This window comes from Poeciliopsis prolifica, unplaced genomic scaffold (assembly GCF_027474105.1).
Source record: "Poeciliopsis prolifica strain line A6 unplaced genomic scaffold, Auburn_PproV2 SCAFFOLD011, whole genome shotgun sequence".
Taxonomy (NCBI): Eukaryota; Metazoa; Chordata; class Actinopteri; order Cyprinodontiformes; family Poeciliidae; genus Poeciliopsis; species Poeciliopsis prolifica.
This window is the reverse complement of record NW_026562386.1, coordinates 9,863,700-10,124,633: the sequence shown is the minus strand read 5'-3', so window position 1 is coordinate 10,124,633 and position 260,934 is coordinate 9,863,700. Positions and strand designations below refer to the sequence as shown.

The 260,934-nt window shown below is 39.8% G+C and overlaps 2 protein-coding genes across 2 annotated transcripts; one reads left to right on the top strand and one right to left on the bottom strand.

Annotated features, from left to right (window-relative positions):
* Window positions 1–8,847: 8,847 nt before the first annotated feature.
* Window positions 8,848–12,593, top strand: irx3a (iroquois homeobox 3a). The gene is made up of 2 exons (XM_055036984.1): window positions 8,848–9,391; window positions 9,864–12,593. The coding sequence occupies exons 1-2, from the start codon at window positions 9,173–9,175 to the stop codon at window positions 10,929–10,931; spliced, it is 1,287 nt and encodes a 428-aa protein (XP_054892959.1). The 5' UTR covers window positions 8,848–9,172; the 3' UTR covers window positions 10,932–12,593.
* Window positions 12,594–57,933: 45,340 nt separating this feature from the next.
* fto (FTO alpha-ketoglutarate dependent dioxygenase) lies at window positions 57,934–199,790 on the bottom strand. Its single transcript, XM_055036478.1, has 10 exons — window positions 199,507–199,790; window positions 175,929–176,006; window positions 174,815–175,832; window positions 169,876–170,001; window positions 166,450–166,529; window positions 165,840–165,983; window positions 156,918–157,037; window positions 130,599–130,723; window positions 61,103–61,243; window positions 57,934–59,481 (listed from the first exon to the last, which is right to left on the bottom strand). Exons 1-10 carry the CDS (start codon window positions 199,582–199,584, stop codon window positions 59,475–59,477), a joined length of 1,917 nt encoding a protein of 638 aa, XP_054892453.1. The 5' UTR covers window positions 199,585–199,790; the 3' UTR covers window positions 57,934–59,474.
* Window positions 199,791–260,934: the final 61,144 nt, after the last annotated feature.

Genomic DNA, 260,934 nt, shown 5'->3' with positions numbered 1-260,934 from the left:
TAACGATTAAGGCTTTATATAAGAAAACTAAAAGTCGGAGTATCAGAGAAAATGACAGAAACTCAAAGATTAGCAGATCTAAACACAGAGCTACTGAGATGTGGAGCAAAGGGCCCTCAGAGAGCTGATAAGAGTGGGCGTGGGCGATGATGAGGCCCACTCATGGGTGCATTGTTCTCCTAAAAAGGGGCGGATCTCCCCTGCTTTGGTGGTTATGAAGCAGCAATAGAGGTGCAGGGAGAGGGTAATCGTTATTGGCTGTGACAGCAGTGACCTGACAGCTGGGTCCAGTCTTGCTCCAGTACTTGTTGTACAACAGATCAGACTCAGACACACGCATACACTCATTCATACACGCACACACACACCGTGCAGGCACAGACTCTTATGCCGGCTATTGACCATGTGCAGGGGCTTGCATGCATCTATGCTCAAACTGAACCCAATACCGTAAAGAATATGTATTTATGGCATTTTTTTATTACAATCTTATTTTATCTCACAAAATTGTTTTTTAGTTGAGATGTGAGGTCATGCCTCAATGCAGTTTTATGTCTAGCACTTACATTGGAAACAACGACTCCAGAGGTTTCCCCTACATACCACGTTTTTATGTATCAAATAATTTTTTATATTATTTTTTTACATACAAAATTTATGTAGTAGTCTGGTTTTTATTAGTTTGTTCCAAATTCAAGAAAAACTACTGTACATAAGAAAAAAGAGCACTTCTTAAGAAGGGAAAAATCAATAGCTGTTTTTCTATTGAATAGAGGATTTAAACCAGAGGCTTTAAGTCTTCTTAAGCACAACAGGATGTTTTGTAAAATCATCTTCACATTAAGAGTCAAATTATTGTAATAGATTTTTTTAAGACAAGTCCAAGAATACATTCCCTTTTACAATGTGTCACACGTCTTCTTTAGGTGTAATAATGCAAAGTTTATTGAATTATTGGAGTCAGTTGAAACAGAAAATCAAAGAGTTGAGGACCATAAACTAAAATTGTTTCAAACTCAGTCTGCCATTTCATAAAGTATTTTATTTTTACGGTAAAAGAGACAAGATCTTACTTGCAACTTTACTGGTTAATTTAAAAAAAAAAAAACACAAATTTGGAAACTGATACAGGTATAAATATTTTTAATCAATTTTAATGAAAATGCAATCATCTGTCATTGAGATATCTTATCAATTGCTTTGACCTGTGTTTTTGACATAATAAATGTGTAATAAAATTTGCAGCACTCCCACAATTCTAATAGAAAGCTTTCTAATTGTAGGAAAAAAGTCCTTTTTTTGCTTTCCTCACTGTATTAAAGATTTCCCAGTACCTCATCAGCATCATCTATCAACTAGTGCAAAGCCAACTTGCTTAATAAATATTTCACTTAACCATCTTTTGGAAAACCAACCTTTAGTTTTATCTCACAAAGCTGGATAACAACGGAAATGTTGATGTTTCTCTTTTACGTTTCATCTAATCAGCTATTTGGTAAGTTGCACCAATAAATTGGGCTCAAGGTAAGATACATAGCCCTTTACTGTCCATAAAAAAACTATCACCACATGTTCATGCTATCCCTGATCAATACAAAATAGAGAGCCGCAAAGCATAAGGGTTATTACATCACAACAACATTGCTAAGTTGTCATAAAATAGCATTTTGAGGAAATCTTCTGCATATTTTCATTTAGTCCGACATCATTCTTTGCCATAATTGCCTAACTTCACCACAGAGATTTTTTTTTTCTCTAAATAGGAAGCAAAATCTGTCATAACCTTGTAGTTATTCCATGGTGACTGAATCATATTTAAATCCTGAAGAGAACAAAGAGGAAAGTTCTGCTACGCTTAGTAAATAATTAATAAGAAAATGCTAATTATGACTCACAGACAAATGAGATGAGAATTTTTTCACTGGGGTAATATAAGGTTGCTGCTGTTGTAATATTATGACATTGCAGGGTTTATTGACAGATACAAGCAACATGTAACATTGTTCCCCAATGTAAACAATGTTGTTATTTTTATAGCTCAACCTAAGAGATCACATCTCGGTATTTCTGAAATCACGATATCTTCATGTATAATAGCGATTACATTCAAGAGTCTGTTGATTTCTAACACAAGCAAAGCAGAGTGGGAAGCACCCAGATCCAAAGGCATAATGAAAATCTGTCTATATTTTTAATTTATTATTTGTGTAATATAATACTTTCATAAACCTTTTATACTTGAAGTAGATATTCAGAAAATATTGATTATTACAAACTCTGGATATAAAAACTGATCATGTGAAAACCAATTGAAAAATTTAAAATTTATATTTTAGAAGTACATGAAAAAAATTTTAAAGCAAATGTTTTACTTTCTGAAGTTAGGACACATGTGTCTTTTTCATCTGATTTAAATGATGGCATCAGCTCAATATTAGTGTGACTTGATACAGACGGGCCAGTGTTTCCAGGCCAAGGAGTCAGTACAGGCTCTTCTCAAGCTATCCATCTTTGATTGGACATGGTGACTGCAGGCTCAGGAAAATATTCAGTTACACGGCTGCTAATGTCCAGATTTTGAAGCCATCTTTGGCTTTGTTGTCATTAGCATCTACTTGCCTAGTATTCCCCCTGCAAAGTCCAGGCCTTGACACACATGAGAAAGCTCATATCCCATGTTGGTGCAGCTGCCTGGCCTCCAGTCACAAACCGGCAGAAGCAACAGCTGAACGGACCAATGTTTTATCGTGCTTAATAAAAGTAAAAAAATAAAAATACAAAAATCCTGGAAAACTGATATTAGAGTGTCCACACTTGAGATTTCAGCCAAGAAAAAGGGTTGAAAACTGACTGGGTGAAACCTATGAGAATGCTTTCATTCACTATCCAGCTAGGCTAATGTAAGGTCGTTGAACTACTCTGTCTCGATCTATAAAAGTAATCAAAAGAATTAATTCTTCGCCTTTGCATTGATTGATATTTATTACACATTTATTATGACTTCATTTAAAGAAAAAAAATCATATCTGTATATTTATTTTAATCTTTTATTTCAGAATTTTTATTTTTTAGAAGTCAAAACAAAGGGATTTTTACTGCTTAATTCATAGTTACTTCTTTACTGTCACCTACTTCAATCTAAGAGTAGTAAGTACAAAGGAAGATTTCTGAGACCAGTGTTAAGTTTTGAGCCAACAGAGTTTATAACCAGAACCAGTACATTAAAACAAGAAAAAGTGTTTTACTGCTTCAAAATTCAGCTACTTCACCACTTAATGATCCAGGAGTCTGCAGGAGTGCTGTTCCGAAACTTTATCTCGACATGACAGATGGGGAAATATCAGCACAAACAGCTGTTTAAATAAATGGGAAAGTCACTAAAGGCAGGCAGGCTGTTCTGGCCCAGATTATCCAACAGCTGAATGGTTCCCCACTTTTGATTTGGCACCAGGTTGGTTAGAAGAAAAGGAAGGGAAACATTTAAAGAGAGGTACCGAGTCACAAAAATACATCATACGTCAATGATGTGGTACAAAACAAAGCAAAATCTCAACGGAAAAGTTACTCAAAAGACATAAATTCAAAATAGTGTACAATGCAAATGGAAATATGTGTGGTAATCAAATCTTTTGACAGGGCGATTAGTCTGTTCTCTGAGTCAGTCTGGCAAAGTCTGGTAAAATATTTCAGTGTTAGTTCAAATTGCAGGACTGAGCTTACCTGTGCTACAATAAAAGGGGTGACATCATGGGGACTGATTAATCAATCAGAAAGTGATATTATAACAATAGTGAGGCATCATCAACTGAATTAAATTCTCTCACAGGCTTTTTCTTAGCTGGTCAATGGTCATTAACCATCATGGAAAACATAATGGAACAAATTCTGCAGACATATCCTTTAGTATAATATTTTTTATAAACATCATTTGAATTCCATCAGCCAGAGGCAAAAGATCATCTGCCCATGTCATCAGCTTCCTATCATGCCAGGGGCAATGTTAAGCCACGTTTCCACTTGATGTGAAATGTTAATTCCTTTCAAATAAACAGGCCAGCAAAGTTAATTTCCATCATGTTTAGAATGTTACACGGAGAATAAACCATTGACCACAAGTACAAACATCTGAGGCGATTACTGCATTCAAGATTTATCAGATGAAACATTGTCAATCTAAACCTCAGTAGCAAATATTTATCATTTTTAATTTAAATGAGATTGGGACGTCTGAATATTTTGGGATAATAAAGGAGTATTTTAGGAATTGCATCACTCTTGCTGTATCCAGAAGGTTCTCTCGAGCTACCACTTCGTAGTTTCTGTCTCCCTCTGTTTGCCTTTCCCTCTCCTCCTTCCCTCTTCTTTCCTCTCTCCTGCCGTCACCTCACAAAGAGCCTGGCAGCATCAAGCCAGCTTGCATTTTAATTTGGCCCTGAAGTTACTTATTTCATTATCGATCATCCGTAATGCTGAATCAATGTTCATCTTGTTACGTGGGCCATACCCGTGTAATACAGTGATAGTGGGGGCCCAGAGTTACTCATTCCCTTTACAAAGTGACTTTACCGTAAAATCAATGCCTTGTGTTACTGATACAGGGGGAAACTGAAGCAAATGGAGTGAAAGGGAATGGACAGCGAGGAAGCAAATTGGAGAAAAGGTACAACTCACCTTCAAAACATGCATTCCTAGTTAGTGTGGACATTATGTTCCCTTAAGCCCGTGATTCATCACCAAAGTGCAGTGTAAGTGTTTTTTAATGCTTAACGCATTACATAATGTGATGAAATTTCAGTTTAACTGCTTTTACATTGATAGGACAGCAGACTTTGTCTGTGCTGTGGGCCTATTTGTGTTACAATAACCCCAAGTTATCCTAGTTAAGCATTTTGATTCTGCATAAATCAAAATGCAGAATCAGCAGGAGAGATGTTTTTACAACAAATACACATGGCATGCTTCACATCACACACTAAAATCATGTAAGAATCTTTGGTTGAACCATTTAAAAAATAAAACTGTCAGATTAAAACAGATATTAAGGGCAATTATTTAGTGGGTTAATGGAAAGAACAAAAATCCACAGCAGGTATAAATATTATGAGTTTTAAGTCAGTTTTGGCTTAGATTTTTTTTTATTCTTCTTATTGTATGTTATTTATGCATACATGCAGTATTTCAATTAAAATGCACATTGTACAAAATGTATATGCTTGAAGGTGCCTGGCGAGAGCCCTGCAAGATCTGAATCTAAAATGGGATACGTGCAGCTTGTACGCCTGAATTTAGTAGTTGCCTTCGCCCCAAAGTTAACAAGTTAACGTGAAACACTTGCAAGGTGATGCATTAATTCACACTTTGATCTGCCGTCATAACCCAACTTAATAAGTTTCAGTCCATTGACTATTAATTTGTTTCCAAATGGTGCGAGCACAAGGAAAGGGTTCCAAAATGCTCTACTTTTCCACTAATGCAAATCAAACTTGGGCTATCTATTTAACATGCATGATTGGTTGGTGTAATGTAATTAAAAATCCTGCTCTTTAAATTATGCCAACAGTGAAAAAAATTAAACTTTAAATGTATTTTCAGAGTACACTTGCTTCTGCTGCTAAGAACAATTAATTTCCAGAAACTAATTCATTTATTGGATTAAGCCTCTGTTCTTTAAACATCGTCAGATTTATGGGCCCTTTATTTCACCCTAATGGGACATGAGTTTCAAAAGAGCGTATTTGGAGATTGAATGTGTTGCACAGTTAGTTTTTTAGGTTACCAACAGATTTAGGTTTGAACCCACTAAGGAACATTCCTCACAGAACAACAGCAGCTCTCTATAATGAGTTTGAAATCAGGAGGCTTGGGCACTTTTGTGAATTATTCCCAAACTTTTTAGTTGTTGTTTTATGTTTCCAGATAAGCCTGCATATTTGGCATCAGCCAACCATTAGCTTTTGTTTATACTGGAAGTTTTTAGTGTAATTTAAAGCTATTATTTCCGTGTGTATCCATTAAATGAAATTAATTCCAATTCCTTTTTTATTTTTATTTTTTCTTTCCTTTTAATATTTAACTGCAAAGATGATCGGCAAGGGCTCTTTTAAAATCGATTTTGGGATAAGAGTCATGTTCTGTTCCCCTCTCCCTCTCAGAGTGTCACCGAGGCATTATGGAAAAGATCCAAATGTGTAATTTGAAGTTTCTCTGTTTGAAGCCTTTGATCTCGCCTGTTTTTGCAGAGCGCCTGGGCTCATCATTTGCGACGTGTCGCTGGTGCCCTGAGTATTGCATAAGGAACTACAGTTGAGCGATAGGCCGTGTATGTTTGCTTATGAGAATGTGAAATTGTGTCATCTGCATAATTACTGTCGAAGAGCTCTCGACAAAACAGCCCTCAAGTCACTCGCGCGTGATTGCCCTCTTTTTCTTTTTCTTTTCTTTTTATTTATTTTTTTTACAGCTGCAAATTAAATTGCCTCCTGCACACTGACATTTTGAGAAAGTAAATAAATAAAATGCATTATTATTTTTATTATTAATTATTATGATTAATATTATTATTAGTCAGTGGCTGTCGGGGCAGCCCAGCACATGCTTACTGTTTACCAAGGCTCAGAGGGTTGCAGCATCTTAATGCTTTTATGGCTGCGCCAGTTTCCCGGGACGGTGTGAAAGTGTTAACTTACTGTGTTTGATTGGGGGCAATAAATCAGACAGAAGTCTCTAGTCTGGATAGGTGGGGCGGTGGGTTCTGAGGGGTGATAGTCGGGTGGTGAAGGTGGAAGGTTCTGGTCCCGGAGATGAGACATGCGCCCATCCGGACGAGAGGCGCTGCTGAGCGGACATAAAACAGGCAGACACCTCGCTGGACTCCCACACTCTCACTTCGAGCAGCCACGTGGGCTCTGCCTCTCTCTCTTCTCTTTATGTCTCTCTCTCTCTCTGAAAAACATAGGCTACACGCACACGCGCGCACACACACATTTTTTTTTACCTTCTTAAACTTCCTCTGCATCTAAAAGTCACATCTCCCACGCAGCCCCTCGTCTTCTTCCCCCCCACCCCACAGACCCCTTCAGTTTTGCAGGTCGATGCAACACGGGCGTGAGCGCGCGCGCGCGTGCCTGCGCGTGCCCATGCTATTGACTGCTACGTAGTGATTACAATTCCGGTCGCATGGCACCAGCAAGCCGCTGTAATTAATAACCCCATAATCCGGGTTTGGTATAGCCTATGTCGGCAAGGAACACACACACACACGCGCGCGCGCGCGCCTAAACATACACACACATTCAGGGCAGAGTTTTACAGAAACAAGGCGTATCCTTATGGGTAGCCCCACAGTAGAAATTATAGCTCCCATTATCCCTCCCAGACAATGATAACTATCTGCTTCAAAAGAAGATTAAAGGTTTATACAAGTTCATAGTTCTTGGAAAAAAAAAACGGATCGCATTATCAGACCAGAACTGAGATTGATGGGATTTCATCACGTCGTCAATAAGGCATTAAGACTTAAAGCATATTTAAATGGGGTGCGTGGGGGATAATATTACTAGTCGCATAATAACAATAATAAAAACAACTGAACTTCTGGGTTTGTGTGGCGAATGATTAACAAAACAGATGCTGGTCGCTACCAAAGTCGACTCGAAATGCGATTATGCTTGTCCCGAATACACACTTCTCTATATTGATTCATGGAATTCCAATTTTGAGTCCCTTGTTAAGTTTTAAACCGCATTATTTACACGAAAGATCCAGGTTGCATTAAAATTACTTGATGGACGTTTAAGAATGAAGTGTTTTTTTCTTTTTCTTTTTTTTCAAAAAGAAGAAACAGGTGTGTAATTTAAAATTAGTAAATATTTTGTGCATGATTTTGCATGCAAATTATTATTATCATTATTATTATTATTATTATTATTATTATTATTATTATTATTATTATTGTTATTATTACATTTTTCTTATCTTTAATTCTCTGTATGTTTATTTTAGAATAAACATTTCTCCAGCCCAATTCACTAAATTGTGCATCCATCTGGTTTTCATTTTTTTTACTTTGCACTTTGTCTTCATTAGCGGCTTAATGCGCCCCATCAGTGGCGTCTTCCCCCTTTGATACCACGGGGTTACACGCGACCCCGTTTGATGTCTTGAATTAAAAGAAGGACTCCGACTCTGCTCCCTCTCCATGAGTCCAAACAGCAACCAAACCGGCGCAGAAGAGCGCGGCTCCTACCCACCGATCAAGCCTTAAATAAATACATTTCTTTTAAAGTGTGACAGAAATCATTTTGCACATGAATTCATCATTAAAGACAAAAGTTTCTGCCTGTGATTTATTTTGGAACATAGCATAAATGTTGGGATGTTTATGAACTTTCATTAAAAAAAAGAGGGAAAGGCGCGTTTAAATTCAAATTTAAAGCAGGTTGAATTCAAAGCGGGATGGATTTTTAGTTTCGACGAGCAGCTTTCGGTTTGATCGAACGAAAAGTTTGCATATATGTCATAAAGACAAAACAAACAAACAAACAATAAAGATCTCCACCCAAGTGAATCATAATGTTCAAGACATTTGTTCATGTGGTCAAAAATATTTGAATAACTTTTTTTTAAGTCTGTAGTTTGACAAACACTAAATGAAATAGATTGGCGAGCCATAAAATGAGATTTGAAGCCTCATTCAAAAAACAGCTCCCGACATTAGTGCATTTATCCGAGAGAGAGAAAGAGGGAGGGAGGAGAGCGAGGGAGGAGAGAGAGAGGGTGAAGAAGAGAGAGAGAAAGAGAGAGAGAGCGAAAGAGCGCTGTTTGGCGTGTGGTTTGTACCAGAGGGGTGAGATTTGAGAAATAGGAGGGGCTTCTAAACGACTAGAAATGTCAATCTGAGCAAGGGAGTCCCAATAATCTGAAGCAATCTGTAAGGACCTGACCTTAGTCCATCCAGATCAATAGGGAAGTGAGGGTGGAAAGAAGAAGAAGAGGAGGAAGAAACAAGGGGCGCAACCGGGATCGTTTACAGTGGCTGTTCCCGAGGAAATATAGACTTCCCGAGCCTGGCACCTTTTGTTGCGCACATGTTCACACTGTAAAAGTGGATACCGAGGCAAGTCCGTTGCTTTGCGAGGCTGCAGAAGACTCTTCCTCCCCGCTTCCTATCAACATGTCTTTCCCTCAGCTGGGATATCAGTACATCCGACCGATATACCCGCCGGAGCGCCAGGGGATCGCCGGCAGCGCCCGGGCCGGGACGGAGCTGAGTCCGTCCGGCGCACTTTCCAACGTCCTCTCCAGTATGTACGGATCTCCTTTCGCCGCAGCCGCGCAGGGCTACGGAGCCTTTCTACCTTACTCCAACGACATATCAATTTTCAATCAATTGGTGAGTGTCCAACTCTGTGTATTGAGTTTTCTCTCAACTTTTACGCGGAGAAACTTTTTGGGCGTATTTTAGAGGCAGAACTTTTGCAGCGCGGGGTTGAACTTTGTGGCTTGGAAATTTAGTTAAGTTGTTTTCTCTTTTTTTTTTTTTTTTTTAACAAAGTGAAACATTAACAAAATCTTGTTTGAGTTTATTCTTAGGTCCACTTGTCTGAAGTTGATTAAAGCGAGTCAGAAAACTGAAACATGTGGTTGAAGTGCATAGCTAATTAATTAATGAGAAACAAATAATTACACTTGCATTTATTTTCGTACGTGCATTTGGGGCGATTTGAAAAATGTCAATAAATAAAACAAACTAAAACTGCAAACATTTTTTTAAAAACTGCCTTTAATAAGAACCTACAGTTTTAGCCTATTGCTGTAAATGAACACTTCACATTCAGCTCATGAATCCCTCTTTGTCTTTTTAGGGCGCCCAGTATGATTTGAAAGACGGCCACGGTGTCCAGCACCCAGGGTTCGCCCCCCCTCACCCTGCTTTTTACCCATATGGCCAGTATCAGTTCGGTGACCCGTCCAGACCCAAAAACGCCACCAGGGAGAGCACCAGCACTCTGAAGGCCTGGCTCAGCGAGCACCGCAAGAACCCTTACCCAACCAAGGGCGAGAAGATCATGCTGGCCATTATCACCAAGATGACCCTCACCCAGGTGTCCACCTGGTTCGCCAACGCCAGGAGGCGGCTAAAGAAGGAGAACAAGATGACCTGGACCCCCCGGAACCGCACCGATGAAGAAGGGAATGTTTACACCAGCGACCATGAGGGGGAGGAGGGGGACAAGAGGGAGGATGAGGAGGAGATTGACCTGGAGAACATCGACACGGAAAATATTGAGAGCAAGGACGACTTGGACGACCAGGACGACCTTCACTCGGACATAAAACTAGACGGAAGGAGTGACTCTGAGATTTCGGACGGCTATGAGGATTTACAAGGGCCGGAGCAGAGGTTTCTGAAGGCTGTGGGGAAGGAGGCCAAGGAGGCGCAGAGAGGTGGAGAGCTCTTCCACGGCCACCATCACCACCACCCGTCTTTGGACATCAAGGCGTCCCAACCAAACGCAGAACAGCTCAAACTCAACCAGGTGTCCGCCAGCTCTCCACCGTCAGAGAACAACCCAGCCCCGGCCCAGAAACCAAAGATCTGGTCCCTGGCAGAGACGGCCACGGCCCCCGACAATCCGCGCAAGTCGCCGCAGGTGAACGGCAGCGGGCCGGCAGCGACGGGAGGAGGGACGGCCACCCAGACCATCCTCGGCCCGCACAGACTAATCTCTTCCTGTCCCGTTGGGAAAATCCAGAACTGGACGAACCGAGCGTTCTCGGCGCACCAGCTGGCTTTACTGAACTCCAATCATTATCTGGGACTGGCGAACCAGGCCACCGCCACCAGCCTGGCACTGTACAGCAGCAGGCAAACGGAGGACAAGAGTCATAGTTCAGAGACTCCAGTCACAGGTACATGTCCCCGGCACTGAGACCCGCATGTAGAGAAAGAAAGAAAACAAAAAAGAACTTAACTCCAGAGACACTATAGTCCATTTCCTGTCATTCATTTCTTTAATTTTAGATCTCCCTTTGCCTTTTTCTCTCTCTGTCCAGGCCACACAGATGATCAGTGTTAAAGTGTTACAGCTAGGAGCAGACAGTGTTTGTATGTGTGTGTATGAAAGATCAATTGTTGTGAAAAAGCCCTTTACCCTTTTATAAAAAAGGAAACAAAAGCATTTAAGAAAAAAATAATAGATCTTAAATTTGTTTAAAAAACAACAAAAAACCTTTCCAAAATTCGTCATTACATCGATTCACATGTACAAGAGGGATTTTTTGTGGTTCTTTCAAGGCGGATAATTTTCTAACAAAAGTCAATGTGGGTTGTGATAACAGGCAGTGAAATTAGCGCAATTTCATGTTAATTTTCTGTCCCGCAGTTGAAGATCTAGTGCCTTTGGATGCAAAGAAAACGGCAGATCACACAGACAGAAGGCTGTCTGGTTCTGACAGTTTAGATTTTTTTTTATTTTGATGCCATCTCATTCTTTTCTTTTGTTCTGCTTCTTTTGTTTCTAATGCCATATCTATCCAAATGAGCTTTGATTCTGAAAATTTCATTCATCCCCGTGTGTAAGTGTGTGTGTGTGTGTGTGAGAGTGAGAGAGAGGGTTTGTGTGTGTGTGTGTGTGTGTGTGTGTGTGTGTGTGTGTGTGTGTGTGTGTGTGTGTGTGTGTGCACCGTTTGTGTTATTCCGTTAAGGCCTCTCTTTACACTCACTTGTTTTGGTCATGCAAATGAGCTCAATGCAAATTCATTTCAAGCTCCGGGTTTGTTTTTGTTTTTTTTTCTTTTTTCTTTCATTTTTTTGAAAGACAATTGTCTTTTATATCACTTTATGTTTTAACTCTTCACAGGCCGTTATTACTGTTTATTTTCTCCTCCTCTGCACTGTATTTTTTATTTAGCTTTCACCCCTGCGTATTTCATTTTTAAGGTTTCAGGACCGACTTAAAACAGTGATGGTTCCCGGCTCCTTCCCCTCTCATTCTTCTTCTCATCTTTTAATTTGAAATCGAGTATGGAATGTAAAATAAGAATAAAAGATATCTGTATAGCCTACTTACATTGTAAGCATGTCCCGTGTAAAACTGCTAATGTAATAATGTATGAACCTGTAGTCTGTGAGCTTTTTTCTCCCCCTCCCCCCGCCTTTTCTTTTTGTAAGTTCTGTGAGAATTTGTCGTTATAATTTTTTTGTATATAAAGTTAAGAATATGTACATACTTGTGAACCAAATTGTACAAGAAAGTCTATATTTTTGGCTAATAAATGAACTGCTGCAACTTAAAGAAGAAAAAAAATGTTTTTCTTCATTTTTTTTTTCCTGTTTTAGTTGAAGGTATTTTGACAGCTGATTTTGATGATGCAGGTGGTGCACAGCACTTGAAGTGCACCGCTTTGGGTTTGTGAGTGTGTGTGTGTGGGTGTGTGTGTGTTAGTGGACAGCCTGGGGCACAGACTTCATCCTCCGTGGCAGTGATAAGTAAATATTCGAGAGGGATTTATCACACTTTTATAGCGGAGGGACTTAAGGCTAATTAGCCAGCACTGCAGCATACATTTGGATATTAATGTTGTGGGATTATCCTCATATACAGGCGTAGCGCTCATATTAAAAAGCATAATTCTTTCATTAATTTTCGCTGAAAATCGTGCTTTTTGAAACAGACTAAAAGGTAATGAATGGTTGCTTGAGCATCACTGGTTCAGTCGATCCTGAAGACGGATTTTTGCCTTTCCAACATCACATCTTGCTCCGTTTGTAATTCCTTTTTCTCTCCCGCATAAATCATGTATTTTATTACTATTATTATTTTTTCATTCAACCAAGGCCGCTTTGTGGTGTAATTGTAATATATCGTAGCGGTATAACTAATAATAACATCATTTGTTTTATTCGGCCGTGATGTGAGCATTTGCATGTGTGAGAGCTTATCAGAGGAAGTTTATGTAAACTTAGTGTTGGAGCTCCCTCTACAGACGCATGCAGTGGGCTATGGTCGGCTGCACACACACACACACACCCACACACACGCACGCACACACACATTCTGTCCAGACATCGCCCCCTCCCCCCGCCCTTTCTTAATTTATCAAACCAGATGTGAAGTGATTTTGATAGTAATGCCTTGCATTTATAAATATACGCACGTTGAAAACGCGTGTTTACTCAAACGCTTTAGAAAAAGTACTTCAGGACTTCAATTTAGCAACAGAATAAATAATAATAATAAATAAATAATAAATAAATAATAATAATAATAATAATAATAATAATAATAATAATAATAATAATAATAATAATTAGAAGCTATTTTTGGATCTCTTCTTTTACACTTCTCTTCTGAGTGTTTATTGAGTTTTCCCATCGTTGGTTATTTAACATTAGCCTTCTCAGTTCAGTCTGGCAAATCACGTTATTGAAAAAAAAGAACACCAACAACGACAGATGAGTTCAAAGGTTAGAGAGGAAAGGGGAAATAAAAAGGTCGTGAAAATCAATCTAAAACTGAAAGCATGTGAAAGTGTGGAGGGTATGAAATAAATGCATTTTTTATGTTGGACTGTTTATTCTTAAACAGAAAAAAAATAAAAACAAGTGTTTATATTAAACTCGGGTTATTTTCTCTCGCTTGTTTATTAAAGTTTGCATAGAAAACTCACAGAGGCCCCATTCAAGAATGTGACAAAGTCTTCATGTCTACCACTAAGAGCATCTGCATGAAAAATGCACCTCGGCCAAGGGAAGCAGCATTTTGATATTATTATTATCATTATTATTATTATTATTATTATTATTATTATTATTGCGGTTATTTTTATTTATTTATTGGAGAAGAAAAAAACATGTTACCTTCCTGTCTAATCAATTATCTTCCCTGAGAGCCAATCATGTGATGCATATTAATGAGCCAGGGATTTTTTAAACTGAATTTTTTAAAAGGGAGATTTTTTTATTTATTTTTATTTATTTATTTATTTTACATCTAATATTTTGATTCGGGACGCTTTCATTTGAACTAATGCAGCACGCCTACTATAAAAAATTGTTCTCGCTCAGATTAAAATAAAAAAAAAACAAACAAACAAAAAAACAACAATAAGTAGCCTACATGTTGGGTTGTGTTTTCAAGCGCGCAGCAACAGAGGAGTTGATTTTTCCTGTTCTGCTCAGAGGATGTTTGGTCCTGAGGGGGCCCCCACAACAAGGACCGTTCCTGATCACCAGGATTTCGCTAAAACTATAACGCTACTAAAGGGCCAGTGATCATGTCTGGGGCTCAGGGCCTCTCCTCTGATCAGTGCATGAAATTAGGGATTAAAAATGCCTCCGCAGAAACAAAAGTAATCACGGCTGCGTATGTCGCCATACGTGTCCAACCTGCTCCCGGCTACAAAGAGCAAATGGAATGCATTAGCTTACATTTTGTTCCGAGCCTTTACGCAGGGACCATTTCCAGGGGGAGGCGCGGACGGGTGTGTAACTCATTTCCCCGCACGTTAAGTGGATGTTCTCTCCGCTAATGAGCTATAATCAACACTGACTCCTCTGCTTGTTTCTGAGGTCCACGCAGCGTTAAGTCTTCAGAGTTTGCAGGGGTGTAACGCAGCACTCAACAGCCTAACAATAATCTGATCACAAAAAAGTCAGATGGAAAAAAATTACACTGTATTTATTTATTTAGTTAGTTTTTTTTTTTTTTTCGAAATCAAGATCTCGGGGCCAGTGCCGGTTCCTGCATAAATGGTGCCCTGGGCGAGACTCTTATATAAAATAAATAAATAAATAAATAAATAAATAAATAAATAAAATTTAAAAATCAAATATTTTTTAAAAATATTTATGGACAGGTTTCTCCATATTCAAAGGTTTTTTTTTTTTTTTTTGTCACAAAACGGGTTTTAAAGCATGGACAAACAAGGTGAAACGTTAGTTCCAGTCGGTCAAGAAATTGTGTTTTTAAAGTAGTCATCTTTCATAACATTACCAGTTCTACTTTGTTGTATGTTCTAAATTAGAGCAATGTCTCTTAAATCTGAGATTGTGTTCTAAAGAATCTGTGTTCATTCAACACGAACACACAGTTGCGTTCTGAGCAGTTTAAATATGAAATGTTTAAAACACAGATTCAATCGTCTCCATCTCATGGTACTTTACAAGATAAACATTCATTTCAAACCCAGGAACACGGAACTATAAAATCCAGTTGAGTCGCACAGACTTGTCTGAATTCAGTTGCATCCATTTCAGCTTGAAACTGGTTATGATAAAATTTACTCAAATTCAGTTTGTAATGCAAAATGTTGAAAAGTGTTCTGTCTAAGGAAGACCACCCAGTTACTCAGTCATTGACTGTAACAATTCCTAGTCCTGAGTAGTTATTAACATTATGAAAAGCTTCCTAAAAATAGTCTTCAAATTAAGTGTTCATTGTGCAAATCTGATTCCATAATGAAAATAATTACCTAATCAGGGTATTACAGTAACATATTCCTGCAGACCTTGTGATGTGCTCTTATTGCCAATTCTTGGGTACTAGCAATAAATATGGGTAACTAAGCAAAAAAAAAAATATTTTTTTTACCTTTATTTTATTTATTTGCTTAATGTTTGTTTACTTACAATCCATTACACATGAAATTCATCAATCAAAATTGCATCCTATTAATCTATTTATTGCTTGATTGATTTGTTGATTTAGCGCCCCCAGCCACAGTAACCCTGAGCAGAGAGCCATACCACCCAAAGTGAAAATGTCCATAGCCGAGGCCTGTGCATTGTGTTTGGGTTTGCCTGACTGACAGAGTTTGTGAAACTGCGCTTCAAGATTTCAATGCAGATTCAGATTTAGCACTTTCAAAAGCAATCAAATCCCTATTATGCTTCCTGTCCTGTAATTAAAAACTAATTAATTAACAGTTTTGTGGTATTAAGACTGTGGGAAACATTGCCCCATTTGACAGCAAAAATAAATTGTGCTTCATTTCCTATTTAATCACATTTCATATGTTTTCTTGAGTGCTGTTGACCTCTGATCGCTTTTGCCCTCAGCACACTGAGACAGTACTCCAATTATAGAAATTAAATAGTTATTTAGGAGGGAAAAAATTAACGAAGCAGATTTTTGAACATGACATTTAATATGTCTACATGGGGAGAAATAGACAGAAGTATCAGACAACTGAAAGACTCCGGCCAATGGAGCCATCAGAAGACCTTATTTGAATGAGGAGAAACCATGAAGTAAATAAACACTAGAGCAGATCTTTGGAGGGGACCAGAGGAGTCCTGTGAAAGAGGAGGCTGCTGCACATAAAAAGGGTCACTCTTGAGTTTTCACCTCATCCACTCCTTCTGTCAATGTTTCTCTTCAAGACCCTGGATGGTCCGGCCACACCCCCTCCTTCCACCGAAACAGACAAATGTCATCCCCTTTGTGGACCTAGCTGGGGTTAGAAGTGGCCTGCTGTCTTTGTGCACAGGGCTAATCCTTTTATGAGCCACTGTCAATCCCGCCCCCACCCGAGCGCTTGCCCAGACCAGGAGAGTCGCTGCCCCCTTTGGGAGCACCGGGCCTGTGTGTTACCTGACAGGGAGAGCACATGTTCCAAACAGTACGCAAGTTGGTGCAAAAGCTTGTGGGTCGGTGCACTCCGCTGCAACTTGTTAGGGAAGAGAGGAGCTCACTTTTACCCCTTCCAAACATTCTGTGTCTCCTGGATGTTTTATACAGCATGCATTATTGAGAAACCAAGTGAAAGTGCACGAGTAACATGCTAAAGAACTGCCAGGGAGCATAGACAGCAGGGTTGTTGTGCTTCCTTAGGTTGAAGGAAGGACAAAAGGACTCAGAGGGAGTGACATTCTCCAGGGTGAAGCGAGAGAGAGGGAGGGCACTGATTTCATGCCTTTTGTTGACGAAGGTTAGGGAGAGGAATTCTTTCACTGCATCCGAAAGGCAACAAGTGGAGAAGGGGGCCACAGGCCAGAGGGAAGAGGGTTTTGGGAGGGTGGGCTTTTGCCGTTCACTCAGCTGAAAGATTGTGCTTTTTTTCAGCTCCTTTCAGATCTCTCATACAGACCCAAGTTACAGGGCAATTATGGAAATGCAGCTTTGAAGCCAAGTAGAGACTTATTTGAGTCCCTCCTCAGGACAAAGCAAAGGCAGCCCCCTCCTCTATAAAACATGTTTCAGTCTCATATGTGTAGTTCTGTTCATCCATATGCTGCAAAGTAAAATTGTTTTATAAGATATTTTTTGGGTAAAGGGTCTCCTTTACACCTAGTTAATTTACGAATAAAAGTTTTGATGTAGAGATGAGCAATAAGCAAAATAAAAAATAAAGTCTGGACTTCATGAAGGCCTCCAACAGCTGCATGATTTTATCCGCCTCGTATCCCCGCTCCACACCCTCTCCTCTCACACACCACTGACAGAGGCCCAGCAAAAACCATGAGCGCTGTGCTTTCTCAGCTTTGTACATTAGTCAGCGGTGTAGCACAGAATTTCACCACCTCGTGTGAACTAATAAGACACATTTTCTCCAGCTTTTGAGAGGATAGCAGGAGAGTGATGTCCCGACATCGCCCGACACAGCAGAGGCCTTGTACAACAGTGTTTTTACACACCGAGCACATCTGACAAATGCCAGTAGTCTAGCTTTCACTCATCGCTGTTAATGAGAGGACATATTTTGAACGTTTCCAATATTTGTACAGACTTCGTACATGATGAAGGCCTTTTTCTTCCCGGTCGCAGGCAGAGAGGACAAGGGTGGGGTGAGAGACGGGGTGCATTCATGGCTCCTCTGGATTGCCTGACTCCTGAAGGGGACTTAATAAATTCTTCCTCCTTGGAACACTGTCAAACAAGTCCTTTCTTACATCTCCCATGAATACATTACCAACAGGCTTGATTGATTAGAACCCCCCGCAAAAGGGTGAAGCGATGGACCGACTCCCCTGGTGTGATTAATAGACTTTATTAAAAGAGTCCTCTCCTTTTTAATAATGGTAATGTGAATGAAGGCATGATGGAGGGGGGTGAAGGGGAGGGAAACAGGAAGTCTAACGATGATGGCCAGAGCTGTCCCTCTCTCTCATTCACATCCTCTTCAGTGAGTTCATTTTCATTTCTTCCAATAGGCGTTATCCATCACTTCTCTATGAGAGTCAAATAATACAGGGTGTTTTATTACCTCTTTTTCTCTTTTGTGCCAATATGAAACTCTTTAAAACATCTCTCAGGGGTAATATGAGGGCCTTATTGAATATGTTTTCTGTTAGCAGTTTACAGCTAAATGAAAATGGCTCAGGAACCACAAAACACCTTTAACAAATGCATTTCTGGAAATAAAATTATGTTGACAATTATGTTTGGATCCACTGGCTTAGATGAGATTGGCTGATGTACATAATATAAAGAAATTAAACGTCGTAACTTTTGGTTGATCAGTATTTTAAATGATCATTTAACAGTTTCATTTTATTTTTAATTTCACTTTCAGTGCCTCTGAGAGAAATAATAAGAGTGCATCAGTGTTTAATTTATTATCTTCAACTTATTGCATAACATGCAATAAGAGACACTAAGTTATTAAAACATAAACCTCAAATGAAGAGGAAATACTTCATTCAAAGTATTCCGAATATATATATATATATATATATATATATATATATATATATATATATATATATATATATATATATATATATATATATATATATATATATATATATAATATTCTGATATCAACCTAAACTATATGAGAAGCGGCACCTCACACAATACCATTGCCATGTGAATTTTCCTTGTGTTATCTTTTTTTTAATAAAAATTCAAATATTCCATTATTTTACCACAAATTAAATGTCAGAGAAAACACAAGCAAAAATCGCTTTCTGAATCTCTCACATTCTCTTACTGCTTATTTTTTCTATTCATGACTTATGATATACAGTTACACCTAAAATAATAATAGTAATTCAAATAATAGTAATAATAAGAATAATTTGTTGTAAATAAATAAAACATATGCTTTATGTACTTTACAACAAATTCTTGTTATTCTTTCACATGGTCGGTATATGTGTTCTAGCAGCTTGCTGGCTTATCATTGTACCAGAGAACTTATGTGCTGTCTGGTAAGAAGTAAACCTTGTTCAAGAAATTGTTTATCCACATCGGCACTGTGTCTGCTTATCAGCACAACACAGAAGCACCAGAGACTTTCCCAGCGCCGGACACAGCAGATCCAACTTATCACCTTGCTGCATTTTGCAACCTCACCACCAGCAACACCGAGAGATTTATTCAAACATGGATATCACACATAGGGCCTTTCAGAATCCCTGCACGTTACTACGTGACCCAGACGGGTTCTGTTTGCTTTGCTTCTCCAAGTCAGACACACACGTGCAGTTCTATAGTGTATGACATCACCAGACAAGACTTGTAAACCTGAAAGGAAGGTCGATAACAGCAGGTGAGAGGGCTTTTCAGTGTAATGATGATGCTTACCAGTGTCTAAGTTGTAAACCCTGTTATTGATTGTCTTTAGGTTTACCCAATAGTCCTCAAACTACCACGCTTGAAGGTCCACAGTGATGTGTCTGCTCAGAATCCAATATCCGCTACTATTAATGAATACTGACAAGCAGCTCAACCTTTGTATTTTTTTATTTAATGTAGTAAGTCCCACTGAGAGCAGGGATCCTGTTTCCAAGGAAGACCTTGCCAAGACTGCATGAGTACATTTGCTTATGGTAATTTATAACAAATTCAGTAAAAATAAACAGATTTTATATTAAAAATTTTAAAAAAAGAATAGGTGAAGGAAAAAGACAAAGGCTGGGAAATATATTGAAGAGGGTCTAAGAAAGGTGCAGTGCTAAAACAGTAACTATATGTTTAGACAAAGTGTTTACCACAGGTTTTACTAGGGGTATAAATAATAGATTTACCACTCTATCATGCAGGATGAGGATGAGTGACTTGCTTCCTCGTACTCCATGGGGAGTTTAAAAGAATATACGCTAAAGCCAGGAAAGGAGGAGGTAGAGAAAGAGCTCTATTCTTCTCAACTTTCTTTGTGCCTAGATAAACTTGTTGTAAGAAACATTGTCAGCCACTCTGGCATGACACCTCACACCCAGATAATGGCATTGCCATGCAAATGAGAGATGAGGAAACATATACCAATAGTGTGTATGTGCGTATACATGTGCATGTGTGGGCTCCCATGCATGCGGCTGTTTTGTTGGTGTTTCCCAGAAAAAGAAAGGCAATGCGACACAGTAATTCGGCAGTGGCAGGAAAGATTGCTGCCATTTCTGTATTAAGGATCTAAATGTACTAAGGAGAAAAACTTCTGGGCTAAAGTTAATTCCCAATGACTTCTTTCCCCATATCTTACTCATCTTGAGACAAGCTGCTTAGAGACAATGAAACATGTAATGCAAACCAACCAAACTCAATGACAGTAATGCAAAACGATGAAGATAAAAAATATAGTGGAATTCTACATTTTATTAACTTTCGAAAACCTCTGTAAACTTTACCTATTGAAACACAATATTGTTTCAATGTTGTACATTATATATTCAACAATCAATACAGTATTGATTGTTGATGACAATGCTTAGGAAACAATATATTGGAGGAATATCACATTTTTTAGTAAAAAAAGTAATAATAATAATAATAATTATGGATATTACAATGTGCAAATAAGTTAATTCTGATTTACTGAAAGCTGCTTTTGCTGTACCACTTGTCTCACATAGTTTACAAGTTACATTATTTGGTAATGAAATTATATTAAATTGGTAAAGTTTGGAACTTCTGGGAAGTGAACGTTTTTAAAAACTATTTTTGTGGAAATAAAATCAACAGAATATGACAATATGAAATTTGTAATATTTAGTAACAAACAAAAAAAACTAATTTTTTAAACAGTGATAATTAACTACTTGAATAGAAAATGTAAAAAGCAAGCTACCTTAGAACAAAATATTGCCACATGTTGTACTGTCCAAAGGTTTTCTGCTTTAGTTATGTGCCAATTAGCACCTGGTAGTCAATTTAAAACACAAAATAAACTAGTTTAAAAGCACAGCTAATAATTGTAGAGGGGTTGGTGTACAAGAAAAAACAAATCAAACTGCAGACCTGGATATTGTCAAAAAAAAAAAAGGTAAATACTGCACTGATAAAGCATGAATTATTGAATAAACTATTTTAAAACTGTGTTCAGTAGTAGTAAGACATTTAATAGACAGTAATTGTTTAGTTTGGTAAGTCATTCCCTATAGCATTGAAATTGTTGGTCCATAGTGGGATACAAACACAGAGTTGAACCAGAAATCAACACGGAAATTATGGTTAGGATATGACGACACATGGCATAACTGAAGGCTTTCAGTTCCTTTAAAACGACAAGAAACTAAACAGGTAAATTCAAAAAGAAAGTCTGACAACTTAAGGTGAGAAGCACCTAAACTCAAGCCAATATAAAGTAAAGCTGTCTATCCATCTCCTGTCACGGACAGGATGGGAATCAGGAAGTGGGCTTTTGTGAGACACAGCACAGAAAAGTGTCTGAACAAGTCAAGCATCAAGTATGAATGCTCCCCTCCATCTCCAGCTGTGTCAGCTCTCAAGGTTTTTGTCCTTTAGTAGCGACTGGTCACAATGAAGTGGCACTGTGGCAGGCAGAGAAGGGTGGGCGCTGTATCACTGTCTGCCTTTACAGAGGGACAAGTGCCACCCACCCCTTCTGTTGTCATGCTAAGACAGCACCGCTCACTAGAACTGTACCCTTATTCACACATCAGCCTCAAGCCCACGCCTGGCCACAGACAAATGTGGGAGCTGAACATAGTTTCCTCCCACCAATGTCAACACGTCCTCCACATGACAAAAACTCTTGTCATTTTTAAAGAAATTAACTTTGCTCCCCTATATTGTGGATGCATTCAGCTACTTGATGACTCTAAGGGCAAGCAAAATGGACCTTGAATTCCCATGGGCCTCATCACCGAGAAGCACAGCCTTCATGTGTAAAGGACCATGAGAACAGGCATATCTAATGTCATTTTACAGGTAGATAGAGCGGGAGATTGGGAAGTAATTGGAAGTAATAACAGAAAGCTCTCTTTCGTCCCACAGGACTCCATTTTCTCTGCACCCTGAAATTCCCAGAAGAGTTCTTGGCATATTTGCTGTGACGCGAAAGAAATACAGTGGATGAACTGTGACCTTTGCTCTCATTCCCTGAAGGTCACCACTCTACTTTACATACACAGATGAGGCCCTCTATTCCGGAAATGATAAGACAAACAACAGAGTAGAGGTAAGGTCAGCAAGTTAAACCAACAGCTAGAATGACAGTTAATTGGCCGGAGGGTAGTGTAACTGTCATCCATTTCCCCTGGGTTGACTTGGGAAGACTCCCCCTGGCTGCCTGAGCTAGCTCTCCTGAGACCTCCGCTTCGCATAAGAACCTTCACTTCTCAGCTGTCTCCCACAGGTTCAACCAGTGGACATTGGCGCTAGGGAAAACAAAATGATTATATTGCCTCCAATTTGATTATTACTTCATCATTATTGTTTATGTTGTGGTAATACACAATAAAGACTGTGACAAGTGAGGAGATGAAATGTCAGAGTGAATTACAGGCGTATGCAGAAAACTGGCCGCAAATCAGCTGGCAGTGCTAAAAGGTCTTACTTGCTAATTGCTCATATCCTACCAGCAGTGAGAGGCGTCCAGCCGCTGTTCAATAGGCTGGCTGACTGAGAGCAGACAGATAAGACTATGTGTAGGGATGATTCGACCCATGCTCTAATGAATTGCTTAGTCCTGTGTGTCAGAAGCAGTGACACATGGCATGAAGGCTCTTGCCCCCCCTATTGGTGTGCGCAAAGAAAAGGGGAGGGAAGGGAAAATAACTTCTCACACAGCATTCAAAATAAGCAATCGTGTGAGTGTGTGGATACTAGTGGGGGTGTTCTGGAGTGGCCCACATGCATCTATGAGGATGAGTGATGGTTTTAGCAGAGTCTGTCTGCCTAATTTCGCAGGGCCTGGGTTTGGGGTATGAATGAAGGAGAGAGTGTGTGGAAGATAATGGGCCATTCTCCACGGTGCTCTGAGCTCTGTTGGCACACAGCTGGTCATCCAACTAAACTGTTTTTCAATTTTCAGCACCATCCAGTCCCCCAACAGAATTCGTGATATGCACGGAAAGGGAATACTGCGGAAGGAGGTCAACACAGAACGACAGAAAGAAAAACATTTGTGTTAATGGGGAGGATGAAGGAGGAAGTTATAATAGGGCCCACTACACCCAAAATCCATCTGGGACCTGGTAGGAGGGGGATCAGTCAATGACAGACAGGTGCTTCTCAGTAGGCTCTTTAATCTAATTCCAGGGCCTCTGCTTTGAAATCCTCTGGGGTCATCTTTGTGTCTACAATTTTCCTCCAATGCAACTTTTCATTTGTCCCCATTTTTAAATAAACCATCTTAATGTACTAAAAATGTATCAACAGAGGAGCACACACTGAATATAAGTAATCTGATCCATGACTGAATTATCAGAGCCTTCAAGGTATTTCTGAGTGGGTAGAGTAATGCAAAGTGAAATAATTTAAATCTGAACTTTTAAAAAATAATAATGAAAATGCTTTATAAGATTATAGTATATATTTTTGATTCCAAGTGTTGCAAATTACAGCAGTTGTATGTTTGGAAGGATCTCAAAACACCTGAATAAACTGTATAAACAGAGGCAGGAAGAGGGTCATAGAATTACCAATCAGTGCTCACACTCTGCTATGCTACAGTTAGTTCTCCAGAGTCTATAATGAATGTTATAGACTCTGGAGTGTCATTGTAGTTAGCATAGCCACCAATGATAACAAGTAAGTTGTTTTCAGATTCACCATGATTAACAGGACTAAAACCTTCCTCGTGGCTCTAATTCTCATGTTTTTCTGCAGATAGCAATATCAGCACAGAGACTATCTGTGTCATGTTACACTGTCACAATTTTAATATATTTGTTTTTTATAATTTTTTTTTTTTAGTATTTATAAAAGTTACACACTGAAGCTTTGACCCTTCTGGCTATTTTCAGGATAGCAGCTGAAAACAATTCACTCAGATACTGTACAGCTCTGGATTCCCATGATATCACTAATGGAGTTTCAACAAATGGAAGGATACTGCATAGCACAAAATTACAGAAATATAGTAGAAAATATTAGAGTATTTTGTGGTATCATATTTATGATTTTGACATTTAGATTTGTTACCCTTATAAGGCCACAAAAATATACTGTGCAATATTTGAACAAATACATAATCAGCATCAAACTGTATTTATGCATCAACTACATGCAGTTACATCCAGGGAATCCTGAAACCTGTCAGTCGATTTTCTTGTAAGAATGAGGAAATAAGGGGAATTTGGTGGAACGACAAGTGTTGCACCCAATTGAATAGCCTGAATAGTGTGTGTCTTTAGGATCAAGGATGTGAAAATTACAACCTTTCACTATGACAAGATGATGTACATTATTTTCGCATTACAACCACTATCTCATTGCATCAATCGAGCGTCTGGAAATTAAATTAAACTATCACAAAGTCATTATTGGAGCAAAGAATTTTGCTTCTTTTGTAGTGTTTCATGCAATTGAATACCCGCAATAAGTGGACCATTTATGTTTTTAGTGGGTTTTATTTGTTGTTGTTTTTTTTTTTTTTGCTTGTTCTCAGATAATTCAGAACCAGCTGTAATAACCACACAGTGCCACTTAAAAGCATTTAATTGTCTGTACAACAACCTGCAATTTAATATTGAGCAACACTAACTCCAGAAAGATGTTTAGAATTTGGATGTCTTGTTTGATCTTGAAAAAGATGTCAGTATGAATATTCACTTAATTATATCTCCAGGTTACGTAAAGCAACTTTATTTTTTATATAAAGAAATTATGTGTAAGAATCCAAACCCAGTATCTGTCATAACATTAAATCATCCATTCACAGGTGACTCTCCCAGATCTTATCAAATAATTGGGTACATCTTGAAATGACATACCATCTTGTATCAGTTATTGTCAATTGTTTGATTTATGAGACATGTGCATCTTTCTTCCCCTGAATTGTTCTTCACTACACTCACAGAGCAATCACTATAATTGGTTTATGAGTCACAGAACATTTTGACCTACCAACACCTGGTGTTGGGTGGAGCTTTCTTGCATGGGAAAGTTCTTTGGTATGAAAGAAACAATGTTTCCACAGAATGAGCAGCAGTACCTTATTACAAAGTATTGCCCATGATGACTAACAAGACCAAAGTATGCTTACATTGACTGGAATTTGCTTTTTACTATGGCAATCAATCTTATTACTAAAAGACAGGCTGAAACTGTTACTGGAGATTACTAAGTTGAATACTTAAAAATAAAACCCTTGAGGTGACTGCAAACATAACATAATCTAAACAGTGAAAGCTTCTCAGAAAACAGAAACAAAAAAAACCATCTGACATTTTCTCAAAGATGGTTGAATAGGTCTTTAATATATGTGTTGTCCTTTTCAGCAAAGACAAAGTCACTTTGTCTCAGCTTGCAAGCTGGGTAGGTGTTGAGGAAGTAAAAGGTGAGGCAGAAAGAGAAGGCGTTTAATAAAAATTCAAAGGCTTCTCATCAAACCTGACAACATCCAAACGACTGCTGGCTTTTAAAAACATAGTACTATACATAGTACTATTGAATAAATCTTTCATAAACATAGTACTGTAATAATGCACATCCTACCTATTGTATCAAGAAATCCAAGATTACCAATATCAATAGAACCACTAATTGCAAATTTGAGTTATGAATAGGTTTGTATGGTTACATGTTTCACTGAGTCATCAGTTCTATGCAAAAAATATGGGGAACTTTGAATGACTTCCCCACATTTGCATGTAAATGGTCCACTTCACTGCTTTTGTGATTGGGCAAAGTGGATAAACCACATGATCACGAGGTTGTGGGTTGGAAAAGATGAAGATAAGAAGTGTGCTCTTTTGAGGACAGGAAAGCACATCCAGATGACTGAGACACAACACTGTTACTCAATGTAACCCCGAGAGACACAAACAGCATGGCTTATGCAGGGCTGTAATCTAAAATAAAATGACTCTCTGCAGAGCTACAAATTAAATAAAGCTAAAATCTGGATTCCATTATCATGTCTCCCAATGCCTACATTTTTGTAACATTTAAATGGCAAAATAAATATGAATGCTGCTGTATCAAACAAGGTTCCAACCACTATTTGTTTTTGTGGGTATGCACTGAGAAATGAAAAGCTAACATGGTAAACACAGCCGTTTTTGCCGCTAATTTGTGAGTGGCACCGAATGTTTCTTGGTGCAGTGATTGCTGACAGATTTGTGGATGTGTGTTTTAATGAGTCTCTGATGGCAGTACAGAGGTTGTTCCTGTCAAACAGGCACCAGAACTGGAAAACTATCAAGGAACGACCATGTGGATACACTGCAGTAACTCATAATAAGCTAAAAGGTAATGCTTACACCCAGACTGTTGTTATTGAGGCATTTCTCAAGAGTAAAAATTAGAGCTATAACTGTATTTCTTCACAAGAGGTGAGTCAGAGCTGTCTCCTTACCTAAATTGAGCCAACAAAATCTTACAGTAATCATGGATTACAACAGACTTACAATAGTCTGTTTATTCAGTTGCTTATCTGAATAAAATCTAAAAGACTTCATTGCATATTTTAGACTTTGTACTATCTATCTGACCCATCTCACACATCACCACAAAACACCACACTCCTCTTATATGGCTTCCCTCTTTCCTTCAGCATACATAAAATCCACATCACTGAGACTGCAGCCACCATGGAGGGCCCCCTTATTCCACTTCTGCTGCAACGTTTGGCTGAGATTTATTAGCCTCCTTAACCGAAATGTAATTTTCACCATGTTGGTTTTTTAAAGTGAGGGTGGTAGGAAAAGGATTTTTTTTAGGGGGCTTTGGGAGTAATGTCTACTCAGCTGCATTGGTAGGACAACTCATTCCAACACCAATACCCCAAAACCCACAGGGATAGCTAAGTGATTTATTGGCCCCCTTTTATTGACAGCACAAGAGTGAATATGAAGGAGAAGCATAAGTAAGAATAGGAGACTAATTGAGCTTGTCTACTATGTTGCGTAGTGAAAAAGTAATACAGGTGGAGCTATTTAAATAGGTTTGGACTTTATAGAGAATTATACCAAAGAACTTTTGTTGTCTGACAGGATTTCCTATACTTTACAATGGGTCTTAATTCATTTCCTAGATTTATTTGGTTGGTTGGAAACCACCTTTAAAACATTTATTATTCATCACAATGGAAAATCACTTCATGATGGATCGCACCATAACTTCATGCTTCTACCACATTGTGGTAATGCTCTACATCTCTTTCACACTTTTGTTTTATAATGGTCTTAAAATTCAAACAATTTTGGAAAGTTTTATTTTGCTTTTGTCTTATCAGGGAGAAACTCTGAAAGCTAATGCTGGCCCGTTCCCAGACCAGATAATGGTTTCCATGACAGAGCCTCTAAGCTCGGCAGAAAAGAACAGTTTTCACCAGGGTGAGGGTGAGTAAATGCACCTTATAAAGCCCAGGAAATTACATAGGATAGAAGTGATGTACCATTCTGTGGTCATACTCAGGAGACACATAGACTTAAAGGAGACAGCTCTAAGAGATCACAGCCTGTGAATCATAACATTTCAAAGAAAGGCAGGATAGACGGATGGAGCGAGGGAAGAAGTAGATGGAAAAGAGTCAGAGTGGGACAGACAGTGAATGGCAGATAAAGAAAAGAAACTTAGGTATAATGATAAAAAGATGAGTGGAAGGAGAAGCAATGGGAAGTTGAGAAATCTGGGTTTTCAAAAAAATTACACAGTCATTCCTCTTCCCTTAGCCAAGACACATGTCTATAGTGAATAAATAATAAAGTAAAACAGTTTCACAGCATCATGTTAGATTGCCAGTTCTAAAACAGGACTGTGACGGCTCTTGTCTGCATCTGTGTCTCTGGCTGTGACTAAGGCTCCCCTCTGCCCCAGGGGAACCTTTCAGACCCGTAACTTCACAGCTTCATGAAAGTAAAGCCCAGAAGACAGGCCTGACAAACACTTGTGGATGTGCGACTCTTGGTAGCAGAGTTACATGTGTCACACAGCTCTGAGAAGTTACGTCCCTCCCTCATGACTACCCTGGATAAAAATAGTTGCTTAAGCAAGCATTTACTGTGCTGGACACAAGCATTGGCGCTCCTGGTGGATTTTGAAAAATGTCTTGAAATAAAATCATCTTTTAAAATTTTGAAGAGTCCAATCTCCAGTTTTATCACTTTGACTCAGAAGAAAAACTCTAGTTTAGATAAAAAGATTGTTTTCAACAAAATCAGCATTGGCATATTAAGAAGATATGCAAAATAAATATCATTTGAGTATTTAAAAAAAAAAAAAAAAAAAAAACAGCTTTTTTATGTTAAACAGAGAAAACTTACAATTCATAACTTTCTATGTCACTGGATACAGGTAGCAGTATGGTACCAAATATGTCTTTGTTACAACCACTAGAGACTGTTTTTACTGTCTCTAGTGGTACAGACACTAAAGAAAAAAGTAGTTTTACAATCACAAATCTAAACATGTGGAGTCTATTAAACGTTTAAGAAACTTTACTTTGAATGATGAGCTTTGGTCAGATGAGTATAATATTAAAGAACAGCAAACACTCCATATACATTCAGTGTAAAACAGAATGATGAATAAGTGATGAATAAGTAAAGAATAGACTCAGATTCACTGTTCAGTACAGTGGTGGATCTGAGAGGCTCTGGGACTGTTTTCCTACAAAAGTCATGTCAAGCAAAACAATTTATCTGAAATCTTTGAAACACCAGGAGATTTTGAATAAAAATCTGATGGATTCTACCAGTAAACCGAAGGTCAGTTCTTCTCACATGGTCTTCCAACAAAAATAATGATCCAAAAACAGATCACTGTTTTGAAGTGATCTGTCAGATCACTTCAAAACAGTTCTTCCTGCAAAACCCCAAACCTAAATCCTGCAGACAACCAGAGTGTGAAGCTGAAGAGAAAAGAGCATAGGACAGGATCCAGAACTCTGGACGATCTAAAGAGATGCTGTTAAGAGAAATGGTCAAAGATCAATATGTCTGTATGGGCCTACCTTCTAAGAGAATTGTTGTTATAATGGTAAAGCGTTGTTGCGCTAAATATTTACTGCAGATGTCAATAATTGTGCCACAGGCAATTTTGTTAAAAAGCAGGGGGGTTTTCAGTAAATGTATTTTTCAGAGTAAATGTACTCAGAAAAAAGTTTCAATTAAAAAAATTTGTGAGAAGAAAAAAAAAATATTTGAAGAGCTTTCACAAACCTTTACCAGAGGTTCTAAAATATTTAATTGACTGTATAAATAGATGAGTATCATTTTTTTACTGATATTGTGAATTAAAATAACTACCTTGGTCTCTGCATTTTAAGAAATAATTTATTGCAAGAATGGCCCAGAGAAGAAAAGTTTCTGTTTTTTCTGCTATTCTTTAAGCAATAAAAAGATAAAATGTTTAAAAAGTCTAAAAATTTCTTCAAACTGTACTATATTAACCAATAACAAACGATTAAACAATACATAAGATAGAATTGATAAATGTAACAAAAATAAAAAAAATAAAGACAGAAAATTCAGGGTGAATTTAGTGGCTTTGTACAGTTTCAAATTACTTTCCATGAAGAATAAGTAGGTATTTTTCCTTTCATTGAATTATCATTTATCTGTCAGCTGAACTATGTAAGATGATTCACAGGTCAGGGTTAGGTAGAGGTACAAAAACGTCTTATAAAAGCTGTCAGGCATTGGACTCAAAATGGGTAAAATGCTGCCTTGTCAAAGACAGAAATGTTATAAATCTGTTCAGAAGGATAAAGAAATGTTACAAAAAAAGTCTGGCTCCTTAAAGGCAAAATATTGAGAAACAAGAAATGGCTCAAGAATTTTGTACAGTAAGCTACCGTACATTTCCTTTCCAGTACTTATGTAGCACATTTCAGCTGAAGTCAATTTAAAATAAAAGTTAGTCCAGTAACATCTGACTAAAAATAAAAACCCTGATGCAAAAAATCTCATGTAAGCTTTGTATTAAATGCATCCAACACCTGATCCAGCAGGGAATGAAAAAGAAAGGTTTTGGCCTGCTTTGGCTGTCAGAACCACTTTACCAACATTTCTGTGACGCTGCTGCCAATGGGGGTGCTTAAGTTAGTATAAGCACATTATACATCCTTTCCCTCCAAATTTGGTGGAATGACTCAGAAACTTGCTGCTGTTCAGCAGTGCTCAAGGAATAAGTAAAATTTCTATTGAGCATACACAGAGAGAGAGGCATGTACCTCAACAAAAACACACTCACACATAAAAATAACAGTAAAGCTTACAATGTTAATAACGTTCATGTTTACTTCTGCACACTTTTTTTCTTTTACGTTTGTGCAAACTCAATCAAATAATTTTTCTGAACTACAATAAAGGAGTCTTTATTTTACTTGGCCAGGCATCCATCCATACGCACCCCCGTATGCCCCTCACCCTCGACTCCAAAACTCTCTAACCGCACCACAGCAGGATCAGTTTCCCCCCCAGAATCCCACTGAAGCGCTGCCATGTCGGCTGGAGACAATCAGCTGAAATGTTCCTCAGATATTCCTGCTCCCTTTTCAAAAGCCCCAAATTCAATTTATGGACACATTTATTACCATGTCTGTCAGTGACTAAAAGGGAGTTTCATAATCAGGAGCACACATCTGATCTGGTCACAGCGGGCTGCCCCGCTTGGCCAATATGCACTCTATTACACGGTCAAAGCCAGCCGGTCCACAGAGGAAAAAGAAAACACGAGCAAACAAAAGACTAGGTAGTTAGACATGGGATAGCAAGCCCTTAGATGTAGCATGTAAAAAAAAAGGGCTGATCTGATTTAAGAGTGGGGCCATAGGGGGAAAATCTGTTTGCACAGTTCTGGTGCAGGGGCCCTTGACCACGTGTTGAGAGATTGCAAAGCGTCCTCCAAAAGCTCCACAATATTCCCACAGCAAACCTTTTAACTGATGTCATTGAAATGTTTTTGTTGTCTAATGATGTTTCTGTCAGTATTTAACCATAAGACGGGCCGGAAATCTAAAGGGCTTCTTTGAAAGACTAAAGTTTTCATTACATTGAGGTTTGGACCCTTACTCTAGGAGATTTCATTGTTTGCTCTTTCTATCCCCATAGTTGCCAAAAACTACACAGCATCTACCTTTTAGCTCCAAAAAAGCAGACAGAATGCTGCTTGTTAGCGCCGGCTATAACAACTCTGAGGCCTTGGCGATTTACTATCCCTGCTCTGCTTGTGAAACATAGATTCTAATGAGCGTTCTGCATGCTGCGCGTCACTCAGCTCTGCAACACAGGGCATGAACTGGACCAAGACCTAGTGATTGAGGGCTTTGCTTTGCTGTGGTGTGTGCATGAGACTCGCACGCCACAGACCGCAGACTCCAATCAGCGGTTCCCGGCGCAGCGGTTGGACAGAGTGTCAGTGATGTCTGAGAGCCACTGTTCACACAAGCTCCTGTCCAGTCAGGCTGATTACCCCTGGAGAGATGCACAACTCAAGCCGAGGTCATAAATCAATACTCACACACAAAGGTTTGCCTAAACTCTTGCCAGGCCCTGATGCAGTAAAAACAGGAGTAAAGTGGGTTAAGCTCCCCCTAGAGGCCAAAACTAGAGAGTGATTGAGTTAAGGAAACGAAGCGTGTCCTTCATTAGCTGAAAGATCACATTTTACCGCAGGAGCGACACATTTACAGGGGAAGGGGGTTCTGTGAAATCTCCATGAAAAAAAAAAAAACGAATCTGTTTGCCTTCCAATGGAATTACGGAGGCTATCACCTGACACTCACCCAGGTAATATTCTGGAAAAGAGCCAAAACCAAACATCATCATGGTCAGCTTAAGTGCAACACCCTTGGAAAATATGTGCAGGAACTGAAAACTACATTTACAAAATTGCCTACTTGTCCCTTGTGTTGGTTTTGGACAAGGATTCCAAGTCAGAGCTGAGGGGCTCCTTCAGCATTTGCCAGGATCCTTAAAAGCCAGTAACTGATATCTCACTTTTTTCCTCACAGACACACACACAACCACCTCAAGCATTTGGTTATTAAAATTGGAGCAGATCCCACCAGAATGTTTTACACGTTTACTAGGTGTATGTCAAGGTGAGAGACAACACTTGTGAATTATAGACTGGATTTGGATTTTGGGAATTGGAACTAAACGAAGGCTGAAGGAAAGAGAGACAGGGGAGGCATTACTGCGGGTGACAGTTCTGGCTGCCAGGACATAAATCTGACTTCCCTTCACAACGCCCCCAACCCACCTCCAGCATGCTGCACAGAAACCACAGTGCCCCCTATAGTTAAAATCCACACATGTCAAACTTTATTGGCCTTAATAGTAAATGCCAGAATGATAAATAAAACAGTATCAAGACTCATGCTGTGGGGAGTTTAGTATGAAAGATCAATGAGTGGCTGTCTACAGGGAGCAGGCTAAAAGCATCCGTGCCATCTGTGGTAGCAGTGGGTTGACATGGCACACTAATCTCTTTTGGTTTGTGTGTTTGGGGTCCAGGACGTCCAACAGGCTCAGTGACAGCTGCGCATTGAAGCAAATCCGAACCATGCTTGCAAACAGAGCAACTGCAAACTGATGACAAACGCTTTGTTTGGGGAAGAGATTTTTTTTCTTCTTCTGCCTGTTTTTAGTGGGATCACAAGTCTGGCCATACTAATGGGAGAAAAAGAGCACCAATTAGGGAGGCAAATCATGCAGGCCTCAGTTATTTCCAAAAATCACTACAGTGTACAAAAAAATTATCAAATTTGACAAAAGCTTCCTAAGCTCAGTCAGATTTCTGTTGTTCTCTACAGATCACTGGCTCTGTTAACAGAAAGGCTTCTGATTTAGGCATTGGTGACAAGCTGCAGGCTCTACATTTCAATTTGTTTGGTAGTAAAAGTTTGAGGCGTTTTGGTGGATCCCCCTCTTGACATGCAACTTTCAATCTTAAAAATTATTGTTTGTACATCTTTTGTAAAACCAGTCTCCTCTTTTGACAGTGGTAGATTTAAATAATGGATTACTAAAATGATACTATTAAATATTTTTCTCACATACTGTTTGTATGTATTTCAAGTTTTTACAGCCAATTGGCAGCGGAAGAGAAAAAAGATAAGTCAAGAAAACTTCTTGATATTAAATATTGTGATTACGTACTCATACTGCTTGAACAGTCAGACTTTTTCACTGTTTCAACAACAGATTTCTATATATCCGATGGGGATTTTATACATGTTATACATCACAAAGTGCATAACAGATGAGTAGAAGGGAATGACGCATAGTACCCCTAAATAAAACTGTGTGCATCCTAACACTTTTGAGTCTGAGCCTATTGGTGAACATTTGCATTTTTCAATAAAAGTAGTTAGGTTATGGTTTTATTTTCACATTCTTATATTACATTTATTTTGAACGCTATGGTATGGAAGAGTAACAGTATTAGGCTCAAAATCTTAATGTCATAATGCCATTTTTTGGTGGTATGTCAGCAGGTGACCCAACTCTCTTGATTTATCGCTTCCATTGTGACCTTTATCATTAAGCACTTCAGTAAGAACTGGTACATTTTTGTTCTAATATTTCTTTTTTTCCATTTGTCGATCAGTCACGTTCCGATCCATACCAAGAGCCCGCTCACGGTTTGGTTTCCACCAATCAGCTCCTTCATTTCATGTGTTTCCAAACACAAAACGTCAGCATGGCGGATCGCTTTACAGGGATCACAGGGACATCTGTTAGGAAAATTAAATAAAAAAACTCAAACAGGTTTTTACATGTTTGTTGGAATTCAATTAAAATGCGATTAGTGGGAGAATTAGGGGGACAGACTGGCGCTCCGCAGCACATTTGGTTGGCACTATCCCTCGGTCTGGTCAGGTTACTGTGGGGATTATCCCTAACAGGATGACCTCTGACCTCCAGACAGGTGCCTGTGGAGAGGATGGAAGTATCTTCATGTCACCATACCAAGTGGGATTCAGCAGCCTAATGGCCAAAAGCAGTTCATCATGCCATTCCAGCAAACATTCGTACTTTGAAATCACATATCCAAGTGGGCACATACTTCAAATTCTTTACCGTAATGGACTGCATGTGCTAAGATCACAGCAATCTGCTTGGAAGTTACGATATTTTTTTTATTTTTATTGTGTCTTGCAAAAGTGTTAATATACTCTTTGAAATGTACATTTTTCCCATTAAAGGAACAATATGTTTTACTAAGATATTGCGTAGCAGATAAAGTAGTGTATCATTGCAGATTAAAAGAAAGAAAGAAAATTCTTTTCACAGTTGAATCCAGAAAATTGCATACACTCATAAATATACACATGCCACTTTTTTCAGTCTGAAGTTAAATTTCTTGCTCAAGATCAGCTGGAATTACCAAGACTATGTCCATTTGCTAACTTCCACAAAAATGTTTAGATCAAACTTCAAACACACGCCCTTCTTGTTTGAAAATTAAAAAGAAATCAGCCAAAGTAACAGGAGGAGAAATGTGGACCTGAAGTCTGGGTTCCACCTTGGGAACAATTTCCAGGTTTTTTGAAGATCATACGTTTATCTTTTTAAACACATATGTGCAAATATAAACACAATGACAACATTCAATCATGTTACAGCTAAGGAAGGAGATGTTTTCTGTGTCCAAGAGATTAACATGCGTCAGTCTGAAATGTTCAAATCATCCCAAGAAAAAAGCTGGTTTCCTTGCATGAAGGTAAGCCTCTACCCCAATATTAAGGGTTTTGTCCCTAAACATGGTATTTTGCATATTAGTCAAACAATTTTCTAATATGACTAAGGGTACATTTGCAAAAAACATCAGAAGTATTCTTTAATTGAATAAAGTAGCACTGATCCTCAATTTATCGGCCATATTTCATGCAAACTAACAATCAACATTCTTGCGCTCAAGTTTACATGTGGTAAAACAGGAGATCAAGCTGCATTTCAGTACATTGTACATTGTGGCAAACATAAAACAGTGTGTATAGAAACTTGTTTCACCAGACTAAAATGATTCTGGTCAGCGTAAAACTTGGTCATTACAGAAGTCTATTACATTGTGTATCAAAACCAGCAGTGTAAAAACAAGGTCATTTGAGCTAAAAGAAAATCCTCATCTGCTTCCATTCTGTGGTGTTTACTATGTTTTCCCCACAAGACTAAACAGGCCCGGGTTTGTCTTCACCATGCGTTACACAGCCACATCAACCCCAAGATTTCTGCTCAGGGAGTGCTTTGGATTTAACGGCTTCCTCCCAAGAGCCTGTGAGCTGAACGGGTGGCGTACTTTAGCGAGGTGAACTGAGGCCTTCAATGGATAAGCCGTTATCAGACTCCAACACAGTACCCATGCAAGAAAACTTCCTATTTTTATTTATCTGTAATTCTGTGTCTTCCCAGGTCATGCTATTGGATAATAAGTGTTGCTCACGTTCCAGCTATGCTCGCATTCTAAAATTATGTAAAGACATAGGAAACGAAGGGGAGACCATTTTCATCCAACACACAAGATTTATTTCAAACGTTTAGGTAAAACATAGAGAGTACCATCGGTTTTTTGTTCACACTATTATTCGCCGTGGAAGATGTTTGACATCCCTGGAAACGAATTCAGAGAGGGAGCCTTAAAAAGTCCGTCTGAATTCTCCTGCTCCTTGGAAATGCTTCGGAAGGATGGTAAATGTGATGCGGCCAGCTGCAGCAAAATTCCCTTATTTACGGATCATGACCTGCTCTCATGAGTGCATTATCTCTTGAAGAAAGCCTCTGTGTTTCAGAATCAATTTAAAAAATGAAACAGAATGGAAGGATTAAAAACAGCAGCAAGTGCACAGCTGATAAGAGCGTTAGAAATCCTTGCTGATCAGATAAAATGATTATCCTTGAAGACATTGATGTGGCCATTAAAAACAATGGCTGGAGATTATCGGAGCCTTTTAAAGTTAACACTTAAATGCCAAACTTCATTGATTGCCACAAACAGAGCTTATATTCACCCAAGTAGTACTTTTTTTCTAACACACATTTGTGTGTATATTTTATTTGTTCTCTGCAGTGCTCGCAATGTGCTCACCAAGGACAACTGCTGAGGATTATTTGAATGAGAACCTCAATCATACATAGTTCCCTTCAAGGAAATGAAATATCCACATAATGAGAGGCAGATTATGTTTCAGTCTTTATCAACACAAACAGACACACTGGAGCTCAGCAGAAAATCTATATTCTCTCTACAGTACATAGTTTGATATCCCAGCCATCATGTCATTTTGAATCCATTAATCACTTGCTGACACGGCAGTGAATGTAACGGCCCCATAAAACAGATAAAGTCTCATCAGTTAGGCTTTTGATGCTAGATAGCCGATCACAGCTGAAAAGCATCACAATGTCTTCACGAACACGGAGGCCCTGCGATGTTGTGTTGTGATTAGCATGGAATGCCTCGCTTCCCTTTCGGTGAGAAAGTGTAAGAAGTCTCTCTGGATTGTTTTCCTTTTCATTCAGCTTTGACAAGAGCCTAAACTCACACTGATCACTCACTGATTTAACAGCATACAAGTGAAGTAAGGTACCCTGGCCAGATGAAATCATAACTGAACTTTTTGCCCGATATGCAAAGTAATATTTGTAACAGAAAACTAAAACTGCACGTGACCCTGAAAACATTGTCCCTCCAGTAAAATTCTCAGTGGGTACAAAGAAGCAGGTGGTAAAAGGGATAAAGCTATCAATGTTTTTACTGAAAGTTACATAGTTAAGACAACTGTCCACTAAAGCACTTACCATCTAAAACATTTTTGAAAACGTTGTTCACACCTCCCTCTCTTGCTTTAGAAGAACCAGGTTTAATCTTGCCTCTATGCACTTCAGCAGAGGAACATTTCTGGTTTTCAGTAGCCAGGCTGCCTGAGATGGCAGAGTGAAGTGGCACAGAATGCAGCAGGCTTGGAGAGTTTAGGCAGCAAAACCTTTAGCCGAGTATTCCATACATGTGACCTGCAGGAAACAACCTGCAGGCCACATGCAGGATAAACTGCTTTATTCCACCAACAATAATGTATATTTGGTGTTTCAATTGTTACAATAGGCAGTTACAGGCATTTCTCAAGGCATTTGAAGTATTTGAATGTTTGAGCTACTCTCAGGCAGCTGTGGTCTCTAACCAGCACAAACACTGGAGATCCACGACTTCTGATTTCACTGGTTTAGCATCAAAACGTAGGTCAGATGCTGCCCACCCACAAAGTACTGCTTCATCTCTTTGCATCTGAAGGAAGACTACTTCAACATCTGATTTATCAACCTAAATATGAACATAAATATCTACAGAAACAAAGTAGTTTGGGAAACTATGGTGTTTTTTTTAAACATGGTCTTTTAAAGCAGATTCCTATACTGGTTTGAGGTCGTTCAACCTGAAACTAGAGACATAGAAGAGCTGCAGATCAAACAACATTTTCTCTGACTAGAGGAGTGCCAGGCTCACCTCAGAACAAAGCAGCGCCTCACCTTTCTGGCCCACAGCAGCTTCCTGACAGCCAGTGATGCAATGGTAAATCAAGAGGTGGGCAAACTAAGATGGAGACTAACAGCCCCATCACTCCTAGGTTTTGGAAAGTATGAGGAAAAGTGTGAGTGTTCACAAGGCCGTGTGGTTGTCTCTGGGCTGCAGAGTGTTTCATGCATTTTCCATCATGCATACACACACACGAATGAGTGGGACTTTTATCACACAGGCACAATTTATTTGCCTTTACTTTGATGCGTCATGCTCACATACATCTAAGACTTTTCTACATATACATCCACACACATATAATATCCAGACAACATATGCCAGGCTTGAAGTTTGGCCTTTGCCCTTTGCTATACAACCATCTTGCTCTGCCTGAAGATGCTTCACTCTTCACTCTTTATCTCCATCTATTGCTTTTTTGCAGGACCGGTGTCTATTAGCAACTCACATCACAGAACCTTGTCAATTAAAAAGGATGTGCAACAGTGTCTCCTCATGAGGAGAGAGAGTAATGACAAAAAATATAGGAACGGGAGGGGACATGAGTCAGAAAGAAAGAGAGGAAAAAGAAAGAGAGGAATTATAAGAGGGAAAATGTTCAGCACCACCTCTCCTTCAAAACCAGGACTGATATTGTGTCTATTGATCTTTATTACAATAGCAGCAAGCTGTAAAATGTTTGATGATTTTGTACAGATCTTAGTCCCCCTCATCCATAATTACTGCTACACATGTAGAACCAAGGGCAACTTCAGAAGGGGCGCTGTTTGAAAAGCTGCTGCCAGACTGTAGGGATGATGGGAAATCTCTGCGGGGCCTCACGGTAGCTTCGAGCCCTGAGGCTATCATTCCTCCTGCCGAACACCTGAAGCAACTTAAGTTTTACAGAGATCAAATTATGAAGCTGACTTTAAATAAGAAATGAGGCCATCCAGGTACCCTTACTCAGAGAGAAATGTTCTTTTATTTAGGTTTTTAATTGGTTTTCGCAGTGACCAAAACATTGTCAAGTTTATTTTAGCTCTTAATGTTGATAGAGCCAACTGGAGCGTGCATGTACTACTTATCCATATCATAAAAATGTATGATGTTTTTTGCATTGCATGTCCTTATATTTAAATCTAAAATAAGGTGTAAATGTGCAGCTATATCTACAATACTACATTATGCTGTGTTTGGAGAAAAGGGGAAAACTATAAAACATGAATACAACTTCATTTGGTTTTCCATAGTTTTTCAAATTGGATAAGTAATTTTTCAAACAAAAGCAACCATTTTGAATCATGAAAGTTAAAGGCTTTCACCACACAGTTTGTCAAAGGAAACAGACTTTCTGCTTCACATATTCCTTTTAGCTGAGATTGGGCTGAAAGATCCCCCATCTTCATACCAAAAAGTATCTGTCATGTCTTGTTACAATTTTTACGTTTGTTTCACTTTTGGCAGGAAAGTGGAAGTTAGGGATGCGTCCATGCAGCAGAGCAGTCCTGATCAGCCGTTTCACCTATAGTGGGCAGAGGTCTATGGGCTTTAGTGGAGCAGACTAAAGTAATCTGACTGCTTGTCCAAGCAAACAAGCTGGACATTGATTTTACCAAGGCTGGTGGAAATGCTGGCTAAAAATGGAAGCAGCTGGTAAATATGGATGAGGATGTACCATCTATCTTACCACCTTCTAGAACTATCTCACAGTGTTAACAAAATGGACAGTCACTTTTTAAGAAACTACACTTTTCTAATGGGGACATGCTTATTGGATGATAGAGAGAGCACTTTTGTGTAAAGATTATCTGTATGAGAAAGTGGAGGAGCGCTGCAGTGGAAGACAGGTAATAAGGAGCCCTCCTGATAAACAAAACATTCTCTCCATTAAAAACAACAATTGACGATGTCGGTTCACTGACAAAATAAAGAAGATGAGGTCCACTTGGGAGAGCATCAGATGATAGACAACAGATGAAAACTGGTCATGATGCAACATGGGTTGGAAGAGAGAAAAGGCCAGAATTACAAACCGCCTCCAAGTGAGATGATTGTTGCTTCCAGCAGACGCAAGCAAGACACAACGGTCTTTAGCCTGGCATGGCCTGAATAATGCATCACTCCCTCTGTAGCTGGGCAGATATATGGGTGAGGGGAACACTGATTTCTGCCCCCTGGCATTGTTGGAGATATGAATAATGGATATGTTAAATGCTTGTGCTAAGAATGAATTAGGATATGCTTTGTTCCATGGCTGTATATATGTAATTATTGGCTTTGGACTCTACAAAGAGAACAAAGACGATGTTAAATTGGGAGGCAGGGAACCTCTGATCTCATTGTGGACCATGTACATCTATGGTAAGCTCCAGCTGAATTTCTCTCTTCTACCAAAAGCTGAAACCTCTGGTGTCATTCGACTGCAAGCCATTGATTAACATTTAACAACTAGGGAATACTTTGTCACAGGAAAGCAAAGCAAACTTTGAGCTCTTGAAAGCAAAAGTAGAAATAAAAAGAGTTTGAAAAAGGGGAAGGAGGGGATTTTAACAAGGCAAAGAAAAGCAGAAAGACAGGCCTGATGCACACTACATAAGAGTCATTTTCACATAGCCCATCATATATTTCTCATGAAGCCCTCACAGAGTATTTCAGACACAGCCATTAGATGCCTCGGAGTGACAGACCACAAAAGTCAGGATGAACAACTAGTTCCTGCCTTTCTTTCTGTCCTCCTGTCTCTCTGTTTTTCTACCTCTCCAGACTCGGCCACTGCTCTCCCTGGGCAACACAGGCTGAGAAGATGGAAAGAGGATGTAAGTGGGCAAGCAGCATGGGCAATGGCCAGCACTGGAAAAGAGGTTGGTCACCCTGCTGGTTTTGCTGGTGAAGCTGTGCACACTGCCAAAGAGCAGTGGATCACAGTCGGGCTTGTGTTTAGAGAGTCTGACAGATCTCCTGCACTCCCTGAGAACTCGGGGAATCTGTGCTCCAATCATACATCACCCCCAGACACAATCTACATTCTCTCTCTCTCCGTTTGTCTGTTAGGTGAAGCTATCTTCGTTCATGTCTCTTCATCCTTCACGGCTTGGAATCTCCTTCCATCTTTTCCGCCTGCTTTCACTTCAACTCTGCTTTCTTTTATTCTCTCATGTCTCCTACTCCTTTTGAGATTCAATAAGAGCCCTGGAGGCAGGAAAGAGGAAAAACAGGGGGCGGGTGGGTGTAAAAACATCTATAGCTTTATTTACAAAGGGCCCAGGTATTGCCCAGCGTTAAATCCAGGGGAAATGATTTATTTTCCGCCCATGTGTGGCACTGATCCTCGAGGCGTAACTCAGCAGTCGACTGGCCTCGTGCTTGCAATTTACAGTGGCTGCAGAGGCTCATAAAGGAAGAATGGATTAATCTGGAACACGACATAAACAATATGACTCTGACAGCCCTATTAAAACCTGTGCTACTCAGCATCAATTCTCTTTCACACTTTACGTCTATCTATCGCTCTCTCTCTCTCTGGGTTTCTGCAGTCATCGGTTGTTGAAGGGACTCTCAGTGGAAACTCTAGAAAACTGACCAGAGCTCTCACCCCCATCATTGTGATTCCCAGAGTATCAGATTCAAAACAAGGGGCTGCTGCACATCTACATATGGCAACCGGACCTTCTAAATGTTTAAGTTTTGGACATCATCAGGGATATCAGATGTACTCGGTCCACATTAGAGGCTCCCACAGTGCTCGTTAGGGCCGGGCCTAGAAAGACTTCCTGTCCCAAACACCAGCAGCTTCTCATTTTCCATGAACTGGACTGCTTTTGGGAATGTGCTATGCTCACCCCTTTTTTAGATATCTGCATAAATTTGAAGTAACACAAGATACAGATTAGTATAAGACGCACATGGATTCACACACATACATACACACAGACTTGGACATCTCCAAACAGTTGTCAGCTGCTCCCTGAACCCTTTGAGGAAATATCACTCAGCATCTCCGAAGACCTCTAATAACTGATAGCATTCATATACTCGTATACACAGCTCGTCATTTTACCAGCTCCATCTCAGTCAGAAACAGGTGTAAGCCACACAGAAAACATTCATACAGAGGCAGAACCTTTTTAACCGTAGAAGTTTTTAACACAAAAAGCAAAAATTTCCAAGATAGCAACCTATTGCAAGAAGACAAGACAAGCAGGCCTGAAAAGAAAAAAGAAAACCTCCGATCAAGATACAGAGTTACTAATTCATGTCCAGCTATGGATGAAAGCCTGAGGAATGTCAGGCGGCGAGAGAACATACCTGAAATTGAAATCAATAAGTTCATTAGACTGCACAGGCTGTTCGTGCTGCAGTCTCCACTTCCCCTGCAGACATACACAGCAACACACGAAAAAACAGGGACGAAACAAGGTTTGACCTATGTCCACTAGCCAAGCATTCCATTTATTTAGCCCTTATCGCAGCAGCGATCTGAAGAAGCAGCTACACGCTGATAACACCCCAGGATAATAGCAAGACCAGACAGGGCCTGACCAAAGAATGACAGCCAAAAGAAAAGAGAAAGTGAAATAAAGGAAAATGCATCTGGAATCCTCTTGACGTTCACTCCCTTTTTTCTTTGTGTACATGCTCACAATGCTGAAACATAAGGGGCTCCGAGGAAACTTTTGCATGGCTTGTTTTCTGCAGCCGCCTCTCTTGTTCGAGCCTGTAATTTAGTGGATCCCCATCAATAAGTGAGAGAAACGCTTTGTGGATTCCTGGCCTGACAGCTAACAAGACCCAGACTCTATCTGCAACAAACAGACAGAATAGCAAACAATGTTGTCTGTGTGTGCACACTGAGCTATCCATGAATGCAGCTCATGATTCATGTACGCTACTGTCGAAGCTATCACTGCAAAGGCTACAGAGGAGCTAGCATGTGTCATACAGGCACTGGGAAGAAAAACTTTTTACTATTTAGGTGACCTGAATAGGTTTTCTTCTGTAGTTCTTCCTTTACAGCAATAATCTCCAAAGCCTGGTAGGAAGTATAGATAAGTGCCGCTGATGTCCTCCACCTGAAACTAGACCCAAAGTAGCTCCAGTCTGAACCAGCAAGGCCCCACAGCCTGTGTCACGCCACTTCCCATTGCTGATTTATGCCTATGAGTTCATAGGGTTTAACATGCCGCGTATCCTCACAGTAACACACATATGGCAGCGCACACAAAATCAATGAGGCACAAATTGTTCATGACCTGAGCTCAACTTGCAGCAATAGAGGCCAAACCTGTATTCAAGGGCGTCTTTATCACATTTAAAGACGCCTTTTCACCCACAGATTAATGCTCATGCCTTAAATGGCCTGGCTAAACCAAGACTGTATCTCCGTTCGCAGAAATGAAGTACAAATGGACTTCACAAAAGAAATCCTTTATTTAAATCCTCCTTATCCTAATACCCGAGCAATTCTGTAAAACATTTCTTTTAAAGCATTTTCAATAAAGAAGAGAAACTATTGCAGCCTCCCCCCACATAGTGAAGTTTGAGAATTTGTCATCCCAGGAGGTTACTGGGAACAGTACGTTTGGCAAGCTCCTGTTCACTAAAGAGTTCAACAGAAGCCAAAACATTTGTTACAGACTCATTTCATTTCCTGGTTGAAACATCCAGGACTGCGAGGCAAAAGCGTGAACATGAGTTTGCATGGTAATGCTCAAAGGAAACCAAGCATCAAGCTTTTCCTTCAACAGAAACAGGAGCTGCTTTGGACCTTCGGTGGAAAACAGGAGGGGGCCAGTTTAGAAAGGATTAGAGTGTAGCTCCACTCAGCAGTCACTTTATTAGGTGCAGCTGCTAAATTGTTTAACACAAACAGCAAATCAACCAATCACGTAGCAGTGTCTCACTGCATTTAAGTACCAAGAGGTGGTGAAGAGAATTTGGTCGGGGAAGTTCAAGCCAAGCATTAGACTGGGGAAGAAAAGGGATTAGAGAGACTTTGAACTTGGCCTGGTCGTTTGTGCTTTGATTTTTAAGAACACTACATCCAGCAAGCATTCAAACAATTTTGATCTAGATTTTTGAACATGAAAGTTCATTGTGCTCCAATAGTCTCAACAATCACAACATCTCAACCCAACAGGGCAGTTTTGGGAGTTCTGCATCATGGATGTAAAGTCGCTATGATGTTCATCAAGTCAATTGCTTCTGACATCTACCTAATAAAGTAGCTGGTGAGTGTAGATGAGCAGCTAACAATATTGTAAGGCAGCACTTCAGCCTAAAGGTTTCATGCTGTGTAAACAGAAGCTAATACAGGAGCTCTGCCAACTGGCTGAATATACAAACATCCCTGAAGTTTGAAGCACATCTAAACTAATTATTCTAATTTTTCTACCGTTAACAGCCTTGATTTTCCAAAGACTTTCTCTTTTCTCTCCTAGGTCTGTTGTCAGAATCTAGAGCTAAGCCTCAATTTTATTCTGACTACACAGGAGTTTGTCCAGAGGCAGCTAAAGCTTATCCATATTTAAGGCCTGGAACTCACTGGAAGGGCTTAGCCTCAGGCACACAAACATCTTGGCCACATATATAGGAGGCAGTGCCATGCAAGAAGCTGCTGTTGACCATTTATTTATGAAGTCAAAGCTCTGTGGCAACACGCTATCCACTCTGAATCAACTTAAAGCGGTTACATCCAGGCTGAATATTTCATCTCTGAATCGCAGCTTCTTTTGAGTCCTCTTCAAGGTAAGAATGGAGGGGAGTGATGCAGGGCAGGTGAAGAAAGAGAGGGGCTACTGCAGGTGATGCAAGACCCCTCTCTAACCCGGTCAAAAACAGGTGGGGCTGTTGAAACGAAAGGGGAAAATAAAGGGAGGTAGGGTGCCACTTACAGGGCTCCTCAAGGTTAGAAGGAGAGGCTTAGTATTCTCTATATGTGACTCATCTTGAGTGAGGACTGACTCCCACTCACTCCTATCACTGCCATCGCTGAAAACAAACTGAGAAAAAAATATGGTAAAATGAAAAATAGGACAAGAGAAAACAGAACATTGTTTTGCATAAATACGACAAAACACTGAAGTTCTCTAGAACATGTGGAGGGACACAGTCCATTGAGAAGCCTCGATTAAAAAGCTGACATCCTCACTGTAAATGCTAATGGTCACAAGGCAGAAAAAAAAATCTTCCTTCCTCCACAGTCTCCACTTTGCTCTCTTTCATTTTGATCTCTCTTTCCACGAGAAGAGAAGCTGCTGGCAGGTGGCTGTGTGCAAAGGTATTGAGGTCTATGAAATATTTACCAAAGCAATAATGACTCCCTGGACAGAGTGAGCAGGAGAAGAAGGCAAGAGGAGGAGAGGGTGGTGAGGAGGTGTGGGGAGCAAAGTGAGAGATGGGAAGAGAAGAGGGTCTGTCTCATTTTTTATTTAAACAGCAAAATGATAAAGGAAATTTAAAAATTTGAGAACATTACCTGGTTTTGGCATAAACATCAGATGCACTACTATTCAAAATTTGGGATGAAAAAATTTGAAAAGACATTAAATGAACTTTAAAAATGTGAAACAGGAACACAGTGCCTTTCAAAGTTACTTTTCAACATTTTGCAACAAGCTTCAAAGTACTTTACCTAGAATTTACAGTAGCACATAACTGCAACGTGAACAGAGAAGAACAAATAGCATGCAAGGTGTATGTATTCTGCACCGCATGATATAAATAGGTTCAAGTTCAATTCACTTCAACTTGAGCTAATCTTAAGCTAATTGTCTCCCACCTGTGTGTATAAATGCAGTTCTGTTGGAGAATATATGTGGACGGACCTCATCATAAGGACAAAGGTAAAGTGCAAATAATTCTAGGAGATTGTTGAGTGTGTTGAAACAGGTTTGGTGATTAAAACAATATCCAAAGCTGTTCTATCCTAAAAGGGTTTGGCATAACTGCAAACCAGGCCATACGCCTGTGATGACAAATACAGAAATGAGAGCACTAATCAGAGAAGCAGCTAACAGACAGGGACATGGTAACTCTGGAGGAGCTGGAAAGATCCAGTGCCCAGGTGAAATAATCTGTGTCACAGGAGCACCAAACTGTGGGGAGAGAAAAACCTGTCACAGTTGACAGAAAGATGTATGCAGCCAAATAAAGAATGTGAAATGATGGGACATGATCACTTTTGTTGACCTTGCCTTTGTTCAAACTTGGATCTAAACAAGAATTTTCAGCAATACAGAAAATATTTGTCCACAGATGCTTTGCATACAATTTGACTTTGCTTTAACAAGTTTAAAAAGCAGCGTTGGCAAAGATGTCATCCTCCTGTTGCACAAAGCCTTCAGACACATGGTCAACATGGAATTGCCATTAAATGAGCTGTCCTTTTGAGTCAGTAGTCAAAGAAATAAGGAAAAGTGCCACACTTTTCAGATGTGGAAACATCTCACGTGTGTCAGTATTTTTGCTATAGGCAGCGTTTCTGTGTCTTTTGGTATGCAAAAAGCAGATTGATTAAATACACAGCATGTTGGCTCATAAAAAAATTATACAGAGACGCAACTAACAGACTTTGAATCATTTGCAAGTTCAAACTCGGGAGGGAACTCATACAATAATCCATCCTTGTAATACTACCTCTCCTAGGCTGTTGAAAAGTTAAACTTCTAGGACGGGCGCTCCTGCTGCGAGTCTTTAAAGCAGAGGGCCTCCTCTTGTTTGCAGAGAGGACTCGGCACCACACTGTGGGCCGGTTTGATCCGGACAGCCAGCAGAGGCTGCTTTAGAAAAAGCCAGGGGGAAGGAAACCCTACTGAAGCACCAGTGTTTTCCCTTCATAGCGGTACCAGGATGTTGGGGTGGCTCAGAACAACAGTGAGTTCTCTAACCTGAGACTCAGGATCGAGGATGGAAGGAAGGGCTGCCTCAGCACTGCAGAGGTAGGGGGTCCGTTTGGATGTGTCTACAATGGGAGAGAGGTGCAGATGGAGAGCAGGGGTTGAGACAAACAAACATGATCCCTTGCTCTGTTTAACTGTATGTAATATTGTCACAATCCTGAAGACGTAAGGTAGGGTTTTAAATATGGGCAAGAAGTATATAAATTGAATTAAATTCCGGAAGATATTCAGAGTAGCACATTAAAAATAATGATTGCATCTCCCACATTATGATATTTTGCAGCACTTTCTTGTGGCAGTGGGCTAGCAGGGAGCTCTGCTGCATGTAAGCATGGAAGATTTATGTCAGAGTGCGAGTATGTATCCAAAACATGACACTCCCTTTGTACTCCCTGAAGCGAGAGGCTACACTTCCTGATCAGCAAGCCTGACACACTGGACAGCTGACCCCTGACCCCTCATTTCACCTGAGCCACAAAGCGACCCCAGAGCCCATTCTCCAGCTCCTGCAGGGTCGCTTGGGTCACAGTTGACACAGCAGTACTGTGTTATGCTGAGCTTGGAGAGCCTCCTCACATCAGCAGCATGCCTTCACTCAGGAAATCAGTGTCAGACCAAATGGATGCTCTGTCTGTACGCAGGAATGTGTTTATGTGCATCTGCTTTGTGAATATTGCCTTTTTTTTCTTTTTTTTTTTGCTCCTTCACTCATTGCAGTGGACACATTGTTTCGCTTCTTACTTCCTCAAATGCTTTTTCCTTCAGTCCCTTGAAGATACGTGTTTTAAATTATAGATGAAGACACAAAATCCATGTTACAACACAATAACTTTATTACTCTAAAATATTAGCATTTTTGTGACCTTGACAAGTGTCATTTCCAAAGGTGGTAAATGCGAGTTATCATATGTCAAAGTCCTAATATGAACGAGACATTGTTCATAACTTAGAGATTAAGAAAGCATCTATAATAATTAATTGATGATTGGATATTAATAGATGTTGAACTTCAAGGCTCAACTTGTTTTTATATTCAATAGAATAATTATGTTGCCAAAACAACTTCAGCAAGAAGTCTTATATCCAATGAAATTTATAGATACATCTACTTGATCGATTATGTTTCTTTAGACATATTTTAATGTGAATAAAACATGATTACATTCATCAATAGGATCAGTTTTTGTTTTGAGATCCTTAAATGAATTGTAATTATTTTTGACTAATACTTAACAAATCTTAATATTGAAAATATACTGAAATCTGATTGCTTTCTGTGGGAAAAAAAATCATTCATTGGAGAAAAAAAAAGGATTCACTCTTCAGCAAAAAACAGCAAAACAACAATTCTACTACACCTTTATTGAAACAAAGACTAATTTATTCCCTAACATACAGCAGAAAGTCTGATCGAAAGCCTGGATGGAAAAAATTGTATCATTTATGATACTTGCTTTATGGGTGCTTTTTAAATGAGCCCATCTGAATGAACTGTAAATGATCAGAAAAACAGAGTGTGGTGAGGCAAAGCTTATGGCCCACATCTTGACAAATGACTAGACATGACCCTAGAAGCTGACCTGCACACTACTTGAGAGGAAAAAACAACAACACAACAGTGAGGACACAAGTGGAGAAAAATCCATGCAAGCAGAGCGAAGACGCATTTCGTTTGATGAGGGATATTGAACACCAGGAAGACCAGAGGCAATTACAATGATTGGAGTTCTGTGCATCGTGCAAAGCACAAGGCAGATTGTGAGGAGGAAGAAAGTCCACACCTTCTTGTTCTTGTGTCTGCAGGGGCTTGACGCTTATTAGCATGCATGCTTTTACAGGCCTGGCCAAAGCAGTCAATGCACTCCACTTTATTTATTAGTAAATAGAGACAGATGGTGATGAGGGGTCGTATTGACTACCCATAGCCTTTTAAACAGTAATCAATAGCAGGGGTGGAGCACTGATATGGGGGGGCATTAACTCAAATGAGCCACGACTGCCGGATTTTGTCACACACCGAGCAGTATACTGACTCTATTAACTGTCATGGCAGCATAAAAATGTAATTCACAGTTGACTTACAGGACCTGACGGGTGTCAACATATTTATAAGAGGATGCAATGCACTATTGATCCCATTGATTAGCTGAGCAGGCATGTCGCCGGTTTTATTTTGGTGCCAGAACACCATTAGAAGTAGCAGGGGCCTCAACTAAACTGCAGCATGGATCAATGTGGAGTGTTGAGGCTGTATGTGACAAGCCGAGTCTGACTGATGTACACACCAGCACAGTTTATCTGTAAGGGGGGAGGAGAAAAGACAGCATAGGAGATTTGTTTTACTGGTGTAAAGTGTTAGAAGAGTTCAGAAAAGTTCAAAGATCCTTAACTTATATCCATAATATGAAACATCTTCTCTGCCACTTCCCAAAGGTACTCTGATGGATTGAAAGCTGGTGACTCAGAGCCCAAAGAAATACTACAACTGTTTAAAGTAAGGGGGAATATATCAGAAAACCTAAAGATACGACTCAGGGAGGGTCAGAGTTGCATTAAAACGCCAGACACAGAAAAATAGTTCAGAAGGTGGTTTATATTATAGTTGGAAAAATTATTTACAATATATACAGGATAAGTTTTCATCACTAGATAACTGATTTAATTTTACATTACTCACAAACATTTCCATTAAGTTCATAATCAAATTCTTTGAAAAAAAATTCCCATATGCTAATAAAGACCCTGACTTCAACAAGCAGTAAAAGTCCAGTTCTGTTTCACCAGTAACCAGTCCAGGAATCAATAGAATGAGCCAGTCTCTAGCAGGTTTAGATGTTCCTTTGGATGTGGTGGGAACAGACTACAATTCCTCCTGCCACATAGATGGAGATCCAACAGATCAACTACCAAGTTTCTTGGGCCAGAGGCCTAGTGGTAGCTCACCATTAAAAGGGGGCCTGGCCTCTGTAAGCAGGACCAAGATTAAGTCAATTTTCTCTTAATATTAGTCAATATGAAGACATTATTAATACCGTAAACATGTTCTTATTTTAAATTAATGGAATTAATAGATTAAAAATATATGCATGCACAGGATTTCTTCACTAGTTATCATACCCAATATAATGACAATAATTCATATAGAGTAGTCTCCATCTTCATTAATGTTCTAGAATAATTGAATGTTAATATTGCACCATCAGACAATATAAAAACACCTTTTCATCAAATAGTGTTGAACAAATTAGCTTGATAGTCACAAGTCAACTACCAAACATAGCAGCAGCCTTAATATAGCATGCTAATGTTAGCATTAGCATGCACCAAACAATAAAATGAATACTCACCAGTTATTTTCTTTTTGTTTGTAAGCCCATCAAACCCAATCTTTCAAAGATTAGAGGCATATAGAAACTGAAAGGCATATCAGTACGAATATCATAATCAAAATTGAAAAACAACATATAAATTTAGCCCACCTGCAGCAGGCAGGCCTGAACTTCCCTGTCCATAACATGCTGTCCCAAACCAAACAATGGGCTCCGCCCCACTTTTAAAAACTCAAATCCAGCTACATCTTGCAAGATTTCATGCTTAGTTCACAAAAGGTGGATGGCAGGATAAAAGAGACAAAGGGAGACATTACCTTAATTATTAAAAATATTTGAATTATCCCAAATAATGTGGGTTACAATATGTTGCATTATTCTGCTGATGGACTTCAGTATTAAGAGGGATGAATATGGTTAGTGACATTACTCACTGTACAGTACTCACTAGGTTCATGCTGTTTATGCCAATTTATGATCTGCCCATGTTGGTGTTACACAAATTACGACCCATGATGCAAAGCAAAACATTTTCATAATTTTTTCACCGCTTCCTGTTCTTAGTTGTCATAAGTGGCCAGAGCTGGTTTTCTGCATAACTGGTTTGTAAAAATCATAATTTGAGTTGTTCTCTGATAGAAATCTATCTATTCCTACCTCTGACATCAACTTTATTCTGAATGTTTTCTCTTTTTCTGACAGTTTTTTAAATAGTGTTATTAAATCATTCATACCAAACTGTGTTGCACCAGCAACCATTACACATTCAAAGCAATTTAAATCCTCTTTCTTTCCCATTTTGATTCTGTGGTTTGAACTTCAGTAAGTCACCTCAACTAAATCCACTAGTCAATTTGTGATAGTCAATTGGCTGTTTTGTTGACTTTGTAATCAAGTGGTTGAAAAAGAGTTCCTGTAGTGTAATGTAGTGAGAAGTGAGAGTGAAATATAGTATATGTATTTCTTTACTATGACTGCTGCACCATTGTGTCAAGTGGCCTGTTGAAGAGAAAACAGCTGAATTTGGTATTTATAAGAGGTAAACATGCACATAAAACTATCAAAAAAAAAAATTGTAGTTTAAGTTCTTCAATCATTACCCTCTTTACCTCTTGTAACGGACAAGCTTCTTCTTTCTACAAGCTCCTGTGATATTAATGACCCTATATTGTTGACTATGCAACAAGAAAAGTTTTTGTTTTCTTTTACATGTTTTTTAAAAATTTAAAGTTTTTTTGTGTGTGAAATGTTGCTGAAATTTTCAGTTAAATGTAGAGTTGTTGAAGAAAACGCTCCTCTGACTGCTTTAATTCAGAAATCGTCACTATAGTTGCATGGCGACTACAGTGGCCGATGTATGGATTAGACCAATGTATGAGCAGTTAATTTAAGTGTATTATGAAGAATGGAGACAGATGGATAGATAGATGGGGCATGTAGAAATCATTTCTCATCTCCAACACACAGCATTAGCGTGCTGGAGAACAGCAGTCAGAGGTCGTCTCCAGCATCTATTAATAAATCTTTATCATCTTGCAGCGCTTCCTCCCTGTGCTCAACACTCACAGCCAAACTCAGAGCAACCCTCCCCTCCCCTGCAACCCCCACAGCCCCCGTGCAGAGGGACCGGCTGAGCTGCAGTGAGCCGATGCCTTAAACCACCCACTGCCGAAGCAATTAAGAGTTTAACCTGGATGCAGCCCGGGGAGTCCACAGAGAGGCTCCAGTCAAATACAGCAAGGCTCTGCAAAGAAAGAGAGGTGGGCAAGAGAGATGGGGAGGAAAGTCAGCCGAGAGATGAGCAAGAAAAAGAAGTGCAGAGAGGAGAATGGACAGAAAGTGACAGCAAGCAAGGAGGAAGAAGGGAGGAAGCACACATCTTGACTGGAAAATAGAGGCTAGTGAAGGCAGGGAGGGAGAATCTCATCTCAGTGTACACAAACCTCTCCTCCTCCAGAAGAAGGTCACCGGCTCTCTCCGAGGACTCCCTTAAATAAAGTCCCCTATCCTGCACTTTTCTGGGCAAACAACCTCCTCTGCTCTTTATTAACTAAATATGAGGGGGACTTTGACCGGGGGACAAAAATTCAATATTTTCCCCCACCAAATATTTAAACCAAGCAAATAAACAGACAAATAAATAGATCTCCTCTGCCAGGGGAGTGGAGGGCCAGCCGGTCCCCAGAATGTAATTTGACGGCCCACTTACTTGGAGGGCCAGAGCCCGACTCTACTCAGACACTCATTCGAAGAGCTGTCAATCAAGGGGCAGTAGCGTTTGGGATATGAGTGTGTGCGCTCCTGAGATGGTGGGTGTATGTGCATGTGTGTGTGCGTGTGTGTGTGTTAAAGCAGTGGATGCCAATTCATCCTCAAGGTTGGAGCAGATAAGGTGAGCATCACTCCTGACGAACACACCACACCTTTCTGCAACCCATGCCCCCGTTTTCAATGCAATCCCTCCTCCCTTCTTATATCTGTCCATTGCCTCTTGAATTCTGCATATAAAATAATCCTTAAGAATGACCTAATATTCACAATTTTGTTCTGACAGTCTCCTGGAGATATATTAAACATGATGGCAGCGTAGGAAGAGAATGATGAGGTCGATTGCCTTTGCAGTCCAGTGCAACTGAGAAAAACTTCAAATGCTGATAGAAGACGAGGAACAGTAGTCATTGCACAATTTTCTCTCTCTCTCATTTCTGGTTATATTCTCTGTTTCTTGTTGAACAACATTTCTCTTTCATCTTCAGCTTTGTCTTCATCTTTTGAAATGAGGCAGATCAACAGATCCATCTGTGTCTTTGTACTCATCCTTTTGTTGTTTTCTGTGAAGGATCTCGGAGAGATTTTGAAAAGAAAAAAAAAAGAAAAAACTCCAGGTAAGTAAAATACATCACTGTGATGATTCTCGTACAATAAATGACTCTAATTGCCATCAACGTTGAAAGGAGACAATTTGATACTTTTGTCCCCAGCAGCCTTCAGGTGGAATGCTTCACCTGTAAAGTATTAGCTGTCACTTTGTTCTCCTGCTCTTTATCATGTGCTGCTTTGGAAAAAAAAAAGTCCTGTTAGGAGAAAAATGACAGCATCTTCCCAAATCTTGTGTAAATGCTCAAAGCTTTATAAATAGTGCCAATTCATTGCAGTGTGCAGTCACACACAGTACATTGCCTTGCAGAAGAATGAACACCGCTTACATTTTTGCACATTCTTCTTACACTTGTACAACTGATAAGCCTGTCTATATTATTTTATGTAACATGGGATTTTATGTAATCAGCCCATACAAACTAAAGCAAAGTCACCAAGCGGTTGGAAAATTATGCAGGATTTTTCTTTTTGTCTTTTCTCTAAAAAACAAAATCAGAATTTTTTTTTAATGAAATATTTGTACATTTTTCAATCTTCCTCTGTCTACCTCATATCCATGACTTTGGCCTGAGATTTCAAATCAAAAGTAAATAAGATGAAGTGACAAAATGTGTAAAATTATTAATACTTTTGCAAGGACTATGTGTAAGTGAATATACCCGTTTGATCAATGCATTTTTTTAATTTTTTAATCCACTAGTGAGGTTATAGCTTCTTTACCTCTGGCTGCCTTTGTTCCATCTTCCTAAAATGAATAAAAAGCTCTCTCTTTCGTCCTAAGTGTGGATTGCAGGCGTGTGTGTGTGTGCGGATGTGCGTGTGTGTGCGTGTGTGTGCGTGTGTGTGTGTGTGTGTGTGTGTTAGTGGGTTGCTGCATGGGGAGAGGACTGGCGATATCAGAAAGTCCTTTCATCCATTTTAGATGAGATGCAGATGACTCAATTATGCTTGGCCCTGACATCAAGACCACTCGGCGGAGGAGCTGCTAACGTTGGAAAACGATCCATTTAATCCCACTGATATGAATGGCGGGGCAATAAGGGGTCTCGCAATGTTAAGAGAGAGAGACAGGTGTGAGTGGGGATGCTTCATCGGCGGTTTGGAGAAACAGGGCACAGTGGACTGGAATGGTGTAAAAGTGAGAATTCACAATCAGAAACTTTCTTTTTGTTGCTTTTGTGCTTTATAGTTGGCTAAAGTACAACTAATTTTATTCTGGAATGAAGAACAAAACATGAACATTAGCTGACATGTAACATTGACTTTGGTTTGGTTCCCTAAGGCAACCCAGGTGAATTTTGTTATCAGATCAAATAACACAGCGGAGTAGACCGTTCAACATACAAAGAATCCCAACTTTTATGCTCCTGGGATCTGTTTCTACACTAGCCACAGTGTTGCAACTGCTACAAAGATCATCTTTTCAGACAAACTCCAGTGGTAGAAAATTCAACCAGCAGAGATCAATGAGTGGGGAATGAATATGGGGATTGAATGGGAGAAATGGGTCAGCCGTTCCAGACTGGTAATGAAAGAGGGTGAGATAAAGAGACTGAGGTCCTGCAGGACAGATGATATTGCTGCGGCTGGTTACCAGAGCCAGGGCCACAGCAAAGACCCACAAACATGCTCTACATTTGATCAGATTACTGTTTGATCTGAAAGGGCTCTCTCCCTGAAGACCGCCTCTCCACTTTGCAATAAGTGCACACACTCATCACGCCATAGCTTGTGTTCATCAGAGCTGCTTAACTGCAAAGCTTCTGACTACATAAACATCACCAACATGACTTCACCATCAATTCCCTCTTACTCTAATACTAAATGAACAGGGGGCAAGGAAGCATGTCAGTGGTGATCAGTTTTCTATCAGTCTATCGCCTGCGCTTCATACATCTTGCAACTTCAATACTGTAAAAGCAAAAATAGGTATGTTTCAACAGTGAGTATTTGAATGTTTATGTATCGGTTTTTAGAGCTACTGTAGCATTTCTGCAAAATAAATTCTTGAAACATAAAAATACCACCATATTTATACTACTAATAAAAACAATAATGCTCAAAAGGGAATTTCTCTGTCTACCTAAAAGCATTACACTGAAAAGAACATTCGGTTATAAGACCCTCATAAAATACAAATTATTTTCCATTTCAATTAAATAGAAAAAGGTTAATGTTCTGGAATGGCCAGTTTGGACTGCCAGTGTTGCATATGGATCCAAAGCTTCAGAAAAATCCACTTTCAGACTACCATTCATAAATACTGTTAATGTTTGCCAGATCATTAACCATCCATTTTAGATGAGATGCAGATGATGAAATTATGCTTGGCCCTAACCAAGCAAATATTCTTATGTTTTACTGTCATTGCATGGCATCAAAGGAAAGCATGGTAAACTTGAGTCTTTTGCATACTACCCAAAAAAATTTAACATCTGGTTATCAGGTGGACTGGAAAAGACCTTAAATTGTATATAGTACCATATGTATTCTCACTGACTACTTCTCATTTCAAACTTCTTTTGACAATGGTAATTTAAAAAAAGTACCAAAGTCCCCATCAAGAGTAGAGTCAAAAATAATGATCCAAATTTTTTTAAGAAATGGTTTCCTGTGTGATAAAATTCCATGATCAATTAATTAATCCAACTTTATTTGTAGAGCACTTTTCGTGCAGTGAACTGTAACATAAAATGCTTTACAGAATTCAGTAACACAAAGACATTCAGCCATTTGACACAGAAACAACACAATGATCAAATCAAGCTAATAAAACAAGTACCTTACAGGCTTATGTTTCCTCAAAGCAGTAAAAAATAACTGAATGCATGGAAAACTTTGGGAAGAAAGGCACATAATTACGGTTTATAAAAGTATTTTCGTCTTCTGTTTTTAGTAGTTTAAATTTTATGGCGGTTAATAAATAGAAATCTAGCAAAGAAACAAAATAGACTTGCATAAACAACCCAAACCTTTTATGAGTCAATCTAAATTGCACATGAATAGGAAAAGATCACACCAGTCCCAGAAAGTGATTCAGATCTTTAACCTTTAGCTGGATTTACAGCAATTACTTTCTGTGCCGCACAGTCTTTATGCTGATGTGAAACTTTTTTGCTCTGCCTCTTTTATGACCTTCAGTGTAATTAACAGTTGCAAAACATTAGGGCTTGTGTTGCTTCACATGTACTCAATCAAGTCAATGTTTTGTTGGTGCTGAGTGGTGTGTGTCTGCGTTGGTGACAAATGAGAGCAGCCCGTCCCACTGCTGACAGCCGCCCCAGAGCTGCGATGCTATCTTCAGCTCTTCTCCCTGCTTCTACAATTACTGCTGCTTCTGTGGCCCCGGGGCCTCTGACACCAGCCAGGGCTCCTTGGACACACAATGGATCGCACACACAAATACATTACATATGTGGATCAGTTTACAAAAACTCAAGCATGCACATTTTTAACAAGTGTCTTCATTTTGGTATATACAAACTACATTTTAGAGTGTGTAGCTCATGCACTGATTGCTGCAGAGCCAGAACCAAAAATGTGACCAGGGCTGCCTGATACATTATAGATCTGGAATAGTTCCTCATTTAACCTTGACTGATTTTTATTCACCAAAATCTCATAATAAATCTACGTTTTGCAGGTGGCGTTTAATATTTATCACAGGGACGTTAGAACACATTTCTTGATTTTATTTATGTAAACTGCATTCAGCCTTACTGCCACAGCCACACACTGGAACATTTGACTGGGATTTGACCCTAAACCGATACCTTTTCCTCACCACACACCTGGTTATTTTATCTCTCTCTGCCCCTATTGTCGGCCTAATTGAGTATGGCTCGGCTGGCTGGATGGCGGCTGACCCTGGTCAGAACAATGCATACCTGTGGCTCTCACCAGCGCCGTGTAATTGTCTCTTCAAGTGGGGCCCCTTTTTTTAGTTGCCCCCTCAGGGGGGAGAATGCTCCACACTCATCCATCACTCAGTCACTCAGCCACTACAGGAAGTAGTTAACACAAGCAACCTCTGGGACAGCAGCTGGTAAAGGGTGGGGCGGTGAGGTCTTAAAGTGCAATTGAGAATATTAACCATAATTTCTTTTACTGGGAGAGATTGTTCAATCCATCTGTTCATGGCTCAGTTGGAGGAAAGTTTGTGCTGACACAGCAACTTTTCTCAGATATAAAATAATCAGCAGATTATCTGATAAAAATAAAGTTCTAAGTTGTGGGGGAAAAAAATGGTTCTGACTCTAGTACTCGCTCAGGTTACCAGGAGGTTTCTCCAAAAACAAAATATAGTTTGGCAAAATGTTAATGGATGCAATACTAAAGATACTAGCACTTTTTTGAGTTGTAGCCCATTAAATCAACAGAGCATATTCTCCAGTCAAGAATGAACATTGACTTGCGAAAGTCTTCACATCCCTTTAACTTTTACTTTTTTTTTGTCCTGTTAAAAAAGTCAAACACAAAATACAGTGACTGTAACCTTTACTTTACCAGGTATGTCTCATTGAGATAAAAAAAAATCTATTTTTCAAGAGAATGCTGCACAAGAATGTTAGCAGCACACTGACAACTCAAAACCATATAAACTCCATAAAAATACAATATTGTATTGTTACTTGAGTACATTTTTGATGATTAGTTTCCACATTCTTTTCATTATTTTAATTCAGCACATCTCTACAATTCTACTTTCCCTAATCAACTCAAGTTCCAAAGCCAAAACCAAAAATGCACCAGATACAGAGGGGCACTTACAATTTATCTTAACATAATACTTTTATTAGCGACATTGTTCTAATGTTGTCTCTTATCGGTTAAGCCTACATATATTTGTTAACTACTATAAGTATTGGTTTCAAAAGATTTAGGTTAGAAAATATGATTGGAAACATAATTTTTTTTAGGTCTGCACTTATTTTGGAATTAATACTTTGTACCTGTGTGCTGTATTGGGCAGGAATACAACTTTCAAAAAAATGAGAAGGACTCAGGCGATTGGATAAAACACATTTCTTTTTTATTTACTGCCATTCCTACTGCTTCAGACATACAAGCTGAGGCGCTGGGAGCACAGAGTGATTCAAACAAGTCAACACTGCTGCTGATCTACAAACCAATCTCCCCGACAATAACAGACAACAAAAAGCGCTGAAAGAGAAGTAAGAAGAACAGCGTTTGGCAACCATTAACATCTTGGAAAAAACCTTAGAAGTAAAAAAAAAAAAAGGAGTGCATTTTGTATTTTTAATAGCAAACAGCATATCTACTTCATCATAAATTAGATGGAGAGAGAAATAAAACTAGTTGAGCCGCTAAATCACTTTGAGGTCGGCCCTCTTCCTCAACCCGTTTTTGCAGCTTTTCTGAAAGTGGATTTTGTCAGAAGCTCCGGATCTTTCCCTCGCTCTCTCGGATGGCCCGCAGCATTACAGGGGAACGTGGTGCTCTACACGCTTTAAGAGTAATTAAAAGCGACTGAACAGCTGTAATTATGAGAAACGGCGGTTATGTTCCGGGTCATTCTATCAGAGCTGCCTTTCATCAGAGCAAAGGAAGAAGGGGCTCTTCTGCAGCTCCCCGTTTCTTCGTCTTCAAGAACAAACAACTAGCAGGCGTCCTGGAGGGCTCACACACACTATCACATTCACACATTCGCGCCATTTTGTGGGCATGTGGGGGAGAGAGCGTGCACAAAACCCCCACAACCTCCCAAAAAAACGCACATACACAAGTCAACAACCGATCACATGGATAGTCGCATTGGCAAATGTACACACACACGCACGCACACACACACACACAAAGTACATTCGCAAAGCAAATGGCACAAGCACGCCACTGCACCACAAACACGACACGTTCTTCATGTTTTCCACCGGATGACATTCAGAACTTTCTTATCGTAGTCTCTCTTTGGTCTCTTCAGGCTCATTCCACTTCTGAACACAATAAAACGGGGTTACACTATACACAAGTGAAGAATGCGATACCATGTGACCAAAGTGAATTTTCTTACCAATCTATACTGTATCATAATACTATGAGACAAGCAGAAAGCATATATGGATGTACTGTACTGTGACTACCGAGGAGTCAATCCATTGATAAAAGCATGTTTGGATTACATGAGATTAAGCAACAGAGTACACAGAAATAATAAATAGTTACACAATGTATGCTAACACTGAAATGTAGGTTCCACATATGTTTTGTTAGACCGTTGTGATACTAGTAGCTCAATGCTAAGCTCTGCATTGTTAGCATGTTATTGAAGCATTACTCTGGATATAAGGTGGTGGTCTGGTTTTTGCTCCCAGACAAATCCAAGTTGGAGTGACTGGAATGCCAGTATCGGCAGGGATAGCGGTGGGTGAAAGAGAAGGGAAGGATGTAGACGCCCCAATCACAAGGAATCCAACCATGATGGAATCACAATAAATGTAGCATCAGTGGTCAGTCTCCTCAAACTGAAGTGGGGACCATTCAGAGAAGCTGGTGGGTTGATTTCTTTCATCCTTAGATCCTTTATCTGTTCTTCACATCCTAATAGAACAGAAACAAAACAATAAATATGAAAACCTGAAAAGTATTCTTTCTGGTATTTATCCATGTCAAAGGCTAAGGCTGAACATGGAATCATTTATTTTATTAGGCTCTCAGTTATAGTTTAAAACAACAGTCGATGCACATTTCCTTGCAAAAGCCACAGAATGAGCTCAATTTGACAAAGAAAAACTGTAGCTTGAATAAAAGGTAGTTCTAAAAATGTTTGTCTTATAGTTGGGGTCGGGTACAAATACAAATATTCTGTACTTTTTCCTCTATAATGGAGTGCATGTTTTTTGTTTTGTTTTGTGGTTATAATGTAATTTGAAAACAAAGAGAAATTGATAAATATGAAATAAACAATAGGACAGTAGAGGACTTTTGAACTGGCTCCATTTCATTAAAATGAACTCAACTTTTGAATCTGACCAAACATATTTTTGTTCACATTTTGAAGCAGGTGTGTAAACTTTTAGGACTGTAGGAATCTCTGCACAGAGTGAAATAGGGCTGCTAAGACTCGTTCTTGATTTTTGTTTTCTATTTAAATTGTCCTTTTGGGTCTTCATAATGACCATAAATGGCCATTTGTGTTGCTTGTGCCTTGAGCAACCCTTTCAGCTGTTCCCACATAGTGTGCGCCACATGTACATTTCGGTCTCGATTTCATGATTGACGGTTCACAAACTGTTCTAAAAATAATCGCATCAGTTATTGTGTGTCTGTGAGCATGTATTTATGTAAAACACTGAATAATAATAGCTGGTCTATTAACTTATGGAAAAGCGTTAAATAAACAGGCCAAGCCCTTGAGTGAATGAATACTGAATTGGTTTATTATTACAATCATACAGTAGCAGCCACATGTAACGCAAACCTAGTTTTGCTGTGTGAAAAGCCATGAAATGTGTGTGTCTGTTATTGCTGTTGCGTATTAGCCAAATGAAAAAAAAAATACAAACTTTAATTTAAGTTATTAATTTAGGACAAATACCATGTTAAAAAATTATTGATTGGTACAATTACTGTCACCCAGAATTATCCCCTAAAATGAATGTCACTGCAGAGTTATTTCAATTTTTATTTAACTTTAAGTTGAGATTTTTTAGAAACATTTACATAATAATTCATGGCTCTATGTTTCACTTTATGTATGTATATTTATAAAACAGCCATCAGGTTCTTTCAGGTCCACTAAACTTTATAAGAACCAATACTTAAATTACTGACATTTGAAAAGAACAAGGGAGGTTAAAAAACACCCTCAAAATCTCAATGGGATACTCACTAACACATAAATTTCTTTTCGTTTCTAGTTGTGGTCAGTTGGCAGACAGAGTAAACACAAAGATCTGTTGGGGGCTGCAGGTGTGTGAGAAGAACTGACCCGACCCGACTCCAGTTACAGACAAACAAATGTTTTAGATTTTTTGCTACATAGATCCCTACAAAATGTTTTTAAGATGAGATTGTTTTCCCAATTGAATAAATGCACTCAAATGTTGGATTTCTTAATTTTTGTAATTTATGCTAATGTAATAAAAGATGACTCAAGCAATTTTGCCCATCATTAAAAATAGACTTATTTGGTGAGTGTGTACATTTATTTTGGGCCCACCTCCACAGCAGTGACTCCACTCTGCTGATGATATCAGCCAGATCAAAGGGCAGAGGCATGCCGGGGTCATCCACACCCCAGAAGGGTCGGTCCACTGGGGCCTCCTCAGGGGGTAACGTCTGCGCCAGACTCGAGTGGCACCTGAGGCGAGAGGACACAGGAAACACACAAAGCCATTAACTCCGCCCTACCATCAGAACTAATTGGAAGAAACACACATCAGGGCAACAGACTTGGAAGACTTTCTGTTGCGTTCAACACCAGCAATGGAGAATGTTCTATCGCACTTGCAGCTTAGGAGTTTGTCTTTGTCTCGCTTGTATAAAAGAGACTGTAAGCATATTTAATTTCCTGCACTTGCCTTGAACTGTTTTTGGCAATACTGACATAATTTCAAGCCAGGAAAGCTCCCAGAACCAAACATAGCTGAGACAAATAGGAAAAGTGATGTCAGAACATATTTTCTCAAGCGATGAATGCCTGTGACAGCATAAAAGTGATGATAAGACATGATATCATGCATCATGATTAATGCCCTATTCATTTCACACTCACAAAGAGCCCCACACAGCAGGATGCTTTCATAAGAACATCACTCTCTGTTGCTGCAGTGAGAAAGCCAGCCTCTGCGTGTAACACCATGATTGTTGTGTGATTAATAATTGGGGGTCATCTGTAATTTCCACAGTATGTTGAACCCCCACAGACCTCGGCCACATCTTTTGTCAGACCTGTGTAAATATTTACTGCTGTGACTCTGTTGTGCTCGCTGCTGTCACTGTAAATCTGCCCTCCCTCTTCCTCCTGACAGACGAGAGTGACCCCTGACCTGGAGGTGCAACAGGGAGAGGCTGGATATGGCATTTTGTATGTTCCCTGTGTAGTGTGTGCTTTCTGAGCCACAAGGCCAGCTATATTCCCCACTCAGTCATTATGCCACCGTCTGTCATGTCTCTTTACCCAACCCACAGACGCCCAACCACCAACACCACCTTGTGGCCACTGACTGAGTGGAGGGCATGAAGGAGACCAAGGAAAAGATATGGGGGTCGGTTATGGATGGGATGAGGGGATGTTAAAGTTGTTAGGGGACAGCCGGAGGCTGCCACAATTTGTTGTAATATATTTTCTCCAGAGCCACTTAATGTTCAACTGGCTCTCAGCCTAAGTGCTGCATTTTTGGTGCGGTTAGCCCTTTAAACGGCTGCTGCATTACGGTGGTGAGGAGCAGCATTAACATCCACTGTCCAATATATCTTTTGGCGTTCTGGATCAGGGCCTGATAATAGCATCTGTTAACATGCACTAAGTACCATTATGTAGCACATCACTTCATAAATAATACGATTAAGCGACCTTGGGGCTTTGCGACGAGCCGTGTGTTTAAATGTTCTCATCATTTATTTAGGGTGCGAATTAAAGGAAGCACCACTTCAGAGAGGGAAGATGAAGACATGGATGGCATACTGATCTCTGCAGTGTGTGAGTGCAAACTGACCCAGACAGCAAACACATACACACCGAGCGATTCTGCTGACATCGGCTTATGGACACCACAGGCCAGAGGAAGCCCTGCTTTTGATTTGGTCTGATTAAGTATTCATGCAGCAGAGCTATGAAAGAACAGCCTTTTTCTGCTGCCCTGAGTCATAATGAAAGGCTAGCGTGAAACCTCGACTGGCCACCTTCAACAGAGCTGCTGCATTTATTTGACAAGGGATCTTGCAACATTTGTACGCAAACAGAAGGCTCCTGGTTTACCAGAGATATAAAAGATATAGAGGCTGGAGGACTATCAAAGATAATATAGTGAAGGTAATTCAGCACACACTTTTACACAATCTACCACTGTTTCCCGAGTACCGTCCCCTGACTGCTAAAATGGAACCAAACAAAAAGTCAATACCGGGCGAGGTGCCTTAAGCTCTCCAGGGCTCTCACAAGATATTCAGTGTAAGGCACAGTGGCGTACAAACAAGGCCCTCCGAAAGACTTTCCCCTGGCAGAGCAGTCCACCTTAAAGTTAAGGTCAAAGACAAAGAGGCGTGCATGTGTGTGTTCAGTGGTGTTGGAAAGGGAGGGCTTTAAAGGAGGTAGAGAATGTGTTTGCGAGTCCAGGCTGTTCCAATGGATTAACCCCAGACAGATATGGGCCTAACTATCCCATCTGGCGCTCGGTCAAGAGAGATTGGCAATACAATCACTCATTTCAATTTGCCCTGAAACCTTATAGCCTGGCAGGCCTGTGCTCAAATGGTATGCTAATGCGAAAGGTATCTAGGACTCCATCGCCTCTATTCCACAGAGGCCTGTACCTCCGTGCAGCACAGCGCACTTGAACTGTGGCTGGGGCAGTAGCTCCATGGCCCTCACTGTAATAAGGGCCCAAGCCCCTTTGCGCTCAAACTAACCACTTTAGCTAAAGTGAGTGTTAATTATGGACAGGCAAAGCAGTCAATAAAAGGTTAATGTAAAAGTCAAAGGATAAATTCCTTTAAGCATTGCATCATTCCACCATCTCTGCGACCAACACACTGCTCACAGGTCTCCTAATCAATACGTTTTACTGTAATGCGCTCCCCATCGATTTCCTCCCCCTGCACTCCATGGTCCAAGCTCCATCACTTGGTTGAATAAAGGAAGGAGAGGAGAAAAGGGGGGCAGTGAAAACTGAGTAAATAAAATGATTAACCTCAGTTTCACTTTGTTGTTTCGCTCTCTGAGTCCATCTGAAAGGCTTGTCAGAAGAGTGAAGGGTGGTCCAATATCATCCCTGCCATCAGATCACAACTGTCCTGACCAGCATCATCAGTACTTTCAATCTCTGGTTGGTGTGTAATTGTGTAGGAGTACACTCAAGCAGGGTCATACATTAAAAGGCTCTACGCTCTTAACAGGGTAGAAATCCCCCTAATAGACAACATCAGTGCTTCCGACTCAAGCAATTACACTGATAAATGCACAATTGTGTCAGGCAAAGTGAAAAACAACCAAGGTAGATAGGAGACAACGCTTATTGCATTATTGTTCCAGAAGGATTTTTCTAATCACAAGGGACTACAAAGCGTGGGCTTCCTGACTCAGGACATCATCATACAAAATGCCAAAATGATGTGTTGCTTTTTACAAAAGTCAAAGAAAGAAAACGGTAAGTGGAGGCAAAAAAGTTAAAGCAACATGTGCTGTCCAAGGAGGAGGATGAGGAAATGCAATAGATGGCCCTGTGATAAATTACACATAAAGCATTTAAACATAATTTAGAAATATTTTTCTGCATCTATGTTTTGGCCTCCGTTGCTATAAGTTCCGACATTGTTTGATTTAGAAATTTAGCATAGCACTCCCTTTTTTGTCTCAGCTCTGGTAACAACTAAACATTGCTATTGTCTGCAAGAAAGAAAGCTGACTGATTGGAAAGTCATGGGGTGGAAACTACAGAAGTGTGGTTGATGAAGTCATTTTTTGTTTGAAAGTACAGCTGGTAAGCATTTGAATTTAATTAAACTTCGACTAAACTCAATGGCCATTTGCTCTAGATGTTCATTAAATTTTCCACGAGTGTTTATCTTAAAAAAAGTAACAATGTAAAAAAGGTTGGGCTTACACCAACATTGACAATTTATCAACTTACTTTTAAGTAAAATCAAATTCTTCTTTTTAAACAAACTTCACTGAAAAAAAAAAAAAACTATAAAAAATTATATATCTATATATATCTATATATATATATATATATATATACACACAGTTTGTTTAAGAGTTTTGTGTGGTTATCAATAAACACTTTCGGGTTATGTTACTGTGAGAATCTCACTCCTACCCTAGTCTAACTTCAATGAAAGTATGTTTTATGAAGATTAGAACAGATAAAAAAAAGAAAGGAAAAAAAAGAAATATTAGACATTAAATGTGTAACTATAGCTACGTGAGTGGTGTATTTTGTACACAGTACATTAAAGCACACCAGCGGAGAGCAATATCAACACTGAACAAAGAACCATTTCAAAAGTATGTGTCCTTCCCTGCCTATGAACTTAACCACCCCAAAAGATAAAACTTGTACAAAAGTATACTGAACATCAATCAATCAGCCTTGCCACTTTTTCATCTGTATTACATGCCTGTGCTGATCAAGGGAAGTGAAATACCTTAGATCACCTGCTTCCTCATTCTCTGCCTGTTTCATCTGACTCGCAAGAAATTTTGCGCAGGTGTGAACTTTTATGGTTTTGGCAGCCTGAGTGCTTGAGAGCTGAGAATGCAATCAAACAAGTCATGAAAAAACAGGCATGTGTCTCATAAATCAGTGTGTCCCTGAAGCTAGGGCATGCAATCACGCTCCAAGGGAAAATGAGAATGAAAGAAGTATATTATCTATGTACTTTTAGTATGTATGCAACGCTGTGTACAAAATTAGTGATTTAGCACATCTGCCTTTTATTTTAGGCAGTTACAGTTTTAATGGGTGAAAGACAGACATGTTGATTGCTTCTAATCCAGGTACTAATCTTGGTATTGTGCAAGATACAAGACAGAGATCCAGAGAGCAGAACCCATGTACTTTTAAGGTTTGAATCGCAGCCTATGCCACCCAGAACTCAAAATGTCATGTTCAGCCCCAATTTTTTGTCATTATTAGGGGCATTAAATTGACGCACAACCCTTTGAATTTACATTTTATCATTTATTACCACATATATATAGCTCCAAATGTGAAGTAGTGGTAAATATGAACCACACAGCAGAAACTAAAGCGTGAGCAGGGCCAGCTTTTAACAGTTTCCTTAAGATCAAGCAAATGCTATTGTGTCTGCAGACGGCTGCTGACTGTACATTTTGTGTGTGAGGTGGGCAAGTATGGTGAGGGAACCAGAGAGGGAGGGGGTATGATCAAATGCATGACATATGTTCCTTTCTTTTTGAGTCCCTCTAAGGAGCCTTGGCTAATAAAACCAACATCTGATGCACTCTTTTTTTCCCCCCTTTAATTAATGGTTGCGGTAACTGCAAAAAGGGGCATTAGTAAGAGGGCTTGTTTAAAACCCTCTGCCCACTCCACCCACGTGCCACTTACGACTGCGCTGCTGCTGGGAACAATGATTCTGTCGGAGTGTATGGGTACCTGTGGGTGGGGCAGCCTCTTCCTCTGACTCTGTGAGGTCTCCCCTTTGCCAGCTGGAGTCTATATTGCTCATTAAACCACATGAAACAAATAAGGTTCGTTATTGGCATCTTAAGCTAGCTTCAAACCCAGGACTGTGGGTAACAAGGGAGTCTACGGCAAATTCATAGAAGTTTTGTTATACCTTCACAGTCCTCGCCTGTTTTACACCAAGTGTGTTTGATGTGGCCTGGCTCTCTGCCCTGTCTGGAGCTGGATGAACCAGATGTAACAGAAGAAACACACACACACACAAAAGCCAGGTAGACGCTAAAGTCAGCCTTCATAATTGAAGGCAATAAAACACTTGCAGCTTGGAAGTGCAAAGGAGGGGAGCTCCTAAACTGCTGCTACTGCTCTCAAAAACCAGGTGGATGTCTATTAGGTGCTTAACAGCGTAACAAATTACCAAACACCCTGGCCTGCTCTTTCTCCTCCTGAGGGTACTGGATGGAATGTGGCCTAATGTCAACACAGGCCCAAAATTTATGAGAGGACAACTATTGTTCAAATGCAATTTAATAAAAAAAAAGAAGAAGGCAGGAAAAGGACAAATAGATAGGGTCCTCCTGGTAGTTTACATTTTCAGCAAGGGGAGGAGAGACAGATCAACCCCTAAGGCTGAAAGAGAGACAGTTTGAGTGTGTGTGCTCAAGGTTGACTTGGTAAGAGTGAGAATGATTGTGACTTTTGGCCTTCTAGCCACCTGAATCTGGCTGAAGAGTTATTCAAGTAGAACACACAGCTTAAAGAAGAATGAAAAAGAAATTAAAGACAATTTAAAAGAAAGTTTCAAGTAGTATATCTGTACAGCGATGGGGCACCTGGCTCTACTCAGCATGCGAATGTGACAAAATACCACAATGAGACATTTGTATGTAAACAGACAAAACTAATTAAACTCTGTTCCGACCAGACACTGAGGTTTCTCCGAATGACGTTCATTTATAAAACCCCTGGGGAGAAAGTGGAGCAATAGGAAGACTTGATGGTAAGGGTGAAAAGGGTTACAATCCTGTGAGTGATTAAGCTTTTCCCAGCTTAGAATTACACAGGCTGCAAATCTTACGTTAGCGAAGAGGCTTCATCAAGAACATGGTTAATGTGGCAATGGAAGCACCAACTTATTTTTTTATGCAGATTTAATGCCTTTGCTGTGAAACGTTATTGTGGGAGTAATATTATAAAACAATATTGTTCTATTTATATATTTATCCTTCTTCCCTTGTTGTTCAGATCCTCTAGGCCTTGTGGGCATCATCTGAACAGTGCAATAACGCTGGTGATGGATGTGGTGTGCTGCTATAGCAACCCAGTCCAGCTACTGGACAATACCTGACCGCAGTCACACGATAAGGTCGATCTAACAACGGCACAATTCCCACATGTCTTCAAGCGACAATAGAGGGCTTGAGCTAACTCTACTAATTATAGTGTATTGTATCTTAAATGGACAAGATACAAGTCATCCTTGCAGCTGCGGGGGATGTGGTGTTAAGTTCTTAAGCCTTTATGTAAAGCAAACTGTGAGACAGAAGCTTTAAACTGTTGCAAAACAGATATCAGGTTTCAGATATGTGTGTATTAAACTGCTTTACAAGGAAGGCAGAGTGGCATACAGCAAACGTTCTGTTTTTCTTTAAACAAAGCATGGGAACAAACAGCACAGTCTTCAATAGCAGGAAACAACTTTGAATCAACAAGACATTTTATTTAAACAGCATACAAGTAGTCACTTCATGGCTGACACTCCCTGAGATCATATTATAGGCTTCGTCAATATATATCTTCCTTCTCGATGACGCGGTCGTAAATTGTGGAGCTCATTAATTGGATGGCTGGAGGCGGAAGTTCTAATATGACCATTCAAAAACCACTTGATAATAAAGCAAAATTAACATAGCCATTTAAAAGTTATTATTAAATAATCAGGTAAATATTGCCATCCTAGCAGGCACAACTGTAATTATATTAGGTCCAGCATTGGTGATTCAGTGAAAGTACTTTAAGTCTTTGTCTTTTCAACAAACAAAGGAGTGGTGCTGTTCGAGAAAATGTTCTCATGCTTTCATCTGCAAGAAGTCAATAACAAAACTACCTTTACTTTCTCTGTTTAATCTGCAAGACAAAATCCTACTGATGCTTTACTTCCTCAGAAAAGCAACAATAAACAAAGTCCCAAATTCACTCAAGCATAGCACAGAATGTGTGTGCATTCATGCATGAACTGTGCGTTCGTGCCAGAGTAGGGCTTTCTGCCAGGTGTTTGAACTTCTGCATCACCAGGTACTCCTGCTGCGAGAACACAAGTTTGTTCACCCTATTAAGTAAATAGTGTAATCAAAGGGGAAAAAAAAAAAAAAAAAAGAACTAAGGAAAAAAAACGTTGTGAACACCCAGCAATTTGTTTGGAAGAGCAGTCAGGTTAGGCCCTAAGGCACTGCACCAAACACCATTCAAAAGGCTAATGAAGTGAGTCATGGAATGAATACCTGGCTATTCAGTTGACTTGGTGTGTGGTTTTAAGCCTACTTTAATTGTAATAATTCACATTAGATGGGGGTACAAACAGTAGACCGACCAGGTAGGAAAGTGGAGAAACAAAAATAACTTTAGTTGAACTAAAAAAAAAAAAAAAACTAAAACGGAACAAGAGTAAACAGCCAAGAAAGTAGATTAACGAGTCAAATGAAGCAGAGACAAACCACACAACACGTCATGCAGAATACAGCACAACTCCCAATGCCAATGCTGTAAGGCATTATGCAACACAATAATCTTTCTGAGACACGGCAATACATGATGTTAAGCTTATGAGAACGAGACAAGATTTTTAATTATTTTAAATATTATAGATACAGTACGTCAACGTAAATATTTAAGCCTAACATAAAAACCTAAAGTAAGTTTGACAAACTTGATTCAATTACATGCAACAAGTTAACTAACTGAGAGTGCCATCTGTTTTTTTCAGTGTCGTGAATACTCAAGTCTTACTCCAAATGTCTTTGTCACATCTCAAGTCTCTAATGGCTGACATGAATATCTTTTCACCAAATGCCAAATCTAGTCTGCCTATAAAACTAACATCAAGTTCTCTTTATTTTGTCCTTAGAACCAGTTAATAATTTTAAAGAAGTCTTTTCAACATTGAAATCAACATAATAAAAACAGTAACACACTCTTTAAAACCTTTAGAAGAGTATGACATTTAAACATTCTGAAAAAAATCTACCTCTAGCACAATATTTATTTAATACCAAAGATCCAAAAGAATGCAATTAACAGGCCAGCTTGAGAAGCCTGCTTTTAGTCGACTCTGTCAACACAAGAACAAATTCCTCTATTGTTTCAAAAGAGTCAAACATAGATAAAACATTCGCAACTATTTCCCATGACTCTTACTAATACTTTACATTATCTTTAACAGACAATATCATGTGCTGACAACAACAACATACTGGTTGTCATCACTTTCAAAGTGTGACTTTTTGTCCCAAGGTCTCATGCAATGAGATCTTGTTGCACCCCTGCATTCTGGGAAAGAAAAATCAGTTTATATAAAAGTGTGGAATGAAAAAAATGACCAGTGAAAAATATAATATAAAAATAAAATAAAGCGAGATGGTTAAGAGTCAGCAGAAACAAAAAAAAAAAAAAAAAAAAAAAAAAACATTGCAGCCTAGGTAGCAACAGTTAAAAGTACACTGAAAAAAAATCAAAATTACTATGAAATCTCATTTAATATGTGAAATGTATTTGTGGGGCAAAAATACAAGCTCTTTCTAGTGACCAGGTTTTGAGTGCAATCTATCAGCTATGGATTCTAACATGATTTGATGCCAAAAAAACATCTAACAAAATCAACTCACTATACCTGAAAATCATGTTTCACTGCCCTTTGTTAAGAAAATACTGATGTGAGAAAGCTGACACTTCTTGTCTCAAAAAAAAAGTCAAAGTTGGTTATAGAGGCTTAGTCTGTTTGCCACAAAGACAACAAGACGACAAAAGCCAAAAGAAGCGCTCAGCATAATGAAAACAGAGGATTACAAGTCAAGTGGTAACAGATCAACTCTTCATTAGTTTCCTGTCTGAACGATTTTCCTTCTCCATAAACATCCCCATTCTGCCCTACCTATCCCAGCGAGGACGGTTCTTGCTAAATTCTCTGGCGTTGCAACTGATCCCGGGTCAGCTGTGGGGAGTAAGAGAGGGATAACCTCTTTCTGAGCCCCACATAAAACCCAGATGGCTGTGTGGAAGCTGTGATCCAAAAACTAGCTTACAACTCAATCACTCTGGTTGCATCTCCAAGTCCACAGTTTAACCCCCTCTGATGTCAGCCAAGGTCACAGATGCACGCTTGAGAGGCGAAAAGAGCCAGGAGTGAAGTGCTGCCAGAGCCGAAGGAATTAGATCCGGGCTGAGTGGCCCTCATCTGGCTAAGCCCAGTAAGCAGCAAGACTAACAGGCTGAGGCACGGTGGTTTGGGTTCACGCACAAACACACACCCATGCGTTGAAACTTGGGTGCAAACGGACACACACACAAATAGATATATGGCGGCAAACACACATTGACACACACATACTAGCGGAAGGACTCCGAGGGCTACAGATGGCATGCCCTGGGCCTGGTAACAGGGGCTCTGATTGAGCTAGTTTTAGATCCAGAGTGGAAGCTGCCACAACACACGAGGCTCAGGGGTTCAGGGGGAAGACAAAGAACAGCGGAAGGAGTGCGTGAGGCAATGAGAAGAGGAGGTGGAGTCTGACTTCACTACCCTCACAAGGGATTCAACATTTTTAGTACAACATCAACATGTCACTGCCCATTTGTCCCCTTGCCCTGCTGTGCGTGTGCTCCTACCTGTGCATCTTCACCTAAAGCCTACTCCCATACACACTCTTCATGAAAACACACTCGCACAGCGGGAGCCAGCGGCCAATTCAGCCATAATTCCGCTTGACTTCCGCTGCCTGACTGGCAGGAGACGGGGAGGGTGAGGACAACAAGCTGTGAATACGGGAAGAGACAGAAAATCATTGAGAACCTTGCCTTTATGAATCTTTGATGAGAGTGAGTGGGGGCTGGCAGGGACTCTGCCTCTGGTTAAATCAGAGCATAGTGTGTGTAGTGTGTATATGACTGCCAACAGAGGTTGAGATGAACAGGGCCTGGACCAGGCCCAGACAACTGCAAACCCCACAGTCTGGAACATTTGTCCCTGCAATTAGTCTCTGTCCTCCTTGCTCATGTTGGAGGTAAATGGTACTGGTAGTTACCAAAACTACTTTGTGTGCAAGTTAGGGGTATCTTGTATTGTTAGTTGTGCAGCTATCAGTTATTCCAAAGAATAAACTGTTCAACCTCAAGCCTTTTATAATAAAAAACTATGTTTAGATGGAATAATTATTTTGGTATAGCAGGATTTGAAGCAAGATGATAATGCTTTTAAATTCAATTCAATTCAATTTATGTACAACAAACAAATGTCTTCTCAATGAACTTTACAAAGAAAAAAAAACATCCAATTCCTATACAAATCAATTTGTTTATGGAGTAATAGTCATATCATTATCTCAACTTTTGAGATAAAACATGCAATATTAGCACATGTTGCAAGTTTTTCTAATATTATGTAGTTCTGAATTGCACCAAAAAATGTGAAGAATAAAACTGCCTTCACCATAGAGAGCAAATAAAATTGTTAAAATAATATTCAAATGTAGATCTTGGTTTTCTCGGTTAATAACTAAAAAACAAATCAGTAAGCAATTACTCAATCTTTATCTAATTTGACATTATTGCACAACAGTGACACTGGTAAATATAATTATATCCTCAGAATCATACAGCATAAGTCTTTGACAAGGCATTACTTTTATGTCTGACACTTTTGGTAACAGACTCTATTTTCTCCCTTAAAAACATAACCATTTTGACACACACTAACAGGTTTGGCTCACTGCCATGAAAAACAACACAGAACTTGAAACAAGGGGAATAACTAAGAACAGATTAAAATGATAAATCATGTCACAATGTCTTGTAAGGATAAACCAGTCTGCAACTCTATGCGTGGGAAGTTATATTACACCCAAAACCCTTGTGGCGTTCCCGTCTTGCTTTTGTTTGTTTTTACCTTCACACCTGTTCTGACTTCGGACACATGAAAAAGCTGAGGATGACTCAGAGGAGGTTGTTTTAATTAAAAATACAAGACGGGTTACAACAACGCTCCTTCTCATCTCAGAAACAGCTTTTTAATTGATGTCAAGCAGGTGCCAATTTTCTTCTCAACATGAGTTAGGTTATGTTACGAAACTAGCAGAGCAGCATAGTAGCGTTATCTCATCTGCCACCTGTGACAGCTCCGAATTCAGAGTCCTCCAGGAAGCTCAGCTCATGTTAATGTGTCACCAATGAAGCCTTTTGAAGACACGGATCATCCGTCTGTCAGCTAGCACCGAGGTAGTGCTGACTGACTTCCGATCACACGAAGGCTTGGCAGTCAAATGAACTGTCTTAAGCTGATCAAGAGTTGCCTTGGCTTCCGCCTGCATCTGACAAATTCAAACTTTATATTTCACTGCAAATGTTGATTTTATACAAAAAATAAATAAATAAATAAAATACAGAAACAATGATATTTAGAATAACAGAATTTAGAATTACCACAGAATTCTACTTTCTGGTACCTGTGCATGAAAGTGAATGATGGACACGCAAAGTGCCTTTTCTCATCCACTAGAGTCTCCATTTCTATTCATTCACAGCTTCCTACAGCATTAATTGAATCAAATAAAAAAGTATGCCAGATTGGTTTATAGGGTGAAAAGGAACGTCTAACAGTGCCCCCTAATGGTTCATCCCTACTTTGTGTTAATGACAGGATGGCATGCCAAAGGAATGTCACCTGACATCAAAGTAAACCAATGTCCAATGTGTGTTTAAAGGCAAGAAGAGGTGAAAAGAGCAGTACTTAGCAGAAAAGCTAACTTGTGGGTTTTATCTACTGGACAAATCAATAGCAGCTCCTAAAAGCAGAGCAGAGTGTGCTGGAAGGGAGCTAGAGGGGCTACCCCTGGCCTGCTGCCCCCCAGGCCCCTCCTGGGGGGGTACCTGTCTCTCTCTTCAACCTCGATTAATTCTGCTTCACTGCTCCCATCCTGCAGCTACTTGCTCACACAATAAGAAATACATGCAACAAGCCTAGATGTGCTTTGAAACCTGCATCCAGGGACATCTTGTGCCATCTTTACAATGAAGTGCAACAAGAAATCAATGTTGTCTTAAATATTACAGTGCAAATGAAAGCATGTATGAGCTGAATAAGAATACGTTCCAGCAAGTTTTGACAGCTGCTTACGCACATGCAGTAAGCCAGGTGCAAAGATTGTTTTCCAGGGCTTTGTGGAGGAGCTGCAGAGATCCACAGCTCAGGTAGAGCAATCTACTTAAAGGGCAACTTTGGCAAAGTCAAATGAAGTCTTGTACTTTGCCATAAGTCATGCAGGGCAGCATGTGGTAGAAGGTGTTCTGGTCAGAGAAAACAAACCACATTTTTGGCCAATTTGCAAGCTACTATGTGGCATCAAACACTAGCACTGCGCATAGTCTATAGAGAGATGAATGGAGGTAAATAAAGAGTAATATCTGAAAAAACTCTCTTAGCAACAAAAGATCTGAAACTTCCTCAATGGTGGAGGAAGTTCACCATTGAGCAGGACTCATGGCCTGCTGACCTGTAAACCCCTTATGGGGAGTACCTGTCTGCCTCCTCAACCTTCTGCTTCACTGCTCCCATCCTGTACTGAGTTGCTCACACAAAAAGCACATGCATGAAACAATCTAGAAGTACCTAAAACCATCATGGAGTGCCACTTCCTACCATCTATGTAAAAGAATAAAATAAGGAATTGTTTTATTCATACATAAGGTGGTATTTCACCTTATGCAAGTAGAGACTTGCATAAATACAAGCAAATTCAAACAAGACCAGTAAGACATATGAGATACTGTATCTTGCTGTATTTTCTCTTGACATCCAGTAGTACATAGACCAAATATGGGAAAAATACAAATGGTGTCTCTTTGCGGTAGACTTTTACGCCAGAGGGCAAAGGGAGCAGCATGTTATGCACAACAGGACACTCCCTCCCCTACCTAACTAAAAAGCTCTAGAGAGCAAGCTGGTACTAAAGAAAAGTACAACTCCCTAAAAAAAAAAAAAAAAAAAAAAAAAGTCCGACCTTTCTCCTCATCCCTTCTCCGCTTGCTGCTGCCTACTTACTTTCAATCACAGTTAACATCACAGAACAAGAAGTGGAGGGAAGGGAGGAGGTGATATACAAGCCTACTGCACAATGCACTTGTCTGGCAGCTGCTTGGTCTGACATTTGAGGCCATAGGGACCTTGTTGAAAGAGCAGATGCTCACTGATGTACAGATGCAGGAACATGGCAACTACACAAGTGGCTGAAGCTAAAAAAAATCTGCACAAACATATGACAGAAAAGAACAAGGGAAAAAAGCTGAGGATGGCAGGCTCACACAGAGATGTGTCTGTGCAGAGGCATAGGTTGAAATACACAGTGGGGCAGACATAGTTGACTTATATGGGAAAGACTATGATACAAACATTGTGATGCATGTGTTTTACTCACAAGATCATATATTATTTGCACAGTATTTTCAGCAAAATACAGATTTAAAAAAATTACCTTCCACGTGTATGAAAGATAAAAACATAAATTGGGCCGCCATAAAAAAATAGTGATCCCTTTAAATAAACTGAGAAAAATATTAAGAAAGGATAAATTGGTAGGGAATACTGCCCTTCGTTTAACTAATGTGCCTTACATGATAACTCTGGAGGAGAAGCAGAGATGTACAGCGGGACAAGTTCCACCGTACATCGTGGAAGAGTAGTCAGATGACATATATGGAAGATGGTGCTCAGGCCAAATGAGATGAAAAGGTAATTTTCTTGTCTACATACAATACTATGTGTGGTGGAAAAGACTGAGGACAGAATTAGTAGTGCTGGAGAGATTAAATGGCAGGAAAACAGACTGAAACAAAAGGGGGAAACACAAGATAGAGAATGCAAAGTGAGTGGTACAAAGCAGGGAGCATTATGGTGCATCTCCGGCGCAGAGAAATTCGTTTCCGTAGAAGACTGCGGGCGGCGTTATGGAAATGGGTTGCTGGCAGCTTCTTTGGCTGACGGTAAACAGGATCTTGGTAAGGCATATAGCCTCTGGTGAGGCCCACAGAGACTGGCATCATTACAGTACCATGCTGAACTGCAATACTCCCACGGTCCCTCCTTCCATCTACTTGTTCTGCTCCAACCTGCCCAAACTCAGCTCTTGAGTAATTTATAAATCTGGGCGGGGGTGAATGCGGAAGCAATACGCGCACATCCTGACACCAAATACATGACATGTTCCACATGTCTTCACACAAAACTACAAAGAGGCCTTTTGTCTAATGAAATTAAAATACTAAAACAGAGTTTGTGGTGTTTTCAACACCTTCAGAACTATTTTTAACCACACAGTTAACCACAATAAATTACAGATAATTGATATCTTTAGCTGTAAATAAGCTGCTTATTTAAATAATGACAGTACAGTCAACTTAGTCCAGAGTACTAGTCTGAAATGCATTCAAAAGTTGAGTGAATTACAGACCAATAAACTATTAGAGAGCTATGGAATCACAGAAAATAAAGTCAAATAATTACACTCATAAATTCTTACATTATTGCATTTGGCTCAGATTTTCTCAATAACTTAATTGCTTTAAAACAGGGACATCCAGGGAAATTCGGTTTCCATATTTTTCTTTTAATTTTGTCGCGTTCGTTTGGATGAAGGATATCTGCAGAGAGGTTCTTCTCTTCACAGCAACTGATGCAGGCTGCTCTCTTTTCTCTTCCTAACAGCTGGGACTGGCACAATAGGGCCAACATTGTCTTTGCTGTGATGCAAAACAAAGTACATCTGCGTAACACGAGGTCTTACACAAAAGTAAACAACTTCATCTTGTGTCTGAAATATGTGTCACTTTGATTGTACAAGGCTGCCCATCGACACAGCTGTGTCTGGTTCAAGGAGCTTCTCCTAATTAATGAGGAAGAAAAACAGAGAGAGCCAAAGGGAGAGAAACTCTCTCTTCCACACTTCTCCTTCAAACACATTCCCTATCCTACAGGACCCCATTGTTTGGACTGAGGCATCATGGGTTGCCTTGTTTACAGATTTTAATTGCTCTGGTGATCTGCGGGTAAAACACCCTGATGTAATCAGCCAACAATAGAAGTGTTTCTCTTTCTGACAATTGTAATAAAATGTTGTACAGCAATCGGTGGGGGACACAGAGGAAAGACACAGGTTAGAGGCAGGTGCCAGCTAATGTAAAGAAAGTTTGAAATATAAAAGGAAAAACATCAGGGGTAAATGTTTTGGATGCAAATTTTCTCATAGAGAGAAACTAATCCGGACAGGCGGGAAGCAGGGATAAGGATGGAACTGTTGTCCAAGGAAATGATTGCTCTCCCACCTCAAAATGACAACCATGAGAAGCTCACCTTTCCTGGACCTCTGAAGCGGAACCGCGGAGGAGACATCTGCTGCAAGCATCACACAAAACAAAAACACACACACCTCCACAGACAGATTTGGAACGGGAGGTAGGTCACCTAGTAGAAGAGATTAGTGTCACCAGGTAGAGGTATGAACATGGGACTGTCAGCTAATGTTGTGATCTGGGAGGAGCTTGCACATCTAGTTCTCCTGTACTCATACTGCTTTCAGAAAATCAGGTGAGAAGCTTATAGGTTAGAATTGAGAATGGATAATCCTCCCATAAAGAAGTGGGCAACATTTATTAAAAACAAATTTAGCACTTAGTTTGCAATTGTTGGGTCTTTATATTTAGAATGTTCACTTGTTTTTAAGCTCAGGACCCTGGTTTGTGAAAGGCTTGCATAAATAAAAACCAATCAAACCAAATGATGGCACCGTACCTGAACTGAAAGAATGGGCAAAGAGACCTTTGGTCAGAGAAGTCAAGAAAACCATGGTAGTTTAGGAGAAGTTCCACAGATCGATAGCTCAGGTGGAAAAATCACAGGAAAGCAATTATACCTAAGTTAACATTTAAATTTCTAGATGTGCATAAACTTCACAACTGCAATTGCAATAAAAGTGGCTGTGCAATGTGTCAGCTCAGGGATCTGAATACCAAAAGTATGCCACACTTTTCAGATTTTGTATTCTTTGTATGACAACTAAATCTCAGTATAATGCACTGAAGTTTGGGATTATAGTGTGAAAAAAAATCTGGAAAAGTTTGAGGGGCATTAATACTTTTGCAAGGCAATGTAGGCCTGTTGACAAAGGTAATACAAACTCCCTGTGCATCAAAGGTCTGTGAAAAATTAAACATCCAATCAGATGGCAATTATTCTCTTTAATCTCCCGAAGGCAGCCAATAGCAATATGCCTAAGGTGATGGTGGCCTAGAAGAGATACACATCTTCAGTTCTGCACATTTCTTCATCCTAACACTTACTTTGCATTATGCTCAGCTCAGGATAAAATTAAGTCCTGGAAAACTTTCTAAAGTGCTTTATTTTCTCTTATTTGTGAACTTGCACCATCTTGAACATTGATACCAACAGTTCAGTCAATTCCCCTTCATTTTCCCCAGACAATATATTGCTTAACTGTATTTCAATTTGACACTGGGATCCCTGTTCATGTTCCAAAGAAACTGGTTCTCTTCCTGTGATTTTATCAGTAGGTAATACTTGATTATCATCAGCATTAAAGACATATGGACAATTCTTATTGACTTGTCAATAACCTCTTTTGAAGATTATTGTAAAGTATTCATAAATTACTGTTTTAAATCCATTTATTACATGAAGCTAAAGTTGATAATGTCTATAAATGCCTACAATCTATAACTAATACAAATAGCGGACAAGGCAGCAAATGACAAAGTATAAGAAGTCCAAAACAAAACACAAATCCCTTTCTGTCACTGCATCAACGCTATCCTCCCCAACACCAACTCCCAATGCAATCAATGTGTGAGTGGAGCAGCTCAATGCCAATGATTCTCCCTTGATCTTAATTAGAGAAACACATCAGATACAAACGACATCTCAACTCGATCGACAGCTACATTGTGAGGAGACCGGGGTCAAAAAGAGAGGCAACTTACTGTCAATTCCTTCACAAATGAGTTGGAAAATCTGCATCCTTAATTTGAACTAAACAGCTCCGAGGCGGCTCCTGCCGAGGTTCTCCCTGGATTGCAAATTAGTCAGCAGCTCACACAACATAATTACCAAACAGAGTTCCTAGATGTGCTGATGAAATATGGATGGGGAGAGATTCTATCTGGTCCCTCCATGACTGTTCCACCCTAAGTTCTTTACTCTTAATCTCCATTTTCCACTCCATCTCTTCCCCACTCTGGGATGGCAGATGGGTGGTGGTGTAAAAGCCCAAACAGGCTGACAGGCTCCTTAGCCGCATCGCTGAGTGTATAACTAGCAGCATTAGTGAGCTGCTAGTTAAGATGAGTATTCAATGTGGCATTTAGGGAAACACACATGTACACACACAAACAAATACGCACGAGTGGCAAATTCTGGTTCATACATGTTCGTCCAATGATACATATGAGCATGTCCAACAGTGCTTACATGTTGCAAAGACACAGACACGTGCATAAGTATGACCAAGGGGGGTCAATAATGCTGATTTTTCTTGTCAGCTCCTCGGCAGGCACTGGTTTAAAGAGACATCAATCTGTGATGTCAGCACTTACCTAATGAACCTTTTCAGATCGATGGAAGCACAGCTCTGCTACACAGTCTGCCCTCACTGCATGGCTTGTTTTTATTCTTCCTCTGACTAAAAGCTGGATCCAGCTACAGCGCGTCCAGGTGTGTGTCTTCATGTGCGCATTCAACTGTGCGGCACAGAACTAACAAAGAGTGCTGATGGGCCTATTAATACTGCCTGCATGTGCGAGTATTTTTGAAACGCAAACAAGTCAACTGTAATAGACGAGTCGATATACATGTATCTGTGTACAGATAGGCGTAGTGGCACCCTGTAGCAATAAGACCTTTGCACAGCATGCTTATTTGAACGCCTCCTCGACATTCCATGGATGCATATATGTCATACTTGTACGGTAATGACTATGAGTTTCTCTATCTTTGTAAAAAGGATTTTTAGGAAGTTATGAAGCACTTGTATACAAGAATTTTATAAGTTTGTGCGCAAAACTAGGTCTAAACTGCATTAGGTTTTGCAAGTGTTGTCTTTGTTTTCATATGTTGAAGATAAATGCTTGTTTCTTTGTGAAACCCAATGTGCTAAAATGAAATGAGATTGTGTTGATTGTAAAAAAAACATGACAAAAAACCAAGTGCACTGTATCAGACAAGTTTGTCATTGAAAACAGCTCCTGGCTTTCTCTGGTGGCGATAAACCTGTGCAGATGTTTCTTCTTTTTCTTTAAAATGCAATCACTTCATAGGCTTGCTGGTGATAGCGATGGCGGTGGCAACAGTGTGAGATGCTGTACAATTAGATTAGTTCCATTTCCTTTGATAGCACTCGCCCTGTCCCATCTTGCATGTGACACTTCAAAAGCAGGAGCCTTCCTGCGCCACTTAATTGACCAGAATAAACATATTATATTGTGATAAGTGTTGCGATTGTTACAAATTGTACGGCGTGACTGACACAAATCACGGCATTAGCTTTGCCTCTCTTATCGGCGGCCTCCTCGTGCCTTTTCAATAAACAATCTGGTAGACGGAAAAGAAGAGGAGAGAAAAAGCATGGCGAGAAAGAGAGGGAGGGATTGATGGCAGGCGAGGCGAATGGGAGCGCTGCGGCCATGATCTAACGTTTACCCACTTAACCATTCAAAGAGTCATCTTCTTCCATCAGCGCCTCGCGCAGCTCTGCGTGAGAAACATTATCTTTCCGCAGGAGCTATCATTCACAGATGGCTTCCCCCCTCTCAGCAGTCCACCGCCACGCACTTCCATCACAGTGTGTGCCTGTTTGTGTCTTTCTCTTTCACTCCACATATTTCTATTGGTATGGCCATGTGAGTGGTAAAATAAAATTCAGAGAAGGAAGAGAATAATTTGAATGAACAGTATTTCCTTCATATGTGCGTGTCTGTTTGTGTGAATGTAAAGGCTTGCACTTACAGAAACCTGGTGGAGGCATGGGGCTTGGGGGAGGATGTGAGCGAGGCTGACGTGTTAATCAGGGAATCAGCGTCCATCCACTAATGTCTGCCAGTGTAAATAAGGCCCACATCTCCTGCCGTCACATACGCTGGCTTTCCAGACCATTAGGCCCGAGCTGGCTGGCTGAGGCGGCCCACTGCTCACAGGAGACTCATTTACGTGTCTATAGGCATCTGTGGCTGGTGATAGGGAGCCCACGTGAAATTAATGGGACCATGGGTGCTGCCAGCCAGCCAGGCAGCTCTACTGTGCCCACACACACAGCAATCACCAGCGTGTACGCTTGAATGCGCGGGCACACACACTCAGCGCAAGCATGTGCGAGCACACACACAGACGTTGAATGGCACATGTGCAGCGGTTTTTATGCATCCCGGGTAAACTAACCTTTGCAGTAAAGATTTTGCAGCTTTATTAGTTTAGGAAATGGCTGTAATTAAGGATAATTCATAATGGCTGCTTCTCCCCTCTCTGTGGTATTAAAGAGGGGCAGGCCTAATTTGACCTGCTTGCATTTGTGCACCAAGGCAGTAAAAAGAGTGGAGTGAGGGATTACGTAGGCACAGAATGTGAAAGGGAAGCCTCTACAAACACCGATATACGGTCAACAGGCCAGATGAGGGCTATTACCCTGAAGTTTTAATACGTCCTTTCAGAGATAAACAAAGTAAAAGTCCCCAAACTTTAAGTTTGCATGAAAATCAAATATGCACATGATAAAGAAAAAATCTGGGATAAGCCAAACTCTCCTTTTTCTTTCACCATAGGGGTGAGAACTAAAACCATAAGAGGGGATCAATAACTCCACAGATCCTGCAAACTCCTCTCCATCATTACCGCTGATGAATAATAGAGGATAGCCTCAAGCTCCTTAAAATTCCTGTTGTCATATAATGTCCAAAATGAGGTCTTCATTAAAAAAAGACAGAAGAAAACCGTTTTATAATGTGAGGTTCCAAATGCATAAATCAAAAACTTAAAAGAAAAAAGCAAAATTCATATAGAAAATAAATTCCTCAAACACTGAATGATGTAATTCAAAGATAACAAAAAAATACTTTTAGGCTCTTATAATAGACTTTGATAAACCCTTGAGTCATTCCAATGTGAAGGATATCTCTTTGGAACAGAACTAACCATATGTCAAAGTACAATCACCACAATTGCGAGGGACTGCTTGTAATGTGTAGTATATTGTGCTTAATGTGCCAGACAAACAGGCTATGAATTGACTCCAAATGCCATAGCTACCATCACCAGATGTATATCTTTGGAAGCAGAGCTGCAAAAACTCATAGAAAGTGACAGAAGCATTGCTTAATGGTAAGAAAAGGTCATGAAACATTGATTAATTGTAACTGATAATGGAATTGTCAGCAACAGTATCACAATAGTTTCCTGATATCGAGATATCTGTCTCTATTTTGAAATATATCAATATACATTTTAATAGATGGATTAAAAAAATCTATAACTTTTTCAAAGGGAAAGAAACTACCAAAACATTCCAGATGCCCCTAATATGCTGCAAAACATTTTTGACAATGACTATTCTCAAATATGAGGGCGCTTCACTTTAAAGTTAGAGCCATACCTGTTCTCTTTAAGACTTTTACAGAACTAAGGCTTTGAGCACCAGTGATGCTCGGACAGTGAGCCTTTAAGTCAGAAAATCAAGAGCAGCTGCTTAAACCTACCCACAATCAATGATGGCGTAGCAACCTGTCCAAAATGTGATTTCCACACTGTCCGCCGCATCTTTCACACATTATCGATTCTCTTCGCTTGTAACATTTTCTGTTAATTCTGTTCACCCACACAAAATCTATATGTGTGCATTTCAAAGCAGGCATCTGAGGCTGAGCACAGGCTGCCTCAGCTCTGCAGCCAAGACAATCACTGTCAATCTACTTAATGACCAAGTGTCTGCTGATGCATGCTACTGAAGTGGGGTGGGTCCCTGGGTGCAACATGAAGCAGAATAAAGAGTATCCCCTTATTTCTGATACTGTTGAAACTGTTGAAAGGCTGTGTAAACCCTGCCCTGCTGGAGCTTCCTCAATGCTTCACACTTTCCTCTGAAACTTTAGTTCAATCAAAGAGAATGGGGCTCCTAAATAGAAGAAATACAGAGCAACTAGAGTTGGGGTGAATCACAGACTGCAAAAGGAAAGGAAGTCTAGAATATTCTGAATGCAAGTATTAAATTGGGTAGAAAGGATAGCTCTAACAACGAATGGGACAAGAAAAAGCATAAGAAAAGCTCAAACTACGAAGTTATTGGATGAGAAGTTGTGATCTTGTCCTGGAAAAACTTGCCCCCTTTTCATCACTCCAAGCACTATTGTGCTCTGTGTGCAACCCTTTCCTTAAGATGGAGGAGACAAAATCAGACCTGCTGACTCGCAGGCCTTCTCAGCAGCAAAATAAATGACAGGGCGAGTGCTGGTGAAAGGAGCGCGAGGGCAGCCCAAAGGTGTGACCCCGTTGATGAGATGAGAGGCAGTCCAGATCTGCCAGACATGCTATTAGAATCTGAGACAGAGAAGGGACCTGTAGAGAGAGGGAGGAAGAGATGCTGGGAGCATGGTGTCACTTTATCAAATTCTTCCCTGGCACACGGTAACAGAGGTCAGGTGAAGAGGACCATGCGGGGGGAGCGGAGAGTGTAAAGCAGAGGGAAAACACATTGCTGCTCTAATACCTTTCATAAAGAGAAAAGCCTCCTTATCCGACAGCCATGATTAAATATAACCTGAGTGCTGGAAAACCAACCCTCATACACTGCCCAGCCTAAGTTTGTGTGAGGACGTGCATGCTCTTGTGTACACACTTGGGGTGAGGAGGGTAAAAGCAATTTGAGGAGATCTTGTTGGGTGAGTGGAGTGTATGTCTTTGTGCCATAGAGGGGTGAGCAGAGGAAGGAGCAGACGCTTGATGTGCTCATTGTGCCCTATGGCTCCGTGACACCATCCGGGCACCGCTCAATGTGTTAGACTTCTGTGCTCCTTAAAATTAATGCTGTCATCAGCAGCTGAAGCCAAAGTGAGATGGTGTAACTTCAGCTGAAGAATAGCTGCTGTGGCCTTATGATGCCATTAGAAAATAGTGGTACCACAGGTACCAACACCAGAATAGGGACCGGTATTTATGATAAGAGTCAACATGTGCACTTAGTCTCACCTTTCCCTTGAATGCACTTTGACGTCTAACCCTACCAATGAAATATAGGTTGTATTTATCTGAGACAACTTCTTTATGTGCCAAAAGAAGAACCTGGAAATTCAAAAACAGCAAGACAACACCATCAGATTTGATGAACCAATATATCCTATAACCTTATTTTAGATATATGCCTATGTGGTCCTCAGAGATAGAGAAAAATTGGGCCATCAGTGTCACTCAAAGCCCCACTGTGGAGCCTTGTTTTCTTGATCTAATAGAAGGTAATGATCCAGAGAGCAGGGCTAGGCTTCCGCCATCGTAGAGCAGGCCTCCGGGGGCTACTCCACCCCTGACAGAGCCAGTGGTCGTGGCAGTGCAATAAGAATAAACACATGCAGGCGGGGAGTCTATTTGGCTGAGAGTGATGGCTAGCTTGTTGCTTATCCCAGCCCAATAAATCTCCATACAGGGCCGCAAGATGAGCACCGCTTATCTCATCAGCCCCGCGACTGATGCCTCCGACCGAGTGCCGCCGCTCACACCCCTGATTTATCACGAACACAAGAGGGGAGAAGTTCCTCACCACAGCAAAGCTAAAATAAAGGGGAAGAGGAAGGAAGGGTGGGAGAAAATGAAATAAAAAGGGGGAGGGAAAAAAGACATATTGAAAAGCAGAGGGCACAGGCAAATAATGCAGAAATATAGAGAGCAAACAGAAAGGTTTTCAAGGAAAAACATGCAGGCTTTGGCGTGAGGCAACGCAATAATCTAAAAATAAAAAACGCCTAACCTGAGGGGGAGAAGAGGAAAGCTCGGGGGTAAATGTCACCATCTTCGTGTCAGAGAGCTGTGGTGAGGGGAATTGCACTTGACGGCTAGATTCTATGGGATTCAGCAGATTTTTAAAGATAGAAAGAAAACAGAAAGTAAGACTGGGCAATAATATTCTAACGGGACCAAACAGGCTTTGTCCTATAGCGAAACATGCCCTTCTTAGAGCTGATGCTGGTAAAACACACTCTGTACTGTTAGCTAATGGGCTGCTTATTGTCCAAAACAAAATAAAGTGAAGATTCTTCTGAAATTTTTTAATAAACATTTAATCTAATGCACATACTGCAGGAAGCAAAGTTCAGCTGTGATGTTTGAGATTAGGGGTGATTGACATCATGTCAGGCAATCAATTGAACAGATGGAGTATTAGAATTCACAGCCTTTTCAGTATCCTCTCTCCGCTTCCGCAAACATGGGGACAAAACTTCGGTGCTATGAACGAGTCTGTGCCCCCATCTGCCCACCCGCTCCCAAATGTGGGGAACTGGTTGGCCTGCTACCAGTAGATGAACCCAGGCATGGCTAGAGGATAAGAAGGGAGCTTGTCTCGTTGACGGAAGTTGGCAGCAGCAAGTAGAGCATTGGTTTGGGGTGATGGGGACAATGAAATGGGAAGAAGGTGCATGGACACTAGGAGATTTATGCCAGTCTGACTGTCAATCACTGAAGGCGAAAGTCAAAGCCGGCAAATCAGAAAGGCAGCCCGCAAATTGATCCGTCTCTCATTTTACCTTGCTCACTGGCTTTTTCTCAATCTTGTGGCCATATGAATTAGTGTGGTGTGAGGAGAGAATAGAGGAGGTGGGAGGGGAGGAAGGGTAGTGACGGGAAACAGACGGGTATAATATTCTCATCACTCTTCACTCCGCAGTCGCTAGTGAGGAGCGTGGCCCAGGGCACTCAGCGGCCCAGCCAGCCGCCTCGCAGACCCTGCAAATATTCCTAAACCTCAATTTTTCATATTTCCCTGTATGCATAAGGAGATGAAAAATCATCCGATCATTTGTATTGTCTGACTGAGGTTATACACAAATATTAGTTTATCTACCGCACCTAAGATTGCCTCCCTAAGCAAGACGGATTGGTCTTTTGGAGAGGGCAATATTCCCCGGGAACATATTCAGTCCATCTTTTATGTGCTGCAATTCACAGAGCAGCAGGTATGAGTTCTATTTTCAGACAGGCTCGATAAAACTGAACACCCGGCAGAGACGGTGCTTATTTCACACAATACGCTTTAATTGTAAGACAGTTTTCGCCTGGATAAAATTTATAGTTCTCCAAACTGATCTAATGCAAAGACGCTCGACATCTAATATTCACATTCTCTCCACATTTAATGAACACTTAGCTAAAGTGAATATTAAAGCAGAACAAGCTTGGGAATCAATTTAACTTGAGAAAAAGTAGGAAAACGGAAAGAGAAAAAAAATCCCCTCTTCAAATCACAGTCTCAATCGATTTCCTTTACCTCTTCCCTAAACTACTAAGTGTCTGGTCCTCGGCTTGGAGTGTGCAAGAAAGGGAGAAAGTAAGGAGGAGGAGGTGCAAAGAGGAGTTCTGGGTCAGAAATCACTGGGTGATTATTCACCACTCAGCCATGTGTAAAACTCATTAGACAATGCGTAATGCCTTTAATCAAATCAATGGCACAAGCAACTCTAAACTGATAGCTCCCATCAAAACTTACATAAAGCATGGCAAATTTCTCATTCAATGATAAAAATAAGTGATGGCATACGAATTATCCTCAAAATGGACCTAATTGTTCTGTGTCTTCAGATCAATACCACAGAGGGAAATAAATAAGAAAAATGATAAATGAGAAAAGTTAAGAGTGAGAACTGCAACAAAGAGGACAGAAAGGTTGTCTTCTTTAAAATTAAAGATTCTATGTTTGAAAGATGCTAAATCTGACCTCAAAGAGAATGGGAGTTATTAAAATAAACTTTTTCACACTTTGCAAAATCAAAAGCACAAACTACAATGCATGTTATTGGAATTTTTTCTTCCCAGGAGTTTTTAATATTTCTTTACAAGTGGCTATGGTAATAATGAGGCCTGCTTATGCATTCTGAAGCTCCTAAATAAAATCCAATTTAACTAATTACTTGATAAGTAAATAGGGATCCACAACACAGGTATGTTGAGATGACAACTATAAATCTCTCCATAGAGATGATTTATAGGCAAAGCAAATATTTGGAAAGAGACAGAACTGAACTTCTTGGTCAATGTGTAAAATGTAATGTGAGGAAGTTTAACTAAAGATAAAACCCAACAATGCCATGAAGCAAGATGACCATATAATTTATTGTGGAGAGGAGATCTGTCTAAATTTACATAGCAGAGGATAAAAAGTTCAGTTTCTTGATACCTTAAAGTTAATTCAAGGATCCGGAAGGACGCTAAGCAAGATAGCCAAAGTGCTTCAGCTCCTGCTACTTACCTGAAGTAAGCTAATCATTGTTTATGTGTTATCACTCATATCAGACTTAAATCTAAAGGAGATGGAGCTTTTGAATCTTTGTCACCACAGCAGTTGAAGGTGCTTCCACAGTGTGTATGAATACATATGCAATAGACTGTACATGCAATAGGTGTGTAATTCGCAGGCTGGTCAATGTTTCTGCGTTGGAAGCAGGAACAATTTGACGTGGCAAAAACAAAATACCAAACAGGGAAAATCCATCAAAATGAACAGCAGGACAAGCTCTCCTCATAATCATCTTTGCCTTCTAAGTCTCCTCAGCAAGCTTTGAGTTAGTGACATACTCGTTTGGCACCGTGGGGGTGTGGGGAGCTGTGGGTAATTAGGCGGGTGGAGGTACAGATGTTGAGCTGTGGAGGACCCTAACCGGGACACTGAGAAGCACTGGAGCACAAACAACCCTGCATCTGCCTCTCTCTGCCAGCTCTAAGTACCCCTCTTTGTCAGGGTATGGGTCTTCATTTTTTACTGTTGACAGGCAATGTTATTTCAGTTATTTAGTGGCATCTGGTTAGACTGGTCGAGAGAGAAAAGGAATGAGAGGAGAAAAAAAGAAAACGGCAAACACACGCACACACATCCACAGGACACACTTTAATTAATTGCGGGGAGATTACATGGTCTTCCAACCGTGTAGTTTGTCATCAGAGCCCATTACACACTTCTATTAGATGTTTCTTCACAGTGTCATGTGTAATTTGAAGGAGAGTCTTGGTGGAGGATCTCTGAAGTAAGGTGAGGGCCCTAATCGGGGAGACTTAAGTTTGTTTCAACTGCAGCAAAAATAAACTGTGCCACACCTCAATTAGCACACAGCAGAGTGTAAACAAACAAGTCTTACAGAAGCAGTGGATATTTCATGGTGTGTCACTCACTCACAGCAACACTGAGGGATGTGGTTGTTTCCAGGCCCGCCGCGGGTCTGCCGCACCACGGTGGCATTGCTCTTCATTTCCGCTGGAGAAGCTTTATTTTCATTGCCAAGCAATGAAGTGTCTTTGTATGACTGGGGTGCACACCACAATCAATCTTACAGCAGCGGAGTTAACAGGACAGAAACCAATGCAGCCGTTACTCGGCACAGAACATTACCAGTGTATGGACTCATTATTCATCAGAGGCTCCATTAGACACCGCTCACTACGCTGCCACACTGGATATGAGGCGGGGAGTCAATGCTGCGTCACACACAACACTGCTCACAGCGCAGGAGCACCAAAGACAAATCATACACGCCTTCTTGAATAGGAATACGTTTCTTCAATTTTACTGTTTTAATTTGAGGCTTGTTAATCTGAAAGCAAATGCGTACTTACTTTTTATCTTTGACTGTTAAAGAAAATATGTTGAAATGAACAGATTCACAGTGATTCGCAAAAGCATTCATCCCTCTTGAACTTCTCTAGGTTTTATCACATTAGACCCAAAAACATAAATTAATTTTATTCAATGTTTTTTTAGAGCAAGAATCTAAAGTGGAGGGAAATAAATGCATTATTGTCAAGGTTCAAAACAAACTTCCCAAAACTTTTGCATGTATTTGTATTTAGCAACCCTGACTCTAGCACCTTTACACATACAGAGTGGCCTTTTTACTCAGTCTTCTTTGTGAACTAGTTCAATGTTAGTCAGTCTATCTCAGTTTCTTAATCAGATTGAAGTCTTGGATTTGACTGGGCCATTTTAATGTATTAATCTGCCTTGATGTAAACCAGTTGCATTTCTGTATGATTAGGGCTGCGGTCCTGTCCTTCAATTTCCTGAGGGAGTCTTCCCAAGGGATCAATAAAGTACGAGTCTAAGTCTAAGTCTGTTTGAATGTGAAACTTTGAAACAATCTTAGGGCTTACAACCTTTCACTGTACTTTTCTCCATTTATCTTTCTAGCTATTTTTAATAGCTTCCCTGTTGCACCCGAGGAAAAACATTTCCACAGCATGACACCACCACTTTCTGCCAGTCTGGGGATGTATTCATGCTGATGTGCATTCAAAGTTTTCTAATATAGTCTTTTCTCTGAAAACACAAAACTCGGATTTTGGTTGCATTTAGCAAGAACAGTATACACTTCTAACGTTCTTTCAACAATTGCTTTCTTCAGATTTATAGCATCAGATTTGTAAAATGTAAGGTTAATAATTATTCTGTTAACAGATTTCTCCGTTTCAGCCATGGATTTCTCCAACTCTTCCAGAGGTAAAACGAGCCCCAGTGCCGCTTTTCTGATTTAATGGTTTCTTTGCCTGGCTTGTCAGTTTATATCAGGGGTGTCTAAAGAGCTGCCTGGGAGCCATTTGCAACTCTTTAAATGATGTTTTACAGCACTGGGTGCACACAAAGTATTTATCTTTTATCAGTCACACTGTGCTTTCATTTTAATTTCACGTTAAACAGGACCACAAACATCCAGTGGTTTTCACTCAGAGTTAGTGCACCCATTCATTAAACCTGACAAACAGTGACCCATATCCCATTCTTGCATCTGATCACAGAGTACAAAGAGACCCCCAACTAACACCTCAAAATTCAAAACAAATTAAGTTTTTGATCAGCAAGTTTCTGAAACATTTCCTACAAAAATTAGATTAATATTTCAACAAGTATTTTTTTAAAATGTATCCATTTATATTTTTATGTTTGTAAAAAATAAAAATAAAAAAAAAACACAATCATCTGGGCTACATTGCAAAAGTCTGGACATCACTGTTTTGGTTAGCCTTTTCTTTGTAGGAGTGTCATCCTCCTTCCTTTCAGGAAAATAAAGGAAAGTGCTCCATGTCAAGGTGAAACTAACTGCAAGGAGTGATCTTCCTGTTCCTTTTCTGATCTTATCTTGCAAACCTTTGTGGTCTTCACAGAGGCATTGTATTTATTTCGAAATTGAAATTAAGTTACACACACATGGCATTTCTTTGCAAATAGGGTTACAATTAACAGCAGTTAGTTACATTAGATTTTATTTTGGGCCACCAGAATAAAGGGGACTGAATACAAATCTTTGCTGCAGTTTTCAGATTTTAATTGGTAAAATCCTTTTTTCAAAAAACAAAAACCAAAACAAAAATTTGTTCCTTCCACATTATGGTTATTCACTACTTTGTGGTAATGTACCACATAAACCCCCAGGTTTTTATTTGCAACATGCCGGAATGTGAAAAAGTTAACATTTTATGAACATTTTACTAAGAAACAGTATTTCTTTTGTGTCACTGCAGCAGTTTCAAACTTATCAACAGCATATGTCGTCAGTTCAGGACAAACACTCATCTATTTGCTGTTTTTCTTTTACTTTTAAAATTCACAACATGTGGGTCTCTAAAATATCCAAGAAAACTGTCAACATTTTGCAGGCACTTTCATGTGTCCCAATGCTGGTAACCAACACTCTCACAGACTATGTGCCCTCATGGGCCACCATCACAGCTGGTAAAGTAGCTAATGGCACAACATTTAACAGTCAACATGAGGGAAAAGGGAATAATAGACTATAATTTATACATCAGTGTAATAACCCGAGCTCTAATTGGCCACACATATTGTGTAAACTTGGAGAATTTCAACTGCAGCGTCACATTCAGGATTTTACAACATTAGACAGCAGTTAAAAGTGGTGAGAAGACAGACAGTGGGTGCTGGCTGCTGAGCAGTACCAGGGTGGCAGCACACAGCACATGAGGTGTCCCTTATGAGCCTGTCTGCTTTTTTTTCCTCCCTCCTTGCTGTCAGTGCCGAAGCCTTAACCATCCGCTGCCATCACTGCCAGTCGGGCCTGGGACAGCTGCTCACCAGAACAACCTCAACACACACGTGCAGCTCAACTGCTATAGCAAGCAGGCGCAGGGACCCCTGGTAATTGGGCTTTCTCACTCCACAAACCAAAAAACAAGCGATAGCACATTCCTGTCTTGCCACACTGGCAGTTAAGAAATGGCACAGTAAAAGGCAGCGCAAACAAACATCCACGAAGACTGCAACACTCAGATTGTTGCAAACCAGGCAATAAACAGCAGCCCCTGGAACAGAAGGTCAGGTAAAACCCGGTCAGGTAAACAGGAAATCCTCCTGCAAACAGGAAGTGACATGGGTCCTTGGATCTCGATGTGCTACATCCATCTGTGTTGCACGTGGAGAAAGTCAAAAGAACGACTAATGAGCAGAGCAAAGACAAAGGTATGGATGTTTACAAGTATCTGCCTTCAGTTTGAGAGGAAACTAAAATGGAAATTGAGGACAAACAATCAATGCCTCATTATAATCTCACAACATGCATGCAGGCTTGTTTTTATACCCTTGTCAGTTTATTGTGAGAGCCTAATTTTGGCTTGTGTTTGTTATGCTACCGCTATTACAGGCTGATGTGTCCTCATTCTTAATTTCTGTCCCAGTTATTTTTTATTGCTTTCTTGTTTATCTTCTTCTCAAATGTTTCCTGCTGTACTCTGGAACTTCTCTGCAGTATCCATGTGAATCCCCAGCTGTAAAACAGTTAAGAGGATGACATATCTCTCTCATGCTTCATCTGCAACATTATCTTTTCATCCTCTTTTTCTTCCCAGGCCAGGGAGAAGAGAAGGGTTGGAGGGTGGTGGGGGGTGAATGTTGATGTCTGCTAACTAAACTCCAACCCTCAGTCAAACCTGCAATTACTGCCATGTCTCTCTCTACCTTAAACATTGCTTAACAAGAAAAATATGCCAATATGCCGCAAACGCTTTAATTTGGGCTCCAGAATTAAACAAGCTGCTTGAAGCTGTGTTGTAAATTACCCTGAGGAATGTGCAACTCGGTTCAGACACAAAGCACACATTACTTAGACTCCTTCAATAACAGAACACTTATAATTTGTCCCATTTTGGGGATATTTATTGTTTTTCAACCTGTTCTCCTGTCCTATTGGACCTCTCTGGCCTCAGGCACACGTTCTTATCTGATGCTGTGTCAGACATTTGTTATAAGACCATAACACAACGCCTGTCTTTGCAGAGGAGATGAACCTCTTCCTTGACAAGTAAGGACATGGCTACATATAGTCACTAATATGCAAAGGAATCTGTCTGTTCCATGTCTGCCTGTCTCTCAGTGAAGCTGAACAATAACATTTTTAATAGAGTTTACATACTTTTATTTGGGTGTGTTTGTGAAGTTGCATGAAACACTTCAGAGTCTGACTTTGAAATCATAAATATAACATATTTAGTGTAAACTTTAATTATTAGAAGGACAATTGAATAGATCTTTGCGTGCTTGTTCTGGTTGTCCAAGAATCTGACAACACAGCATGTCAGAGTTTTCACTCTCATGAGGTAGGTTGGATGGATAATAACTCCAAGTTCTGAGCACCCATGATCACCAACACCTGAGGGAAGGACTTGGTCCTAAACAGGCCTTAATATCTGGCTCAGTGTCCTGCCCGAGGCTGCTGTCAATGAATGATGAATCAGACACACCTGATGGCTCTATCTCTAACAAGAATCTTGGAATCCTCATCAGAGCACTTACTGAATCGTGATTAATTCCCTCCAACACTGCTGACAGAGAAGGTGCTTCATCTGTCGCTGTTCACTTTGCCTGGCTAGGCCCCGAGCAAAAAACAGACAGGCGGAGATGGAGCATTACAGAGAAGAAGAAGGTTTAAAGCAGTTTAGCTGCTGGTAAAACAAACAATATTGAGAGCAGTGTACTGTAAAGGAGGAAGAACAAAGCGTGTGACTGATCCACTAGCAAAGCTTTTTATTTAACAAAGAGCGCACTGTGAGACCAGTAGAGAGGTAAAAAGACAGCGTATCAAAAAAAGCAAGGATGAAATCTGTAAAAATAATGACAAAACAAAAGTAGGATGCCAAATGACAAACAACAAAGAAATTTCTGCTGAGAAGTGATGAAACAGGGTGGTGTTTAAGATGTGGGAACTATGGGAGACAGACACAATTATGTTTTTGTAACTTTAAACCTTTTATTTCTCTCTGGAGAAGTAAGCTCAGCACAACCAAAAGGCCAAAGATTGCACGTTATATTCAAGCACAAGACGGCATGCATAGTAAAACCATCATGAGCTTCATGTGCTATTTGCACGGATCCAACTTTGCTCTGATACCATAAATAAAATGCCTTGAGAAGTTACCCAAGTGGAACATATGCTTTACTTCTGCTTAATCTATAAATCCAGCTGTTCTGTCAAAGCAGAACATTACAGAATATTTGTAAACAGTGTCAGAAACACCAATGGACATATGAGAGGTCAGAGGTGGAGGGGTTGAGTATTGAAAACACTGAACAGCTCAAAGAGCACTGTTACAATCTGTCATCCAAAAGTTGACTGAGTCAAACCTGCCGTGATGGCCTTCCACCTTAAGGTAAAGTCAAGGAAAGGAAGAAAAAATAGAACAGCAGTCAAGAGACCCACTCTAACTCTGGAGGAGCTGTAAAGATAGACAGCTCAGTTGAAATAATCTGCTGACACCAAGTTATGCACTCCACAATTCTCCTTTGTAGAAAGTTGGCAAGGAGACAGACATTTTTAAAAGAAAACTATCACAAGGCATGTCTCCAATTTTTTTAAACATATCAAAATGTTACTCAGCAGTACATGGAAACTGCTCAGAATTATTAGGAAAACAGATGAAGCTAAAGATGAAATCTGGAATGGACAATCTGTTAATGGTGCAGAAAACTAGATACTGGGAAGAAGGTTTTACTTCCATCAAGATAACAATTGTAAACATACAGCCATATCTATAATGGATAAGTTTGGATTCAAGGATATTCATGTGTTAAAATGACCCACTCAAAATCAAGGAGCAAATTCAAATAAAATACTTAAATAAGTTTGTGGTTGTATTATAACAAGATATCTGTTGTATTTTCAATAATGTAATATCATAGTCCCTGAACATAATTTCAAAGGACTTATATATAACACTCTATCCTTACATCTGGTTTAAATATTATTAGTCTTAAGAGATTAGTGTTTACTTATCACTTCTGGGTAACGAGGTGCCCTTTGTGCTCGATTAGTAAGGAGCTGGTTTGCAATACCCGGTTCTTTTCTTGTTGGTCTCCAAGGCTGAAATGGAGTAAAGCCAAATCAATGCTTGCTGCTCTACCCCTGTCATCACTGATATCATAAGAAACTGCTAATTAACTTACTTCAACCTCTGGAACAGCTCTGACCAGAGGGCTAATGTAGCTTAATCGCATGTGGGGCCATGTGCTTACTTCCCTCGGACTTTCTCGCTTCCCAGTCAGAGGTAATCGATTGTAAACTGCAGCTGAGGTCACGGCAGCCCACAACTTCCCCTGCTGACCCCTCCACACCCCCAGGCAGGACCTTAATGGAGCCTTGCTCCTTAAAAATCAATACTCAAACTGGACATGGATCACAATATGAGCCACTGCTGATGGGGTCTGACAATTGCTCTTTGAACGTCTGAATGCAATAAGTGACTGCTACAATTTAGATGTTAGTGCATTCAAATTCCAAAAATAAAGAAAGGAAACATTCTCCTTTAGTTTGAATTCAAATTTCTGGGCTTCCTCCAAGTAACGTCTTGATCAGGCTCGTGCAGAGGGACAAATGTGTGCTACGGAGCAATCTAGTCTATCGAGACTCTTAAGCCCACTCACAGAGCGGGGAACGACCTAGAAGACAACAGCAGCAATAACCAATAAGGCAACCCCATTAATTCCTCCTCACCTTGGGAGGACCTGTTTGAGTGACTGCGTCCTGTTAAGATTAATTCCAGACTAATACTAATTGGTCCATCAGCCAATGGGGCCCTGGGGGAATGGTTCCCTTTGGTCAACCCTCGCTGGGGCTAACCATCATTGGAGGGATGCTGATGAGCTGGCATTTTTATCAGCCACCGCATTCCGCCAGAGCTCCCCCAGGGCTCTCCACAAACTATAATTAAATCTCACACAATCCATAATTGTGGTGTTTACAATTACTGCAGAAGAACAGCACGGAGACACAAGAGGAGGCAGACGTAGGAGCGGAGTGAAAGACTGGAAAAAAATGAATGAAAGTGAGTAAAGAACCGGCTTGGCTCCACATTAAAAGGTGAAAAATTCATATTAAAACCTCTTTCTCTTACACCCCATCTTCCCTCACTTTTCCTTAATAAGCTCTCAGGGCTGTTTGGCATGGGGTAAAGCCCATCACTTATTTATTTTTCCCAGATAGCCCTATTAATCTTCCCCAGGCCGGGAGTGCTCCGGCAGACAGTGATGTGGACTGGATCTGCCGTCCCTTGGGTGCTCCTCGAGGAAGAGCCGTAAATGACCCAAATAAAGGGTACTTTTGAAGGCTGCCGAGAGGCGCCGGCACCATTAAAACTAAATGAAGTGTTTATTAGCCATGCCGACAGCATTCTAAGCGCTGCCAGATCAAGGGCAGTTACAGTTAATGTGTCTCGCCGAAGCGTTCGCAGTTTGTTCTGCCTCACCAGAGGGCCTGGAAGAACCAAAAAGAAATGATTTCTCTTCAATTCTCACACCTGTTTTTTCGCTCCTCTACTCTCTTATTTTCATCCCATCACCTATCATGCAAACGCCATACCTCCGAACTGCCTCTACCCTCACACCAGCTGACACATATATACCTATCCAGTGCTTTTCCCCCAGTTATTTAAGCCACATATAGCTAAAAAGTGTGACAGGAGCAAGGCATACAGAAGGTAGAATAAAGAGAAATGTGTTGAGAGTCTCAGCAGAAAGGGCCCCCATTACACTGACACAATCTGGCTGGTCAGGAGACATTGACAGGGAACCAAATGCTACTTTTAAGCTTTGATTGCTCTGCTTTCTGAAATTTTCCCTAAAAAGTTTTCCTGCCCTGTAATTATATTCTTCGTTTCGTTTAAGCTTTTAAGCAGCCAGACAGGCTTTTTTTTAAGGGGTGAAAAGATAATTGAGATCTGGGCTCAGCTTCACTGTTACTGTTTATAAGGTTTAAGCTTTTAATGAAAAAAATGAGCTGAAATTGGATTATATGGGGAATAAACTGTCCATTCATCATCTTTATATTTTCCTTTATTAGGCAGAGTTATTGCAGCTATGGCATAAGACAGACATCTATATTTCCAAGAACACATTTCTTAGCAAATTCAGCTCCTCAAACAGCTCTTTGGCAGTTCTAAAGATTCTTTAAAATGGTGCTATTTTCTTATTAGCTCATCTTTAAACATTTTAATACAATATTTCTTTCCCAAGTTCATGTATGCTTCCTCCCACAATATTACCATGTGAGAGTGAGAGTAATGACGCTCATTTAGAGTTGAATTAAAATTCCAAACAATGAAAGCTGCAAAAACTTTCATACACCTCAAAACACATATCTTTTTTTTTTTTCCACACACATCTCTAATTATTTTTCATCACCTCAAGCAGTGTACGGTAATATCCCAGTTCTCGGCTCTGACTTGCCTTTTCTATGGCTGACACAATATCGAGCAACCTCCACCCTTCCTGCCCCCACGTCTCCTTAGCTATTCTGTTCTCTCCCGAAAATGAGTCGGAGACCCAACGACAGTCGTGAATGAAGTTCTCCGCCACCGTTGTGGGGCTTTGTATGAAGATTGATGTTGGACACAGCGCACTTCCGAAGTCAGAGGCTGCAATTACAATCCGGAGTGATTATCCTTGCCCATTAATAGCAGCAGATAGCATGTCACAATCAAGGATGTGCATAATTAATCAGTGGTTACTCTTTGCACCCTCCCTCCACCGCTTTTCCTCTGGGCTATTTTCAATGTAAAACAGGGTTATGGACAATTCCCAGCAGTGCAGACTAAACACACCGCCCAAAGCTTACAAGACGATGTGGGTGCCGCTATTGACAAAACATCACTAACTAGTAATGAACACAGTGAGGGCTGAGACTAATTCCTGATTCCTTCATTTATCTTCCCTGGACACTATCACAACTGCGTACCTTCAACTTAGGTCAGTTAAGATTAGAAAAACACAGCACATTATTTATGTTCTTTTTTTCTGTTGATGTTAGCGTACTTCTTTTAATAAGAGCAGCCTGATATTATAATCATCATTTTTCTCTATTTCTTTTTGATGTCCAAAAAACGCCTCCAGGCTAGAAGTGAGAAAAGGAATTCACACCAACACAGATCCTTTTTTAAATTTTTTATTTTTTCACATCTTCACCTGCACTGGTTTAACACACTGTTTGTAGATCACTATCAAAGCTTTCCTCTCTCTTTATTTGACCTTCCTCCCCAGAAGTAAACCCCAGGTTGACTCCCTTCACAACAAAACAACACTGTCAAACCTAAAGCCCGCTGACTTTCAAACTTTCCTTTGCCGTACACAAGACTTTCTGCTCACAGGTCCTCCGGAGAGCTGTGCCTTCCATCAATGCCAAGCCCAAACAGAGGAGCGTTGGCTCAGTCGTTGTGATTTATATAAGTTATTATAGCCCATTACGGAACAAAAAAATCAGGACAAAAACCCCACTTCACAACAGAAACCGGCCAAACAATGGGACCACAGTGGCGAGTGCTGCCGTATGGGCGGGTGAAGTCCAGCAACATGCCTGGGCCTCCACTCATCACACATTGTCTTTAATCTAATTCTACACATGGTTTCGTTTCAATTCGAATCAAAAGCTCTCATGTTAACAAACCATAACAGATCTCCCTTAATCCGCCCGGCAACAAAAGATGGATGGATGCAAGAGACACTCCGCCTCTTCGTCCCTGGAATCAAACCTAATTTGCATACAAAACACTAGCTGGAGGTAAGGGCATATATTAAAGCCATTATTTTGTGTTGTTCTCACAGCAAAAAGTTTGCATAATTGTGTTTAGCATTACGTGGGACGGAGACTCACTATCCAAGAGCAACTTCAAATCCTTCCTGTTGCTGCTGGCCATCAACAGTCCTGCGTTCTCTTGATAATGCTGTTAGTAGACAAATAGGGACTTGGCTCTTTCTCTCTTTCAATAACAAATATAGAGACACTATTGCTTCAAAGGCTCACATGCTGCAATATAAGTATTCATGACCTTCCACAAACTATGTCCTCCACAATATTACTACAGCAGCTCAACATAAAGCTTTACCAACTCATAAACTGCTCTCTGGAAAGGGAACATGTATTGATGATTGAGGATGGAAATAAAAATAATAACTTGAGATAAAGTTAACTTCACATATTTATTGTATAATAGTGACATACTAAGTAGAGACACATTGCCAAAAATAGAAATTTCCTGTCCTAAAAGGATCCAGAAAAAGTAGTTATGTTAAGCTGGAATTATTATTCTATGATCTTTTTTTTTTTTATCATACAATAAAACCCCCAAATTTTGCTTCAGCAAAGCTGAGCGCTACAGCTCCAATGTAATTTTTAGTCAATTTTGGATGTTTTTGATAATATAAAAAAATATCTCTTTTGATATTATCTCTTATATCAAAAGAGATTATTCACCAATTTTCACTCATCTTTATAGTTTTTTTGTTAAATTCAGGATATAATTTATGGTTCTCCATTGTTTTGATTTGATAATTCCCAAAAGCGCATTTCCTTTTCACTGCAAAAACATGTTCCCAGTTTTTGTCTGTGCTGTCTCTGTAGATAATACACTTGACTGTCGTTGAGCTTCTTTGTACATTTAACACCTATTGGCAAGAAGAAACTTGACTGTATTGAATTATGATTGAATTTGCATCTCTTTATATGATTTAATTGCATTAGTCTTATGAAATAATATTTATTGTTGGATATAAGTTTGATATGTTTTATTTTTCTTTTGAAGGACCTTAAGATGAAATTTATTGAAAATTTTAACTGAAATGAATTAAATATTTTTGCGTAGTTTATCAATTAGCGGTGAAGCTCTTCAAACTCCCTTACTGACTATATTTTGATGTTGGCTTGAAAAAAGCAGGATTTCAGTTGAGATTAGGTAAAGCTGGCTTTAAATTCACAAGATAGTATTTTTCATTTATCGAGAACTAAAAAAAAATTTACTAAACATGAATATTAAAGAAGTGTTCTGTGGAAATATTTTCTAATTACTTTATGCTTTCTTTTAAAGGAGCCAAATATTCAAAAAATCCTGATGTGGGCCACAGGCCTTGAGTTTGACGCATATGAGCTACCGTATACATTTTCAGCTAAAAAGACTTGGGAAATTGCCAACTGATAAAATATTTATTTAGGTCTGTTAAACCGCTTTGGTATTTTTCACAAAGTCAATTAAAGACATAGAAACAAATTGTGTCGGTATGACAGGCGGCTGATTACAAAGTGTCTTGACATTTTTTTGAAACCTGTATTACTGCCAAGTCCTCTATGAGGTGTAGACTCAACACTGGTTCAACAACTAAGTTTAACGCCTTTTCATGTTTGAATGACTACTGGGTCAAAGTTCAATGGCTTACAAAGACAATGAAATAAGAACATTCCTTTCTAATTGGTGAGGTTTTGCAGAACAAGCAAAGTCACTCGAAACTAGGTGACCTGGAAAAGGAAACTTAAATGGGTATCACTTCAAAAATCAGCCATAACTCCGGATTATCATATACTCTGAACTGTTGCAGTAGAAATGTGTCCACTTGGTATTTATACCAACACTCAGAAGTATTCCCAAAGTCCAAATGTTAACAGCATATAGTGATACTGCCAATCCTCCTCATTCCAAACATGAATGGCAGCACTGTCAATGCATGTGTTCAACTAATGTTTCTCAACAAAATACCGACTGGGGAGAAAGAAAAAGATTGCAAAACTCAGCTCTTACAATGACAATGTGACAGTAGGCCTCAGGAACATGTGCCACTTTGAGATCACCAGTTAGGGAATTAGTCAGCACTAATGTGGCCACTTTGCAAGATCAAACACTAGAAGGGTTAGTCACTGGCAGCAGGACTGTATAATAAGCAGAAAAACATGTCGGAGCAGGAGGTCTAATTTGCAAAATTCTTCCTTAGTCAAACACTAACAGTAATGATGAAAACCTGACTTGTACATCTGTTTATGACAGCCACCTCAGGCAAAGTGTGAAAGGGCTGAATCAAACATAATTCATTATGTTGATGTAACGCTTTCTTTTTCTTTTTTTTTTTTTTACAAACTCACCACCTTCATCCTGCACACACAGACAGACATGGGCAGCTCTCTCTTCAGGTGCTATGATATTTATCTAGATCTCACCATATATCTTTGGGATATGCAGTAACTCTCTCAGCTTAACTTGCTGGGCCTTGTTCCTGTCCAAGGTGCCTGGAGGGGGTTTTACAGCACACCTGTGTGTCAAACAGGACTCGAGCGGTCCTGAGCTTTTTTTCTTTCTTTTTTTTCAACAGTGTCCTTGCCTCCTGGTGGCTTGAGAGCGGAAGAACAGATCATGAAAAAACATAAGCCTGAGCCATCTTCAAACACATACATAAAGGCCTCTGCGGATGCTTTTATCATGCTGCACATTAGCCATGCTCCATTCATACATGTGACTGGGTTCCCTCAAAGGTGTGCTCGTATCATATGTGTGCAGCCCTGTCATCTGCATAGACGCGCATGCACACACACCAAAAGCACATTCATATTAGCATGTTGTCATGGTTGTGTGACGGGAGCTGGGTATAAATTGCAAACGGGTCTACCATAATGAGGACTGATGGCTTATGCCTGCTGTATATTCCAGGAGGGTATCTTCTGACAGCTTTGGGAACCGATAAAGTAATAACTAATAATGTGCAGATAGCAGCGCTACTGTGTGACAACTGTGCTGCAAGAGGCTGTGTGTGACTGAGGGAGTGACTGAGCGGCAGGGACGGAGAGAAAGAAAGAGAAAAGCAAAGTGAGAGGATGGGGGAGATGAGAGAGAGGTAGGGGGGGCCTGTGCTGTGGGGGCTTCCTTTCAAGTTTCAAACACAACCTCCGGTGATGGTTTCAAACCTAATTCACTACCTCCAATAAACACATAGGCAGAAAGAGAATACATAAACTGTTTAACAATCACTCACTTTGAAAAAAGAGGGTACAGAACAGAGGGAGGGGGGCAACTTAGGTATCCATCCGGCATTGCCTTTTTATAATCCGTCAAAACTATAAACAGAAATTGAAATAAGAAGAGCTCAGATAGGGGTGCAGGAGAAACACGAGGGACAGAGTAGGCTGTGCTTCCCCACCTCCCTTTCTCAAGGTTCAACATGGAGCCTCCTCCATAAATCATAGTCCCCACCGCAAGAAGACTGACGAGTGTCAGAGTGACAGATGACACTGTGCATACTCCTTTCTGCCTCCTCTCCTTCTTCCACTACAGCTTTGCAGGAGTCCAATCCACTGTCTTATTGATAGGCGTTCTGGCTTGGTAATGCAGAGCAGGCGAGCACCACAACAAATACAATAGTAGTCTGTGTACACTGGAGAAAGAGTTGCAGAGAGCCAAGGGGTCAGCTGAAGTTTAGTCTTGGCTCGCTGAATGTTGACTACTTATTCTGCAGATTTTCTGCTCATTGTTAAACTCTTTAGAGTTTTCCTTTACTATGGGAAAAACAACCACCTGGCAGCATACAATCCAAAGATGACAGCTTTGAGGGAGATTTAAAGGCAGGCCAGTCGTTTTTCATGCTATACCACTGTAAAGAACTTTAAACTAAAGGCTTTCTAAAGCCTGAGATCTTGCATGCCAACTAGTTCCACTAAAATAAGTTCAACTCCAAGAATATTTTGCAGAGGCACCATGGTTTATTCTATCCATGCTCTATGAATGTGGCTCATGTAATGAAATTCAGACCAGTCATGTTGAGATGGGGCCATACGCTTCCACACCACAGAGATATAGCAGCCTTTGTTAAACAGGCATAAGTTATGGTTAGACATTATCCACTCAGTCAACATGAAGGCCATGGTAAATATGCATATACAGTTTAGACAATAATGAATATCTTTATTTTTTATTTTTACAAAATAAATCACTTGCTATATCAAATAGAACCAAAGAATTACTAAGTCTTTTCTTTAAGAGAAGCCAGTCTCCAGATTTACAAATCCTCCACCATACATAAGATTTCACATGAGATGCTTTTCCACATATCCATCGTTCACTTCACACCAAAACCACAGAGTGTTTGTTGGCGTTTCTGATGATAGGACAGAAAAGTCTTTATTTGACTATAGTATCTGATCGTTGTTTTGAAGACCATGTTTTTTTTAAAATAAACACGAGTCCTCTTCTAATCTAGTTCCCAGAGGTTAGGGGAACATGAACTCTGTTTCACTTCACATTTATATGTTTTCTTATACTGGAATTAGTGTATTTTTCCCACAATTTTAGAAATGTGCTATAATTAACAGTAAGGAATTTCCAAAAAATATGTGTAAGTTTTGCAACTGGAATAAACAGATTTATTTCTTTTCAGGTTTTTTCCACATGCACATTTCACAGCAGAAAAAAATATTTAGTTACAATTTTTGTAAAATGTAAATTAAATGGTCAAAATTGTACATCGGTCAAATTGTATTACAGTATGTGACAGTTTAAGACGGGAGTATTAATCGCCTAATGACAAAGCAGGAAACAATGCAATGCTAACATTTCCAGGTGTAACAATACATTGTAATTATCCATAACATATACTAATCCGTACTTGACATACATGACATCTTAGGTTTTATACTGTTAATTCAGATTTTAGGACTATGTGGACAAATCAGTACTAATACAAAGAAAAACTAAGCATTCAAGCACTATGCGTGTAATCTGCACAAACCATCAGCCCAAATTTTGTCCCCAGTGTTAATCTATTTACTTTCAGATCAGGGTGGAACGGACCAGCTGCACAGTCAACTTTGATCAAGTTTGGTTGTAAACGAAAATAAAGTCGTGGCAGGAGGTCGAGGGAGGGGAAAGGGAATAAGAAAAGAAGGGGAAAGAGGGAGAATGCACTTTAGGAGTGTGGTTATGTTTCAAGAGGTAAACCACAGGTTGGGTCTGGTGTAGCGGGGCTGATCTGTGTTTTCCTTCAGTTTGATTGGGTCTCTCATTAGGAGCCAGGCCCTGAAACCCGAGCTCCGCCTAATGCCTTGCCGTGTTTAGAAAAGTGCAGAAACCATTTGGCGGTAATAAGCGGCCTTTTCAAAAACAAACCTGTGAAATGAAAGAAGGCCAGAGTTGCAAAAACTAACGGTAGATTTATTTTGAAAAGGGGGGATTGGAGACATGACTATGAAAAATCATAAACTGCAGTTGAAAAGAAAATGTAGCAGACTTCACACTGAAGCTACTCATTCCTTAGAATGTTTTACATGCATGGTAGTTCATCTGACATTCTGGATTCTGGATTTAACTCACCTTCAGCCTCATCATGAGATCTGTCAGAGAGTTACCTTATACACAACAGGCCCTCATTCCACACTGATGGTGTCACAAGATAAGCTGCTCTCTAACTGTCACTTGTTTGTAATTTATTGCTACTTCTTTTCCTCTTCTTTTTTCTCTCTTTCACACAAATTCCGTTTTTTTCGCCTGCAGTCGTCCAATTTGGTGTGTAAGTCAAGAACATTTCCAAAAGTCTCTGATGCACCCTCAACGTTTACTGACTTCAGTAACAGTTATCAAGGGACTCCCTCTAAATGTATGAACTCAGTAAAGACAGGTAGTCAAAAACACTAATGTCTTCATGTTTTAACTTGCACAAATCACCATAATGAGCTTGAAGCTGTACAGGCTCTTCTTTCATGTTAATCACCAAAGATGCTGATGGTGTGTTTTCCCATGACTGAGGTAATAGCACAGTCAAGGGGGAACTGGGTTTTGGGCCAGAGGTCAAGAGTGCTGGGTGCAGACCTGTCCCGAACTGAGTCCTTCTTGCTCAGGGGGACAGGCCATAAAGCCAGAAGGCCACCCTGCTCAGAGTAGCATCAATGGACCTCAGGTTCCCAATAGTGACAGCTCCCATGTCACAGACGGCCTTGTGGAACACGGGCAATGCACCCCAGGGGCCAGCTAAGGGACAAAAATGCATACAGACACCTGTGTCTGGAGCTGTAATTTGTCTCCTCTCATGTTCAAGGTGTTTTATGGGAGCAAAGGGACAAGGTGAAACAAGGAGCAAACAAGTGAGCCCACATAAACCTTCCCTCCTTCCCTGCCTTTGCAAGCAGCACAGAGCTTATTATCTACTAACCTTCAGCAGAAAAATAAAGATGTCTGGCATGTTGTTCTTCCACTGAATGATGACTTATGGGATTGTGAAGAACTTCACAGCTTTCGAAAAGGCTGCATTTATCACTGCATAGTTTGAATGACAGACACGTCAACAGGGAAGGAACATAACCAAAAGTTTACCCAAAGTACTCTCCGTTGTTGCCTAAGTAAGCGATTCTTTGCATTATATATATATATATATATATATATATATATATATATATATATATATATATATATATATATATATATATATATATATATATATATATATATATATATTAAGGTGCGTCTGTGTGTTTGCATGCATATGCGTATGGCTGTGGGTAAACGGTGATCCCTGCCTCCCGCTCTGTATTTTATGTTGGGGTATTAGCGAGGGTCCCTCCCAGAGGCAGTGACTACACAGACGCTTCCGAGGAGGCGCTCATCAACGCCCCTGCTTTCAAAGGCAGCTTTAGACAGTGCCATTCAAAGCAATCAGCCCAGTCAGGGTCTGCCCATCCAGCTCAAATCCTTTCATGGCTATCAGAAGAACTCTGAGCTGGGCCTGCTGGGGGCAAGGCAGGGACGGGAGGTGGGATTTGCTCAGAAGGGATTGTGAAAAAGGCCGTGACACACGCTTATTCATGCCCCTGTAGCCCCCCAACAAAATACATATATGAAATAAATAATTTAAAAAAGATGAGGGTGAGGCGATACCCTCCAACAGAAGTAATAGAGCCTGTCTTGAGTTTTGCACATACTTATGCTCACAGTCAAAGTATGCAAACGAGCTTTCATACACAAATGCATTAAACACCGTTATCCACGACGGTGAAGAACTCAAGCCTTTAAATCATAATTTATCTATCATAAGACATTGATTTGTTGTGTTGGAGAAACTAAAGAAGAGCTGATTGTCAGCAGCAAAGCTCGGAATTAATCAGCAGTTGATAAGCTTGTGGACACAACAGAAAAAGCAGCATGGCTTTCTCAAGTTGTGCTAATTACTTTCATAGCTAAGCTATTGATAAAGCAACTTTTAACTCACAGCAGGTCAAAGGTACAGTGAACATAAGAACCTAAAAATTAAAACTAAGGGACAAAAGACTATAAACTAGATGTTTTGGAATTTAAAAAATGATCCACTTTTTCAGATTGTCACTTTAAAGATCTTGCTTTTGTTTTAGTTAGTTAGTTCAGTGGGCGGTGGAGTTTATCTGCACAACAACCAAAAATGCATCAGAAGTGTGTCAAGGTGCCCTCATATCTTTGTGGTGTGGGCAGAGAGGGTACAGTGTACTGAGGAGAGTCAGCCAAATCTTCAGTGCCTTGTTTTCCATCTTCATCTAAATCCAGTAGTTCTCTTTGAATAGCTGCGACTGAAATACATAACAAAGCTCTCCTTTGGAAAGGCTGAGCTAATCACAGAAAGCAATTGGGATAGAGATACAGTAAATGAGTTGTTTATTCAAAGGCTGAGGTTTTCTGCCATAAAGTAAATGCATTCACTGTTGTCAAGTGCAGACATTTGTCATGATTTGCAGCTAAAACAAACCATTGCCGCTCAAATGATTGTTTTGATTTTTCAGACGTGCATTTCAAATGACTGAGAAGCAAAAAATTGTCAAAAAAATAAACAGATTGAAAGGAACTGAGCTTGTTGCTAAGTCAGATTAACATCATCAGATGAAAAATATCACAGGTCAGAAAAATACTGTCTTTGCAAAAACTATATTCACGATTTGTTTAATTGTTCTACAATAAATTACTTTAAGCATGTAATATTTTAGATAAGAAATAAAATAGTCAACTTGTCATAGAAAAAGGATATGCTTATAAGTCTCACATCTTCTAAAGCATTCAACAGGTTCTTTTAAAGCATGACTCTGTTTTTAGCCCCATTCATCTTTTTATAAACTTTCACTTGCTTCCCAGTCCTACTGAACAAAGTCATCCTCACAAGATCCTCCTGCCTCTATGTTTCATGGTGGCAATGGTGTATTTATGAAGTTAGCCACACAGCATTTCACATGCACTGAAAAAAGTACAATTCTGGTGTCATCTGACCAAAGTACTTTCTATCACAAATTTTCTGTATCCCATAGTGATTGTGTTAGGTCATACAACTCATCAGTCTGCAATTCAAATGGTTAGCAATTCAAATATCTTGCCAGTTTCCCATGAAACAAGAAACTAATTTCTGCAGTGAACAACGAAGAACTACAGTATATTTATCTGAGTTTTGAATGGCTATGACATTCTTTTGGGTTTACTATACAACTATTGTTGACTTCTCTGATTAACGTTCTTTTTGCCCGGCAGTCAATGTGTGTGAATTAACATTTCTTTGTATATTTGCAATTGTGTCCCACTCTTCAAATGTCTTGATGGTGAATTCAATGTCCTCCAACCTGAATCTGCTTTGAAGTTCTGCACATCTTTATCCCTAACCTCTCTGTTATGTTTCTTAGTCTTCATGACACTTTATTGATTTACCACTAATGTTCTCCAACAATCCTCTGAGGTTTTTTCCAACAAAAACTGGATTCATACTGAGATCCAAATACACACAAGTGGATTCTATTTAAAGTTTATAAGAAAGGTCGCTCAATCACATAAAATCACAATATAATAAATTAAAGTTTAATTTGTGCTTGCAATATCAAGAAATGTGAAAAATGTCAAGCAGTGAACTGTGAACTGTGTTAATTCTGTAGCATTTTGCTAAGGACCTGGAAGACCACTAACATCATGCATAATAGCAGAAGCAACTAGTTAGCTCAAAGAGCTTTGCTATCAGTGGCCTTGCTGTCAGCTCCAAAGGATAAAGGGAGGGAAGAGCAAGAAGGAAGAGGAGTTCAGTATCACATACACTCTTACTGATATGAATCATAATATGCAAACCGAGCACAAAAAACAGAGGACATCTTGACCTGAAACAGGACAAGAGACTGCAAAAGAACAGGAAGAGGTTAATTGGCTCAAACTTTGATAGAAACTATCAGCAGAGGAGTTTTTGGACTAAAAAGAAAATAATCTCATACTAAAATTTCAAAGCACTGGTACTTTCAAGTCCAGGACAGTGAGGATATTAGGAAGGTAAAGAGGCCTATTGAGTGCCAAGCTATCTTGCCCTGGCACTTAATCAAAGGGATTAAGAACTGGGAAGCGAAACTCACAGGTTATCCTCCAGGAAGCATACCAAGTAGTTATCAAAAACACAGAAGTTCAAAGCAACTCAATTTTCCTATACTAGAAGTGTTTTGGTCAGAGCCCCGAGGCTTGTCTCTAGGTTAAAAAATCCAGTTAAAAATGTTGCTGTCTGCATGCTTGTGAGGCTGAAAAGAGTCTCAGCTCATGCAGCTAAACACAGGTCCATTGGTCATGATCAAAAACAAGCTTTGTCCTCAAAATACTTAATTCAACAAACAACTGAGACCCAAGACAGGATGGGGATAAGGGATGGCACGTTTTGTAACAATTACTTCAAGACATCAGGACAGCAAAGAGTCGAACAATCTGTTTTTTATGTTAACTGTAGGATAGCAGGATAGTAGCAGCACAAAACAAAATGGAATGCTATTCTATTACAACATCCAGGATAGTGGCCAAACTATCTACACGCATATGCAATGCTTAAGTGGTAAGTATGGAGATTTCCTTTGACATGTATAATTAGACAAGTATAAGGCTTTTGGTTTGAAGTCTAATTTGAAGAGTTTGAAAGTGAAGGCATGTGACAAATCCCATGACTCCTCAAAAAGTCACAGTGGTTTCTGCAAAATGCTCTGGTGCTTTCCAGCAGCCCAACGAAGCTCAACCAGAATGAGGATGGCATGCGCCGCAAAGTACTGAGCGGGTTTAGAAGTTAGGGGTTCAATTAGGGTTGGGGCCTCTCATGCTGATGACACGTGCCGTCATGCTACAGTACGTAGTCTAAAAACAAAACAGATGAAAACAAAAGGAAAAGAGAAAATTTGCTTTGACTGTTTAAAAGAAACATAGTGCCAAAAATTCTGACACTGCACATGAATGCATGTGCAGCATTCACATGCAGCATTTGAACCAAATTTCTGCACATCGTTTTCACTTATTCAGGTTCAGATTGTGTAAGGTCAGTAAAACCAGTCTCTAAAGTCTTGCACCACTCGGGCAAACATCTATAAACATGCATCCAATTTCTTTTAAAGGTATTACAAAGACTTAAGTACAACTGCTTAGCCCAACTATCACTTGACATGAAATATTTTTTAGACATTTTAGCTCATGCGGACCTTGTTAGGATGAAATCAGTCTGGACGCATATTCGCCGTGTTCATTACCGAATCCTCTGACCTGCCAGGATCCTGGTATGGCTTCGATATACAGCCCCATCTGTCCGACGTTAGGACTATTGGAAACAGATGGACCTTCAATTGTATTTTTGTTCAAATTGCAAAATAGCTACTTGGAAAAGAAGCTAAAATAACATACAAACAAGAGCAACTATGATAACTCTGTCTGGAATGGAATGAGTACAGTAAGAGATCAAAAACATAAGGCGTACAAATTCAACTGCCCTTTGAAAAGGGATCACCCATACCCCCCCACCCCCTTACACTCCCCTTACATTGCAGGCCCAGTATTGATTTACTCTGCAATTTTGTGTTTTTCTCTCCCCACGCAAGCTTTACAGTTTCTGTTGAGCAGGAAGACTGGGAAAATAGCACTCACCAGATTTTTCCAAAGCATGAAAAATTGATACGTTGCTTCTTTTTCAACTAAAGAAAAATGGAGGAAATGCTGAAGAGGGTATTTGCAGACAAGAACAGAAACCAGAACTAAAAATCAAGGTTCTAGAGTAAGTTTAATAAACTATAATGGATAAAAGCAATTTGGACCAAAACCTGAATCTATCACATTCTTTGCCTGTGATAATGCCACAGTGTGGGTTACAATGACTTCTGTAAGATTTTTTCAAACAGTTCTGCTCATTGACTGCTTTTCTATTTGCTTTAAAACTGTAAAACAAAAGCAGAGTCTCCTTTTTTGTTCCGAAAAAAAGTTTCTTCTGCACAGCCTCCCCTCCTCTCTTTGAAACCCTGCAATTTTCAGCCACAAAATGGAAAGAACAGATAAACAGCCCTCTTTTTAAAGATATTTCAGTCCAAATCACATCAAGGTATAAACACCGAGCCCAGAGCACATCTTCCATTCTTTTTCAAAGTAAGTCTTGCTGTTCCATTTCAAATACCTTGGGGTTATGGGTCATAATGCACTTTCCATCTTCTGAACACGTTTATTCAGGCATCCTACAGTAAATAGGGGGTAGATTCAACATCAAATATCTCTATTCCCCACGTTAGCCCTTTCGTCTGTTCTCAGTGGAAGTGTGCTTTTGGGTAACAAAAAGTAATAGATTCTCTTCTTTTCCTGCTGGACTCGGAATATTAAGTAGCGATATAATTGTGGCACATGCTGAATATACTGTAGCTGTCTTTGGTGTCACATTGCGTAAAGAAAGGCCGTAGGTAAGCATAAAATCCATCAGAATGGCAAAATGACCAAGACCTAAAGATAACATAAACTCAATATATGTCAGGAAATTAAATTAGTGATGGCTTATTTTATGACTCAAAGCTCCCAAGCCATTAAAAGGGTAATAAATGTGTTATAAAGCTCTTACAAGCCCCTTAGGTCACTCGGGCCGAGTTGCGGAGTTGTTTACGAGATTGTTTATTACAGGCTTAGCTTATCTTTATTTAGCGCAAAAATAGTTGGCTAAAACAAACTCCATAAATCGTTGCTTTATTGGTCAAACTACAACAGATATATTAACCTCTATATTATGAAGAAAATACAAGCATCGAGTGGCAAGGTGAGTAGAGTAGAAGAGAGAAGGGGAGCTGAGAAGAAAGCGGTAAAAAAAAAAAAAAGAGGGCAGGATGACAAGCAGGTGGCTTCATATTACCTCTATCCACCACATATGTCTGGTCCACTGCAGAGCTGACAGCCAGCGACACAATGTGTTGACCTAAGGGCCTGTTACAGACTTGCAAGGGGATAAATATAGAGCAGCGGGACAGCATAGGTGTCTTAAATGACATATCTAATGATGCTCATCCTCTGCAGTCTATTTTCACTGAGCAGAAAAGGGTTATGAGAACACAGCTGAGGTGCGATGGGAAAGCCTCAGTTCCAACTGCTGATAAATAAACACTGATATCAGCAGAACTGTGTCAATTATTGTACCTTTTGTACACTTTGACCAACAACCTCCATCCTCTTCCATTAGTCACGTGCACAATGTAAACATCCACAAGTGTGTGCCTCATTTAGAGGAATGCGTAGGATTCTTAATAAAAGTTTTTCATTTGAGTGTGTTCAATTTGCATATGAGAAAACAGCTTTGAAAAGACTTGTCTATAATGCATAAGAGCCTTTTAGGCGGTGTTTACTGCAACACTCTATTCCTCCCACTGACAAGCCATGCACGGGTTTGCATCATTTTGTGAGACATGCCAGTTGTGAATTATTCAGCTGCTCATCTTTGCCACAGCACCGCATTTAACAAACACAAGTGTGCGTTTGCATAGAAAAAGACAGAGGGGTCTAGAAGGATACTACGGCAACACCTCAGTCAGTCCCTTTGGAGAGGTGGGAATCCTATTATGGAGCCGTCAGAACCTGTCAGATGCATGTAAGAGGGGAATACAGTGTACACCACCAGTCCATTTACAGGCTGCATGCTCCGTGTACTTTTAAGGGGCCCTGGGCCTCGAGTGTCATGAGCAAAGGAAAACACAGTTCAATTTCCTCTCGCATGAGCATTAAATGAGCACCTTGACTGTACCATGCATAATTCATTGCCAGTGATGTTTTAAATGTTACTGAAATATACATGGTTGTGTATGCAAATTTAGTAGCGCTTCTGCATGCTGTACTTGCTAAACAGACAACAAGAAAGCAGCATGGCATGTAGACAGCATCTTTGGCCACAGACATTTTGCAGTCTGTGTGTGTTGGGAGTTGTAAGCTGTAAATATTACTGTGGCTCCTGATGAAAAGTAATTTTTAACTACAGTTACTATATGCATGAAGGTCCTATTGTGGGAAAATACAAAGAGCTATGTTTTAGATGTGGGCTTGTGGGATTTCGGCATCTAAATCACAATAGACAACTGTTTCATGTTTCTGAGCACTGGAGGTCAGCTGGCTAAAACATAGAGCAGATCCAGACAAACCCAGCAGTCTGAAAATAATTCCATTTGCAAAAAAGAAAGAAAAAAAAGCAATGGGTCATTGACTGTGTGGAAAGAGCCACATCCATTAACTTACAGTGTCACTTCACTTTGCAAAATCTACTGTTAAAAAAACTATGAATTCTTTTAAAATCAATTAAATTCTTGTTTTCTGTGCCTAGTAGCTTTAAATGAAATAAAAAGCAGAAACCTGAACAGTTCAACTTGATAGGTGTATGTCAACAGTAATGCTCTGAGAAAACATTTATTGGTCTTGAGAAGAACTGCAGCGTAGAGGACCACTGTCTGTGTCTTTGTGAAGGGATGTTGATTGGAGAGGAGGAGAAGGCAGATCGCTGGTGTCACATTTTATAAATGAGGGAGGAAACATCTTCATCCCACAGTTGGACCCCCGCCCCCCTCCCCGCTCTCTCTAACAATCCTCAAACATTGTATGTGTGTTTGTGCACATGTTCATAGTTTGGGCAAGTCTCAGTCCGATTCCCAGCAGTGAATCCTTAACAGGGCCTTCCTGCAGGGCTGCCAGGCTGTCCAGATCCCCCACCCACCCACTTCTACCCCTGATGGGACAACAGCCCAGCTGACACCCCAGTGGCTTTGCCAAAAGACCTATGCCTTCAACCCACAATCTGCTTCCCTGGACCTGGTGGAGGGACGGTGAGGAGAGGAAGAGAGTGAACACAATTAAGCATAAAAAAAGTTAAAATAAGAGAGTACCAATAAATTACCAATTCAATAAAACATTCCTTAATGGGATGAAATAAAAAATTCATTCTACTGAAATAATCATGAGGATACCCAGCAGTGTAGTTGTGTTTTATGCTCAAATATGCAAAATATTGATCAATAATTTTTAGATTCGAACCTAGCAAATTTGTTTTTATTTTATGATATGTTTTTTAAAATGTATAGGTAAATTTAATTTACGTTTTGAATTCCTTGTACAATGAACAATGTATTTGAACAGCATAATCTCAATCATAACCTTAACTAATCAGTACAACATACACAAAGAAATTAAAAGGTATAGCACAAATTTTTTGGTTTGTCCCATCACATATGTACAGTAAAACCGGCCCTCTCAGCACAAAGGTGCAGCTGCCAAAGCTGCGGTGTCACTGCTGTTCACTGGTGTCGAACAGTGTGTTAACAGGATGTGTAATGTGGTGTGCTGGTGCTGTGCCGCAGCCAGGACTGGGTGGCAGCAGCACGGTAGGCTACAGTAGGCTGCTTATCATGAAGCAGTTATGTTGCTGCTCTGCTGGGCCAGTCTAATTACAGGAGAACAGCGTGCACCAGTCTGGGCCTCCAAATGGCACCATATGTTTTCCCAGACTAACCGGCTGAATAAAAGCCATTTAACCATCCAGGATGCGCAGTACTCTGTGTCCGGGAATCAGTCACTCACACTCTCGTAAAACCATTCGCCGACCCCCCCCAAAAAAGTCCTACTATACTAGTGCTATCTCTTGTGAGTACAACATGTGTACTCACACAACTTCCTGTGTTGTTTAACTTTTAACAAATTCCATTATCAGAGTCTGGGTGACGGAGTTGGACACTGATTCGGTGACTATGCTCAATAAAAGAGCCTTGTTAATAGCAAACAGCGCTTTGAAAAAGACAGCTTCATTCCAGAGTGTGCCACAACTGACGTAAACGGTAACATAATCAATCACAGCCCTGTTTATGACAGACCAATATAAAGTAGTGTCTCATTGGAAGGGGAAAGTTTTCAATTTGCTTGACAAATAACAATCTGAACGGTTTGATGTGCATTTGTAGAAAACCATTCTTACTCTGATACCCCTACATAAAAAATTAAGACATCTCATAATTATTGCACAGTGTAAGTTGAGGAAGATGTACATATTAGGTGGGAGACTACGGACTTAATCAGGCATCAATATCAATGTCTTTACATAAATCAAGAAAATATCTAAAATATGCTATTTGTATGTAATTGTGGCTCATATTTCTTGTTTTTCAATCTTCTGACATCCCTAACATGACATTAGAAATCAGACTGATACAATTATGAAACAATATTTACAAAGGTATGACTAAAGTGACTGTAACCCATTTTTCGGTTTTAATTTCGAAATATTTTTCTGTTTGACTGAATGACAGAATGCAATCACAGCATCTGTGATAACAAGAGCATAATACTTTGTGGCAGCGAAAAGCTGAAAACATTTCTATCGTAACCTCTTTTTCTGGAAACGCTCCCCCATATCACCGTGAGATAGGCCTATCACACATCATCAGTTTGTTAATGAGAACAGCCTAGACAGAGGCGCTACAGATGCCTATCGAGGACAGAAAACAAAAAGAGAATGTAAGTAAATACGGACTGTAATTAGTATGACAAGGTTGAAAAAAGAGATAACACACGGCAACAGCCCAAAGGCCCGCGCTTTCACAGATGCTCGTGCACATGTAAGCCTCCACGTGCACGGGACACACACAGGCCCCGGACGGTACCATCACACACATGCTTGGAAGGAATCAAATGTTTTAATCAGCTTGCTACAGCACATAATGAGGATCCTCTAAGCCCTAGCTATCAGCTGCCATCGGCCACTTAGTTGCGCCTTCAAAGAGCTGATTTTTCACTTCTTCTACAACAAGCTTAACACAGTTGCTATCAAGACAGAACACAGTCTGAGTATGTGGTGTAAAAAATAATAAAAGACAGGAAAAAGGCAAAGAAGCTTCAGCAAGTGATGTACATTCTTCAGTAAAAGCAATGAGGCAGGTAAGTTAAGGTGGACAGAATGGTGTAGTCTCTTGGGAATATGTGTGCAAGTCATTTGTCATCACTGTGATTTACAGCATAGGAATGCTAAAGTGTGTCTGTCTTGCTCTTTTTGGAGTTGAGATGAAAGGGTATCTCATGCCACGTCACACTTCATAAACCTGACAGTACAGGTAAAAACACTAACGCACTGTTATCAGATTTTTCCCTCACCTTCATCACAAACACACATACATCTTCTGATGTTGTGCATTATGCACCTGGACTAGCCACACCTGCTGCATTACACAAGGCGATCACATGAATCAGTCAAGCCATATTTTGTAGAACTGCAACCACAGTTGAATTCTTACTCAACTTAACAGCTACTCATGTGTGTGTGTGTGTGTGTGTGTGTGTGTGTGTTTGTGTGTGCTGGAAAAAGTATGCAAGGGTATGCATAGAATGTGTGCAGGTGGGTCTCTTGTTACAGTTTGTGGCCACCTGGCCCAGCCCTAACCTCTGTGATGAAGACTTTCAGGTCTCCAGCTGGAGAAGTGATGACCTGAGAACGGAACAAAAGGAAAACATTCGTCCTGGTGTCCTTGTCTTCTTTCAGTTGCAGAACCGGGTCAACCTGCCTAGGAACATCATTAGGCTGTCAGCATTTAAATGACTTATTATTCTTCAGTGTTTCTTTTGATTTCCTTTAACAATCTTGTCTTAACTGGATGGTTCACCATTCTTGACAATGTGGTTTAATCTACAACAAGTAAGATAAGTACTTAACATGTGTTTCTTCCACCGAAAATACATTTCAAATGTAGCCATTGAAGTGGAATTCCCATAATATTCTGGTTATAATCTAAATAATCCACACATACAAGCAATTCAGAATGAATAAAGTTGTGTATAATAAGTACTAACAATCATGCAAGGTCAAGTAATGAGCATAACAAAAGAAGAAGCAGTAAAAAGATAAAGAAAGTCAAAAATATTATTTAGAAAGCAATTCTGTACCCTATTTGTGCAAATCAACATTGATTGCTTTTGTCCTTATTGTTGGCCTATAAAACCTCTGGCCTGACATCAAAAGCAAGTCATGGCAGGTAACACCAAAGAGCTGTCTCAACACCTTCTTTCACTTTTTGTTCTCAAATACACTGTTGGTATTGATTGCAGACATTTTCGAGCCATAATCTGAAAGTGTAAAAAGTATCATGTCACCTTAAACCAGAAAGTCCTCCTCTAACAAGTTATGCTACACTGTTAGATCTATGAAGCACTGAGTTGAAAACATAATTTGATTACAATAAGTTATCATTAAATAAAGGAAAAACTAAATTTATGGTATTCTCTGGTAATTGGATGTATAATAATGTAAAGTTATGCATAAATGGAGTTGAAATCAAGAGTTTATGCAACAGATTTTTAGGGATTATTATAGACAAACTTAGTTGGAAGCCTCACATAGAATATATTAGAAATAAAGTTACAAAAACTATTGGAATACTGTTTCAAATAAAAATATTTAATAAATCAAATGGAATTAATCAATAATCAAAATCTACTATTTAGTACCTTCTACCAAATCTTGTACACACTATACATTCCACTGTAATGCACATAATATATGAACTAAAATGCTTTGACTCCATTGTATATCTCAATCACTTGGATAGTAACGGATATTGACTATAAATTTCATGACAACTGCACCATTTAAAATTTTGAGAAAAACACTGAGATCTCCAAAGCTTCCTAGCTTTTTAAATTAAGATACATATTTCTGCATAAGTCTTCTATGTTTAATTAAAGATGCCTTCATGATTTATCCATAAACTGCAACATACTGGATAAAAATAGTATTCATTTGTATGTTTGAAGACTACTTACACTACTCCTTTATCTACCAGTTGTTACTAATTACATCAGCTGACACAGAGATGAGTGATGAACATATTCCTCCTTCATTTTCCATGTTCTCTTTCTCTGTTGTAGTAAAAAACTTGAATTTCATGACACAGCTTTGCTCTTTATTGGTGTTTACAATGTTAAAACATTACCCCCAAGCAAAATATGTTTTCACAGAGCACGTCAGTACACGTCAAACCCAAAGCAAACTAACTTGAGCCTCTGTTATAACATCCGTCTGCTGCAAAATAAATGATGCTGTTAGCTGTGGTCTCGCAGGTGAAATGTGCCGTTGCTACAATTATTCTAATGCCTGCATGCCGGTGCTACCAAATGCTGCTGTCAACCCAGGGGTTTAATTAGTTTGGCACATGTGCCACTTATAATCACCTGCCATTACCAGTTCTGGCTACATCTGCTTATACGTCTGTCAGCAGTGGGCATGCTGTGCATGTGTGCATAGGTTTATAGGTCAGTGGGTGTATATTCTGGCAACAAAACATCATCTGTAGTATGGCCACAAAGGGTTCACTGGCGTCACTTCTATCAATGGAGCTAACAAGAAACAAATTAAACACTGCTACCTTTATTTTTACATCAATATTAAACAGCTTCCTACGTCGACCACAGCGAAGACAATTTTATCAGTGATGCCGACTTGTCAGCAGCCCATCTGTACCGGTGCATTGTGGAAGCAGAGGGGAGTGGGCCTTCATGGTGTCAAACTGCACTGTGAATAGAGCTGCACCTCAGGCTGAATACATCTCATTGTGATTTCATGAGAGCTGGAAGAAGAAAGAAGAAGCAAAGAAAATTTGGGGCCGCAAGTTGAATCTCAACCCGAAACAGGAAAATTGGAAGTTAAAAGTGTACCCTTCACTCCCCCTGGCATATACTTGGCTACCTCTAGGGCTGGGAGAGGAGGAGAATTAAAGTCCCAACACCCACATTCAACACCCACAACTCCAAGTCCGTGTGTGTGTGTATATATGCATCTAATCCTACAGATTTAGATAGTTTGATATTACAATTTTTCCTTCAATACAATAACCTTCAATAACCATCCCTATAATTCCCAGAAAGTTCTCATTTAGCACTAAACCAAGGCTTCAATATTGTGCTGGTTGAAAAAAAAAAAAAAAAACATCTATCTGGGACTTGTGTGGCTACACTAATTACAAATATCTGTAGTAATCCGGCGCCGATAAGAGAGTCATTACTCCACCAGACATTTATCACTATGGGATTGATGACCCATTTCAGAAGCAGCCTTTGTATGGGGAAGTGAAATCGCTGATATCCCTTTTATCCTACATCACTGTTGAAGCAATCCATTCGTCAGGAGGCAAGCTAGTTAGAAGTGTAATTAACAACCATGGACTTTGCCCCTAATAGAATTTTTGCAGGAAACTACAGATCGACTTAGAAGGTGATGAGGAGGGATTTTTACTCTGTTTGTCTTTCCCCACTAATTGCTGTACCGCGAGGCTGTCTGTCGAGGAGAAGTCTTCCAATCTGTGTCAAGAAAATGCTACAGCAGCACTTCAGCTTCTTCCAAATGCAGAACTTATGTAAGTGTATAAATATGTAAGCACATGTATTTAAAGGTGCCTCAATGAATCTGTCACAAATTGGTAGGTCACAGGTAAAATATGCACTCCGCTGCTTAAGTCGAGGCTTTTCTCTGACTTTTCTTTTTTTTGTTCTTCTTCTCAAGCAAACTTATATACGCACCCAACGATACATGCAAAGAATAGAGGAGCAGATGATCACAGTAGGTAAGGAGTAAAGGTCCAGCCACCTGCCGGCCGCATCCCGTCTCTGTAGCTGTAATGAACAGAGACAGCTTGGGGACGGCCCTGCGAGCTTGTCCCCTCTCCAAGTCTTCCTGCTTCGGGGCAGCGCCGGGGGTCCCGGGGTGACAACGATGCCAGAGATGTTCCACACACTGACAGGCAGGTCTTACCTGGCCAACCTGCTGTACACATTGCCCTGGCGACACGCACGAGAACAGGGACGAATGCAGGGATGCACAAAGATGCATCTGCTTGATGTACATTTGTCCACGCTACTGCTGCACGCATGTGTTCATGTACTCAGGCGTGTGCGAAAACCAACTAGCACACCCACGTGCACGGTGACCCGGTGTAATCCCTCCAGCGACAGGAGCAGCTGCAGCCGCTACGGCAGACAGATGAAATTTTCATAACTATCTCCTCCAACTTCCATCCTCACCTTCAGGATAATTTATGACCTGCCTGCCAGCCTTGAAGAGACAATATGCTTGCAATGAAATGAAGTGTTCCTGCAGTGTAGGTTATAATTAACAGAGAAGGGGAGAAAGATGTGTGTATATTGGGTTAGAGAGGGAAGGTGTGTGTGTCCTCCTTTATTTAGTGGGTGCGTTATTGTACAGCCACTTATATTGTACACATTTGTGTATTTAAGTGCTAGATGTAGTCAGCTTTAAAAAATTGCTAAAATAAAACATTATTCGCCCCTGATTTGGATATTTGCAAATTAGTTCAAGTTCATCAAATAAGTGTTTTCTCAGCATATTTTAATAAGAATTTTTCTTCCTTGGTAGTTCATAGATTCTTTATGAATTCAGAGAAAATTAAATGTGGAGGTTTAGCTAAGTGAAATTTAGTTGTTGTCAAAGTGAAATTGTGTGTAGTTGTCAGGATTCGGCTTTGTCTAGTGAAGTATAACTTATAATTAACTATGAATAGGAAGGTGTGCACTTTAAGTTTGACACCAGTTTTGTCTGCTTGTTACTATAAGTGTGAAAAAATAAAGGAAGTAGTTCTTCATTTGCCCTGCTGTGTTGATGGAGCTTATTAATCGTGTATGCTTGAGAGGCTCAACAACATTTTTCAATAATTTTGGAACTTTATAGAAAAAAGAAACTGTCACTGATCAACACAAGATAAGAATGATTTTTCTAGCATTGTGATAATACAATAATCGGCTAACTATTAATCATGAAGGCAGCTGAAGTTCAGTTTACAAGTTTAATTTACTAGGGCAGTGAACATTAACAAATATTTAAATGTGCCATAGTTAGCCAAAAATGCTGCTTTTTAAACTCGTTATTCTTGGAAAGCTTTTGCTGCATCACCCTAGACACAAATAACAGCAAAAACAAGAACACATATGGAAGTGATCTAAAAAAAAACAATTATGTATACTGTATATTCATTTACATCAACCATCATAAGCAACATAAAATACAAACTTGTAAAATAAATAGCTTTTAAAACAAGACTTATCTAAATTACAAAGTTGCACTGACAGTAACTGACAATGTTGACAAAGCCTGTTTGTGCCAACTTTCTAATCACCTGAATGGAGTTCCAGAAAAGAGAAAAAGATGGCTTAACCAAACTGACCCTATGTCAAAAAGTAACTTCCCCTACTGTCAATCCATAGAAGAACTGTGTTTAACCAATTTTTTTAGGTTGAATTTTATTAGCCACACCAAGGCTACCCTTTAGATTCAATAAGTCAAAGGGAAGATCTAGTCTGAAAACATGTAGTTGACCAAAAGATCTAAAAGGCAAAACATTACACACTAATTTAAAGAAAATTAAGAACAGAAGAGAAGTCACAGAAATGCACCCGTCTGAAAAGGATTACAGAATTATATCTAAGACTTTGACATCCTGTGGAGCACAATGAGAGCCATTATATTCAAATAAAGAAAACATGTGGCACTGGTGAACAGAGCATCAATGACCTTTGAGAGGCCTGTCCTGCAGAATGTTTGATGTCATTTAAAAATGCTGCCAAAAAAAGAGTGAAAAGGTACGCCAGAAAGTCCACCACACAATGGTTCAAAAAGGAAAATGATGGTTTTGGAGTGGTGAATATGTACTGATAAGTTTTTGCTTGTAAGAAGTAGTAACATGGCTTCTGATGAGATGGTTAAACAGTTTATACGCCTCATAAAGTGTATGAGGCTTCCATTTACATAAGATTATTGTTATTTGAAATATCATGTAATTTTTTTTATCAAAAAATTACTTCAAAATACAAGAGTAACTAACATCTTGAATGCTCTCACCTAATATGAAAACTGGACTCCGGAGTAAACCAGTTTCACTTTTCAGGACAAGTTTATGATTATAGACACATGTTTGAAGCAGCACTGTCTAGCTATGATACAGCATTAATCAAACATTAACAGCTGGTTTTGTTACTTCATTCACATTATTGGGGAAAAAGTAAATTCTTAGTTTTTCCAATAATAATGGTAAAATCTTCATAAAAACCCTGTTCTGTGCATCAGCTTGTCTCATGAGCTAGATATATTGTTACACTCTGGTAAAATGTAATTCTAAAAACCAGGCTTTTGGAGAGAACAACCTAAATTATCCTATAATGGCATGTTTTTGCTGTTTGTTTCACATCCCTCCCACACAACCTCACCCAATCATGCATTATCAGCTCTCTGGGATGTTGGGGTTCACCACAAGGAATGTCCTGGTTTGCCCAAGTACTCGTGAAACAGGCCTATGCCATTTCTCTACCCCTTGTCACTCCACATAACCTTCTTCTCCAAAAAGAAATTCTGCTTTCATATTAAAAAGTCAGCCTTTAATAGGCAACTATGTCTCTAACAAGCGTGTTTAAATATCTGTGGGACTTTTAATGACATATTAAATCCTCCTTTCTCCAATTTCTGTGCCGCATTCCACTGACAATGTCTTCTTGTGAAATGCGTAATTATGAAACGAGTGTTTCAATTAAAACCTGTAAATAATTGTGTGCACTTGTGTCTCAAGGCAAGCAGAGCTATAAAACAAAGAGGGAGTGTTCGTTTTCCCAACGTTCCAATCCCACAGTTAAACCACAAAGATAGAGAGAGAGGCAGAGAAAGCATGCCTCTCACTGGCTGATTACTGGCATGTTCGGAAACCAGGCATGATAGAGGTGAGGGAATATTTATGTAGAGAACTTGTCTGCACAGTAAGTAGAAGGTGAAGAAATAAAACCATCAGTCATCTCATCCGCAACACATTCCAACAAGAATAGGACACACTCTGATGCACTCCTTAGCCTGGGAGCAAACTGGGACGGGGGACGATTTGCTACAGCAACAGCAGCCATGAGGTTCTGCCGAGGTCAGGTTGTGTCATGCTCAACAGTCTGATTGCTTAACAAGGGTGGGTGCATGAGAAACTAAATCATAATTTACAATCAAACACACACCTCACAAACACCCAGGCCACGGGCGATCAAGGCTGCACGAAAAGTACGGAGACTCAGGGACCACACAGACATGTTTAAGATAAAGACAGACAAATTAGATGACAGCATCTCAAGCTAACCACTGTGCCTGCACTAATTACAGGCTGCCTGGCGATGAAAGAGGCAGATGAAATGTCCTTATTTGTTTTTTTTTTTCCTTTCAGTGCCCCAAACCAAGTAAACACACATATGCAGTTGACGGCAAAAGTACGTGGCACAGCATAAAAGAAACACACAAACAGAGACAGAGAAAATACAGTTGTGCTGTGAGAGTTCCACCCACCACACACAGGTGTTTGGCCACTGCTGGGGAGAACAAACACTTGAGGTAAAGGGAAACAAGGGCACAGCCAGCAAAAGTTTAGGCTTGTCACTTCTGCCAAAGAAAACACTCTGCAAACCCCATCTGTGTTGCTAGTGATACAACAATAAAGGTGTTCATGCGAGGCTACTGTCTGTGGGCTCTGATTAAGCTAACAAACGCTGAACAACTAATAAGATTTACCTATTAAATAGGTAATGTTAGCAACACTCTTAACAACAATGCTGTCTTTGTTGTTGAGCCATAAGCTACAAATCGCATCAGGACTTGGGACATCACTCTCTAAAGTTAATTTATTCTGCATCCAGTTTCAATCGGCCATTTAAATCACTTAGCCATTTCAGTTTAAGTTGAATTGAGGTCCAACTTAAACTGGGGTGCTGGTTTGGCAAAATGTTTTGCCTTAGCAATAATGTTTTGGTGTTACCATCCTGAATTAATCTGAACTCCTGCTCTTAAGTGCTTAATTAAATGTTGAACTACATGCAGTGTGAACTTTCTTCTTTTTCATACCAAATGCGTTGTAGGTAAATTCAAATAAAGCAACTACTCCTTTCAAATGATGGGACGCAAGCTACCCTTTGCATTTTTAACTGAGTTTAGCATCACATCTTGTAAAAAAAATACCATTCTCAAAAGGTGGATTTTAAAGATGTGTTTATTGTTTACTGTGCCAATGACAAATTATAGTTTGCTAATGTTACAAAGGGAACACATGGCCTCCAAGCTCTTGATTTTACAAAATGAGTTGCTTTTACTGCCATGACTGTAATTACATATATTTAAGAATTGGCTCCATTAGAAAAGGCTTGGATCTGTCCATCTTTATTGTCATCATGACGCCGGCAATCTTTGCAGCTCCCATCTTGGACGGAGGGCCTTCCATTGTGTAGCAACTTTTTGTCCCACCCACACAGGAATCAGGACAAGGTTTGTCAGGGGCAGCAGGACAAAAGGAATGTCGCCACTCCAGGAATGAAGTGCCAGCCGATGAAGGTTTCTCTCTTTTTTGTGGGTGTGTGACTATGCATCACCACAGGGGTGCAACTGTTAGCTGACAACTCTGGTCGGGTCATCCCCGACTGGGCACAGCTTTAACCTCTCCAGCCCCTTCTGGCCCCTGGTGACCTTTGGTTTTGATGACAGACCGGACTTTTGTGTACCAGTAGCAAGCCCAGGTGAGGACAAAAAGAGGATGACAATAGAAAAGAAGATAAAGCCGACAGAGGCTTGGAGACGGGCCCAAGGGTCACGGGTCAAGCTGGACAGTTGAGTGATGAGTGCAGCTGTGGACACGTGGGCCACCTTGTCTATCCTTTGGCTTTGCTGACCATGTCAGCTGATATTTCCTTTGTGCTTGGATAAATACATCACTAACCCTCCAAGATTTAGAGAAAAGAAATAAACACAGGCAACAGATGTAGTACATCACAAATTGGATGTGCTTCTGACATTTTGACCTTATAGCTTCTTCTGTGTGCATTTAATCTTTTGTTTCCAATGGATAAGACAGACAAAATTACAAAAGTGTATTTGATTTCTTTAAAGGTAATTGATTTCACAATTACCTTATACTTACACTGTAAGCGCTGCATAGCCTTTTCCTATCCTGCAAGACATAAAAACCCAGTCAGAGTGCTGAGTTTTTAATCCACTAAAGAAGGGTCATTTATCACTAAAGCAACATTATTATTGTATGTCTGTCAAGCAGCCACCTGCATTACCTATCCAAGTCAGTATTAAGCCCGTATCAGGTTGTTTTACTTGGGTTTAGGGCTGTACAATATTATCAAAACATGCAATTATAGAATAATTGTTGTAATTACCTAACATTTACCTTACTCTTCTTTTTGTTTTATATTATCACAATGGTCATGACATCTGGGCCTTAATGTCTTTGTGACTAAAATTTAGGTCAGATATGGACTTCAAAGGCAGTGAGAGTCCATCAGTAATTACAAAGACATCAGACATCACTGACATCTTTGTGATCTTTGCACAGTGGTAACATACTGTGGAGGAGGAATCCAGATTCCAGAATTAAATCTGAATTTTTCTGTTGTTCTGATATATTTGATCTTTCTATTTGTTTTCATGTAAAGCACTTTAACCTGTGCATAAATAGTGATATCCTTGACTTCTCCAAATCAGAAGCAAATATATTGACTTAGATTATTACTACAAACTAACGCAAAGACTATCCTTGGTAATAACCCAAAGAGAAATTTAGTGTCACTGAGGAGGTCAAAAATCAGCGTGGAGGAAGTGCAAAATCTGTAGAAAGACAATGATTGAAAGTCAGGTGAAACAATTTAGCAATCCCACACATGAAATTAATCCTTAAAATATAAGGTGAACACTGATAATGTTTAATCAAAGATGATTTTGTAAAAAAAAAATAAAAAAAAAACATGAACAAATAAAAAGCTACCACATTTCTAATGACTTCCAATCTAATGAGAAGGTTTAAGTTCATCATGTGTCCTATGAAACTAAATTCAAAACATAAGAATGATGTGGGTTTTTTTTAAGTTTTGCTCTCCTACTTCAATATTAACAATGAGTAAATACCAGAAGTAGTAATAATAATAATTCCACAAATAGGAATGTTCTAACTTGGGTTTATGTAATGGTTAATTACCTTAATTTGCTGCAGTTTTCACATTAACAAAGCCCCCATGGATACACAATCCCAGGCTATCCAATCAAAGAAGCAAAGGGAACTATAGCACAAATGAAAAGGTCCTTTTTTCTTAAACGTTGTAATGCGTTAGCAACCCACTTCTCCTAAAGTAAACTGATCCACACATCCTGAGCTGTTCAACTGCTTCCGATGCCAAAGGTCAATCGCTGGGCTCACTCCTACCATCCAGAATCAAGAGATGGGAGGCTGGAGTTTGCCAAGTCAAGCACAAACCCTGTTTTAGGTCATAAACACCTCGGCCTGTCTCCCTTTCTTTTTCTTTCTCTCCCACCGAGGTGAGTAGGGTTTGCACTCTGTTAATCTTTCACTTCGGGCCAGCTCGCTTTTACATTGGGCCACGGGAGAACAGAGGAGGAGAATGAAAGAAGGGCAGTAAACGACAAGAGTGGATAAAAGAGCAGGAAGAAAAAGCCATAGAGAGGGCCAGATGGGCACCTTCACAGTCCATTTATCAAACCCAATGTGGCCCTCCTCTCCCCTCCCTGCTGCTCTCATGTCCTAAACCCCCATGTAATTCTGTAATGATTTTCATTATCATATAATGACCTTACAAAGCCTACAGCAGTTTGCGTGGTCAGTACAAAACCCGCAGCTGTTCACTTCAGTGTTTGCTTGGCCACTGTGACAAACCTTCTTCCAGTGCTGTTTTTTCTACTGGTTCGAGCACAGAGTTTGAGGTTCTGTAGGGTCAGCAACAATTATTTCATCCAGAACTGTTCAAAAGTACTAAATATATAAGCATAATGAGTGAAAACACAACCTCAGAAAAAGTAGCATCTACTCTTCAAAAACGAAAAAAAAATACAACTAAGAATAAAACTGAACAGTGACCACATAAATGTGAAACAAGATGTATGAATTTTTCAAACCTGAAATGTCCCTGATGCCAAACGGATGTGCCACTTCCTATCCTAATAGGACCCCTTCCCTGGAGGTGGTGTCTTGCTTCCTGTGTGGTACGCTAAACTGCTCGGCTGCGGCACAGTCACCCACCCACATAATAATCCATCTATTTCCAAGGTACTCGAGGGGCATTAACCGAAGGGACAGGGAGGCCAGCATCTATCAAAGAATTTGCCGTATGCATTGGGAAAACCCAGTTACCAGAAAAGCTCATAAGAATAAAAAAGCTCTCATAACTTCGTTGGGTCAGAGTGAATGAATGGACTGCTTTCGCTCGCATGGCGCGCACAGGCATCACTCACTCTGAGGGCCTATAAGTCACTTGTGAAGAACTACTGGTCAACACAGCCAATTCCTCTTTTTTTCTTGCTTCCTGTAAAAAAAATAGATGCAGTAGAAAGAAAAAGACAAAAACAAAACCCTTGCAACAAGCAAGCCTGGAAACAGTGAAATACCAAAAGAAAAACAAAATCATCTGTTTAATATACTCTTACAATTAGAATAACATTAGAAATCCTAATTTAAATAAGATGGCAAGATGCTTTGAAAAGATTTGACTGAATAAAATTGACAAATCTCAATTTGTGTTGTATGCCTTGCTAAAGTAGTGACATCTCAAGAAGACACAACTATAAACTTTTATATATTTGAATGATATCTTATCTGACTGACAAATACCTATCTGAAGAGGCGACTTATGAAGACAGTTGTTGAATGACTACATATTACGCACGATATTTTGACAATTTAGTCTAACAACGTATACATTTCTTTCTATTTGATAAGGCTTTTCTTCTGCTCTTTTGGCCCCCCAAAAGTAAAGCATACCTTTTTACCCATTGAGTCAACGGTCTAATCAGTACCAGTGCGTCTCACTTAACATTGCACATAGCCGTGTGTTTAGGTTTGCACAAATGCTTTCTGTTGACAACCACTTGACAGGACGACCCTTGTTTTTTTTGTTTTTTTTTCATAAGAAGATAGTGGAGGCAGAGAACAAACAGTGAGTGTGTTTAAAGGGAAAAGAAGGGTATCAGGAGCAGCCGAAGTTCAAACACATTGCGCGTGAGTCTTGCCCCCCACCAAAACTAATCTCATCAGTCTTCCACTGATAGAGTAAACGTCTGTCTGTCCAGCCGACAAGGACTGAGCATTTCCTGTCCTGGTCTGTGGTGCTCGTTGTCAGGATCTTAAGGATTGCTGAGCAAAGTCTAGGGTTAGTAGGTGGTAACTCTGCATTGTGGGTGGCAGGGGTCATGGTGCTGATGGTAGGATGGTTTCTAGCTTTCAGCACATGCAGCTGGAATGCACTATCAGTGGAGGACCCACATCAGAGCTGTGAGGCTCTGGGCGTCGACACAGCAAAGTAAGGTGTGTGGAAACAGGCTGTTTACAACGCTCATCTGGATGTGACGGAGCAAAGGGTCATGTACAGGGGACAGATTAACGCAAAAATGGGCACCATGGACAGATGAGAGAATCTAATTAGAGGGATGTGAACAAATACTGTGCCTTCCAAAGGCAGTCTTACATCTTGAACAAATATTCAGATTTTCTCTAAAACCCAAAGCTTCGATGTATTTTGTTGAAAAAGATGAACACAAACTACCAGAAGGTAAGAAAGAGGGCTAAAAGGTCAATGGTTCACAACAGCTATTAGTTGTGCACCTGACATGTCTTCCCTTTACAGAAGTGTTAAGAGGAAACCTCTTTTGAAAGAAAGTGGCAAAAGGTTTGTCACAACTCATCTAAGGGACACAACAAACACAGAAGCATTTGTTAGTGAGACACTGATGTTAGATCTCTTCAAAAGGACAATAAGCAGTAAACATTTGTGAATCAAACGCTGGTAAAAGCAGCTATACCAGTGTTTTTGTATGTCCTTGCTAGCATTGAGGTAGAGGGTGACTGAGAAAATGAACAGCTAAAATAATACTGTGGGGCATGCGAGGGAGGCTTTTCTTATCTGAATGAATGGCCAGGGCTCTAATCCCTGTGCTCTCTGGTTTTATCAGGAGGGAAGGAAGTGAGCGGGCTTATCCGAGACACACGTGTCGGGGTGATAGCTGCCAGGCCCAAGCAGGACAAAACCCACACCAGCCACGCCAAAGCAACTCCAAGGAATTCACTTCAGCTCTTTGGAAGGAGTCGTCGATGAATCAATTTGGAACTGATGTAACTTTTTCTGATGATGTTGTCATGAGCTGATTGCAGTTGGAGTTTGTAGGAAAAAACTGGTATTACTCACTACAGGATGAATTTGGTTGTGTATTTTCTTTTCTTAAGGGCTAATGGGTGTTAATTAAATATCTACTTATGCTGGATATTGGTTACTGAATGCCTAAAGAAATATTTGCATTTTTGGTTTTGACTCTTGATGCCAAAAAAATCTAATTAATTATGCAAATTACTTAACTTGAGGCAAACCACAGCAAAATTTAGGTAAACACAACTTTGATTGTTATTTGTTAGTTATTATTGATGCTTAAGACTTTGAGTATTGAGTACCTTCAGTTATTATTTTACAATCTATTCCATTATAGTTTCCCAGTTCTCTCTGTTTTCCATTGATATTTATCATTTGTAGCTTCTCTCCCTTACTTCACATCAAGGTCCCCTGTACCCCACAGCTGCAGTTCATTCAAGTAATCACACTCACCTGTTCTTCAGTCCATTATTCTTATGCTGGGTTCAAGTTACCAGGTAAGTTGGAACTTGGAGCTGGGTTTGACGTTAGACCAAAGATAAGAGTTCCAGTTAAGATGTTGGTATTTTAACACAACGCCTATAATCATTTTTTGCAGTTGCTCTTACAAACATCATTTCAAGCTTTACTTTCCGTAAGTAAACACTACTTTTAATTTGTTCAGTTTAGAGTTGCAGGTGCTACATGTAACATTGATTGTAGACGTACTCTTACATGTTTGTCTTTTAAAATAAACATGTTTCTGCCTCATCTTGCAAATGGTGAGACACAAAGTTGACCTTCCATGTTGTGACTGGGGTCAGAGGTGCTCCCACTTTCCCAGTGGAAAATACAAGTTGGTTAGGTGATTCAGTCATTTTTTCCTACTGGGAAGTTGGAATTTCAGATTCAGATTCTGGAATCTGAATCTCGCATGAATTACAGAAGTTCTCAACCACTTGTGTAACTGCTGCTATTCCAGTTATGTTCCTATTCATTCAGTTTATCTTTCACACTATTGGCTATTTTTTGGGGAGTGTGGGGTGAGGAATGGCAGGGAGTCTGAGTTTCTTCTTTGTGTAAGACTTGAGATCTAATATTATTAATCTACACTGTTGTCATGACTCCACCTGACTACACTTGAGTCCTCCAACCCTACACATTCTGACATTATCTGCACTTGACATCATGAGGCTGCAGCAGAAGAAGAAAATTACAGCAAAGAAAAATTGGAAAACAATGAAAAAACCTTTTTTTTAATCGACAACCTGTCACTCTGTTTCCAATTCCACTGCAAGCAAGTCACTGGATGGATAATTTTTCAAGTTATCAAATGGTTTGAGTTTTGCCTGTTAGTTTTTTTATTTAGTCAAAAAACTACATACTACAACACAAATCACTTAAAAATGATAACAGCATGTTCTAAATCCCTGTGTAATTGAGCTTTTTTTTTTTTCAACAAACCCGACAAGTTGACTCAGTCAATACAACAGGTCAACTGAGGAACTTCTTCCTTTCTTACTTCAAAGGAGGGTGAACTTATTTCAGATCAAGTAACATACTGACATCAACTAAATAGTGCTTCCTAAGACGGGCTCCATTTCAGGGCTGTTGTCAACGAATATTTTAGTAATCGAATAATCTATCAATTATTTTACGATTAATCGAGTAATCAGATGAAAAAAGATAATTGGTGAATCTAACATAACAGCAGTATTACTATCGCATATCAACATCAGTCAATTTCACATTTTAGCTTCCCTAACAATAACTTTTCTGTAGTTTAAAAAAATTATCTCATAACAATATTAGCTCACTTTCCAAATTAACCTGAAGAAAAGTTATACAAAAATCGGAAATTATATTAAATTTATTGATAAAGAGGCAGGCTCACAGATACGCTTATAAAAAATGTCTATACTCCAGCTTTTTGTTTATGTATACATCTCCAGTCAATTTAATAGATGAACTCTCACCTTACCCAAACATTTATAGCTTTTGTGTTCATGTTAGTGACCAGATTTGACACCTTCATTCGTCACACACAGAAACACATCTACCAGCTACATGCCGCCATGATGAGCTCCGCCACTCATTTGTTGAGACCAGGATATGAAATAAATGTTCCGGTTCGTCCATAAAGCTACACTTACATTAATTATCTAATACGCAGCTGTCCGCAGTGTTCAGTCTATCTGTTCACCTGTATAAATACGCCTGCAGCGCTCTTCCTTGCTGTTTGCTCTGAACTGCTACCAGGAAGCAGCTCAGGGAGGAAAAAAGCTACCGCACTCCAGACATCGCGGCACTTATTTTCAGGACGCTTATTGGTCCCCCAAAAAAACAACAAAGACCAAGACATTGTCATCAATCAATAAAATTATCCCAGGCCGTACCTGAAAACTGGACGCTATGTCACTAACACTTAGTTTTCATCAACAACTCAGGCAGAAGTGAGAGCTCCGTGGAACAAAGTAATAACCCGGCCAAAACACGGAGAATAAAATAAAATTTAACGAATCTTTGATGTAGATACATTTTCCTTGAAGAATTTTAATAATCGAGTAACTGGAATCATTTGAGGAATCGTTTCAGACCTACTCCATTTTGTCAGCAATATTGTGACATGTTAATATATGATATACAATAAAAAAAAGTTTTCAAGTAACTGAAAATTATGCTTTTAGACTCCTTTGCAATCACCTAAGTTCCTCTTTTTACTCATTGATTGACAAAATACCCTCTCTAAAGTTAATGAGCTAAATTATTTCATGGGTTTTATAGTATGAAGACAAATCCATGTAATCTTTCTGTCTTAAAATAGAAAACAAACAACTACAAACATACAATGAGTATTTAGCTTAATTTGAACCTAAAGAACACGTTTCGACTTTGTAGAATAAATAATTTGTCCAAACTTTTTCAGATTCTTGGATTACTTTTTTAAAGGTTTTATTGGCTCTAGTGAATTGACAGGAAAGTGGCTAATGAAACACCTATGACACCACAACACCCCCTGTATTACTTTTAAACTTGTTTATCATTGTCTACTTCAGATTTGACATAGAGCTCTTTATCTGCCTAAAGAGTACAGTGGCAGGGACCAAATTCAAGATACATGGTGTTACCTGTCTCTCCACGTCTGCCTCTGCTGGTGCCTGTCTGTCAGGGCAGAGAGCAGGGTTTCGGCCATTTCCCTCCGTCCCTCCTCAGCTTGGCCTTCCTCCTCCACAGTAGCCAGGAAAAGCATGGTCTGAAAAGATGTAAAACAGATTTTAAGAAAAATATGTGTAAGAGCAGCAAAACACAGAAATGACACCTCTATATCCTATTAAAGCATCCAAACTATCTGGTTTTAATTAATATCAGCCTGAATGTTTCAGACCATGGAATTAGGTGCATAGACAACCTGAAGTGATTCATACAACTCTTGAGCTTCTATTCTCAGTGCAGAAATTACACAGCTCTGAGCTGAGACTCAATTATAACATCCTCGGGACGGCAGCATACAGTAAGTCTAGTATAAAGTCAGTTTCACATCAGAGGATGGGCAAATTACACCCAATATTAGAGTGTGAGTCAATTAATCGCGTCCTGCACAGTGCAGTGTAATGTGTGAGTATCCCCCTGTTGAACATGAATTACAGGCCAGCTTAAAGTGTGACGTGGCACATCACTGCTAATCAGAGACATCCTAGCAAACCTTCGCCTCAGAGTCTTCCGCTGCCTCTAAGCTGGTAGAGAGGGAGTCAAACGAAAAAGGATCTGGCAGCCCAAATTAAATGCAGCGCTGTCAGCCGCACTCAAATCCCTCTTCCTCTTTACCCGTCACACATTTTCTCCCGCTCTGAATATCCTTAAATGCCTCCCCCCTTAGCCGAGCCTGAGAAGTGATGGATCTGTAACTGTGACTGACTCTGACGCCTTGTTAAGAACAGTCTCTTCCTGTCACATCCACCAGTCAGGCATGTTCATTTCTTCCCATTAACAGTGACTCCCCAACCCAGTCATCCAACCTTCCTTTCAGAAATACTCCACAATATGAGAGAACCTTCATTTCTTCCTCTCCACCTTTTTTTAATCCCTTTCTGACAATCCACCTGTCTGTCTTAATTTATGTGACGATGGCTTTGATTGTCTACGTGCGTGTTTCCAAAGGAGACGAGTAATATGCTTACTTCCCTCTGCACCACGCAGGACAGGTGTCAAAACACGTAGCAGTGTGTGAATGATTACACCCAACTCGGAGGAGACACCAAAGATTACAGTGACCAGGAGGAGGAAGGGCCGGCTGTACTCCTTCTGCAAACTGTGTCTTTCAGTTTGGATCAAACTCTGTCCTCCTGGGTGAGTGATGGGCTGGGAAAGTACCACAAAGTGCATTCAGACTGTATCACAACCCCAGCTGGTAGACATCACATTGCCATGCCGCCTTTGTGATGCCCCATCAGCGTTTCCCTTGAAACGCTGCAGAGCAAGTGATTCGTAGTTGATGTGAAACCTGCTCCAGTGTGATTCCAATCTTGTTCCAACTCATTTCAAAGTTAAACTTAAAAACAGGATAAACGGATATAGGAAGGTTTAACAAAACAAGCTGGATAAAAGCTGAGGTAAATGATTAATACAAAAGTGTTGACAAGACATCAGCCCAAACCCGTAAGTGTTAGGAGTGGACTATAAATTGATTTTATTGATTAATCACATTTCCTGTTTAGTTAAAATTAAATTTTTGTAAAAATCTATATATATATTTTTTTTTTCATCATTGCACTCCTTGAGCTTCTGTATTTCAGGGGGCTTGCAGCCCACCCAATGCTTATAACCTTGTTTTACAAACATGTATTTATTTGAACTTTTAATTCTGATCATGTTTTAAAGTTTTTGAAAAATACATTTTGTTATTTGGAATTTCGAGGTGAGAAAAATCATAAACCGGATTCAGCCAAAGTAAAGCCAAACCAAAGTAAAATGTTTACAGTTTACTTTGGTTTGTTTTGATTTTTACTTCTCAGGTAATGAAAACTCAAAACTAAGTTTCACAGAAGGTTGGAACAAACCAAAAAGAAAAATTAAAAATAAATATTAATTTGAGCATATTGCTAGGTTAATTCTTGTCCAGTTGACCCTTCTAGACAAGAATATTGAATATATTGGAAAATTGAGTGGAAGAAAATCATTTTGCAAAAAAGGTGTACAAGCAATCTTGAGAGAATCATAAAGCAAAGTCCCTTTGAGAATTTTGTTAATTTTCTCAATAAACATATCAGATTGAGGACATGGCATACAACACTCACAGTTGTGTAGTTAGTCATGAACCAAAAGCAATGTTGGAAACGTCAAATCTGGGTTTACTCAGACAAAGACTGAAATGTTGACCAAAGTACAATTTTTTTATCAATCTAGAAAGCACCAAAAGAGTTCATAGAAAGAGTGTAGAAACATAAAAACTAAGTTGACTGACGTTGAAGCAGCAACAAAAAAAAAATGCATGCTTGAAAAAATTGTGAAGCCATAAATAAATTGAGCAAATAGGCAGCCACTGTGGAAACAGAGATTGCTCACAATATTTATGGAGGTAGTGATTCCATTTCCCAGCAGAACTTGGTAACTCACCACACTGACAAAAACTGCCAATACTTTGGCTAAAGATGAATGCATCAAAGTGGTTAATTCCTCCTTAAATTGCCTGACCGACAGTCCATAAATGGCGTATTTCTGAGAAAAAGATGAGAGAAAAAGACCCAAGAACGAAAAAAGTTGAATTCTATTAAAACAATCTGGGTCAACTTGAAGTATTTTTTAGAGCTTTTAAAGTTCATCAAAAGGAATATGAGTAAGTTGTGTTCTTGCCACATGCTGCTTATTACTGTGTCAAAGAAAAAATATATTAGTTTTGTGTTAAGTTGTCTTTCACATGAGGATACAACCCTGTTTTATTCCAAGAGTTTAGGAGACTTTTAATGTCAGTTATGTGTTTATGTGGTTAATGTGGTTATGAGCACAGAAAATGACAGAAAAAAACATCCTTGGATATAAAATATAAGGACATCATTAATGACTTTAGACTTCTGGAAAGTACTACATGCAAAAGCTTTTTTCTTCCTTCTCAATGCTCAATTTTTGTGAGCATGAATTTGCATTTAATTTTGTGTGGGGTGTCTGCAGGAGAGGGCCCTCTCGTGTGCATGTGTGATTGCGTGTCAAAACGTGCGCACGTATGATCTTCTGTTTAAAGGACTCAGTGCTGAGAGAGGCCTTCAGGTTTAGCCCCAGGCTGATCCCCAGGCCATTTAGGCACCCCACTGCTTGTTTACTGGTCAAGCCCAGCCAAAGCCAGACCTCAGTCCTTTATCTTTGGGCTTATGTTAGCACAAATCAGCCCCTTCTTTACTTCTATTTACTCCTCGATGACAGTAGCTGTCCTCACAGTCCACCTCTATCAGCCCAGTGCTGACCACAGATGTCCCGCTGACCCTGGCCACGTCCCGAGGTGAATCAGAGGACAAGGGGAACCTCGTTACCTCCATCCCTGTTTCCCATACCCCCAAACGGAGCTCTGTCTATTTTGCTACAACGCCGGCATAAACATTTCCGTTCCTGTGCAAAGGCAGGGTAGGTAAACAAACACACAGGCAAGCAAAGGTGGTGTTTTCGCTTGTGGAGAGAGCTGGAGTGATGATAGTGTTCCAAGCGGAGGCTGGCTGGAGGGCAGCCTGGGGCAGCTCACTAACACCTCGAGTCAGGACTGTATCTTAACACCAACAAGCATCTGTCTATTCCATCACATTTCTTTCGTATAACAACGTGTCACTCATTCAACACAGAATAACACAATGGGAGGACTGTTGCTGCACACAGAGTGCAACATGATGTAAAGCTTCACAGAATAGCTGTCTCTGATTACATAATGGCCAACTAGTTTTGAAGGCAGTATTGTTAAAACAAAAAGATATATGCAGGCACTGAAAGTTTGCACTCCATAAAACTTAGCTACTTGCTGACAAGCAAGTAGCTAAGAGTAGCAACACCTCCATGGAATGCATAAGATCATTTTTATACAAGACTGTCAAGAGACCCAAAGTACTCCTAATCTTTCTGAAATCTTCTGCATTTGTAGGCCACAAATGCTCACAAACCTCAAAACTGACTACGTAATCACTTGTTTAATAAAAGAGATTTCTAGACGAAAGTTGATCAATAAACGGTCACAGAATTTGGACTTCTGACATGTTCTATATCCAAAGAGCATCTCTGTGTCTCAGACTGTAATTCATCTCTATCTCCACAACACTTCATGAAGACGAAGCTAAAGAAAATGTCTGAAAACTGATTCTGCTGCCACCTTTGCTTTGTGTAATATTACTACCTCAAGCATGAACAAACTATTTAATGTAATGTTATGGCATCTCAACTACATTCAGGTTTAAACTTTGAATAGACCACTCCAAAAAAAAATTTGTCGTTGTTTTTTGAGCTGTTCAACGGTGGGCCTGTTGATATGCTTCAGGTTTTTTCCCTGTTGAATTAACCAACTTTGCTTTGGCATTAAGTAAGAAATTGATGCCCAGACAAAAGCCAGACTCACAACTCTACTAATTGTATGGCACTATCTTTGACTACTGGTATGATGTTCTTCTCATGAAATGCTGCTTAAATATTGAGTTTTTGTGACTTTTAGGCCACATTGCAATATTGGTGAATCAATCACTCCTTGAGAGTTTTACCTCAGTTCCATTTTTTCTCCATTTGAATTTTATGGCTCTCAGTTTGGTTCATTGAAGACCAAATCATAAGAAATTGTTTGGAAACCCTTTCCAAGCTGATGGTGATACTGAAAGTTTAGTTCTGTTACTTGAAATAATTAAAATCATCATTTGAAAACAGTTTTGTACTTTAAGTGTCTTTAAGTTAGCACAGTTTTACCCTTGTTTGGAACCTTCTTTGTAAAATACATGGTTGTTGCAGCACGAACAAGTATTTTTATTATTTTTGATTGGACTCCCTCAGACCATTTCAAACTTTATCTACAGTAAAATGCTGATTTAGCATTCTTGTTTATCAAGCAACATTCCTCCATAACTCAATCTCTTCTTGCCCATTTAATAGCTCACCACTTTACCAATGTGGATTTTTTTCCACTATTTCCGACCAGCTGCTCTAACACCTGATTTCATTGGCCTTGGGAGTGGGAGATTAGCAGATTCACAGCTGCCTGCATCTTCCTTTCCCCTTCAATACAGGAAACCAATATCACTTTGACCACCAGTGGGAAAAAAAGGCATCAGGAACCTTGCTCTGAGTAATGGATAGCTTCTGCTCAGTGATATAAACAACAGGGGAGCTGTGATCCTGTCAAGGCCATTTCCAGTCTGAACAAGGGATCTGTGTGTTTGCTTCCTTCCACCGCAGTTACTTTGTGCTCTTTATCACAACTACAGTATCTGGGAAAAAAAATACGCTTACACCACGTGCCCTTTTCTGTAACACAACACCACAGTTATAAAAAAAAGTGTGTGGGTCACTGTATGTACATTTTCTACCATCTGCCTGCATCATAGATTGTTTGAAATTTGGGGAATATCTGAAATTAAATTTACTCTGCTTCCCAAAGATGGTTGGTAATGTCCAAGTGCATGTGCTCTGTATGTGTGTGAATGTGTTTCTCACACTGTAAGGCTAATTTTTTCAACAAATACTACATTGTGAGAACCCACTGCTCATTATGGGGCCCAAAGCCCAGAGCCCGTAGAAAGGAGTGCTGGTTTGGGGATTTAGGTTTAAGACCAAGATCTGAATTGAATTGAATTTAGGTTTGGATTAGATTTAGGAATGTACTGGTAATGGTTAGATTTAGGGTAAGGATTTATCAAAATTTGATACCACAGAGTATTATGCATTTAGATATTTTTATTTCCTCTTTGCTGCTACACACAGTTTTTTTAATCAAACCTACAAGGGATGGTCTTTAAAATCTTGTTATCCTATATTTATAAAAACAAGAATTTTGATCGTCAGTAAAAAGAAGACATCAGTTTCAGAATTTCTCAATATATACACAGAATATTATTTGGGAGACGCAGTGGTCAGTTGCTACAGGCTCCATATAGCAACAGAAAGCACTTTCTCTGCCATCTCATTAAAAAGGCTTTACACCACAAGGGCAAGAGTTTGTAAAATCCTGAAAAAAAACTGCTTTCCTAGATGCAAAGGAACTAACATAACATTTTTGTTTTTTTGTTGGGATTTTTTTTCTACTTTTTTTAACCACCCCAGTAAAAAAATATTATGTTCAAAGACTATTGGCATTTTCATTTGTTTGTTCATTTTAAAAAAGTTATCTTCACAACCTGACATGGATGCTAGGGCATTGTAGTTATTATTATTGTGTAAGCGTGTGTGCATGTGCATTTGTGAGAGGGTAACAGTGAGTGTGCTGATGTGTTCTTGCCATCTCCATGGTGATAGAAACCAAGGCCTTTCTGCTGGGTTGACCTCTGCCGGGTCTCGGGCGCCATCAATTACGTCAGCTAGTAAAATGGGCTTTGCAAAACACAGCAGATTATATGGAGTGTAAAACATTAGAAAAATGTGTCTAAAACATCAGAGCAACTTGTTTGAAGTGACAAAAGGTTGGGGAGAAATAGAGACAGACCCGAAAAGGAGAGACCCCTGACATGTGATTTTGTTTGAAGGCTTTGTAACAGACTCAAGTAGGCAGGGACGCTTTCTTTGACCCTTATGGCAGTCCATCTTTTGGGCAGAATACGAGCAGGATGGACGGACATATGCTTTGCACAGGGTCAAATGGAGCAGAACTCACAGGCTTTTGTGCCGCTTTCTTTTGCCGTGAGAAGAAAAGGCAAATCTGCTGTCAGGTTGCAATCCAACGCACCCACAAAAATCACATAAAAAGTTTGCCATGCTGTTTTTTTATACTTAATTTTACATTTTTGTCTCTGACATCTTATGAGATAAGTCTAGGATTCAATTGTGGATTCAATTGTATTTAATGGCTCAGTCAAATAGTGTGAACAAGTTTTCCAGGAGGGCGAAGAAAGGATAGTGCAAAACCTCCTGAGCAAACTGGCTTGAATGTGCAATCCATCCATCAGAGTGACGCTTTGAGAGGCCCTTTGACTAATTCAGGACAATAAAGACAGAGCTGGACAGAGATGTTTGCGATGAGCGCGACACTCAAGCACCTTCTGCTCTCTTAAAACCCCCCTTTCTCTCTTTCAGTTTATGAAAGCTGAGTCTAGATTCCAGCTAGATAGCAGATTGCGATCAGTGCCTCATTCTCCTGCCAGTAGAAAGCTTTTTGCTGACTGGGGCCAAAGCCAGTCTTTTTAAGCCCAAGAGTTACAGTGTTACTCACACTGCACCATACATCAGGTCTTCAAAAATGCTAAACCAATAAAATGAGTTTCCATCCATCTTGACATGCTCACACAGAAGAATTTGGTTTTAGAAGAGGGGGAAATGCCCACCGGGGCAGAAATGCACAGCTAACAAAGTTTTGATTGACTGCGTGGGTTCTGGGAGGTAGTGATTCTTCAGTTTTAGCATCTGGCCGCAGTAGTGAGATTTTACAGGCCGTCTTCAATGTCATGTATTACATCAAATTTGAATTACCTATAGCACCACAGTAAAAAAGAGTGACTGTATCTTAAGTGCAGCAGATTGGGATCTCTAAAATTTTAGGTTCTGTGCCATGACATATTGAGCAGTCACTTAAAACTACAAGGTCTGAGCAACATGTTATCAGGGAAACCTGGTTTAACCAAAGCTAGGACCTCTTCAGAAATGTCGGTTAGAAATATTCAACTAACCAAATGTCCTAAGGATTTATCAATTAAATTTGTGTCAGTAAAAATGCATTTACACACCTTTCCATGATAGCATTTAAAGTAATTTGCAATTATAGTAAAAACTAAAGCATTTTTCACAAAAGCTGAGACAGACAGACCATTTTTTCTCATCAGAGAAGGGCCTTGTTTAAAACATAGGGTATATTTGCAAACCTCCCAGAACAAAGGGATGTTTTAGCAAGTTATACAACAAAATGCCACTACCATCTCAATCCCAGATATCTACAGGATGATCTGATGAACTCTAGTACAGGTCCTTCATCAGCAACTATAAAACCTAAACTGAATAAGCAATGACTTCATTGCTGGACTCCATAACTCCATAACTTGAATAAAATATATTGGACTGAAGTCCAGAGACATCTTTATGGAATGATAATGACTGATAAAAACAAAATGCATTTGCTTGCAAACGTGGACAAGCAGTATATCTGTGCAAAGAGTTAGTTTGTTGATGGTGCACCTGGCTTAATTGATTCCAAGAAAAAGCATGCCTTTTTGAAGAGGATCTAAATGCTTTTTGTTGACAAATTAAATCTCTGTTAAGTCAAGCAAGGCCTGGATGAGAAAAAGATCCTAGAGGTGTAAAGGTAAGCAAACTAAGCCAGAACCCAAAACGCAGCCAACACAGGAGAAAGTTAAATCAGAAGTTTTAATGACAAAAAATAATAATTTCGATGGGACTGAACAGGGTGGGAAAAATGAGCAGATAAGGGAGGAGGGATCCACAGGGGACAGGGATCCAGCCGGGGGTGGGACAAAGTAGGATGACAGGACAACAGACAGTCTTGGGGCTCAGAGAACAAAACAGACCACAGGGCAAAGTCCACAAACCAGAGACGGAGTAGAGAGACGATCCAGGGTCATACACAGGAGAGCAACAGGCACAGATAATCCAGCAAACAGCAAGCAGGAGGCAGGGTCGGCAACATGCAGGGTTCTTTAACAGGAGATCAGAGTACTTTCAGCAGCCGAAGGACAAGGCAGAATCTAAGGTCAAAAAACAGGCAGGATCAGTAAACCAGAAAACTCCTTGGACATGAAACAATGGCTTGAAAGCTGTGACAAGGGCAACAGACGATCTCGCACTGAGCTGGAGAAAATCAGCTGTATAAATAGGGAGCAGCACAGTGCAGGTGAGAGTGATGAGCAATCAGCGCAGAAGGTGGAGCAGAAACGCTGAAGTCATGACATCACCCCCACCTCAGGGGCGGCCCTTGACGCCCTTCTGGGCTGGCCCGGATGCAGGCGGTGGAAGTCACGGATGAGAGTCTTATCCAGGATCAGACGAGAAGGGACCCAGGACCTCTCCTCAGGACCATAGCCCTCCCAGTCCACAAGGTATTGGATGCCACGGCCCCAACATCGGGAACGCAACAAGCGACTCACAGTAAAGGCAGGAGCGCCATCAATGAGCCGGGGGGGTGGAGGGGGTCTGGAAGGCGGGAAAAACCTGGATGACAGCACAGGTTTGACCTTTGAGACATGAAAAGTGGGGTGTACACGCAACGAGCCTGGCAACTTGAGACCACAGCTACTGGGTTAATGACCTTGGCAACAGGAAATGGACCCACAAAACGAGGTGCCAACTTGCGATTTTCTACCTTGATGGGTAAGTCCTTAGTGGATAACCACACTTTCTGACCCACCAGGTATCTAGGTGCTTGGGATCTGTGGCGATTGGCATTACGGGTATAAACAGCAGAGGTCTTGCAGAGTGTCGCTCTGGCCTTTCTCCAGACTCTGAGACAACGACGTGCTGATAAATGGGCAGCAGGAACCTGGGTAGCGCCTTCCTGAACAGAGAGAATGGGGGGCTGATAACCATACACAACATTGAATGGTGACAGACCTGTCGCGCTAGATGGTAATCCATTGATGGCGTACTCTACCCAAGGTAAGTTCTGGGACCAGCGACTGGGAGCATCCATGCAAAGGATGCGCAACTTTGACTCAACCTCCTGATTCATCCTCTCCGTCTGGCCGTCCGTCTGAGGGTGAAAACCTGAAGAGAGACTAACATCAATGCCGAGAAGAGAGCAAAACTCTCCCAGAAGCGGGAAATGAATTGCGGTCCTCTATCAGACACAATGTTGCGGGGAATGCCATGAAGTCTGAAAACTTCTCGGGCCATGACATCAGCAAGTTCAGGTGCTGAAGGCAACTTTCGTAACGGAATGAGGTGGGTCATCTTGGAGAATCTGTCAACCACAGTGAGGAGCACAGTGTTACCTTGAGAGGAAGGCAAGCCGGTGACAAAATCCATTGAGATGTGGGACCATGGACGATGTGGAATAGGCAGAGGTCGTAGAAGACCAGCAGGGGGGCGTCTGGAGGGCTTTACTCTGGAACAAGTGGCACACGCCGACACAAACTCTCGCGTGTCCTTTCTGAGTGTGGGCCACCAGAATCCTGACTGGACCACAGCAAGCGTCTTTGTGATGCCTGGGTGACAAAAAAGTTTAGAGCTGTGACAGAACTGAAGGACTTTAGACACCATATCTTCAGGAACAAACAGAAGACCCTTGGGACACTGAATGGGAGGTGGTTGTCTCTGATGACTCCTCTTGAGCAAGATTTCAATGCTAGTAAGAGCAAGCCTAGTCTTGGAAGGAAGGATGTAATTGTGGTCAACAGGATCAGATGGAGAGACAGAAGGCTGATGAAGTCTAGAAAGGGCATCAGGTTTGACATTCTTGCTGCCAGGTCTATAGGCCAGGGTGAAGTCAAATCTGCTAAAGAAAAGTGCCCATCTAGCTTGGCGTGGGTTCAGTCTCTTAGCAGACCTGAGGTATTCCAAGTTCTTATGGTCTGTCCACACAGTAAAAGGATGTGTGGCACCCTCCAGCCAGTGCCTCCATTCCTCCAATGCTAATCTTATAGCCAACAGTTCTCTGTCCCCAACATCATAATTTCTCTCAGAGGAAGAGAGCGGCGAGAAAAAAAGGCACAAGGATGTAATCTGGCGTCATCAGCAAACCGTTGGGACAGGACAGCGCCGACCCCAGTGTCCGAGGCATCAACCTCCACCACAAAAGGGTTGGACGGATCTGGAAAACGGAGAACAGGTGCAGAGGTGAAGAGACGCTTAAGCTTGTCAAAGGCTTGTTTGGCCTCTGAAGACCAATTAAACTGGGTCTTAGTAGAAGTGAGTAAATGAAGAGGGGCAGCAACTGAACTGTAACCCTTGATGAAACGGCGATAAAAGTTGGCAAACCCAAGAAACCGTTGGAGCTCCTTCAAACTACAAGGGTCGGGCCACTCCAAGACGGCTGCCACCTTAGAAGGATCCATGTTAATCCTGCCAGGAGCTATGACAAAACCAAGAAAGGATATAGATGATTGATGGAATGCACACTTCTCCGCCTTAACAAATAACTTATTTTGGAGAAGCCTGAGAAGAACCTCACGGACATGCTTGACATGGGTAGGTAGATCCTTCGAAAAAATCAAGATGTCGTCAAGGTACACAAAACAAATCTGTTTAGCATGTCCCTTAAAACATCATTAACCAGCGCCTGGAACACAGCTGGTGCATTAGTGAGCCCAAAGGGCATGACCAGGTATTCATAATGCCCGGAAGGGGTGTTGAAGGCCGTCTTCCATTCGTCTCCTTCTCTTATGCGGACCAGATGGTAGGCATTACGCAGGTCCAGCTTAGTGAACACCGTACAACCTTGAAGGAGCTCAAAAGCAGAAGACATGAGGGGCAGAGGGTACCTGTTCTTAACTGTAATTTCATTAAGGCCTCGATAATCAATGCATGGCCTAAGAGACCCATCCTTCTTGCCCACAAAGAAGAATCCAGCACCTGCTGGAGAAGAAGATTTTCTGATTAGTCCAGCCTTGAGGGCATCAGAAATGTATTCCTCCATCGCCTGTCTTTCGGGACCAGAAATGGAATACAATCTGCCCCGGGGTGGGGTGGTTCCAGGCCGAAGGTCAATAGCACAGTCATACTCTCTGTGGGGAGGCAGAGAAGTTGCCTTAGACTTGTTAAACTTCACACAAATCATGATAAACCTCAGGGACTTTAGACAAGTCTGGGTAATCTTGGTTGATCTCACAGGGAGATACCATGATAGGGGCTTCCCGCAGACATGAAGTGGAGCAAGATGGTCCCCAAGACTGAACCTCACCAGTGAACCAGTCAATGACAGGATTGTGTTTGATGAGCCAAGGGCGTCCCAGAATCACCGGAATCTCTGGAGACCTGGTCAGCAGAAATGTGATCCTGTCGTGGTGATTTCCTGAAATAAGCACAGAAGTAGGCTTAGTGGTGAGTGACTTGATCAATAAGATGCCCATCAATAGCAAAAATCTCACGTGGTTTCTCTAGAAGTTCCAACTCTAGTGCAAGCTTATGAGCTAGACCAACATCAATAAGTCAGCATCAGCACCAGAATCAATGAAAACAGGAACTTCCCTCCCTTCAAGAGAGTCCAGAAATCTGATGGTACACCGATTGTGGGAAGGGTTCTGAGATCTGAAGATCGGGCTCAGCAAGGACCCCCCCAGCCTTACTGAGCCTGTCCTTTTGACGGGCAGTTAAGAGCTTGATGGTTCTTCTCTCCGCAGTAGAAACACAGATGATTCTTGAACCTCCTCTCTTTCTCTTCAGCTGAGAGTCTGGCTCTACCCAGCTGCATGGGCTCCTCAGTCTCAACAAGGGGGGGCGTGAGGACTCTGGGCATGCTGCCTTGACTGACCTGAACGGTTGAAACCCTTCTTTGATAATTAGATGAAGACCTCTCCCTTTTACGTTCGCGGAGGCGTTGGTCTATCCGTGTGGCAAGTCTTTCTAAGGCCTCGAGAGTCTTGGGAGGGTCACGGGTAGCGATCTCATCCTTGATGTCATCAGACAGACCCTGGTAAAAAACGTCAAACAGGGCTTCATTATTCCAAAAACAACTGGACTTCAGGGCATGGAAATTGATTATGTAGTCCGTTACAGGTCGAGAGCCCTGTTTGAGAGAAAACAGTCTCCTGGCAGCCTCTCTCTCAGGACGGATGGGATCGAACACCCTCTTCATCTCATCAGAGAACTCTGAGAATGAGTCACAGCTGTCAGCATCTTCTCCCACTCAGAAGTTCCCCACAGCTTAGCCTTGCCAGACAGTAGGGAGATAGCATAGGCCACCTTGGCCCGCTCAGATGGGAAGGCAGAGGGCTGGAGTTCAAAAACCAAAGAACACTGGGTCAAAAAAGGTCTGCATTGTTCAGGATCCCCATCAAAACGCTCAGGGGGCGGAATCTTGGGCTCACTACTAGCGTTAGCCATGGGGGTGACCGAAAGGGGGGGTGGCCGCATAACTGGGGGGCTAGCTTGGGCTTGGGAAACCCTTAGAGAAGAAAGTCCCTGTAAAATCTCCTGGACATTTCTCTCAAGGCCAGAAATAGCACCCTCCACTTTGGAACACCAATCAGGATTTGGCTGTGGGTTCATAATGGCGAGATCGTACTGTAAAGGTAAGCAAACTAAGCCAGAACCCAAAACGCAGCCAACACAGGAGAAAGTTAAATCAGAAGTTTTAATGACAAAAAATAATAATTTCGATGGGACTGAACAGGGTGGGAAAAAAATGAGCAGATAAGGGAGGAGGGATCCACAGGGGACAGGGATCCAGCCGGGGGTGGGACAAAGTAGGATGACAGGACAACAGACAGTCTTGGGGGCTCAGAGAACAAAACAGACCACAGGGGCAAAGTCCACAAACCAGAGACGGAGTAGAGAGACGATCCAGGGTCATACACAGGAGAGCAACAGGCACAAATAATCCAGCAAACAGCAAGCAGGAGGCAGGGTCGGCGACATGCAGGGTTCTTTAACAGGAGATCAGAGTACTTTCAGCAGCCGAAGGACAAGGCAGAATCTAAGGTCAAAAAACAGGCAGGATCAGTAAACCAGAAAACTCCTTGGGACATGAAACAATGGCTTGAAAGCTGTGACAAGGGCAACAGACGATCTCGCACTGAGCTGGAGAAAATCAGCTGTATAAATAGGGAGCAGCACAGTGCAGGTGAGAGTGATGAGCAATCAGCGCAGAAGGTGGAGCAGAAACGCTGAAGTCATGACAAGAGGTTCCTATAGAAGCCTTAAAAGTCAATGTATTTGGTGGGATTTTTAAGAAGTCAATTGCAGCATAGAAGCAATCAAGCATCTCTGATCTGATAGATATTTTGCACATAAGAAAGTCACAAATTCTGAATCTTATTTTTCAATCACAATCTGTCATTTGCAATGTGTAAAAATAAGTCCAGTGCTTTACTGCATTATTTAAACCCCTCCACAGCTTTGGCTATTGAGTTGCAGACAATGCCACACATTAGTAAGCAATTAAATATAACTGGATTATGAACTCACGTATCCATACTGTCTACTACAGTCTGACAAGAAAATCTCACACACTGACAACTTTTACATTAAATAATGCCTGTTTAACAAAGCTGTATACATTCCTCAAAGATCTGGGAGAACGCTGATATAATCTAATTAAGTAAATGGAATTAAGACTGAATATGGTACTCTTTGGACTGAGTTACTTCATGGATCTTATTATTGAAATAAATTAAAAATTTGCCATACAGTGTAGTCACATCCAAGAGCTCAAACAGATCAAACTTTTTTGTGTTTCTGTGTGTCTAGTTTGGCTTTCTGTGGTTCTATTTTTAGTTTCATCTTTCCTCAAAAGAGGCGTTAATAAGAATGATGTTTGGTGGCCAACTTTTATTGCAAGTGTGCTTTATCTAATCAGCATTGGAAACAATTCCCAAAGGATTTTTCAAACAATCTGTTCTTTGAAAACAAGTTGTTTTCAAAGAACACATTCCAGAACAGTTTTGGAAAGCCTGAAAAAAAAAAAAAAACAGAATTAATGGAGGTGATTTTTAATCACAGACTGCTTCTTGAATAGTTGCCCCTAAACAAACCTGAAAGCTGGCAAACACATTTCACTTAAAGATTGTAATCTAAAGGAAATTTTTTAGATTCTGAATACTCACGTCTCCAAATACCAGATTTCTTAAAAAATTCACCCAGGTGCTTTTTGACTCTCATTATGTTTTGTGTGTATGTGCATGTGCAATGGTTCTCTGCCAGGGAGGCTGATGAGAGCGGCTAAAAGGTGTTTATGAGACCGTTAGCCAGGAGAGGATGCTGCCCTGCAGCTTTCACCCAAATAAAAGAGTCATTCATTACTTCCAACATGACCCTCTCATTACGCACAAATAGGAATTAATGAGTGCTATATCGGGCGCTCCCAGCTGAGTGAGGCGGGGCTCGCTAAAGGACTAGCGTTAATTACACTGTCCTACATCTCACCCATTTAACACCACACATCAGATCACTTTTTGCAGAGAAAGAATAGCAATGGCCTTTCACTGCACAAGGATGGACACTCTGAGCTCCAGAAATGTAACAGTTAATGTTAAAAACAGAGAACTGTCAGTTGAAAAAGAAAAGTTGTAAAAAAAGCATTTTTTTTCCAGATTTTTACTAGAGAACGAAGATCTTCAGTTTGATCTCAGATGTGCTGTGCTTCTTATACTGTACAAGTCTTCTTTTGAAAGGCGCTTACAAGAACTCAATGCTCCCTTGGACTTCCTCTTCAGTGTACACCATCATCTTGTTTACAGCATCAGCTTTACTTCTGTTTCATATTTACTGAGAACTTTTGTTTGTGATGGTGCTTGCCAAGTGTACTGCTACTCATCCAAATATTTGACATTTCAGGGAATCAGAAGTGTGATTATTGGCAAATATGAGAAGACTGCATTGATTTTTATGAGAACAGACAGAGATACTGATGTTGACGGTGCACTCGAGTTGTACAACTGCCAGACCCTGTAAAAATGGAAACATAGGGTCCGGTTTACTTCTTTTGGAACTACACAACAATTATAACAGACGTCCAACATGACGTTTCTGTTATAATTGTCTCTTTATGCCTGTCCTGACCTCTTCTCCTTGTTATTTTAAGATAATGTGTCTTACTTCTGTGTTTAACCAACTAAAGTCAGTTTTGCACCATATTAAATTTGTCATCATTTTCTGTCAAGCAGAACAAATCAGCACAAAAACAGAAAAAGCAATCAGACTCACCATAATATATTTTGCCAAAATCAAGTATCACTTATAGGGCTGTTGTGAACAAATATTTTAGTAATCGAGTAATCTATCAATTATTCTTACAATTAATCGAGTAATCAGATAAAAAAAAGACAAAATAAAACATTGGTAAATCTAACATAACAGCAGTATTACTACCACATATCAACATCAGTCCAATTTCACATTTGAGCTTCCCTAACAATTACTTTTCAGTAGTTTAGAAAATTAACTTGTAACAATAATAGCTAACTTTCTAAGTTAACTTGAAGAAATATTACAAAATATCTGAAATAATGTATAAATAATCCTGCTGTGCTTGTCCCTGCCATTCGCTCTAAACCAGCAGCTCCAGGAGAAAAGCTGCTATACTCCAAGCATCGCTTCCGTCATTTTGAGGCTGTTTATTGGTCCCCGAAAAACGACAAAAACCTGGACATTATCATGAATCAGTAAAATCCTCTCAGGACAAACTTGATAATTGGACGTTATGCTGCTAACACTGAGCTTTAGTCAACAACTCAGGCGGAAGTGAGAGCGCAAAAAAAGTCCTGGCTGGAACACGGTGCGCTAAATAATAAAACATAATATAACGAGGCTTTGAGGCAGATCAATTTTCCTAGACGAATTTTAATAATTGAGGTATTCGAAGGAATCATTTCAGTCCTAGTCACTTAGTAATTCTGTTAAATTGTTACTTAAATTGTCTTGATATTTCAAATAGTTCATAATTCTGCACACACTTACAAACCTCATAGTTCCAGGCAAAGTCTTAGCCAAGTTCCATAAATTTCACATGTTTACCTTTGTGATGGTAGGACAGATGGATAATGGTTGTCACAATGACTTGACATGGAAAGATGACACTCTTTAACAGCAAGTTTTGGATGTCTCTGTCTTCTTTTTTTATTTTTTTTTTACCGCCTTTGCAATTCTGCTCACTGTGCAAGATAAACATGGGTTATAATCCAGCCAAGTGCTTAGCCCACTGAAACAGAAAGTTGTAAATTACAACCTGGGAGCCCAATTTATTCACCTTTACCCTTTTTTATTTATCTTTATCCTGAATGCCAATGAAACAATGCTGGAAATACAATTTTACTACAAACAAATCTGGCACAAACATTAGTAAGCTAAAGTATTTGTGTTAAAGGGAATACATCAAACTGGGTCTCAGTTGGTTCTATAAAGGTTTTCTTCTTAAGCTACTCACAATAATAAACTCAAAAGCAGTATATTGAGAAATTTTAAGCTCAGAAACAGCAAGATAATCTGGAAGAAATCAGTTGACCAGTTTGATTAGTGGTCATCTTATTAATGGCCAACCCTTTTCTGTTTTTATGACTGGTGCACAGAAATGTATTAATTTTATCTTTGGATCTTGATCTCACTGGTGCATAACAATACCAGAAAACAGATTACCTTGCTAACACCTATCTTCTATTTTTGTCCCTAATTAGGCTTTAACTGTTTTTCTTCCTCTTTTAGGGGGATCTACAATTGGGGTGGGCTGTTTTGATTTTCATTAATTGGTTTCATTTATTGTTTCATCTCGGTGGGTAAAATAAAGCCCTCAGAGACAGCAACTGTGATTAGGAGCTCTGTAAATAAATGTGAGATGAATCTGAGCTTCAGATAAACAGTAATAAAAATGGAAACCACGGGAGCTGATTAAAATTCAGATTTGGATTTAAAAGATTTGTTTAAGAGAATATACAAAGCTCTGGATAGCAGATCTGTATTTGTGTTCAGTTTGGCTTGCAGAGCTCATTTGGAGGTTGCAACCAAAAACTTTATATATATAGTTTGCAAAGTAGTGCTTAGCTGTGAAGTGTAATAACAGTAATAAATGGTTTTCCTTCTTGGGTTTTCTTCTAATGAAGAGCTTAAAATTCAAACTGCAAAACTATTAGTTTTGAGTCTTAAGGTTTGTCTCTCACCAACTTTGTAGAGACTGAAATCTTCACTGCACAATACTTCAAGTCAAAAATATATTTTCAATTCTTAACATTGTCATTTGGATTTCAGTTTGGTATTTGATAGGGCTTGTTCACCACATGAATGTGTTTAATCTGAATCATTACACTGCTGCTCTGGCTGCATTTTTAGAGCCTTGATTTTGTTTTGTTTTGTTTTTTCTGGAAGGTGAACTACTGCCTCTGTGTCAAGTATTTTCCAGACTCAAACATGTTTTCTTCCAGGATCACCCTGTATTTAGCTCCATCACCATGGAGTTGCCACCACCTTGTTTCACCCTGATGACAGTGAGTTACAATTATTCACCCAGCATAGCATGTGGACAAAGAAGGATAATTTTGGTCTCACCTAACTAAGCACCTTCAAATGTCTTCTGTTTCTCCTTAACGGCTTGTGAAGCATCTTATGGTTCTCTAACACAAATTTAACAACCTTACTACTCTTCCATGCAGGCAAGAACAACTAATACGTGTCTTTTAAACAGATTATCTCACCTAAACTGTGACTCTCTGCTGTTCGTCCAGAGTTATTATGGCGGCAGAGTTTTGTCATTTGAATCTTTATTTGTTAGGCCTGTTAGCATAGTGCTTAAAAAATTGAGTACTACCTGTTCATAATGTGAGCACATCTGGTTTGCACTTTGGTCTTCATGAAGCAGGTGGTTCCCTAAGTGTGTCACTCAAAGATATTGATGGTAACATTTTGCACAGATGATGGGCATATTTATTAGGTCAGTTCTAAAGACATTTGGTTGTCCAGATTTCATTAAAGAGTATAAAATATTTTTACATGTCAATAGACTTTAGAAACCAAGTGTCCCCTTTTTGGCCAAGATCACAATTATGCACTGCTTTGTTTTACATTTTCACATCGATTGAAGGTTATGTTTGTGATGAGACATAATGGGAAAATATTATTGCAAGACACTGCAAGTATCCCTGAGCCAGACGCCATATTTTCAATATATGATTACATAAATATATACAGAAAATCAAATTTCTTGTCTTAATGACAAATAAGGATGTTTTCTTTTGTTAATGCCAATGTCTTTCGCTAAACTTCTGTGAAATGATTGCCTGTGAGAGGAGTAAATAATTACACCTGGATCAAAGTAGAGCCATAATTATATGTCAAATGCTGGTTAGCATTAGCGTCTCTTGTCAGGTAGAAGAGGGGCGGGCATTGCTGTGAGATGTTCGGAAATATCTCTTTCATCTTTTGATACTTTCTCCCCCATCAAGGCATGTTTTAACAAACACACACTTCATCCTTCATCTCTCTTTTGCTCTCTTTTTTTTGATGGTATGACACAGGAAGAAGCTGAGCCCTGCAGCCAACGCCGCCGTCCACACTGAATGCGATTAAAGTGAGCAGTGATTAATCTGGGCTGCCCCATAAGTCCTCTTTACCACTTTAATGGATGTTATCTCCCCCTCCTCTGAAGGCTTATCTTGCTGATCGGGGCCAAGGATGAGGAGAGGAAAGGGAAGGGGGGGAGAGTGGCTACGGGTACGGGGGAAGAAATCAAACCAAATCCATACAGAGGTAAGTAAATGAATAAGCAAGTAAATAAAGTGAGTAAATAAATAAAAGCAGGGATTGAGGGTGCTGCTAAGCGGATAAGGCAGATCAGTCTCTGTAAAGTGCTCATTTGTTTTCTAAGAAGACGAGACAAGCTGCCTTCGAAGCCCACAGACGGAATTAAAGAAAAAAATCCTGTCGACGTTACAATTCCGAGGACAAAACTTTGAATAAATCTTCTCACAATAACAGTAAAAAGATAAGGTGAAGACAGTACGCAGCCGCCATTCAAAGGCAGTAAATAAAGTAAATAAATAAACGGCATTACTTTCTGTGCAGTTTCAACATTCCAACAAGCAGTCAATAATGGTGATATTTCCCTCAGGTGCAGCAGGATAACAAGCTTGGTCAGGTTTGAGTTAATCATGTGACAGAAAATACTAATTTCATCTCACACAAAGTTTAAGACATGTTGTTAATGGAAGAATGTAATTTTAATAAAATACCAAAAATTCTGACAACAGAATAATAATCTTAATTTTAGTGGGAATACTAACAAAGTAAAAGGCACATCAAAGTAACCAGAGTTATGAACACAAGGCACAGGGATACTCCTCTCCCACCTATTGCTGCACACTGCGAGGCAGGATGAAGGAAGACCAAATCACATTTTTTAAATTTTTTTCATTTGTATGAAAATGAGTCAAAGGCAATTATTTACTCAAACTTACAATAAGGATTAACTCTCCTCAGATTCTCTTACCACCATTTACCAGGATGACAAATTGTGAAAATATGTCAGGACTCAACACATCACTGTGTTGAAATAGAAAATGTGCTACAACCTGTCAAACTTATAAAGGTAATGTAGTCTCTAACTACATTTGGCAAGCTACCAAAGGCACAACTTGGTAACCGAAACAGATTAGCTTGTTACTATAAAAAAACAGAAGAACAAAACTGAATATGAATGTATAAAATTCATTAGTTTTTTTTTTTTTTTTTTATAAGATGCCATATTTCACTCAAGTTGTATTTCTGCTTATTTTTTCCAAATCCTAAATTTTTGATTTTACGACATTGGCTTTAGTAAAGCAATAAATATAAAATTTATTCTGGTGGAAAATCGGTGTCTGAAAAATTTTTATAAAATAAACGTTAAAAAAAACTAAACTAACAATTGTGTTTTTTTTTTTATTTATAGCTGCTGAATACAACTTATAAATAAGTTGTGTTATTTTAGCAGCAGTACTAATATTAGCTGCATTTGTGCCTTAAATATACATATACCATGATGATCATTTTTGTTAAAACTGTATAAATATCAAAGACACTATGAAAAAATGTCTTTGTTCATCTTTCACAAAAAGCCATCACACCATGAGACTCTGATACCGCCTCATGCCTGTTTCAAACTTCTCAAAATGGACACTAGTGTTTTTGTTCTATTATGCGAGCACAGCCATAATACTTGACAGGGTTAAAGCTGTTCAGGGCTTTCATTTTCCCTTTCTTTCCCTCCCCACTCCAGCTTACAGCGATGTTGCAGTGAGATTCTGTCGTAGACAAACCTCTGCGGGATTCCATTCAACACTAGTGTACATCTTTAGGTACAAAGCTGCGGGCTGCACTGGCTCCAGGTAACATAAACGCTCCCTTCAAGCCACCGCGTATATCTGCCCATGGAAATTCTCTAAAGGGGTTTAAGCGTTTACGAAGAAATACTATCAGGCACTGCCGAAAAATTCAGCTTACCCTGTTGAATAGGGACTTCAAAGAGAATTGCAAATACCTTCGCACGGATACATTTTCTCCCCTCTTCTCTCCCCTTTTTCTTGCTCTGCCTTTCCACATCTCTTCCTTGTTCTTTTCATTTTCTTTTTTCATGCTTCCAAACATGAGCTGCTGTGTGATGTAAAATGTATTATCAGCCATATATTTCCTCTTTAAATGAATAATAACAATAATCTCGGAGTAATTTCTTTCTTACACAGCTCTGTCTAAATAGGGCAAAGCAAGCAAGCTAATAAAGAGCTGTAGATAAACAAGGCCGCGCAGTAATGAACGTGTGGATTAGGGCCTCCAGTCTATGTTTGGCGATAAGGGGAAAAACAGCGACTACTATCCAGGTAAGAGCACTTACTGGCTGTCAGGGAAGGATAAACTACTCTGCAGCTACACTATTTACTTTCTACACTCACATTGTGGACACACAAACAGAAACACTGATGGTTACAAATAAATCAACACCCGCACGCTCATTCACACACACCGTCAGCGCATAAGAACCACAAAGAATCGGAATAAAATAAACGTATAAGCCTATTTACTGAGGACAGAGCTCTAAACGCAAAACAATACGGTGCATACACACAGTGTGATTTAATGTTAGAGATAATAAATGGCTTCATAATGAGCAATAAAAACGGTCCTTAAACAGTTTACTGCTTAGTTCACACTTATAATTAATCTGGGTTGCATGTGTGCATTTAAAGTGGGTATAAAACTCTGTGCAAGTAAAAGAGAAAAATGAGTGCTGGGAAACATCTGCTGCGTCACACAGCTGTAAAAGAAAAAAAAAAGAGAGAAAAACAAAGATAACTGCCTTTTTCCCCCCTCACCTGGACCAGGAAGCTCTCTAGAAATTTTTTTACACACACACGTGCACACAAAAAAATTGTTTGTAAAATTATTTAGCACAACAAAAACCATAATATTTATAATGTTTTACAAAGCCATCAAATAAAGAGAGAGGGGATTAATTGCCCTGGTCCGACCTTAAAATAATTATTTTGAGCGGTGCAACTCTAAACTCCAACGAAATTGATACACTTTGATAATTAGATTCTTGGCACTGACCCGCTGAAGTCAATAAAGGTTATTAAGGCCAATTGCTGTCTAAACGCATTACGGGCAGAGTAAACTGTCCGTCGGAGGCCCCTGCTACTCCAGCGCCAATATGATAATCCATTCTCCGTCCTGGGGGTTTCTTCCCCAGCGCCTGTGTCTCCACTCTGCCATACAAAACCAGATTGGATTCGCTTAACCTTTCCAGGACTTTGATCAAATGAGCTCACACAGCAATAACATTTACATTGACCCCCCTCCACCCCCCATCCCTTCCAAAACCTCCCCAACACACACACACACACACACACGTTCTCTCACTTCTCTCTACCTCCTCCCTCCTCTGATTCTACAGACTCTCCATCTCTCTTTCTACACCCTTTCCACCCACCCCCTCATCTGCACGTTTGCTCAATAACCTAATCAGCTCTTGATGGGGGCCGGGCCAGGCCGCGTATGATTGCAAGCGCTACCCACCTCAGCAGCCCGAATTGTTTCCGAGGACTGTTATTACAGTGAGGAGTTTGGTGGGGCAGAGGGGGGGGTTGAAATGGTCACAAACATTATCCCTGCACAAACACACAAACGTACAAAAACTTGCCTCCATTATAAATCAGAGAGAGCTTCGTAATAATATAGTTCATGAGTATGTTTGTTTGTGACCAAACCGTCAGAAAACAGTGACTGACAGGTTGGGTGAACGGAGCGGAGGGAGACGCGTCCCCGACACCACTTCCTGTTTTGTACGTCTTGAAGTATACAAATGTATTCAACAGTGTGGATCCCGTTTATAATGAAAGTGGATTAATTTTCTTGATATGTGTTGAAAAGATTTCCATCTACAAGACTCGCTCTCCTGTCAAATGAAAAGGGGCTGGGGGTGGGCAAAGATATGGTGAGATGGAGGAAAAGAAAGAGGGAGAACTAGAAAAATAAAGAGAGAGAGTAAGAAGGAGAAGAAGAAAGAGACGGAGTGCATTGAAATCTCTTTGCAAGTTCTGGCTTTTGAAGTTGGGAGATGAGCAGCCACAGAAGTCAGAAAAGTGACAAATTAGGGAAAAAGCTGTACTGTGCAAGCAGAGCTGCTAAATCAATTAAAGTCATGCCGAGTGCATACATTAACATCAATGGCTTGCGCAAACACACACGACCACACGCACTCACGCAAGCAAAAAGGACAACAGAAAGAGAGAGAGAAATGTGCTCATAAGCTCGCCATCGTTTCTCCCCCAACAGTGAAAAGAAGAAAGATAAAAAAATACCACGCCGGTATTTAAAATATTCTGCATAGAGCCAAGATCTTCTGCCTATTGTGACTCACAAAGAAGCCATTCATTGTTGCTAGTTTAAGGAAATGTCACTATTGTACGACTCCAATGATAGCAGAGTCCTGGGGGAACGCGAGGCTCGGAGCCAGGCGGGACTAAACGGAATCCAGCACCCCAGATCACAGGGGAACATAGAAACCTTTCAGTTCCTGCCCTTCTTTCATCTGCCCAAAACAACCTTTACCTACCTTTACCTTTACACACATTGTCACTGTGCTGCGCTCTCACGTGAAGAACACTTGAAGATTATTCGGGAGTCTTAAAAAGAAAAGAAAAAAAAAACAGAGGTGCCCAGCAAGCCGGTAGATTCGTTTTGTTTTGCTTCTTTATACATTTATTTATGTATTTTATCAGAATGTCATTCAAATAGAAGGATGAGCATTTGCATGACAACAGGCTGAGGAGCAGAGAGGGAGCCCCAGGGAGAGACAGTATCCACATACAGGAGCCAGTCTCTCCATATTGCAATATTCTTCATACAGACTAACAAACGTATACGGAGCCCAGCGCATCCCACTACGCTGCTGCTAAATATGACAATAAAGCAAGGAAGCCTGGCGGTTTGTATTACTATTTTAGCAGGATGAAACAATAGGCCCTTTTATTGCTACAGCGCAGTGTATAAAACAATACGGTGTCATTTTATAAAGCCTACTTAAATAGACACGTATTTGGTTTTTTAAAATACCCACGCCGATATCAGATTTGACTAAAAAAATAAAAAATAGCATTGCATTAAAATCTACTCCACAGGCAACCAAAATATGTAAATAAATAAATGGTAAACAGCATCTGCTCACACTAGGTCACTCGTATTTCACCAAATTAGACGGCGCTGTCAATTGCCAGCTTCAAAATGTAAAATATATTCCAATATAGGGGACTGCAGGAGAGACCGCCATTATTTAAATAACTCAAAGTAATTTAGGGAAATGTGTTTTAATCCAACGGCAGAAAAGCCTCAGCTATCAAAAGCTCCAAAAGAGAAATCTATAAGCCATATTTATGAAGTGCTGTTTCATCAGCGTATCTGAGGTCGATGCATGTATGTAAATACTGCTAGCAAAAGCAATAATGTTGTCTTTCATCACAATAGAGAATCGTTACCTTTGTGTGCTGTGCCAGTGTTTTTCTCTTTTTTTTGGTGTTTGTTTTACATCTATTTCTTTCTCCAGAGGAGATGCTGCCTTTGTTTTTAGACATTGTAAAAAAATTTATTATTTAGGTAAAAACATAAATAACGTTAATTTAATCTAATAAACACGTGACGGTGTAATTTCAAATTTAAAAAAAAGGAAAATACCGGAGAAATTATAGTGCCAATGTGTTATGTTTCTACTTTAAAAAATTTCAACTTTATTTACAGTATCATATAAAGTTTTCAATGAAAAGCACAAAATTACTAAAGAACAAGAAACTTTCCACTTTAGCAATGCCCGATCCTGAACTCCGGTCCGAATCACACACTTCTTCTGGACCCAGAGGTGGAACTCTAAAGCCCCCTCACCCACTCTCTGTCAGGCTCTCCGGCTGGCCGAGACAGAGCGGGCCTGCCGCTAGAGCCAAGCAGCAGCAGCGGCACAGGCACCGCTCTCCCCTCCAGCCCGTCTTTATCCCCGCCTGAGCATTAGATGTGATTACTGCTCAGCGCTCGACACTGACAGAGACCGAGAGCTCCCAGAGACAGCAGGAGCGGGAAAGAGACTGACTGCAGGGAGGAAAAGAGGAGCTCCACTCTCCCCGGAACAAGCAGCTGCTACAGTGATGCAAGAGTGCCCCCTGCTGCTTCTCATGTCTGGGTATGGAAAACATAATCACATATATATATATATATATATATATATATATATATATATATATATATATATATATATATATATATATATGATTATAAAAGAGTATATGAGACAGTAGATAAACTTCTCGAATCAATAAGTAATGGAGGCATAAACCAACAGCATAATTACTATGTACTATAACTGTAAATGTGATGTTCCAATCCTACTGGTTTTATTTATTTTTTTTTGTCTTAATAGCTGTGAGCATATTTTTTTATTTAAAAGTCATCTTAAGCTCAATGCCACCAACGTGAGCTTGCACGGTGAGCAGTTAAAAACCATTTATTCCCTCCCAAGGAGCGTCACTGGGCAGCAGATCGCTTACCGTTGAAGCTCATCACCAAAAAACTAAATCATTTAAATCATTTAAACCTGCAAAACGCTGGTCAGTAAATACAAGAAGAGCCTATAAAGATTTGCCCAATAAATATTGACAGTAGTTTAAAATGGCTTCACATGCCATTAAAAAAAAATTAAGTAAAAAAAAAATTTTAAAATATACTTATATTATATTATATTTTGGAAGTGCCTCATTTCTTATCTAAAATACATTTCTTGGTTTAATGAGTAGAGTTTTACATTAAAAATTGCCAGGGATATGAATAATTTTGAGCTAAACTTTATGAAGTCTAATAAAAAAAATATTAACCTGATTATTACTGGTGAATAGAAGTTTTTTTATTCAAAGTATACCATATGTTACCATTTTTAAATTACCTTTTATAAATGGATCCTCATAATTTGGACTACCATTAATAAGTACAGTACTTCTTATAAATTCACAAATCTTAATTAATGGACTTCTTAAACACATGTAAACATAGTGTGTTTAATAGTTTCGGTGATACTCGTTTAAAATTTACTGAATTGGAAGGAGTTGTAGTTTGGTGTACACAGTGTTTCTGTTCTATTTTTTCCTAAGCAGTGACATGACAGGCAGTGTGTCTAGAAACCAATTTACCATGGTCTCCATGAGCTTCCAGTCCTTCTCCAGCTGCTCCATCGGTCGGGTCCACCAGCTGCAGAAGCGGGCGTAACGCTGGCCCTGAAACCAATACTGCCGCAGCCATTCAAACTCCACCTACGGAAACACAAACAAGCAATGAGAAATACCAACGGCATGGAAACACTAAAATTTTTACTACCTTAAACACATGTAGATTTAGACAGGCTAAAATTTGCTAAGATTTTAAATAAACTCATGGGCTGAAAAAAATATAAGGAATGATTATCTTCTTTTGGTGTTGAATGTCAGGACAAAAGCATTTAATTGTAGGATGTTAAACGAATCTATGGTTTGAATAAATAAATATGTTGTCATTTTAACATTAAGTTAAAAGTATTGTTTTTGATATGTCAAATCTCATAATTATTTCAAAAAATATATATCTTTTGGTATAATTTTTTCCTGCGCATTGCATGCTGGGTTGAGGCCTGTTATATATTGTGTTTGACTGGTGCACATTTAGACAAAATCATACTGCGTCACTGTCAGCTTATATTTAATAAAATGAAACAATGGAAAGTGGCTGAATACAACTTCCGAAAGACCTATTTGTGTCCTCAACAAGCAAGAAAAACTGACGAAGGCTCCAACAGGTGGTCCTTAGCTTGGCAAGCTAAAGCTAAAGTCCCTGCCAACAGGTTTTACTCAGTAAATAAACGCTGCTGTTCAGTCCCCAGTAGTTTGATACCTTCAAATGAAGTAACCTTAATGGTGACTGGTCCACCAGTACAAATTAAGCAGTTCTGTGACGGTCTCAGATTTGTGTTAGAAAACATTTGTGTAAGGTTAGGGGTAAAGCTGTGGAGACATTTAAAGTTGAATTTGCTCATAAAACATTTTTCCAAATCTTAAAAGGTTTCATGGAACATTGTTCAATATCACCAGAAGATGGAAGGAATATACCAAAAGTGTAATTCTACCAAGAGATGACCATCAACAAGAAATTAGACAATAAATCCAAAGAAGTCCTGAGACCCATTGTAGCTCTGTTAGAATCCCCATTAGTTGTTTGGCACAAATCATGTAGGCAACACAGAAAATCCTTTGGTCAGATGAAACTGCAATGCAACTTTTAGGTCACTCTGAAGACACCGTCTTTACTAAGACATATAATCATGGTTGTATCATGCTGGGGAAGTTGTCAGAATTAAAGGAATGGAGAATGGTTATAATGCACAAAAAATGTTGGCTGCTGAGACTCCCTTGCAGCCCTGCAAGAAAAAGCATGTTAGAATATGAAAAAGAGTTAAAGCTGGGTTAGACCTTACAGCACAAAACAAGTAGATTGCGGTCTCTAGATGTGCAAAACTGGTAGCTACAGATCTTAGAAGACTTGTAGTTGAAATTGAAGCCAAAAGTGATTCTACAAGTGAGGATAAATTTAGATTTAAATACAGCCAGCACTTTTCAGATTTTTTGAAGAATGTTTTGAAAGCCATATATTGTACAATATTTGAACCTGTTTACGCATCCATTATATAAAATTAGAATTAAGTACATTGATTATGGTTGGAATGTGAAAAAATGTGGAAAAAAGTATGAATTGTTTGGACTCTATAGTGTCATACAGGATCTATGGGAGACAACAGCAGCACCTGTGTGTTTATTTGTATTCCACATTGCAGAATCCAGTTGTTAAGAGCTTCTAATTGATAGCCACCAGGTTATGTTGTTTATTGAAAGAGGCAAAAACTTAACATCGGTTTGAATATCTCTAGAAAAGTGGTTTTAGTAGTTTCCTAATCAGGAGCGATAAGATGTATGTTTACACAAGAGCATTGAAAGACATCTTCACTGACATCAGAGAAAGCATTGTTGCTGAATATTGATTTGGGAATGTTTCTAAAGACATTTCCAAACCATTTAGAGACTGTCCTCCAACATAGAAAATATTTTTTTAAAAGACACGCTAGACAATCAGATTAAGATGGATAGCAATGATCCGTGAGGTGAAAGGCCCATCAGTCACAGCAAGGTTGACAATGGAAAAAAAATATTATTATTATTATTATTATTATTATGAGTCTATTTACCAAAGTATTCTAGAGAAAAACATGTGAACATCAGCCCAACAGCTGAAGGCTAGAAAAAAAAGACGATGACATTAAGCACAACAACAAATCTGCACTCAAATCGCTAAAAAATAAAAACCTCCATGTTGCAGTAAAGCACTGATGGCATAGACAATAATTAATCATTATAAATGCTCCAGCCATAGATAACAAACATCCATTTCTTTTAAAGACACAAAGTTGAAAAAAAAAACATAGTTAATGTATATGAATGGATCTGTGCACCTTGGAGTGAGTACACCTGAAAACCCCACCCATCTTCCCCTCCTCGGCTGCACCATCTGGAGCTGACAGTGTCTGCTGCTGAGCCACCCCCCTTCCTCTCTCCTCTGCTTGGAGTGTTTTTGTTTCCTGCTCTTTTGAAGTGCTGAATTAATCCTCGGAAAGGATGCTACGCGTAGCCAGGTGTAGCCCTGCTACTTCTGCGTATATTGTTCAGCTTGCATGTGTGTCAGTTTGGGCCTGTGCTGAGCGAGCTTCGGAGTGTTTGTGCCTCTGCTTGTACCTGTCTGCTTAAGTGTATGAGTGACTTTGGTAATGTTTCTGCGGAACATGGCCATGTGAGTGTGTGTGTCAGAGATTGCTCCAAATGTTGCCAGCATCAACTGAAGGTGCTGAGTTGCCCTCCTCCCCTAAAACGTTCCACGAAGCGGCATTCACCCGAAACAATGCAAACCCCATTAAAGTCTGTTGTAGACAACTGCACAGCACAAAGTCTACTGGCATACAATAGGGCCGTATATCACATGGAACTCAAAGCACTATTGTTTCCCCTCTGACAACTATTTTTGTTTATTGTTCTTCTAACAGAGCATTAGCAAATGGGTGAAGATGAGCCTTTTCAGCTGTAAACGTCCAAATAATCTCAACAAGTTTAAGGGGAATAATGCAGCTGAAAATGTCCAATGGAATTAAAAAATTAATTTACATCCTCCGTAAGGATTCTTTTGGTCATTTTATCTGATGTCTCATACAAAGTATTTTGTGTTTAACACAACTTTTCAAGTCTGAAAGTACAGTGCCTTGCAAAAGTTTTTATACCTCTTGAACTTTTTTATATGCCGTCATGTTACAAATGTAAGTTTTAATGTACTTCACTAGAGATTTTATGTGAGACCCACGCAAAGTAACACGCTGGCGAAGTGGAGGGAAACAGGGTTTTCTAAAACCTTTACTATTACAGCTGCAAATAAAATCTAGTGCAACTTTAAAAGTTTTCTATTTAGAAAACAGAAGCCACCAGTGTGTGATGTAATCTTAGTATAATTCCAGCTGCTCCGTGAAGGCCTCAGAGGCTTGATAGTGAACATTGGTGAAAAAACATCATGGAGACCAAGGAAAACAGCAACAGCTCAGGGGAAAAGTTGTAGAGAAGTTTAAAGCAGTGTTAGGTTAAAAATAAACAATGCCCCAATATTTTCGAGAGATGAATGAATGAATGAATCCATCATCTGAAAATATAAGGAGTATAACAAAACTGCAAACCAAGAGAGAAATATGGCAGTCATCATAAAAATACAGGTTGGGCAAGAAGACCATTAATCAGAGAAACAACCAACTCATTCTGGAGGAGTTACTGATGCATGATATCAAATTAAATTTTTTGTTCTACATGATATGAATGGAGGAAAACTAACACTGCACATCACAACAAAGAAACATGAGCGTGTCAGAATCATATAGAGGAAGTCCATCTTCAAGCAGGACACTATAAACACTCAGTCAGCCATGCAAGGGGACACTGAATTAAACTGTATTCATGTGCTGGAATTGTCCAGTCAAAGTCCAAATCTTGATCAAACCAAGAAATTGTGGCAAACTGGAAATTTGCTGTTTACAGATGCTCCATGTGTAATTTGACTGACCTGGAACTATGTTGCAAAGAAAAGTATGCAAAACTTTTAGCCTCTAGGTGTGAAAAACATTTAAGACACAGCGACCAAAGGTGGTTCTATGTTTTCTTGACTCAGTTGGGGCTCCATACAAACAAACACTACTCCTTTCAGATTTGTATTTGTCAAAATTAGTTCTTTCCATTCTACATTCATGTGCAACTTTGTGTTGGCGTCTGTTCACCTTTGCACAAACAATGACGACATATTATGTTTAAATTTGAATTTAGCATTTTTATAAATCACCAAAACACACTCCTTAATACAAATCTGTCATTTATTTGCTGTGAATCTGTCATTATGAACCAATAATGACAGAACCAATAATAAATGCAATGTAATTTACAAAGAAAAAGCCCAGCTGTGATTATCCCCATATTTTCTATACTATACTAAATGGAGTAAATGTACAAAGTACTCAGCTTCTTGACTTATTTATTGTTGCTTTGATTCACATTTTGTAAATCAAAGGGAAAAATTGATAACATAAGTTAGTTTTAACAGGCTCTATTTTCTATTTTTTATGTACAAATTTCATACTGTTCCAGAAACGTAGTGACCGCATAAGTACGCTGTAAATTGTGCAAACCTAAATTATCTGAAAGGAATGTATCTTTGTAATAATCTGGATCAACTAATTTTGTTGATCCAGATTTTGTAAAGGAAAATGCAAGTAGTTGTTTCAGGCCTAAGATGAAATATCATTGAAAAGTTTTGAAATTTTTTTTCCAAAACTCTTCTTTCAAAATGTTGAAATTTTTATGTGGTCATTGTTGTGTCAGATGAGTGTCACCTTCCCCTCCATCACCCCCAAAACAACAAAGGACAAGAACTATTTACACAAACAACCCAAGTGAGGGCTGTCTGAGGTAGAAGCTGTGCACAGAGTCATCCTGCCATTTACTCCCAAAAGGCTCTGATCTCAGTGGGAATGACATGCAAGGACTGGTGCATGTCAGGGAGAATACACAGCCAGTGGCACTGCTCAGCAGCCTCCCAGTCGCTCCATACAACACACCCTTCAAAGAAATGTCATCCTTTATGGTCCCTTCAACACACTCCAAATCCACTCCCCTTCGATCACTACAGCTCAAACACACAACAAAGCCGCAAGGGCCAATATCGGACGTCCTTTTCTCCCAGGCTGTCCCTCCTTCTATCTCTCTGATTGTCTGCCTGTCCTTTGGTGGGAAGAAACCAACCTGTGTCTCCACTTTGAGCTGACACGGCTGCCTGTCCCCCACAGCGCAGGCCAGAGGCAACCACAAAGCAGGCCATCTAAAAGCAACCGAGGAGCGCTGGCTATTTGGTATTTGGAGTGTGGCCACCCAGCTGAGAGCTGCCAGGCAGGAAACTCGGACTAAATGCCACCTTTTCGTGCAGGCGGATCGAAAGTCTGTGCGAAAAAAAAAGGAGAGGCTGTTAAGCTGAGTTTTTCCTCTGAGATGGTAAGGGAGAGTGACTCCCCTGCGGCAGTCGCTGTCATCTCTCTAGGTGATGGACACACTAACTACACATTAGCTTCAAATTAGTCCAGCGACCACCCACTATGGCATCTCTGCTGGTAAAGCTCTGAAAACCTCGTTTTTTTCCCCCCCATTTAATGAGGCACAATTATTATTTTTTTTCTTCACACCTTCACAGTATTCCCAGAGCGGGTCCAATCAATTTCCGGGGCCGGGGCCCTGAGGTGAGGGTTGATGAGAGTGTGATCGATCCCTTTCTGCCCTTCGCTGTTTACCAATCCCAGCCTCCTCACACAAGAGCCAGAATAACTGCTTTCCCAAAACTCTCTGTAAGTCTCCCCATTACTTACCACACACTTGCCAGAGAGTGTGTATCTCTGCAAGGGTATGACTGCACAAAATAATATAATATATACATTAAAAGTGAACACTTTTAATGTATATGTGTTCATTAAAAGTGAACACTTTTAATGTATATATTTAGAAATAAAAAGTTCTTATTTTATTTCCCAATATTATTATGAAGAACATCAGTAATACTACTGCACAATCCTTGAATTTAGCAAGAAATAAGATGAAATAGAGACCACTGAAACCCAAGGACATCTTAAAAAATAAATACAAAGTACAAATAGACTGCAATTTATGAGAATACAATGACTGTATAATCTTTATGACGGTAAAAAAAAAAAAACACAAGAAAATGTCTAGAGAATCTCAGGAGGCATCATGACCCTAAAACCAACACTGGGAGGCTAAACACACTTTATTCAGTTTACTTTCTGTCAGATGTGAAAAAAGTCTATTCCCTTCTTTCAATATTTACTATTTGGAGTCTAGCTCATATGTGGGGTGGGGGTGTCCCTCAGGGCACTCTGTCACACGCCCACCTGGGAAGAGACATAGTGGCTTTAAATGAGACAAGACATTTGTGTCTGGAATTAGCATTTCAAAGCCTAACATGCACACAGGGGCCATGTGGTGGTATTATGTTAGACTTATTTGACTGACTAGGACAGCAGGTAAGATTAAAAGGAGACAGAGAGAAAAGGGCTAAACAGGTGGGAACTTTTCTTTACTTCAGTTTCTGTCTCCCTTCAATATCTGCTTCAATTAGGCACCTTGCTCCATTTCCAAACGAAGACAGACGGATGGCAGATGCTCTACTCCCTCACAATGAGGCCCCACCTATTACCTCTGACAAACGCCAGCCCCCCTGACCCTCCTTCAACTGCACGGCATCAATAGACTGTCAACTGGTGCGTGGTTTAGCACTTTTTGAGCAAAGACCCACAAAGGCGCTGCTCAGGTCAGGTTGCCCGCGTGTCTCAGGCTTGTTCACTCCTCGGTCGTCCATGTCAAACACGACCTGTGCAATGTGCACCCACCAAGCACCAAAGAGGGCCGCCATCATAAATAACTCCACCAACAATACATCATTTAGCTGGGTGTTCTGCTCTCGTGGGCAACTCCAAACAAATGGCCACATCGATCATTGAGAGCCAGGAAGGGTAGGCCCGAGCCCCTGAGAACACCCCCTTCTTACTTAAGCATTTAAACACACACACCCACACACGCAAACATGCACATACACCAATGCGTGTATAAAAAGCTCCTTGTTTTCGTGAAGAAACCTGCCTTACCCTCCTGGTGAAAGCCAACGCCTGGTAATCCTGTGGCGCTCTGTGGCTAACTAGCAGGTGTTGCTAGCTGAACCAACGCAGCAGTTCTCCAGACACAGGCAGCCCTGTTGTTTGGCAGCGCTGAATACTTAATATTGTCTTCAACCTTTAAATAACCTTATGTCAGACTCATCTGTCATGGCATCCTGCTGAGAGTCCCGGATGCTGGCGTCTGCTCGGATGTGCAATTCGGGTGCAGGGGTGTAAAAAGGGTGAGAGGTGAGATGGCATATTAACTGCTGGCCTGCAGCAAGATATGGCAGGGTGCTGAGGCCTTCTCTTTGTTGACCTCACTTTATCCCTCGAAACCCCAAGCCAGCATCACTCATTGTTTTATATGAAAAGAGGTTAGAGGCAGGACAGGGGCACGGCTCCATCTTTAGGAAGCATATGGAGAGCCTATTGCCTTGCAATCCATCACAAGGTAAGACAAACGAGAGCAACCTGAATTTCATATTGTAGACATTTCCCTAAGTATAACAATAAAGTGCGGTAAGCAGAGAGTGGGCAGCTGGCAAGCTCTGGTTCTGCCATTCAAAGAGCTTTAACCTGCCATTAAACAAATCCCTGGATGAGTTAAAACTCTCATGATACAGAAAAAAACACTAAGATCAGTTAATGAGAAACTGTATTAAAGCTATCATCGCCCCTTAAAACAATGTGCTTTATCAGGAGTTGATGAAATAGATGTCAGAGTTGGATTGAAAACAATGATATAAGCCTTGAACAGCTTCGAAAGAAGAAAGTGATCAAAGATGGAAGGAGCTAAATGTAGGACAATCCTAAAAACAACAACCGGGAAGTACATTTTAACAGAGGCGCTCCATCTCATGTGACTGAGTTTGAGTTATCTTACAAGGAAGAACAGTCAGAACGGTCAGCGCTGCAGCTGCCAACACAAGGTGGGTCTACAAATTACCAGTTAAGTGGTTGAACCCAAACAAATGCCACACATTTATTCAAAATGTTTGTCTATCACATAAAATCACCAGAAAATACATTGAAGTTTGTTGTTGAAATTTAACAGAATGTGAAACTATAAATGTCCAATAGAATTAAGAGTTTTAGGTGAAACTGAATGGCCCAAAAAATGCTGAAAAAATAATTAATCAAAGCCATCAGTTTCGCAGACTAATGGCATTTTATATAGGTAATCTAAACTGCCTCATTTGTAAGATTTCTGTCTAAACTTCTTTTCCATGCAGAATATTAAGTCAACAAAAAAGATTATAATGTATGTAAGTGCACTGGATTTACATACGTCACCAGTGTTTATATACATACGACAGAAAAAGCACAAATATATGTTTGCGCTAATACGTTTGCTTCCTTAATTAGACACTTATCCCTGTAATTTTCAGAGAATGCTCTCAGTCCATTCAACAACAATTTCTGCTGTCAGGATTAAATCATCATCATCATCTTATTTGCAGATGGATCTTCGTTGTTTTGAACCTGCTTGCGGTACCAGATGGGAGGGGATTAAAGCTTTGGTGCCACTCAGACAGAATCAGAGAGGTTCACAATCATAAATTAATATATATGAACTCTTGAAGATAATGCACATTTGTCTGGCACAAATTCTGCTAATTTGGGTATTTCCATTTTGAACAAATTCAAATACCTTTCTAAAATTTTAAATGCAGCTCAAAGTATATAGAAACAGCTACTAACCACCCAAGATGTACACACAGGAAATGAAAAACAGGTAAATGTATGTATTTATGTGCACTTGAAGGTTAACACACAACCACTGTGGCCCCACCTCATTGTGAATCTCCTCGCAGTGCTGTAATGCTGTCGGCTGAAGGGTCACCAGGCTGTGGGAGCCCGTCTCGGGGTCAGTGTGCAGGTTGGACAGGGCCTCCTGGCACCGTGACTGGATGTAGGTCAGGGTCCCCTTAGAACACTGATAGGAACGAGACCAGTGTCACAAACAACGCCATGACACGAAGGAGCTACACAAGGTTATTAATCAAATGTGGCTTAGAAACAGCTGATAATGTATATCAAAACTAATTAAAACAATCAATATTTTCTTTTTTTAATACATTTTATTTTAACAAAGGTTTGCCTTTTTTCCATAGAAAACAAAAAGAAAATCTAAAATTATATTTGAAATAAAATATATTAAATTGTGTACAAATTATTATAAAAAAAAAATCAGACAGGGTAATAAATCAATAATTCAAAAATAGAGAAAATTAATTTTATAAAATCATTAATAAGGTATAAAGAAATGTAAAAAATTGCAAATCTTCAGGAAAAAATAGATGACTCTTTATTTGATAATAATTGTGTTCCTTAGTAAAACTAGCAGCAGGTTAAATACTATTTTCAGAGTAAATTAAAAGCTCCTTAATCTAATGTATCACCTCGGCCACTCTGTGAGTTGAGCTGAAACGTGCTGTTTCTCCAGCAAGGACACAGTGCTGGTGGGTGCTGTTCAGGTCATCTGGCAAAAACAACAAGCAGAAAAAAACCCGTCAGCACAACAACCGACATCATCGCTGCAAACCAGAAAACAAGACGCCAATCCTGAATGCTGAAAGGAGCATATTGATGTGGAATTGATTGTTAATGGGAATAAAAGGCAGATATTACAACAGAAAAACAGATGAAAAGCGAACAGTGAATTAGACTAAATCAACTTGTACACTCGGACAGATTCCCATCGGCCCAGCATCGACTCAGATAGAGGGAAGAGCACTGTAATATAATTTTTAATTACCAAACAGAACCAGATCGCACTCAATCTGTCAAGATGGAAGCGCCATACCAGCAAACATTTGTCCAATATCACACAAGCTTTACAGTGAGGCCTTAGCGCTGTTTCCTGTGTATCCCGCCATGTGTTTCTTTGTGTGTATAGATGTTTCTCAGCTCTGCCATTATTTGCCTCTTACCAATAATTAATTTAGCCATGACAGAGCTGTCATTCACAGCACATGTGCATATTTACACCCGCCTTGAGCAAGAGTACACCAGCTAATGCCTATGATTTGAAAGTCAAACAGCCAAATGCTTTAGGAAGAAGATATTATTGTTTGGTGGAAGGATGGGGGGGGGAAACAAAAAGAAGAAGAAGACGGTGACAAACAAAACAACTTGCCGGTGTTTTCTTCACCCTGATGAGATTGTGAAGGATTAGGTCTCTGGGCAGAATTACTCTGCGTCTTTAAAACTGTTTATATCCAATAACAAATTATCTCCATCAATCTGCTCTTTTCTTGGCGCCTCTAATGCAGCCAGTGGGATCAGGAGGGAGTCGAGGCAAACTCGATAACTGTAATAAATATTTATCTTTCTTTCAACCCCTGTGCCTGCTGCCACTTGTCCTCCTTTTCCAGGAAGCAGGCTTTTAAATATATTGGGTCAACTCTTTTCTGCAGTTCCCCCCTGTGCATTGGGAGCTGGAAATCAGATTATTGAACAGACCCGGTGTCAAGACTTGCATTGTTCTTTTTTAACCACTGAAATTCCATTTGGGCGGAAATGATGGTGATTCAATTTGCCTCCAGCAGCTTAGACATTAGCAGTTCAAAAGGGCCAGCCGCCGACAAATGGTGGTGAAATTATATAATGGCGTATGTGGTTATACACCATTGTAGCTTCCTTTTAATACAGCAAAACTACTTATCAAGGGGTGTATGTCACAAAAAAACACAAGAACAATATATTTTAACACCTGCTTTAGTTGTGTCTGCCTCGAATGTGAGGATTTCAGATGAGGGAGGGGTGCTGTGCCAAAGAATTGCATGCGTGATGCATTTTTGAGCAATGCGAGTTCTGAAAATTTATAGCTGAGTGCATGTGTTGGAGCGCCATGCCAAGTGTTTCATTCAGGTAGACCGACAAAGCAACAGACGGCCGAGAATGACGCGAGCTGCTATCGTTGTGGAGCAGTTGGCCTCTCAGGGGCGTACTCACCAAGTGGAGCATAAATCCCCACTGATCCGCGACAGTCAACTCCCATTAGAATGGTCTGCACAGCAGCCCATCTCTCTATTATCATGGCTGGCGTTAAACTGACAGTTTTATTGTAAAATCTCCTGCTGAAGAAGGTCGGTTTGGAGCCCTGTCGAGTTAAATATTGGCAGACAGTGGCACTCCACAATAAAAACAATCAAATGATATTCAAATTCATCGTATTTCTGCTTATTTGTTTGTGGTGAATTTAAAAGTTCACTTTATAAGAGGTTAACCACCTAATTTGGTTTTATGCTTTATAAATATGTCTATTGTCTAAATATTTTATGATGATGCAGATGGCTCTGGAACACAGATTCCTCCCAGCATGAAGCAATTTACAACCCGTGTCCCTCTACACTTATTAAAATGTCCATTATACAAATGAAAAATCTGGCTTAAAGTGGTAGCAGCTCAATTACCAAAGTAAATGCTGGTGTGGCTATTATACTACCTAATACATTTTAAAGATTTCTCTTTAAAAGATATTTGGTTTAAAAATAGAACCAAAACAATCAACTATCACAGATCTATAGATAGTTTTAGAGACAGAAATCTTATTTCTACCATGCATGTTGTTCTTAAATCCAAATACTTTAATCCTTAGTGAAACATTTTTCCAAGTTATTGTCAGGAAACCAACAAATTTGAATGGACTTCACCTTTTTGGTAAGAAGAGCACTGCAACATTCAGTCAAAATGATGCAACAACTTTGCCAGTGGATTTAAAAAGCATGTGCTTCCTGTTAAATTAGCTAAGGAACATTTAATACAAACTTGGTTGGGGATCTATGCATATATTTGAGCTTGTATCTATAATTTTGGCATTACGGTAAAGCGACAAAGTCTACAATAAAGTGTCAAATCTATTTCTCACATATGAAGGTGAATTGAACCTTTTCTTTTCTGATGAAAAGAAAAGTCACCACAGTGCCATACACGGTTACATTATGACTGAAATTTCTGAATAACACAAATTTTAAAAATCAGAATACAATTTCATTGTTTTACAAGCAACAATGATCCAGCTTGTTGTGATGGACTGTTTGTTTCTAAGTAAGACCCTTACAAGTCAGCCTGTAAGGTTTTAGATATGATACAGCACCAAATAAAATGTATGTCTTGTCAATCTTAGAACTAACATTAAAGAGTAATTCTATACTAACATATGAGAAATTATCAAGCAGAGAAATAAAATATTTACAAAAGAAGGGTGCTTTTATAAAATAATAAATCTCCGTCATCCATCCTCACTTCTTGTACATCTGAACACATACAGGCCTCTGCTGTGATGTGGATAAATGTCCTTGCACTCAGAAAATATGAGCGAGCCTGGATGGGCCCAGGGGACCAAAAAAAGGAGGGTGGAGGTGTCTGCCGCAGCCAAAAGCATTAAGCCATGATTTACACCCCTGTGGCTTGCTGTCTGTTCTCCCCATAGAGACATAGTCAGCAATGGGTCACAGAACTTCAAAAAATAACATTTGGTTTTCCTAACCTCTCTAATGCACACAATTTCATGGAACCTTAAAGCCCTGTGTTCAGGGCCAAGAAACCTCTCTTTTACTCACTCTGTCTCCTTTACAAGCACACACACCCGCACACACAGTGCCCCAGTTCCATTTCTATTGCAGAGAATTAGAAATATGAGGGCAGCAGAGAAAAAGTGCGAGTGAAGTATATCCCACTGCTTTGGGTCATTTGGGACAAGGTACAAGAAAACACTAAAACCCAGAGTAATGAAAGTCTCCTCTTCTCGTATTCAGACACGGTGCTGAATACATGTTAACATGTGCATGCATGTTTTCATGTTTTGGGAAAAGCCACGGTACCTCTCATGTAGTAGCAGTCTCCGGACTCCAGCGGCAGCATCAGGCCAGGTGTGTGGATGTCCCAGGCCACCTTCAGGCCGATCCTCCAACATGACTTCTCAACGCTGCTGCCTTCGCTGCACTCACCTGCCGGTCACACACATCCCACTTCACTGCAGCATTTAAATACAGTGCCTCACTCAAGGAAACCTTTGCACATATGATCCTGCTACAACTACAAACTTTAATGGGTTTTATTGCAATTTTATGTGATAGCCCAGCAAAAAGCAGAACATCACTGTGAAGTGGAAGGAAATTAATATTTTCAAATAAAAATCTGAAGTGTGCCAACCATATGGATTCAAAGTCCCTTGGTTAATACTTTGTGGAACCATATTTTATTGCCGTTCCAGTCGTTATGCTGCTGGAAGGTAAACTCCCCCAGTCTCAAGTCTTTTACAGTCTCTAGCATTTACTTTTTCTTTTTAAGTTTTGCCCCGTACAGTATTTAGCTTAATCAATCCCAATACCCATAATACGTAGGCCTGCCTTTTTCTTTTCACTTTTATGTTGAGAATGGATTTGTAGGGAGCAAATGAATAATTGGTGGGTCAACAAATCCTTCCACCTGAGCTATGACTCTCTGTATCTCATTCAGATTTAATTTTGGATTAATTGGTCGGTTTTCAGTCATGTCATATTGTTTTGGTGAAACAGTATTCTGTGAGATTTTCAAGGCTTGAGATTTATTACCTAAACCTGTTTCAGATTTCTCCACAACTTTATCCATGACTTGTCTTGATGTCTTGCTTGATCATGGTTTTATTCAGACTGAGTTTAACTCAAGGCAACTTTTAGAAGCAATGGCGTGTGCTTGATTTTATTCAAGACTAAAAGTGGCTGAAAACAAATGTCACTTTGGATTTTTAATATTTGTTTTAGTTTTAACAAATATTAGAAACCTTCTACTTCACATCTCCTCTGTGCTGGTCAATAGGCCTGCTGTGGTAGCATTTTTTTCTGGACAATAATTATCCCAGAAATCAATGCAACCAACAATGATAATGTTGTTTTTGTTACCATTTACAAGTAATATATAGATAACGATATAATAATGCAAATGTTCTCCCTCAGACACCAATAAAATTTAGTTTTCTAAAGAATACTTAACACAAGAACTGGAAGATATTTTAAATATAAAATATCTTATAATATAATATAAAATACACAAACCAAAAAGATTACATGAAACGGAAATAAAAAACATACAATTCAAACCATAAATAAAATTGATTATAAAGACTCTGTACACCAAACATATTAATTATCAAGATGGAAATTATCAAACTCGTTTTATTATAATTAGCTGCTTATTGTAACAGGCTTACTGGTTAACCACCTGAAATCCTGATGAAATACATTATCTTATTGTGATTGTAAAGAATAATAATAAGTTTAGTCTGCATTAGTTTTGAACTACAACTGTTTTTTCTCAAAGGATGCAGTGGAAAACAGTACTACTCCATGAACACGCATCAGCACGGCCCTAAAATAACATTAAAAACTATATTGAAAATTAACATGATAAAAGTCTGGACTGTAGCGATTAAATCAATACCACCCAAACAATGGATATAAGATGTAAGGTCTTGTCTCCAGAACGTAAGAATCACTTAACAACCAAGCAAAGATGATACGTGTTTCTGTGGTTATAACTGGCTGTTAGCACAGGATCTTTATGCTATCATTATGCTGTGCAAGAGGAAATAGTTGGATAAAAGCCCCTGATGTTGTTTAGTGAGTGTGCGAGGGTATGTGATATTCCTGTTGCTGAACCTGTTCACTGATACCACCTCCCCCGTTCTTCCCTCACTCCCTCGGTTCTTACACAGCGTCCTCGGAAAACAAGATTTGGCTTGGCCGGCCGACACCCTTCAGCAAAATCAATACTAAAGTCTTTCTGGGCCTCTCTGCCCCATGGCTGCCTTTTCCTTTGCTCAGCACGGATAAATAGTAACTTAATTTCCAGCCATTGTGCTCTGAGAGCCAGCTAATGACAGCACTCCCAGAAGGCCTTGGGAATGGTGCAAGCCCATCCTCTATGCCGGAAAACACTCAGTCGTGGCAGATTCCTTTGGATCGGAGTGGCCAAGAAAAAAAACACATCTCTGCAGTTCTTCTGGTCAAGGGAATAAACAAGGTGAGGCAGCCGAGACAAAGAAGAAAATTTCCCACCCTAATCTCAAAAGATGTAACAGAAAGAGTCCATCTGTGTTCCTAATGATTACAGCAAACTGCATTGTGTCCTTTTAGGACGAGGTCTCTCAAAGCACAGCCTGCCTCTGGTAAATCTCATCTCAACTGGAACACAGTTGTGTTTAATTCTCATCAGAATATCCCCACTAGTTTGGAGCTGTGGGGTCATCCAGAGTTGGAATTTGAAAGGTGTCATGTTTGAAGCCAGTGTTCACAGGGTCAGAGTTGAAATGGTCCTTAACAAATTAGGAAAACAGACCTTTAGAGCAGGTGTTGCTCTATATGAAAGGTCAATGCAGCCGAGCTCAGAAATGTGTCAGGAATCAATCAGAACCGCACCTGTGTGATACAGCAAAGCGCATTTGGTGTTTGTGGAGACACAAAATGCAGCATCAGCAACGTCCCAGCTCTAAAGTTTACAAACACTGTGCCATCAACTAAAATTCATGCTGTGCAAAAGTACTCATAACCCTTGAACTTTTTTACATTTTAACAAAAAAACTCATTGTATCACCTTGGAATTTTAGGTGACAGGCCAAAACAAACTAAAGCATAATTATAAAGCATGAAGTGAAAATTAAATGTTTCCCATTTTTTTTATAAATAAAAATCTTAAAATGCAGTATGGATTTTGACTTATCCACCCTTACTCTGATACGTCAAATTAAAATCCAGTGAATCATAATGTCTTCAAATGTACGGAGCAAATTCAGTCTTTGCTCTGTTACTAGATTCTGGGGCTCGTAAAAGGAAATTAGTAAACAAAAAGTATCATAAAGATTAAGGGACACTCAAGGAGAATGTTATAAAACAACATCCCTTAGGGGAGATTTGAACATCTCAGAAAGAACAGTAGATGACTCCATGCTCATCCCCACTGTGAAACATGGTGTCAGCAGAATAGTCCTGTGGGATTTACACGACTAACAAACTAGTGAGAGTTGATGTTTTGAAGGATGGAGTTGAAACATCTGGCTGCAAAAGACTTGAGATTAGGCAGGAGTCTCACCATCTCTTAACATCCAGCCTGAGTAACAATCAAGGCATATTTATGTGTTAGAATGACATATGAATATGAATATAAAGCCTGATTTTCTTAAAGAATCTGTGACCTGAAAATAGGCAATATGACTGAGCAAATTTTGCAAAGAAAAATGTGCAAACATTTAAATGTATAGGTATGCAAATCAGAAAGACATTTTTCTGAAAAATTAAATCTGTAAATGCCATGAAAAGTGGTTGTAAAAGCACAAAAATTACACAACTCTTTCTTAGACTTGACAATATTTTCAATGAAATGCGTTTTTAGCATTTTCCAACAGTTTGTTTTGTATCTGTTCTAAAAAGCAAAGTTCTCTGTATCCCCTTATCAAGTCAATCAGCAAACACTATTAGCTCTTGAGAGAGTATGCATTCGGTAATTAGGAGACATCGTATTATCCGAATGGTACAGTCTAGGAACACTTATCAAAGCAGGGCTCATTATTCCGTATCAGATAATTGCACATCGATCATTTCTCGGGGAAATGATTTAGATGAGATGTAGTGCCTGCGATAAGGCCTGTTTGTTAGACTGCGCCATTGAGCCGATGTTGAGGGCTCAGATTCAAATGTCTGTGATCTCCCAACGCACAGGCAGCGATAAGACTGTCAGCGGCGAACTGGTGATGACATTTGATAATGCCCTGACACTATCATAGAGATGGATCTGATGGTTGCCTCACCAGAGGCCATGTCTACAGCTGCTGCAGCAGAGCTGCAGGGCCTTCATACACAAGGTTACCTGCATCTGATCCACCACACAGCAACAGAGATAAGTGACTTAGATGATTGTTAAATTGGCAGAGAAATATCATTCTTCGTGTTAAGTATAAAAGTAAAATTAATTCAGAAGCTAGATTTAGAATTACATGCACTTCAAATACAATACAGATGCAACTCAATAAATTATAACAGTATTAAAAATGTAATTTATTTGAGTTATTCAAGTCAATTTTCTACGAAATTATTACAATACAACAGACAACTGATCGAAAGTGATATTTTTAATACCCTAATGGCTGTGTAATTGTCTACACAATCATGAGGAAAAGTGCTGGCTTGGCAGTTATCCAGCAGGTAAGCCATAAGGTCCAATGCTGAAGAAATAGGCTGTTCACAGAGTTCTTTAGCAAAGCACGTTAATGGAAAGCTTAGTGGAAGAAAAAAATGTTGTAGAAAAGTGCTCTAGCAAGAGCTGAAAGTATTTAGTTCTTTTCCCTAAGCCACTTCTGAAACTGAGACCACATCAGAAGCATCTTACTGTAGCTAAAAAGACTTACTTACTGTTGCTAAGTAACTTTAGCATTTTTTTTTTCCAAAGCCAAGGCTTCACTGGTCTAGACTAAAAGCAGAAAGGCACAGAATCCAAGCTGCTTGAGGCCCACTGAGAGGTTCACAGCAGAGCCCAATAGTTTTTCTGCCACAGCACATGGATACAGTAATTTATAGACACATTAAGGTCAAACTTTTCTGCATTAAAGTATTTTTTTATTGATTTTATATTGTTCTGAATTTCATGAGAAACTAAATTTATGCATTTTATTAACCATCGAAGTAATACATCACTCTATGCAATTAATCCACATAGAAATTTCACTTTTTGAATTGAATCCATAGAATAAATTTTACTCAGACTGACTCCTATATTTTACTTTAAACTTACCTTTGTCATCATGACAACTATAGTTGTAAACAGCCACTGGTGAATGAGTGATCAGGTTCTCATCGTGGTGCCACCCTACCGCCATTTTCCCCATGCCGTAGTACGGTTCCTCTTTGAGGTGGCTCATTTGTGCGGGGTCCATGTAGTTCAGTAAGGTGACATTGAACTTGACTGGACCGGTGCACACCTGTGGAGGACTGGGCTGCGAACAGCCCAGCCCACCTGCAAGTTCCTCTTTATCCTGAATGTGGTAATCTGACAGGCTGTGCTTTAGCTGAGCCACAGGCTTCTCCTGAGCCTCTTGTCCCACAAGTTCAGGCTTCGTCCCACTGAAGGCCTCTGTCGACCAGCCGGGACATTTTCCTTCACTGTGCTCTGAAACTCCTGCAAAACTACTTTCACTTGTTTTAACTTGGGAGGACTCGCCTTCCTCAGTCTCCCACCTCGGTTCTTGTTTTGACCCAGAGAATCCTTCTTCGCTGTGCTTGGATTCAATGTCCCACTCCTCGCTGTGCTTGGACTCGGTGTCCCCCTCCTCGCTCTGTCTGGACTCCGAGTCCCCTCCTTCACTATTCTTGGAATCGTCACTGTGTTTAGACTCTGTCTCACCCTCTTCAACTAGCTTTGCTTCCCCTTCGGCCTTCAAACATTGTGAAAACTGGTCTCCCTCCTTCAGTTGAGACACATCAGAACAGAGGAATGTGTTAAGTTCCCACAATGCTTTGCAAGCGTCCCTCAAATCGGGATCACAGCAGTTTTGTCCTTTGACCTCGGCGTCCTGGCTGTGCCAGGGGATGGCAAAAAGTCGCGTGTCCAAATATCGGTAGGTGTGGCCGGGTTCACCCAGCAGCGCACGCGACACGGCGGTGAACACGTCTCGATCGCGGACACGGACCAGGTCCTTAAGGAGACAGCCCTTCTTTCTGAGGGTGAGCAGAGCCACCTGGACCCGGCTGTGGAGCTCAGCAGGAAGCGAACATGATTTCCTCAACACCAAGCCAGAGTAGCTGGAGTCCCACTGAAAATACAATGAAACAAAAGCCTTACATAATCAATATCTCTGCCTGTATAGTTATTTATAACTGTCATAATTAAAGAAGTAAGACCAACTCACCAGTTGCTGAAAACCTCGATCTGAAGGTCCCAGAAAAGGGATCTTCTTTTCTCCCAGCTCCTGCAGTAGCCTGCGCCTCTGTGGAAAACAGATCAGTGAAAGAAACTGGCAGGTTTGTTTCCCAACATGATGATGGCTCTTAACATGTTTGAAAGCACAGTACAAACCAGTTTTGTATAAGTAAACAGTAAAACAATTATCCAATAAAGATGAGATACTGGAAAACTAAGTTGTACAGAATGCTACACACGTATTGGTGTCACTCTGGTACGCTACGGAATATGCAGCAGAAATTTATAATACTTAGAAATTTTTAAAACGTCGGTGAGGGGAAAAAATCCAATATCAAGAAATTATTGGGTTTTGTTTTTGTTTGCTGTAAGAAAAAAATACAACAAAAACAGTTAATGGCACCCCTGTGAATTCCTACCAAATGTGAAAAATTTGCATTTTCTTAAATAATGCTTAATATGTCATATTTTCTCAAGATTTGTAATGAGTAATTAATTCCTATGACATGACACAGAAGGGAAAGACAAAAAAACAGGCCATTAAAGTAAGGCAGATGTGAGTTTATCTTCATAAGTCAGCAACTTTCTGCCGTAATCATCAAGTTTTTTTTAGTTTTTTTTTTGTACAGCATATTTCAGCAACAAGTTCAATGCAATGAACTAGGATGGACCAGATAACTTTAGGAGAAAAGCAGAACATAGTGACGTCTTGGGGTGACCAGGTCATTATGCCAGCCATTAAAGCTATCCAAATGCCATGTGGATGTGTGTGGGCTCAGTCTTTCCATCACAAACAGAGTAATGTAGGTCAGTAAACACCACCGGTACTTTAACGGGAACTATGTGTTCTGTCAGATGATGCTAAGATTGAACCTTTGGAACCAACTATTTCATTTGGGTCTGGTGCAAAACAAAGGACAACTATTTGGAAATCCCCCCTATGTCTACTACTATTATTATTACTTCTAAGACCCTAAGAAAATGGTGAGAGAGAACTGAATAAAATGTCTGGTGTTCTCTTTTAGAGAACTGGAGATGGGTTGTCCTTAGGTCTAGCTGCAGGATAACGATTCAACGCATGTGACCACATCGAGACAGAAACGGTTCAACAGGCAAGAAAAAAAATCGACCTTCTTCCACTGTTATCCCCACAGACAGGAGAAGATGAAATTAAAGAGCACTCAGCGTTTTGGATGATCTAGAAAAAGTATGTAAAAAGAAGAATGTGCCAAAATCCTTCTCTAGCCCTGTGAAATGCTATCAGTAAAGCAAGATTTTATAAAGTTTTGCAAAGTTGTTAAGAAGTTCCCGCTGAAAACCCCCTACAAACATTAAAAGTGTAATGTATTTTAGATTAAGTCCATAAAAACATACTTATTTTTATACATTTTACCATTGGGGTTAATAACTGAAAAGGGGGCTTTGTTTGGTCTATGCCCAACGCCATACCGGACATAAACCTTTTGAGTAAAACGTGTTCAATGGGGCTACATTCCATTCTGACCCGAAAATCAAACAGCAACCGGCACAAAATACTGCTGACCCAAATAATAATTCTCTGCCTTTCTTCTTCTCTCACAGGAGGAGGATACGTGTGCACAGCAGCACTGCATCTGTGTGCATATGTAGACAATCATTCTCCACAGGTGCACACACACTCTGCGTGGTGTTCCTGCAGCAGTGAGGTGAAATGTCACCGGCGCACCACTGACTTTTTACATCTTTAAAGATGAATGGCGTGCTCTTCAACAACCGAACATTTGTAACAGTTTAGGGGAAAACAGGCAGTGTGTATATTTTAGCGACATTTACAGCATGCATCCAATATTTTGCCTTCACTAATAATGCCAAAGACCTTATGTGGCACGCTGCAGGGAGTACGGGAGACAGATGCCAAAATATTTCCTGACTTTTAAGAGCGAAATAAAACGTCTTGCTCGTAAACATTACAGTGCAGTTATAAAAAGCTGTGTGTCCTGATTTAAGGGAGAGAGGGATCAGAACCAGGGCAAACAGGGAAGGACTGAACATTAAAGACAGAAGAGGGTGAAAGAGAAAAGATCCCAATAATGGAGGCCAAGGAAACTGAAGGGCATCTGGTTTAAGGCGGCTGGATGAATTTACCTTCAGGGCTGAATCCTCACCTTAGGCTAAACAACACACCTGCTGGAAGTTTTCTTAAAGGATGCATGAGAGCATACAGGCCTTCCAACTTATTCTGGAACAAACAAAGACAGACCTGCAGACAGTTGGAACCTAAAAAAACAAAACAACATGCACTATTCATGACCAGGCTGCATTCAAAGGCTTTTGAAAGAAATTGACAACCTGACACGCATTCATTGGTGTCAAAGTATAACCCATGACAGAAGCTGAAGATATCAAGGTGAGACTCTGGTTTACTCTTGTACGTATGTGTGTTCGTCTGGAATTGTAGCCATGTGTTTGGTCAAATCCATATTTTCCATTCGCATACTATTTAATGTATTTATAACAAATATACTTCTCGTTGGCTTCGTCTTTTGTCGAGCAAAGAAAGAGACTCCTATAGACACACACATGCATTTATGAGTTCTCTGAATAATGCACTGCTGGGGTTGCGAGCGTGATGCCTCAGCCTGAAACACGCACAACCAAAGCTGTCACAAACATGTCAAATACATCGGCCTGCTACGAAATTCCACAGAAAAAAGCCAAAGACAGGAAGTTACCGGAGCCCTCTGAGGAAGATGGACTCTCACAGCATTAGAGAGCTGCTGTGTCTGTCTTCCTGTCTGCATGTCTGCTACTGATTCTAAAAGGGGGGGAAAAAGAAGTCACAAGGTGCAAAAAAAGGTCTGCGTTTCAACTCAGATCCAAGAAACAAGATTACCAATTTCTATAATACTGTAACGCGGGTGCTTCATGGGAGCAGTGCAAACCGTCTGTGCTAAGTGATATATCTGATGCTTTTTTTTTTAATCTCTCCCTTCCTTGATAGGATTATTCCCTCAGCCGGACTGTTTATCACAGAAAAACATATTAGGTAGAGTAGAACTCAATTGGTTTGCTTTGATCTTGGCCTATAAAAGATATCATACTGTGTACCATATATTTAATAATTTTATTTATTTCACATCTGTGACACCCCAGTGGACACTTTCTTCAAAGTGATCCTCACAAAGTAGATTAATGTCCGGTGCTTAGCATCAATAGCTCAGAATAGCCAGATAACTCCACAGCTGCAGGGATAAAAACACCTTCAGTGTGACTTTTGTCTCCCTCGGAAAGGCTACTGGGATAAGAAAAACTGTGTTTGGTACAAATACTGACAGAGGACACCCACTTCCTGGTGGACGTACCATGACTTGGCTAATGCCTCGTGAAGCACAGATAAAGCAATAGCATTTCACCCTTTTCTACTTCTCAGTGGCTGCTCCTTTAATTTCCGTGTTCGACAACAGGTTTCAAATTGGTCTAGTAAAGAATCAAACAAATTATATTTGCCTTCATTTTTATATAGTAAACACAGCAATTTTAGTGACTACTTTGATGATCTGCTGTTAATTTTGTGTTGGTCAAATTTACTGACACTCTGGCAATTTTTTCACCATCTTCCCAAGTGTCTTCTTTCTGTCCCCCAGTAACAGGTATGACGTCTTCAGAGATGGCTTTGCAATGGACCGCTGTGTTTAAACAGCAAGTTACTGGTATTTGTCAGACACCAGTTTCAGAAGTGATCACTTGTGTTCAAAAGTAATGGTGGATCATCAAGTTTGACTAGTTGGCTGTAAAATGTCAAATTCAGAAAGACAGGCTGCCTGTGAGCATCAAAGCAGCTTCCTCCTCGCTCCATTTGGCAACAGGTCGAAGAATGTAGGATCCTCATGTGAAGCAACACGGAGCGCAGATGAGCAGAGTGTGTCTGGTCTGTCAGATGTTTTGTGTTTGTATGTGTGATGGACACAACATCTATAGATGACATGGATTACACTTTAAAATAATAAAAATATGAAGGGAGTGAATTGAATTTCCATTTAGCTCTACATACATCGATGAACAAATCCAGTAATACTAACTACCGTCTTAAGTCACTTAATTGGTAAATAGAAATACCCTGTATGTAATGCATACAGAACACAAAACAAGCAAACAAAATGCTTCAGGAGTAGCACTAGTCAATAAATTATTTGCAAACAAAAAGAGAATGCCACAACAGGAAATCTATGAATATATGTCTATACACCTTCAACTGACATTTTAGGCAAGGATTAATCAAAGAAGCCAAGAGGCCCATTGTGACTCTGGAGGAGCTACTGCTTAGGTAGGAGCGTATTTTGACAGAACTAGTCCTGGTGCAGCTGATTGTGGTGGAGTCTAACCTAAATGTTCAATCAAAGATATAATCAAATGATCTGTATCAAAACATATTCTTGTAGCAAATCGGCCCAATCAAAATAATCTTTGACAGGACTAAAAAACAAACACCTACAGACACTCTCCATCCAATCTGACTGTGGTAGTTTGTAAACATATTTTGTTGACTTTTCTAAATAGAAAAGTAATAAAATTCTATAAAATATTCTGACAGGAAGGCTGAATGCAAATGCAAAGAACACAGAAAAATAATTATTCATCCACCTCACATTTAGACAATAGTTTTTGTAGTGTAAATACGTTATGAAGTGTTTAAGCAGTACAAAAACATTTGCAAGAAACCTTACCAAACTTTAAAAATATATTATTTTAATGTGTGCCATTAAAACCAACCAGGAAGGACTATCGGAATGAAAATGGCGACGCAGTGTGATGGCTAACAGGGCAGACTGGTAAATGGATAACTGGAATGTGTGGGAGCTGACCTCAGCATGGGGGTGTTGGTAATGTGTAACCCCTTGACTTTATACTTTTGTTCACAGAGCAGAAACTGAATTTAAATTGGAACTGTGACAGCCAAAGGTCAGTCAGCAGGATGTTGCTGGAAATATCTTAAAAAAGTTTGTTTTTCAGCAACTCCCTTGTTAAAATGTAAATTTTGGGAGACAATGTGTTTTGTCTTGCAATGCATTTACAGATTCTATTCAGCGTGTGGGCCTAGTTTACATCTGCAGGGAATGTTTTATGCAAGTCACCCCATTCAAACTTGCACAAACAAAATATGTCAAATGTTATGCATAGCTTATCATTCAACTTTTCTGAGAAACACAACAGGTATTGTAAATAAGACTTCGGGTTATGCTGAACTCATGAGATTCAGTGACCGTTTTGTATATCTGATGCCAATTTCTGATTAGCAACAAGCAAGGGAAAAAGATTAATATCCCAAGAAATAAGAGTAGGTCTGCCATTAAGCACTGCATACTTTTTCAAATCAGACATCATTCTGTATATATTGACAGACATGTTCAGCATGTGTTCAGAGGGGGGTGCCCAGGTGGCCTGAGTGATGACAAATGGTAGACAGGCTGGCTCCAGTCTGCTAATTGTTGTTGGAGGCTGAACGCTGCGTCGTTGATTTCACCTCCCGACAGGGCGGCAGGAGACGTGATCATTAATATCAGACCACTTCCATCCATCTACCGGAACAAGAGGCCGGTCGTTTAAAAAGACGACGCTGGGCAGACCTTTCACGTCCTGTTTATAACACTGATCTGAACACATTACCAGAGTGGTGGGGGGGCCACTGCCGGCCATTAATTAGGTGTGCACACATGCCCACACAATGTGACCACACTTCACATCCGTCTACCAGTCACACCTGCAGAATAACATACTGTACCACACACACAAGTAGAAATATGGACGCCTTACGAGCATATGGGTCATACATCAAAATGTGAAGGGAACTTCTATTGAAACACCTGCAAAAAGCGGCACCAGACAGTTCTGATCCAGAAGGCCCCTCCTCTTTTATACTAGAGATGATAAATTAAGAAGTGGAAAAGTGTTTGAGATGGTAAGTTAAGAAGTGGAAAAGTGTAGTCAGAAATGATATTTGATATCATTTATGTTGAGGAAATGAAAGTTATTTATCTGACAAAACAAAACAGCTGAACTAAATCCTGTTTAATTTTTACAACTAAAATAATAATAAAGCAATAAAAAAATGTGTATAATCTAATTTGTATTGTTTTTTTATACAGAAAATCAAGTTTCCAGGTATGCTTAACTGGAAAATCTTCCAAATGACAATTGTAGAAATACTGTTTATACCAAGTATCTTCTGTGTCTGCTCTTCTATGGCTATGCTACCACATGTCTTGTCCTCTTCACCTTTATGTTTACTTTCCATTATTTTTTACTTGTGCTACCACTAATTCTGACAGCTGGAGAGACTGTGGTGAGAAGGAAGGAAGCATCAGGCCTCATCTGTCTTTTTGGACGTTCCATCATTTTCGATGCACCTGCCAGACTTACAGAAAGACCCACGTTTCCAGATCAATCATTCAAAAGTATTTACAAATGCACAAAGCCAGACTCAGACAGGTTGGCACATGGCCACTCGCTTTAAGTGCTTTTCAATGTGTCTGCAGTGTCAACATCTATTTCACACTTATCTACACCTCAAAGGGGGGAAAAAGATGCTTCTCTGACCTTTAGCAAGTGTCAAATCTGGAAAGAAGAATAGGGGGAAAGAAGAGAAAGAAAATAAAGGGATTTAAAAGATCTGTTGATGTACGGCATACCCAACTTTTTTTTTTATTTATCCGGGAAAGATTGACTGAGCATGTTCTTTATCGGAAACATACGCACTCCCTCAAAGTATTTCACACGAAGAAAGCTGCACTACATCTAAAGAGTTCCTGTGAACAATAAAACAACCCTTATCCTTCCATATGACTCACGCTGGGAGAAAACATTTTTTCAAGGTCTTATTTAGTTTTCTAGGCTCTCCAGGATTCAACCCAGTAGCATTTCTCCTCAAAGAGACAAAATGTGAACGAACCTTTTGGCTAGCACCACTAATACCCATTTTGCCCTAATTGTTAGTTTGCGGCCAGGCCATAATGTTTCCATTAAGATTATGTCGATCGAGAAAAGCTTTTTAGTTTTCACCTTCAAATTACAACTTGCTTGAGGTCAGCTGTTTTCCACCTGGAAAGACCCGTTTTAATGCAGATACAGTCCCTTGACATTCCGGCTGGGTCCAGTTCAGTGAGGGTGAGGAGTGAGAGGATGGAGGGAGGAAAGAGAGGAGAGGCAGAAGAGCGTTTGATTGAAAGACTGTGATTAGCAGTTTTCAGCGGAGCACCAGGGCCACTGAGTTGTTCTAACAAGGTTGTCGCGTCTCGAGGTGCAGTCAAGGAGAAGTCAGTGCTTTAGAGAGCTCCCTTGATTTCTCCATTTCCCCCTCCCTCTTTCACTCTTGCCATCCAGCCACACTTTCCCTGCCCCTCCAAAAAAAAATCAATATGGCTGTGCAAAGTGCAGCCTGGCCCATGGGGAGAGTGAGCTAACTGCAGGGGCTGGATGTTGGGCTTACAACGAGGACAAGAAGCGTCCTCGAGGCCAGTCCCACAGGCAGTGTCAAGGACAGACCAGAGGTCCACAGGACCAAGGCCACCAGACTACCCTTCCTCTCAGCGTCTTGCCTACTTTTAAGCTCAGTGTTTCTCTGTTACCTTTGCTAGGCATGGCTCAGCGAGGCAGAAGTGATCAATAACCAGGTGGAGCGTTTAAAATCCCCTGCTCCAGAGGCAGGCGCTACGCTCCTCAGAGTCCACCGGACCTGCACATCACTCAGGGTGGTGACTGGGTGTGCAGCAGTCAGACTTGGTCATTGTAAGGTTTGTGATTTGTGACAGTAAACAATTCAATAGCACTTAGCAATACACAGTGTCTGAAGGGTGTAAGGCCAAACTCTTCACACTCACTGCCATTGTCTCAACATGTCACAGATCACTGCGATTCAGGCAGGTCAAGCAGCTTTATAGGCAGAAACATCTTAGTATTGTCTCTTACTGCAAGGCAGCTCTGAAGGTGTTACTACAGCTGCACACTGCCGGTAACAGAACAGAAATGTCTGAAAACATGTGCTGTCACTGTCAACAGCAATGCTCATTTCCATACAGTACGACGAAGGAGCTTGTACATAATGTGGATGAAATGCGCAAGGAGGATTTCAGCCCTGCTGCGTGTCTCCATGAATGAGTGACTGATCACAGTAAAAGTGGCTTGTGCCTCTAATCCGGTACCAATGTTAGACAGAGCAAAGACCCGGCTCTGCGTACAGCCGCATGCGCTGATCAAACCCATCTTGTGACAAGCAACCATTTCAGATGACGGTGATTTCTCAGCTCTGTGTCCTTTTTGCTCCGTATTAGATCATCTTCTGACACTACCAAGTCTGGCATTTCAGCTGGGATAAAGAATGATGCTCAATCCAACCCAAAATGGTTGGGAGTCAAGGGTATACAAGGGGCAAAGACATGGGAGCTGTGCATAATTGGCAAGCAGCTGTGACCATTATCGTGTTGTTTATTATCACTTTATATTAACCTCTAGATTTGATACAGCATGTTGTTTGATGAAACAATTTAAAGATAAAATGCGTCATTTTAGAACGAAAAAATATCAGTGAAGCTCACAAATACCAAAAAAAAAAAAAAAAAACAATCTGTTTCAGTTTTCTAAGAACAGGCCTTCTACACCATTGACTTTTCAAAAATTTACTGGTATGTTTTTTCTCAAATGAGTTGGATCATCTCTTGAATTATTCGTTGCCCTATTTATTGAATCACATTTTTGCATAGGGTCTTATTACAAAGGAAATGCAGTGGTCCAAGTTTTAATCCTAAACCACTAGAAAAACATATGGCTCAAAACAGATGTCACATCTAGGACAGGTCTAATCCCATCTCATGTAGTCTTTGACCCAGATAAACTGGCATTATGATGCGACCTCAGATTAATATCAAATTAAGGGTTGAATATCATACATGTCTGTTTACGCAACACCCAGTCTATCTTCTTGGGATCCAGCAGTAGATAAGTTTATTGTAATGGCATTAGTAAAATCCAGAACTGTAGCAGATGGCACTTGTCTTGCTTGAAGAGCTGCCTCTTCTTCATATTTATTTTTCTTTCACTCATTCTGTACAAAGGCAAATATTCTACTAGGAACTGAACACCTTAATCCTTTTCACACTTCACAGTAGCCAGAATGGTGACTGATTAACATTCTGGAGGTCTAGAACCCAGTCATTTGAAAATGTAATTGCAGATGTCACACTGCATGCATGCATTTAGTTTGGGAGTTAATATTAAAGCTCAGAAACATGTCACAAGTCAGGAGGGACGTGGGCAAGCTGGGCCAGAGCCAAGTCACTAAAGCTCACGTTTGCACTGTGTGAAGGAGTTGCAGGCTGTCGCTACCATTCGCTGGGCACCATAGTTACTGTTCACTTCTGCTAATTATTACAGCCAATCCGAGGGGTTAACGGGGCGGAGCCTGGCCAGACCATGTTACGCGGCATTTAACAGCTGGCTGGAATGGAGGTGAACGCATTACACGCTGCCCCTCATCCAATAAAAATAAAACATCCTGACATCTAAGGTGTACTTAGCATAGAGGAGAGGGAGGAAGTCAAGATGGAAACAAAGGGGCAAAAAAAAAGAGGATGTTGAAATGAAAAGGGAGTTTTTGGAGGGGGGCACACCTGATAAAGTGATGTCCAAGTGCCACCTAGTGACAGCTCTCCAGCTTTTCTGATCTAACAAGCACAACAAAGTAAAGGTGAGGCAAAAGGATTCAGTATTACAAATGCATGTCAATAAATTATCAATTGTATTAAATTTGTAGTACAAATTTAATCCAATAAACAAAAACAATAGTAAGACTTTATACGACAAAAAGTGCTGTATAAATGCAGACTAATATAAAGGTTCACCATAAGTTGCACAAGCAACAGGTACCCTTTCAATATTGTCAGGCAAAGCCCTTTTAAGTTTGTTAGAAGTTCACAAGGCGTGGACTGTAGCTGAACTCAGTGCTTGAAAATCCTTCATATACATACAGAAAATGAGCTTCAACTCCTGAACTACAGATGAACAAAAAGAAAATCAATTTGTCTACTGCTAAGTGGTCCAAAGTTCTCTTTCAGATGAAAGTACATTTTTGCATCTCATTCGGAAATCTAGGTAACGGAGTCTGAGGGAAGATTGGAGAGCCGCCAAAATCCAAGGTATTTGTGTTCAGCATAAAGTTTTCACAGTCGCTCTTTTTTGTTTGTTTGTTTGTTTTTTTCCGGGGGGTTTCCAAGCCATGTCTGATGATGTTGCTCCACTGTGTTTAAAGTCGATATAGCAAGCTACCAGGACATACTGACAAGCTTTGTGGATATATGCTGAGCTCATTGTTTTACCAGGACTTGTCTGTCACCCATTCTGACAAAGATATGGCAACTTGGCTGAATTACCATATTACTGTGGTTGAATGGCCCGAAAACTGCTACGAAGAAAGACACAAGACTTCTCAGTAGTACCACACTACCTCCATACAATGACACACTGAAAAGAAGCCAACATAAGGTATTGAGTTCATTTACTGTTGAGCACATGGTAATTTGCTTAGTAGGTTGACACTGGTTTTAAAATTCCTGTTTTCACTCATGTAATGTCTTACTTGAAAACCTACAATTTAAGTTATCTGGAGTCATCATCAAATATATCACTGCTTTTTGAGAAAAACATTTTTAGTCATTTGTAATATGTCTATATACAAGCAAACTATCCACTCCAAAGAAAAGCATATGTCATTCAAGTCTCAATTAAACCGTCAACATAATGTATAGATTTATTTATTATTAAAATGGTTATTACTTAATTATCTCTCATCCTAAGAGTCAAGCAAGCAAGCAATCAGTCACCATGTTGAGGTGACCATGTTGTCTGAGCAGTATAGTTGTCTAAGTGAGCCGGTAACACTGCAATGGTAGGCCAGCGGCCCCAAGCTCCTAGGTCCCCTTCCCTCATTAGACCAGGTATAAATCACACTCTGCTGGTACCCAGAGGTGAGAAGGATGGGAGTGGAGGTGAGCTTGAAATAATGCTTATGTCACGGCAGGTCAGCCCTCCATTATGGCCGTTTCAAAAACTATTAATCTTGCTTGTAGTCAGTGGCCTAGAAATAATTACTTCATCTAACCCATGTAATACAGCATGACCAGCAGTCGAGCTTGGTCAATTTGAGGCTGGGGAGGCAGAGTGGAGGCTGAGATAGGGGGTAGAGTCGCAAATTATCAGGGCTTTGTCTTCTGCTGCTGGGTGACTGATGTCCTGCTCGCTTCTGCTGTGGCCTTTTACATTCTTAACACTGATTTAGATAGATACATGCACGCTCTGAAAGGTGGATCATGTACGAGCACAAATGCAGTGTGTATGCGCATTAATGCATGACTGAATATACACAGACTGAACCAGGAACATGAAATTTGTATAATTTAAACACTGAGAGCTTTACAACATTGCATTCATTTTCAATTTTCTCTTTAAAAGGTCCAAGTAAATTTGTCACCATATGTTATAGTTTTAATACTGGGTAAAATTCAAACAGAAACATCACAAAATCTGAAAACAATTAGATAATTTAGGCAAATACACACATAACTGTGAAGTAAAGCCATCATATTACACTTCAGGATTTTCTGGAACTACAACTTCCGGTACAATCACCTGCCAGGACGACAGAGGACTAATCCACCCCCACACCTCCAACATCCCAAAAGACATTGATACAATGAAGACAATCACTGGAGAAACCCACGCTGACAGCAAACAGACGAACTTGTGAAAACTCAGCCTCCGTAAACGTCACAGGAAGTATGTATAGAGTGACATAAATAAATGCAGCCCTACAGTGCCTGTCACAGCTGGTGTTGCAGGTGCAAATTTAATTAGTCAAGGTGAAGTCTCCCTTGTTGTCTGGAAAAAGATGGAGGGGGTGTCCTCGCCATGCACAACTGTAAACATGCGCTATATCCTAATCAGGTGTCACTGTAACGTTTGATCAGCCGGCAAAAACTTGTCACGAATCCCCAGCAGAGAGTGGGCCGACGGGTAGAACAAAGAAAAAGAGCTGTCATAAAAGAGCAGGGTGGCAGCGGTGATGGCAGTGGCAGTGGATGAAGAGACTTTGCCCATTAGCAGTCTCTGTCGGCTGTCTCTCTCCTACTCCCCTTAACGTCTCTCCGCCTCTGGTTTCCCTTCATTCTCCATGTAGCTACCATCAGCATATACCTTCCTTATAGTGTCCCACCCCAGCTCTGTGCCTGAGAACCTAAACCGCAGCTGTCACACAGATACTTCACAACCGCCAACTAAAGCTTGCAAAGGCAAAACCCCAAAGAAGCACGCTACTATTGTTTACCTTCCGAACAACCATGAGTGTACAGAGGTACAAGCTGAGCTCGTTTTGTTTTCATCAAGCACCATTGGGTCCCCCTGAAAAGCCTGGGGAAGTAGAGGCGTGCATTCTGTGCTCCATCCGCCCAATGCCTTCAGGCTGCACTGAGGCGGTGGAGGAACACATTAGATACTGTTTACCTTTCAGTTTGGATGATATTGAATGCATTAGCTGATTGAACCCTATGAGAAACACAGGCGAGTGACAAAGCCCAATCGTCTTTGCGACTGGCGTGGTAACTGAGATTACAGTCTAACAAAGAGCAGACAGGAGGAAAAAATATTTAAAACCCAAATAGTGATACATAAATTAATTAAAGGACAAAAAAACAAGTGGAGAATTAAAGTTAGAACATCTGTCAGCGACTTAGCTTCCCAACGTAATACCAGTGTTAGAACATTTATACCCTTGAAGTTAATGATCCTCTCTTTAATTGACAGTCAAGAAAAGCTGGCTGCGGCAGCATCCTGCCAAGACACCGATAAGGCTCCCCCTACCCTCCTCCCAAAAGTAAAATAAAAAAATAAAACAGTTTAAAGAACCTTGGCACTAATCCCTATTGTCATCCCAGTGCAGCAGAAGGACTTACAAACACAGATAACTCTGCTCAAGCTGTCTATTTCTTAGGAGTTACGGGGACAGGCGAGTCGGCGCACGCCTCAAATCAGTCACTCAGATTACCCCAATCCCTCTGCGCTGTCAGTCAGCTGAGACACTAGCCTGTCATCGCATTTACATGAGTCCATCTCATAAGTGACAATGCCGCGTGTATATGACAATAGCTGCGACGAAGGGGTCCACTCGCTCGCCGATAGCACCTCAACAGTGTGGCAGACACGGTGTTGTTGGATTAAGCTCACAGCATGCCTGGCACTCCTGTCTTCACTGATACTCAAACAACAAGTTAAGGGGTCTTAACCATTTTGGTTTTGTTTTTTGTTTTTTTTCCCTTTGGTGGGAAGAATGTAGGAGAAGTATGTCACATGAAAGACGCATACAAACCTGCAATGGCAAACACAAATGTAGATCACAAGCACTGGAAAAAAAAAAACTTCAAAAAGGCCTGGAAGTTTAGAATAGGTATAAGAAAACCAGAAGCTTAGGGTGTATTTCTTTGGAACTGGTCTCAAGAATGACTTTAATCCACATGATGAAGCTCAAGGACTACAACAGAAATCAACACATTAACTTTTCACAACAGAAAACAATAAAAAAATTATTTTGCTTCAGTGAACACAGTTAAGATGGGATGTAAACAGACCAGTTATTAGATGCCCCCCGTCAGCTGTAAATTTGATCCATTTATTGTCAAAACTGCCTCAACTCTTGAAACTAATAGGAAATATTCAACAAGGTTTCTGAAACATTCTTCAAAGATATTGACTACAGATAAAGTTGTAGTATTAAACAAACATCCTTCCATCAGTTCACTGATCATGCCCACTTATTCTTGAAGGGTGATTTATGGAGGGATGAAGCCCATCTCCAGTGAAATGATGCTCATTTGATTAGGGTATCTCTTTAGATTTCTTTTTTTTTTTGTGCATTAAAGGATGTTTTTTTTAGATTTTGGTTGTAACAAGTGTTAATTGCCTCTGACTGGCTATTTTTTCCCTTTTCTGTGAGAATCCAAGAGATTGTTAAATCTAAATCCAAGTAGATCAGCAGTTTTTATTCCAACCAACCTGTCTGGTACCAACAATCATGCCATGTTCAGTCACTTGCCATGCCAAGTGTCCTACCCATTCTCATGCTTTGTTTGAACTTTATCAAGTCATCTTCTACAGATCTCTAAACGCATTGAGCTGCTGCCAGGTGGTTGGCTCCAGTTAGTGTTAAGCAGCTGAACAGGTATGTCATATAAAGAAGGTGGTAAGTGTGCATCCATGATAAAAGTCAAACTTTGGTGTCACTTTTTATTTGCACTTTTAAATGACTACGTGGTACATCGGGGCACCTGAGAGCTCACAAACTCCTGACTAGTTTTTATGCTTCTGTGGCTCACTCCACTTCAAATAGTCCTGAAACAAATGACAGTGGATGCCCTCTACACAGCAAGGCCAGGGCAAGCATGACACAAGGGTTGACAAGTGAACCCTCAAACTTCCTAACCCTTACTCCGCTATGGCATTCACACACACACGCAATGATACACACACACACACACACATAACCAAGCAGTCCAAAAACAGACCTGACATGACCGCTTCGCAGCCCTGCCTAACCCCTGCTTGTGTTTTTTCTCTCTTCATCTCACAGGAGACAGCCCTCAATTCAGGATCTTTTTAGCCAGGCAAGTGGATGTGACCTGCTGCCCCCCAGACAGGCTCATCTGAATAAACAGTGCTGAAGAAACAGGCAGAGGAGGGAAAATCTGCCTACATTATGATAGGAAGAGAGGGGATGGGAATCAGCCAAGGGGCTCCTTTCTTTATGCACGTTTGATCAAGTGCTTGACAGCGCTTGTGGATGGAATTACGGACTGCTGAACAAAAAGTGAGGGTGTAAAGGCGGGTGGAAATGAGAGTGTGTTTGTGCAGCTTGGTCTGGACAGCTGAATTTTCCGAGGCCTGACAGCATTAGCTTGTGACATGCCTTCCGTACCTCCTCACCAACACATACAAAATGCGAGCTGCCTCCTAACTTTCCCAGTCCATCACTTAGGACGGCAGAGGGAAGCGTCTGGATAAGAGGTCAGACATGGAGAAAAATGGCAGGGAAGAAGAAGGCAAAGAAGATGACGAGCAAGAGGAAGAAGGGAGAGCTGGTCAGGGGTTAAGTGTAGAGAAGACAGCGATGAAAGGCAACTGTCATGCACCAGTGCTCGCCCAGAAGCACCTGTCTCGAGGAGAACATGCAAAGTGTGCCGGTCCCGTCCTGACAATACCCCCACTTTTCCTACACACTCTCGCGCATACAAGCTCTCAGGAAAGGGCTGATGCTCCACCACTGGAAAGGCATCACCTGTCTGACAGCATGCCAGTCAAACTGTCGTTGCCTCTTTCGCATATGCAAGAAAAAGTTAGACTGATGAAGAAAAAAACACACGGGGGGCTCCGAGAAGAAATCACTGAGACATGAACAGACCGCCTGAAGTGAGCAGACACCTCTCAGAGAAGATTCTGAAATGAGCAATACACGAAGGTCCAAAAAAATCCAGAAAAAATAAACAACACTGGAAGTTTCTTGGACGCTTGTTTTTTCACTCTAATAATGACTTTTAAATTTGGAAAGTAGTCAACATTTTATATGTGAAAGTCTGTAAGCACAAGGCAGACAAAAAGTGCTATGAGCATCTACTCACACCCTTAAACATTTTGCATTTTGTCAGATTACAGGCACAAATTTCAATACATTTCACGATAATTGGAAGTTTAGACCGAGGTAAAATAGTGAATAGTGGAAAAGGATGGATGGGTTAATGGTGTTGATCTGTGAAATCGTTATGTCCTAATCTGTATTGGCTGTCCCTTAATCTTCATGATGCTTCTAGATAACTAATGTTCTCTAAAAACAAATGGAGGCCTTCACAGAGTAGATGCATTTTACTGAGACTAAAACCTACAAAGATGAACATGATTTACTGTTTGTTGATGCAAATGGTTACACTGGAATTAATTTAGGTTTATCTGAGTAAACTATACTGAAATACATACATACCCACTTTCCTGGTCAAGTGTTTCACTTTCTACATGAAAACATTTTGAAAACCATCCCCAATTTCACCATTGTGCACAACATTCATTTAATATATTAAACAAACAATTAAGTCTTTTTGTAATCTGGTGCAATATAAAAAAGTTCCAGGGGTATGAATATATTTGCAAGGCACTGTGAGAGCAATGCCAAACCCTGTCTTTTGGCTTAAAGAGATGTGTGGCAGAAATTTGAACTCACTTTCGCAGCTCACATTTATGGAAAAAAAAAAAACTTATGATGTACAAATTAACAGGTTGTATTTACAGCACCTTGTGAACCTGCCCCCCACAGGTTTTGTGAATGAAGGCTTGCAAACTCTCCATTGAAACCAGATGATAACAGCAGGCACTCTTACTTTATTAGAAAGGTGAGTGATTACAAAGGGAAATAGGCCTCACAAATAAACAGCAATGAGAGCTCTTCCAGAGGAATCCTTTCATGAGCAAAACTGGCATGTTGCTGAATGGAGAAAAAACTTCCTTGAATCATAGCTTTGAGTGGCTAATAGACCCCTCAGAGAATTTAGCCTCTCTGTGTGAGGTGAGCAGGTCATTTCCATGTTTATTCAGTACTTGTCCAATAAGCAACCACAATGTATTGATTGGACTGATTATTATATGTCTCTCTAGTGAAAGGACACATGCATGACAAATGAACCCTACTTGAACAGGTCACATTGGAAGTCACCTCATGGAACCGAACAGCTGAACTGGACAGTCGGTTTGCATGATAAACACTCCTGCCTTGTTAGCAAATACGTTGCCATCTGTGGGTAATGTCTCAGCACCGACACACAGTGCTTGTTAGGAGCAGTCAGACGCATAAGCCTTTGGAGGCGATTTGAACTTGCCATGTTAAAGCTTCTACAACCTTGTAAAACAACTACCCGGCAATCCTAACAAATACAATTGCAAAGAAGGGTTTGGTGAAGATATTTCCCCACTCATAGCCAAATGTTAAATGTTAATGATAAATGTACTTTATCCAAGAGGTTTGTGTCAAATTTTTATAATTATTAATTTATTAATGTATTATTACTTATTCATTTTGGCATCATAGCAACAAGGTCCACCTCAAAGTGGATAACCTGATTCTACATGTCTAAGACCATTTATATTTGGTAATGACCTCAAACTCATTAAGATTCAAAGGCTTCCCTGCTATCACCCTTTAGCCCCACCCACAGATTCTACCACAGATTCAAGTTGGAACTTTGGTTGAGTTATTCCAAAAACTTAACTTTATACAGGGGTGGCTGATTACTAGGATAAAGACCAGATGAGACTAATTACCGAGTGAAAACAGCTGAGGACAGAGGTATCTTGGAAATGTAATAGCGCTAAATGGCTCTATGCAAATCAACCCAAAGAACCAGAAAACTAAATACAAACCGTAAAGATAACAAAAATCCTCAGAGAAAATGGTAACAAGAAGTGAGAGGAGCACTGTGCACAAAAGGAGACAAACTATCAAAGTAAAAGAAGTATAAGAACTACAAATAGAAACGGCAACACAAGTTTTGTGTTTTTCTGTTCCTAATAAAAAAATAACACGCTAAAAGTTAATGTTGCATTTTCAATTTAGAATATGCAATTCTTTTATTGTAAAACATAACAATCCAGTTAAAATATTCAAAGTACTTTTGGTAGTAAGATGTTTACCTATCACATCCTATTTCCAGAAATTAAAAGAATATAGAGCAGAAATATTAAGTCTCTTTCCATATTGAATTCAACATTTTTAGGGATCCAAATTCACAACATTTAAAGCACGTACGACTATCCATACTGTTAACATAAATTAATTTTTTGTTCCATTAGCTTATTGGAATCAGAAGTTTGTGGCACTTTTAATGTCTGAAAGGCTGATTTCATTTCAAGAATGGTTTGACTACCCAAACTGATGTGTAAAAATGTCAATCCAGATATATGAGCACAGATCAAACAACCAAGACAAGGTAAAGACATGTAGATGAAAAGCTCACCGGCAGACTAATCAGGCCCCTCTAACACTCACACGGCCGATCAATAGAAAGACCTGGAGCCCTGGGCCAGCACTATATTACACACCAAAATTTCATATGCATTCATTGATTTTACTTTTCATAATAGTATATCATTGAGCTCCAATGGGAGCAAAAATGGAGGCAAGGGCCAGGGTCAACTCTCACATGGACACATGGATGGATGTTTGTACAATATTGATGACACACACAGAAAGAAATGACTAAATATCTGGATCAATAGCTCGTTTCCTTTGCTAGGACAGGTTGTTTCAGATGGAAATGTATAAATACTTTTTTATGGCTACGCGACTAATGCTAACTAACAGTGCAAATGCACCCCTTAAGGTAAACTCTTTGATTAGTCAAGGCCAGAGGTGACTAAAAGGGTGTGCATGAGCAGGGATGCCACACTTCCAGGGTCCTGGGGATGATAATGCACGCAGAGGCCCAGTAAAGGGATCAATAATATAGCAAGTCACAAGCCCTGGGCAAAGAGTCCTGACCCCCAATTCATTTATACTAATGACCTTCTAAGAGAATATCATTTCTTGTCATGTTAAAATGATGCATACCATGAATAATTTAAGATATTTTCTGAGGCTTTATGGTGTAAGCAAATAATGAAAAGAGAAACAAAGCACAGAGGAGCAGCTGGACATCAAATTAACCTGATCATTACTTTCTGCTGCTGATAACAGCAAAAGAGCTGCCTGGTTCTAATTTACAGTACAACAGCGGGAAACAACACCCAACTACAGAGCTTCTTCTACTCTGCAGTGGCCAGCAAGGCCATAAAGAGAAGGGAACTGCATCACTGCCTGCTCCTTAATTAAATGAAAGCTGTTAGTTTCATTTACCTCCCTTCTTTTTTACAAAACGTACCTGCCTAGAGTTGAAGACCTCCCAGGCGCCATCCCTGCTTGGCCCTAAATCATGTTTGGGTGAGTGGCCCAGTGGGTCCCCACTGGACGAATAGCAGCCGCCCAGCGACTAGGCCAGCACAGGGCATGTGGCAGATCGACACCCAGGCAGCGATAAGTAATTCTGTAGAGGATTAGCAGCATGATAGCCTGATCAATACTGTGTGCTCAGGCCATTAGGAATGCAGCGAGGAAATGACCCCCTCTGGTAATAAAGCAGGGCATCTGGGTTCTCCTTCATTTGCCAACTCCATTAGTGTAATAGTATCATTATCTGCCACAGCCGTATTTTTCTAAGCACCAGCTTTAATACAGTCCAACCAGCGGGGGTCTGATGAAGCTCTGAGAGCCCCCATGCCAAGTGTTCAACCATCACCATTCTACACAGGGCCTAGGTGTAAATCTGGCTCCATAGGAGCTTATGTGCTACCCAGCCTCAGGTACACATACCCATGTTTTATGTCAGTACCTTACACTATTTCTCCATTACTGGCTCATTAATAGAGGAAACAGCATGCAGTTTAGGTTTTGAGGGGGAAAAGATGGCTGGCAGAGCATGAAGCTGCTGAATGTGCTAAATCTGACACCCTCTCTTGCTAAAACATCAGCCTTGACACGACAGGACATTGGCATTAGTTGCCATAAATCGTTTCCTTTACACTAATTCATCAGCTAACATTTTGTAGGAGAGAATTGATTAACCATGTCCGGATGTGTGGCTACATAATCAGCTTTTACCTCAGTAGCTGTTAATTTAACAGGCCCACCAAGGGAAACACAAACCATTTTAATGAGTGTTTAGAAATTAAATACCCTAAACAGCTTGCACAAGGTGCCACAACTAGAGCAAACCAATGAGGCTGATCTAAGCAATGGCTGGGACTGAGCCCAGGACCTCACAACATCTGGTGACCCCGTGTGATCATTACTTAGCCGGCTGCTCACACACACACACACACACACACACACACACACACGCTTCCTGTTTCGACCCAACACTTCATACTTGTCATCACTGTACAAATGGGGAGCTTGCATCAAAGAACACTGATACGGTGAGTTTGCATCAAAGAACATCGGGTTAAGGGACGGGGTCAGAGCTGTTTTCTCACGTGCCGAACCCTAAGTGGAAACTCATCCTGTGATGACGAAACTGATAGAACATAATGAAATGTTTTAAAGCCCTTTACAAGGCAAATGGAATCGTTACGGTGGTGGGAGGGCAGCAGGGGCTGCAGCGATAATGTAAAAGAAATATTACCCCTTTCAGGTCAAACCCAGGGCTGCAAATCATTTGGAAAACATGAAACTGTGATATTTTTAAATACAGCAGTGACAATATCAATTGCAATCACCTCACGTTTACCACACTCTACTCTTTCCCTCGAGCATCTTGTTGACTAAAAGCTACATTAGGCTTTTATGACGCAACCTGAAATACTATAGCTAAATATAATACAAATTGGGCCTGCAGATTAATCTTTGATTATTTTAAAGATTAATCGATTGATCAAATAAAAAAAATTGCAATTCAGAAGATTTTTTATTTAATCACTTAAACTGTAAAATATTTGAAATAGATAATATGAAACCTGCCTCTGGAGGAGTTCTGGGTAGAACATGTTTACAGATGCAAACATTTTTATCTTAACTGCTTATCTTATACTTTTTTAGCTTTTTTACAGTTCTGACATTGTTCTTTTAGCAAATGGTATTTTTAAAAAAAATCTGTTTACGATTGTTAAATAATCAATAGCTAAACTAGTTGACAATTATTTTAATAATCAATTCATCACGATTAATCCATTTAATTGTTTCAGCCTTAATATAAATATCATAGCACACCAATATTCCATTCAAGTAGCCCTTCGTGGTTGTAATGAATATTGATAATTGATACTTTGAAGATCTCTAGGAAAAAAAATACATAAATAAAAATGTCTGAATTATATAAAATAGTCTACATGTCTACTCAGTCAAGCAACAAAACCTGTCATATCACATTCTGTTTTGATTTATTTCATAAAGAATCAAGAAAACAAGTTGCCAAGAAATTTTAAAAATGTGAAAAATTAAGTTATCACAACTACCTTGCTGAGGGTTGGTTTCTTTAAATAAACAAGCACCCATTAAAATAATCTCTAATCCTTTTCAGAATGGAACAGCAGACAGATTTAATATAAAAAATAGATCATATCTAAAGTTGCTCTTAACTGTGTCATTACAAAACAGATACGGTGAAACCTGGTTAAAACTGCATGCAGTTCTTTCTTTGGCTGCTTTACAACAATAAAGTCATTTTGCAATTACATTGGCTCTTGCTCAATCTTTTATTTATCTAAAGAGAAAGGAAGCTAAGCCATTAGGTCTGTGCCGCCCGACTGCCTGGAGGGCCAGCTGGAATGAGTTCCTTCTCTGAGCCGCTCATCTGGCCGCCATGGCTGCTTTCATAAACAGGAGGAACCACGTCTTACATAGTTTCACTGCTGTCTAACATGATCCAAACACATGTGCCTCAGCAGAGAGTCACCAAGTTGGAGGACAGGAGGAGAACAGACAGACAAACTGAAGGAACCATGTCTATAAGTGCAACGGTCCAGAATTTTAGGGCTTTGCAGATTAACGACTTAAAGTCCTTATAATGGGATGGCAGAGAAAGTACCAAATAACCATCCCAGAGTTTTCTGAGCCTGCTAAGGAGAGTAAAGCCACACTACAGTTCAGCAGGCTGAATAAAACCTTCAAAAGCATTCTCCTGCCTTCTGCTTACTCTGTGATAATCTATGCAATAAGCAAAATGTCATTTTATTCTATATTTTGATTTGGTCTGCCAAGCAGGATCAAAATAAGAATACATTTATGGCATGGAAAACAATAGTGGATCTGTAACATATAGAGTTGCATTGTGGCTTTTCTGTTTTATGTCGAACCAATTCGATAATGCTTTATGTTTCCAAGCAAACTTTTAGTGTAACTTCCATGATGCAGTCAAGTTTTAGCATTTCCACTCACGTTTATGAAACAATCTCATAAAGGCCCATGTCTCCATACAGAAGTCCCACTAGGAAAGCATGGGCCAAAAATGGCATTTCTACGGTAAGATAACTTTGACTAAATAAACCACTAATGTGGTTTATTTAGGTATGGTTCATGATATGTATGTTTTACCATGGCTAAGCAGGCTAAATGGCATAAGCAGCCACAGAAAAATTCAGTCACAGTGATATTTTCTCCTCATGGAAAGAACATTAAACCCTAGAAACAATATGAAGGAAAATGTTCTGAATTCCAGAAGCTTAAAAACTAAAACAAAAATACCTTGATACAAATACTAGTTAGATATCTATGGGTAAATCTGTGGCTTCCAAAGTGTCTTAATATTGACTGTCCCTTCACCAACAGATTTTTATTTTATATAGAGAGCTGCACCTTTGAGATTTGATCATATTAATGTAAACAAACCCAGAACCTCAGTAGCTATGTTTTTGTATTTCATTCGATACAGCGAGGGTTAGCATATGCAAAAAAATGATGGCTGAAAAAACTTCTTCAACTGACATTTATGCAAACTGTTCAAAAAATTATTCATTCACCCATCGACAAAATAAACTGAAGAGTAGAAATTATCCCACAATTTCAGCATTCAAACTTATTTACTGATCTTATTTTTGAACCTAAACACTTTATGTTTAAAAGTAAAATAATTTAAAAGTAAAGTTTATTTTACTAGTTTTTTAGTCTCTATGTTGGCATACAGCTAACTTAGAAGATTTAATAGAATAGAAATATTCTTTATTCTTCCACGGGGGGGAAATTCAGATGTAACTTCAGCAAAGTGACAGAATAACACGACATATTGAGTGAATATATGTAAGTATAGAACAGGAAATGTCGTAATTTGTTTTGTGAGAATGAACGACTTTCTCCTGCACTATCAAACTGATCCAGAAGCCAACGCACCAGCAGGAAAGCCTAAAGCTGCAGGAGACTGCTGACCTGGCAGCTGAACTAAATCCCAAATACTCCGATGACTAACTTCACTATTTGTTTTAGCTCTTGCGCTGAAGATGCTAATTGTAGTGCAATTAGCATCTTGTTTCCTCTCTATCCCATTCACAGGGGAGTAAAATCAAAATAAAACGTGCAAATGTTTTCAGATTTTGTTGTAGTTATGTAAATATACATATAACTTTCTTGCAAGTGAGGTGAATGTATATTCAAATGATTGCGTGTTGTTTTGATGCGCATCATGTCGTCTTTCTGGTAAATATGGTGTGTAGTCTGGATCTGCTCCTGCGACCCAAAGCCACACATCAGCAGTTCGTCTGCTTGATAAAACCGCCCTTTCAATGTGACTGTAAATCTTCATTGTGGCAGACTGAGAGGGGGAAAATGGAAAAACACAATAAAGGGAGCAGGCAAGGTGAGGTATGCGCTGACATCCGCAGCTTTCTAGCCTCCAGAATGCGGCCAGCAGCACCGCATACGGAGCGTTAGATATTCAACCAGCGACAGGGCTTACAAATACGCCAGACCGAACGGAGAAAAACGCTATCAATACCTTTCTTCTCTTCTCCCCCTCACTGTCACCCGATCTTTTCATGTTCCTGGAGTTGTGTTTACACTGCCTCGCTTTCATTTGGGGCGATGTTGGTTGTTGTAGTGCACGAAAAAAACCCGTTTCGACATCGTTTCGGTCTGACACACTGTTGACATGAGAAAGAAGTCGATTTTGTATATTTGCGAATCATCTCGTCCCGACCCGCGGCGTAAATCGCGTTCTAGTCAAAATTGCTTAACAGGGGTTCTAAAAGTGCAGCTCTGAGAACTACAAATCCCATAAGTGATAGCGTGCTGGCAGCGGAAGTAAAATCTGAACGCTCTGCGCAGGTGCGACATTGGTACAGAAACGGTTAAATATTAAATACGGCAATGTATGCTTCAAAGTAAAGAACAAAAGAACATTACTTTAGAATAATTTCAATTGTGATGTCACTGTGTTGCTGTGGAATCCACTAGTATTATTTTATATTTATTAAAGAGATTTTTTTCCGGTGAAAAATGTCAAGAGAGTCAAGACAAATGAGTGATGGGGAAATTATTACGTATGCATTTATTTACAATTAATGTATTCATTTGTTTATCATTTTTTCTGTCTATGACTGAGCCACACAACGTTTCTATATTTTTGAAAGCACAGATTTGTAAATGTCATTGTATATTGTGTTTTTTACTGTCTCCATTTTTTTTTCATTTTATTATTACATTGGATTATTTGTGATCTTGGCTTCAACAAAAAAGTGAAAAAAATTTAATTGTCATTATTTATTTTAGTCCTAATTATTTTGATATGACAATAATAATAATAATAATAATAATCATTATTATTATTATTATTATTATTATTATTATTATTATTGTTGTTATTAATTAATTATGATAGTTATTATTATTATATTATTATTATTATACCATAAGAATTCTAAAATAAATTTTAAATATAAACTCCATATGTTCGACACTTTTTAAAATCAAAAGCAGTTCTACTTTCATCTTAAGCCATGTGTAAAAATAGCAATTGTGCTTTGAACGGGCTCCAGCTAAAGTCTTGCCAGCCTTCTTTCAACTCTTGCATGCATCTCAAATCCAGGTGCCTGCTTCTCTGTCGGTGTGGGCTTCAGCTACGTCAGTCCTTTTCAACTCACCACAGATCATGAAAGTGCACCGTAAACACGCAGCAGCAGTGTGGCTGCCTTTGTCTATCACCTGCGAATGCCCTCTTAAGAGCTGAACCAGACTGCTCGTAACATAGGTCGAACAGTGCTGAAATATGTTTTGTCCATTGTTCCTATCAAAGCACATGTGAAATGCATTCGGGTTTCACGGATGGCCTGGTGTTGGCTGTGGGAGGGCGGTGCAGGGGTGGATTGCAGGGGTCTGAAACACCTGTTACATATTACCATTACATACTTTGATCAGTGTCTTCATTAGTTCCCTTTGTAATATCTTCTCTTTTATGGAAGAGTTGACCCAAGTGAGCACACCAAAGTGGTTTAACACACATGTTTTATTTACCTGTCTTGCAAAGTGCTTAAAAGCTCACCCACTATGAAAGATGTGTGTGTCTGGCATTCTTAGTTATTAAAAGATGATGGTTCTCTTGATTCCTTTTAATAACCTACATTTCCTCCCATCTGTCCTTGTCCTTGAGGCGAAGTATAGGTTTGAAAAAAATTCTTTCACTAGTTTTATTAATGAAAACTAGACCCATATGCATGAAAAAATAGAGAAAAAGCTGCAGTTGTAAATAATGTATTTTTTATAATCTTCTTTATGTCATATTCTGCCTACATCCAACCTTCATTTGTCATTACACAGCATGTTTCTTTCATATGTCTGTGATTCACATATTCTTATTGTCAGTCACATTTATGGTTAACATTAACAATTTTGGCTTACTTTGAAAGATCGGCTCTTTGCGTGGCAGATTTTAACTAACAGACAGCGAACATATGTTGTGACTCTTGCTGAAACCCGGATTTCTGTTGTTTCTGTTACACTGTTTCTATTGGAGAGAAAAGTGGAATCCAAAATATTTGAGACACTTTCGAGACCAAATTTCTAAAAATGAAAATCACAACTGGGCCAGTACACCACCTGTTTTTCTAACAGTTACACTTTTGATAAATTGTCTTTCCATGTATTTGAATTTCTCCAAAACTTTTGATCACTTGATTTTAAATTAGTTTATTAAAGATATATTTTTAAAGAAGCACTTGGATTCTTTGCAATGGAGTCTAGGCAATTCATGAAGATGGTTGCAAGTTTATAAAGGGGTTTCACATGGTTAAATTCTCAGGCACCTGGACAGAGTTTTTCTGTACTCAGCCATTCACTTCTAAAGTATTGCTTCACACCTAATTGTACAAAGGCTTATGAGTGTCTCAGATAGGTTTTGTCATCTGAAACTTGAAAACTTGAAGTGAAAGTACAATCAGCAACATAGGAATTTCTTTTTCCTGTGAAATCTTAGCAATACTATTCAATGTTTGCTTTTAAAATGATTGCATTTTACCAGATGGCAGCTTGTCTTTGAATTACCATATTTGTCAGACATCAATTCTCAAGGGCAAGTGCCGAAATGTTTATTTTGTTTAGTGTTTAAGGTAATATCAATCAATCAATCAAATTTTATTTGTATAGCACATTTCAGCAGCAAGACATTTCAAAGTGCTTTACATCATAAACACAAAAACACAAAGTCATGCAACATAGAATAAACAATACATTGTTAGATATTACGTTTCAAATACAATTCTAAATGTACTACTCTGTTTTGTGGCCTATTTGAGTGAACATTGCTGTTGCTCTATTTGCGATCTTTTGCAAAAAAAAAAAAAAAGATTTAACCAGGTTTGTCAGTCAATCACATTCAGTGAGACAAACTTTGGTAAATACAGAAAATGAAATATGAGGGTCATGTGTTAACTGACAATCCCAAGAATCCCATCAAATCTACAACTTGATCATTCACTATTTGATTTTTGGATATTGATAACCCATGACAAATTGCCTTTTATTAGAAAACCACAAGACTCCTTTAGAGGCTAAAACCTTTCACAAAAAACTGTAGCACAAGAACGAGAATAAGGATATCAATCTTTTTTTTTCTCTTAGTATCTTACATTTTTATTATGAGCTCAATACACTTTCTGCAATGGACTTTTGCAACTCTAAAGAATGAGAGAAAACGAAAGGTCTGACACTGAAATGTACATACTTGTTGCAAAAACTTGTACGTTATTTAGATCAGCTGATCAAACAAATTCTGAAAATAAATGGATCACACATTTATTGCAGATTTTTTTATGGAAACTGACAGTTTTCTTCAGCTTTGCAATTGCAGTTTATATAAGTTTGTGTTTTTAACGTTACAAATGCAAGAAAAGTTCAAGGGGTTCAATTACTCTTGTGCGTTTTCATTTGTCACATAATTTATCCTCATCTGCATATTTACAATCCCAATTGTTTGTGCTGCTGAAGTTAAAAGAAAAACTTTTCACTCTCTTTTGTTCACACACTGTCCACCAGTACAGTTTGTTCCCACAGGCAATGAGTCAAACTCATATTCGCATGTTCTCACTGTCAGTCATCATGATGTGGAGCATGCTGAGGAGGAAAAACTTCTTCCCATGTTTTTTTTATTTGATGCTCACATTGGAGAGTCTGTGAGAACTCATGTAGTACAGACCCTTTACAGTAAGACAAGGCAATTACCTTCTTCAACAGCGTCTGTCATTTGTCGAACAGTGAATCAGGGTTTAAAGTAGGCACCTCTCCTCTTATGTGTGACCTGCTGGGTCTGGCATCAGAAGAGGTCAGGCTGTATGTACTCTGATGTGGTTTCATCTGGAACAAAAGAGGGGAGGAAGAACCGCTTTGAACTTCTTCTATCATCAAAAAGTTCTATGGATGGATCTGGCCAATGTGTTGGTGCTCATATTTTCTGTTAATGTGCATTGCATCAGCTCTGGATGACCTTTAGTAATATAATGAGCGTATGAAAAGTCGCTGGAAGAAAAAAGGACAATAAAAAAAACTCAGATTTGGAAAGTGCTTCGTCCCTGGAGGACAGAGACCACTTTTGTGTGTATTACAACGGGGGTCCAGCTCTCCTTTGTGTATTAAACCACTGAATTTCCTGAAATCTCTGAAATGCAACGGACATTCCTCTTTGTGAATTATATCTTTCTGATGCAAGCATTTGAATTGGACGAACATTTGGAACCACAGTTTTATCAAATTATAGATACACTATGAAAGAGGGAATGCAAATAAATGTGCTGAAAGCATTGTCCGGCAGGATCTCCGGCGAAGGTACTGCGAGGAATTTTAAACAGCATTTTTCAGTCACCGCAGCCAAGACTGAGGAACGTCCTCAGCAATGTTTTGCCTTTGTGGAGACACGCTTGTTTTTGATTTTTATTTCTACTGAGTGACCATATGGAGCAAGTATGTGCCTCCTCTGCTCACTAACCTCTAATGCTTAGCCCTAGGAAGCTGTTATTTGTCAGTACTATAAAGCAGATTGCTGCCCAGTGGTTTCAATTAACATCAAAGACTTTTTTGCAGGCAGTTATAGCTGTATCAAAAGCCAAAATTTATTATTTAGCTTGTGTGCTAAAGTCTTCCAAATGATTATGTCTTCCTTCAGTTGAAGATTTTTTTCCCCTTCCTGCCACTCTCTTGTCTTTTGTTGTTTTATAAAGATCCCTCACCACGCCTGCACAGTCTCTTTATAGCACCAGGGAACCTGATGGGCTCAAACCTTGAGGCCTATTTTTGCCACAAGAATAAAAACATGACTGAAATTGTAGGAAGATTAAACCATTTTGCCATTTGTGCCTTTATTAATCTTTATTTTGTACTTATGCTATGAACAAAAGCTCAAACCAATTCAGTAGAAAGGCAAGATGGATAAAGATGTTTAGAAATACTAATATTGCAAGGCATTGTGATTTTAACACTTTCCAAGTGTCCCTGCTTGCTCTTCTGTGATTCCCATTTTTCCCCCATATCTAAATATTTGCTGCTCTTCCAATTCATTACTGGACCCTCAGATATGCATTAGATCCTTAAAGCAAAACACATGCTTTTGTATTGTATCCTATTATTTATCACTTCAGTTTTACTTTGAATATCCAGATTCTTTTCCATTACACATTGTTCCTTATTCCTTCCCTATGTCCTGCTGATTTGTATTTTACTTCAAATTTTTTAGCTATTTTTTTTACTCTCCTGAGTTTCTCGTGCATAAGCCAACTCAAATGCTATGTCCAACATCCTGTGTGTGAGTCTTTTCATGCGAGAGTTGTAAAAACTGTTTTCTGGGAAACAAAATCTGCATCACTTCTTCAACAAGAAAAATAAGATCATTTTAGTGACAAAATCAGCAATCCTGAGAGAGAAAACTTTAAGCTACATAGCTGTGGCTCAAAGTGCATGGCTGGGTTTATGAAACAGTACACAAGAACATACACCCTTCTACGAACGTTGATTAAGCCTCAATAAATGATCATAGAGCCCCAAAGGAATGAGCCCTTTGGTTCGCGAACAGAAACGCGTGTAGCCTTAGCATTAGATGTGGTACACCTCTTTGCCTGGGATCACTTCCAGACACGAATATGAGGAAGCGCTTTGCTGTTGCTGTGATTTAAAAACCATGATCACTGGGCACTTTTATAAGAAGCCCATTAAAAGTGAGGTTTTGACATACAAAAGAGCCCCTGTTTAAATCTCACGCTCATTGTAAGGTTGAAAGACATCATAAAACTCTATACGGAAGCATAGTATCCGTGTGCGTCCTTGACTCCATCGGGAGGGAAACTCTTTTGTCGAGAAAGACGTGACCTGTTTCTTTGGAGAAGCCTGCGGCCTGGGCCCCGCCGCTGTGCTGCAGATTAATCGCACATTTGTTCAGCATGACACGATCACTCACAGCGGACTTAACTTTTCACAAAGACGTCTGTCTGAAATATGCTGATCTGTCAAAACACTCCCCGGTCGGAGGGAGTAAGTCTCTATAGGTCCAGCTGAGGTGGACTCAGTGGTGCAGGGTGACCCCTCCTCCCACGTGCCTTTGACAGTGTTTACAAAGTGCCAACTCCTCTCATTAGCACTCCTATTACCCTCGAGTTAAAGGAGGCCTGCACATCAAACACAGCCAGAGCTAGCAATAGCTGATATGGCATTAATATGATATGTAAGAGTTCAATGAGAACTGAGAAAGATCTCTTTGATGGGGACTGTTTTACATTAGAGGCTTTTTATTAGGGCTTTTCTGGTCTTTAATGTGCATGTTTTCCCCCTTGAGTCAGTGTTTCCAGGTTTAGGTCTCCGTGTTTGACCACTCTCTGAAGAAGAGGCACATGCGGTCTGCACACGACAGCAATTGCTGTTGGGAGGACATGTAATATGCTGCTGGTGCTAGGAGGAAAAAAAAAAAGAAAAGCTGTTAGGTTCTTTGAAGTAATGACTGGGTTCGTGTACTTTATTTTCAAGTGCTACATACCCATTCATTGCATTACTTTTTCAATTTGTTAGTTATACATGTGATATAGATGAATGTGAGGTGGATTTAAGTTTGACAAGAGATCAAGTATTTATTTGACAGCTCAAAGTGCACCCAAACCCACCAGTCTGACCAATGACATGAACACTGAAGGGTGTTTATTTATCCGAGCACATTTTTCCTCATTTCTAAATGAGTTGACGTTAAGGAGCGTGCTGATGGTGACAGGTACATTTAACGCCAGCTGAAAGGTTTAAATCACACCCACCTTCCTGTATATACAGTGTTCTCTCTGAGGCAGCCTTCATTTTTAATTACTGCACATTCAATTGAAAGACAAGCTGGTTTATAATGAAGCCCAAGGTTGTTGTTTTTTGGGGGGAGGGGTTAGGTTGTGTTTAGTGGAAAACATATTTCGTATTTTGCACATTCCACACAGCTTGAGAAGTTACCCTTCTTTTCTAATGACAGGTCAGCTATTGGAAGGGTGAAATGCATCAGAATCCAAAATAATTTTCCTGAAAAATAGTCACCGTCACCGCAAAATAAATTAACTGTTTGCAGTAGCCAAGACAAATATTTCAACAACACATGGAAAAGACATTTTTCAAGGCGCTAAGCTATTACTGTACACAGTGGGATGCTTGGTGGTAGTACATCAAGGTTAAAAAGGGGGCATGCTCAGATCATATGAAATGTTGCAATAATTCTTGATGTGAGTATTGAATGTCTTTTTTTTTTTTTTTTTTTTTTTTTTTTTTTATGCCACATGTGTTTGCATGTCTGTTTGGTTTGGCCTGAAACTGAAAACAGCTTCTGGTTATTTAGCAGCCATTACAGCTTTGATCTCAAATGAGTCTTGTTTCCATTTGCTGAAACTTTGTATTTGTGTTGCGGTGCAAAGATTGAATGTCTGTGATTTGTTTCTCTGTGTTGTTTATAATGGCTTTCAATATCATTTTAAGAAGCACAGGACGGCCTTCATCTTCATCGTCCTTTTGTTTGCACCCTAACATTTGCTTTTACCACCGGCAGCATTACAGCACAATAAGTTAATGATTACATGTTTTGGAGCTTTCTTCTTCTGACAAATGGGGAGTCATTTGAAGTGCCTGTCAAGTCATCAACTCCTCCTGCACTCTATTTGTGTAGTTACTGATGTTTGGGGGATGTCAGTGGGGGACATCCTGACTTCTGAAATCTGTTTAACATACAAAACAGAAGTATCAATTGCTTTCTATCCAGAGGAGGTAACATTTTCCATGGGTCGCTGATCCAGTGTCCATCAAAAAGTAGTGTGAAGTCAATGACCAACTCTAAAAATGATCCCGTAAAGTGAAGAATGTGGGGTGTCGCCCTATAGGCCACGGACAACTGACAATATCTAAAAAAAAAAAAAAAACAGTATGCCACAGCTTTTTCACACATGCTGATCATACTGTGTGTCACGGAGCCAAATTCTCATTTCAACATTGTGTCAAAGGCGGCTTTGGACCACATCCCGAGCTCTTAGCTTGTTTGTCTTTTGTAAAAAAGGACAACTATCTTACCAGTGCCAAAGTACTCCAAGCTCTTTGATTTGTGAAAATCTAACAGAGGGACTGCTCCCTGCTCAGCTGGTGCACAGATGTGTATGCGTGTGTGTGCAAGTGTATAGGGGAGCCCGCTGTCTGAACCGAACACAGATTAGTGACTCCTTTTTTTTTTTTAAATTCCTAATAAATAAACCCCAGTGCATGCCGGGTTATGTGTGAGGGAAAATAACATGCCGCTAGCCAATCAGAAGCAGGTGGCGCAGGGCTTGGTGGCTGCAATCCCTGCAGCTCTTATCGTAAAACAACTGCACTTTTAACTTTAATTGTAGTTGTGGATGGATTTTGGGGTTTGGGTTAGAAGTGTTTTATTACTTCGGACTGGAATCAAAGCAGCAGAAATATAATTATCTTAAAAGCAGGCAACAATTTTATCGTGATGGACGGTGGCCAAGTTTCAAACTCTACGCACTGATAAGGCCACTCACCAAGAACAAAAAACAAATGGGAAAAACGGCACCTTGGATCTATGTGGTGCACTGTAGGACCCACTTTCTGACTGTATCAATTATGTCACCTATAATCAAAAACACTGCATTTTATTGTATGCAACAAACCCATGTATAACAATATCCATAAGGTATAGCTATACTTAAAAAACAACTCTGTTAAAACCAACCTAATTTACATCTCTCGGCTAAAACAGCCTGAGGTTAAATTTGAAGCAATCCAGGCCCAGTTGATTTAACACAGAGGGGATGGATTATTGGTTTGACCCAACATACTGGTTATGTGTTCAACCAAAAACTGGATCAAAGTGACTACTGTTTAAAGTTAAGGCTACCATAGAACCAGTTGCAAAGACTAAACTCATCAAACCCTGACTAATAAGCAAGTCATGCTTAATTTTTTTTAGTTTTAGTTGAAAGAAAGAGAGAAAGAGTGAATGAATGAAAAGGAGAAATCACACATCACAGGATCTAATAAGGCTTTATTGGTAAACAAATTGATTTGAAGAACAAAATTATTATTCAGTTTATAATTGATTGTCGTTTTTGGGGCTTTGGTTAAATGGCGAAATTAAATAAATAATTACATTTATAGAGTTGCAAAAGAGAACCCTGGAAAACTTTAATGAGAAATCAAAAATGCTTCTTGTCCTGTCTGGAATGACCTTCTAATCTATTTTTGGTCAAAATGTTTAAGTTGATCCTATAGGCCGATACGTTTGTTCTAACTACCCAGCAGACAGAAGACTAATGTTACCCTAAGTTAACATTCGTGGTCGATAACGTGATCTAAAGTCATTGACACGGCCTGCTGACATTGACATTGTCATGTGGCAAAATTTGACCACCTTACCCTTTCTTATTTCATCCTGTTGAAGAGGTTCATGGAAGTATAAAGATGAGGTTCCTTTCTGTCTCTTCTTTAAAGTCTGTCACTTTCGCCACTGTAATTGTTTACTGTAGACAAGCATATGTAAATGTGTCACTGAAATCAGGAGTCAAACTTACCATGTTATGTGACTTTCCAGAGAGCATTCCGACCATATTATATTTCACAATTTATTTTTTTATGTTATTTATCCTTACAGCTTTTTAAGTGATAATTTTTTCATCTGTCAGTCAGTATATTTGTATCTGCAGCAGAGCTTATCATAGTTTGACTCAACCCTTTTGACTTTTAGGTCATGATTATGATGAAAAAATATTCCAAATAAGTTAAGAAATATTTCTCCAGGCGTCCGTCTATTTCTACCACCGATTTCATTTGCACTTCTCCAGCTTCAAGACGGTGCCTGTTAATCCATAAGCCGAATGCATTGTGAATTGTTAAAATAGGCCATAGGTAGATCTCTGTGTGATGTCCCAGGCGGTGGTTCTGCTCTGATGGCCTCCAGTGAGCTTTTCTCTGAACGTAGTAGGGGAGATTATGATGAGAGAGGCAGAGAATGAGATGACACACCCTGTCTTCTTAATTCGCCGCTTTATCGTGAACAGAGGCATTAAGAGGCACTCTCTTTTTTCCCTCCCTCTCTCTGGTGAATCGTACATGTCACACTGCACAGTGTCTCTATATGAGTCAGTCACCTCAGGTGTTCCGCACTCATTTCGACGCAGGCATGGCGCGCCATCAGATTACTTCTTTCATAGCACGGGAGATCACAAAAGAAAAAGTGTGATTAATGATTTCAATTGAAGATTCGTCGCTTTGCTACTACGTTTTAGATGAATCATTTAATTCTTTCATTGAAGTTTATGCTTCTTATTGCTGAGAAACAGTTTTTTCCATACTATTAGAATAAAAAAGCAAGAGGAAAGCACTCGACTGATGTTTCACACACTCACAGATACTGGTTTGATATTTATTTATTTATGCTGATACTTTACTATTGAGAAGATTTTGCTCAGTTAACATACCTTTGGGTTAAACTCACATAAGCCCATCTGGTCAGCATAGAGAGTGCCTTGAAATATCTTACACCATTTAAACTTTTTTAGAACTTGTCACAAATCAACTCCAAACTTCAATGTATTTCTGCATGGCAGGCATTCTGGCCATCTGAGTGAACACTTTGTAGAATCACCTTTCACAGCTTTTGCAGTTGCCTTCTGCAGTATGTCTCTATCGGCTTTGCACATCTGCAGATTTGTTGCAAAACAATGAGGGCAACATTGACCTTTTACAATCCCTTCAGGTTTTTTTCTGATGAGTCCCTGTATTTAGCTCCCCAAATCCCATTGACTCTGTCCAACTCTGCTGCTTCTGCTGAAGAAAAGAGGTCCCAAATTATGATGCCGCCACCACCGTGTGTCACCTTGTGGACCATCTGTTTAGGTTTATGTGCAGTGTCTCATTTTGGTCACATTTTTTCACATGTTGTATCATTTGGTACGTGCTCTTTATGACTGCTGGGAAACTGCGTGCAGGACTCATTATGGTTTCCTTTCAACAATGTTTTCTTTTTTTTTTTTTGTTCTTGCCATGCACCATTCCAACACCAGATATTTGGAGTACCCAATTAACGGTTATCAAGTCAAGAAATTTCCCCACCTGAGCTTGTAATGCTATTCTTTTCTGGAATGTTAGCTTAGGTGAATGTCAATAAATAAACAGCTGTAAACAGCCAAATTTGAACATTTACCATTTCCATCTGTGTGTATTCATACAGTCTCTAAATGGCTGTAAATGTTCAGTATTATTTGCCAAGAAGACACAAATGGTTGACCCTGTGTTGACCTATCTCACATCTAACCCTAGTTTCACACGTTTGACAGACAATAAAACAAAAATGTTGGATAAGTCTAATCCAAAAAGGCTGAGCCACAAAAACATCACATTGCCGTTTTTTGGGCCCCATCCCATAAGCCCCAGCTCTTGGTAATTAGTCAGCAATTGGAGATAAAGCATGTGATTAGGAGTGAAAACAACGTGGAGATTGCAGACTGTGGTTTGGAAAGGCAGATTCCTTCGGGAGACACAAGTCTGTCACAGAAGGGAGCTCTTGATTTAAAGGCGTTGATTCAGTCAAATTGCTCGTTGTGTGAGACAGCACAGGCGTTTTTAATTACGATCATTAAATTACAGGCTAAGGAGTTATGGCGCGTACAATACAGCATACACTGAGTCGAACTCTAAACTGCTTTGGTCCTTCTATTATGTGTCTGCATCATCAGGATATCCATGTGTTGTTCCCTCTATGTGTATGTCTAATACAGAACTCTTGGAAATATCCCACACTACAATGTCAAAGCAACAGAGTTTTTAATGTTTGTAGTTTTGGTTTTAAACATCTGGTAGGCTAAAGCTCTTCAGATAAAATGCTTCAGAGGTAATGAGGCAGGGTTTTTCTTTAAAACAATGTATTTTTTCTTCACTCTTAGCTGTTTGCTTTTCACAAAGTATCACACTAAGCTATTTCTGAAGTGATATATTACCGACTTCCCCACCCTTTCACCACTTTGAATATGTCTCACATTTGTACAACCTGTGATATTTGGTCCACCAAAATGTCTAGATAGGGCTTTGGAGGGTTTTCTTTGGTTTTCGAAGTGGTCGCGTTTTTCTCCTACTGGCACCAAACAAATTTGTGTGTCTATATCAGGCTTAGATATGGTTACCACTCAACTATGTTGATTACTTTGTGGACACGTGTGTGTTTTGTCTTTTTTTCTTTTTGTGTATGTGTTTGAGTGTTGAACCTGCCAGTAGTTGATGTGTTTGACTTTAAGGGTCCCCTAAATACACCATGCACACTCCAGTGTGCGGGCATGTGCAGTGGTGCAAAATGACTTGGTTGTTAGTGTGTGAACCGCTCTGAATGTGAATGCAATGTGGGAGGGGTACGCAATGTCAACTAACAGGAACAACAACAACAACAGTTTGGCTGGCTGCAGCCGAGCCTCAGCTATGTTGTAATTAGAAGTGGATGAAAATGTGGGATAACAGTGTCTTTAACCATAACCAAACATTTCTCCCAGGAAGAGGATTACAGGCACAAACTGAATGTGGTCTGCACTACACTCGGCATGCCACATGTAGCTGATTCTCAGGCCACCAGTTCTGGCTCGCTCTCCTTTGCCACCGGCCATTTAGGGCTGCACCCCAGATGTGTGATATGGTCATCTTTAACTACTTGAATGACTCATCCGCTTTCTTGAACTTTTTCATGCAAGAGTGTGTGTGCGTGTGTGCCTGTGTGTGTCCATGTATGTCCATGAACTCCTAATCCTATTATCCTCCAGTCTGTGCTGCCTCCCACTGGTTGGGCTTGATACCGACAGTGACACCTCAAACTCCATCCCCAGCTATAAGGCATATAAACTCTCTGGCCGCTTTTTCAGAAACACCTGTAAACCACATGGCAGCATTTAAGAATCTGGACAAAATATGCTGACGATCAAACCGGGCATCAGAAATGGGAAGAAAGGAGATTTAAGTGAGTTTGAACGTGGCATGGTTGTTAATGCAGGAGGGATCTACTAGGATTTCCAGAGATTGTACAAAAAAAGGGAAAACATCCAGAAAGCAGCAGACAGGTTCTAGATGACAGGCAACAATAACCCAACAAAGGTATGCAGAAAACCATTCCTGAACCCGAAAGCAGATGGACTGCAACATCAGAAAGCTACACAGTTTAGCCCTTTTGCCATCAAAAGCAGGAAACTGAGGTTACACAATCTCACCAAAGATGGACAATAACACACAATAATCGGGTGACTCAGGGAGTCCCAATTTAAGCTTCAACTTTCAGTTGGCAGGTTGGTTTCTTTGGGTCATGCATCAGGCTTCTTGCTTTCAATTTAGAAAACAAAATGAAAACAGCAAAAATAAAAAGGTAAAAATGATCAAAGGCACACTTTGGAGGAGTTGAAAAATTATTTAAAATATTCTACATAGTAGTAATGATACAACTAGCACTGAGCAACCTTCTGCCACCACACTTGGTCTTCAACAGTGTTATTGTTAGCTGTGGCACACACTACTGTTCTATGTTACCTTAACAAGCTGATTGAAAATAACAACATATAAAATAAAAAGTGGAAAAGTTTCCAAGTAAAATATAACATAAACATAACATCAATTAAATAAATCAAAAGACAATTTTTCTTTTTTATTTTCTCAAACAATAAAGGAAAATCAACATAAAATGATAGAAATTGAACATGACATTACATATTAGTATGTAAAATTTACAATAAGCCTGTGACATTTTTTATAAAATGTACTAGAAATATTTTTGGCATCTTGTTGGATCTAAGCCAGTTGTGAAGATAAATGAGATGACAATACATGCCTTATGGAGTGACTATTAAGTTTATATATATTAACAAAAAAGAAATAATAACGTAGATTTGTGTCAAACTGGTTGGAGTAAAATGTGCAACTACAATTCAGATTCTACTAGGCATCCGACACGCTAACCTTGAAAATGGATGTAAAGTGAGTTCAATAAATGCCGATAAGGACGTATTTATCCAATGCTGGCCCCCATCTGTATTTTCCAATAAAAAAAGTAACTAAATTTGCACTGCAGCTCGGTATAAATCATGACCGCTGCATGCGGGAACGAGTTTCAGGCTCTACCACCATGTCCTGGCACACAGAGCACATCTAAGAAAACTTGTAAACAGTCAACCATAATCACATGTAGCCCCAACAGAGACATGATTAATCTATTCCCTGCATGTCTGAAAATGCCAGGAAATGTTTCCTTATTAGAAAGCGGTCCAAATATGGGCTTTCACTGTGCAATGGCTGTGGAAAAAGAAGAGTTTTAACCAATATGTCGGGTCGATCATGTTACACTGATGGCATGCTGTGTTAAACCCGGTGAAAGCTGCAGCCTGGGGGATAATGCGGACCTGTTAATTGCTGCCCTGTCTGTGTTTTCCTTTCACTGGGATGACCTCTGTATATCCTATCAGAGATATATGGTGAGTTTTAAGAGTTTAAGTGGCTGCAATAAAACAACACAAAGACTGCTTTGTATGCTAAACTCTCACTCCAAATAGGAGAGAGTGCTGCCAGCATCTTCAGCCCTGCATGAGGCTGGATCCCGGCTGGATAGAAGAGCTTCATTTTCAGTTTCGCGCCTGACCCTTTGCATTCCTGTACCCCGTTGTTGCCTCCCTCCCTCAACCTCATCTGGGGTTCACTCAGGTGGGAGAACACAGAAGCAGCAGCAAAAGGGGAGGGAGAGATGGTTGGATGTAGACAGAATGGTTTGCTCAGCAGCCTGTTGCTTTGGTTTGTTTGGAGCTGCGGTCCTTGCTGGAATATGTAACCAAATTCCTTTCCCTGTCCCACAATCGCAGTTTGTTGCCAGCTTCCCTGGCAATGAGGCCCTGAATTAGGGCCAGTCCTCCTGCTCATCCCACAAAGCCTTTCATGTTCCTAAACCGCAGCCTGAACGAGGCGCCTTGGTTTCAACAGCAGCAGACCAGCATATGTTTGCCTAATTCCTAAGACATGATGACAGTGGTCTCCAAGCCACAAAAAGACAGCTTCGTTTTTTTTTTCTTCACCCTGCACTTTAATTATTATTTTTGTGTTGTTGATGACTTCCAATAGTTACACACCACATGTTTTCTCATTTCACATGTTTTTATTCTATTGTTTTTAATGAGCAATCCCCCACACTCCTAAATTTTTCCTCCTGCTCCTCCTCCACGGTCAGCCCCTCACTTTCCACAAAGATTTCCTTGCCCCGTGACCTTCTGACTGGAAAAAAAAACAAAAAGCAGCGGGGGAAGTTTTTTCATTGCCCAGCAGGAGAGGGAATTATGGTTGGTTATTGCCCGCAACTGCTAGGTGTGAGGAAGGATCACAGCAGTGAGAGGTGGACACAGTCTCGCTGTCACAGGTCACAGCCGATTACGACAAACTCGGCCCGATCTCGTAAAGAAAGGGCGTCGGAGAGCAACACCCAGCGCTGCACCCGCCAATGCCCCCTTGAACTTCAGCTCACACCAACGGGTGCCTCTTATTTTATCAGGACTTTTGTTTTTTTGGCTATTCAAAGAAGTTTTATTGATTTAATATTTTCATAAACTAAATAAACCTGAATCTCAAAATGTAATAAGAAATATGAATTTCCACCACAGTGGGTGGGGGTGGCAGCCAGCTGGCAGAGGAGTAATTGAATGTGTCTCTTCAGCGTTGAGTGAACAGAGTCTCTCTGGAATCAAACATAAATTCTTGAAGTGCTAAACTTTGTGCAATGTACTAAGGTCCTGTACACTGATAAATCAACCTGCTGAAATTTAACAACTGAAATTGGAGCAAAAATTGGATGGATCCTTTTCAGGCATTTATTCTATGTAGAGATAATACAAGTTTAACCACAAAAGATACAAGTAAATTTTGTAAATTTCCAAATAATATTCAAATTGTGCATATAAAAAAAAGCATTACAGTTACTGTATGAGGATTTCTTTTAACTCAAACTAATCCTATCTGTCTCCTTATGTGGAATATGGATTAAAGCATATATTTTAAACATTCAATCTCGTATCCTCTTCTTTAGTATATATTTAAAATCTACAGGCTCAGATTGAACAATATCGAATAAACCTGATCAAGTCATACACAGAAATGACTCAAAACAGAAGCAAACCAAGCTGCTACTCTGAGCCTGTGAGCCAGCAGGGGGAAATCAAGAGTGCTTGACCCGCCTAAGCTAAATCTGACCCGAGAATTGTGTGCTCATGTTAATGGATCTATTTCTAAATTGACTTCCAAGACTAAAAAATATCAAATAAAGAAAAGAAAATAATTTCATGAGTTAAATGAGCGAACAAATGTATTAGCAGTAACTATAGAAAGAAAAGCGGTTACAGTTTATAAGGGTTATAGATAGTAGAACTGCAAACAAGTTGATAAACAGATGGCAGTAGAATCTGCTTACGAACTGAACTGAGTCTGGACAGAAATACGATTCTGCAAACAGAACTATCACAACATGTATCCCAGCATGGAGCAGAAATTGGAGAGCCAAATCCAATTCTGCTCAGGGTTCTGTTGAGTGTTGAACCGGCTCTGAGGATCACATTCATATGCACATACAAACAGATTTTATACAGAGAATCCATTCTATTTTAATAAACACCTATTGGGGGTCAGAATCATTCCAGAATATTCAGTGTTTCTTTATAAATGTTTGACTAGGGTATATTGTTGAAGTAAAGCGTATATTACATTTAATTTACAAACTCACCACCTCGTTTATAGTTTTGATAAAAGTTAAATTTAGCATCCCCAAAACAAATCTACTTTTAAAGTGTAGTTTAAAAACCAAGATCAACAACCTTTGACATCCCATGATTCCTTGCTGAACTTGACTTTGCATTTGCCGGAGTCTGCTGAGGTTTCACATTTTTGTGTTGCAAAGATTTTATCTTCAGTGTCAGAGGAGGTGTTATTGATGGCGTGATGATAATAAAACCCACAGGAGGCATTGCTCTTAATGCCACCACAATCTACAGCATAATCTCTAACCCCTGTCTTATTAAACACAGAGTCTGTTTGCTGCCGAGGTGAGACAGAGAGCCGCAAATCTCTCACAGAGCCAAAGCGAAGCTTCGAGGAGCCAAGAGAAATAAGCACAAGAGTCGCACTAAAATTATTCAGACCTTAGTGCTGCATAATAGTGTGCTTTGATGGGGAAGGTATCCATATTTCCTACTCTTTATTCCACTTATCAGTCACGCTGCTTTCCCTCCCCACAGGCCAGACTTTTGGAAGTTAAGACTCCTTGGATCACATCAGCTGCCTGTGGCTGTCATTGCATGTGTTTAGTTTTACCGCCAGTTTCCTTCGGCTTACTGCGGCCCTGATATCCTCTCATATGGTGTGTGACACACACTTATCCTGGGCAAATCTACGCAGCCGGCACTGCCAAGTCAAACAACATTGTATATTACTGACGTCCTACCCAATATCGTTAGGCTTTAAAGATCTCTGTGTTTTTTACCAGCTTGTTCATGTACAAATCTGACCATAGTTTCAAACACTCAATCATTAAATTCTCAGCACCGCTCGCTGAAACGCTCAGAGTTTATTATTTTTTTTCCCCCTGCATGTACAGACAGCCGCAATACATTTTTAGCAGCCACGGCAGGAGTTGTGTTTTCTAACGCGTTGGCCATATGTGGCACCCTGACCTCTTTCATAAACAGAACAGTCTACAAAGCGCTACAGGCCTGTTCCACCAGTTTGGGGAAGGAAAAGAAGGGTTCATTAAAGCGATGCTTTGGGTGGGGTTCCATTGGGGTGCTTTGGATAAAAGCCTCATTGGAGCCATTCTTCTTCGAGGAAAATAGTGGGCAGCACTTGAGACTGTACATAACCAAGGTCCATATCATTCTTGTGTTGGTTGAGCCAAATACTTTATCCGTCTGTTCAACAGACGGTTGACAGAATTAACTTGAAAAGGACTCCTCGTCCCTGCACTGTCCACTCCTCCAGGCAGCTCCAAAGTCCTCCAGCATCCTTTGTGCTTTGTTGTGTGGACTTGGATGCACAACAGTGGCTGGGCACAACAATTAACTTTCCATGAATAAACAGCTCTTTTTCTCTGAAACAGATGATCAGTTTCTGTGTTATGGGGTCTTTGATTGATGTGGGTGGCCAGACTAGAATGGTACTCACTTTAAGCAGACCCTTGAGCATTGGAGCCCTATCATTACAACTCTACCTTGAGACTGTGGCGCGGTGCTCTACCTGTGGGTATCAGGTGTTGTGAGAGCTTTCGTGGGGGTGGGTGGAGTGGGGCAGGACTGGGTGTAATTACACATGCATGTGAGGGGAAAAGCTTCTGAGGGTAATGAGGTTTAGAGGACGCTGCCATCTCAGGGGGTGGTCCCTCCCTGCGCTCCGATGGGGATCCCATTGCCCCTCTGTCTGCGCCCGGTGACGCGAGTCGCCCCGTTCCCCTCGGCCCCTCCTCTCTGCTCGCTTGGACAATGGGATGTTCTTCAGCGGGGACCTGGAAGGTGCGCCCACCCCGGTCGCTTCAGCCAAGCAGGCTCCCAGAGCGGCCCGCAGGCATTTCATCACATTACATCAGATCAAAAGCAATAAGCTAATTACAAATGACTGTGGGCATGCAAGCAGTAAATACAGAATCAACATAATTGATTTAATCCTCTCAATGCAAAGTGAAAAACCTATCAATGCCATGTCTAAACGTACAGCCCTGTGTTTCAGGGAAACAGTCACAATTGGATGAATTAAAATATTGCATGAAGCTCATTGAACCAATGTAAACGCCAGTGAAGCCAGGAGACGTTTTAATTTTAGCCCTCAGCTCTATGCCTTGGACACTTTTAGACTCACTTGTTGTGTTTATTCATCTGTTTTCCTTTCTACGGCAAAGGAACTTCTGTGAGCACAAGTTCCATCTTTCACGGCGGCGCCAGGGAGGGGAGGAAGGGGAATGTTTTATGCATGCCACAATATGCATCTTAAGAGCAAAAGCATTAGGACTGATAACCAAAGAAGAAAAAAAAGGAGAGAAAAAAATGCTAAGGGTTTTCGTCAACGTTTACTTATTCATGATGCTTTGAGAAAAAGCAGAGTATTTTAGAGCAAATCCATGTTATGATTGGAGAGGCTCCCCCACAGAAGTCATTTTCCACCTGAGGACATGCGCTTTAATGACAGTTCGAGGTGGTGCTGCTGGAGCAGAGATACAGACTCCATGTTCTCAACACATGCAATATCAAAGCAGAAGGGAGGAGGGTTTTTTATATGAAACTCGCACTGTATGATAAGGTCACAATTTCCCGCTTTCTTTCCATTTTTTTAATCATCAGACCAGGATACATTTAGACAGATTTTTTTTATAAATCTATATCTGCTGACTTGTCACTTTCTGACTCTGCTCCCAAGTTTGATGTTCCTGATACTGAGTCAAATTAATTTTTTATTATCCTCTTTGTTTTTCTCACTGATTGCCGCAAAGATAATGTAGATGGAGTTTCTATTTTTATGGTTGAATACCTTGAAAAAGTATTCGTGCTAGCTTTAGTGTATTTTATTTGGATTTTTTGTGACAGGCCAACTCAAAGTGGCGCATAGCTGTAAAACAATCCTCCACCGCTAGCAAAAAAAATAAATCTGTCCTTTTCAGAGGAGAAAGCTATTACAAAAAAAAAAAAAAAAAGCCAGAAGCAGCCATAACTAGTCACACGAGAACAGAGTTGAACGTTTTACGATACTATGTTTGGTAGAATGCTAACATCCTGAATCAGCCATCCCCGTGGTGAAACACCATGGTGGCTCTATTATCCTGTGGGCTGCTTTTTTAACCTGTAAGCTGTTCAGAGTCAATCAGAAGATGAATGGAGCAACAAACAATGTATTACTTGTTGAAGATTGCAGAAGAACTGCAACCTTGGATATTGTCCTGGAATGGTTTGCATATTTATGAGTTGGACTGTTAACCACTGCTGATTCCGTCACTGTGTTGGTCTATCTCATAAAACCCCAATAAAATACACAGAAGTTTGTGACTGGAACAGGACAAAATGTGAAAAAGTTCAAGTTGTATCAATAGCTATGAAAGGCACAACAGCAAACAGTTTTGAACATAATGTTCTGACAGGGTTCAGGAAGGACAAGGTGGCAAGCCTCAGTTGTGTCACATAGGAGACTTAGCCTCATCCAGAGTTGCTTGCCTGAACAAAAAGGCCTGACAATGATCTGTGAGGACCTTAACTTCGTGGTGCAAGTAAGCCATCTAATGGTCAACAGTGAAAAAAATACTGTCCAATCAATCTGTCTCTTTTCATAAAACGTAAAGATTAGTGTTCTGTTAGTAATTGTGGCAAACTGTCCAAATGGCAAACACCTTCCTTACTGCTTCTGCCTGTGGCTCATTATTTTCTTATTTATCTTGCATAACTAACCTCAAATTACCCATAAAAACATAAAGGCTAACAATTCTTCCCACTTCATCTGGCTCTGATTACCGTTTTTACGGCGCAGAATTAAATGTGCTGGATGGCCGACCCGCGCGTATGCGGGCTCCAGAGGAAGGGAGCTGTGACTCTTTAAGAAAATGGAGCTAAAAGGGCGGGAGGGGGAATCATCCTCTTTGTTTTCTGTAAAGGGACACGCCATTCTAAATTGTTTCCATGTGGCCTCCGTCAGTGTGGATCTGAGGAGTGAGGTGGCAACAGATAATAATGCAAATAAAACGCATGGCAGTTAAAGGGAATGTACCAGCTGTGCTGTTTGAAATCACTCGTCGTCACTCAGCCGGCTGTGTGGGCGTGCGATTGCTGGAATGGGACGAAGGGCTGCGTTATAAACTTACGGCCCCACTTATGGAAATGTTTGCATGAGCTCTTGACGGATGAGCAGCGCTTGTGTTTGCTCCAGTCTGGGAGAGTTTCCTATCTGTGCCTACGAAGAGCACAGTAGCAGGTGTCTAATGTGACCATTTTGGTTATTCAACACATGAGTCCATTATGACCGCTGAGCCGTGAGAAGAATGGGGGAAGGAGGGCTGCTACTTTAAATGGAATCTTTAATTTCACAGGCCTCTTGATATCCCGCCGCAGTTGTGATTGTGTAACTGAAAAGAGGAATCAAGGCTTTTGAAAGCACATTAAGCAGAAAGCAATTAACCAACACACAGTAGTTAATTTTTGTATTAATACTTCAACAGCTGGTGCAGATTGCTTCCTCGTTTTTATCTTCACTCCAGCTGTTCCTCCACTGACAAGAACATTAAAGAGGATTTGTTCGTAATAAAGTGGCTCCATATATAGATACCTCGGTGAGAAATGGAACCCGGAGGGATCGCGGATTTACATATGGAAAAAGTTGGAAACATGGGCAGCTTTTCAAAACCCCGCTGGTCCTTCTTTCAGGGAGAGCCTCCAAAGGGAGCAGTTCCAAAGAAGCCTTTTCTTGTCTACAAAGTGTTGGTGTACATTTCAAAGTCTGTTATTGACATCCTTTACAGATGTGTTGCTTGGGGGAACATTTGTTATATTGTGTATCAGGTACTCAAGGCAAGGCCCATGAACATAGTGTACTGGGCTGAAATGCATGAGTTTTTTTTAAGATGACAGAAAGCCTTTTTAAAATTCCTTGGGAAACAGCTCTCCATATTTGAAGCATGCTGTGGCTTCCTTTTTTGTCTCTGAAAACCAAATGTATTATGTTTTTGGATCAGCCGGGGCAGGCAGGGTCTGCCCATGGGGTCTTTGCTGACTATCAAAACAAACATACCAGGAACAAGTTGAGACAGGCTGCCACCGATGCCACATCCGTCCTGTCTTAACCCAGCACAAACCACAGGACGCGGAGCTGCTTATGCAGCCAGGCAGTTGCCCCACCATGCCACATGCCTGCTTGATTAAACAAGTGCAGGGTACAGCTGAGTGACAAGCAATGGGTGGGGTCGAGGCTCCAGTTCTCTCTGCTGTCCTTGTGCTACCCCTGCTGGCGTTACATGTTCTGATTACAAAGAAGTAAAGTTGCACAGATTGCCGTGCGGCTTATTGGGTGAAAACTTGTTCTGTTGAGAGTCGATCTGAGTGCACTTGAACACATCACATCTTGACCTTTGAAACACCACAGCCTCTAAAAGCAGCCCCTCCTGGACGCTTCGGTGTTTCCACTACAAGTGGGATGAAAGTCTACCTCAGAACAAATCTATAAACTTTATGAATGGAGTTTTTAGACAAGCAAATAATTCTTTCTGACCAAGCATCCCACTCATTTTGTTTCAGTCTTCTCTTCTACAGCTCTTATTTTGATAGGTAATCTGCATTTTTGTTGGAAAACAAAACGTCCAAATACATGCATCCATGCCAAGTATCCTATTGCTTTACAAGGTTTACATTCAACCAAAAAATAACCCAATTAGTACATAATATATAAAGTATTAATTCAAAGAATTTACATGTTTAGACTAGTTTTAAGTTTGCAATAAGCTGACTATATGTAGTAATTTTGTTCAATATACAAGTCTGAGAAATTTCTCAACATCAGTATCAATCTATCAATTAGTTACTCTTTTAGTTAGAACTTTGCTTTACTGAAACACATTAAATTGTTACAAGAGCAACTAAAATTTGATAATCGCTATAAATTATCGTAACTTATTGCTGCAACATAAACTAGAATGCTTTGTGCTTATTACTGATTAAGCAAATCCCTCCTCTCAAAAAGGCTTCAGTGCTTTTTTAAATCCTAGTTAAATAAAGATGTTTTGTGTGCGTGTGTGTGCAGAAAGAATGCATGAATAACTATTTTTTACAAAGCCATTGGATCATTTATTCCCCTTGCAAAAAAAGAAAAAATTAAATTACAAAAAAGGAAACCAATGTTTTGTTTTTATCCTAAACATGCACTGTATTTTCTGTGTTGCTTAGGAACTTGGTGTTAATGAGAATGAAGCACATGGAAAAGAGCACTGTTGCCACATTTTCCAGCACAAAATTAGTGGCAAGAATTATGAGAGAGCAAACCATTTAAATACGAATCAGGTCCTAATTTATTGCTCTGTTCTGCTTGTCATTTGGCTTGGCTACTGCTTTGTTGCAGAAGCATGTGTGGAATAATTGCAAAACAGAGCGAGGTGGATTTATAATGGGGCTAAGGATGATGAAGACAGCACAGGAGAAGGAGAAGGAGGGGACAGCGGCCTTTGTTGCGGCCGGGTCTCCAGATGTGTGGTTTCACTTTTAACGCAGTGGGAGAGGAAGGCGGCTTTCGCAGTTGATGCGCCAGGTCCAGCGTGCGCTCACATGTGTGTGTTTGACTGTACCACCTTCGCAGAGAAATATTTCAACTCGCATGTCATGTGCGTGCGTTTCAGAGAATGTGTTGGCTGCATTTGGCGTCTTGTGGCTGACGCTTTTACAAGAACTGCCAGAGAAAGATGGCCTGTCTGTAAAGCACATGCTAAGGACAAACGGATTTATACGTGACAGGTTACCTAATTTAACCCCGCGAGTCGACACACAATCAAAACACATTCTATCACTCACATGCCCACGTACTTGCTCGCATTACTCCATCCTGGCCCTCGTCTCACATAATTGTGTAAATGTCACTGCTAAGCGCCTGTTGCCTCAGATCATCTGCCCAGCTGGTCATTACGATAACGCACATCAACCTCCTTCAAGGTGCAGCTGAGTGCAGCGCGGTCCACGCAGAGTGGCACTGGGCCTCAATGAGTCTCCAAGGAACCAAGTGTTGCTTCCTCCATCTTCCTCTCTTCTTTTGCATTGAAATGCAGGACACACTGTTTGCCACAAGCATGGAAGACATTAAGGTCCAGCAACAGCCTTAGTCAACTCTTTTACACAGCTGCAAAACATGAGAGCATGGTGAGATTCAGGAATCCAGAGGATTCATCAAAAGTATGCGAGTGCATTTATTAGGTCATTTCTTTTGTTAGAATGAGCCACGTAGTCGCTGACAGATTTTTCACTTTTTTTTTTTTACTTGTGTCATTTTATCTGCGTGTTTTGTTCTCTGGGTGTTTCCAGTGCTTTCAAGTGTTAGCTGTTGCTACTGATATTAATCTGTCATTTTGCATGTAGCACTTTTCAGGCCCAACAGCAGCAGACAGGGGTTGGCATAACAGAGAAACGAGGGGCAACATAAAGCAGCAATGACAATTTGAGCAAACAATAATAATAATGATAATGATTAAGTGAGGGTTAATGTGCTAAAATGTGTGGTTTCTAAAGGGATGTTGGCTTTAAGGTCTGAGGGAATGCAACTGTGGAAATGATGATGACACTGTACTACAAAGACGGACTCTGATGTGGTATAACTACAATTATAAGAAGGATAAAAACAAACATTCTTTCATTTATTCATTTATGGAGCACATTAAACCAACCTCAGCGACAACAAAGTGCTGCACACAAAGGCAACAAAGTGCTGTGCAAAGTAAAAAAAAAAAAAAAAAATCATCTACGTTTAATATAAACAACCCTCATCTAATTTGCTAGCCGCAGCAAAAAATATTAACAAGTATGAAAAGTGAAATAATTTCAAATAGACAAATTTAATTGGAAATACAGAAAAACTGCAAAGAAAATTGACTTGAGGCAGTTTTTATTTGATGAAATGCGTCATTTGTTCTTTATTCCCTGTTAAATAAAGTAAAAGTTGATTGTTTCCCATGAATTCCACCATGATTGTACCATTATGCCATTAGTTGCCACAATTTCAGCCACCCACACTGCTGTGGACAGCTTGGAGGATATGGTGGCCCTCAGCCTGCTTCTACAGGCCGTACACCACCGTTTTCTATGGTTCCCAAGTGTTGTATTAAGGTTTTACAGCCTTATATTCACTTATATGTGAGTGCAGGTTTTTACATGCCAAAACATTCTGCCCTCTTTCTCCCCTGTCAGCAGCTCAGGCTCTACTTTTTCCTCGTCTGCTTTTATTCACCAAGCGTGTCTACCGACTTTCCTGTGATCACCTGTGAAAGCGTAATGGAGCAACGCAGCCTTTGATGGGCTGAACCAACAGCTGAAATGATGATTATTTACCATGCCTGGTCATGAAGGTAGAGCAAGAAAGTTCACATTTTGTTCTAAAAGGCTTTGCTTTGATTTTCCGTTTCAAAGTCTGGTATCATACAAATATGCCATGCAGAGATTATTCCAACCTCTCCTCTTATGCATGCTGCTCTCATCTCTGCGAAAGAAGTGTACACATAATAACTTGCACATGTCCCACTTTTTGTCTTTGTGGTTTTCATTCAGCTGTGAATTGAAGGTAGACCCACTTTTTTGCACCTCTTCGGTTGATGTGTAAGACAGGTTTAAATGTATGTAATTTTGCTTTGAAGCAATTGTGTGACTCATTAAGTGGTGCCAGTTTGAGTGTATGCTGACTGTGGTTGTCGGAGGAGCACAGGCACTCTGTGAGCCGCTTTGCTTAAGACATCTGGCCCCCATTCGTAAGAGTCGGCGAGTGCCAACATGAACACATTAGGCGACAGACCAAATGCCTCTCAACCTTAGTCTAACACGGAGCACATGAGTAAAATATCCGAAACCTTCTGCAAGACTCAGCATTTGAACTCTGCATCATGCAGAACTGAAGATTTCCCTTTCCTGACGCCAGAGTAAGGAAACCAACCCTTATTGAATTACGAAGGAAGTGCTGCAAAGTAGTGTAGTTCGGTCACCTTCAAATCCAAAGAGAATAGTTAATTTTTACATTACAGAGACATCAGCTGATTCATTGACTGAAATGTTGTCACTGCTTCCCAAATGACCTGTGAACCTTCTGGTTCTTATTACATCCCGAACCACTTCTGCACAGCTCAGCTGACAACCCACATCATCAGGGAACATAGAAGAAATGCCACTTGACAACTGATACAATTCATGCTTGCTAAAATCCTCAACAGCTCTGCTTTTGCTTTGCAGCAGTTCCTTGTACTTTTAGTACAAGTTTATTGTCAACACATGCCTGAGTGTTTCGGAGTGAAACGGAGCCATAAGAACTTAAGTTTACAATTTTTTTCACACGCTGAAACCTAACCAAAAGCTTTTGATTAACTGCTTGTATTTTGCGGAGGTGAAACCTACGATATGTGAGCATTGTTTGTGTAAAAATCCCACAATGCAATAAAAGTTTATTCCAAAAACTCTAAAATCGTTTTATTTCTTAATCATGCATAATTTCTTGTTTTTTCTTTACATTTGATTCAAGAATTTCTAATTAAACACAAATGAAAAAAAAAATCACTCCACATTTTACAAGCAGTAAGTTCTTTCCGTCATTGAGCAGACTTTTGAAATGTATGGTTTGACTCATCTGGCCTGTGGCCTTGCACTCGTTGACCGTAATTGGCTCTGGTTTATTAAGTTCATTTTTAGTTTTAACTGCAAAAAATACAGTGCCTTCCAAAAGTAGTCACATGATAAGTACAAACTTTGATTTGTGTTATGGGAATTTTGTGTGGATGGGCCTGCAGAAAGTAATTCACAGCTACAAAATGGAAAGAAAATGTAAAAAAAAAAAAAAAAGAAATCAAACTTTTTTACTCATACAAATTTATTGAGCCTCCCTCTGTCAATACTTTTTAAAAGCACCTTTCACTGCTGCAAACATTAACATGTGCTTCTATGGAATAGCTTTGCACTTCTATAGAATAACATTTTTACCCCTTTGCAAAGAACTTTACAAAATAAGCCTAAGCATAGTGATACTGGCAGGTGATAGGAAGTTTTTAAGCAACTTTTTTGTTGTTTATACTTTGGCCATTTTAACACACAAGTCCACTTTGCTCAAAACTATTCTGCTTTAGCTCTTGCAGAACTTTAGGTGTCATTTTTACTTTTGGAACCTGTGACAGGTTTTAATCCAGGATTGTCCTGCATGTAGCTCCGCTCATTTTGCCAACATCTCAAACCAAATTCCAATTATTTGGAATAAATAAATGGGGATATTTTTCTTCAAAAGAAAGAAGATGCTCCCACCATAATTTTTCATGAGTGGTATGGAGTATTAGTGTGGCCAAAAAGGATTTTTTTTTTCCTTTTGATCTGATCAGATCATATTCTTTCATGTTTGCAGTATCTTCCACGTGGCTTGTGGAAAACCACAAAGAATTATTTTGGCCTTCTTTGACTCTTGACTCTTTCTCTGATTATTGATTTAACCCTCCACAACTTTAATCCTGACCTGATGCTGTTTGTTCTTTAAACAACCTCTGGCGTCTTCAGAACTGACTTTACTATTTACTTAATTTGGTTTCGGGGTTAACTATTAAATAGGGTGCTGAATAAAAATGTGTACGCTGACTGTGGTTGTTGGACTTTTCAGATTTTATTTTAAAAAGTAATAAAAACAATAGTCTTTCTCTTACTTCCTAATGATGTGCTACTTTCTTTTGGAGAATTGTAAAATCTTTGTATTTATGTTTGTTAGGTGACAAAATCTGAAAAGGTTCATTAAGTGTGAATAATTTTGCAAGTCATTTTATTTTGCAGTTCTTGCTGTCATAATCTAATTCCAGTATTTTGTTTCAGCTCAAAATAAGTTAATTGCACCATAGTGCTGTCATGTGCAAGATGTCCATCTGCACATCCTGTTGTCAGACTTTTGTTCAAGCCGATCATTTTCAGGCATCACTTCAACTGCTTGATTTATCATGTCAGGACGAAACTGCAACATCTTGAATGCGACTCCTAACGGAAAACTCTGGAGCGGTGGTCCACATCTGACCTCAGGGATATGCTAACGCTGTGGCTTCGCTGAGATTTAAAAGTTGTCATGAAAACATTAAATTAAGGAGCACTGCATCTGGCTTCTGAGAAGAATGGCGGTACATTACAGCGTAGCTTTTTAGTTCCAAGGAGCTGTGACTCATTTCTGATAAACATCTGCATCATAAAATAAAAGCGTGGCCTTGCTCACGTCTTCGTAATGGTACAGTGAATGTCAGTTATGCGAGCAAGAACTGCTTTTTTCTCTGAATTACAGTTTATTCAAGGAGTACATCTGCATCTGATATGATATATTGGGCACAGATTGTGACAACTATGTCATGATTTTCTCATTTCAAGAAAGGAAGACTGGAAAATTATCAAAATGATTACTCTATATCTATTATACTGAGTTCCAGCAACAATATGGCCAGTAGTTAGATCAGCAATGAATTTGTTTGGGTTTTATGACATTCCTAATTTTTTTCTCCCTAAAACTTCAACAAAATTCCTTCCGGCTACAAGAATTGTTATTAAAGATGAAACTGACTGGATGTTCTTCATGAGTGATTAAAACAATGATGCTACATCAGTGTAATATGTTATTAAGAAAATCTTTTTATGCTTTGTATTCTTTAATTGTTGTCCAAATCAGTAATGACTGAAAAAAGTATTACAAAAATGGTAAAAGATAAAATAGAAACAAAACAAATGCCTGACCTGATGATGTTTTCGGACACAAAGCGCACCAAGCTGAGCTCCGCCTCCCACAGCAGTGTCGTGGGGTTTTGTGTGATTTACAGCAACATAGTAAACACAGCCATCATGGCAGAGTGGAATTATTATTACAAGTTCAGGGGAAAAGAAAATAATGAGAGGAAGGGAAGCAGTCGGTGAGCCGCTGGTCCCACTGTATCGAACCAGAACTTAGCAGGATGACTTTAATATTTCTGCTCTCTGACTGAAAAACCAGATTTCTGACAATCCACCCTACCTTGTTCAGATGGTCAACTTATAGAAGTTGAGAGTTTAGAAGCACTGTTTTCTGCATAAAAACACACACAATAGTTTCACATGAAGAGTGGGGCAAATAATTAGTCAGTCAGGTTGTGACAAATAGAACTGATTTCTGTAATTCAGCTCAGCCAAGTAGAATGCTTTTGATGCATCTCTGCTTCAACACACCTGACTCAAAGTATAAGGACTCTGAAGAACTAGTCTGAGTACTAAGGAGGTAATTCAGTAATTTGATTCATGTGGACCAGGAACTCATCTTAAAATTGTAGGACAACCGAACCCTGTTATGAGAGAAACAGGCTTTTGGCTTTTTGTATGCAGGATGTTGTTCTTTTGGCCATTATTCATGTATCGTAATCGTAGCTGAAAGCTGAATGCTGATGGACTAAATCGAGAGCTTCACTTTTGACTCAGCTCTTTCTTTACCACAACAAAATTAGCATGAACAGAACACACTTTTCCTGTTTGAAATCATGGCCTCAGACTAAAAGGACCACAACTGTTTCTAAGCCTTGAGATTCCAGCAAAGAGCACCACAAACAGAAACAGGACTCCAACCTGCCCGAGGAACATGCTTGATTTTGTTCCAGGAATGTGGATATGCAGCTCTTGCTGTGAGCGTACAAGGACCGGATAGCACTTTAAAGGAACATGTTGCCATTACATCAGATCCACCACAAAACCAAACAACAATTCAGTTTCATACCTACAACAACATAGAATGGGGGGCATGTTTTTAGTCTATGGGAGGAAGCTGGAGTACCTGGGGAAGACTTGTTCGGGTAAAACATGTCAGTTCCAGACAGAAAAGCTCCAGGCAAGCTTTGAACTGGTAAACCACATCCCCTGACCTAATTTAGTAAATCTAAATCATCTGTGTAACTAAATCCATATTTCACTCGATTTGTAAAAGCAAATGGGCTTCATAGTGCAAAATGCATAAACCTCCGGTTTATGCTCACTAACGCCGTCTTTCAACACAAAAGATGACTTAGAATGAGAGCATATGAACATAATCAGTTTTAATAGTTAGGTTTTTTGTGAGACATGAATTAGTTTGCTGCTGAGATGCACCCCCCTCTCTGGTTTAACTCGGCTTCATCGCTGCTCTCCGGAATTTTCTAATGATGGTCCCCAATTTGGAGTTTTAATTCATTGCTGAACCACAAAAACTCTTGCTTTTTGTTTAGCAAGTATGGAAAACTGCTTCTATCACACTCCAAATAAATTGTTTTACAAGTGGAAAGCCAAACAACATATAGGCTTTTCTGGTTCTGGTTATGGTTTGGCTACGAAGGATCACAAGAGTTTTCCCTTCATTGACCCCAGTCTCAAACACTTTCTCAGAAAAGGTGAAAGAAATAAACAAATAAAACGGCAAAAAAGAGCAAAACCTGAATAGGTGAAAGGAGTTAACTTTTCTAAAGGTTCAGTGACATGAATGAGGATTCCCAGACCTGTCTGCATTGTAAAATTTAGAGACATGGTAATGCACATAAATAGAGGATTAGTGGTCAACCTTGGAAACACATGTGCTGAGAGCTAAGGAAGCAAAGCAGCAAGGGAAGTTTAGCACGTGTAGCAGCTGTGTGGTTGTAGGCACTGCGGGGTTCTTTGATCTTCTGTACTCAGGTGTGACAGGTTTTGGCAGAAATGGAGGCTGTAGCAGGACGAGGCTGAACCTGGACGGGTCCATATGGTCTCAGTAGGAGCGTGAGAAAGGGCACCTGCCGAGCAGGAAAACATGAAATGCCGAAACCTTTCCTCTCCCAAAAAAACTTCTGAAGCTATATCATTGTACAGGCCTGTTCATGTAGGATAAAAGTAATGTTTTCGTGTGTGTGTTGCTGAAATGTCTTAGCTGACCAAATGAACTAAAGCGATTAAAGCAACAGAGCAACGCAAGTTTTATAGCACGATGTAGTGAGACTGATGCCTCATCAGTCACTCAATTACCTGGATGCAGTAAACCACATCCACATGTTGTTTAAATTAAGTGCATGAAAATAAAACTGCACACATTCTGCTAGTATTGCAATGTGCAGCCTTTACTTCTAAACATTAATGGGTCATTGCTTCTCATACCGAAACTGTCATTGCATTGACCTTTCCATCAGCAGCGAGCAGCTTAACTCCAAATGAGCCTAATAGGCTGGGTAGAAAAAACATGGTGCCATCATCAACTCAGCAAATTCACAGTTCGTCTGGTAACCCGTCTTAAGGTCTTTCAATAAATCAGTCCAAGAAAGGAGTCATGAAAATGACTGAGTGAACTCAGGGGTCATAGTCAGTTTAATTTGACACTTGGCAGTAAATCCCCTAATTGTTTTTCAGTGTGCCTTTACAGTTGTACAGTAAGACCACAAGAGTACCAGCTTGCATATCTGAATACATGAAAGGAAATGAAATGTTTTTATGTGCTGTCTGCTGGACACACCTATGTTTAATAACATTTTGCATTTCAACTTATCCCACAAAAGTCGTCTGCAAAATAGGAAATTAGCCTTTTGCCCTCATGTTTAATGAGTCCGAGTCAGTCGTTACTTCTATTTTATCATGATCCGATGTGCTGAGTTTCAATGTTCAGCTCTATTATTTCTTATGGGCTAATTAAGACGTTTGACATTAAAGAAATTCCTCCTCATAGGGTTTGGCACTTGTCTTGAGACTTGTTCTGACTCTTCCAGTGTCTGTGGGCTGAGCGGAGGCCTGAGGTTTTCTCCTCCTGCAGCTGTAATTTCTCAAGCAGTTGCAAGTCGGTGACCGTGGTGGCCTTTCTGACCCCGTCAGAGTCCATCCAACCGAACAACCTCGGAGTTCAGACAGAGCTCTTTTGGACTGTCCTCTCCAACAAGGTGCGTTCCCTCTGTTTCCAGTTTTCCCAGCTCGGTGACTGGAGTTTGTTAAGGCTGTCATTTGCAGGGAGGCTTTACAAAGGTCACAGTCTGTGTATTTTTCATTAACAACCCAGTGCAGCTCACTCTTCAGCTTGATAATGAGAACCATTGCTTCCGTGGATCTGGAGAAACATTTTTGGTGTCAGCAAATGTCGCAGCTTGATGGGATATAAATGTAATTTATCAGTGTGTTTATGTTGCCGGTTTAGTAGGACATTTTTATGCCCCGCTAGAGCAGAGATGCTGTGTCAGTCCATAATGACAATGTCACTTGCAATAACAGGAAGATTTGGTATTTGTGGCGTCGTCTCATAAAGCACCTCTGCACAGTTTGTGAACCGTGACAATTTTATGATTGCATTTTACTATGTTTAGGAAAACTTTTCTATATTGACACGCCATACTAAGTCACAAAAAAAGAACTGAGAATCTAATGAAGTTTGAATAGAATAGAATGTCCTTGTGTATCACAATGTTTTACTCAGAAGGGTGCAATATTAAATTCATTCCTGTTTTATGATTTTCTGGGAATTCACTAAGTTATCTTTTCGTGAGTCACAACTCAGAAATCTGTTATTTTATGATGTACTTTTATGAAGCTCTTGTTTTTCTTCTTTTATGTGCTGTCTATGAAAGTCCCCTGCCATCACCAGTCCAAGATGTCCTCCCATACCTGATGAGTTAAAGTCATTTTCTATAATCTGGTCATCAGACATGTTTATTTGGCTTTTTATACCAGCAAGAGACTGCACAGAGGTATTTTGGTTTTGCTATCAATTGATTTATATGGGGATAAGAATGTCAATGAATTGGAATGAATACTATACAGTAAAATTGGAATATACATGAGATTTTCATATTTTTATGATTATTTATGTAAATAATTCATGAATACACTGAACTACTCAGAAAAGCGCACTGTTGTAGTCCACAGGTAAGAAATGCTTTCTCTGCAAGTTTAAAATAGAAATATGAAGAAACATAATTACACGATGTGGATAAAGAATGGAGGTATGAATTGGTGAAGTGGTGAAATGACAACTCCCAGATGTTCTGGATTCTTTTCCCGACCTGGTTTATGTAAGACCTCACATGGATCCTGAAGACACACTGGGATTCAGGATACAAAAGCAATTAAAATAATTACCTGAACAACTCACTTTATCCTACTTAAGTCCTTGGGTCTCTCTTCTCCGTCCTACTTAACATACCTCACCTGTCCATGTTTGTGTCAATCAGTTCTCAAGGCTTTTGATGAGATAACACATAAAGTGCTGAAATGACCAACAGTTGCTGTCAAAAGAACAGCTTAAAACGGGGAGCTCTCTCTCTCCACAGCCTGTTCTTGTGCATCACTGCTCAGCTATATGAAATGAAGGAAGTTAAAAGTATTTCCTTGCTTACAAGAAAGAGAGTTTCAGCTGTTTGGTAACCCTAACCCTTAACCCTAACTCCCCAAGGCAGTCTGATAAATAAAAACTCATTAAGACACTTTTATTTATTTATTTATACATCTATCTATCAGGACAGACAGACAGACAGACAGACAGACAGACAGACAGACAGACAGACAGACAGACAGATAGAAAGATAGATAGATAGATAGATAGATAGATAGATAGATAGATAGATAGATAGATAGATAGATAGATAGATAGATAGATAGATAGATAGATAGATAGATAGATATCCCATTTGCTTCTCGTCACATTAAATGTCCAATTGCCATGAGAAAGTTCTCAATTTTTTTCTATTGTGCCAATTGTGGGTAAGATATTGACTCCTTTCAAATACCCCACATATGTTGTTATAAAAAGAAACTATTCCTCTTAATTTGTTCATCTCCCAAAATCTTGTTATCAACAGATTTTGCAGGCCTGCCACATTAGCTGTGGGACAATTGTCGTATAAAATCTTAGTCACCAACAGTTACAAATAGGGAGGAGGCTTCCTCTAATCTTGTAAACAAGTTGCAAAAGGGAAAAGAACAGAATGAGCCCAGTTAGACCCACAACTCTGCTGCAGATTTGGCTAATAATGATCAAAATGTTTGCTGGATTGGAAGACGGCCATGAAACAGTCCAGCTCCTGGCAAGTCGCCATGGAGAAGGCTGATAACAATGCTCATTTGAATTCGGTCCTCTTTTACAACAGCTTTTTCATGAGGTGTGCATTCTTCACTGCTGTTGTAATTCTGTGTGTTTTATTTCACAGGGATGTCTGTCGCTGTATCAGAACCAGACCAGTTGGATAATCATCCCCCTTTCACTGATTAGTTGGGCTGTTTTTGGCTTTTAGTAAAAGAAACGAGAAAATAAGAACAGGCCGAGGAAGACAGAAGAGAGAGAGAAAAAAAAGCAAAACTATTTTCACTAGTAATGTCAGATATGATTGATTTCCCAGCCGTGTGGATTTGGATCATTTCATTTTGAATAAATATGTGCTCAAAAAATGGTTTTGTTAGCCATAGAGGAGGTGAAAAAAAAGACATTTGGGGGTTTTGGGTCTTGTAAACCATGATATTTGTATATTGTCCAGTAATGACAGTGTCAGAGGGAATGTGTCCCAGGGGGCCCTCTGGGCTTGTGTTCTGAGGGCCACAAGCTGACAGATACATGCAGAAGAACAAGGCAGAGACCAGGCCTCATCATGACTTTCTCCAACCACCACCCCTGCCACTCATAGCCAAGACTTCCGCACTGACCGGGGTAACATAACCTCAAGCGGATGACATATTCTGATGGCAGACGCTCACAGAAAAAACAATATTTTTGTACAAGGGTGTAACTTCTATTTTTTATGACCAGCAACTCTTCAGGGACCCTCAGTCCATCAATCTCCAAATCTTTTGCTGTGACTTTAAATTGATAAAGCATGGTGAAATGCAAAACCATGTGTGAGCACTTTGGATTTAAGAGTTATGGTTTTCTCTTTAATGGTAATTTTAGTCAAGCTACTAATACGGTGGAGCAAATACATATGCATCACAAAGGAACAACAAAAGTACTTTGATAAAATAAAGTTCACATGAAACTATGAATGTCTGTTTTACGGTTTTGGCTTTATTTGGTCTAGACATGAAGGTAATTTTTACTTTCAAGTTTCCTAAAGTAAAGTTTTCAAGACTGCAAAAGAAATTGGCATCACATAATTACTGTGGTTTAGGTAAGGTAAGGTCACTTTATTTATATAGCATATTTTCAGTAACAAGGTAATACGAAGTGTTTAAACACCAGAATTTAGGGCAGAAAAGCCATAATACTGAACAAAACTTTGACTCTGTGATCCTGTGATAAGTCATGGATATGCTTTAATGAAAACAACGATAGCTCTTTTCTTTATATGTTAAACAAGCAGAAAGTCAAGCCTATGTCCCTCAAATCAAGTCTTTTCTCCCTTTGTTTACATCCTTCCACCTTTGTGAACTTGAACCACCTTTCTTGTTTCCTCACAGCATAATGCTGCCACCATGTCTCTGTCTGACCACAGGGACAGACAGAGACATGGCCTATCCCTATAGACAACATCACATGCATGCACTACTGTGTGTTGATCCATGATGTAGAAACCCAATACAATAAATTGATGTACACAGCAGCAATTTAACTTATATCTTGCTAGATGTTTTTACAAAACAATAACTGGCTAACTTTTTTATATTCACTCCAATCAGGTTAAGGCTTTTGTGCTGTTTCATTACAAGTAACCCAAATAACATCTTACATCCCACAGTACTTGAAGATTATGAGCAAGAATTGATTAAAACAGCTGCTGCCACCGATTGAATTTATTCCTTTGTTAGAATAGCTGTCCTGATGTTAAGTAAAGCTCAGCAAGTGAATTTAAATATTTTATCAGCTCCCACTTTGAACATCTAGCTTTGTTTCTTTGGAATAAATGAATACATTTAGGATCTGGTAGAACAAGAGCTGTCAAAGTTTCCTCTGAGACTTTGAGACGACACGCCAACCCACCTTGGCCCAGTGTGGATGATCCCCGTGTCAAAATGCCTGACACATCTTCAGAAGTTCTTTGCAAGTACAACTTCCACATAACAGCGAGATTTCAAATAGTTACACCACAAGCTGTGATCGTAGACACAACTGCCTGTGTAAATGATGAATCTTTACAAAGAGGCCTTTCACATCCCAGGAGATGTCCTCATGTTGGAGAAGAGTGAGGTAACGCAGAGGACAAACCAAATTCAGACACTGTATCTGTCTCTCTATTCATATTTATAGTTCAGTTGCATTAAAAAGTTTAAAGACACATCTAAGAATGGATAAATGTCTTTGATCACCTAAATATAATGCAAAGAGATAATTACACTTACTTTTTTTCTGTCTGTTCATATATATACTACTGTTTATGAACATTGTAGTTGTTATCAAAGAGCCTGTTTCCTACAAGAAAGCTTTGTGATGCTCTTTAGTCTGCAATTTGTCAGAGACATATCTAGATGTGCTTTCTCTTATTGCAGCTGGCACCAACAATATGTGATCTCAAAAAGTAGTTCTGCTTTGTATCTCACATTGTCCCTTTTCTCTTACATTTTATGCTTGAAATCCAGAAGTAGTTCAGAGTTGGTTCACATCAACATTACCAAACCTGCGTTTTTTTACTGTCTTTAAACAGTCATCAGGCAAGCTGCAGCTCACCTTTCACATTTTCACCTAATTTTACCTTTTGATTATGTCAAATATATTCTGAGACTTATGACTTTTATAAGTGATGAAGATAAAAGTGCAAAGAGCTTTTGCAAAATCCTTTAAATGTACTTGAACTTTCACATCTTGGCATGTCAAAATGTCACACTTCCACTTCAACAACCAGCTTTACTCATCCAGAGGCTGAATGTTTTACCCATTCCTCTCTGCAAAACAGCTCAGGCTGGGTCAGATTGAATGGAAAACATCTGTTGATCGCACTTTTCAAGTCTTTTCAAGATCTTCAGTTCACAATAGATCATAAATGTGTGCAGATATAAAAAATTTTAAATTAGCTCTGGCTTTACGTTCAGTGTGAACGCAAAGCCACTCTTCTGATGCTATTTGCAGCCTCAGAGTTTCTTCTGTGGTTTTTCTACATTTAGCTCAGTCTGTTTTATATTTATTTATTAGGGTGATGTGTAAACATTAAACAGAGTTTCTTATTGATTTATTAAATAGTCATCATTGTTAATATTCACTAACAAACCTCTGAACCCTTCACAGAACATCTGTAATAATACTGAGGTGAAATTCCACATAAACAGATTTTATGTACCAATTAGGTGTTTTCTGACAATCATTTTTCTACCTTATTTTATCAGAGGTATCAGAGAAAAGAAGGACATATTTTCAGTCCAAACCTTTCAAATTTTTATTTTGAAAAAATATAAGTTACATGTAATTTTCTTCTACTTCACCACTGTGTACTACTTTGTGGAAGAATGGTTGCAATCTAACCAAACAACGCATGTCTTTTTTTTTTTTTTCCGCCAAAGCTCTGTATGAAAGGCATTGAAATATAATGGAGTGCAGTGTGGAGTAGGTTTACCTTTAACTGCTGATCACTTGTGCTCTCCCAGCTGACTTTGATGTGGGCTGCAATCCATGCTAGTCAATCACCAGGAACAATAAACCAAGTTGCTGCAGGCGTGACAGCGTGGAGAGCGTAGAGGAGCACAGTGGCTACTCGTCAGACTAATTAACCAAACAGACAGGGCCTGGCGCCATAACCCAAGACAATTCCAATCTAAGGGGCTGTAATTGAAGTGACAAGTTAATTACAGGGTGATATTATCGTGCGTTCCTTGTAACACTCCCCTGCACCCCCTCCCTGCGTCTCCCTCTCCACATGTCTCAGTCTTTCTCTGATTCTCTTAAAGCCCCTCTATCCCCTGTCTTCATATGTATTAATTAACAATGGTTGCCCAACAGGTTTTGAGCTTGCTCTCATGTCCACCCCACCCCTTGCACCCCTGACCTTTTCACCTGTGCTGGATCCTTAATTAAACAGAAATAAGTCCACTTTGTCTCATTTTCCCTTACAACATTCATGAACTTGCTCTCTGTAGACTTGTGGCAGTGTCACCGCCACCGCAAGCCCCTCAGCTGAGCTCCGTTCGTCCGATCCCATCCAGCACCTCTGCGCACCTCTGTAATTAGCGTTAGCATCTTCTTTAAACAAGCTACATAAAGTTTAGTGGCGGGATTAAATCAGATCATTACCATAATATGGCTGTGCAATTTGCCCCTATCTCTCTTCTTTTCCGCCACATCAAAGCCCAGCGGAGCACTAGTGTAATTGGGCCATGCCGCCTTGTCAAGATGATTCAGCCTGATGGCTCCTCTTCTCCCTGGAAAACCTCCTGGGCATGATAATTAATGGAGAAGAAAGTCAAGTCAACATGAAGAAGAAGAAGAAGAAGGAGGAGGAGAGAAAGGGAACTTTAAAAAAAAACTTTGGACAGCTCCACATGAATATTTCACACTTCTGACTTATTCAAAATTAACATGATCAATTTGATGTATTATGGATATTAACTTTGTCAACTCTGTTTCCTTTTAATCCAGCAATGTTTTTCATGATGTTCCTCAATCTGTGACCTTATGAGTGGTGTCTAGTGATGTAAGTGAAGTGAAATCAAAGTTTGTTTGGCTCTTTGTATCCCTTTCAGATCAGTGTTGTCATTTCTGTTGAGGTTTCGGTGTGAGGACAGCTGCCATTCATTGAGTTCACCCTGATTAGGAAGCTGATTTCCCTTTGGAGTTAAAGTAACAAACAGATCCTTGTGTGATCCTTTCAAAAATGGTCTCGGGAGACCAAAACCAGTGGCATTACAACCACCTCGGCGTCTTACACAGAATCAGTTTTCTTTGATAATTTACATCATTATGTCACCTTGTAGGAGGAATGCAAATTACAGGCCCGCTGTGCCTTTGTTGACACTCTTTGCCAGCACACTTTGGTAATAAATAAGGCCAGGCTTCAAACACAGACAGGTGCTGGGCGTCTAGCAACTCTCACTATGAATATCCTGAGTGGAAAGTCAGCTCTGGTTGTTGTTGATTTGTTGCAAATTAGCACCATATGTTTTATCCTTGAGTTTACATATGAATGAGTGAAAACACAGTGGAGGAGGATGGAAATGGGCGAGGGGGTGAATATCGATGATTCTCTCTGCGCACTCGGTCTGGGGCGAGATGTGAGGCGGGAGCGCAATGGTGGCTGCCATTCAGATGTCCATCATGCCTTCAGCCAGTAAGCAAGGAGAGACAATGCGGGTGACAGTTGGTGATGGAGACAGCTGGTTGTCCCGCTCGCCCCTGCGTGTGATCCAGGATGAGGTGACGCCGTGGCCAAAAAAATGAAGAGACGTTGTAGTCTAATCAGAACAGTAGGCCAGACTCCCTGCCTGTGCCAACAGGAGACCAGTGCCACATGGACGCCCGGCTGGCACATCAGACAATACCTTTGCTGTCACAGCGTCCCGCTACTCCTTCTTCCTCTTTCCATCTGCCCTTCTCTGAGTCCTCACCCACCAGTGCAGGGGGCTCTGGGGGTTGTCAGTTAAACCAAGTAACCTTTCTGCTCTTTCATTTCTTCCAGCCCAAATTTGAATATGAAAAGGGACTCTCTTACCCAGTCAAAGACCATCACTTTAATGACATTTGGCAGTCATTTGATTTATTAGGTTTTAGTGGGTGGAGAGAAGAAATCCACTAAATATTTCATATACCATGCTAATCCTTGTAATATTGCCAGCTGAAGCCGTGTACCTGCATCGCTAAGACGTGAAGCACATGGATTTCTCAGAGTCAGATGGCTGGAAATGCCTGTGAGTCTACTGAATAATAAAATAGCAGTATTGAAATATTTAGACTTTGATTCCCATTAAAGGAATCTTTAAAACATGAGATTTATGTTTCAGAAAGAAAAGAAAAGTGATAGCAGAGGCAGCAATCACAACACTCGCATACAGAAACCTTCAGCCAATCTGAATAACAGTCTCCCTCCGCTGTGCTTCTAAAAAGTAAATTCGGAGAGATCCAAATGGCACGGGTTCAAACAAAGAGCACGCTTCCGAGGTAGAACAAATGGCTCACACGGAGCCGTTTGCGTGATGTGTTGTGTTTTCCTGGTTGATGTTGGGTGAAAGGCACAAGTGACGAGAGACCGGGCCTACACACGTATAAAACATTCTGCGACAAAAGTAGCTTCAGAACTGGGAATGAAAGGGAATGAGGTGTCAGCAGTTTCATCCCACTCGCAACACTTCTCTCATCTCAGCCCTGTTTGACATTTCCACAGCTGCTCTGAGCAGTAAGTGTTGTACTGAGAATACCAGTGCTCCCTTTGTTCGCAGAGCTTTTTGTCCATTTGACTGTGTTCCAGAAAGTCTGAGAGAAGAGACAAAGACTGACAGAGACATAAACGGAAGCATGTGGTTGGGAATATCTACATCCTCAGACCTTGGGGCCTGCAGTTGGCTGACTGTATGCAGGGCCTGATGTGGAGGCGCTGAGGCAAATTTGCCACATGCTGCCTTCTTGCCTGTAATCTCGGGACACTTCGGTTTAAATTTGTCTCTCCCCACAAGTTCTTGGCAACCGCGACTCCCTCTTTTATATTTGACATTGACCTCGCTGTGACATCACCCCTCTGAGCACTGTGGCATCACTAATAGATATGATGAAAGAAGCCAATGGCAGGCCACCATGACTACGCACAAAACAGCCGCCACTTTGAACTCCCTGTCTGCTTTTGTTTTCCCTGCAGTTTGCAAGCCCGGGTGGTCAAAGACATGCGCATTTTGACATTACGCGTGGCTTACATGTGGCCAGAGGCTGAGCAATGCACCACGGCTTTGGTTGGGCCATGTCAAGGGATTTGCCACAAATATCCACGAACTGAAATAACAACAACCCTACTAGAGTACGTAGAACAGATCTGAAATTTCATTTTTAACCAACCAAAACCAGCGTGCTTTTCCATTTTGTTCCACATAACTGCACTGCTGTAGGCTATTTGCAATATGCAATACCCAAAGGCTTTGGAACTGGTAAGATGAGAATTTGTTCCGTTGACTAGAGAAGAGACTGTGATCTCACTTTTACCAGCAGGATCCCTTACTTTGGGAATAAGTGTCACAGTCGCATGTGTCACCTAGTAGTACTGTTAGTAAGAGTGAAGTCTGTGCTCATCTGCACTGCCTTCAAGATGAGGTGACGCACATTAAATATGATGCAAATTGTATGTGGTAAACACAGGTCTTTCCTTATTAGCAGATGGTTTCTCCCAGCTTATTATTGCACTCTTATCATGGCCCCCAGGAAGCTGAAAGAAAAAGAAAACCCAGAGGAGGCCATACTCCACATTTTCAGGGAGCAGTATCAAGGGTAATGATGTAGATGCATGTGACATTGTGTATCTTTTGCTTGTCTTTTGGGTTTCTTATGCAGATTTGAGCTCAATGTCTGCATGCACGTGGGTGCTCATGATGGAGCTGCAAGTTACACAAGTTAATCAGAGCTAGTGGGTGTGTAATTGGACATAACAGGCATCACTCGGGCAGAATGGGCGGGAAGAGGCAGTGTGGATCTTGAAGGACCAGCCAGCTAATTTGCACACACTGGTATTCTTGCGTTGACAACTGGAGGCAACTAAATGAGCCGGGAAAAGGCAAGCCAGACAGTATGCCACCGTGCACCCCCTTTGCTTGATTTGCCACCAGGGCCTCTGCACCCAGGTAGCACAATTACTGCCCATTCTATCTCCCTAAATTGTGAAGCGGAAGAGAAGTGACACGCATAAGGCGTGCATCACTGTAATCGAATCTAAATGAAGACTGTGCATAACCAGAGCTCCCACCTGAGACAGTGGGAGAGATGTGACCGCGCCAGCCTGTCAACACCGTGTCAACACACCCGTTCACAGCCCCGTCTGCATGCATAATCATACCGATCATTACAGTGTCAATGAAGATAATGCAAATATAAAGAGTGGAGGCAGGAAAGAGGAGGAAATAGAGTGTATCTGGCAATGATTCAACTTACACTGTCGGTGTTGTGATTTAGAGTAATGTAATGATCGGGAGGGAAGGTGTTCAGTTTAATTTTGATCAGCTGCACTGAGGTGACTTTACACCTGTTGGTAGGAAGAGAACACCCATCACAACTACTATGTTTCAGAGCCAAAATCTCATGCTTTATGGAATAAGCACCAACACACAATAGGTTCCAATGCCAAGGTGAAAAAATACAGTTTAACTCATTTAACTTTGTCCACTCACTCATTGAGTAAATAAGTCAAGAGTTAGGAACATCATTAGGGAAACGGCGTCAAGAGATCAAACCATCATCCCTAATGGAGACTGGTCGTAACCTAAACTGGATTGTGTCCAATTATTGATGGGGAAAGTAGCTCATTATGTCAACGTACCTAAAGCTGATGTGGACTGTGACTGTGTCTAAATTTTACTAGTAATAAGGAGTTTTTAATATACACCACTGAACTGCATGTTACAATCTGAAAATAATGAGCCATATGCATAAAATTTGTCCTACTCTGGGTTTGACACGCTGAGACTGTGACACGTCTAGCACAACTCATTGAGTGTGCTTGTATTATTAGCTGGTTAATAAGGTAACCTGTTAGTTTGAAATACAAATTCAAAAAATCCATTTTTGTGGTTTATGCTATGCTTTATTGTGTGTATACCAAACTGGATCAACGCATAGGCACCATAAAGTGGTCTATGTATAACAAATTGTTATATGGATTTTTTTATTTTTATAGTATCAGTACAAGCATGTTCTGGTGCCGTGGTGCAGCAATAAGTCTTTTGAATCTTTAACTTTGGGGGACATTGTATGAACTCGGTTTTCTGCTAAATCTGTAGACATCTCAATCCTGCTAACAACAGAAAAGTACAGTTTCTCACAAAAATAAATCCCCCAGTTAAACATTTTCACCTTTTTGTCAACATACAACCACAAACTCCAGCATGTCTTTGGGACATGATAGAGCCCCTCTAATCTGATACCACTCAATAAAATCCAGTACAACTACCAGTAGAGCTTGCTTCAGAACCAACCCACAGTGTCCAGCTATTTGTAATTGAATAGCTGTATAAACACAGCCTTTTTTGAAGGGGTCAGGGTGTTTCTTTAAAGAACACAGGTGAAGAAAGCACATCATGAACAATAAACATGCTCAGTGTGGTAAACTGTAGTGGAAACATCATCCTGTGAGAATATTGTTCTTCTCAAGAACAGGTAAACTGGCCAGAGTGAATGGAAAGATAGATGGAGTGGAATACAGGATGAAAAAATTTTACTGAGAGTTTGTGGTAAGATTTGAAAAAAATTGTTCTTAATAGATATTTTCTGTCCATTTTTACTGAGTTTGAGCTGTTTTGCAAAGAACTTGAAACAATTTTTGTTTTCAGATGCACAAAACTGGTAGAAAAATACAGCATAGAAATGCGAATGGCAGTGGAAAACGAATCTTTACAGTATTGACTCAAGAGGGTTCACTGAAAATGCAAATTACATTTTTCAGATGTGTCAGAAAATCGTACATTTTTCCTTCCAGTTCTACCCACAAATAGATAAAAAATTAAGGCATCATTACAAGTTATTCTGTAACAATATACCATTAGAACTAGTTTTCATAAATGGTAGCTTCTAAAATTCAAACACTAAATCATTGTCATGGAAATCTTGGAGGAGAACTTCTTTTACCTCTTTTGTTGAGCATTGGCAAGGTGCTACGATTGGATGTTTTCTATCCACAGTCCCACCACTCCCATATTTCACTCATCTGGCCTAAACAGTCTCCGAGCAATTTCTTTTGCTGTCATGAACACCAGCGTAGTGGAAAAAAAAAAAAAAAAAAAAAAAAGCAATCGACAGCATGGCTTTGGTCAAAGTGAGCATGGCAACACCCTGTTTAACGACGACAGCGTACTTTGTGCTGTAAGCGTAACACATGATTTCTCAGTACAGCAGATTTTATTTTAAGGGATCCAACTGGCTTCTCCGGGTGGTGATAAAGTGGCAGCGAGGAGTTACAGGAAGTAGGCCCGTCTCCGGAGGCTCTGACCAGACACGTTTTCCTCCTTCTTTAGCCCTCAATTAGAAGCGATAGTCTCCCACTCCTACAATGTCTCCCTCTCCTCAGCAGAGATATATTTATCTGAGGATAATTGGCCATTAAATCCTCACTTGACAACTGTGAAAATGCCACCCCAAGAGTAATCTGGCTGCCAGAAAATGACAACGGTTGGCAGAGCTGTCGACTGCTGGGAGCCGCATCAGGGAAGGATGGATCTATTCCATGCACACCCATACACGTGCACACATACACATTAAGCAGAGCTGGCTATCCTAATCAAATTCTGTCCTGTTAGCAGGCTTTTACTGCTACATATTTATTTTTATTTTTTGGAAAAGGGAAACCCCTAATTATGATCCAGATTACGAAATGCTAGGATTAAACAGCAAACATTTAAACCCCTCTGGCAGGGAACAGAAATGCTCTTCAAGCGTTATTTATTTTCATTAGCTCTTTAACCTCTTTGCTTTGATCACTTTATCTGTGCACTCTATTTTCAATTACAGATGTTGTGCGTCTTTGAAGGCCCCTTACAAAAATGGGATTTTTCTCAGCCTGACGTCTGTCTGAGCCGAGCTGATCCTTATCATGAGGTTCAGAAATATCTGAGCCTACCAGCTTTTTGAGGCTGTCGAAAGCCTGGCAGAGGGGAATGGAAAGACAAGCGCTGTGCTAAAAATTTCTGTCCTTTTCGTCCAAGTGTCTTTTTTGGTTGTCTCTCAAGCTGCTAACACAAATCAGACAGGATAGCAGATACGCTATGTGTGATTATTCATTTGGAATGGTGTTTCAAACACTTAGCTTCTTGGTAAATAATTTTCATTGACCATTAAGGCAAATATTGGTGATGAAATGGCAGATTTAGGTTAAAAAGATGTTTATCAAGATATTGTCATTGGAAATGATGTTAATGTGTTGGAGTGGCACTGCCAACACTCCTGACATTAATCTGATTCATGATTTGCGGAGGGAGCAAAAGATTACGATGATGGCATTTAGGCATCTTATTTCCAAAACTGGGAGCTTGTCACTACTGATAAAGTGGCAAAAACATCACCAGGAATAATAAGTTCATCAGCAATAAAAATAGTTTTTTGTTTGCTGGAATGATTTTCTATTGGTCTTTTGGAAGAATATAGATCATTTTGATAAAACAAAACTTCTCTTCCAAAATATTACGTTTTTGTTGGCATTGTTTTATTATATTTTGAGATATGCCACTTTTATTTTATTTAGCCTTCATAAAAATGTATCTATTTTGTAGCAGCACCTTATTTTAACATAATTTAACACAAAATAATTACAATATCCTGACCTTTAATCTGAGAACATTCATACATATAAGAAAATCATTTCACATAAAGAAAAAAAGTGTTTTGCTGCAGTTGATGACAGTCTTGGGTGTTGTCACCGGTGGATGGAGGCTGGGAAATGCAAAAGCACTGTTTCCTCTCATTCCCTCTCCACCTGTCTCATATTCTCTGGTGAATACTTTATGCTACAGAGCTCCTATCTACCCAAGCTACAGTCGATAAGGCTGTAGCTTTGAGGTGGAGTGGGATCTTTCCATTAAAATGTATCTATTTTGTAAATTTGTTTTTGTGTGAAATTATAAAAAATTATATATGCATTTATGTCTTGGAGAAATATCCCACTGATGAATAAAAATAATACAAAGAAATATTCTGGAAAAGGCCAGTACATTTTTACAAGGTCCTTCAAGGTCCTTCTGGCCTTTGAAAGAAAAAAGAAGACAACAGCATTGCAAATTCTTCACAATATTCACTATATCATAAATGTAGTATCGGCAAAGTAAAAAAGTTGTTTTTTTCCTCTTTGTATCTCCACCAGCCACAGGAATGTGATCTTTGTTTTTTCTTAGTCTGGATAATGTGTTGAGAACAAAAGGTTGATAATAACCAAGGAGACAAGATGAAAGAGCGGTGCTTCATAACATTATAGAAACGTATAATCTATGTGTGAAGAATTCTCACTTAGCTGGATGAAAATGATGCAAAGTTCCCAATCTAGGCCAAACTTTGACTGGAATACAGCACAGCACCTACGCTTGCAGATGTCAAAGGCTTTCAGACAGTCGTATCCAAAAAAAATACTAAGACTAGCTTTAGGTGTATCCTTCCTTTCAGAAGGGTTTTTAAATCACAGCATCTGGTGTATCATGTTTTAGGACACACATCCTGCCTTCCTGACCAGGAAGCTGAGAGCATTCTCTGATAAATCCCAGACGGTACCGGACATCCAGCAGAGAATCAAAAAGTAATATCACTAATAATACAGCAGAAGGTAGGAATAGCAGTGGGCCCTAGACTGAAAGCTCCAGACTGTGTTGTTTATTAATTCAGAACAGTGTTTCATTTTCACAATCCTTGTTATCAAAAATTCCAACATCATCTTGAGTGCAATCTCATGTCTGAGCGATAATGGGACGGAAAGTACAGGAGAGGTAGATAGGAGCTCTGTAGCATAAAGTATTCACCAGAGAGTATGAGACAGGTGGAGAGGGAATGAGAGGAAACAGTGTTTTTGCATTTCCCAGCCTCCATCCACCGGTGACAACACCCAAAACAGGCACGCTCCACGTTTTAACAGTTTGTCAAGGGAGTTTTTGTTTGTTTCGTTGTTTTTTTTTTTTATTGTTGTATTTTTTTTTAACACCCCTCCCTTCACATTAGTCTATTCCTCTGGAGGCTGCTTGGCTGCTCAAAAAACAACAATACTCTCCCAGTTGACTCTGTTTGATGACCTACATTACATTCTCTTTGCATGAAAGTACAGCGGCCTGAGATGTAGTGTGCATATAAACTACAGTGTAAGGGAATCAGACAAAAGGGAGCTGCAGCCATGCTGGGATGAAAATGAAAGTGTGTACTGATGTAGAGGACGCACTGCATCAAGAAGGCTTTGTGTAGTCTAAACACCACCATTGAGAGTCAGTGCCACTGATTTAGTGTTTTGTGAGTTTACATGTTTTCTCCATGCAAACCGGACACATGTTCTCCCGACTTCGCCTGTTGCACACAAAATGCTGCTGCAAAGCTCCTCTGGGGCCAAATGGCAGCCACTTCCTTCCTCAGGATTCGATGAGCTGTATGTCAAAGCATTGCATCTTCTACCTTCGAGGCTGTGTGTTGAAATCTCCAAGCGAGGCGCATCTGTAGAAGTGATTCACAGAAAATGAGACCAAATGAGTTTCATCTGGCCGGACAGTGAGCATATTGAATATCCTTTGATCGTAAAGTAAGAACATATTGTGGTGCGTTATACTTAGTTCTATTGTATGAATGGTTGTTGTGCCGAGCAATCCAGTCTGAACCTCTGACCAAAGCCACATATGTTCAGCATGGATAAAAAGTCGACTCCAAGATGTTCCTCCAACAACGGCTCCTTTGAAAGCTGGTTTTTATATATAAGCGCTGGAAGTTTCCCAATCTCTTCAGGGTGCGTCTTCACTGCAAAAACACAGGAGTGCACCCATGGCACTGTTGCAACTTGTGTAATGCGTCATGCAGACTTGGAAGAAAAAGCTCACTTCTGAAAAAGCTGTCACACAAATTAAGCTCCTCAGTTTCCCCCCTTTTCCAAAAACTAAAAGTTTCTGTGTTATCCCTGAGAGCGGCACTAAAGCTGAAAGCCAGTTAAGCCCCATTAGGAGCCTGCGCGCTGTGACGATCTCATTGGAAGTGCTGGATGAAAATTGCTGGGATTAATGTGTTAATCCGCCTCTTTAAAATGCTAATGTCCATTTTATGCCCATTAAATCTCAGTGTGTGTTGTCTTTGATGCGTGCAATTTCTATCAATTAAACACAGAAGAGTGAAACAGGCAGGAGAGAGATTAGTTCTTTGCTTCAAGCATGAATTTCTTCTTTTGGTTACATATTTATCTCGAATGGGCAGGAAAGGGGGTGAAATGGTTTGGAATGGGTTTGTGAAGGATGGAAAGAGGAGTGTGATGATATTAAGAGTCCTCTGCATCTTTCACAGAGCTTGAAACAAACATCTAAACAGCAGAAAGAGGGAATGTGTAAACACAGTATTAAATCTCAGAAAATAAACTTATTTTGACCTCTGAATTTGCAGTTAGGTGGGAGGGTGACAGGCATATTGGCTCCAAAATTTATACGATCATCCAAAACCCAGTAATCCATAACTATGAAGTAGAAAAAAAACAGATACACTCAAATCACAATTTGAAAACTGTGGTTTGCATTTGTATTTCATGAGAAGGTATTTTGTGGCTCAAGTGTTTTTTTTAACACATTCAAAGCTTTTAATATCGAATCCTTTTAAATATTCTCCACACTTCTTCCCTGAGATATCAGGTGTGTTTCTTGATCTTCATGATGCTGTTTTTTCTTACCAACTCATAATTGCGAAAACAGATCATTTATCCACTACTACTAACTTGTTCCCTGACCGGTTCAGCTAAACTACGATCAGTGGTTCTTCCCCTCAGTTGGTAAAATCATCCATCCCTCACACAGTCCAACACATGCATTTAAGGACAGTTTGTGGCTTGGAACTGTTCATAGGTTAGTGTGTGGGTCCATTGATGTCTGTCTTTGTGTCCCTTTGTTGGACCAGCATTTGAAGCATGAATGTTTTGCCTAAAATCTTGGAGTGGTTTCCCATTTCCCAATGTATTGCATCAACTCACTTTTAAAAACGCACAATAAAGATTTGGGAATGGAAGTGACCAAAAGCTGCATTGAAGCCCGGAGCTAATGGATGTTCAAAACTGGTTCACACATTTCATCAGCAAGGGAGGTTAATGGTGCTTTGTTGCCTGATAATCAGCCTCTTCTGGATTTAACCTCCTCCTTGGCTTCTCAGCCAGCCTTCAGTCCTCACTGCTTTTCTCCTCATGTCAGATCAGCTCTGGAACCATCCTCCCACTATCACCCACAGCAATGATACTGACCTCAAACACCCATCTGCCTGTCCACTCCGCATCATCTCCGCTGTTCAGACAAGGTCTCACAGGCCATCCAATCCACACACCCTGGAACAAAGAACCTTTACCTGACCCAGCCATCTTCACTCACCTGGATCCTCTCCACATCTCAATGACCCAACTCCACTGCTAAAACAGTAAGCTTGATTCCCGTTAACTTCTCCACTTTCATTAATGGTCACCTTCCAAAGCCTGAGTTTCTCCCTGAGATTGACAAATCTACAGAGATCGACAGTGATATGGTGTAGAGGACCGAAAGTTATAAAGATTTTTAAATTTACATTTTTGACATACACATTTTCAAAGAGTGATGTCCATTTTCTTAAATAAGAATTAATTACCAGACCACCTTCTGTTACATGTTTGCTACAGGTGGAAGAACATGCTTTGGACAGATGAGACCTTTGGGCCCCAAACATACATCCAGAGGTATAATTGAATGGTTTACCACAAAATAAGGTGAAATGGCCTAGTAAAAATGCAGACCTAAATTCAATTTAGAATCTGTGGAAAAACTTGATAATTGCTTCAAGCACACAATATCCAATCTGTCTCAGCTTGAGTGAATCTGCAAAGGATGGTTAAGGATGTTTTTTTCTAAAGATCTGCAAAGCTGGTAGAGACGTATCTACCAACTGAGCTGTTATTGCAGCTCAGTTGGTTCTGCAATACATGGCGATGTTGACTCAGGTGAAATGAACACAAATAGATTTTACACCTTCCAATCAAGATAAAATAATCAAGAACAAGGTGCTGTTTCTTTCCACTTTACAGAGACCGACTGCCTATGTCTGTCTAAGTTTAATGTTGTAACATGACAATATGTGGAAAAACGGTCAAGTTGTCAAGACACTATACTTTAGATTTGGAAAGTTATCGCCCTTTTAAGTGTGATTCAGTATAAAACACGCAGACTAGAGAGTCACTGAGATGATTCACAGCTATCTTCCCATTACAATGAGAAATCTGAGATTGGTAGGTGAGGAGCTCCAGTAATTCTCAGGTATTGATTATGAACCACAGTTATAATTTACTGAGTTGAACTGTGAGTCAGCAGGAGCCAGCAAATGCAGCTTGGACAGAACTGAACTTCGCGGTGAACACTGTGGAATTTTTCATCCCACAAATGTCGGGATGACTCGTGGATGCCCTCGCTGTTGTGCAAAGTCTTTTAAGACCAGGAGTGTCACAGCTTGTCCAATCACAGAGGCCTCTGTGGCTGACCATAAAATGCTTCCAGATTCGTCACACACACACAAAGATACACACGCAGACGTGCACAGGCTCATTGTTCAGAGTTAAAGTGCTTCCAGTAAACTAGCATTTATCATATGAGTGCTGTTTTTGAGGTAGAACACAAGGAATGATTTATGGATGCATATCAACTTCTCTCACACTCATCCTCCATCATGAGCAAAATATGTCATCATAAAAGTAAAATACACCCTGTGCTACATGGTGAAAATTTACTAACACATATTTTATTTACTCAGCCATTGTGTTACAAGTAGCTGTTTGCCAATGGAAGGTTATGAGAGGTCCAATAATGTATAAATATAGATTTTTTTTTAAGACTTGGAAGTCCATGGAGTCCAGTGGGAAGACTCAATAGAAAGCTGGAGATTTCATAGATTCTCTTAACAAAAAACGGCCCTTCCATCCACAAAAGCAGCCCTTCCTCCCTTGTAAAGCATATGTGGAGTGTTCAGAGGGATGGGGTAATTTATTAAAATCGACCTAATTTTCCATGATGTATTAAATCTCTGCCTCAGTAAGCGCAAGCCCCATTTCATTGAGTGAATTAGGTGCTCGCTGCTTGGTGCGCTCAGAGACCTGGAAAATGAGGCCTGGACTGGTATCAGAGAATGTTCACAACCTGCTAATGGCTGAGGGATGAAACAGATTACCGCAACATTTACTGCAGTTCAACAGAATATTTGAACAGCCAAATATAGACACAGTTAGCACGGCATTGCACCAAACTGTTTAAACATGTACAAGATGGATGCAAAAGATGGATGTTTTTGCAGAATTAAAGTTTCTTTTTTTGAACTTCCATATATATTCCATTAAAAGAATATTTTGAGCACCACCTAAAAAAGCAGCTTTGGTTACATTAAAACAAATTTCTTTAAACAAATAACCTCAAATAACCAAAACAAGGAAAGATATGAGTAAATATTTTAGGTACATCAGGAGCCTCATAGAGCAATGATAATATAACAGCAAAGTGTCTCACTGGGTATCCTAAAAACACTATCTGAAATATCACACACTGTATAAAGTACATTTTTTTAATCCTCTTAAATATTAGACATAAAAAGGCATAGAAACAAAACCATGTCAGATTAATGTTGTGTAACAATTTCAAATGATACAGTAATCAGAGAGATTAAGAAATAAGAAGACTTAATATTCAGGGGGAATTTTATGATCTTTCCATTTGAAATGTCTGACTCCAAACAAACAATTCACCATAAAAATGAATCATGAAAAGGGGTAAAGGACACCTGAATGGAGGAAAATGTAATTTACAAGAAAAAGATCTAAAGACAAATAATCAGACAATCAAGGAATGGATCAATGAATGCAAGGAAAGCACACATTCTGTCACGGTTCTTAAAAAGAAACCATGTGTACATAGATAAAACCAACTGGTTACATTAAAACTCCAATTAATGAAATGTTATTTTCAGATCACAATTTTAACATTGTGTCTTGTCTCCCATACCAAAAGCAGACATATAAAGTGGTTATGATGGATAAATAGAACAATTCAATTTTGAGTGTGTTTATGATGCCAATTAGAAAATTAGTCGTAAATATCATTTAATTTTCTGTGCTGTATAAACTTTTCTAGTGCTATTCTAAAAATAATTCAATTAGGGAGCAAATGTACAACAGAGGAATTATGGAATTATTAACACTAATTATGATTCACACAGAAAATTTTTTATGTTTAGTTGTTAAATGACAATGGCAGTGGCCTAGTCTTTGGCCCTAATCAACATTACTGACACATATTCCTGTGGTTTTCATAGTCTTTCTAAGATGTCATAGCACCACGCTAAAGCTTAAAACAACAACTGCACAATAGTTCAAGCTAAATGAAATGATTCTATAAACTGTTTACAGCCCTGCTGAAAGTGGATAGCTAAAAGTATAGTTCGCTTTACATCCAGCCAAACCTCAGAGATAATTTTTTCGTGGAAACAGACAAAGCCTGCTCATTGTCGTGTTGTTCTGCTTGTTTTGGGGTTGAGGCAAAATTAGTTGCAACTGAGTTTGAGGTCCAGAGACGGCGTGCTCCCACGATGTTTGGCCCACAGTTCATCATTATACAATTTGTCTGCACTATTTCAACAAACAGGAAGTCCCTTAAACCGAGCAGATGATCTGGCACGGGCATGTCTCCTCTGACAGTGTTCTCATAGGAGCAGTGATGAGGCTGGACAGATTCAAGATGGTGTGGTTATATTTGATGGCCAAGACTTCCCTCCAATTTATTTGTTTGTTTTTTTTTTATTCGTAGGAAGGAGCCAGTACACTTGGACTGCCTGCCAGGCACTATTCTGCGTGAGAGCTCTAACCCACAAACAACATTGTCATTCTTGTACTCTTTTTGCCTCTGGTTTCTCTCCTGAAACCCAAGCAGCCATGTGCTCCAATAACTGAGGCAGCATTTTGGTTTGCGCTTCCAGATTTCCATTACTTCCCCTTCCTGTCGTCCAATGGTTCCAGCTGGTGTTATTGGATTGCATATTGCAGCCCAACCCCAAGGGAAGGCATTGTTATGGAAGTTGGTTCTAGTGCACGAGAATCTATTCTAACTTCATTCAGCCGCTCCACTGTCTTAACACCACAGCTGTCAGCAATGTCACTACATGATGAGCTGTGACACCACCGAATCTAGCAGCGCTTTGTCACCCTGATACACTTAAACAGAGCTCCGGCTCGGCAAAGACATGCTGTCAAGTCAGGAAAGACCATTATCTGCAATAGACACAAAAGTACAGGAGATCCCTGCAGACACAGAGATGATTAAGGGCTAAGTGTCATTCTTCCTGTCTTGGTGTATTTTTTTAAGAGCTCTGTCTCTCTCTGTCCTTTCTACCGCACAACGCAGACTTATAACCCTTTAACTCGCATGCCTGCTATGAGCGGACACAGACCCTGACAACCATGATGGAGAATTATCTGGAGCTACCTGGCCTGGTCATCCCCAAAACAACCAAGGAAGGACAAACTTTGAGAGTAAAAATCAATGTGAGGATTTGAATGTAAGTGGAAAGCTTTCAATGATGAGCACAAGGGCCGTTAAGAGTGAGTTGGATTTGCAGTGAAGGGAAAGCATTCAAGGAATGCGTGGACACGAATTGGGGACTTGGTTCTGGAGACCAAAATAATGAAGCTAAGCCTTTTTGACATGGGCCTGGCAATGGGTGTCTGATTTCAAAATGATGATATTACTTGGCACGACAGTGAAGCTGCCAAATTTAGAAATGTGTTGCCACTGCTGGGGTCACACTTGTCATTATTTATATTTACTTTGACTCCTGTGGGTTCTTTTACATAAATTTGTGAAATCCACGGAAGAATCACTGACTGAATGTTGTTATGGACATCAGAGAGTGTGAACATAGGGGCTCTTATCTGTATTACAGCAGCTATTCTATTGTTGTTTAATAATATTATAAGGTAAAACTGTACTTTTGGAGAACAGAGTCCAAATATGAGGAACATACTCCAGTAATCTAATCCCTCTTTTTATCTCTTTGACAAAGATAAAAAGTAAAAGAAATGTTTTGGCAGTATTGGTATGACTTGACTTGAATTTACTCATAAAATTACTGAGTTGCTAATGGTGTTTCTTATGCGTATATCAGTAGTCAGTGATGTCAGTAACACTTTACTGACATTGGGCCACTTTTTTCAGTAACAAGTAAACTCATGCGTTTCTATTTCAAATCCAGTAGTTAGATTACAGTGATTTATCAAAATCTCTTTGGTTTCTGTGCATTTCTATTTTCTTTTATAATTTTATTTTATTTCGTCTACGCGTCTTGGGGAGTGACCGTCATTTTTTGTCAGCAGTGACAGATATTTTTAAAAATGGAGGGAAATGTGCAGTTTGTTGCTGAACAGAAACTATTTTGAGTTTCGTAATAAACACCAATTCCTTTTATTATAAGCGGCTTTCTCCTTATTTTTTTCTTACTAAAGTCACATGCAAATTTAATGAGTCACAGGTTGAGCTGTTTGGACTTGAAAATAAGCAACCATAAGCTCAGAATTGCTGAAGTCTTTTTTTTTTTGTACTGTTGCAACCATTAAACAATTTCTCCTTCTGTTCAACCTTATAAATGGAGACACATTGTTGTTACAATTATAAAACAACTTCCAATTAAGAATTAGCATGTCATTTTCACAGGTGGTGGAGCGTTGTTATTAGCAGCTGCTGAAAAAAAATACTTTTTTAATGTAACTTAGCGACTTTCCAAACCAAGTAATCAGTAATCTGACTAAGTTACTTTTTCAAGAAGTAATCAGTAATCCAATTAAAGTTACTTTTTCAAAGTAACTATGCCATTACTGTCAGTAGTTTATCTTTTAACATGTGAAAGCCTTCCCAATAACTCATAAAAGTACAACATACAGATAAGTACATTATTAGTCTGCTCATGTAGTAAATAAATAAATCATACTGGTTTCTAAGGTGGAATAGACTCCCATGAAACTATCCTCAGCATCTTCAGTGGTATTGGTATCAAAATTTGAAAACCATAGCTGTACAGTATTTATCTGCCTAAATAGAAATCCACAAGAATCAGAAGAAATCAATGAAAGGATTATGAACAACCCCGTAACCTGTAAATCAATTGCTGAATGAATGATTGAGCTATTGCTTTTCCGACTTCCTATGCTGAAGTGCTAACAGAAGTCCGTCTCTACAGTAGGACATCATCTGCAACCTTCGTTACAGTTGTCTTTCTTTAATAATTGTTCCCTCCTTTATAACAGTGCTGTTACCAACAAGATTTCTGTTGCAGCTTAAAGAAAATGTGACCCAGCAGTCCCCACTGCTGATGATACTAATGCACTTTACAAGTGATCATAACTTGCCTACTTTTACTAGGAACAATTTTAGAGGCGAACAATTTTATTTATGTAGTTGGTAGATTTAAAAAGCACCCTTTACGGTCCAATTTGAATGAAAGATTGTGCTTGCAAAAAAAAGAAAAAAACATTCCCTACGTTTTGCTTTTGTTCCCTTTCTTCTTCAGATGTTTCAGATTTTCCTGGTGTGCCCAAACAGATTTGGTCCAAATTTGTGCTTGTAGTTATTGCATTGCACAAGTAATAATACAAAGAACCTCTCAGTACCATGGCTGGTTACCCAACTTATGCTGCACATAGAAGCCTAACTTGTCCTATTATATTCACAAACAGACAGACAATTAGACTCCAGTTTTATCAGTCAGCGATTGCTAGGATCAGATATGAGATACACCTATATCACTAAAAGATCTCATATACAGCTTTTCTCAAACAACAATTCCCATTTCAACCTACACTGTGGGTATCAAATGTTCTCTGAATAATGAAAAACAATTATGAAGCTAAACAAAGCCATGGTGGAAATAGGCTGTTTTATTTTTATGCAGAGAATGAAAATAGATTCCAAGGTTGTTATATGGATTTCTTTTTCAATATCAAATGGGTCATGCTCAGGACATCCTCCTAATACCGGTCCGCCTACAGCATAATTACGCTGGAGGCTTCAATCTAGATGAATAAGACAGCAAGTCAGCGTGAGAGTCGGGACAGTAGCAGACAATCTGCTCAAAATGGGGAGGAAACAGAAGTCGGCTGCTTAGATTGTGTCTTAATTAATTATTCAAAGACCAGATTTTCTATCCAATGACCCCGGTAAAAAAGCACAAATTATTTAGCAAGCTGCCACATCAGAGCTTGGTGTGAGGACATGAAGCACGAGCTCTCACTGAGGTCACCTATCACAGGAGGCATGTGAACCTCTGTTCAGGATGCAGGCTGCATGACACACGGCCTCATGGGTATTGATGGCTGTATCAGCGTACAGGGCTAGAGTTTCTCTTTCTGTCAGCTATCCAGCCTGTCTGCATCTGCCAGGTTTGATAAGAAGGGTGAAATGTACGCCCTTGTAATCAACAGTGACTGATTTGGACAACACAAGATCAGATAGCTGGCCTGTTTGAGAGAAGCTGACAGAGATCCCAGAAGTACAACAGATAGCAAAAGTTGTGAAACTGCTGTATTTTTAAAGCTCTCTTTGAAGGAAATATTTCATACAATTTTAAGATGTAGAAAACCCTGAAACCTTTAAAATGTGAAACATAAAAATGGCAAAGTAATATTAAAATAGATTATTCTGAAACAAAAATAAGTCTTCTGAATTACAACCATTGAAACATGAAGAAAATTCCATGTTATGAAAAAGTAAGAAGATTGATTTTAGGGGAAGAAACAAACCAAAGGTGAGGGAAGAAGGCATTACTTAGTGTGTGGCAGAGCTCGGACAGAAGGGGAGTCAACAGTCGGACCAATGAGCAGGTACGTAACTGTATTTATGTAACACTTTTAACACATGAACTCTGAAAGAGCTTTACAGTAAAAAAAAAAAGAAGAAGAAAAAACAAATAACAAAAGTCAGAGCACCAAAATGGCACAATTCAAACATTTTAAATCAGCAGATACAAAGCAGTGGTGCCAGAATTGCCCAAAAGAGAGTTGGAAAGCTTAACGTGATATTTTAGCATCAAAGATCATGTTGTGAGAAAACAAATTTTATAGCGATTTACAGTATTTGAATGGTGTATCAAACTGTGTCCAATTAAACCATCATTAGTAAAACACAAGGCGATAATGTGGTAGAAAATGAGATTTGGACTTTCACTGCTTGACGAACTAATCTGATGTTGGCTGATTTGGTTGGCAGAAATGGGATTGTTGTCGCCCTCCACAAAACAGGACTGCCATTGAGAACCAGAGCAGAAATGGCAACATCTAATGTGAAGGCTGCCAGAATTGTACTGACTTGAGTTGTAGTTTTGTAACTGGTCATTCTCCACCATGCTGAAATGCAGGTCCAGTGCACTCACCATAGTGTTTTAGATCCTTATATTTTCTAAGTCTCCAAGCTACTCCTGATTACTTCCTGTTCCCCGCTGAATAAATTACATAAATCATCATTAATTTAAGGTGGAGACTTTGTAAAAAATACTTTTTCCTTGAGTGAATATTATGTGATGCACCAACATGCAAGTTCAGCGTTCCAAGTGTAACGTCATGTTTTTTCAGCAACTTTCCGCTGCGTTCACAGCTGCCTTGCGCTTGCTTTTTCTTTCCAGCTTTCTTCTTTCTTTCTTCTTCTTCCTTTCTTTTCTTTTTTTATTTTTACATATTTCTCCAATTTGGACATAAAAACAAATATGACTGTCATGGGCTACAGGCCTGAACACAGCTGAACAGGAAAAGTTGTAAAAATGATGAAATATGCCCTTCAAGTGTCTGAAAATGGGGCCCACTCGATCACACATGCTACATATGCTACATTGAAATACATTGAAACAACTCAATCTGTTTGTGTTGCCAATAAAGCTTGAACTTTGACACACACTGAGAACAGAACGCCAGCATGATTGTCACCCTGTTATTTTTTGTTGCTCTTAAAAAGGCTAAATATGTCCCAAAGCTATTCCAAAAGTGTTAGAATTTCAGAGTGTGCCAGAGAAAAAGACAGAGTGGGAGAGGCTGGGTGACAAGAGGGGACAGGCTGTTTGCACACACACATGCTCACGCACACACACACCTGCAGGTGTTATGTGTGTTTGTTGTCTCTGTGATGTGATAGAGAGTTAGCCTTGATCTTGTTAGTGGTGATTGGGGTCTCCGCGAGACCTCACACACTGGGTTGTGGGTGTAATTGGCTATGGCAGACCGGCCTGTAACCATGTGGAGAGACAGAAGAGGAGAGGGGAGGAAAAAGTGCGCCGGGCCTTTTGTTTGTGGCGGCCTCCACATGTCTGCCTGCCTGTGTGGCAGTGCCGCACTCCCGGGTGTGTGCGTTGGGGCTTGGCTTCGGGGAGATGATTGTTATAGCACTAGTGTTGGCTTTAAAAATGCCTTTTTAATGGGAATGCATTTCACAGGCAAGAGCATTGAGGTCTGAGAAGCCAACATCACAGCAGTCAGGGGTGCACAAGTTCAGCTTGTGCTGTTGAGCCGAGGCTGTTTCCACTGTTCATCAGTGGAAACAGTCTGCCATCTGCTGCTAGATAGAAGTATGACATCCTAGCGTTTTAGAAGTGATTTTCAGATGTTTCTTCTATTCTATGCAGCAATATTCCTCACCCATCTTTAGAAAAAATATTTAGGCAAATAAATCACAGAAAATTTAATTACATAAAATTGCACAAACATTTCATGCTATATTTTAAGTTTAGAACATTTTCCTCATTTGCTACCATTATGTAACTTACTGACTTAAATGTCTGTTAATTCTTCTTGTAAACAAATGTCACGCATCTGTCATCTGTCATGTAACTGTGGTTGCAAAGTACATTAATTAAAGATCCTTTCAATACGCCACCTTTTCCACTTACCTCAAGCACTTTGAATGCTTTTCCTTAATGAACAAATGAATTATGCAGTAACCCCTACTCAGCCAACAAAAGGCATTTGCTGCCTAATGTGTTTGCCTAAATAGCAGTGAGTAGCAGGGCCTTCCTTTTAAGTGGATAAGGTACCTCTGCTCAGCTTGTGGGAAGTGTCTCGTTTAATTTAATTCAATAATCCCGATAAATGAAATAAATCCCTTTTGGGACATCCATTCCTTGAGTAGCGAGATAATAAAAAATGAGGTTCACAGAGAAAAAATTAGGACATTATGGTTGATTGAGCTTTTACAAAAAGCAGAAATATTAATACAGAGATATTCTTTATGTTTATAATTTTGCAGTAATGAATGAGGGCATCCATGTGGAAAACAATCAGAGCCGAGAACGGATGACGGCGATTGTGGGGCTTAGTGAAAGAACGCATTAGCCTTTTCACACACTCCCGATGCAAATTGTTTCACTTAAACTTTTTAAATACCATTCTGTGTCCTGACTTCATTTTAATAGGTTTGCCGATAAGAGAGCATAAGCATGAACTCAAAAGGCGGATCGTGGCTCCCAGCAACACATTTATTCACCACTTGATTCAAGAGTGGAAAATGGAAAATTGAAAAGAATGAAAGAACATGATCTTCCCCTGAAATAATCAGGTTTTTGCGCTGAATTGATATTTCATATCCACATGAAACATTAATTTGAATTCAATATGAATGCTGGTGTAATTGAATGCGTTGCTCTGCCTAAATTAAAACTAGCCTGTGTGGAGCCTGCCATAGATTTTATAGAAAACATTTCGTTTATTCAATTCTGTTTAGCCTGAAATTCATTTGATAAATATGTGTTGCACAACACAAACCGGCGACTTTACAAAAGTGAAACTGAGAGTGCTTGCATTAGAGCCTCAGCTAAAGTCTTTTACCATAAACCACATTAGACAGTTCTTTAGAAGACATCTACTTTGTTTGAAGCTACATTTACATACAATATATGCATAAGAAACAGCAGCACAGTTCATTGACTCCCACTGCATTTTTAATGATGGACCTAATCTAAGTAGGTTTGTAGTTCTTCTGTACCTGCTCATTACCACACTGATTTTATTTAACCCTCCCCCTCTCAGACTTATCACTTGTTTCCGGCAACTGCGGCCTCTTGTAAGTCAAATTGATTGAGTCATTCTTGAACATCTGTTGTTCAGCCAAGCCTCAAAGGTAATCCTACTAATGGCCCTCTAAGCTATCCACATAAACACACACATAAATAAAAATGTTTCCAAAGAGATTTGGTCATCGACTCACTGCTAATCAATTCTGCAGCCGCATCTGTTGATGAAGGGTTTGGAGAAGTACAGAGTAAGATATATGCAACAATCAATGGCTGGCATGGGGCAGACTGGGCCAGTGAGTGGCAGTCACGACTCCTTTGGGAATCAACGTTTACACGCAGACGGACTGAGCCTGTCGAATGCCTTGCCAAAAGCCCGACGGTTACACACACACACACACACGTGCACACGCAAAGTGGAAACACTGACCGCCAGAATGTTGTCCATCAATGACACGAGGAGTAAAAATTACAGCTCTCGTGAAGCGGAGTCTGTAAAGGGAACAAGTGACATTGCCTTTACTTTAGCCACTGAGTTCTGGCACACACTAATGTGGAAGATGTTGGATGAATGCAACAAAAGAAAGAAAGACTTTTCCAAGAAAAGAAAACGATCTTTCAACTTAACAAAATTACAGCATTTTTTTTAGTCACTGTGTGAATATGGAGCATCACCCAGTGGCCATTTCTGACAATGAGAGGGAGGACAAAACCTACAGACACACCCGTGAACAGTTATAGTTGTTTTTTTCTAGTATGTATGTTTTTGCTCTTTTGTTGCACTGGCAACTTGGCAATTTGCATCTGCAGCTAATAATTTATTGTGCCAAATTTAGTAGAAACAACTGCTATCAAGTGAAACCTCTCAATGCAGCATGGTTGTGGTGGGATTTAGGCCCACTTTTCTTTTCAGAATACTTTTAATTCAGCCACATTGGGTCTTTTGGGGGCATTAACAGCCATTTGTAGGTATTTTATATTTCAATTTTTCTTCATATTATAACCTCTATGTTTAACTGTATTTCTCACCACATGTATCAAGATAGACACCAAAATATTTAACTTTTAATTGGTAGTTGCACAGGATATTTTTCCCAAACATTCTGAAGAAACACCAAGATATTTTTCATTTAATTAAATGTTAGTGTGTTTATGGCTTTGAACCATAAACATCCCTTTTTGTGTCTTTTCTATTTGTGAATGGCCCTCGCTGTGTTTTTGTGTTGACCCAAAGTCTCCAGGAATCATTAAGTAACCCGTTCCAGATGAATCGATGTCACTAACTTTGTTTCACATCTATTCAATTTCTTTATTTCATGCATTATGTGTCACTATTTGAGCTCTTATAGCCCAGTTTATCTTGTCAAACATATCATATTTAAAACATTGTTTTATTCTGCACTACAGACAGTATTCAAGACTGTATGTGGCTTCTGACTAAGTCAGAAACTGTGATAAGTCAATATAATTTCCCTTTCATAAATTAAAAACGATATATTTTTGCAAAGATTTTATTTCATTCATAATAAGTAAAGTGAAAGGGCTAATTAAGTCAGGTTGTTTATGCCTTTCCTATCACATCTAATTAATGACTATGTAAAGATCCTCCATTCTCTTTTTAAGTGTATTTATCATTGTTTTCTGTGGAACGTTTGTTAAAATGCCAGTGAAATCAATCCTGTCCATTTTGGCAGAGACTTCCTGCTGAATTGTTTTATACTTTTCAGCAAAGACAAACACACCTGCCACTTTCACAATATGTTCTCCATGAGGGGAAAGTTAGAAATTACTCCAACACCTGGGCTTATACATAGAGAAATATCTGCATATGACAGACCAAGCTGGGCTTTTTTGGTTCACTCCTTCTGCCAAGCAATACCCATAAATTTAATTTCCAATCTGCTCTCCTTTTATTAGTTTG

What these genes read in the sequence shown, in the direction of transcription:
- irx3a (XM_055036984.1), top strand. Translation starts at nt 9,173, where the DNA reads ATGTCTTTCCCTCAGCTGGGATATCAGTACATCCGACCGATATACCCG. An exon ending in TATCAATTTTCAATCAATTG is followed by an intron (nt 9,392 to 9,863) that starts GTGAGTGTCCAA and finishes TTGTCTTTTTAG; the next exon opens with GGCGCCCAGTATGATTTGAA.
- fto (XM_055036478.1), bottom strand. Translation starts at nt 199,584, where the DNA reads ATGAAAGCGAGGCAGTGTAAACACAACTCCAGGAACATGAAAAGATCG. An exon ending in AGGGGGAGAAGAGAAGAAAG is followed by an intron (nt 176,007 to 199,506) that starts GTATTGATAGCG and finishes TGTTTTCCACAG; the next exon opens with AGGCGCAGGCTACTGCAGGA. An exon ending in AGGCAGACGTGGAGAGACAG is followed by an intron (nt 61,244 to 130,598) that starts GTAACACCATGT and finishes CTCTCGCCTCAG; the next exon opens with GTGCCACTCGAGTCTGGCGC.